Source organism: Lacerta agilis, chromosome 7, assembly GCF_009819535.1.
Source record: "Lacerta agilis isolate rLacAgi1 chromosome 7, rLacAgi1.pri, whole genome shotgun sequence".
NCBI classification, from domain to species: Eukaryota; Metazoa; Chordata; class Lepidosauria; order Squamata; family Lacertidae; genus Lacerta; species Lacerta agilis.
In genome coordinates this window covers 73,705,395-73,993,752 of record NC_046318.1, presented here as the reverse complement: position 1 = coordinate 73,993,752, position 288,358 = coordinate 73,705,395, and the positions used below count along the sequence as shown (strand labels likewise).

General features: G+C 44.7%; 5 protein-coding genes and 1 pseudogene across 6 annotated transcripts; 2 read left to right on the top strand and 4 right to left on the bottom strand.

The window, feature by feature from the left end:
* Positions 1-7,877: 7,877 nt before the first annotated feature.
* LOC117050288 (E3 SUMO-protein ligase NSE2-like) lies at positions 7,878-17,246 on the bottom strand. The gene is made up of 3 exons (XM_033155846.1): positions 17,136-17,246; positions 14,948-15,054; positions 7,878-8,223 (listed from the first exon to the last, which is right to left on the bottom strand). Exons 1-3 carry the CDS (start codon positions 17,160-17,162, stop codon positions 8,109-8,111), a joined length of 249 nt encoding a protein of 82 aa, XP_033011737.1. The 5' UTR covers positions 17,163-17,246; the 3' UTR covers positions 7,878-8,108.
* Positions 17,247-127,847: 110,601 nt separating this feature from the next.
* NSMCE2 (NSE2 (MMS21) homolog, SMC5-SMC6 complex SUMO ligase) lies at positions 127,848-204,144 on the bottom strand. 2 transcript variants are annotated; one of them, XM_033155843.1, is made up of 4 exons: positions 204,043-204,144; positions 201,591-201,737; positions 181,572-181,678; positions 127,848-128,218 (listed from the first exon to the last, which is right to left on the bottom strand). In XM_033155843.1, the coding sequence occupies exons 2-4, from the start codon at positions 201,721-201,723 to the stop codon at positions 127,970-127,972; spliced, it is 489 nt and encodes a 162-aa protein (XP_033011734.1). In that variant the 5' UTR covers positions 201,724-201,737; positions 204,043-204,144; the 3' UTR covers positions 127,848-127,969. The 2 variants fall into 2 exon arrangements, with proteins under 2 accessions (XP_033011734.1, XP_033011735.1); XM_033155844.1 differs by having other exon boundaries at positions 203,988-204,143.
* Positions 204,145-207,282: 3,138 nt separating this feature from the next.
* WASHC5 (WASH complex subunit 5) lies at positions 207,283-246,852 on the top strand. The gene is made up of 28 exons (XM_033155842.1): positions 207,283-207,579; positions 209,774-209,919; positions 212,405-212,489; positions 212,899-212,999; positions 214,858-215,047; positions 215,465-215,617; positions 216,702-216,815; positions 217,131-217,302; positions 218,078-218,205; positions 219,041-219,170; positions 220,846-220,958; positions 221,176-221,342; positions 222,929-223,004; positions 224,501-224,611; positions 224,751-224,891; positions 225,561-225,641; positions 226,601-226,702; positions 228,567-228,746; positions 230,164-230,288; positions 230,484-230,646; positions 234,542-234,644; positions 236,660-236,739; positions 238,220-238,323; positions 239,374-239,503; positions 239,847-239,943; positions 241,345-241,498; positions 243,885-243,972; positions 246,329-246,852. The coding sequence occupies exons 1-28, from the start codon at positions 207,394-207,396 to the stop codon at positions 246,383-246,385; spliced, it is 3,477 nt and encodes a 1,158-aa protein (XP_033011733.1). The 5' UTR covers positions 207,283-207,393; the 3' UTR covers positions 246,386-246,852.
* A 3,437-nt stretch (positions 246,853-250,289) lies between these two features.
* On the bottom strand, positions 250,290-250,449 carry LOC117050514 (annotated as a pseudogene).
* A 5,917-nt stretch (positions 250,450-256,366) lies between these two features.
* Positions 256,367-278,797, bottom strand: SQLE (squalene epoxidase). The gene is made up of 11 exons (XM_033155841.1): positions 278,184-278,797; positions 271,842-272,094; positions 271,031-271,211; positions 267,657-267,753; positions 266,193-266,306; positions 264,625-264,796; positions 262,406-262,501; positions 261,615-261,757; positions 259,826-259,922; positions 258,378-258,465; positions 256,367-256,653 (listed from the first exon to the last, which is right to left on the bottom strand). The coding sequence occupies exons 1-11, from the start codon at positions 278,463-278,465 to the stop codon at positions 256,461-256,463; spliced, it is 1,716 nt and encodes a 571-aa protein (XP_033011732.1). The 5' UTR covers positions 278,466-278,797; the 3' UTR covers positions 256,367-256,460.
* Positions 278,798-280,319: 1,522 nt separating this feature from the next.
* Positions 280,320-285,204, top strand: BBS10 (Bardet-Biedl syndrome 10). Its single transcript, XM_033155840.1, has 2 exons — positions 280,320-280,672; positions 282,979-285,204. Exons 1-2 carry the CDS (start codon positions 280,482-280,484, stop codon positions 284,963-284,965), a joined length of 2,178 nt encoding a protein of 725 aa, XP_033011731.1. The 5' UTR covers positions 280,320-280,481; the 3' UTR covers positions 284,966-285,204.
* The last annotated feature ends 3,154 nt before the right edge of the window (positions 285,205-288,358 follow it).

Sequence of the window (288,358 nt, the reverse complement as noted above, 5' to 3'; positions counted from 1 at the left end):
TAACTCTTCATTAGCAAGAACACAATCTGCAGAGAGTGTCAGGTCTAATGAGCACAGCAGCTCATCTCCGGTAGGTCTTACCCCACGGATCAGTTGCTGAGACTTATAAAGTCCCCACTTCCCTATAGCCGTCTAACTACCCTCCTCTCGAAGGTTTTCCCCATTGCATCTGTTTGAAGCTAACTTCTCCGCCCTTTTCATGCCTCTTCTGGTTCTGCAAGACCTGAGAAGAGGGGAGTTTGTCACAAAAGGAGGGGGAGACACCTGTGACTCTTCACCAGCCTGACGTATCTCTGCCTCTTGGGCTCCCTTCTCTCCTGCTTCAGCTTCTGGACTTCTCTCTGCCACAGACTCTCCCAGCTCACTAAGCCCTGTTACCTCTTCAGCTTCCAACACCTCCTCCTCCCAGTTTTCTCCCTCATTGCCAGACCACTCATTGTCATCCCACCGGGCTCTGAGCCTTCTTCCCTTGGGGGCTCCCCAGCTAGTTCCTGTTTGTTGGGGAGGAAGGGAAAAAGGAGATTGTTAGCCGCTTTGAGACTCCTTATGGTAGTGATAAAGCGGGATATCAAATCCAAACTGCTCCTCCTCCTCTTCTTCTTCCCACCATTCCTCTGCATCCACAACAGCCAGGTGGATCAAGGGTCTGACTCTGTACAAGGCAAGCTGTGTTCCTATGTTTCCTAAGTTGTTTAGGACCTCTCCTTCCCAGTTGATGCCCAACAACTTAAGGCACCCCAAACAGTTGAAAATCATCTTCTAGCACAGGGGCCAGCAAACTTTTTCAGCAGGGGGCCGGTCCACTGTCCCTCAGACCTTGTGGGGGGCGGGACTATATTTTGGAGAGAGAAAATGCACGAATTCCTATGCCCCACAAATAACCCAGAGATGTATTTTAAATAAAGGACACATTTTATTCATGTAAAAACATGCTGATTCCCGGACCGTCCGTGGGCCGGATTTAGAAGGCGATTGGGCTGGATCTGCCCCCCGGGCATTAGTTTGCCTACCCGTGTTCTTCTAGCACAATAAAAAGGAGGGGCAGTAGAAAACACAGCATCTGATGTGAGGAAGCAACCACAAATACGGGGACAGACTCACATGTAATGTCCTGATGACATGCACTGTGCATGAGTGGAGAGGAGAATAATGTGTGAGTTTTCTCCTATGAATGTGAGATTTCCCCCTGGGTTCCAGCCATATGCTCTACTGAAATAATCCAGTTCCTCCCCGCACCTTTTCTTCCTCTCCTATTTTTTCGGGGCTGTCACGGCCCTTTCATTTCACAAACTTCGCTGGAAGTGGGTGGAAGTTACTACGGAACGAAACAACTGCCGAGCAAGGAGTGTTTTTTCGTGTCAGCTGCTGGCAGGCTTGTTGAGGGTGACAACTTGTCTCACTGCTTGGGTGGTAGTGAAGAAGCCTGACAACAGAATACTACTGCAATGACTCAGCGTGGGAAGAATGCTAAGACGACCTGTGGCGGGGGAGATAACTGATTCAACAGCACCACTGGAGAGACAGGCCAACGCTTTGCAGAAAGGGCTGCTTAGTTGTTATTTTTCTACTCAACGTTGTTTTGGCATTTAGAAAAAAAGGGGGGGGGACACGAGGCTGAACTTGAGCCAGAATTCATCTGGGATCAGGCCTCAGAAGCTGCCCAGAGCGACTGGGGCAACTTAGCCAGATGGCCAGGGTATTATTATTATTATTATTATTATTATTAATCTGTTTTCCATGCTAGAGTTCAGCCCCTGAGAACAGGGGAAGTTCTCTATCATGCAGGTGTGCCCAGACTGCGGGATTAAAGCATGGGGATAAAATAAAACACAGTTGCACATTTCTCCTGATACAGGTGGGTAGCCGTGTTGGTCTGCCATAGTCGAAACAAAATAGAAAATTCTTTCCAGTAGCGCCTTAGAGACCAACTGAGTTTGTTCTTGGTATGAGCTTTCGTGTGCATGCTCATACCAAGAAAAAAATCGGTTGGTCTCGAAGGTGCTACTGGAAAGAATTTTCTATTTTGTTTCGACATTTCTCCCGAGTTCCTTAAATAATGTCTGGAAGCGAAACCCACACAGAAAAGCACACCCCTACTTGCTGTGTGTGTACAGAACTCGCACGACACTATGGCTAGTGGTGTAGTGAAGAGGGAACATGGGGGGAGCACAGAAGAAGATGAGTTTGGATTTGATATCCCGCTTTATCACTACCCGAAGGAGTCTCAAAGCGGCTAACATTCTCCTTTCCCTTCCTCCCCCACAACAAACACTCTGTGAAGTGAGTGGGGCTGAGAGACTTCAAAGAGGTGTGACTAGCCCAAGGTCACCCAGCAGCTGCATGTGGAGGAGCGGGGACGCGAACCCGGTTCACCAGATTACAAGTCTACTGCTCTTTACCACTATCACCACACAGCTCTTGGGACTTTTCCTTTCCAGAGCAGAGGTGATGGAGAGCAAGCATAACTGAGACATCTATCTTCCTTGTGATAACAAGGATTTCGCGTTTTACTATTGTTCGCATCAGATTACAATGGAGGAAGCCGTATTCCATGACCTGTTGTACTAGGATAACTCTTTTAGTAGCAGCTGCAAACTGCTTTTGCAGCTTCTAAAAGTTTGCGTCAAATTTTTACCTTCTCATTATCACACCTTGCTATTGTGAACCTTTTTTTTGGGGGGGGGTTAGTTATTCATTATTCTTTTCTTACTTTCCCTTGTGACAGATAGTTGGAACCATAAATACCAACTCTCTGTGTTGTTGTTTTGTTATTTACTTGTACCCGACCCATCTGACTGGGTTGCCTGGTACACAAACACACACACACACACACACACACACACACACACAGCTCCCTCATTTGAACTCTTACTTGGGAGAGTGGCTACGGATCTGAAGCTACTGCACATTCAATAATTGCAAGCCCAATGGCAAGGGATGATACTGGTTGAAGTTCAGCAGCATCTGGAGGGTTAAAGGTTCCCCTCACCTGTTTTCACGGCAGATGCCAGGAATTGAACCCAGGACTTTCCTGCATACGGCACAGGGCACATACCAATGATATACAGCCCCTCTCTTTCAGAGTCATCCTAGTGCATCCCTGGGTGGCATCACCCATGCCTTATTACTCGCTAGTAGGAATTAAGTGATGTCTATTTGCAACATGGGGTGATAGCTTCGTTACATAGACAACGTGTGTCAATTTCAGGGAACAGACAAATCTGGGGCTTGGGTCCACCTCTCTGCCACCGACAGCCATACAGATCCAAGGCAGATGGAACTAATCACAGGGTAAGATACCAAACAATATATACAGGGCTCCCCCCCCCCCAGCTGGAACACACCAGAACACAGTTCTGGCACCTCTCAGCTGGGCACCATTGCCTTTCCAAGAGAACGAGGGAGGCGTTCATGGCGAGTTCCGGCACCTCTTTTTCTAGAAAAATAGCACTGCATTTATATATCTCCTAAATAGCAAGAGGGTGTGGCCCTTAGCAGCTTTAATTTCCAAGCATTTTGGCGCTTGAGTGAACCTGGAAGGCCTTAAAACCACACGTGAAACCAAAAAGGGCTTTGTTAACAGAATCCATTCCACCAGCACAATTTCCATGCAAGTCAAGCACGTGCTTACTTAGGAAAATGAGGTGGAGCCACACCGCAAAGCCCCCTGTCCTCGAATTCTCTTTCTCCCTAAATGTTCAATGCAACAATAATGGATGAATCCAGTGACAGGAAGTAGCCTCGATCCCCTGTGGGCGTATGACTGCTCCCATGCTTAACAGAGGGAGACACCTCTGTTCTTAAAAGCTTCAGGGCATCATTAGCCCTAGCGAAAGAGACAGGGGTTTGTGCCAGCAGAGCAAAGGACCTCAGCCAACATCTTATGAACACTCATCTCCTGACTTCGCTCCTTTCCAATCTGCGCAGCATGAAAGCATCCTTTGTTGTTGTTATTATGGGATATTTGCAAATCAGAGACGTGCTTTGAAACCCCATTCAATATCCCTCCCCCCCTCCCCATGCCCCAGAAGTTGATTACACAAGTGAAAACACTCGAGTCAGTGTCTTTTCATTTCCCTTTTTTCCTTTTGGCCCGGAAAATAGTCTTCATATTTGTCTTTTGTTACCCAAAGGTCTCCAAGGGATTTACAACACATTTAAAATATAAATACATTATACCATAAAAACAGAAAGAAACCACCCCACGTAACAACTGCAGGAAAATTCAGCAGCACACTAGTTAACAAAAGAGCATTGCTTTAGCCCAGCCTTTCCAAAATCGGGTTGCCAAATGTTGGACTGCAACTTACATCATCCTTAGCTAGCAGGACAAGCGGTCAGGGATGATGGGAGTTGTAGTCCAACAGCATTTGGAGAGCCAAAGCTGAGAAGGGGGGGGGGAGAATGTACATCTTTACCTGGTGCCAGGCAGACCTCATTGGGGAGAGCATTCCGCAGACGGGGAGCCACAACTAAAAAGACCCTCTCCTTTTACTTGTTATTAGTATTGTTTTTTTGCAGGTTGAAATTGCCAAAACAGAAATGACTGCCCTCTAACGAGGCTTGTGGGCTGAAGGTAGAATATAAGGCAGCTTTGAAAACTTAAATGACTTGCCATTAGGAAAGATGCTTCTGCATCCAGTTGATAGAGAACAGGCAGAGTGCCTGCAGTTAAGGATATAAAATTCATTACCGATGGCATGGCTTTCATTTCCTCTTGAGAAGTCTGACCTTCTCAAAGCTGCCATTGCACAGTTCGAAGTTACGATCAGCCTTTCTTGCTTATGCACGTGGCTATCTTATCAGGAATAATTCGGCGGCACGTGTGCTTGATGCCAAGCAAAAAAAAACAACAACAGGAAAGGTTGTATTGTATTGTCAGGCATGCAAGTCTTCCAATGACCCTTTCAGATGCCTTGGAATGATGCCCGTTTCAGGACTGCTTCCGTACTGCTTTTATTCAGTATTTATACAACACCATGTAAGTGCATGTAGTGAGGAGCTTAGGATTGAAACCAGCATTAGCCATATTCGGAGGAGGCCCAGTGAAAACCATAAACATTAACTTAGGTCTTAGCTCCTCTAAGGTCAAATATTGTGGGATCATTGTGCATTCATGATCTGTGCTCATGATGTTGTTGGGGTGGTTATACACAATCCTGCTTTTCCAGTTTGTGCCTGCAAATGTTTTGGGGTGGACATAGTGCTTCCCCAACCCAACTGGTGTAATGTCTTGTATCTTAAGAATACTGGCCACATGACCCGGAAGCTGTCTGCGGACAAACGCCAGCTCCCTCAGCCTATAGAGCAAGATGAGCGCTGCAACCCCAGAGTCGTCTGCGACTGGACCTAACCTGCCAACCTAGCAGTTCGAAAGCACGTCAAAGTGCAAGTAGACAAATAGGTACAGTGGTAAGGTAAACCTTCACCTTTACCTTTTAATAAAACAGGTTGAAGTGTGGAGGGTCCACTATTAACATCCTAATGGCATGTTAACAACATGTTGCAAAATACATCCACATCTTTGGAATGGCAGTAGTGGGTGAGACAACAGAGGGAAGGAACTGAATGACAAGTGTCACAAGGAGAGGGGTTAACACTGTTAGGTCCACCGCAGCAGTAGCGGCCAAGAGACGTGTGGCACCTTATTCCAGCATAAGCTTTCTCAGAGGTAAAAGAAAGTGACACAGAAGGGATGAATGTAAGCAAACACTGACATAGATATGGGCCAAAAGGCTTAGTGTTCCTACCAACACCTGGACCACTAGGACCACCCCAGCCTATTCTACCAGCTTCTTATACAAAGGAAAGATGTTCAGTCAGTGCAGAATGGACCAGACACCCCCAAAGGAACACCTAGACACAGGAAATGGTTTCATGCTATTGGTTTGCCTAGCCCAGTGCTGCCTGCTGACTGGCATCTGTTTGCTAACGTTTCGCGCAGAATTATGGCTCTGTGGAGAGAGAAAAACAACAACAATGGAACGTCGAAAGCCAAAACGAGTGTGTGTAGACTGCAATGCAAGAAAACATTTGTTTCCTGGTTCCTTGGCTTGGAATCAGAGGGAAAGCATATGGACAAATGCCAATCAAAGCAGCTTCTTCCATTGAAAATAAAATTGGGGGGAAATGTCAGCTTGTCAAGCATATCTGCTCGGCTTCATAAACCAAGAGCCCACCTGTCTTGTACAGAGTTCCACCAGGTGCCTGGCAGCCCCTCTCTTACTGCAGTTTCAAGTCATAGCCCTGCCGCGATGCCAGCATGGTGGTGGGCAGCGTGGCTTGGTTTGGCGTGCCAGCAACTCCGCACACCTGCAGGAGAGCAGAGCATGACTTTAAGCCAGAGGCAGGTCTCTCCTGCCTGAACGCTCTTTGCCTCCTGTTTACAAGGGTCTTGCCCTCTGGGTTTCATGGCTCCATCAGGTGTTGCTTCATCCGAGCGAGGGATGAAGGAAAGGTAAAAACAACATCAAGTATGTGGCAACAGTTTCCACACGCCGTGCGGGGCGATTGATGCAATGGCCCATGTGCTCTTCCCCATGAAATGCTGCGCTTCAAATTATTGCCAGCATTCTTCCAGCAGCCCTCCCCACTCCTGGAATCGTCATGCTCCGGAGAAGCTGAAAGAGTGACGTGCTTGCAATGAGGATTTTTCTAAGAGGTGTTGCTTGGATGACCACTGTAAGAACTATTGCCTCCAGCAGCTGCCACACCAGTTGGCTGTATCAGATGAGATGGTGTGCCCCCCTCCTTTGGCTCACCCAGACCAAATAGTCACAAGACTCATTCCTGCCCAGAACTGCCCCAGTCAGTGGTCATTCTACCTTGCCTTGATGTACCTTTGTAACACAGCAACCTTATTTACAGGCGTCTCCCCATAATGTGGGCGTTACGTATCGAAAATTGTGTTTAAGTGGGGAGCACCCTCTATAAAGCCTCTGAACACCAGCATTTTTCCTGATCTCCAGCGCTCTCTCCAATCCAGACCAAAATATCTGGAGCTTTAGCTCTGGGGCCGGCTGGAAGATGAACTGGAAAGTGGCTACTGCTGTGCTACCCCGCACACCAGCTGTTAGGCGGGGAAGCTGAGCAACCTAAACAAAGCTGTGCCTCGAGTTTCTTCAGGGCTTCCTCTGCCCTCACTGACATCCTCTTTGGACTCCAGGGCACCACAAGGACTTTCCAGTTCTCTCCCACCATTTCCTGGTTTGAATCTATTTATTTCCTTGCACTGCACACAGTGGCGTAGCGTGGGTTGCCAGCCATGCGGTGGGGGTGGGGAGGGAGGGAGGGAAATGGATGGAGTACGCATGCGTATTCAACTGCCTAATAGTGTCCATGTCACCCAGGAGATCGCAGCCTCAGAGATAAGAAAACAAGAGTTGTTCCATTGTCTGAAGAGGTCACTTCCTAGGTCACGTGGAAAGCTGTTTTCAACGGAGCTGTATTGAGGCAGCACCGGGTGTTGAAATGTTGTGCCCTTAACAATTCTGCACCCGGGGCAATGCTACACCACTGGTTACACATATATACAGTTGCACATGAGTCAATTCTAAGTAGGGGGACGCCTGTACTAATTTCCCCATGTTTTCATCCTGCCTTTCTTCCCTCACAGAGCCCAAGTGTGGCTCCCAGGTGGTCGCCCATCCAGGCTCTGTTCAGACTCAGGCCTGCTTAGCTTCGGCAAGGAGTTGGCCTTGCACGCCTTCAGACCAGACCATATTACAGCAGCGTTAGCCAAGCATAGGCCTTTCCTTAAAAAGATTTACGAGGTGCTTTGCAACGTGAACTCTTTTACTTAGCAGACTCTGGCAATGAGAAATTACGTTTTTTATTTATAGAACACAAGACGTCAACTGCTGGGTGACATTTTTTAAAAAAAGGAGTTAAAAAACAGGTTGGGTGGCAGTGTTTTACGCTTGGCACTCTCCAAGGAGCAAGGAAAATGCTTTCGGCGACAGGTCAGACCTTCAACTTTGCCTGCAATTGGAATATCTGAAATAACAACCGGTTACACAACCACCTGGCAATCAGCAACTTATCTCAGGCGACCTCTTCCAACATCACATTTTCTTTGTCGTAACAGCCGCCGGAGTGCCAGCTGACTTCTACTGTGCCGGCCGGCTCTGTTTACTCTGACTGTCGATTGCTCTCTTAACGGCTTCATCCGGCACCAGGTCTGATCTCCTGACGGTGAGGTTGCTGCAGCCAACCTTGGGGCAGCTGTAAAAGGAGAGGGAGAGAAAGTGACCCCAGTAAAATCAGCAGAACGGAATTTCTCACTCTGGTTTACCTTCAGGTCCAGCGGTGGTTTCCACTGGCTACCTGCAAGGAATGGGAAATCGAATAGAGGGAAGAAGCCTTTTTCCTGTCCACATTCACAGAGCATTCACCCCAATAGCAAAACACCATTTTCAAAATCATAAATACTCTGAAACTGACATGCTACCTCTATGTAGCAGATCCAGTGTACAGTGGTACCTCTGGTTACCTACTTAATTCGTTCCAGAGGTCCGTTCTTAACCTGAAACTGTTCTTAACGTGAAGCACCACTTTAGCTAATGGGGCCTCCCGCTGCCGCTGCGCCGCCAGAGCACGATTTCTGTTCTTATCCTGAAGCAAAGTTCTTAACCTGAAGCGTTATTTCTGGGTTAGCGGAGTATGTAACCTGAAGCGTATGTAACCCAAAGCGTATGTAACCCGAGGTACCACTGTACTGAATTATGGGTCAGGATTACTGGAATATTCCAATGTCTACAATCAATACAGAAGAGAAGAACGATTTGATAATGGTGAATAAGAAGCTGTTTTTTTTTTATCATGGCAGCCTTCTGTTTTGCCTAGTTTCCCTGCTCTGCCGACTTTGTGTAGCGCGATTTGAAAACTTGTTAAAATGTGTTGTATTTTCTAGGTTCTGTTAGGACTCTTCTTTTTCTGAGATCAGCCAGATCAGCAAGGTGCAATGCGATGTTGGTCTCCTTCCTTGCCGGGTAGCAGTAATCTGTTTTGGGGAGACACATGATGAGGAATGCAATTATCCCGAGCAGGTGGGAACAGATGCCCCCAGGGAGGTTGAATGCGCTGAGATATATGAACATTTCTGCTTGTAGATCAGTCTTAAGTGGAACACAATTTGCCCGTGGTAGTAATAATAGGTAAAATACCATTGCAGACTGTAATCTCTGCATATTGTTTTATGCCTTCAAAGAACTTTACAAACGGCAACTTCTATATTCTCACCCTGCTGATGAGTCTGAAGAGACGGGGGGGGGGGGACGGGGGACGACGACAGATAAGAGAAGTAGTTTGCCCTGGGCCACACTGAGAAACTGCAGCAAAGCAAACATCATGGGAAATAGTCAATTCTCGCCAAAACCTCAAACTCCGGCACTCGACACCAACAGTATCTGTTTCTTCGGTCCATGCAAACACCACTCAAGCATGGAATCTGGTGCAATGCACAGAATTTCCTTCCCCTTAGTACCGTATTTTCCGGCGTATAAGACGACTGGGCGTATAAGACGACCCCCAACTTTTCCGGTTTATAAAATATAGAGTTTGAGATATGCTCGACCGCAGATTCTCCACCCGGCGTATAACACGACCCCCGACTTTTGAGAAGATTTTCCTGGATTAAAAAGTAGCCTTATACGCCAGAATATACAGTATTCTTCACCAGTTGCTTTTAAGAAAAAGAAATCCAAATTTTGAAGTAGAATTGTGCAAAGTTAACAGGGTGCTCTCTGCTTGTGGGCTCAGACGTGAGCAAGAGTATTCGTTTTATGAATATGCAAAAGGCTCAGAACAAATATATTGAAACTAGAGGGAAATCTGCTTTTGCAAAATAGAGATTGTGGAAGGGGGTAAGTGAGAGTTGTGGGGGCTTACTTCGACATAGGAGCAAGGCTTTCCTTTTGTGGAAAACACAAAGAAAACTACCAGACCCATCATGCCTGACCTGAAATGATGCTGAGAGTGTCATTTGGGATTTGGGTGCCTCGTGAAGACGTTCTTATCCCAACAGGCCTCCCCAGAAGGCAATTCCTGGACTAGTCGCTGCTGATTTTGTAACAGCATAAAGGTATTTTAAATAGGTATGTATAGGAATACCAATGTACTGCATCATGGTTTTTACTTTTGCATATAGCTTTGAGATTCTTCGTGAATATAAACTGATAAAGAGATTTTAATTAAATAATAATAATAATAATAATAATAATAATAATAATAATAATAATAATTTATTGCAAAGGAGAAGCTGTATGGGGGTCTTTCACACACAAGAACGTAAGAGAAGCCTGCAAGGTCAGGTCAATGGAACACCTAGTCCAATATCCTCTGCCCACAGTGACTGGTCAGATAATCATACAGAGAAGCACCTGAGCTCAATAGCACTCCTCCCGGCAGTGAAGACAGCACATAGTCATTGTGGCCAGCATTCTTCTGTCTGTCCTGAATCTTCCACCCACAGATCCTCCAGGTGTCCCTATTTTCCAGGGACACCCCTGATTTAGAGAAGCCATCCCTGTGTCTGATTTGACCCCCTGAATGTCCCGCTTTTCCTTAGGATGTCCCTATTTTCATTGGAGAAATGTTGGAGGGTATGGAGTTATGCGACCCCCCCCCCCGAACCAGGGAGATAAGTAACTATACAACCTTTAGAAGATGTCTGAAGGCAGCCCTGTATAGGGAAGGTTTTTTTTAAAAAATGTTTATTTCTGTTTTTATATATGTTGGAAGCTGCCCAGAGTGGCTGGGGAAACCCAGTCATGTGGGCAGGGTAATAATAATAATAATAATAATAATAATAATAATAATAATAATGAAATAATCATAATTTCCTTGGAGAAATGTTGGAAGCTATGCACCCATCAATCCCACTAACCAGGAAACTCAGGAAACTGAAGTTCTGTGAGGGGAAATAGGCCTTTCTTAACAACTCTCACTTACTCTCGCTTCCCAGGAATTTTTTGTGGGAAGCCACAAAGTGTTTGAAGTGGTTCAAGAGCGCTTTAATTGGATGGTGCGAATGTGGCCTTCAATGTTGTTTTTTTTGGGGGGGGTTGCAGGTTCACAGTTCACACATGAACCTCTCCCCAAAGTCAGGAGCTGGACATCCCCCCATACAAAAAGTTGTTCAATATGTACTGGAAACTGTTGTCAAAGACTCTACAACGCGCAACAATTTGATAACCGCTGTTACTGTGCGTGTCTCGCAACCCAAATTGTTTGAGGCTCCAAACTCTACCGACCGGGGAGCCCCAATCCAAAGCCTTTTTCATTTTTATTTTTGAGGTCCTACTCGATCACCCAATGGACGCATTCTGCCTGGGAAGAAGGCACCTTGCCTCAGACTCAGCATTTGGAGCGGGGAGTCAGCGCTCATTACTTCTGCACTGTGTCTCCTCACTAGTTGCCTTTGCCTTGGGCTAACCGCGGAGTCTCACCGTTTGGGGTTTGTTTCTCCCAGTCTACAAAGTGGTTGGGGTAATTATTATCTGTTTGGCACATGTTTTTGCCAGGATTAATTAATTCTGGTGAAGCGCCTAGGAAGCCTCAAGTCAAAAAGGCAAATCTGCGCGACACAGGAACGCCGATGTTACTCGAGCACAGAGATTATTCTCAGCCGTTCGGAGGAGGAGGAGGAAGCTAGGGTGGGGTGGGGTCATTTAAGGAAGGAGGGAGGGATTTGTGGAGGTGGGAGGCTGTTTTTATTTATTTATGGATGCTTATAAGGTCAATTGTACTTTTAAGGTGGCTTAAAATGTAAAAGTACAATACAGTTGCCATTTTTTTAAAAAAGACCCAGGGGTGTCAAACTCAAATTCATCAGGGGCCGCATCAGCAGTTTGGTCACCCTCAAAGGGCCGGTTGTATCTGTAGGACTATGTGTCCACTCTTTATTATCATAAATTATTGTCACTGCATTCAATTATTACTGTTTTTTTGTAATAATGTAAGTAATAACTAGCTCTGAAAGCAGAAACATAGTCAGAATAATGGCAAGTAGATATTCAAAAATAGCTAAAAAAAAAAAGCGAGAATAAAAGGTGAAGGCTGGCGGATGGTGGCGGCTACACGGGCCACATGATGAGGTCTGGCGGGCCGGATTAGGCCCGCGGGCCTTGTGTTTGACACCCGTGCTTAATAATAATAAAAAAACCCAGATAAAATTAAATAAACTCAGGCAGCCCCAAATCTAAACAACTCAAATACTGGTTCATACTAAAAGGCAAAACACCATCTCAAGCAAAGGCCAATGACAACAGGTTGTTTTGTTTTGTTTTTAACTTCCACAAATCCCTGCACCGGTGAGGTTAAATGAAACCCTTCTAGCAACGGCAGCCAATGTGGCACAGTGATTAGAGCATTGGACTAAGCCCTGGGAGACGAGGGTTCAAATCCCCATTCAGCCACGGAGCTCACTGGGTGACCCTGGGCCAGACACAGCCTTTCCCCCCTAACGTACCTTACAGGGTTCTTGTGGTGTTGAGCTGGGGAGATGGAAAAATAACCCTGTGGGGTTACTTTTAGGAGTGCCATGACATGATGATATCTAGCTCCACCACCCAGCAACTTGATGAAGAAGAAGAGTTTGGATTTGATATCCCGCTTTATCACTACCCGAAGGAGTCTCAAAGCGGCTAACGCTCTCCTTTCCCTTCCTCCCCCACAACAAACACTCTGTTAGGTGAGTGGGGCTGAGAGACTTCAGAGAAGTGTGACTAGCCCAAGGTCACCCAGCAGCTGCATGTGGAGGAGCGGGGAAGCGAACCTGGTTCACCAGATTACGAGTCTACTGCTCTTAACCACGACACCACACTGATGGTTGTGCTTTGTGTGAAATGCAGCCTCTGGACCATCTCCAAGGGCAGCCCCACATAGAGAACACTGCCATAGTCCCATCACAATGTCTCAAACCGAGCCATAGCACAGAACAGAATGAGGTGGTAGAGTGTTGGAGTGATAAAACAGAGAAGGTAAGAGATACTGACTTTGATCCTGAGATCCATAAGACGAAAAATGCACAAGGGTGAGGAAAACCCAGTCCCCCATCTCCAATCCTTAAAAAATCCTCTCTGGAGGATCAGGAGATTCTCTGGGTCTGTGGGGTTGGGATGGGGTGTGGCGCTACTGGGGGGAGGTAGGGACACCCAAAACTGAGCAGAGGTACCTTGCTTTGAGTGAAATGCAGGTAGCAGAAAATCCCTTTCTGTGAACATCCTTGGATCACAGGATCTAAGCCACCATTTTCCAACGCCCTGCATGATGAATTCTTGCTTAGCAAAGTACGTTGGGCTACAACATTTCTGCCTGATGTGCTAGCTTTCTGGTTGCAAGGGAGCTTTTGAGTTTAGTTTGTTCTACCCAAAGGAACACTCGAAATGTATGAAGAATACATGTAACAGATGTGCCCGGCCATAAATTGTGTTTAAAGAGGCTTGTGGTGGGACTACTTCAGAAGCTGCCAAAAGTAGAGCTTGGACAATTCTGCCCATTCCAGAAAACAAGTCAGAACACAGCGTCTCGTAACTGTGCAGTGCAGATGTTACATTTGCATCCTCACTTTAATATTGCACTAGGTGTTAATTACACCATGAGATATAAATTACACTTTGCATCACCTGCCACGGGTGGACAGGTGTAGGGCGGAATGGGACAATATTCTGCTCAACTACTCCCTTCCTCTAACCCATTTACACGGGTGCAAGGCTCATCCATGTGACTTACTTCTGAGAAGGCATCTGTAGGACTGCCCTGTTAGTTGCTTTCAAGGTGAGGGCCCCCAAAACGTGGGATTTAAAAACGCAGTCAGATCAAGAGCATGGTGGTGGCTGCACGCCCCTGTGGCTGATCCTCTTGCTTTGCTTTGTTTTGTTTTCCTCATGCTGATACTCCAAATGATCTCCCAACTACCTCCTGGCACTTCCTGAACATTGTCACGTGCTGCAGAAACGCTGGCTTTCTCTACGATACACAACGTTTGCCTGCTGTGGATCATCTAGAAAAATTATGGATGTGGCCTCGACTCTCCAGCCAACAAGCTACACCTCTCTAGGAATAGTTTAATGAAGAGTAGACTAGAAAGGAGCTCAGGAGTCTCTGGTTCCCAGGCACCACACCCTCTTTTAAGGTTTTTGCAAGCTGGAAAGCAGGGCTTTTTTTAGCTCCAGCATCTCTCAGGTGGGCAGCAGCACCTGACCAGCAAAGTCCCGCTGTGCCTTCGCCTGACAAGGAGACCGTCCCTGAAGCAAATATCCTCTACAGGCTCTGAAGAGGATCTCCTCGCGTGGGAAAGCTGCCCTCTCCCTCCTTCTTGTGTGCACCAGCCGGAGAGGCAGGGCGGCTAACACACAAATGGGACGGGACGGCATTATGAGTGGATACTTGAAACCGAAAAGGAAAAAGAAGCACTGGCCAACCCCGACACAAGCCCGAAATCTCTGGACACAGCGTACAGTGTGAACTGATGTGAATGAACGTAATTTGCAGCAGCTCTGAAGCCGCCCCCATTCTCCTGATTGCAATTTGTTTTTAAAATGTTTCAGTATTGCTTTTTTATATTGTTCTAACCCGCCCTGGAAGTGAGGAAGGGCTGGCAAAATCCAAGAGGCAACAATAGCGGCCCCAATCTTCACAGAAAGCACTGCCATGATTGTGTGCATTGCCTCCGAGTGTACAAAAAAGTAGACTGAGGTTTTTTGTGTATTCTGTTGGAAGCCACCAAGAGTGGCTGGGGTACAAAAAATAACTACTACTACTACTACTACTACTACTACTACTAATTCTAGTGATAACTTTGCTCTGACTTTTTCTCTTACTTATTTATTTAATAAATAAGTAAAGGAGGTTGTGAAGAAACAACCTCCTTTACTTATTTATTAAAAGAACCTACTTTTTTTGGAGCTTAGCAAAATACCTTTCCCCTTTGGTCATGGTTGCTTACCAGGCATTCTTGTCACGCTGTTCCTTGTGTCGGATCAGGTCCAGGATGGCTTCTTCTTCGTAGAAGTGCCCACAGACCTTATTCTTGACAGGTTTCTTCATTTCTACCTGCAATAATTAATCCACCTGTGCTTGACAATGATCTTGATGTGGTTAGCCATGTTCTTAACTGAGCTCCATAGCACTCCATTGCCATGGAAGACACATGCTGAGTACCATTTAATTGTCCTGCTTTTTGATTCATTTATTTCATTTGAAACACCTCAAAGCAACTTCACCACACACACACCATCTCAAGCCCTATAAAGATACCCACTAGGATTGAAAGCACCACATGGAAAGCTTGCTGAAAGAGGAAAAAACAAGAGTAAAAGTAAAAATAGCCAACATAACTTAAGTTAAACATAGCAAAAATAAGAGTAAAATCATTATCCAAGTAATAATCTTTATGTAAGGTAAAAAAAAAAGGTAAAGGACCCCAGGATGGTTAAGTCCAGTTGAATTTGACTATGGGGTGTGCTGCCCATCACTGCTTTCAGGCTGAGAGAGCTGACGTTTGTCTACAGACAGCTTTCCGGGTCATGTGTCCAGCATGACTAAATCGCTTCTGGCACAACGGAACACTGTGACGGAAACCAGAGCGAATGGAAACGCCGTTTACCTTCCCGCCGCAGCGGTACCTATTTATCTACTTGCACTGCCGTGCTTTCGAACTGCTAGGTTGGCAGGAGCTGGGACAGAGCAACGGGAGCTCACCCAGTCGTGCAGATTCGAGGCTCAGTGGTTTGGACCACAGCACCACCCGTGTCCCTTAATCTTTATGTAGACAGAATGGTACCATCCATGCACAGGAGGGAGGTGTTAATAGGCTTAAGGAAAGCCCACGAGTTGGAGAAGTACAAAAAAGAACCCTTTAGGAAGTGGGGGAGGGGGAGAACCAGAGGTGAATGTTTAAATTAAACAAAACGGCTCAATGAGCATGCTCAGTGGGTATAGGACTCTGAGGGTCTATTGCAGGCACAGGCAAACTCGGCCCTTCAGATGTTTTGGGACTACAAGTCCCATCATCCCTGACCACTGGGTCCTGTTAGCTAGGGATCATGGGAGTTGTAGTCCCAAAATATCTGGAGGGCCAAGTTTGCCTCTGCCTGGTCTATTGCTGAAACAAAATAGAAAAATCTTTCCAGTAGCACCTTAGAGACCAACTGAGTTTGTTCTTGGTATGAGCTTTCGTGTGCATGCAGTGTATCCGAAGAAGTGTGCATGCACACGAAAGCTCATACCAAGAACAAACTCAGTTGGTCTCTAAGGTGCTACTGGAAAGATTTTTCTATTTTGTTTCGACTATGGCAGACCAACACGGCTACCTGTAACTGGTCTATTGCTCTGTGTGTGTGTGTGTCTATTGCAGTGTGTGTTTGTGTGTTTCTACTGTACTGTATTTGTGTATGTTTAATGCAGTAGACCCCCCCCCCTGACCTTGGTGTTGCTGCAGCTCAGCCAGATGGCACGAGGCAGGGTGGTGACGTTCAGGCTGCATGAGTGCCCTAGCAAGAGTGCTGGATTGGCTCCACCAATGTGCCCACAAAGCCCCGGCCATGCCGCCACCTTGCCACAGCCCAGCCTGGTTCAGGTGAGCATCAGTGATGCTGGCTTAGGGAGGGGAGTCCCATGGTTCTGCCCTAATGCCTTGACTGCTATGGATAACACAAGCCGCTACCCTCAGAAGCTTAAGGCCAGGCAGATGAATAGAACAGGAGGAAGACAGAGACTGCAGAGTCAAAGTCAACAGCAGAAGACAAGGAGGGGCAGATGAGAAAAGGAAAAAGGAGAAAAGGGCGAATTAGCATTAACACATTTACATTCTAATCAGTACTTCCCTCTAGGGCAGGGCTTCCCAAACTAGGGTCTCCAGCTATTTTTGGACTACAACTCCCATCGTTCCAACTAGCAGGGGTCAGGGATGATGGGAATTGTAGTCCAAAAACAGCTGGAGACCTAAGTTTGGGAAACCCTGCTCTGGTGTGACAGTCCAGGCTTTGCCCAAAACGTTTAACTGGAACATAGGTAACTGACACATCCATCTACGACAAAAAAAAATGATGTCATGAGCAGAGGTGAAGTGGTTAGGGATAACTAATGAAGCCACCATGAATGTTCCTCACCAGGTACGGGTGCGTGTTGCCTACCTGCGTGATGGGGCACACAAAGTTCATCTGACTTTGCGTCACTGCAAGGTCCTCATCCACCTGTTCAAGTGGCGAGCTCTTCCCCCCATCTGGCTGGACACCGACTGCAACATAAATGAGAGGGTGGAAGACCACTCAGTTACAGACATGGCTGGCATTGTGACATTCAGATCAAACCACCCGGAAGCAGCCCTAGTTATCTGTGTCATCTCATTTCCACAATTTCCAGGATAATTGTGCCATGTGAATAAGGTAAAGGTAAAGGGGCCCCTGACCATCAGGTCCAGTCGTGTCCGACTCTGGGGTTGCGGCGCTCATCTCGCTCTATAGGCCGAGGGAGCCAGCGTTTGTCCGCAGACAGCTTCCGGGTCATGTGGCCAGCATGACAAACCCGCTTCTGGCGAACCAGAGCAGCACACGGAAACGTCGTTTACCTTCCCGCTGGAGCGGTACCTATTTATCTACTTGCACTTTGATGTGCTTTTGAACTGCTAGGTGGGCAGGAGCTGGGACCGAGCAACGGGAGCTCACCCCGTGGCAGGGATTCGAATTGCCAACCTTCTGATCAGCAAGCCCTAGACTCTGTGGTTTAACCCACAGCGCCACCTGGGTCCCGCCATGTGAGTAGCTTCCCATAATTTAGTACTAACAGAGCGCTGGAGACTTCTGGGATTGTCATGGCTGGCAGACACAATTATAGGATGCTTGTGCCTACCAGCACAACTGACGTGTCTCACCCTTTAAATCTTACGATGGAATATTAATGATAACTTATACTACCCGGGTTTCTAAATGGCTGCTCGCCTGTGGCATGCGAAGGGTCTCCTCAAGCGACCCAGCTGGAAACCTTCTGTAAACTGAAGAAGAGTTGAGCCCCCCTTTCCTTTTTAGCGTACCACAAATGAGAAGTGTAAGAAAGTGGGCTAGTTTTTTTTTTTTTAAGTTGTCTAGCTACTTCTGTGGACTTGTTTGCAAAGCTGTACCACGCTGAGGGGGTGGAGGCTTCTAGAAACCACACGCTGATGCATTACTTACTTCTTGCAGCACTAGGGTTGTGTTTACACACACACACACACAGCGCCTTTCAGGATTAATTTTGTAATAAAACGAACCAGGTCAACAGAATACAGCGGCTTTCCTTCCCCGCTGCAGTTTGGCCAGAGTTATAGAACAGAAGTGCACTGTGTGTGTGTGTTACACAACCGCTTTCATTTGGAGACACAGCCTTCCTTCTCCTCTGCCAAATCAAATCCATTTCTCTTATTTCCTTAACAGTCCTTTATAGTGGCCAAACATCTCCTGGGCAGAACTGAGGCTCAAGACAAATTCTGGCTAACTGACCGTATACAGAGACGGAGTTGAAAGGAAGTAAAAAAAAAGTTCAACCCTCAAGCATGCTGCAGGAAAGATTTGGGGCTGTGCATCTGCCAGGAAGAAAAAATGCAGAATGTGCAACTCAATGCAGATGCCAGGTTCTGGAGAAATTTGACTCCCATTAAGTAATTATTATTATTTTTTTAAAAAATCCCTTGCCGGTGGTGAAACCTGTTGGGTGGCTTAGGGCCAATCACTATCTCTCAGCCTTTCCTACCTCACAGGGTTATTGTGAGGATAAATGGAACCTGGGAGGGGGGGAACCCTGTGTGCCATCCTGAGCTCCTTGGTGAGATAAATTGTACTGAATCAGGGATGGGGAATCTGTGGCCTTCCAACTATTCTTGAGCTAGCCCCAGACACTGAGCACTTGCCAAAACACTGACCAATGGACTGTTAGCAGGAGCGTCCTACACTCGTGTAGGACCCTGGCAGAGACACATGTCCGGCTGGCATGTTCTCTCTCTCCTGGTCGTTCGTTCGGGAGCTTCAAAAGCTTTCTTCTGCCCGAACATCACAGCGACTGATACCAAGAAGCATCAGCACACTTAGGGATCCGCAAAGTCTTTGCAGCATGCGTAAACAGACCTCAGCAACTCAGCATTTTGGCTAATCTACTTTATTTACATATAAACACACACGGAGCACTGCAACATTGCACCCCATGGACAATAGTCCCACTTCCCACAAAGGACAATAGTCCCACTTCAGGAGACAGAGTAACACAAACCTCCTGTCGCCGTCACTTCCCACTATGTGGAATGAAAACATACACTGTCATGTGATAGACAACAATCCCATGACTGCAGACACGGGGAATGAATCTCCAACATGGACATGTTGGATAGGGCAGAATGGGATTTAATACCTAACAACATCTAAAAGGTGACAAGTTTAAATAAATACAGGTGGTGACTATTTTAGGCAAGTCCAATTGATGCATGGCCACCAACATGCGGCCCTACCAAAGGTTGGTAGACTGGCTGGGCTCCCTCGCCCGCTTGCTTGCTTACTTCAATGCCACCTCAGCTCCTGGCAACCAGCACCCCCTGGCCAGCCCCAGAGGCACCATTCGCCTGCGGAGTTTGTAGCTGGGGCTGCTGCAACAAACAGCAGTGCAAGCCTTTGGGAGGCAGAGACAGGAGAAGGGATCAGAGGAGGGAGGGAAGGAAAGAGGGACAGAGGCAAGTGTTGCCTGCAGCACCCCGACCATCATTCAAGGTAGCCTAGGGTACCACAGCACACTGGTTGAAAACCTCTGGTCTAAGGGATAACACAACATAGCCATAGAAAATGGTCACCACTTGCTTCCAGTATGCCAGTGATGTAGACTTTTGAGCAACAGCCTAAAAATGCCAATCTGGTTGGAATCTGGCCTTAACTATGCGAGTTCCTTACTTTAAATGTGGTCCCACTCTAGATTTGCAAAGCGGCATTATGATATCGGCAGTTTTATTTTCAATTCCTTTCCTGATGATCCCTAGCACAGGATTTGCCTTTTCCAGGGCCGCAGCACGCCGGGTTGAAGTGGACATCTGTTGTAAGCCACTTCGGACTCAGCTCAGTGTGGAAGGCAGTATATCATTAATCTGAATCCATCAATCAACAAGAAGAGGGAGGTTGTAAGGTTCCCCAGCCACGATCTAGCCAGTGTTGTATATTTGGGTAGGTAGTGATTCTCTTTCCCAAGTATGCAACCTGAATCCTTTCAACCAGAGATGTTGGGGATTTGACCTGGGACTGCCCACATAGAAAACACACATTGCACCACCAAGCTCATCCTTCTATCTAGTTTGCAAAGTGAGAAGAGGCAGCAGTTTCATCTTACTATGGTGCATGTTGCAACAATTGCTCAAGGAGAATATGCAGAGCTCTTGTGGATTTGAAAGAACCGTATGCAGAGAATATGCAGAGAGCTCCTAACTCAGTTACTGCCTCCAAAGCAGATGTTCTAAGGGACGGGAGTGCATTATCAGCAAAACACAGATAAGTGGATTATCGGTTACATAGGAGAAGAGATTATGCAGATGAGCAGGGATTTATAGGGTACTGTTTTCTTCCAGGGAGTGAGTGTGCATTTTCTGCGCAAAGTAAGGACGCCAGAGAAGTCCAGTTTCTGGGAATTACGAAGCAAACTCCTAAATCTGCGCCTCTTCAACTAACGCACATCCTCCTCCTCCGAATTTAGCACTTCTCTGAATTTTACGATACAGTTCATAGAATCATAGAATTGTAGGGTTGGAAGGGACCCCGAGGTTCATCTAGTCCAACCCCTTTCCAAGGCAGGAATCTCAATTTGAGCAACCACGACAAATGGCTATCCAACCTCTGCTTCATGTACTTCTGAGGGTGCTTGGGAGTGGCAGGGAAAGCATAAGACCCTAGTGTACCGTATACATAACCAGAACCTTCAACGCAATATATTTTAAAGTTGCAATAGTAAAGGTAAATGGACCCCTGACCATTAGGTCCAGTCATGTCCGACTCTGGGGTTGCGGTGCTCATCTCGCGTTAATGGCCAAGGGAGCCGGTGCACAGCTTCCGGGTTATGTGGCCAGCATGACTAAGCCGCTTCTGGCGAACCAGAGCAGCACACAGAAACGCCATTTACCTTCGCGCCGGAGCGGTACCTGTTTATCTACTTGCACTTTTGACGTGCTTTCAAACTGCTAGGTGGGCAGGAGCTGGGACCGAGCAACGGGAGCTCACCCCATCGCAGGGATTCGAACCGCCGACCTTCTGATCGGCAAGGCCTAGGCTCTGTGGTTTAACCCACAGCGCCACCCGCGTCCCTCATAATGTTGCAATAGTGCCATTCAAATTCAATCACAGCTGAAGGACCACAGGCGATAGTTTGATAGGCAGGATACACACAGACAAAAGTTACACGTTGGGTAAAGTGGTTTCCAAACGTGGAGAAGAGCGAGACTCCTTAGGAGCGGGAGAAACGATAATCAGTGGGGTGCAAGGCCTCAAGTGATGAGGGTTGCAAGGCCTCAGCCTGAGATACTGCCACCCAGCATAGTGTCAAAAATACCTCGACTGTAGTGAAAGACTACGTCTCTGTTAACAGCCGGGAGGGAGCAGAACAAGTGTCACCCGCTCCAGGAATATATACGAGACATAGACAAAAATGTCCCAGTGGTCAAGAACTGGTGCTCTATCCACATGGCATATAAAAAGGTGTCAGACATGGTCACTAGGATGGGCCGTGCTGTTCAGAATCTCAGTTACATCTAAGCCTTCTTCCACGTGCTCGACGTGTGCAGATGAGAACTGGAGTTGGCTGCAGAAAACAAACCGCTTGCTGTTCCTACCAACCACGTCTGAGGCATGTTGAACAGAGAACACTTTCTTCCTCATGGAGATATTCTGTGCTCGTGGTATGCGCTCAGTGCGTACTTCGAATGAGGACAGGAGCAAGAGAAAACACAATGTGCAATAAGTTGGCGTAAAGTATGTTGGTGTTAATTAAGCCAGCAAAAAGTTACACAAGATCCAAACTCAGGTTAATAATAATAATAATAATAATAATAATAATAATAATATATTATTATTTATACCCCGCCCATCTGGCTAGGTTTCCCCAGCCACTCTGGGCAGCTTCCAACAGAATGTTAAAATACAATAATCTATTAAACATTAAAAGCTTCCCTAAACAGGGCTGCTTTCAGATGTCTTCTAAAAGTCTGGTAGTTGATTTTCTCTTTGACATCTGGTGGGAGGGCGTTGCACAGGGCGGGTGCCACTACCGAGAAGGCCCTCTGCCTGGTTCCCTGTAACTTGACTTCTCGCAGCGAGGGGACCGCCAGAAGGCTCTTGGCACTGGACCTCAGTGTCCGGGCAGAACGATGGGGGTGGAGACGCTCCTTCAGGTATACAGGACCGAAGCCGTTTAGGGCTTTAAAAGTCAGCAACAACACTTTGAATTGTGCTCAGAAACGTACTGGGAGCCAATGTAGGTCTTTCAAGACCAGTGTTATGTGGTCTCGGCGGCTGCTCCCAGTCACCAGTCTAGCTGCCGCATTCTGGATTAGTTGTAGTTTCCGGGTCACCTTCAAAGGTAGCCCCACATAGAGCGCATTGCAGTAGTCCAAGCGAGAGATAAACAGAGCATGCACCACTCTGGTGAGACAGTCCGCGGGCAGGTAGTTTCTCAGCCTGCGTACCAGATGGAGCTGGTAGACAGCTGCCCTGGACACAGAATTAACCTGTGCCTCCATGGACAGCTGTGAGTGCAAAATGACTCCCAGGCTGCGCACCTGGTCCTTCAGGAGCACAGTTACCCCATTCAGGGCCAGCGAGTCCTCTACACCTGCCCGCCTCCTGTCCCCATGACAGTGTATGTTTGCATTCCACAGAGTGGGAAGTGACGGAGACAGGATGTTTGTGTTACTGTGTTTTGTGAAGTGGGACTATTGTCCTTTGTCCTTTCTCTTTGCTGTCTGATGCTAGAGAGAGAGGGAGCCATGTTGCAGTGCTCCATGTGTGTTTATATGTAAATAAAGTAGATTAGCCAAAATGCTGAGTTGCTGAGGTCTGTTTACGCATGCTGCAAAGACTCTGCAGATCCCTAAGTGTGCTGATGCTTCTTGGTATCAGTCGCTGTGATGTTTGGGCAGAAGAAAGCTTTTGAAGCTCCCGACCGACCAGGAGGCAGAGAACATGCCAGCTGGGCATGTGTCTCTGCCAGGGTCCTACATGAGTGTAGTATGCTCCTGCCAACAGGAACACCCTTTTTGAGACTTGCACTGGCATCAGCTCAGCCAGCATTGAATCAGGATGTGTAGCTTTGGCTGAGCTGTGGTTAGGGATAAGACGCTGGCTGACCCTGGCAGACATAAGAATGAGCCAGCTGAACTCTGAGATCTGCTTCATCCTACACTGCGTAACCTGGCAGATTGTGCCATAGGGAGCATTTTTAGATAAAATACATTTAGAAAGACAGGCAACTGAGATGAAAGAAAATGAATTTGATGTGAATGAAATATATCAATTTGTGTTAATAATGGCTTAGAGGGCAATCCTATGAATGCTTACTCAGAATGTAAGACCCACCACATTCAATGAGACTTACTCCCAGGTAAACGTGTGCAGGATTGCAACCTCAGCCCTATGAAGTTTTCCTGTATCTGCACTGGCGTGTTTCCGTTCATCTCAACGGGGCTTGTGTAGTAGAAATTCCTGGGGAACTGTGTTCAAACTCTTTTTTGAGTTTGGGTGCTTTTTTGAGTGCTAATATTCCAATATTAGCACTTTAGGTATGGTAAACATTTTCCAGGCATCAGAAAATTTGTTCTGGAGACAGTCACATGGTTTGGGGGCGGGGAAGAGATCAGTTTTCAAAACCATGGTTAGAACTCAATTCGAAAGCCACGCTGGACTTGTTTTGAAAACCATGCAAAAGGGAACCTGGGCAGTATAGAAACCTGAGGGCTTTTGCAACTACTGAAATCCAATTCCAGGTGTAAGCTTGTGTCCCATAAACGCTTTGAAGCTGTGCAAAAAAAAAAAAAAAAAAGTAAAAGTGCCTTGCTTTCTTTTGCAACTCCTTATATTCTCGCTCAAGAGATTTGGAAAGATGAAAAGAATGATTGGGTCATATCAGAAACGCTTAAGAAATAAGCCATGAGCTTTAACCACAGTCAAAACATACAGCGAAGAGCACAGCTGCTAATTCAGGCTTTGCTTATAGGCTTGCGTTACTCCAGAAGAATCTGGATGACTCTAAATGTTCTCCGCAACTTAACTGTGCGAAATTCTGGAACAGCTGGACGAATAGGGCTCTGCCACGGATGTCGACTGTGCATTGCTTTTTTTTAATTTACCTGCTGTAATTTTCTGTGGGGCTTGGGGGTTTTTTGTGTGGCTTTTTTAAAAAATGTACATCACCTTGAAATATGTATGTGGAAGAAATAATACTAATAATACTAGCTCTGGAGCCTTTGGATTGGAACAGCTAGCGGCCAGCTGCCAATGTCCATTTTGGGGGGAAGGGGGTGGTGGGCACCATGGTGGGGCAGCTGCATGAATTCTTGCAAGACACAGATGATTTAGATCTATTTGAAATATTATTATTATTATTATTATTATTATTATTATTATTATTATTATTATCCTCTGGGCAGCTTCCAGCATATATTAAAAACATAGTACAGTGGTGCCTCGCAAGACGAAATTAATTCGTTCCGCAAGACTTTTCGTCTTGCGGAAATTTCGTCTTGCGAGGCACCGTTTCCCATAGGAAAAATTTAATTAATGTGTTCCTATGGGGGGGAAAGTCTGGGGACCCCTTCCGACCGGCACCGGAGCCGCGTTTTAAGGCTGCAGCGAGCGAACAGCAGCGCTGCAGCTTTAAAACAGCCATAGACGAATTCGTCTTGCGAGTCAACTAAAAACTCGCAAAACCCTTTCATTTTGCGAGTTTTTCATTGTGTGAGGCATTCGTCTTGCAGGGTACCACTGTAAAACATTACACATTAAAAGCTTCGCTATACAGGGCTGGCTTCAGATGTCTTCTAAAAGTTGTGTAGTTCTTTACCTCCTTCACATCTGATGGGAGGGCGTTCTACAGGGTGGGAGCCACTACCAAGAAGGCCTTCTGCTTTGTTCCCTGTAACCTCACTTCTCACAGTGAGGGAACCGCCAGAAGGCCATCAGAGGAGGTCCTCAGGGTCCAGGCTGAACAATGTGGATGGAGACACTCCTTCAGGTATACATGACCGAGACCATTCAGGGCTTTAAAGATCACCACCAACACTTTGAATTGTGCTTAGAAAAGTACCAGGAGCCAATGTAGGTCTTTCAGGACCGGTCCAATCTGGGTTCAGGCTTGGCCACAGAACTGAGTCAGTATCGGTCGCCCTGATGGATGACTTCAGCAGTTAGCAAGACAGGGGGAGTGCAACGTTGCTCCTGCTTCTTGATCTCTCATTGACAGTATCCTCCTGGACCAGCTCCGGGAGAAGGGAATTGGGGTGCTGTGTTACAGTGGTTTCACAATCCTACCTTCACGACTGAGTCCTGAAAGCAGCATTGGCAGAGTGTCTTTTGGCCCTCGGATTGGGCCAGCGATATTTAATATCTATGCAAAGCCACTGGGAGAAGAGGTTAGGAGTTTCAGGGTGAGGTGCCGTCAATATGCTGATGACACTCCGCTCTGTTTCTCTGTATCTTGATTCAGAAAGAGCCGCACGGTCCTTGGGCCGTTGCCTGGACTCTGTGGTGAAGCGGGTGAGGAAAAACAAGGTGAGCTTGAATCCCGGCAAGTGAGCAGCTCCTGTGTCTGAGAAACTGGTCAGCTGCTTACCCTGGGTGGGGTTGCACTCCCTCCAAGAGCATTTTCGCAGTTTGGAGGTGCTTCCAGGTCCTGTTCCGTCACTCAGGTTGCCCCTGTGACTGGAAATACCTTTAGCAACTGTGACTGATTCGACAGCTATGGCCATTCCTGGACCAGGAAAGCTCTGCCGCAGTAGTTCATGCGCTGCTAACTTCCAGACTGGATTACCGCAATGCAATGCTGGATGTGTGGCTTTCCTTTCGAGCTTGATCTGGAAGCTGCAGCTAGTGCAGAATGCTGCAGCACAACTGCTAACAGGAGTGAGGCCTTGTCACCTGTGCTCAGAAATCCGCAGCGGTTGCCGATTTTGCTATGGGGCCAGCAGAATTGGCACTAGTACAGGTGCCCCATAATACTTGCACTGCATTGTTAAGAGTTTGGAACTCCTTCCCTATTGAGATCAAGCTCTGTTTTAGTATTGTAAGTTATATATTATTATTAATTTATGTAATTTATTATTAATTATTATTAATTATTAATTAATGTAAGTTATTATTAATTTAATTAATAATAAAGAGCCAGCATGGTGTAGTGGTTAAGAGCGGTGGACTCGTAATCTGGTGAACCAGGTTCACTTCCCCGCTCCTCCACATGCAGCTAGTGGGTGACCTTGGGCTAGTCACACTTCTTTGAAGTCTCTCAGCCCCACTCACCTCACAGAGTGTTTGTTGTGGGGGAGGAAGGGAAAGGAGATTGTTAGCCGCTTTGAGACTCCTTAAGGGGAGTGAAGGGCAGGATATCAAGTCCAAACTCTAATAATAATAATAATAATAATAATAATAATAATAATAATAATGTATTCTTTATTATTTGTTTAGCTGTACTTGTCACTGCTAATTATGTTCTACCGTGCTATTGTTATTTATTGGTTTGTGAGCCGCTTTGGGATTCATCTGAATGAAAAGCGGCATAGAAATGTAATCTATCAATCTATCTATTTATCTATCTATCTGGGTCTGACAACCTTAATAACTCAAGCAAATGGAACCTCCAGTTCTGACATCTGACCACATTTCGAGGGAAGCAGATGGTTTGCATGTTGCACTGTAAATAAATACAGTCATAATTAGCTTCTGAGAACATTTGTGGTTTCTCTGTATGGCTAAACTGTTACATCTCAAGTTGCGCTTCTGGTTCAGAAGCAAATGTTGCCAGCATCAACATGGGACACTGTCAGTGTGCCTTATAATAGTCACCAAGATTTGACAGATGTCTGACTTTCAAAATCCTACCACAATTTCGAGAGACAGTTGTACGTTTAGATAGCAAGCTTGCCTCCAGAGCTGTCTTTTACCAATATTACTAAGGTTGGGGAGGGCCAAAGCTCAGCATCTCTAGGCTTCCAGGGCTGGGAGAGAACCCCGTCTGAGATCCCGGTGATCCACTGCCAGCCAGTGTAGACAAGACTGGGGTAGATGTAAGGCAGTTTTCTGTGTTCCTGTATTCCTACTCTTAAATCTGCTTTGCTAGCACCCCACGTTTCCATGAGTGTTGGTGCTGACCTTTAAAGCCCTAAATGGCCTTGGTCCAGTATACCTGAAGGAGCATCTTCACCCCCATCGTTCCGTCCGGACACTGAGGTCCATCGCCGAGGGCCTTCTGGCGGTTCCCTCGCTGCGAGAAGTCAAGTTACAGGGAACCAGGCAGAGGGCCTTCTCGGTAGTGGCACCCGCCCTGTGGAACGCCCTCCCACCAGATGTCAAAGAGAAAATCAACTACCAGACTTTTAGAAGACATCTGAAAGCAGCCCTGTTTAGGGAAGCTTTTAATGTTTAATAGATTATTGTATTTTAACATTCTGTTGGAAGCTGCCCAGAGTGGCTGGGGAAACCCAGCCAGGTGGGCGGGGTATAAATAAATTATTATTATTATTGTTGTTGTTGTTGTTGCAGAGAAGGGGCAGCCCATTTTTCCCCAGGTGCCATGGAAACCTGATCTCTCTACCTGTTGAGCATCATATTTAGCTCAATTTCTGTTCTTTCTCCTCAAAAAGATACAAGAGATCCAAATACCACTAGAGACAGCAGCGTGTGTGTGTGTGTGTGTTTATATGTAACACGTACATATAACATCAATTTGATGTCCAAGACTGCTTTTTTTACTTCCTCCCCATACATTTTTCCTATCCATACATTTTATGTTTAAGATTGTAAGCTTGAGCGCAGGGACTGTGCCATTTTTTATGAGTTGGTAAGCTTTTCTGTCTGAAGAGGAAGATATTAATGTTTTGAATGAATGAATGAGTGCACACATAAACGGGCACACAGACAACTTTGCTCTGAGGATGTCTTTGTGAACTCGAAACTCTATCGGCATGTTCTATTTCTAACCTAATCGGTTTCCAGAGGGTTAGACGCATTAGTCGGTAGCAGCAAAAATAACAGGAAGTCTTGTGACAATTTCTTTTTCTTTTTTTAATGGTATAGGTTTTCATGGACTGGAGTCCAGTTCAAGATAAATCTGATGAAGTGTATTCCAGTACATGAAATCTTATGCCATAAAACATCTGATAGGTGCCACAAGACTCTGTTACTGAACCTAACTGAATGTCTGCTGCAACTTACAGCTTTCTTCCCAAATTTGAAAAATAAATATGCAGGCTTGGAACAGAATAGCTACAGATTTTTCTTTGCTTTTCAATATTCAGGCTGAGGAAGAGTGAAGAGTCCTGCGTTGAAAGCTTGCATTCAAGACACTACTTGCTCAAAGGCAAACATGGATAGAGGGACCTTTGTTCTCTCTAATCCACCGGAGGAGGAATGAAGCCCTTTTAAAAATAATAATAATATATAGAGCAATACACCAATATTTGGATTTGCAAAGGTGAATCACCTACTCGGACTACTCACAGATAAAAGGAGTGAAATTTAAAAATAAACTCTGCGCCAGGGGCCACACCTGTATGAAGAATCAGGGTTTCACAATTCAGATGCACAGGGAAGAATGACTGACTTATCAGCACTCCACCCAAAGCAGTAAGACAGTCATCAGAGTAGATTTTACAGAAGATTGCTTGGGTCAGTTCAGAAAGAGGTCAGCACCAAGAGACTGCACGGTGGGGCATTGGCCCCCAAAGGACAAGATCCCCCAGGACCTGCCGCTCCCCTCCACCATTGCAACTTGCTTGCTATTTTTCCCACCCCTTTCTTGCTCTGGCCCAGAGAGGCTACCTTCCCAAGGACCCCCCAGAACCTGGAGCCAAAACAGGTCCCAAGGATATGAAATAGGTACGGTTCTTTCAATTCCTCAACCCTTCCATTAAACCCACCACACTTTGATCTAAGTAACAGCAGAGAGCGGGGATGGCCTTTGTACAAGTTCGATTTCTGAAAGCTGCATTTGCTAAGGACGCTGGGAAATTGGTTTTCTGGGCCTTCCCATTTCACAAGAGCCCAGGTCCCATCTTGCCAAGATTCAAAGCAAGGGTTCTCCATTCCCACAGAGTCTTCTTGGCCAGCTGCTTATTTTATATTTTAACATATACAACTGAGGTTCATGGAAGCATAAATGATTTAATCCAGACCCAATACTTAAGTGTAGTTTAAGATTTTGCTTTAATCTTCAGTTAAATGAACCCCTGTGTTGCAACTCAACCGAGAACCAACAAGCAAGGCAACACGAGACCCAGAGCGAAAGCAACGTATCAGTTCTAGAAAAACTCCATTATACCAATGATATGCAATAGCAAATACAACCGAGCAGAATAGCAAAGATGTAGCATGGATGGAAAAGTAGGCCATGTAATGTTCCAATGAGGCTGAAGTAGACGGAGACTGCACAGTGATTCCGGATAAGGTGCACTGTTTCGATGTTACTTCTTCAGCAAAGTCATAGGTAACTGAAATTTTGGAGTGGAAAATAGATAACAAATATAACATATACTAACATGAACAAATATAAATATACTAACATGAACACAGATACAACAATACACTCCAAAAAAACAGAGGAAACACATACCCCTTCTCATATGGTGGAAGATATTTCGAGGAACAGAGCTCGTAGGTACAGGTGAAACTCGAAAAATTAGAATATCGTGGAAAAGTCCATTTATGTAAGCAACTGTTTTCATTAGCTACTGGAGTTTAATATATGAGATAGACTCATGAGATGCAAAGCGAGATATGTCAAGACTTTGCTTGTTATAATTGTGATGATTATGGCGTACAGCTGATGAAAACCCCAAAGTTGAAATTGTTAATTTGGGGTTCTCATCAGCTGTACGCCGTAATCATCACAATTATAACAAATAAAGGCTTGACATAACTCGCTTTGCATGTCATGAGTCTATCTCATATATTAGTTTCACCTTTTAAGTTGAATTACTGAAAGAAATGAACCTTTCCACGATATTCTAATTTTTCGAGTTTCACCTGTATATGTGGACACTGCTAATACATTGAAAACTACCAAAGAACTATATAGCCGTACCCAGGTGGAGTTAATAACACAATAAAGCAAGATTTAAAGGTACATTTTCAAACTCTGCTATTCTGCTCAGTTGTATTTGATGCTACAGAGATTTTTTTCAAACTTTGCTATTCTGCTCGGTTGTATTTGCTATTGTATATCAATGGTATAATAGAGTTTTTCTAGAACTGATATGTTGCTTTCGCTCTGGGTCTCGTATTGCCTTGTTTGTTGGTTAATCTTCAGTTAGGCAGGGTTCCTGCTTTTGTTTATGGTCAATCTTAACTATGGTCTAGCAAAGCAAGACTGAGTCGGAAGCTATGGTTTAAAGTTCGCTCGTTTCCTAAACCACTGTTAAGACTAACCACAGTTTGTCTGTTTCAGATGTAACGGCAAATGGTAGTTAGTTGAAAACGGAAGCAAAAACTCCCCATTTTCTTGCACCACGACAAAGAAAGGGAGGGGAGAGGGAGCTCATGAGCCCAAGGTCCATTCCCATTAAAACTAAACTATAGTTTAACATTACGCCTAAACCCAGCCAATGTAAAACACGAAGGCAGCAAACCTGTTAGGAAACATGTCTGAAACGGGCACACCAACCAGGGACTTCTCCTTGCTTATGGCCTCCTGTCAAGTGAGCACCTGGCATCAAACCTGGGTACAATGTGCATTACAGGAAATCTGAGCTCCCCGCTCCCCGCTCCCCACCGTGAAGCCACTGGCAAACATGGATGAAGCATGGGCTAGCATCTTGAGTAGTGTGCGAAGCAGCCTTTCTTTTGTCTGGAATTTACAGCAGCTAAAAAGAGTTGCCCTCTTAATGGTATGTGCAAGCATACAGTTACTCATAGTCGATCCCTGTTTTATCAGAAGCTAAAACTATGGTTGAAAGAAAAGAGTTGGTTCATATGTTACAAGGAGAAGCAGGGAATGCACAAGCAAAAGTAACTTCAATGCCTGCTTTTTCCATTTCTCGTGCACCCTAAGTTGTAGATCTCCCTTCCCCGCAAGGTGCATTTAGCATCTCCGCCATACAACTTTTGCCATATGCTGAAGGTGTCTTCTCCACTCCCTCCCGGCCTTGGGCAGTTAAGGTACTTTGCTATGTGGGTATAAGTCCTTTCTCGAACTTATACTGAGCCTCCTGGCATCAAGCCAACGGGCCCATCTTGTTCTCACTGTGGCCTGTTCCATTTGGAATGGTCTTAACTTGTTTTATAGCTTAACAGTTTTACCTGTTCCTATAATTGTATAGCATACAGTTGTAACCCGTCCTGGGAAATTATTGTGAAGGAAGGGCAATAAAACTTATAAATAAACAAACAAACCCATGAGCCCTGGCATCAGCAGGAGCTGGCTGTGGGTGAAATGTGCCCATCTTTACGCTGAACTTTACAGCAGATCCGGAGAAAACCGAGGTGTGAGTCAAACATTCTTTTCCTTCTGCTGCCTTTTTTTTGGGTGGGGGGTATACAAGCTTGCCTCTCAAGTGCACCATTCTATGTGCCAGATCGGCTCCACAAAGTCATGCAGAGAGGCAATATTCAAAATAACAAAACAGATAATAGAAACAACTCTGGAATTAGCTCTATTAAGAATCTTCAAACTACACACATGCACATGACAAGGAACTCGTAAGTCATTTACTCTCAGCAGCTAGAAATATCGTAACTAGACACTGGAAGGAACTATCAGGAATGAGCATCTACCACTGGGTACCCAAATGTACGGAAAACTGCCCTACTAGAAAAGTTATCCAATAAACTTAAAATAGGATGGGGACAAGCAGAGGAATACGCCTTCACCCCTGTGTGGATCCCCTTTATCACATATATAGCACAAGAAGACAATGACCTATTCCCCCCCCCCCCAAAAAAAACCCAGCATACCAAAAAATATGGCTAATCTAATCCAACAACCCGCCTCCCTCACACATACAAACAAACAAACCACACTGCAACCAACCAAATGCAACCAACCAAGCTCTGGACCCTCCAATCTCTTGCAACGGCAACAACAACAACAACAACAACTTAATAAAGGACCCACCCACGTAATGCTGACACAAAAACCTGTCACAAACACTATGCAATCCAATGAAAAATTATCACCCCCTCCATCTCTTGCCCTCGCTCTCCCCTCTTTTCCCCCAACCACACAATGCCTATGAAAATATTGTCTCATACTGAATGTGAATGAACTGTGAAAAAGATTCTATGAACTGAAAGTGGAGGTGCTATATGTACCACCCCTTGATTACTGGTATCTGTCTTGCAACACAATAAAATCTTTAGTAAAAACAAATAAAATAAAATAACGCACATTTAGAAAGGCATTCTCGGCTTCCTTTAACTCTGGAATTTCTCGTTCGTCGGAGATCCACCAAAGGCCAAGCCTTCCAGTTTTGCAGAAATGCAGAGAGATGTTTTTATTTTAACTGATTTTTCACACTGAGAAACAGGACAGAAGACTTGCCATCATTTATAAGACAAAGCAGCAGAGGTTCTCCTTTATTTAACAGGCACAACGGCAAAGGATCTCTTTCATTTAAGAAGAGTTTGGATTTGATATTCCGCTTTATCACTACCCAAAGGAGTCTCAAAGCAGCTAACATTCTCCTTTCCCTTCCTCCCCCACAACAAACACTCTGTGAGGTGAGTGGGGCTGAGAGACTTCAGAGAAGTGTGACTAGCCCAAGGTCACCCAGCAGCTACATGTGGAAGAGTGGGGAAGTGAACCCGGTTCCCCAGATTACGAGTCTACCACTCTTAACCACTACACCACACTGGCTACACCACAAGATCTGCCTTCATTTTAGGTGGAGGCTCATCGCTGCTCATATCCTCTCCTCCTGCAAGGCAGGGAACAGAAGCTTCTGCTTGCACTTTTGAGCAAACCAGAGTTCCCCGTTACTCCCAAACTCATGAAACAGTGATTTGTTCAAACTGTGGTTACAAAGAAGTTGCGAAAATATCTTACTGTCACTATGCAAGATACGTAAATAACAGTCCTCGATAATTTCTAATGCAATGACTAGGTACTTAGCAACAGCTCTGAAGAAAAACTTTTAAAAATGGCAATGTTATGTCAGCGGTGCTTAATCTCTCACCAACTGCATTATATCCTTGACACCTCACCTCATGCGTGAGGTGAAGCTGAACACGCTAATTGTTCTCAAATACCTTGACTGTGTTCTGTGTAACCAACGTTTTGGATAGAGTAATTAATCCAAGTGTATGATAAACTAAAAGGTATTGTTATCTCAACTGTCTTACGATACCAAAGGTACAGATCAAGATTTTGTAATAAATTTGTCAACAGCAGCAAAGATAGGTATTGCAGCACATTGGAAGAACTTTTCGGCACAAACCAGTGCAGAGCGGTTTCAAGATTTGGAAACCTGCCTTTATTACTATATTGACCTATTTCACAAGATGTTATCTTAAAGTGCAAACTGGCAGATTCGTTAAAAAAATGCTATTTTTTTATTGTGTTCTGGAACAACTAGTTTCACCTTTGACCCTGATCTGCCCCCACCCACCCCGGTGTTATAATCCAATGTATGTCATTATAGAAATAATAAAATATTGTGAAATGAAATAAGTGCAAAAAATCTTGTGGATTGTGCAAGCTTAAAAAAGAGATGAAAGTGGCAGAAGTAGGGATGTCTAGAGACAGGGTGGTGTAGTGGTTTGGGTGCTGGACTAGGGCAGGCTTCCTCAACCTCGGCCCTCCAGATGTTTTTGGCCTACAACTCCCATGATCCCTAGTTAGCAGGACCAGTGGTCAGGGATGATGGGAATTGTAGTCTCAAAACATATGGAGGGCCGAGGTTGAGGAAGCCTGGACTAGGGCCTGGGAGACCAGGGTTCAAATCGCCACTCAGCCATGAAGCTCACCGGGCGACATTGGGTCAGTTATAGTCTTTCAGCCTAATCTACCTCACAGGGTTGTTGTGAGGTAAAATGGGGTGGGGAGAACCATGTGTGCCCTCTTGATTTCTTTGGAGCAAAGGAAGAATATAAATGTAATAACAAATAAAGGCGTGTTTTGGAAAGTTGGTTGCGTTTGGGGTCCTCCCGGTGTAGGTGAGAACATAGCATAAATGAACCCTGTGATATTTGTGGGGTCTCCTCTGTGGTGGCTCCCAGGTTATGGAATAACCTCCCCTCTCCAAGGTGCATCTGGCTTTATTCTTTTCATACATACTGACATCAGGTCTAGATGCATCTTTTTGCAGAGGTTTGGGGGGCAGCTTGTGGTGACGGAGGAGATCAGAATATCCCTCCCATCGCAATGTCGGTGCTATTTCTGACTCCTGTTGATTCAGTATTATTTGTCATCCAGGAATGCTTGGGTATTACATGGTTTACATTTGTTGTATGAAACCCACCCTGGAACTGCATAGTGAAGGGTAGGCTACCAATTCATATCAGTAAATAGTTGCTAATAATGGAGAAGAGAGGTTGTTAGCTATTCTAGGAGGAATTTAAGACCAGACCAGCTGGATCCAACCAAGGATCTATCCAGTCTAGCACTGCTGAGAGTGCTAAAAACAGCCCATAAGCACGTTATAAAGACAATAGCTATCAGCTCAACAACCATTATTATTTAGAGGTACAATGTTTTCTGAACATGGGGAGTTTCTGCTTAGGTACTACAGCTAATTACAGAGCTGAGCAGAAATGGCTAAAAAGAAAATCCACTCTATTTGGGGAAGGGGGCACCTGTTCACCAAGTTCCTCCAAGGGGGGGGGGAATTATCCAAGAGTTTGTGAGGGGATGGAGCACACCATTAGCAATGAGAGTAACACAACCCCTCCCTCCCTCTGCTCTACCAAATAGTCATTGGCAGACTGGACCTCCATGATAATGCCAAGGTTGCAGGTTTGATCCCTGCATATTCCTACATTGCAAGGGGTTGAACTAGACCAGGCACGTCCAACAGGTAGATCGTGATCTACCGGTAGATCACTGGTCGTCTGCAGTAGATCACTGGTAGATCATTGGCTACCCCCAAAGAAGCTGAACAACTGTGGCGCCCTTAAAAAAAGCTCAATATTGTACCTCCTCCCTGAAAAAACTCAACAACTTTGACCCGACCCCCCCCCAATGGGTCTTCCTCCTTCCTAAAAAAAAAGCTCAACAACTTTGACCTGAACCCCAAGGGAGTTCGTCACTGCCAGTTTTTAACTCTGTGAGTAGATCGCAGTCTCTTGGGAGTTGGCCACCCCTGAACTAGACGGTCATCAGGGTCCCTTCCAACTCTACAACTCTATAATTCTATGACTCACTTAAAGGTGTAGGGTAAAGGAGGGATAACGAACCTGTAGCAACTCAATATGTTTGTTGGACTACAACTCCCATCAACCACTTACTACATGGGCTGCGACTGTTGGGAACTGGAGTCGAACACCATCTGAAGGGCCACAGGTATCCCAGCCCTGTAGTACAGTGACCAGAAAATGCAGAGGAATACAGGTCTATCAATCCATTCGATTGGGCGAGCCCAACTGATAATATTGTGACAGCAAGAGGACGACTTCACTCTATCCACTTTGTCTGCAGTATTCACCATCTCTCATAGCATCAGAATTTGGAGTCACCCATTGAAAACGATTTCGCAGTATTTTCTCCAGCCTTTCCTGAATTGTCTGCCCATCGGTTTCAATGGTTGACCCATATCTCTAATAAGAATGTAAGAAGAAGGCAAGATCTAGTTCTAAATCCATCTCTCTCTCTCTCCTCTCTCATTGATGTGGATTCATTGCAGCTGCTCTCTCTCCTTTCCCTAAAATACCTCTTAAGTAACAGAAGTGGAGAAACAGAGGCCAGTTCATCGCTTCCAGCTGCCATTAGGTATGGAAGAACAATGAAAAGGAGGGGAGGAAGATGAAGGCTAAGAAACAAAGGAAAGAAAAAAGAAAGAAAGCTAAGGGCATCAAGGATCATCATTTGCAAACAGGGGACAGTGCAAACGAGCAGAAGTGAATCAACAGACAGATCCATTCCAGAAAGAACGCATATGCCTCAATTCTAGTGCAGAACAGGAGAGGGAGGGGAGACTTGGACATCAGCAGCAATCTGGTCGCGAAGGCGATTGGTTCAAACAGGCCATAGTGATGCAAGAAGCAGCAATCCGTGACTTTAGCCAATTGCTGAAGCAATTCCAGGCCTGTGGGAACCTAATTCTGAAATCAGATAATCTGGAGTGCTTTGATTTAAATCAAACATCACCCCAACCCTTAACTTAATGGTGAAGCAAGCACAATGGGGTTTGCGCAGGGATGCAACTGCATTCATTTCAAGTTTACTTGAGCATCTGTCTGAACCAACTCATCACACGGTTACGGTGCCAAGCAGCTTGCTCAACCTCCAGTATTTGAAAAAACCGACTTGACGTGGGAATTGTTAGAAGAGCCTGCTGGATCAGGCCAGTGGCCCATCTAATCCAACATCCTGTTCTCTCTCAGTGGCTAACCAGGCACCTGAGGAAAACTCACAAGCAGGACCCGAGCGCAAAGGCACTCTCTCCTCTCAGTTTCTAGTAACTGCCTTTTGACTGCGTTGGGCATGTCTAGGAGCCACTGATTGCCTAATTCTCTCTGAAAGCCTAATTTGCCTAATTCTCTTTGAAAGCCATTCGTTTTTGGTGGCCATAATTGCTTCCTGCAGGAGTGCCTGCTTGGTCCTGGGACTATGGGTGCCCGGGGCCTTGAGTACCATGCAGCAAACATGGCCCTGGCATCAAAATTTGTGGGTGCCCAGCCCCTTCATGTCAGCCAGCGCCGACAAGGAGCAAGTTCTATAGTTTAATGGTGAGCTGCGTGGAGAAGTACTTAATTTTATTAGTCCTGAATTTTTCAACATTCAGCTTTGCTGGATTTTCACGGGTTCTAGTGTTACGGGACAGTAGCACAAAGGGGCATACAAACACAATGAGAATAACTGGAGTTAGAGGAGAAATGATGCAGAAAACTTTTGGTGAATGGAAAATATTTAAAGAATACATAAGAATATATTGCAATAATAAGGTCATATTAGCAGAACTATAGTGATACTTGTAATTAAACAAATATCGAATACTATTGAAGATAAAGGAATGAGAAATGAAGATCAAAACTGTGCAGATAAACAATGATGTAATGAAAGTACATTAAGAAAGATCGGAAGATTTGCATGTATGTGAGAAGTGTGGTTATGTAAACCAATTTTAACCCTTTTTGTGTTTTTCTTCTTTTTCTTCCTTGTTTTCTTTTTCTTTTTCTTCTTTTTTATCTGTATTGATGAGACTGTAAATATTTTTTAATGTGTGTAAATAAAACCAATAAAGATTACTTAAAAAAAAAGAGAGAATAACTGGGTCCTAGAGAAAAACTTCAAAAATAATCTACACTACAGGCTTATAATAGTTTTAACCACTCATGGCACCTGCGCAAGGAATTATTCTATAGGGGTGGATTTGGCGCCTCTAACAGAGAATAATAATAATAATAATAATAATAATAATAATAATAATAATAAAACTATACTGAGTCAGTATGGCGTAGTGGTTAGGGTGTCAAACTAAGACCTGGGAGACCAGGGTTCAAATCCCTACTCGGACACAAAGCTCCCTGGGTGACATTTGGCTAGTTATCACCTCTCAGCCTAACCTACCTCACAGGATTGTTCTGAGGATGAAACGAGGAAAAGGAGAATAATGTATGCCACCTTGAGGGTCTTGGAGGAAGAAAGGTGGAGAATAAGTGTAAAAATAAATAAAATTACAGCCCCCAGGATTCTTTGGGAGAGGCCTTGGCAGCTGAACTTGCATGAAACCTTTTGGAAAGCTAGAACGCAGGTATACCAAAAATCTCACAGGTGGTGAATTTCCCCACAATTGGGACACGGGTAGCGCTGTGGTCTAAACCACTGATCCTCTTGGGTCTGCCGATTGGAAGGTCAGCAGTTCAAATCTGCTCGATGGCAGTGAGCTCCTGTTGCTCTGTCCCAGCTTCTGCCAACCTAGCAGTATGAAATCATACCAGCACGAGTAGATAAATAGGTAGCACTGTGGCGGGAAAGTAAACAGCATTTCTGTGTGCTTTGGCCCTCGTCACGGTGTCCCGTTGCGCCAGAGGCGGTTTAGCCATGCTGGCCAGAAAAGCGAGATGAGCGCGGCACCCCATAGCCTCCTTTGACTTATGGACTTAATCATCCAGGGGTCCTTTACCTTCCCCACAATTAATTGGGTTTTTTTGCGGGGGGGGGGGGGACTCCTTTGCCTATGGCACAAAGAGATCTAGTTTCCAACCATGCACAATACAAGGCTGAGGATCCAATAAAAATAATCCAGCAGAAACTGGACACAGAAGAGGTGTGGTAGTGGAATCACTTCTTCGAAGGGTAGATCTGCATGCAATAAAACCCCTGAGTCATGGTGAGGCTACTTTGTAAACAAGGGAGAAATTTACAGGAGTAAAACCTCCTCCTGGCCTGGTGCTGTGCTTCTCAGATGTGTAGGCACTCTCTCCACTCCCCCACGAAAGAGGTGAGGAAATATAAAGAAGAGTCATCTGCAAGTCAGAGGTGTTCCTTGAGAAGCACAATTAACTGGGATGACACATTCCTGGATCACTAGAGATTTACGTAGCACGTGGAGTCTTTAAAACTGATAGAGTGGCTATCGCTGCCAATTGCTCAGGTGTTGAGAGCAGGGCCACACTGGCTTTGAAGAAACAATATTGTCTTCCGATGCTGAAGCAGTCCTCCAGAGATCCACCAGCAAACAGCGTGACATCACAACGAAGAGTTTCAGGAACTGCTTGAGAGCCACGCTTCAGAAATAGGCGCATCTCCCAATGCCAACCTGAGAAAACAATGGGAACCAGAGGGAGGGTCTCGATTCTATGAAATATCCTTCAAAAGACCTGCCAGGAAGGAAGGAAGGAAGGGATGCAAAACACATAGCTTGTGGACTCTCTGCTGAATAACCTGTACTTCGGTCCCAACCTGTTGCACAGCGTGCAAAAGTATCAAATTTTGCAGATCAGGTAAGAAAGCCCTGGGTACCCTTGGCTTCTGAGATTTCAGGAGGCATAGTACATGTGTGTCCAAGTTTCTCTCTTCAGCCACAAAGGCTAAAAGATCACTCCAGCAGATGACTTTAGCTCATTATACCTGTAGATGACTATGCAATAACTTTGACGACTGTGTATAGCAAAGAAACTCGGTCCTGATATTTGGGGAAGGGCTACAGCTCACTGGCAGAACATCCACTTTCCATGTAGAAGGTCCCAGGTTCAACATGGGCATCTGCAGGCAGGGCTGAGAGAGACCTCCCGATTCTGAAACCTCTGCCGGTCAATGTGGATGAACTAGATCAGGGGTGGCCAACTTCCAAGAGACTGCGATCTACTCACAGAGTTAAAAACTGGCAGTGATCTACCCCCTTTTTGGGGGTTCAGGTCAAAGCTGTTGAGCTTTTTTTTTAGAAAGGAGGAAGGCCCATTTTTGGATGGTTCGGGTCAAAGTTGTTTTTTCAGGGAGGTGGTAAAATGTTGAGCTTTTTTAAGGGGAGCCACAGCCACATGGGTTCCATGATCACTGCAGATGGTGACAGCAGTCATGAAATTAGAAGACGCCTGCTTCTTGGGAGAAAAGCAATGACAAACCTAGACAGCATCTTAAAAAGCAGAGACATCACCTTGCCGACAAAGGTCCGTATAGTTAAAGCTATGGTTTTCCCAGTAGTAATGTACGGAAGTGAGAGCTGGACCATCAAGAAGGCTGATCGCCAAAGAATTGATGCTTTTGAATTCTGGTGCTGGAGGAGACTCTTGAGAGTCCCATGGACTGCAAGAAGATCAAACCTATCCATTCTTAAGGAAATCAGCCCTGAGTGCTCACTGGAAGGACAGATCCTGAAGCTGAGGCTCCAGTACTTTGGCCACCTCATGAGAAGAGAAGACTCCCTGATGTTGGGAAAGATGGAGGGCACAAGGAGAAGGGGACGACAGAGGATGAGATGGTTGGACAGTGTTCTCGAAGCGACTGGCATGAGTTTGGCCAAACTGCGGGAGGCAGTGAAGGATAGGCGTGCCTGGCGTGCTCTGGTCCATGGGGTCACGAAGAGTCGGACACGACTGAACAACAACAACAACAACAGTTCTTCACGTTCTTTGAGGGGAGCCAGTGATCTACCGGTGATCTACCGCAGACGTCCAGTGATCTACTGGTAGATCACGATCTACCTGTTGGACATGCCTGAACTAGATGAACCAATGGCCTGACTATTGTCAGTTTAATCAAACATTACACAACATGTGGTTATAAGATTAGAAGTATGTAGGACTATTAGAAAAGAGAAAGGATTGATTGATGATTTAGTGATGATTAATGAATGACTAATCAATGCCGCATGGACCAACGACATGTAGAAATATTTTTTTCCTTTCTTTTCCTTATATCGTTTCTTCTAAGGGAGGTATGATTTTGAAATAAGCTAAGCAGGAAGTTAGGAAGCATGGTTTTTTGTTATTATATGTTAAATATCATGCTATTTGATGATTTGTTTATTTTTTAAAAGTTGCAATGAAGGTAGAGTTCCTGATAAATTAGTGCAGAAAAGTGCATTCACTGAACACAGGGAGCACTGGTGGGGGGCAGTCGTATTTTTGTTGTTGCTATCTTATGTATTTTGTGTTTTTATGTTGTAAATTGCCCTGCGATCATAGAATCATAGAATCATAGAGTTGGAAGAGACCACAAGGGCCATCCAGTCCAACCCCCTGCCAAGCAGGAAACACCATCAAAGCATTCCTGACAGATGGCTGTCAAGCCTCTGCTTAAAGACCTCCAAAGAAGGAGACTCCACCACACTCCTTGGTAGCAAATTCCACTGCCGAACAGCTCTTACTGTCAGGAAGTTCTTCCTAATGTTTAGGTGGAATCTTCTTTCTTGTAGTTTGAATCCATTGCCCCGTGTCCGCTTCTCTGGAGCAGCAGAAAACAACCTTTCACCCTCCTCTATATGACATCCTTTTATATATTTGAACATGGCTATCATATCACCCCTTAACCTTCTCTTCTCCAGGCTAAACATACCCAGCTCCCTAAGCCGTTCCTCATAAGGCATCGTTTCCAGGCCTTTGACCATTTTGGTTGCCCTCCTCTGGACACGTTCCAGCTTGTCAGTATCCTTCTTGAACTGTGGTGCCCAAAACTGGACACAGTATTCCAGGTGATCTTCAGATGAAAGGAGGCATATGAATTTAATAAATAATCATAACAATAGGCAGGGTATGGTACAATGTACGTGCAAACATGACACAAAGGCTGGCAACACCAACCCTGCCATGTGGGAATCCCTTGCAGATGACCGCAGTGCCTGGAGACAGGCAGTCAAGTCATGAGTCCACAGCAGTGACCAGAGCAGAAATGACCGCTGGGAGGAGCAGAGAGAAGAAACGCCTTGGTGAATCTGCAGCAGCACAACCAGACACCTCCATCTGCCCCAGCTGCAACAAAATATGTCTTTCCCTTACTCGTCTCCCCCCTCAAAAAAACACACACACAAAAAAACCAACCCTCAAAAGCTTTCCTCATAGAGGTGTTATTCCAGGCCTGTGCCTCACTACTGGCTACAGACCTGCATCTTCTCATCTAGCTATTTTGCTGGACAGAAACATGAATGTAGACCTCAGTTAAGTGCCTAAAAGCAAACAAGTCTGGAGAGAGACTTGGAAGCCATCGTAAATTATGAAAAGTGATTTACGGGCAAGAGGGCAGCGCCACCTCTGTGAGATTATAAATGTACTCCCATCCACTAGTTGCCTCCTTTGCTTTCTAGGAGATGATATAGTGATTGCACTTAAGATGTTTTTTTTTCTTTCTAGTTAGGCACTAATTGGCTAATTTTAAAGCTTCCCCGCCCAGAATGCAAGTTGAACTCAGATGAGTTCTTTTCAGCAGAAGCAACAGTGTCACACAAGATTTACAATGGAAAGGATAACGTTTTAGCACCCTTTGAAATATGATCTCCTTATTTTCCAAGGCTTCTAAAAGGACTCAGAATAAATGGATTCCTGCTGTTTTCCAATGCCCCCTCCCTTTGCTGTTAATATTGTATTTATCTTGAACTTCCAATTTCTTTTATACTGATGATTTCTTTTGTGACTTTTGAGTCACTGCTATGTCCCCCCCCCCCGGAAAATTTTGCTTAAAGAAGGTGGGTGGGTAGAAATTGCTTAGATAAACGAATAAAATGAGCAGGGTTCGCCTAACCAGCCCCATAAGCCGAAGTCCTTTGTGAGGGCACCCACCCATGTCGCCCCATATGCCTCAGGCAGGGGGTGTTCAGGAGAACCCCCAGAAAAGCATACGGGACAAGAAGAAGGGGGGATCATGCCATGGGCAAACTGTAGACGGGCCTGTACATGTGCTGTCTTGAGCAAGGGGACCTTGCGGGCTCTGCAAGATCTCAGTCCTTCACAGCGTAGTGTGTTACCACCTGTTTTCATGGTGACTATGGTCCCAGCTGCCCTGAGATCATTGACAAGTCCCCCCCCCCCCATGTAGTTCTGGGCTGCTTCATCAACTGCTCTCATGATCATTGCAACTCTACGAGATGAGATCTTGCATGGAGCCCCAGACTGAGGGAGGTTGACAGTTATTTTGTTTTTCTTCCATTTGTGAATTATTGCACCAACTGTTGTCACCTTCTCACCAAGCTGCTTGGCAATAGTCTTGTACCCCAGTCCAACCTTGTGCAGGTCTACAATCTTGTCCCTGACATCCTTGGACATCTCTTGGTCTTGGTCATGGTGGCTACTTTGGAAGCTGCTGGATTGATTGCTTCTGTTGACAGGTGTCTTTTGTACAGGTACTGTAATGAGCTGGGTTTACAGGTAAGACGTCTCCGTTAGAGCAGGTGCTTCTAATCTCAGCTCATTACATACAGTGAAGATACCAGATAACATCTGGCTGGTTGATAGCTGATCAAATACTTATTTCACTCATTATACTGTACATCAATCTCTGACTTTCGTCTTCTGGGTTTCTGGGGTTTTTCCTGTTGTTATTCTGTCTCTCCTAGCTACAATAAACCTACCATTAAAATTATGGACTGGTCATTTCTTCGTCAGAGGGCAAACGGGCAAATTTAGCAGGGGATCAAATACTCCCCCCCTCACTGTAAGAGGGAAAGGAGGACAAAGGAATTGCTTGCTCCCCAGATTCCTCTGGCCTTTGGTCACATCCTGCTGACACAGGGCGGAACAGAGTTAAGCTTCACAGAGCCTCTTTAAGAGATGCCAGCAATCAAGGCAAGCATCACATTAAGGGTGAAAGGGTGGCTGATAGAGCAGTAATGGATTTAGATTAAGGGCAGGGCTTGCATTGTGAAGGTCCTTGCAGGTTACCACGTTCAGTCATCTCTGGATCAATCTTGGAATCTCATCTGTGTCTTGTTTTGACTAGCCTCTCCTTTTCCCTCGATGCGTTGGCCCCATTACCTGGCTGTGCACTTGGCTATCTTGGGTTTCAAGCCCTTTAGGGCAAAAGGATGTTCCATACACTTCTCAAGAGGTGTTCAAAAACAAAAACAAAAAAGCCATGCAACTTTTATGACACAATATAAACTATTGCTCCTCAATTTGCATCCTGAATTAATGGAACATAAACCTCCCAACAGATCCAGCTCCAGCATGGAGCACCATCTAATGCTGGTAAGTTCTTTGACGAGAATAAATTACTGGAAACCAAGTTAATTTAAAAGCGATTGCTTAAGATGTGGAGCTGGAAACAGAAGTTCAGAAGCGGTAAGGAAAGGGTGGGGATGGAGATGAGGAGAGAAGTACAAAAGTTTTACGCAGACACAGAAACTTGTCAGTCAAAGGTAGCATCAATAATGAGACAGGAGGGGGAACCCTATGAAGTTAACTTTCTATCTGCAATTGCCAGAGAGAAGGAAACTTGCACCCAATAAAGCTATGTATGTTAGTGAGCTGATATTTACAACGTATTATATCTCTTGAAGTGCTAGGGTAGGAACGGGAGCAGGGACACACCTGTTTCAAACCTAACTGCAGCCATGAAACCTACTAGATAACCTTCCCCAAGAGACTCTTCCACAGCCTCAATCCCCAACCCGTGTGTGCAATACGGGAAATAAGTTTTGCTCAGCCTTGTAAGGCAGTTGCAAGGATTTCATTCATCAAAAGACTTCTCCGAATCCATAAACGCTTTCGTATTGGTCCAATCTCTGTTCTGATCTAGGAAATGTGGCTTGAAAGTGGAAGACATAATGTATGGATAATCACCAGTGGTAGCCGGATCACAAACCTTCCCCCTCCATCACCACACTGACGATTCTCCAATGGCGACGCATTTCCAATAAGATGCTGACAACTATCCGGGGAAGCTTGAACCCCTCCCTGTCCCCTTCTCCTTATGCGCAGGTGTCTTACACCAAGTCAGCAGAAAGGAGCAATATGCCCACACCCTGTCCCTCGCGTTAATTAACACTGATGGGGACACTCATGATCTGTATTATGCAAGCCTCTTGGTTTCCTGGGAATCTTCTCATGGGGACTTTATAGCATGCTTCAGCCTCCCTCAGTCCCAATAACATCTGCGGCTGGTTTTTCACCCACTTGGGCTGGGAACAAGAGAGAATGCTATCTTAGGCTTGTCCCATGGGCTGGTTCTGACAGCGCACTTTCTGTAACAGGAGCCTAAAACAGAACTGGATGAAGAAGAGACAAAGGCAGAAGCCACGTGGGAATGGCAGAACATGATGCAAAAGGAGCATGGGACACAGAGACCCTGAAATTCACATGTGCCGAACCCAAGTCAATCATTCCAATGTAAGAAATGCTTGCATTTTTTAGCTACCTTCCCACCATCATCATAGAACCCCCTATATCATGGGTAGGCAAACTAAGGCCTGGGGGTCGGATCCATCCCAATCACCTTCTAAATCCAGCTTGTGGATGATCCAGGAATCAGCGTGTTTTTACATGAGTAGAATGTGTCCTTTTATTTAAAATGCATCTCTGGATTATTTGTGGGGCATAGGAATTCATTCATATCCCACCCAAATACAGTCTGCCCCCCCAAGGTCTAAGGGACAGTGGACCATCCCCCTGCTGAAAAAGTTTGCTCACCCCTGCCCTATATGCCAGCATGCAGCATGGAGCATGGCCAGTGAGCATGGCTGGGGGAGAGTAAAGAGAGATGGATGGAGAGGTCTGCATTCGGCCCACAACCCTAAGTTTCCCCACCTCTGCATTGTAAGATCATAGAATCATATAGTTGGAAGAGACCACAAGGGCCATCCAGTCCAACCCCCTGCCAAGCAGGAAACACCATCAAAGCAATCCTGACAGATGGCTGTCAAGCCTCTGCTTAAAGACCTTCAAAGAAAGAGACTCCACCACACTCCTTGGTAGCAAATTCCACTGCCGAACAGCTCTCACTGTCAGGAAGTTCTTCCTAATGTTTAGGTGGAATCTTCTTTCTTGTAGTTTGAATCCATTGCTCCGTGTCCGCTTCTCTGGAGCAGCAGAAAACAACCTTTCTCCCTCCTCTATATGACATCCTTTTATATATTTGAACATGGCTATCATATCACCCCTTAACCTTCTCTTCTCCAGGCTAAACATACCCAGCTCCCTAAGCCGTTCCTCATAAGGCATTGTTTCCAGGCCTTTGACCATTTTGGTTGCCCTCTTCTAGACACCTTCCAGCTTGTCAGTATCCTTCTTGAACTGTGGTGCCCAGAACTGGACACAGTATTCCAGGTGAGGTCTGACCAGAGCAGAATATAGTGGTACTATTACTTCCCCTGATCTAAACGCTATACTCCTATTGATGCAGCCCAGAATTGCATTAAAAACACCAGACCAATAGGTGTACCCAGATCAATAGGTATACAGTTTTTTTGGGAGGGGGGAGCAGCTAGTCAAGGTCAATTGGCTAAGGCACTCCTCTTTCCAAGCTACTCCCCACTGCAGTTGCCTCAAGCCTCTTGCTTTTTTAATTATGGTCCACCAACAGGAAGCAACTGGGATGATCCCATCCATGGAAACATGACTCTGGAAGACATCAGGTGGAACTCAGCATGGTGCTAATATGTACAGTACGATTGTCCCAGCAATACAAACATTTCTAGTGAAACTATTTAGTTGTTGAATCCAGCCCAAATAGTCAAAAGATGAGATTTTGGTTAGTTACATCCCACCACATCAAGAGTCTATATTTTCCCCAGATCTAACATGCATATTATGTTGTACCTATGTATCTGTCATATTGCTGGGATGCTGATATTTCAGTGAGTCTTGCAACATCAACTATTTCAGACCCCCCCCCCTTTTAATTTTACTGGCAACCACCACGAACCAAAACAATCTAACTCTACCCCATTTTATTTTTACGGTTCCGAAGAAATTATTGCATTGAACAACAAGGGCTCATTAGGGCAGTGTTTTTCAACCATTGTTCCGCGGCACACTAGTGTGCCGCGAGATGTTGCCTGGTGTGCCGTGGGAAAAATTGTGTTTATTTGATTCCTATTCAAGAGAATTACTTTATATATAGTCAATATAGGCACAGAGTTAATTTTTTTAACATTTTCTAATGGTGGTGTGACTCGTGATTTTTTTCATAAAACAAGTGTGCCCTTGCCCAAAAAAGGTTGAAAAACACTGCATTAGGGTTCTTTCCCTCCCCGGAATTTTAATACAACAGCATCCCGGTTCTCATCACCAGCCCTTTGAAGGCATGGTGAAGCAATCAATCAGATGATCATTTCACCATATGCTCACTGTGATACGAGTAGGAGTTTAACGCATATAAAACGCACAGAAAAGCCTTTTAGTAGCATCTAATACTCCAGCTGACTTGCCTGACCACCCTGTTAATTACTGTTAACGGACAAGGAAATAAACCCATAAATTTCTGGTATTCACCCATCGTTCTATTCATTCACTCAAACTAGGTCTGTGGCATCTCCCCTATTATTCGTAGCTTTCATTCAGTGCAAGTTGTACTCAAGAGTAGACCCACTGAAGTTAATATGCGTGACCACCGTAGGTTCATTAGCTTTAACCGCGTCTGCTCTGTGTTAAGGCTAGCATTGGTTGCAACCCTGAGACTGTAGAATCTATTCTAGCAGTAAAGCAAGTTGAAGATACAACTGAAAGGTCATGGAGAACCTATTCCACAACTTTCTCAAAGGCAAGGCCTGGCCCAGTTGTGCAGTGAAGTGAGTTGGCAGAATCCTGAAATAGTTGACTCAATGCTTCCTACATCCTTGGCTAGAGTGAGCAGCTTACACTGCCCAATGTGTAGCTTTGCGATCAGGAGTTCTCGTTAATTCTGTTTCTCCTAACATTCCTCACTGTCATATATATATATATATATATATATATATATATATATATATATATATATATATATATATATATATATATATATTTCAGCTGTGACGGTTGTGGACATATATCTGAAAATGTGATGGTAACAGCTGGTACTTCTACCCTTCAGTTGCCATACTAGCAAAGCTCATAAGATTCTTGAAGGGCGAACCACATAAGTTTAGATCTTTTTAGATCTTGAACAGGAAGTACTGAGATCAAAAGGATATTCCCACTGGAAGAAGAGGTAGAGGAGAGGCCATTTTTGCTGATCCTCCTTCCCTAAGCTAGGGTTGGTGTAGGAAATTGAAAAGGTGGCTGGACCCAGCTGTCTAATGTTGCTTGAAGTGATGGGCATGGAAAAATTAAAATGGGGGGGCGACCCACAGGGCATGCATCCACAGGAGCCCCTCCAACAGGACAGGTTCCATGGCAATTGCCCAAGGAAACTGTATGCTGATGCCAACCTTGGTTGTAAACCATGTTGCAGAACTTTTGGGATGAAAAGGTAGGGTTTAAATGCTCCATGAATAAGTATGTAGGGTATTATGGTTCTAGGCTTGGCCAGGATGCTACTTTTCTGCTTGTAGGAAGATTTAAAAACAAACAAACAAACAGTTATAGCGCATTCCTGATCCATAGTGGTACAGTCATCTCCTTATGTTGCCTATGTAGAGTAAGTCTAACTGAGATTACTCAAGACCAGGGACAGCCAATAGGATCGTGTCCCTCCAATGGTGTCAGACCACATTGGCTACCCTGACATAGGCTGCATATACACCACACTTTTGAAGCAACCCCCCTAAAAGAATCACAGGAACTGTAGTTTACCCCACAGAGCTACAATTTCCAGCACAGTTAACAAACTACAGCTCCCAGGATTCACTGGCGGGAGGTGTATGCTTTAGCTGTATGGTGTGTACACAGTCCCAGAGGAACACACCCTTTCAAAGACACCAAAGCTGTGCCTCTGATGGAACAGAAAAACACAACCATGACTCCATAGCCAATTACTGAAGGAGTCCAAAAAAACAGTTTTTTATAGAAAGTAACTTTGACTTATCTTCAGCCAACATCAGAGAGGCAGAGTGGTGCAACCAAGGGGGATTTCGCAAGGACGGAGGGGGGGATCTGCTGAGAGACTTTGGAAACTGTACTTCAGGTAGGCAAAACCTTATAATCAAAACACTATTATAACTTGGATTGAAATTCTTTAAAAGGTCTCTGTTCAGACAGGCCTCAGGAGTTTCCCTTCCTTTGAGAAAAGGAAAAAAGAAACGCAGGAGAAATCTCTGCGTTTGAATGGGTGGGTGGGTCTCCTTGTGAGATGAATCAGACTGTTCATTCAGTTTTATAATAAGTCTTGCTCCAAGCTGGGCCTATAATTATCTTCTGTTGCAAATCGGATGTGGAGTAATTACAGAGTGGTTATAATCCAATACAATTTATGGAACTCAGCTAATGGTGCAGCGATTATGTTAAGTCTTCCCTTGTGCTCCCACAGGTCGAAAGACAGGCCAGTCTCTCCCACTCTGAAGAGACACACACTCCTAAGCACAGAAACCACTCCCAGCAATCATCTATATGCCCTGCTCATCTTCATTTATACTACAAACAGGTCCGAGCGCCATCAGTTTTCTGCAATTTGGGATCCTCAGGGAGGAAAAAGTCCAGAAATGGCAGCAAACCTACCCCATTTGGGGAAGGGCTGTAGATCAGTGGTAGAACATCACATGCAGAAGGTTTCAATCCCTGACACCACTAGGAAGGCTGGGGAGAGACTCCTGCCTGAAACCCTGGAGAGCTGCTGCTAGTCAGTGTAGACAATACTGAGCAATATAGGCAGCTTCCCGTATTCCTATTTAAAGGCCCGTGCACACTTCAACCTAGGAGTTATAGCATATAGAACACAGCTAGCATTAGCAGCAACCACTTCTACCTTCTGCTTACTAAATGGGATTGTATCCTACCAACATTCCCGCTTCCTGCATTTTCCTGAACTTTTGGGGGCTGGGGGCTTCATAATACAGGGAATGCACTTGCTTCCTCCCCAAATCTGGCTCCTGCTCCCCTTTCCGTTTTGTTTTCCTGCTGTTCAGGCTTCAAGCGTGAATGCCGAGAGCCAGTGTGGTGTAGAGGTTAAGAGTGGTAGACTTGTAATCTGGTGAACCGGGTTCGCGTCTCCGCTCCTCCACATGCAGCTGCTGGGTGACCTTGGGCTAGTCACACTTCTTTGAAGTCTCTCAGCCCCACTCACCTCACAGAGTGTTTGTTGTGGGGGAGGAAGGGAAAGGAGAATGTTAGCTGCTTTGAGACTCCTTCGGGTAGTGAAAAGCGGGATATCAAATACAAACTCTTCTTCTACTCTTCTTCATATACGTTCTGTTTTGGCAAACCTGAACCAGATATCTTGTGCATCACAAGGGAGAAGGCATGACTGGATATTTACTTTTCTTCACACCTACAGACTCACTCAAGCCCTGAACCAAATTCGTGTGCCTTCATTGAAGTCAAATTTGTGCACCTTCATTGGAGTAACGTATCCACACACCACGAGTGCCAGGTGTCCTGCCAACACCGGCGTAAATGCTGCTTCCCGGACAGGTGGCTGTGAGTTCAGGGCTGCCCTGCACACCTGTTTGTGGCCTGACCTCCCTGCTGTCCTGTCCTGCTAAGTGGCGGTGATGCCATTGTCAGGAGGGCAGCAATATGGCACCTTCTTACCACACAGGCTGGTTTTGCCCCACACATCACACCAAACACCCCCCAAAAACAAAACATAGCTCATAGCCCAACAATGAAACATAGCTGTGCAATTTCAACAAAAAGAACAATCTGGGAGGGGGGTATGATTTATTCTAGATGAACCTTTGGGTACTTTCTCATTCTGTGTAACATTTAAAAATAGTGCAGCTGCACAACAACTCAGGAAACTTTGAGGACTTAAAAATAAAATAAAAATAAAATAAAATAAAGCGCTCTCTTTTGGGGGTCAAGGGGTCCAAGCAGTTTGCTGAGCACAGACACACAAAGCATCTTCTGGTTTTATCTCATGGGGGGGGGGGGGAAATAAATTGGAGCCTGCCTTACAAAGAAATTCACCACTTTTTCTTTCTTTTTTTGTCTTCATGAATCAACGAAGCTTCAGACAGAGGAGGAGGAGGAGAAATGAGCAGCTTCTGAGAAAAGAGGGGGGGGCTTCTTAGACTGAGGATAAACACCAACAGCCTACAGAATAGTCATGCCCCCCTTGCAGACAAGACAAAGCCATGCTTGTCATTAAAACTTAGCCTACTGCTTCTTTGGGGGGGGGGGGGATGTGTTCAGAGTTAAAAGTCACTTCCACACCTGGTGTCTCTCCCCATCTCGGCTCTATATGCAAATCCATCCTCCAGATTCAGCCATTCCTATAGGTTTACTTAGGCATCTGGGATTTCCAATCCAGGTGGGGAGGAGGTAGGCTTAGAAAATTTCTAAGGACACTTTGGGAGATTGAATTCAACTCTAGGCTTCTCTGTGGGTCATTCATGGTTATGCACCCCCCCCCCCATGACAGCCAGTGTGGTGTAGTGGTTAAGAGCGGTAGACTCGTAATCTGGTGAACCGGGTTCGCGTCTCTGCTCCTCCACATGCAGCTGCTGGGTGACCTTGGGCTAGTCGCACTTCTCTGAAGTCTCTCAGCCTCACTCACCTCACAGAGTGTTAGTTGTGGGAGAGGAAGGGAAAGGAGAATGTTAGCCACTTTGAGACTCCTTCGGGTAGTGATAAAGCGGGATATCAAATCCAAACTCCTCCTCCTCCTCCTCTTCTTGTTAATCTCTGTGTCACAAGAAGAGTGCCCTTTGTAAAGTCTGAACAGTGGCACAATTGTCTTTTCGGAAGATGCCGAAGGTACTGGTAATAAGTGAGGAAAACACAACTCACCCACAATTAAAAATGTTTCCGAATTCATATGATGCCTCCAACACTGTGATTAACCTCCATATTGAAAGGGTGTGTGTGTGTGTGTGACCAAGAGAGGAATCTGCCCTTTAATAGATAGATGGAAGGCAAGGGGTCCACTTTTGGGTCAGGGGGGACGGGGATGGGACGGACAGGTCCTTATCAGGTCCCACCCCATGGGCTTTCAATCACATGGTGTCATTACGATATCATAAGTTGAGAGGTGGGTTCTCTCGCTCACCTGTCAAAATCCCGTGCGTAGGTTTCCCAAGGGCAAGGTGCACTGCCAGCCCTTAGAGCTGGCAAAATAGTTTATTTCTGCCCCCCAACCATCAGCTGAAGAGTGTAGAATCCTGCATTTTGCAAGCATGAACTGCGAGAGGGACTTCTCCCTCGCACAGCCGATGCTTGCAAAAAGCTGCTACCCCCCCTTTTTCCCCTTTCCCTACCACATATCAGCTGATGAGGAGGGAAGCAAAAAATCACTTTCCTTCCCCATTCAAAGCTTGAAATGCTGTACTGCCTCATCAAATAATTGGAGGTACGCTACCTACCCCTGCTAGAGGGGTAGAAAGAGAAATGAAGCCTTTGTAACCCTTTGCACTGGCTTTCCAGGAATCACCAACATAAAAAACCTTTCTTGCTTATAATAGAAGGTGCACACTGCTTCCGTGGGCTGCAGAGAGAGGAAGGCAGCTGCAAATCTTATATCCCTTCAGAGGTTTCGTAAGGCTGAGCCTCTGACATACCAGTGATTCATGACATGAGTAAGATGTTAAAAAAAATATATCCAAAAAAATATATATATCTGGGGCTGCTTATAGATTTGACGAAATAGAGATGAATACAAACTTCATGGATACTTTGCCCTAAAAGGAAATGATTTAGAACATATGCAAAGCCGTTTCCCAATTAGCAAATTTCATTTCTCATTTGTCTCCTCCTCTCGCTGGTTCTGTTATGCCTTCTATTCTGCAGATCCCCATGCCTGCAGCTCCCTGCCCTTATCCATCTATCTGGCCAGCTGCATCTCCCTCTTTTCAAATCCAGAAAGCTTAGGCAGAATGTAAGAATTCTGACCCTTTTTCTTTCAAAGGCCAAGAGAATATGCTTGATTATTCCCGCCCCGCCCCCCAAGTAAAGAAATCCTTGGCAGGAGGGGGAAATACAGGTGCACAAAATATATGCAATAAATTGGAACTTTTTCCATTAAGAAGCAGGGTAGAAGCACATGAAGGAGCAAATAAAACTAAATCTGCAAGCCACTTGAACTTCCTTGAGTGCAAAGGGCTGCTTTAAAGGTGGTTCACGACAACTGTGTCTTTGTTTTGATTTCATGCCTTCTTACTGTTTCCTTTTGGAAAAGCTTTCGTTTTCCTTCCTTCCTTCCTTCCTTCCTTCCTTCCTTCCTTTACAAACAACCCTCTAATGGAAGTATACCGCGAGGATCACTTAAGCATCTGGTTCTAGAGAACCATCTGCATCGCACCATCCTCTCTCTCCGGGTAAAACAGTGAAGCCATCTGCTGGCATCTGCCGTACAGCTCTTCCAGAACACATGGGGAAATCCAGACTATTCCTATTAAGCACTCAAGGGCTGTCCAACTGCAGCTTACGTGAAGCATCACAATTTACAGGAACGGAAGGGAAATCCCCAGTTAAACAGCATTGCATCATTCGCTTGATGCACAGAGCGGACCTGAACGAGCCAGTGCAATATGAGAACCCATAGATTTCACCTGGGATTGCTATGATCTAAACAAACCTCGGGAGGCTGATCTGTGCGCAAGAAATCTTCTTATATAAAGCAACGCCTCAGAGACACGGCTGGGGAGTCAAAAAAATGCCTTGTAAAAAATACCCTGGCTTTAAAACTCCCACAAAACCACACGGCGTGTAATTAATAAGCGGCTCATAACAATAACATAAAGTAAGGATAAGGCATTGCCTCTGCTTCTCAGCCATTATGATCCATGAATCATGAATCAATAAGCTTTATATAGATTATACTAGATATACTTCCCCTTCCTAGAGAGATCCGCAAAGCTCCGGTTTGATTTTACACATCCAGTGAACCTTTCAGCTACCTTTTCAACTCTGGATGGTTGTTTGCTGGCTCTCATTAATAATAATTAAAAAAACCATTTGAACTCCTCAATTGTTTGCATAAGTATGTGCAGTAATATGGTTCTCTGACACCAGTGAATAAACTCAGGTGGCAGTTTTACTTTTACTCCACAAGCGCTAAAAGGAAAAACAGAACATTAAGACCAGAACATTAAGACCTACTTAGAAAGGCACTGTCGAGCAGAGGTCACCTTTTCAGGGAACACTTTCAATGTTTATTTTATTTTATTTTATTTCATTTCATTATTATTTCAACTTATACACCACCCTATACCTGGAGGTCTCAGGGCCTCAGGGCGGTTCACAAGACCATAACATATAACATCAAACCAAAAGCAATAACCCAATAACCCTCCCCCCCAAAAAGCCACATTCTAAAAGGGTGTTGGATATCAACAAGATCAACCAAAGACCTGGTTAAAAAGGAACATTTTTGCCTGGTGCTTAAAGGTGGATAATGTAGGTGCCAGGCGAACTTCCCTGGGGAGAGCATTCCACATGATGGGGAGCCATTGCAGAGAAGGCCCCGTTCTCGTGTTGCCAGCTTCCGGACCTTCTGAGACCAAGAAGGGCCTCAGAAGATGACCTTCTTTTAGGTAAAGGTAAAGGGACCCCTGACCATTAGGTCCAGTCGCGGATGACTCTGGGGTTGCGGCGCTCATCTTGCTCTATTGGCCGAGGGAGCCAGCGTCCAGCTTCCAGGTCATGTGGCCAGCATGACTAAGCCGCTTCTGGCACAGAAACGCCGCTTACCTTTCCGCCGAAGCAATACCTCTTTATCTACTTGCACTTTGATATGCTTTCAAACTGCTAGGTTGGCAGGAGCAGGGACCAAGCAACGGGAGCTCACCCCGTTGCGGGGATTCGAACCGCCGACCTTCTGATCGGCAAGCCCTAGGCTATGTGGTTTAACCCACTGCGCCTTTTACATGATGCTGAATGCAGCCTGTTAGGGCCAGCCCACCTATGAAACAGGGTGAAGCAGCCACCTTGGGCGGCAGGAGCTCCTGCCTCTGATACTAGAGTTGCCTCTCTGCCAGTGGTGGCGGCAGCACAACGGGCCAATGGGTGATTGTTGTGGTGGTGCTGGTGGCAGGGCGAGTGGTGAAACGGGACGTGCCGCCCCTGCAGCCTACCATCCATTTGTTGCGACTTGCCAGAAGGCTGCCTTCACCTGACGCACAGACCTATTTTACAACCCATATTGGAAATGGGGGTGTGGGGAATTGGTATGCCCGGAGGACCCAAGGGCATGATGAAAGACCAGTCAAAAATACTTAGGAAGACCGTAGTTAATATGTCAGGTGCCTCAGCCGCAAAACCACTGCAGATTCTTGGAAGCAGATATTCAAATGCTTTTCTGTGTCCTCAGAGAGAAAGCCTGCTTCTTAGAATTTTGTTTTTTTTGGGGGGGGGGAGGGAAGCGACCTGTTCTCCTTAAGTGAAACTGGATGAGTCAGTGCCACATGATAAAGCACTTGACTGCACAGCTCACTCCAAATGTAAAGCAGGGAAAGTCAGAGCCATTGCTGCAAGTTCTTAAACCACAATATTGCTTCGTTTTCCCACTGATTTTCCCATTGTGCAGAAATTCTCAATGTATAAAATCCATAAAATAGACTTCCATTTCAGTGTATCTGAAGAAGTGTGCATGCACACGAAAGCTCATACCAAGAACAAACTTAGTTGGTCTCTAAGGTGCTACTGGAAAGAATTTTTTATTTTATTTTGTATAAAATAAAACGGTCCATTTAGCTATTTTTTCCAAACGTGGAACTAATAATTATCGTTGTTGTTGTTGTTGTTGTTGTTATGTCAGCCATGTGCACAGTGATTTACAAAATTCAAGGCCAGGTCTCTACCGTGAGAGGCTTGCAAACTAAAATTCAGCACACAAGGAGGTAACATGGAAAGGGAAAGGAATTGGTGGAAGAGTAAACGGAGGGAATCTTGCATTTATTTCAGTCACGTGGTACCCTCAGATGTTGCTGGACTACAAAGCCCAGCGTCCCCAGGCAGAGTGGCCAGTGACTCGGCTTGATGGGAGCTGTAGTTCAACAACCTCTAAAGGGCAGCATGTTGGGTACTCCTGCTTCCGGCTCCCATTCCTAAGTGCATGAAACAAATAAATCCCCAGCCCCTGTTTACTCTCCCCACCATTCCCTCCCCTTTCAACGTGCTGCATTTTATTTTTCATTCAATTTTATACTGAAGGTTTTCCACTTAAAATACAATAAAATCAACATGTTGAACTTTAGATTGTCGGCCCATTAGGGTGGAGACCTGACCTGGCTCACATCCACATGACACATTTAAAGCACTCTTTACACCAACTTTGGAGAATCCTGGGAACTGTAGTTTGCTAAGGAAGCTGGCCGTTCCAAGTTTTGTGAAGTGAGCACCCTTAACAGATTACAATTCCCAATATATATATATGAGGGGATGTCATGACTGTTTTAAAGTGGGGTAAGAATACTTGAACTCTATGGTGTAGAGGCTGAGATGGGGCAGAGGAGGATACCCAGGACTGCGCTAGGACCTCTTTGTGTCCAGTTCTGGGCACCACAGTTCAAGAAGGATACTGACAAGTTGGAATGTGTCCAGAGGAGGGCAACCAAAATGGTCAAAGGCCTGGAAACAATGCCTTATTAGGAACGGCTTAGGAAGCTGGGCATGTTTAGCCTGGAGAAGAGAAGGTTAAGGGGTGATATGATAGCCATGTTCAAATATATAAAAGGATGTCATATAGAGGAGGGTGAAAGGTTGTTTTCTGCTACTTCAGAGAAGCGGACACGGAGCAATGGATTCAAACTACAAGAAATAAGATTCCACCTAAACATTAAGAAGAACTTCCTGACAGTGAGAGCTGTTCGACAGTGGAATTTGCTGCTAAGGAGTGTGGTGGAGTCTCCTTCTTTGGAGGTCTTTAAGTGACAGCCATCTGTCACTTAAAGGTCTTTAAGTGACAGCCATCTGTCAGGAATGCTTTGATGGTGTTTCCTGCTTGGCAGGGGGTTGGACTGGGTGGCCCTTGTGGTCTCTTCCAATTCTATGATTCTATGATTCTATGTATAGCTGCTCCCTCCAACCCTGTCAGGAACGAAACCTTAAGATATTGTTTACAGGATAAGCATCATATCATTTCCTAGGCCACTAACTAGTGGTTAGAAGTGTCGGACCTGGTTGACCAGGGTTCTAGCCCCCGACTCGGCTGTGAAACTCACGGGGTAACCTTTGGCCAGCCACTTTATCTCAGTCTAACCTACCCCCACACCGTTGCTTTGAGGATAAAATTGGGAAAGGGAGAGAGAGAACCACGTACAGTGATACCTTGGTTCTCAAACTTAATCCGTTCCGGAAGTCCATTCCAAAACCAAAGCGCTCCAAAACCAAGGCACACTTTCCCATAGAAAGTAATGCAAAATGGATTAATCCGTCCCAGACTTTTAAAAACAACCCCTAAAACAGCAATTTAACATGAATTTCACTGTCCTACGAGACCATTGATCCATAAAATGAAAGCAATAAACAATGTACTGCAGTCACACAATCAATCAATCAATCAGTAGCTGAACTGGGTTCCACACAGTCACAAAAACAAAAACAAGAGATCCGCAAAAACAAAAACACAAAATAAATAGCAAAAACAGACAGACCTCAGTGTAACACTCAAAACGGAAGTGTGGCACTCAAATCGGAAGTGTAACACTCAAAACGGAGCACATTCGGCTTCCGAAAAAGTTCACAAACCGGAACGCTTACTTCTGGGTTTGCAGTGTTTGGGTTCCAAGTTGTTTGGAGAACCAAGGAGTTTGAGAACCAAGGTACCACTGTATACTACTATTAGCTCCTCGGAGGGAAAGTGGGATATAAATTAAATAAATAAAGCCCTGGCTCTTTTTCTATAGGGTTTAAGACGAGCCTCATAGATCAGGCCAAATATCCATCCAGTCCAGCGCCCTGCTTTTCATAGCAGCCAATCAGATGCATCTGGGAAGGCCGCAATCCTCCGTTATTTTTCTGTTGACAATCAGTACTCACGGGTACAAACCAGGAGGCTCTTTATACCTGTCACAGGTAACAGCCATTGATATTCTCCCTGAATGTGCCTAACCCCCTTTTAAAACAGCTTTATTGCTCTCTTACTCATATAGTTGTTGCACAAAAACAACCCTTTGCACTCCAGAAGCCTCCGCCCTTTCACACACACACACACACACACACACACACACACACACTTTCCCTGTACAGAGCATACATACTGAATGTGTGTTGAAATTCACATGTATTCTCATAGTGTCTCTGCTAAGCTGGACTCACGAGAACAAGATGTCTTTATATCGGCTAGAACCAAAAGGCTATGATACTGTCAATGAGGCAACCACCTTGAACTTTTCAGTCAAAGGTGTATTGATGGACTTCATTTCTGGGAGGTATTTTTTTGCGGGGGGGGGGTGTCTGTGGTGCTCAATAGCATGTGCAGTGTATTTTCTCTAGCGGAAGGGCGTACAACAAAAAGTGTTACGTTTGCCACCAAAAACGGTACCTTTCTAGAGCAGTGACTCCCAGCTCCCCCCACAGACCACTTGAAAATTGCTGAGGGCCTTGCCTGTATAGAAATTATAACGTTCCGGGCTCAATGCTGTTTTTCTATTGTGTTTTAATGTTTCCTTTATTTCTTATATATGGCAGGTTTCAGGAAGGAGTCTCTCCTAGCCTTACTTACCTGGAGATGGTGGGGATTGAACCTGTGACCTTCTGCCTGAAACGAGATGCTCTGCCACTGAACTATAGCATCCCTTACACTAAGGGCAAATCATGCACTCAGTTCTGGCTCTGGCAATTCCTGACAATCGGAACAACTTTATTTAGATTCCTTGCCTAACTAAATGACAACTGTAGCCTGCCATTAAAGGGGAGGGGGTGGGTTCAGTTCAGGTATTTCATGTGTTCCAGCTCAAGCACACCTGGTGCAGCTAATCCAGCCCTTGATCAGCTGCATCAGGTGTGCTTGAGACGACACTGGTTGTATTTGTGCTGTTGTGAGGTTTTCTGTTCAGGGGTTGAGTCACAGTAAGACTGCAGAAGCCAGTATAAATTGCATTTTCAGATGAATTTGGGGGAACCACTTGAAGCATCTGTTGTGTTGAGCTATTCCGATTGCTTTTCTTTGATTTGCTCATTGTAAACAGCCAAAAGTCTGCAGATTTTGATAATAAACCCGGTTTTCAATGGGGGTTGAGCAATTTCAACTGCAACTGTAAACGAAGACTTCTATTCGTTTATTTCACGGAGAATCAAAGCTGTTCGTTAACCTGCACCAGCACAACCAAACAACTTAGTCTACCCCAGCTGCAACAAAACATGTCTCTCCTGTATCGGTCTCTACAGCCACAGCAGGTGCTGCAAGCCTCCAATGATTTGACTGAAGGCACACCCTTCCATTGTCTCCCAAGGCAAATGGGTAACAGCAGTCAACCAATCCATAGCTATGAGGCTGTATCAAACAAAGTTCTACTTAGAATAGGCCTGGTGAAACTAATGGAGATAACTATTGTACATCCATTAATTTCAATGGTTCTTCTCTGAGCAATACTTGGTTGGATGCAAACCACACTCTCAGGTCCAAAATTTCACTTTCGATAGGACTGAAGGACTGAAACAGCTGCCGAAACTCACTGGAGGCAGTAGAATCCAATTGTGTTTCATTTCAAGAACTATTTTTAAATTTGACCACATTACTGATTTAACTTAATACCCACAGGGCATCCATCAGGGGTGTGTGTGTGTGTGTGTTACACCACATCTAATCACTCAATCACACATTTCCTGAGAAGGGAAAATGGTAATGAACTTTCTCTTAAAACGTCTTACAACTTTATTGCCCTCTTAAATCAGTTATTGCCTAATTTGGAGGAGTCGGTGTGATGGAACTCCTTAATTGAAGTTCGCTTCTGTTACCTTTGCCGACAAAATCCCAAACTAAGGGCTCACAGATTTCAATGGAGGTCGTTTGCAAGTAGAAACGGCACCCATTACGCAAAAGAACGCCACCAAAAAATAATAATGAATGGCTATCACTGTGTTTTCCCAAAACACTGTACTGTTTCTAGTCATCTGAATGAAGTGTCAGCAATCACACTTGTTATATCAATTTCTCACCCTCATATGAGCTATCTGCATGCGTATATAAGCCAGAATGCACTCCTGGTCTGCGCAGAACTTGGTGGAGATTCCCACTGAATGGCAGATTTGCAGTCCTACCTGAGACTATCAGTTGCATGGGAAGGGCTGTAGCTCATTGGGATATCACATGCAAAAGATCCCTGGGTTCAATCTCCAGAGAGGGCTGAGAAAGATTCCCTGTCTGAAAAGCTGGAGAGCTGCTACCAGCAAGTGTTGGCAAACACTCAGCTAAATGGACCAATGACCTGATAAGGCAGCTTCCTAGGTACCCAGCAAAGCACAACTGGTGCTGTGGATCAGAACATTTTCACATGATGGCCAACACTTTGATACGTCATTGCAAAGGGCTGAATTAGACAATCGGCTGCAGAACGAGGTCTAAGAAACCGATCACTAAACAACGAAAAAGCAGCAGAGGGCATAATCTGAACAGGGGAAGTGGGAGCTGGGAGAGAGGGGAGCTTCTCCTTTTTTAAGCTGGCACCTGCCCCCAAATTACTTGAATCATAGCTTGAATCATAGAATCACAGAGTTGGAAGGGACCACGAGGGTCATTGAGTCCAACCCCCTGCAATGCAGGAATCTTCTGCCCAATGTGAAGCTCAAACCCATGGCCCTGAGATTGAGAGTCTCATGCTCTGCCAACTGAGCTCTCCCACCCATTGAAAGGAGACAAGCACCACCTACTTTGGGGTGCGGGGACTGCTAGAGAGGAGCAGGGGGGACGTGGTAGGTGAGGAATGAACTTCTCACCACCCAATAGCACCCTCTCCCCAATTTTCAGCTGCTTTGGCTGCAAAAATTGTGTTTGTGTCCTACAAAGACTGGAGAGTTTCTTTCACTTTTTGTTTTCTCTCTGGATTGGGATCGCCAAGATGGTGGCCTCCCGATACTGCGGGACTCCATTAAAACATAAAAGGGCATTGGTCCACCCAGTCCAGCATCATGTTCTCACGATGCCAACCAGGTGACTAATCAATCTACCATCAGCTTCAGCTAACATGGATCGTGACAGCTCTAACCCAACAGCAGATGGAAGGGAAAACCTTGGCTACCTCTGCTTTAGACAATGCTGGTGAAATGTCCATGTCTTGTGAGATTAACAATGAGATCTCCTGCGTTTGTACTCCAATGGAGAGCTAGGCAGATAGGGAATCTTGTTGCTACTTCTAGTCTCAAAGGACGCACACAGTACATCACTATATAACATTCATGCTTCTATAGCATTTTAGACCATGGAAAGGAAAGTTGCATCCCTCGAGATGTTGTTGGACTATGACTCCTATGATCTCTGACCACGGGACATGATGGCTAGAGCTGATGGCAGCTGGAGTCTAGCAATTTATTGAAGATCACAGGTTTCCCATCCCTAGAGGCTGGGATATTTAAAATGGAGGCTTGTGACGGCCTGCCACTTCTGCCGGAGAGCTGAGAATTAAGGAGAGGCCCACCAGAGAGAACTTCGCTGAAGGCCCCCTGAAACCTAAAGCCAGCCCTCCTTTCTTTCTGAAGTAATAATTTAAAAGTTAATCATACCCATTCGTAGCAAACCCAAATCCTTCCAAAACTTCAACCCCCACACCCACCAGCTTTCAGTATAGGGTGATGTTGTACTAGAATTATTTGGAACTTCATGGCTTCAATCCAGCTCAGTGTTCTTCACCCTCAGGTTCACCAATGTTCTTGGGCTACAACTCCTATCATCCTTGACCATTGGCTAAGCTGGGCAGGGATCATGGGCACTGAAGTCCAACATTGGAGACCCAAAGTTGAAGGACACGGCTGGACCAGGTTTTCAGAGGAGTAGCACCAGTACCACAACAGACACTTTGGAGCTAACTTAGTTTCAGTACGACTGTGCGCACGTAATATGCAATCGAGAACTAATTCTATTTATATATTGAGTATCAGCTTTGCACCTCATTGCTGACACATGTTCAGCTCTACACACTTTAGGCTTCCAGGAATCTCACAGATGTGGCAGCTACTCTGAATTTTTTAAAAGGTGCTACACGGGCAGTGCCGTACTGAAATTACCGTAATTAGCATATCAGCAAACGGCAGCAAAAAGGGGATAAAAAGGAGAGCGATGCGTTCTTATTTAGAGGTGAAGATATTGCAGACTTATGTCTGTTGCAATGGCTACACTGAGCATCTAATTGGTGTTTAGGTAATAGAGCAACTGGCAAGCCAGAAGAGATGTGCAATGCATTAAGTCAGTGACAGCGTGAAGCATTGCCACGTCCAAAGGTCAACGTGACTTTTGAATCAGACGCCTTCTCCAAAGGTTCCATTGAGACACCTCACCGACTTTGTAGATGGGCAGTAATAAATTCACTTTGTGGTAATTCGCTGACATCACCCTAGGAAGGGATTAGACTGATGCAATACATGGTCCACATACAAATGAAATGCACCAGTGCATTCATATGATAGGTGCAGGGAGAGGAATGCGTCCCTTAGAAAAGCTTTGATGGATTCAGCCAAGCAGTCCATGAGCCCACAAGGACAGCACAAAGGAAGCAGCCTGCTCCAGTGTTTGTCTCCATGGCCTATTCTTCAAAGGATGCAGTACCTGAACGGGAGTGGAGCCTTCCTGGATCACCCAAAAGGCCCACTAAGTTCAGTATCCTGTTCTTATTGGATGCCTAATTTGGCCCATGGCCCAGAGATTCGTAATAGCTGTAATTCTTCTCCCTCAACTCCCTACCGCAATGAAGCCCCCCTCCCTCAATTCTCCACTCCAATGATGGGTATTTTTTTTATGTCTAACTATGTAACAAAACCACAAAGCCTAGGGCTTGCCGATCAGAAGGTCGGCGGTTCGAATCCCCGCAACGGGGTGAGCTCCCGTTGCTCGGTCCCTGCTCCTGCCCACCTAGCAGTCCGAAAGCACAAAGTGCAAGTAGATAAATAGGTACCGCTCCAGCGGGAAGGCAAACGGCGTTTCCGTGCGCTGCTCTGGTTTGCCAGAAGTGGCTTAGTCATGCTGGCCACATGACCTGGAAGCTGTACGCCGGCTCCCTCGGCCAATAAAGCAAGATGAGCGGCGCAACCCCAGAGTCGTCCGCGACTGGACCTAACAGTCAGGGGTCCCTTTACCTTTACCTATACAACAAATAGGGCATTAAAACAAGATGTTGCAACATATTCCCTCGCCAAGGAGTGCCTCTCTGCCCTACACCTGATGTTTGTCAAAAGTCAGGTGTGGTGCAGGTGAAGATTCAAAGGAACAAATGGGAGCCTTAAAGTGTGCTCCTGATTGTTCCTTGGCGAGAATGGCTTGCAGTCAGTGTCAATCAGCTGACTGGTGTTGGGATTGGCTGCCCTTGGGAGTTTCCAGGTGTATGTAATGTGTTAAGAGAAAATATTATGAAGATGATTTACAGATGGTATTTGACACCAGTGAAACTAGCTAAGATGTATCATGGATTGAGTAATCAATGTTGGAAGTGTAAACAAGTAGAAGGTACCTTCTATCATATGTGGTGGACGTGCCCAAAGGTTAAGGTCTTCTGGGAAAACATTTACAATGAGCTTAAAAAAGTGTTTAAATACACATTTATTAAGAAACCAGAAGCCTTTCTGCTGGGCATGACCAATCATATCCCCAACAAAGATAGAACATTTTTTATGTATGCCACAACAGCTGCTAGAATCTTAATAGCTAAAAACTGGAAAGCAGAAGAATTACCTACAGTGGAAGAATGGCAGATGAAACTGATCGACTATATGGAACTTGCTGAACTGACCACGAAACTCCGAGTTCAGAGGGAGGAGAAGGTGCAAGAAGAATGGAAGAAATTTAAACAATATTTGAAACAACGTGAAAAGTTAGATATTTGAAATTGAAATCAGAGGACATTATAGGCGATAGTATTACAATGTTAGTTTAAAAGAGTGTATAAGAAGTTAAGTTAGTGATATATTTGAATTCTTTTTGGAATTTTGGTAAGAATAAGGTATTATATATAAGTTGTTAGATAAGGTTTAAGATAAGTTGTAAAGAAGATTTAAAGTAGTTACAAAGTTACTAAAGTATATTTGAAATGAACGCAGAAGAGAGGGCGTGAGGAAGTCCCCCTAATTAAGATATAAAATAAGATCAAGATAGTTAAATAGGTGTTCTATGTATTTTTTAGGTTTTTTTGTAGTATGTATGTATACTTTTTTGTAATTTGTATGTTTGTATTGTTCTTACTCGTTTGCTAATTTTCTTGAAATACCAATAAATTCTTATAAAAAAGGGGGGGGGAGTTTCCAGGCGGGAGCTCCCAAGTGCAGCCAATCACTACTGAGAACTGATGGGCCCTGGCAGTCACCTTCCTTTGAAACCCAGTTTGAGTTTAAACTGGGCTGCAAAGGAATGGCTTTTGCTTTGCATCAACAGCTTTACCTCAAGCTGGGTTGTAAAGGAAGAAAGGAAATAACTTAGGAGTGTGCTCTCGATTTGTTCTTTTTGCAGTTGGGACACCTGTTGTCATGGTGACACCAGGCAATTGGCAGGTGAGATGCCCCACCTACCTGTCAAAATGGTCTGCAGTGGAGCTCTGGCTCCAACCGGCTGGCCAGAAAACTCCATGGCAATTTATATTAAAGACTATATATATTAACCTTTGGCTTCCAGGGTTTCTCACCTGATTCTGCCTTGGGTGAAAGTGCCCTTATTTAACAGTGTGCATATTTGGTCATTTTATTTGCACCCCATCTCAAAACCAGGGTGAAAGCAACGATAACAGCTGGATCGTTAACTTCCAGAATAAATACATCAAGGAAATTTATTGATTCTTGATAAGGGAAAATCAAAACAACTTAGCCTTGCAGTCATGAGAGAGGTGACATTACTCTGATGAGATCTTGAGAAGAAACAAGTGCATAGGATCAGGCAGAGAAAAATGTTTCATAACACAGCCAACACACAAAGGTTTCCTATGGGAAAGGCATGGTCTTAACTCTATTGCATTACCTCTGTACAAATGATTTGAAACAGGGAGCTGGCTGCCTCATATCAATGGCACTCTCAATACAAGCACCTCAGCTTTCTCATGGTAGAGAACAAGCCAACGGGGCACCTTAATTGGCAATGTCCTCCACTCATTTCTTCATAGCAGCTAATGAATTTACAGGTTCTGATTGGGAAAGAATTGTACTGATGTATATCATCAGCCTGTTAATGGGGCTTCTATTCTACATATAGGATTAATCTTAAATCTAGAGATTGCAAACATATTGAGCAATAGGTGAGATAGGATATGGCCTTGAGGGCTGCTGAATTTCAAAATCCTCGTGGGCTATGTGCAATTCTTCACCACCTAGAAGATCCTCCTTCTAGGTACGGATGGATATTGACATGCCTGCGTTTCTCAAAAGCTTTGCCTGAAAAGAAGCCCTGCTGAGATGTTTTGGGTTCATAAAAGTGGTCGGAAGACCTCAGGTGCTACTAGAACCAATACTGGACAATGATCTCTGGCCAAAGTTCCCCAAAACAGCCAAACCAGAACACCACTGGAATTTACCCAAGTCAAATGATTTGTCGGGATTTATAGGGGTAAAAGCGCATCATAGCTGCCTGTCAAACATGGGACTAAATTCAAGTGGAAGCCAAATGCTTTCCAAAGAAGGGAATGGGTCACCAGGTGTCATGGCATGAGCACTTATTCTCATGACTAAAGCAGCAACATGGAAAAGCCAGCTCCATAAAATTGCTGCAGCTTATGGCAAGGTGGCATGGCCTGTCCAACCACTGGCATGCTGGTAACGTGGGCAGGATTACCGTATTTTTCGCTCCATAAGATGCTCCTGAACATAAGATTCACCTAGTTTTTAGAGGAGGAAAGGGGGAAAGCCCTGGTTTTTTGAGGATCAGCTCAGATTTGTGCAGCTTTTTTGCAAAGGGGGGAAGCAAAGCTTTTTTGCAAAGGGGGGGGAAGCAAAGCTTTTTTTGCAAAGGGGGAAAAGCAAAGCTTTTTTGCAAAGGGGGAAAAGCAAAGCTTTTATTGCAAAGGGGGGAAAGGAAAGCTTTTGCAAAGGGGGAAAAGCAAGAGGAAAAGCCCCGTTTTTATGGGGTTCAACTCACATTTCTGCAGATTCTTAAGGAGCCCTTTCTACAGTTTGCAGAAAGATAATCTAATCAGCCAGTTACATGTGGCTGGGGAAACAAACAGCCTCCCTCTGCAGGCACATTCAACAATGGAGGCCTGGGCAAGGGGGCGGGGCCCAGAAGGAGCCGGGAGTCTTATCCCTCTCCTGATCTCTTGCTGATCAGCTGCTGAGCGGGGTCCTTTCAACACCCCCTTCTCTCTCTTTCTTTTTAAAAAAAGCAGGATCTGCTTTTGGCCCCTGGGCAATTCGGCTCCAGGGACCACCATTCGCTCCATAAGACGCACAGACATTTCCCCTTACTTTTTGGGAGGGAAAAAGTGCATCTTATGGAGCGAAAAATACGGTAATTTCTGGCAAGCCTTGTGTACAAAACCAGTCTTAACATAGGTTTGCGCTACCATGACTTCTTATAGCACAGAATTGGAAAGGACCTGAACACCTACACTTCACACGATTGAGACAGAACATACGGACGATTGCCCTATCAGAAAAAAAAACCTGACGAAAAGGATGCCCGCTTTGAGCAGTACAGATAAAGGCAGATGACTTTATCAAAACGCAGACCATTTTCCATCTGGCCTAGGAGGGCAGGGCCCTGACTGACTCCAGCTACAAAAGCTGATTCTGCTGAAGAGGCCAGAGACCTTCTTTGCCATGAGTCCTAGAAGACCTGCTGTCTGCCATGCAGACCTTTTCCCACCTGGCCTGGGAGAGCGGGACCCTGACTGACTCCAGCTACAAAAGGTGAGACTGCTGAACAGACTCTTGGGCTAAGACATTGTTTGGTGGGGGGCGGGGAGGTTGCTGTTATTGATATTAATCTTTTGTTCCTTTATTTTCGCTATTATTATTTCTATGGAAATTGTTCAATTTGGTTGTGATTTTTGTTGTTGTTCTATTTATTGTTTATGACTAAACAATGACTATGTTTGCGTTTACGTATGTGATTCTTTCATACTGTAAGCTGCCTTGATAATACGGAAGGGCAGCATACGAAATAAAATTATGTATGTATGCATCGCCCAGGATAGCTAAAGAGAACCTCCACATGTGTGTGAGAGAGAGCACCTCTCCATCACAGATGCTGGGAATAATAAACAAAGAGAAGCAATGACCTTCACAATCTCCTTATGGTCTTACACAACCACCTGAATGGTCTCTATCAGAAACAGAACTCTGTGTTTAATAGCTTTCCCAACCTTGGGGCCCTAGATGTTGGACTTCAACTTCCATCAACAACAGCAAGCATAACTGACAGCCAGGCAAGGTGGGAGTTGTAGTTCACCAACATCTGGCAAAGTCCAGGTTGGGAAAGGCTGCTGAGCTAAACTCTGCTCTGATCCAGCAAGGAAGTCGTGATGTCCTTGTCACAACCACCTTGTCATGTGCTGATGCAATAAACACTTGGAAGTATTTTGGGGAGAAAGAAGAAGAAATAATAAGTAGCCGGCACCCAATAATAACAAAGAACAATACGGCTCGTTTTGATGATTTACTTTAATTTGAAGATCCTGTGCCTCTCTTCTCTAATCGGTGCAAACGTTACCTGTGCAGCTGACCTTTTAAAAAACAAAACTGGGAATCTAGGGCAAGCATAGGCAAACTCCAGCCTTCCAGATGTTTGGGACTACAATTCTCGTCATCGCTGACCACTGGTCCTGTTAGCTAGGGATAATGGGAATTGTAGTCCCAAACATCTGAAGGGCCGGAGTTTGCCTATGCCTGATCTAGGGATTATGGTTCATTGGTGGAGAGGACTGCACTCCCTGTTGTCCCTGCAGAACATTTACAGGTGAAATTTGAAAAATTAGAATATCATGGAAAGGTTCATTTCTTTCAGCAAAATCAACTTAAAAGGTGAAACTAATATATGAGATAGACTCATGACATGCAAAGCGAGATATGTCAAACCTTTCTTTGTTATAATTGTGATGATTATGGCTTACAGCTGATGAGAACCCCAAATTAACAATTTCAACTTTGGGGTTTTCATCAGCTGTGCGCCATAATCATCACAATTATAACAAGCAAAGGCTTGACATATCTCGCTTTGCATGTCACGAGTCTATCTCATATATTAAACTCCAGTAGCTAATGAAAACAATTACTTACATAAATGGACTTTTCCACGATATTCTAATTTTTCGAGTTTCACCTGTATGTTGTCTCCATAGCATGACAACAGCGAACTCCCTGAAGATCTCTCCTTGAGGACAGCTGAATGAGAATCCCCTTACATATTGTTTGGAATTCCTACTGTGGAGAGTCCGTAACAAGTTACTACAGTGGTGCCTCGCTAGACGAAAAGAATTCGTTCTGTGAGTATTTTCGTCTAGCGATTTTTTCGTCTAACGAAGCACCAATGCAAACCGCGGCTTTCGCTAGACGAAAATTTTTTTTTTTTCGTCTAGCGAGGCAGCCCCATTGACAAATTCGTCTTGCGGGGCAGCCTTCCGCTAGACGAATGCCTTCGTCTAGCGAGTTTTTGTCTAGCGAGGCATTCGTCTAGCGGGGCACCACTGTGCAATAAGTCATTATCTGCTCAACTTTGCCTTCCCATTGGCTCTGCAATTAACGTGTGCTTAGTTGCAGTGCTGCGAATCTCGCAGTCCTGTTTTGATGTTGTTCCACTTCTTTCATGTTGGACACCTTTCTGGGAGGTGCAGCGCTACCCAATTCCTACTTTGGAAAGAGAGGCAGGTGAGAAACCCTGGATGCCAAATTTGTCCCTGGCTTCTCTTCACCCTGAGGACAAGCACTTTCTTGGCATGCCCTGTGTTTCTCAGGGATGACATGTAAAATATTCACAGTGCCTGAGGCTGTTTCTCATTGCTCACACCAGCTGGCAAATTAGAGCCCTGTGAAAAAGCTAAACGAGTAGATACAAAGAGCTCTCTGTCTCTCTTTCTCTCTCTCTCTCCACAGTAGGAATTCCAAACAATATATAAAGGGGATTCTCATTTAGCTGTCCTCAAGATGCAGTCCATAACTGAGAAACACAGCACTGCGAGATTCGCAGCACTGCAACTAAGCACACGTTACGGACTGCATCTAACCACTTGGTCTACCATCTTGCCAAGTGGTGAGGAGAATGTTGCCACATCTCTGCACCTGATCAAAAGCAGATTATTTTTTTAAGCTCCTCATCAAAACACAGGACACACACAGATGACAAGTTTGCCAGGTTGTCAAATGCTGTCAATCGCCGCTTGAGAAACACCCGTCTGAGGCTACAGTCCTAACTATGCTGTCTTATATGGGAGTAATTTCCATTTCGAAAGAGCAGGATTTGCTTTCAATTAAGGGACGTGGGTGGCGCTGTGGGTTAAACCACAGAGCCTAGAGCTTGCCGATCAGAAGGTCGGCAGTTTGAATCCCCGTGACGGGGTCAACTCCCGTTGCTTGGTCCCTGCTCCTGCCAATCTAGCAGTTTGAAAGCACGTCAAAGTACAAGTAGATAAATAGGTACCGCTCCGGCAGGAAGGTAAACAGCGTTTCCGTGTGCTGCTCTGGTTTGCCAGAAGCGGCTTAGTCATGCTGGCCACATGACCCGGAAGCTGTATGCCAGCTCCCTCGGCCAATAAAGCAAGATGAGCGCCGCAACTCCAGAGTCGTCCGCGACTGGACCTAATGGTCAGGGGTCCCTTTACTTTTACCTTAAGCATGCTTAATATTGGTGCTGTGGTTATCGGCAGATAATCAAGCAGATCTGGATTCAAATTCCGACTCCACCATTAAAGGGCAATTCAGTGACTTAGGACTATTTGGTCTCAGTTTAACCTACACCAAAGAGCTGTTATATCTTTATGTGAAGCCATTCCTCTTCAACCAAGCCTTTGGCATAATAGCCCGGCAACAACTAGAGGGTTACAGGTTCCCTATTCATAGTTTATATTATCACAAATGCACTTCAGTAAGCCACAAGATCCACAACTGGTACCATCCACGTGTTTGGTGAACATGAGAAGGAGCTCTGTGTATGTACCAACAACTAGCTGCACGTGGAGGAGAATCGTGACCCAACAAGAATCCCCCTCGCAATGAGGAGGTCTACATACTTACATGCTTAGAACCTCTTTCCATGTGTTCCAATTGTTGGAGGGTGGGAGGTATGCGTGGCCAATGGGCATATAAAGCGCAGGGCTAGTGTGTGTGGGCCCGTGACTTCCTTAAATGACTCAGACCTGTGGTCCATCAGATCTAGCGATGTCTATTCTCAAAGGTCTCAAGCAGAGAAAGCTCCTTCTGCGCTCTGCCACCCCGTGGGGAGAGAGATGTGGGGGAGATGGAGATCTACTGGAGATCAGGCAATGGCTTTTTCCACCTGCCTTGCCCTATCATACAGCCCTAGGGAGCTGTTTGCAGAGGAAGAACTGGGAAGGGGAAGAGATTATGTGCTGCCATGTGGGTGGAGGAGTGTGTGCATATGAATTCAACAGGGCTTAGTTTACTTTTTGGTTGCTATTTTGTTGATGTTGGTAATATTGTTTTGTAGATTATGAATGTCAAGGTTCTTAGTCAAAACAATTTTTTTTTAAAAAAAAAAAATCCTTCCAGTAGCACCTTAGAGACCAACTATGTTTGTTACTGGTATGAGCTTTCGTGTTACCTACCTGTAACAATTACAGGTGGGTAGCCGTGTTGGTCTGCCATAGTCCATTTATCCTTTGGCAAAGGATAAATGGACATAAATCTGATATCAGGAATCACAAGACAGAAAAACCAGTAGGAGAACACTTCAATCTCCCAGGACATTCTATAAAAGATCTCAAAGTAGCTGTCTTAATACAAAGAAATTTCAGAAATAGACTGGAAAGAGAAGTGGCTGAATTGCAACTAATCACCAAACTTAAAACCATGGAGAAACCTGGTCTGAACAAAGACATTGGATTCTTATCTCATTATACATAACAAAGCTATCTTTAGCCATCTCACCCCTTGCCTTTCCCTGTAAGACTCTGTAAAAATTGCAGTCGTCAACAGGTTTTCCACACCTATCAGCTGATCACCCATTCCCACCACCCTTCTGAGTAATACCCCTCCCCACTCCCTCTCTATATTTAAGGGTCTGGTGACTTCTGTTTCAGTGTATCTGAAGAAGTGTGCATGCACACGAAAGCTCATACCAAGAACAAACTCAGTTGATCTCTAAGGTGCTACTGGAAAGAATTTTCTATTTTGTTTCGACTACCTGTAACAAGGTTCTAAGTGAATCCTATAATATGACTTTTGTTGTGACTGTGCCTGTTTAGCTTACTTTTTAAGCTGTTTTCTTAAAAGTGTTTCATAGATTATTTTACAGATGCTTTACTGACTTGTTATTGTTTTACAGGCAATTTGTTTATTATTCTATATGACTTACGCTGTATTTGTGATGTTCCATCGTGTTATTGTTATTTATTGTTTGGAAGCCGCTTTGTGAATGCGAACATTCTCTACTACTGAGCTACAGCTGCTTCCCATGAACAATAGCAGCACCTAGAACCACTACAATCCAGCAGAACAGCCATTTCCAAACTTGTACCCTCCAGATGTTCTGGACTATAACTCCTATCAGCCTCAGCCAACGTGGGAAGTAGTGAAGGATGATGGGAGTTGTAGTCCAGAACATCCAGAGGCCAACAGCTTGGGGAAAGCTGCAGAAAAATATTTTAAGCATCTTATAAAACATCTTATGATGTAGTAGTGCAATATGAGCTGATCGCATGTATTATATATAAATATATATATATATTCCTTGCCTCGTATCACCTAAGAAGTTCCAGTTTTTACAATGCCATAAAAATACCTCCTCGATTACTCAACTGTAAGGACATTTACTTTGCTGCTTATCTGCTGATACTGTTCCATTTGTTTAGCTAAGAATATACAAGGCCCAGAGGATTCATAAACCAGGGTGGAGAGTGCTAACAACGATATATTGGACACTTCATTACTTTGGCAAGAGATGGACTTCAAACACTTATCCCTCTCCTTCTAAAAAAATAAATAAATCATGGAAAGATAATGTTTCACGCAGGAATGTTTAGGAGCTAGAACATTGTCCACGATATCTGAGAGACCCTTTAAATCATATCAAAACTACACAGGACTCACTTTTCCAGGCATTCTTTAAAGGGCCAGCCATGTGGACCGGGGGGGGGGGGGGGGGCGAATCGCATCAGTCCCGATAATTAAAGCAGAGAATAGTGTGAGAAGCATTCGTGCAGTCAAACCCCTGCCCACATGGTAGAGTCATTTAACTGTGACTCCAAAGACACGGAAGCCCATGGAAAATCAGCTCCCACGTGGTTAGGGAAATGCTCAAAGGACCTATGGTTAAAGTGAAAGCAGCTCTACCAGTTACTGCCAAAGCTCGTTGTCATTACGGTAGCATGTGTATTTGGGTGGGATCCGGGCGCCCTTTAAACTTCTCGAGTGCTGAGTCACATACGGTTACACAAGTGATGACTCCCACAGTAAATGTGTACACTGCGAGGTTCGTAAATATTTAGGAATGTTCCCAAATGTCTCCCGCAATGAAATTTGCAAGTGAATGGGGGTATGGTGCTCTCTTCCTCAGCTGCCCCGCAGAACAGAACTACATGCATGAGCTTCTTGGATGCAGCTGCCAAAGCACTTTGCATTTCGGCATGCTTACGCAATTGGTTTCCAGTTTGGCTGAGCTGTGCGCACTGCCAATGCGCTCTGCGCACCCGAGCTTAGCCTCCCGCTGCAGGCACAACCCGTCCCAGTAGTCAAAAACGTTGACGGCTGCAGCTGCCGCTTTGGATGGCAAAGGGGGTACTTTGCGGTGCCCAATAAAGTATGCAGAAGTAGAAAAGCAGTGGCATGGAGTCATTTCTTGCAGTCACTTTCTGCAAGGCAACAACAGCCAACCCTACAGGAGGGGAGGGGAACCTCACGCCCCTGAGCCAAATGAGGCTTCCATTAGAACTCTCTCCAGGCCACGCCCCCTGTGCTCAGGCCACACCCCTCACTCCCTTTGCTTTGTGCTCTGAGTGTTCTCGCCTGGCTAGAATGTGGACAATATAGTTCGGAATAGAGTAGTTGCTTTGGAAGACGATCATCAGGCATCCGCACAACGTGACCAGTCCAACAAAGTTGATGTTGATGAATCATTGCTTCAACACTGGTGATCTTTGCTTCTTCCAGTACACTGATATTAGTTCGCCTGTCTTCCCAAGTGATGTGTAAAATTTTTCGGAGACACCGTTGGTGGAATCTTTTGAGGACTTGGGGATGGCGTTTATAAGTGGTCCATGTTTCACAAGCATATAGCAAGGTTAGTAGTACAATAAAACAAGTTGCCTTGTATGCCTCTGTCAACTCCTGTAGCTAAGCTGTCAGCCAACATATTGCTCTGCTTTCCTTTGGTGAAGCCAAGAGAGAGATCTTGTTGTCTGGGTAGCCCAGGACCTCTAAACACACTGCCCTGGCTTGCACCCCAGGGAGGTCACTTCGGTGCTAACACAGTGGTTTGACTTCACCCCCAGAGGCGCACTCCATTGTGTCTTGAGACAGACGGATACCAACCGATAACAAGCCAGAATCTGGGCTATCTTACAGTACAACCCTACGTAGGTCCCACCAAGTTCAATGGTACTAAGCAAGACTGCTTAGGACTGTCACTGTAATTCAGCTCTTTTGCTAAAAGCCCCATTTCCCAGCAGTTCTCAGTGAAGGGTCAGATAAGGTTAAGCAAGCCACAGCCAATCCTGTTGGGCAAGATAACCATTACTTAGTTGGATGAACGTGCAATGAAATCTCCTCGCTCAAGTAACTGCAAGGGGAGAGGACAATGTCCCCCATTGTCTCTGCATGAGATATTCATACCATCTCCCTCCTCCACAGCTACATGAACTGTACAACACCTACTATGGCTATCAGATATGCATCCCAATTTAGGATTTCGAGCCACAGCTAAATGCTTCCATTGTTGCAAAAAGAAAGAAAAGAAAAGAAAAAAATGAACACACACAAAAACGTTTCAGAGGTCAAATTAAATGTATCCCTAGATGTCCTTCTGTGTAACAGTAAGGGAAGCAGAATTTTTCCCAGTACAGAAAACCCCAACTCCAAACCCGTAGCTTATCTAGAAAAAGGAAGTAGGGTTTTAGTTTCGGGTGGTGGTGGAATGAGAAGGAATAATTTTGGGTGCTGCTGCTGTCATCCTTCCTAATGGCCAACAGTGTGCTCTCTTTGCTTAAAACAAAAAAGGAAAAGGAAAGGAAAAATGATGCACATGAGGAATTCAATTTCTGAACCAACAAAAGCCAAATTCAGCGACCCAATGCACAATTTTGCTTTATATTTGCATAATATGCTCTGGAGGTTTTCATGATCCCTTCTCATCTTGGTTGTCAACAGGGGGAAGCCAAGAAGCACTAAATCAGGGGAAGCCAATATGGTCCCCTTCAGATTACACTAGATTGCAACTCTTAGGCCCAGACAGGTTGGCCAATGGTCAGGGATGATGGGAGTTGTAGTCCAGCAACATCTGGAGGGCAACACATAGGTTAACCTTGTTCTTGACCAGTGGTTCCAAAACCTGGATCTCCAGCTGTTTTTGGACTACAATTCCCATCATCCCTGACCACTGGTCTTGCCTGCTAAGGATGATGGGAGTTGTAGTTCAGAAACAGCTAGAGACCCAAGTTTGGGAAACAGTATTTTAGACACTGAACTCACCCCCAGTTCCTGGAACTCTTATTTATCCAAACACATGACTTGCATGATTTCGGCAAGTCTTGACACACACACTCCTAAAATACCTTCTTAATCATGCAAACTAGACATTTGCTTTCTAAAAATAAAAGCTACGTGGCATGTTCCGAGGCGTGTTCGAAAGCCGAAGCATTTACTTCTGGGTTTACGGCGTTCAAAAACCGAAATGTTTGTCAACGGAGACGTTCGGAAACCGAGTTACCACTGTATTCCCATATATGAGGACTCCATAGAATACCCACTCCAAGAGCAACAGCAGTGGGTAAGCATCTTCTTCAAGATTCTGGTGTGCCCCACACAAGAGGGGCTGAAGAGAGTGTGGAGAACTGATCTGTGAAAACGTCATGAGCTCCTGTTAGCTTCAGGCACCATGTCTGAGAAAGGGTTGAAAGAGCAGACAGGGTAGGCGCCCACTCTACAGGTCAGTGATGAGAATCCTTTTGATGGACAGGGTAGAATGTGTGGAAAGAGGACCAGAGAAGTGGAATGACACTGGGAAATTGCTTTCGCAAGCGACGTGCAACAATGCCGACTTATTGCAGCCTTAATTAGGGAAAAGCCTTAGCGATGAGCAGAGAAGCAGATTCAGAGGAGGATTTTGTTCTACCCATGTAAAAGGTGAAAGCATGATGATATGCTCTAGGATAAGGGTATGGAACTGGTGGCAGAATGTGGCTCTCTAGGCTTCACAATCTGGAGTCTCCCCAGGCCACACCCCTCATGAGTTCTGCTCCACACCATATTCTATAGGACTTTTGTCTGGCTATAGTAGGTCTGTCCTGGAGACAGTCAGGTCATGCATCCATAGAATCATAGAATCATAGAGTTGGAAGAGACCACAAGGGCCATCCAGTCCAACCCCCTGCCAAGCAGGAAACACCATCAAAGCATTCCTGACAGATGGCTGTCAAGCTTCTGCTTAAAGACCTCCAAAGAAGGAGACTCCACCACACTCCTTGGTAGCAAATTCCACTGCCGAACAGCTCTCACTGTCAGGAAGTTCTTCCTAATGTTTAGGTGGAGTCTTCTTTCTTGTAGTTTGAATCCATTGCCCCGTGTCCGCTTCTCTGGAGCAGCAGAAAACAACCTTTCACCCTCCTCTATATGACATCCTTTTATATATTTGAACATGGCTATCATATCACCCCTTAACCTTCTCTTCTCCAGGCTAAACATACCCAGCTCCCTAAGCCGTTCCTCATAAGGCATCGTTTCCAGGCCTTTGACCATTTTGGTTGCCCTCTTCTGGACACGTTCCATAGCAGAGACCAGAGGAGGAATGACTGCTGGGAGGAGTGCAGGGAGAAGACATGCCATGGCGCAGCTGCAGCAGCTGCAACAAAACATAACTCTCTCCCGCATTGGTCTCTGCAGCCACAGCAGGCGCTGCAGCCTTCCAGCAGTTTGACTTCATCCCCAAAGGCACACTCCTCCATTGTCTCCTGAGACAGAAGGATGCCAATAAGCATGTCTTTGAACAGTGACAATGCTTCCTGATTGCCTGGTAGGGCTGGGCAATATCTGGTTTTCAGCATCATGACATATCCCCAGCTAAAGATTGCGACGTACCGATCATGATGTATCATGATGTAGAGGCGAACAGTAGGGTGGGGCAATAGCTGGTTTTCAACTTTGTGATATATCACCAGCTAAACATCGTGATATGCTGATATAAAACAACGTCTAAAATAAGGATGGAGCAATGTAGAAGGCATTCGTTGGCTCCACATTGTGATTTTTGCATAGCACACACACACACAATTCACAATATATTGCCAGGAGAAAAATTATGAAACCACTATCATATGAACTTGAAACCGATTTTGGGTGATATATCGATATATCACCCAGCCCTATTTCCTGGACATGGAAACCAGGTTTTGGTGTGGCTGAGATGTACAAAAGGAAAGAGTCATACCCATCACTTGCCTCTAGACCAGTGGTTCCCAACCTTTTTTTGGCCATGCCCCACCTAAGCATCTCTAAAATCCTGATGACCACCCCCCCCCGTGACATATAATTCTTATTATTGAAAAAGTGAACTCCTATTCACATGGAGGAAGCCTAAAAGGCCATTAACTTGGTTTAAACAAACTTCCAAATTGCTCCCCCCCCCCCGTGGGGCGTGTGCCCCACGTTGGGAACCACGGCTCTAGACCCTACCACCACTTGCATATGGCCCCCCAGAATATTATGAAAGAGTGTGGTCCCCCAGGCTGGAAAAAACTCCTCCACCCCTGCTCTGGAAACTGAATGGCCCACTCGTTCTCTGAAACAGGCAGGCAGGGAGGAGAGATAGCAAAGTATCTGCAGAGGGAGGTGAAACTGAGAAGCCACCTTGGGCTTAAAGTGACTATCTGGCAATGTACTCACTTTATCTCTTAAAAACTGAAGATAAGAAGAATCTATATAAAGGGTTGCCAGTTTACTCACAAGGCAAGCTGAAATAACAGTATGTAACACACCTGACTGTTTCTTTACAGGCCGGGCAGACTTTCAGTGATGCAGACAGAAACTGAAGAACCAAGAACAGCAACTGTTAAGAGAACCTCCTTACATGGGTTATTTTAGTCCATGTCCTGTATTCTACGGACCGTCAACGTACAGTTCCACTGCCACATACCCATGACAACTTCACACAGCACATAGTTAAATGATGGAGCTTGCTCCCACAGGAGGCAATGATGGCTACAAACTTGGAAGGCTATAAAAGAGGTCTAGACAAATTCATGGATGATACGGCTATCAGGGGCTACTAGGCACAATGGCTGTGCTCTGACTCCAGTTTCCAGGAACCACAGCAGGCTCTTGTGGTTGGGTCCTGCTTGAGGTTTTCCCCAGGGGTAACTGGGAGACCAGGGATGCGGGTGGCGCTGTGGTCTAAACCACTGAGCCTCTTGGGCTTGCCGATCAGAAGGTCAGCGGTTCGAATCCCTGTGACGGGGTGAGCTCCCGTTGCTCGGTCCCAGCTCCTGCCAACCTAGCAGTTCGAAAGCATATCAAAGTGCAAGTAGATAAATAGGTACCGCTGCGGCAGGAAAGTAAACGGCGTTTCCGTGCGCTGCTCTGGTTCGCCAGAAGCGGCCTAGTCATGCTGGCCACATCACCCAGAAGCTAACTGCAGACAAATGTCGGCTCCCTCGGTCTATAGAGCGAGATGAGCGCCGCAACCCCACAGTCATCCGCAACTGGACCTAACGGCCAGGGGTGTCTTTACCTTTACCTGGGAGACCATTGTGAGAACAGGATGCTGAACTAGATGGGGCCACTGGCCTGATCCAGCGGGCTCACATATCTTTGAAGAACAACCAGCAGAGGTGGCACATAGCCAAAAAAAGGAAGAGAGACCAATCTCAATATGAAGTCCATAGGCAGAGGTCAAGAAAGCTTCAATCCACTAAAATAGGCCCATCTAGATGTTACTGGACCACATCTCTCATCGTCCCTGACCATTAGCCACGGTAGTAGTTGGAGATGGGAGGTGGAGTCCAATAACATTGGAGGACTTGCAGTTTCCCATATCTGCACTAATGCATCATAAATGAGACCTTTCACTGGGGACATGCCAACATGACCACCCTGTGAACCTTTACGGATGACTAGGACATACCCACATCTTTTTCCAAGAGACGTGTTTCAGAACAAAATCCACAGTACTTGTGAGACGTCCAGGGAATAACTACTATCCACAACTGATGACCCTACGCAACCTCAGGAAACCCAGCAAAAACATTTCCACTTTCGCATTCCTGACGGTAAGACAGAATCCAAAGAATATCTCAAGAAAGAGAAGAATATGATCAGCTTCATACTTTGAAAACACTGGGTTTTTCCTGCTTCCTTTTTCTGTCAGTTTAAGAGAATGGATATTGTCACCCACTTAAAAGAAAAAAGGGATGCAGTACATTTGAGACTAGTTTTGCTGGAAAGCCACATGTTCACGGTTGTTGCTGTTGCTGAAGGCAACTGCTTCTTTCCGAAAGTTGCTTCATTGTGCACCAGAGCTTTCTATTATGGCTCATTTGGACTCCCTCCAGTCGTCATTACGCACCAACCACCAAGACAGAAAGGCACCTAAGCATGATAAAACCCAAGCACGTCCTTGGGTTACTTTCTCATTACTTTCTCATGTTGCTAATAGCTTACAATAGTGGCGGCCCGAATGGAGCGGGGAGTGGGGGGGAGTGGAAAGACACATGGTTCCCGGAGACAGCTCTTTTGATGTACAGGTAAGCCCATTATTGCTTATCTTGCGAAATCCACTCCCGGCGTAAATTTGGAAAACTGGAGCCTGCAAACTGACTCAGCCTCCACAGATCAGACAATGCTCTCCTAGGGAAAGATGCGCTTCCTACCACCCCTGGGGAGCCAAGCATCTTTCGCTGGCTGCTTCCAGAGCAATCCCCCCCCCCCAATCCTTTCTCGATTCATCGCCTACCTTTTGACATGCCTGTGCTGGAAGTATGCTCACATTTATACGAGGGTGGCAGAACGCCAGTCACTGTAGATGATGGGACGGTGTGGAGGGAGGGGCTGTGTTCTGTCTGGGCTCTATGGGGAGACGGTGCAACAAATGCATCTGAACGTAGTATTTAATAAGCAATCACCGCATTTAAAAGTCTGCTTATTAGGAGAAATTAACATGAAAGGGCTGGTGAATATTCACGAGGATGTATTCCCCCCCCCAACTCGCAAAGTGGTGCCGCCCCTGCCTAGAATGGAGAACACCTCTAAGCAGGAGCCTGCCTTTTTTGATTTTTTTATATTGCAAGGTCATGCCCAACATGTGTTATGATCTATACCCTGCCAAAAGGAAGAGCATTACCCAAACATGCAGAGCTGCTGGGGTAAACGAGAGCAGTGCATGTGAAAAGGATCTAGGAGTCTTGGTAGACCACAAACTTGACATGAGTCAACAGTGTGATGCAGCAGCTAAAAAAGCCAATGCAATTCTGGGCTGCATCAATAGGAGTATAGCGTCTAGATCAAGGGAGGTAATAGTACCACTCAGGGGCGTCGTAGGGTGGGGGCGGTGGGGGCGGGCCGCCCCTGGTGCCGCCCCTAGGTGGGTGTGTGCAGCGCTGCTGCTCCCGGGGTGACGGAGGGAGCGGCGGCGCGTCCCACCACTCCCATGCGCCGCCGCTCCCTCCGTCACCCCGGGAGCAGCAGCGCTGCACGGACGAGGCTCCCGAAGTGGCGGCCCGGCATACCCCAGGGGCGGGGGCGTCGCTGCGCGTGCGTGCGTCATGACGCACACGCAGCGATGCCCCGCCCCCAGGGATGCCGGGGCGCCGCTTTCCGGAGCCTTGGTGGGCTGCAAAGAGCCCCGAAGCCGCAGCCTCGCAGCCCTTTGCGCTATGGCTGCGGCTTCGGGGCTCTTTGTAGCCCGCCGATGCTCCCAAGCCCCCGCCCGGCATACCCCAGGGGGCTGGGCGTCGCCGCGCGCGCATGCGTCATGACGCACACGCAGCGATGCCCCGCCCCCAGGGATGCCGGGGCGCCGCTTTCCGGAGCCTCGGTGGGCTGCAAAGAGCCCCGAAGCCGCAGCCTCGCAGCCCTTTGCGCTATGGCTGCGGCTTCGGGGCTCTTTGTAGCCCGCCGATGCTCCCAAGCCCCCGCCCGGCATACCCCAGGGGGCGGGGCGTCGCCGCGCGTGCGTGCGTCATGACGCACACGCAGCGATGCCCTGCCCCCGGGGATGCCGGGCCGTCGCCGCGCGTGCGTGCGTCATGACGTCATGACGCACGCACGCGCCACGATGCCCCGCCCCCCAGGGGTGCCCCTTGGCTTCCCGCCCCGGGCAGCCGAGGGGCTAGGAACGCCCCTGGTACCACTATATTCTGCTCTGGTCAGACCTCACCTGGAATATTGTGTCCAGTTCTGGGCACCACAGTTCAAGAAGGATACTGACAAGCTGGAACGTGTCCAGAAGAGGGCAACCAAAATGGTCAAAGGCCTGGAAACAATGCCTTATGAGGAACGGCTTAGGGAGCTGGGTATGTTTAGCCTGGAGAAGAGAAGGTTAAGGGGTGATATGATAGCCATGTTCAAATATATAAAAGGATGTCATATAGAGGAGGGTGAAAGGTTGTTTTCTGCTGCTCCAGAGAAGCGGACACGGGGCAATGGATTCAAACTACAAGAAAGAATATTCCACCTAAACATTAGGAAGAACTTCCTGACAGTGAGAGCTGTTCGGCAGTGGAATTTGCTGCCAAGGAGTGTGGTGGAGTCTCCTTCTTTGGAGGTCTTTAAGCAGAAGCTTGACAGCCATCTGTCAGGAATGCTTTGATGGTGTTTCCTGCTTGGCAGGGGGTTGGACTGGATGGCCCTTGTGGTCTCTTCCAACTCTATGATTCTATGATCCCTGTGCAGAGATGGGGCCCAAGCAATGATGGGTTGGTGCAACCCATCGGTATAATCCTGAAACCCCATTGGCGGTCCCAAAATCAAGGCTACACAAGCTGCCCTTTATTCCCATTGCTAAAGAATGGATGACTCGAGGTCTGGATTTAGTAGTGATGACAGTGAGACAGCACCACCCTTCGTCTGCCTTGTCCCAGCCAGCCACCTTGGACCACCATGGCCAACGGTTGTGTAGACTGAGCCGGAAGATGAGGGAATGTGAGTGGGCACCGGTGCTTAGAAGAAGGGGACCCATGGAGACCTTGTCAAAGCCTAGGGTCAGCACTGAACTAGAGACCCACAAAGGACCCCCATAAACCTCTTAGGTAGGGATTGGGGAGAAGTTTGATTCAGTTCAAATTTAAAGATCCAGTCCTGAAACCACACTTCGCCCATAAATCCATATATGAGTAAAGATCCCCGTGCAGATGGGACCCTATACCAATAGGTACAATCCTGAAGTCCCGCTGTATTTACTGGTGGTGCAAAAATCAAAGATCTGCACAGGGCTATATCCAGGGTGCCCCTTATTCCGGCTGCTAAAGGCTGGATGACTCGAGAGCTGAATTTAGCAGCTCTTCAAGCATGCCTGGACTGAATCGCAATTCCAGGCCCACACTCCTTTTCAGCTAGCGGTGGGCAGAGTCATGCGTAAGACGTGAAAGGAAAGAAGGAAACAAAGGCATTTCTTGTACATCCTCTCGCTGCACAAAAGACAAGCTGGCATTTTTCTGAGCGCTAACATTCTTACAGTTCTCATAAAGCACAGTTCAGTTTAGTATTCGTGTGTGGGTCGCCCGTTCCCCCCCCCTCTAGCAATCTGCAACAAAATGGAACATGTGTGAGCATTCTGCTGTCACATTCTAATTGAGATACGGCGGCAGCTACATTTATCTTTCGGATTAACTGATTGCTATCGCATCTCTTGTGCTAGACCTGTACAATGAGAGGAACATCTGTGTATCGCATTAGACACGCAGATGCACTATCACAAAGGGTTCCAAGAACACAAAAGGCCTAGAGACTTCTACACCAATAGACTCTGCTCCAATTGTAAGGCAAAAAAATGAATAATAATGCTTTTTGGGTAGAATACTAGATCCTGCATTTCCTGGTCCAGCACTGATTTTGAAAAGTAGGATGTTCTTTTTTTTTTCTTTTCCCCTATTTCTTCATAGGTCAAATCCATGTTTTCATACTATCTAGGCTTGACTGCTGCAATGCACTCTTGGCGGGGCTGCCCACAATCACGTCTAAGATGCTTCAGGTGGCGCAGGATGCTAGGATGCGCCTTCTGAAAGGGGATGGAAAGAGCAACCATATTCAACCTGCTCTGCCCCGGCTGCATCCGTAGCCAATTTGCTACGGAAGGTGGGTGGTGGAGGGTGGGACATTAGGGCAAATGGGGCAGAGCTCCACCAATGGGGCTGATCCTGCCCCTCAGATAGCCCGCACCTCTCTGCCTTCTTGCAGCCAGCCCAAGGTGTGGCGCAGCTTATCAGCTACCACCTCCTTAGCCTCTGTGCTCCTTGAGCACAACTCAGGAGAGAAAAGGATGGGTTCTGCTCACCAATGGCTCTGGCTTCGCTTACCGGACAGATGAAAGAAAGTATTTCTTCAAACAGCATATCACCGAACTTACGGAACTCCCTCCCACAGGAGGCAGTGTTGGGCAAAATTCATGGAGGAGGGGGCTGTCAATGGTGAGTAACTATGATGGCTATGCTCTGCCTTCACAGCTAGGGAAAGGAATGCTTCTGAATTGTTGGAAACCACAGGAAGGGAGCGTGCTGCTATGCTCAGGTCCTGACTGATGGGCCACACTAATCTGGGGGTGTTGTTTTTTGTTTTACGGACAGTTAAAAAGGCATGTCTAAAGTTGTTGTTGTTGTTGTTCAGTCGTTCCCGACTCTTTGTGACCCCATGGACTAGAGCACGCCAGGCACCCCTATCCTCCACTGCCTCCCGCAGTTTGGCCAAACTCATGCCAGTCGCTTCAAGAACACTGTCCAACCATCTCGTCCTCTGTCGTCCCCTTCTCCTTGTGCCCTCCATCTTTCCCAACATCAGGGTCTTTTCCAGGGAGTCTTCTCTTCTCATGAGGTGGCCAAAGTATTGGAGCCTCAACTTCAGGATCTGCCCTTCCAGTGAGCACTCAGGGCTGATTTCTTTAAGGATGGATAAGTTTGATCTTTTTGCAGTCCATGGGACTCTCAAGAGTCTCCTCCAGCACCATAATTCAAAAGCATCAATTCTTCGGCGATTAGATGTCTAACGTACACATTTTCAATTTCCAGGGTTTGTTTATTTTACATCTGTCCCGGCTCCCCACTGAGGAACTCTATGGATTGCAATACTTTTGCAAGGGCTAGGAAGAAGATTCTCAGTATTCTTAAAATACTAGCATTTCACACGTTCATTCACAAAGTTTATTATTTATTTATGTGTTTGTTTGTTTATTTCAGATACCATCTCTACCTTCCAAGGATCTCAAGTTTTTGTAATGGTTCTCCTCGTCCCCATTTCATCCTCACAACAACCCTGTGAGGCAGGTTAGGGCTGAGAGACGGTGACTGGCCCAAGGTCACCCAGTGAGCTTCATTTCTGAATGGGGATTCGAACCCTGGTCCCCAAGGTCCTAGTCCAACACGCTAACCACAATGGCGTACATCACCCTTCATTACATAGGAAATGCAGAGTCTAACATATAAGGGATGCACCTATTGCAGCACCAGCTTCGATCGACTCCGGGGGTTTTTGAGGGTGCCTGAAGAAGCGCTACAGCAGGGGTCAGCAACCTTTTTCAGTCCAGTGTCCCTCAGACCATGTGGTGGGCCGGACTATTTTTTTTGGGGGGGGGGTTGAACGAATTCCTATGCCCCACAAATAACCCAGAGATGCATTTTAAATAAAAGGACACATTCTACTCATGTAAAAACATGTTGATTCCCGGACCGTCCGTGGGCTAGATTGAGAAGGCAACTGGGCCACATCCAGCCCACGGGCCTTAGGTTGCCTACCCCTGCTCTACAACATGCACAGAAGTCTGTTGTACCAGTGGAGATGTAGCACTGGATAAAAATTAATACAAATGAATCAAACCATACAATGTTAATAAACTAAAACCCAATGTACAGCAGCTGATCAGACAAAGACCGAGACTTTAGACACAAGCCGAAGTCAAAATAACTAATATATCTCCCAAGGCCTAAGAGAATGTTTTAAGGAACAAATTCCTTGTTGGAGAAGGCCATGACAGTTAGGGCTGTGCAAGCAACTCTCCGTTTCAGGACTTTCAGTTCCTGTCGTCCAAATATCCTACTCATGCACCCAGTGGACTCCACCACTAGCATTACATTTTACTGCACAGATCTTACTTCTGCAACAGGTTGTGCCAGTAAACTGACCGTTAACAGTTTCCAAGATGTCCAACAGACTGCTCAATAGAGCTATCTATATTTTTAACAGGAGGGATAGGGATCCTGTGGCCATCCAGATGTTGCTGGACCACACCTCACATCATCCCTGACTGCGTTGGCTGATTTGGAGTTGCAGCTGAACCACATCTGGAGATGCCTCTGTAGTAATACAGCAAGTGAAGCTTTTCCTAACATGGAGATAAGGGCAAAGAAGTTTCACCTGCTCAATTTCAGCAACCGGACTTCGGTTAAAGTTACAGGAGCAAAGCCAGGTTTTTAAAAAAACAACAACCCCACAATACTGAGATGAATGAGATTTCTCTGAGTATCAAAGACTATGTACACACAAACACACTCTCTCTCTTAAAAGGTAGACTTAAAACTACCTTGTCTGTTTGCATTCTTGGCTGCTAAGATTTAAATACTTGCATTTGCAAGATCTGTTTCATTCAAACAGAGAGAAGTTTGAAAAGGAAAGGGCGTAAAAAAAAAAACTAAAAAAAAAACCAAGAGGGGGTTACAGAAAAAGCCCTGGTACTTTGGAAAGAAAGCCAATCTTAGGACAACATATGATGAAGAGTTCAAACAAAAGCTAATTTGGTTTAATGAACTAACCATGGAGGTATTGTGAAAGGGTTGTGCAACCGAATGCTTAGCTAATTATTGTGAGATCAAATAACCGTTGCCATCGTTACCACACTGTGTTTTCCATAACCACTTTTATCTCTTCCATAAATCGGGGTGACGCAACCAGTATAAAAAAAAGTTTACTGTAACATGACTATTATGTTGTGGAAGGTATTTGGCTATGGCTGACCCCTCTGATTTCGATTACGTTCCCATATTTGTTAAAGAGGATAATAAAGAGACCCGGATCTGCTTCGCTTGACGTTAGAAGCAGCTGCTCTGTCTCCAAATACAGATGCTTTTAGCTTGTGGGTGGTGTGCTACAAATAGGTGCTTGAAAGCCCTGGGGCCGCCGTCTATGGCCACTGGCATAACCCCAAGACACACACTCTTGCCTACTTTGCACCCCGACTCCATCCCCAGAATGTGTCTGTGCCCAGATGCCAGCAAAGGGCTCTTAAGTTCTGTCCGCCTCAGTGAAAATAGCAGCTGGGACCTTAGTGAAACTCTCTCTTTAGCCATCTCACCCCTTGCCTTTCCCTGCAAGACTAATTGCAGCCGTTAAGAGTCATCAACAGGTTTTCCACACCTATCAGCTGATCACCCATTCCCACCACCCTTCTGAGTAATACCCCTCCCCACTCCCTCACTATATTTAAGGATCTGGTGACTTCTGTTTCAGTGTATCTGAAGAAGTGTGCATGCACACGAAAGCTCATACCAAGAACAAACTCAGTTGGTCTCTAAGGTGCTACTGGAAAGAATTTCCTATTTTGTTTCGACTATGGCAGACCAACACGGCTACCCACCTGCAACTCTCTCTTTATTGGTAATGCCCTCTCTTTTAATTGCTCCAAGTCACAGGCGAAAGCGACTCTCTGGCTGCAAACACACCACAGTTTATGCTGCACCCAGCACGCTCCCACTGCTGATTATGTTACCCACAACCCCTATCTACCCTGGGTCCATCTTGTCACTTTCTTATGAAATATTGCATTTTCATGAGTTCACCTCTGCCAAACCAGGTTCAATCCAAACTTGAGAAAAGGAACAACCTAGCTGCATTTTAAGCTGGTCACGTGTACAACTAGGGGTGGAATTTTTGTTCTCTCCATTTCTCTTTTCTCCCCCTCCCCAAGCTTTTAATTCAGTTCTGCAGAGATTTGCCATGCCTTGTGAAAATCCAACAGCATTTTTCACACGAATTTCTCCTGATTAAACACATTTTTTGCATGCTGTTTTGACTCAGGTACGTTTTTCATGCAAGCAAATTTCCTCAATACAGAGCATTCTTGTACTTCCAGTTACAAACACCTCAGGTTACAAACGCTTCAGGTTAAAAACTCTGCTAATCTGGAAGAGTTACCTCGAGTTGAGAACTTTGCCCCAGGATGAGAACAGAAATTGTATGCCGGCGGTGCAGCGGCAGCAAGAGGCCCCATTAGTGAAAGCACCCCTCTAGTTAAGAACAGTTTCAGGTTAAGAACGGACCTCCAGAACGAATTAAGTTTGTAACTAGAGGTATGTTCTCATGAATGCATCCCTTTTTATGCACCCTTCCTCCTAATATGCGCATTTTTGTGAGCACTATTTGGTTGGAGAACTGCGCCACAAAATTCAGAGTGCACAAAAGTGCAAATTCTGAAGGATGGCTGTGTATTGGTTCTCATGTTGTTTTGGAAAATGTGAACTCAATAGAATTGGCTTCAAATGTGAACTGAATCAAATTCCTCCACCACCACCCCATCCCTAATATACACAGCCTTTTCTCCTTTCTCCATAAGAAGAAATAACAACAGAGGCTTTGCCAGTATTTCTACCAATATGTACCTGCTGGCTCTCATGAAAGAATCAAAACACAGGCAGTGAATTTACCTGCCAAAAGTCCTATTGAGAGGGGTTCAAAGCATTTGACTCTGCCGTAGATCATGGAGGAATAAGTCACAGGTGAAACAATATGGATAGGTTTTTAGACCTTGTTCAATTCATATCACTCCTGTTTTTATTTCTTTTTATTCATGAATCTCTCTCTCTCTCTTGCAAAGTTAATTTCTAAAAATGAACACAAATTAAATTCAGGCATTATTAACACAGACAAAGTAATCAAAACATAAAAAAGATAATTATGTAAACAGAGACGAAAGTAAAAGTTGATCGACATCTACAGATTCAGTACCAAAGAAATAAACTTCAGACCAAAAGTAAACGAGTAATTAATTAAGATGCAACAAGGCAAACAGATCAAGTTTCAAAGTTGGTCACGGGGCTGTCGTAACCACAAAGTATTAACGGGGATAATCTGGATTCCAAGTTACAAGGTATTCTTTGTAATATGCAGTCTGTGCTGTTGCACACCACTCCAATCTACGAGGGGTGCAAGATTCTAGGGATTCCAGTATTTGTGTTTGGAAATGAGGCACAGTGGAGACCCTGCTGTCTTTATGATATATGGCTTATTTACACATATATACAACCTGAGCTTGTGATGGAGGCACAAGCTCAACACCCCAAAAGAGTCTTGCTTCTCCCATAGCCACAGCCTTGGATTCAAACAGAAATCAAACATTGCTCTCTGACCCTCTGCTTGCTGCTTTGCTTCTAGTTCACAACACAGCAAACTCTAAAACTCGGGCTTTGTCCTTCTAACTATCTAAGGCTCCACTCATTTTTCATATGGCACAGAGCCTCCTTTCCTTTGCTCTCTTAATAGTCCATCACCCAGACAATCACAACAACAGGAAGCTAGACTGGCTTAGATTTTAACATTTGCTGGATCCAAGGGTTCAGGAAGCTAGCCTGGATCCAGAGATGAGATGGTTGGGACACCCACAAACTCATAACAGTATGTACTTCATGAGCAACCTATGCAAGACACCTGGTAAGAGCTTGTACACCCATGAGCTTTTTGCAGACAATATGATTGAGTCAGAGATCAAGGTGGTTCAAAGGTGCACAATCCTGCTCCCCTCCTAGCTACCGTGTCCAATACACAGGTCTTAGCTTCACTGAGCTGCTAAAGCTAAATGTGATGCAAGGGCAGAAGGTGACTTAGATATCACTGTGTTCACAAGCTAGATCCAAGGGGGAGGGAGCACTCAGCACCTATGATGTGGCCAATAAGTATATTAAGCCAAATGTTTTCTTACAGGCTTGCACTTCCATCACATGTGAGGAAAATTGCCCATCTGCTAACTGCCTCTCCAATACAGACAGGTTTAAATGTTAAAGAAATGAGAGTTGCCTACTGTCTGAAAAGGATTTTTATAGGTCAGACATGGAATAACCCCTTTTTGGTCCCCAAATGGGCCATTCTTGGATAACCCTCCGAGGGGCCGTATGCCAGCAGATCAGATGATCAATCTAATGAACAGGGAAGCAGCAATTTGCATCCTGTACATTTTCTCCTCCTTTTTCTGCTACTGCCAAAATCAGTAAGGTCCTTGATGGGGAACCAGAAACAATTTGCTTGGAGGGTCATTGTTGCTTTTAAGTTCAAATAGCTGGAAAATTTGCACTTACTTTTTTGCCAACTGTCCTTTACTAGTTCTATCTGCAGACCAAATATGCAGGTAAGATAACTTGATACTGTATTTCCTTTCCAGAAAAGTACAGCAAATACCTAGTGGCAGGCTCTTTCCACACTTGCAGAGATATCCAGGCCTCAAACACTGTAAATGATCTCCTGACACACAACAGGTAATGCTATCAGAAATGGACTCAGTTTGAAAAACTAAAAACCAGGTTAAATTGCAGATCCATGTGCTTGCCTCTAAAATATTAACACATCTGACAGTGCCTGGGAGCAAAAATGTTCCGCAGGCTGATCTTTTTCAAGGTAGCAGCAGGAGAAGAAAACACTGTCTAAGACTTCTGAAGCGCCAGTAAACTCCAGAAAGAGATGTTACCTAGAAAATGTCAAGGGGTCAATATCTTTTATCATAATTTTAAGGCATGTCTTGGTAAAACCGAGGTTTTAAGTGGTCTCAGCAAAACCAGGATGGGCAACCTGGGACCCTCAGCCTAATTTGAAAACCTTGGATCTAGTTAGACCTCTAGCAAGAGCAATCTGTCTCTCTCCCAGCAGCCTTCCTGGGAAAGAGAAAGAGGGGTAGCAAAAAAGGGAGGTGAATAGCCCTGCTCTGGCTCAACCCACTGCTTGCTTCAGCTCCATCCGCAGTCAGAATGCGGCCCCAAACAGAATACCTGCGAGAGAATGTGGCACTCAACAGAAAGCAAGCGGCCCACTCCTGCAGTAAACAGACAATATATGACATGTTACATAACGAAGCAGTGACTAATTCCGATTCTGCTAGTTTCCTTCCTTCTCTTCCTGCTAGCTCAATGCTTTTGTTCTTAACTGCAATTCATGACTGTTATAATGGCAAACTAGGGCATGTGCCAAGCTGGGCCCTTGTCAAAAACTGGCGGTCAATCAGGGTTATAAAGACACTAAAATGAGAAAAGCTTAGAACAACTTCAGAGCCTGGAACAAAAGAAAAGTCAAAAATCAGTGTGAAAGGAGACAGATATGGTTCAGCAGACTCTGCTTAATTAATTAACGGGGAAAGACAGGAGAGTTACAAAGCAATGGGAGAAGTACTGCTCTTAGTCTTGCAATGCCTTCCCTTTAATTCCCAGGGTATGTTTTTCTGGTTGCTCATTGCAGAGGGAAAGGTTCACTGAACATACTCAGAGACACTCCCTTTTGCAAAACTTCTTCAAGTTCCAAGGTTGCATTTCTCATTTATTTGTTATGTTTATCTTCTGCTTTTCCTCCACCATGGAATTCACAGCGACTTACATGGGATGCCTGGGGCAGATGGGGCTCATCCACCTGGGAAGGTAGCCCATATAGGAGAAGGAAAACACTGAGCCTAAATCTCTGCTGCCTTGCAGGATATCTTTGGGAGACAAAAAGGCTAAGGAGCAAATCCCACACAAATCTGGAGTCCCTAAAACATTAAATGTCCTTGCATTGCTGTGCACTATTCTGCCTTGGTCAGAAAGCACCTGGAATACTGAGCACAGTTTTGGGTTGGGTGCCACAGTATAAGGAGGTTATTGGCAAGCTGGAACGTGTGCAGAGGAGGGCAACCAAGATGATCAAGGGTATGGAAAACAAGCCTTAGGAGGAACGGTTTAAGGAGCTGGGTATGTTTAGGCTGGAAAATAAAAGGAGATATGCTAGCCATCTTCAAATATCTAAAGGGCTGTTGCATGGAAGAGGGAACAAGCTTGTTTTCTCCTGTTCTGGAGGGTAGGACCCAAATGAATTAAATCAAGTTACAGGAAAGTAAATTCTGACAAAATATCAGAACGAACTTTCTGATGGTAAGAGCTGTTTGACAGTGGAACAGATTCCCTTGGGAAGTAAAAGACCCCTGGACGGTAAAGTCTAGTCAAACTTGACTATGGGGTGCGGCGCTCATCTCGCTTCAGGCCAAGGGAGCCGGTGTTTGTCCACTGGCAGCTTTCCAGGTGGCCAACATGACTAAACCACTTCTGGCGCAACATGACACCGTGACGGAAACTAGAGCACCTGGAAATGCCATTTACCTTCCCGCTGCAGCGGCACCTATTTATCTACTTGCACTGGCATGCTTTCAAACTGCTAGGTTGGCAGGAGCTGGGACAGCAACGGAAGCCCACCCCGCTGTGCAGACTCGAACTGCCAACCTTCGGATCAGCAAGTCCAAGAGGCTCAGTAGTTAGACCACAGCGCCACCTGCTCCTGAAGACTCTCCCACATTGGAGGTTTTAAAGCAGAGGTTGGATGTCCATCTGTCATGGACACTTTAGTTGAGAAATCCTGCACTGTAGGAAGTTGGACTAGATGACCCCCAGAGTCCCTTCCAAGTCTACAGTTCTATGATTCCATTCCCACTTCTGCCTCCGACTCTGCCCACACCAACATGTGGGCCCTGGAAGGTTGCCCAGAAAGGAATGTGCCCTTCCAAACAGTTCCAGTCCTTTCCCTGAATGCAAAACGAGAAGCAGACACAACTAGACTCAAAAGAGCTGTAGTGAGGTTAAGTGGGGTATGGAAATGCTAACTGACAAAGGTGAGCAGTGTATGTAAATAAATACACTTGAAACAGGCCTCTGGGTGGCCCAGAAGCATATTGGCATGTGCATCAGCTTTCACGCTTTCATGTCCTACCTGCTGTTTCTTAACTTCATTGCCTATGTCAGGCTGAGGGCCATATTCTCTCTGAGCAACCTTTCAGTGGTGTGGCCGAGCCAGAGGGAAGCCATGGTGGGGAACAAGTGGGTTTACATAGAATAATTCGAGAGGGGCAAATTATTACAGTGCCCCTCTTTCATCTTCCTAGGGAATGAACCCTCTCTTCTTAAAAAGAAAAGGTGAGAGGGAGAGGAAGAAGGGTGCTTGCAGAATAAGGTACCAACAAAGGAAAACAACCTATAAATAGCTGCACTAGCAAATGTGTTTTGTGTACAATGAAACAAAGAAAGAGCTGTAAAGATTCATAAGATGAACCACACCCAAACCTCCAAAACTAAACCCACGCTGTATGCAATTTCAGAAGCTCTAGAATGTATGAAAATTTATCGGGCAGTTGACATGATCGCCCTCTTCCACTTTGTGGAGCCCATCTGGCTAGAGCTGAGGATGAGCAAGCAAGCTGAAAGGCAGCTTGAAAATGAGTGGAGGAAACTGGCCGAATGCAACTGAAGGGTGTATCAATGAGCCTACCTAGTGGCAGTGAAGGTAGCAAAGAAGGAATACTTTGCTGACTCCATTGCGCCGTCTGGCAGAGCTTTTCTGGGCATTGCGCAGTCTCTTACAGTCTGGCCGAAAGTACGGACAAATGTCAGCTCACTGTGACTTGTTTGCAAAGCATTTTGAGGACAGAATGACTTGCGTCCACCGGGATCTTGACCCAGCTGTTAGAGCAGATGAATCTCAAGGGCTGTCCAGAGCACTGTCTAGTCCTGTTGTCGAAACAAAATAGGAAATTCTTTCCAGTAGCACCTTAGAGACCAACTGGAAAGAATTTCCTATTTTGTTTCAACTATGGCAGACCAACACGGCTACCCACCTGTAACTAGTCCTGTTGTGTTGGACGAGTTTCCGTCAGTAAGGCTCGAGGGTGTGGACAAGGTGCTTGAACTGGTCAGGGTGACCACTTGAGCTCGGGACCCTTGCTCCTCCTGGCTCATAAAAACTAGCAGGGAGGGGAAAGCTGGCTGGGCCAAGGAGGTGATTAATGCCTTCTTGCATGAGAGGTTGGTCTCCGCCTGCTTGAAGGAGGCAGTGGCAAAACTACTCCTTAAGAATGGCAGCTTTCCTTTGCGGAATCGAAAGCAGAAGAGGAACTGCTAGATTCCAGCTCTTGAGAACAGGAATTAGAGACAGGGTGGATAAAAATCAATGATTTTTTTTAATAATAATAATAATAATAATAATAATCAATTTTTTTATTTGAATCAGATTTTTTTTTACATAAAATGCTTTTTGGGGAAAATATATTACCATCCAAAGGTTATTCAATCATGAAATAAAGATTAGTTTTTTAATTATGTAGAATAAGGTTGTATATGTTTATTTTTTTTGGTAAATAAATTCCATTAATCCATTCACAATGTCATTTATGCTCTTCCAGAGGTTTTTGCAAGATTATTGGGCAGTTTCTCTGCCTACAAGATATTATCACAGATGCTTGGTTTACTTTTGCAGTTCTCAAAACTGAATTTGACTCAGCAGAGATCACATGCCTCTTCTTCACAGCAAAAATGTTATAACATGAACAGAGTTGAGAAAAAGACCTTAATCCTATTGTTCTACAAACCTATGAATACAGAATCAACCCCTTCAGTGTTAAGTTTCAAGAAGTTCAGTGAACAGAACAGAAACAATATTTTTCTGATTGTTTGGAGTGGTATGGATCTAATAAATCTATTTAAATTGTTATTATTAAGGTAATGATTATTTTTCTCCTTCCTAAGTACAACAGAAAAGTTGTCCAAATAGGAATGATTAACCTATTAAACTGGGGATAAAAAAAACTAATATGAAAAGGTGTTATTCTAAAAATCTTCATCTACTTGCATATTAAAGTTATACCAGCAAGAATTAGTCTTTATGTAGAAAACTGTGATTTAAATCAAGCTTTACTGACTAGTGATTTAAATTGTGATTTAAATCAGTTTGATTTAAATCAAATCCACCCTGATTAGAGGTAAACAAAGTCTGGCTTGACTAAACAGATGGGGGTCTGATGGCTGAGAATGGAAGGGAATGGTTCGGGCTTTTTTCCAGATGTCCCCCTCCCCGCCCCCCCCAAAGGATACATAGGTGATATGCAAAACAATGGCTGGGATGCTTCTAAAGAGGTACCTTGGTTGTGCCCAGACTCACTCTTGCATCCAGGAGGATTTTGTGACCATGACTGTTCCCGTGTCATGACACCTCCCTTCCACGGAAAAGCTACATTGCACAAGGCATGGTGAGGGCTGATGTTTGAGAAACTCAAATCCAGATCTCTGTTGACTAGTGATGGGGCGAGTGACTCATTCCTTGTCCATTCCATAATTAATCCAGAGGAAAATAATTGTTTCAATGGGCATCCAAAACACTGATCAGGACTCAGGATTGGAACCAAAGAAGAATGCAATGTTACAAATTTATGTAGAAATGTCAGTGGCTGGCTGGGTCTTGGCCCTACTTAAGCATGTTTGCAGAACAGCAGACCTGGCTATTGCAAGAACACACAGACACCCCAAAGCTGCTCAGCAATGCTTGGGACGTTCCAGTTTAGTTTTATTTGTAACATTATTATCCTGCCTTTCCACCAAGGAGCTTGAATAAAAATTTGGTCCACCTCTCCCCTAAATTTTATCCATACCCAACCCCGTGAGCAGGCTTAGAGATCCCAATATTATCGAGGGACCATGGCTGATCAGGAATCTCAGCCTAGCTTTGATCAGTTCTAGTTTGGCTCTCTAACGGAGTCTAACCCAAGGATATCCAAAATTGTGCCCTGCAGAATTTGATGACCTATGACTCCCATCATCCGAAATCACAGCCCATGCTGGCTGGGGCAGATGGGAGCTTGAATCTAACATCACATGAGCTACCCTTTTTTCCGATTGCTACACTGCACTGGCTCAAATCTGAAATCAATTACACCCAACTGTACATGGGTAGCCAATAACGGAAACTATCTGGCCTAGTCATAAGCAGCTGCTCTTCATTCCGAGACAACACCATCCTAAGTACATGTGCTAAAAAACCCAGTTTGATATCCTATTGATGTTCATTGTCAAGACCAGGCATTATCTGAGCTAAGCAAGAAAGACAGGTAGAGAAGAAAGAATCAGGATAGCCCAAATTCTGCAACAAGAAAAAGCGGGATGCTGCTACTTGCATACATTATTTAAATTTGCATGACTTTTCTAATTCTGCAGAATTCATTTTGCAATCTTACTAAATTTGCATGATTTATACCACGCTTCCTCAACCTCAGCCCTCCAGATGTTTTGAGACTACAACTCCCATCATCCCTGACCACTGGTCCTGCTAGCGAGGGATCACGAGAGTTGCAAACCAAAAACACCTGGAGGGCCGAGATTGAGGAAGCCTGATTTATACTGTTTTCACTGTGCCCAGGAGCTGAAAGGCTGGAACAGGGGTCTACAGCCCCACCGCCGGAGATTATATTCATTAGAAAAACCCTGCTGGATCAAAGCAAAGGTCCAGTTATTTCATCATCCCGCTTTCCCCAGAAATCAAGTAAATGCTTCCAGGAAGCTCATAAACGGTGTATAAAGACAACAGCCCTGCCATAAGTGTTGCCTCCTTAGCAACTGGCATTCAGGAACTGATTAAGGTGCTGATATTGCATCAGGCATTGCACACACACTTTCAAGGGTTTTTTTCTTCTTCTTAACAACAGATGGAAACTTCCTTTTTAAATAAAATGCACTTCTCAGGATGTTTCAAGCAATTCCATACTCTGCTGCTTTCCTGTGCTCCTAGAAAGCCATGACATGCAAACAAAGCCCAGACTACTCTCTTCGTAAAAAAAAAAAGGCTTTCTATTAAAACCCACTTCGAAAGATTTTCTATTATTATTTTGCTTAGATTGAGATATATGTGGGGAGATTTATATGAAAATGTGAGCTATTTATTTAGTTATATATTTTACAATCAATGTATAAGATATAGCAAGTTTTGTTTCATTATTAAGGGAAGCGATATACAGACAATTGGAAGTCAATTTTTAATTGTTATTTATAATTCTTTGCTTTTTTCTGTGTGTTTTGTTTTTTCAAATATTTTTTTTGTGGATTATAATGTTTAGATTATATGTTTCTTAGGGGGTTTGTTTGTTTGTTTCTATTGGTTGATTTGATATGGTTGTATTTTAGAAGTCTGAAATTAAATAAAGCTATTTTAAAATGTTAAAAAAATAATAATAATAAATATTATTATTTTGCTTCCCCTTATCAGCTTTTAACCAAATCTAATGTTTTTTTGCTGACCTATTTGCAAAGCCGTCCAACCGACTAATCCACAAATCCCAAAGTTATGCAACCTTTGAGGGATTAGGCATTTTGTCATGAGAAAAGTCTGCGTTTCTTTAAGCTCGGTGAAGTTCTGCAGTTTAAACTGAGTCCGTTGATTAAATTACATTTATTAAAAAAACTAAAACAAAAAACCACCTCTGGCTCTTGCCAGTGCCAAGAGAACTCACTTAGATGTGTGTGGTATAAGCTTAGGCCCAAAGTTAAAAACCACAAAATATTTGCACTGTGGTCTCTTTCTGGAAGAGAACTGGCCACAAATGTATTATGGCAAGAGAGATTCCAAAATGGAACCAAACTTTGATTTGTTGTTGTTGTTGTTGTTGTTGTTGTTGTTGTTTTTAAAGAATGTTGTACCTCAGAAAATGAAGCATAATTGCCATTATGCGAATGGAAGGACAGGGGTGTGATTCCTGGCACACACACCAATTTCGTTTCCAAATGTGTTGCTCTGCTTTCTTCTGGACTACATCAGTGAGGCTGCGAAGGGGGTCTTGTCATCTAGGCAGCCCAGGACACACTGACCAGGCTTGCGCACTGGAGAGGTCACTAACACAGCAAACACAACGCGGGAGGCAGCAGTTAGGAGTTACCATTCTCTGCAGCCACATCAGGTGCTGTGATTCTCCGGCACCCCCGGAGGCGCACCCCATTGTCTCTCGAGACAGACGGACGCCAACAGCAGCAAAATTATCATGGGAACCTCTATACTCCAGGCACGAACCTGGAGGCTAGAGACCTCTTTTGCCTCAAAACTGAGACCTTCATAGGCCTCATTCACGCCATCCATCTAAAGCACTACGATACCACTTTAAACAGCCATGGCTTCCCGCAAAAAATCATGGAAACTGTAGTTTGTTCAGGGTGCTGATAGGTTTTAGTAGGCCCCTATCCCTGCCCCAGAGCTACAATTCTGGAATCGCTTAACAACCAATCCCTCTGCACAGACAACTCTGAGAACTATAGCTCTGCGAGGGGGATAGGAGACGCTCCTTCAGGTATACTGATGTCATGCTGTCCCTGATGATGTCAGCAGTCCATTCCTGCACGGAAACCGACTAGCTAATCAGCAAACACTGCCAATCCTGCCTCCCATCGCCGTTCCCTGTCAGTTTCTCACAGTAACTGAAGTTCTCTCTCCTCCCTCCAGCTGTTCCTGCTGCAGAATTGCCTTATCTGCTACCCACTGGGTGTTGCATTAAAAGCTTGGTTTCTTACAAAACTTGGGGGGGGCGATACGATACGATAATCTTTATTGTCATTGTCCCATACAGAACAACGAAATTGAAAAATCTACATCATACATGCAAAAACCGACAAGCCTACTATTCTGAAAATGCCTATCGACTCATTCCCCATCCTGCCTATGCATAATTAACCTCCTAAACTTTAATACCCTACCTGGTTAGCCCCCTAAAAACTCTGATGCCCCACAACTAAATACAGATACTCCCTTAGAGACTGCCTTACACTGCGTTTAAAACCAAAATCGCTTTTGGATAGAAACTGTTTCTCAGGCGGCTAGTCCTGGTCTTTATAACCCTGTACCTTCTTCCAGAAGGCAGAAGCTGAAAGAGATCATTTCCGGGGTGCGCACTATCCTGCACTATCTCTGCAGCTTTCTTTTGCCACCTGGAGGCATAGATTTGATCCAAGGTGGGAAGAGTGCACCCAATTATTCTCTCCGCAGTCTTTACAACCCTGGACAGCATTGTTCTTTCCGTGACCCAGCATTGTTCCTCTCCCTCTTGGCCTTACATGTGAAATGGTACGAAGATGTCAGGGACTGGCTGTATGCTGGGAGGTGGTCGCTAGGTTCTGATGAGTGGGCACTGCGGGAAGTGGTGCTGGAGACTGACTTAGAAGAAGGGATCAGTGATCTGGGGGAGACTGTAACCGCCAAGAGACGAGAGTCAGAGGCAGGAGAAGACTGCAGGATAGGAGAGTGGAGAACAGGTGTAAAAGGAGAAGAAAGAGGTCAGGCTGGAGTCCTGCTCCACTGTCTCCCAGGACCATAAGAGGACTGAAGTGGGAGGAACAGAAGGTGGCATGCAGGCATAGTCTTTGCCTGCTTTTTAAATTTTATTATTTTAATTTTATTTTTGTGTGTGCAGCTTGGGTGGGGAAGAAATACATGTTGAATTCAAAGACAGGGCATCTACCTCATCGGGTGCACACCTAGGAATACCTGAGAGACATAGGACTGATGGACATGCCTTCCCTTAACTTGTAAGTGTACTTTTGACAATAAAGTGTTAATTTCTCACTCTGGGCATTCCATGCCTGACAGCGCCACGACAAATGGTCTGTTATTGCATCCTCATTCAAATTCATTCAAATTGATTGAAGCGTCTAATTCAGCCACTGGTTGGCTATACCCGATTTAGACAAAAGAGGAAGAATGATGCAAATCAAAGTTGGCCGGGATGAAGGAGGAGAGTTGTCAGGTTAGGAAAATGTTAATAGCAGGTCACAGCTTTTAGCCCATCAGGGTCCCTGCACTTTCCTGTTCTAAGCAGTGAACAGGCCGGTTTGAGAGGAGGAGGAAAGATACAGCAAAGAGTTTTTTGCATTCTCATCTTGTTAGAAGCTTGACATGAAGAAAAGCTGGAGAGGGTGTGAGAAATAAGGAAAAAATGTTGAACTGGAATCGCTCCGTAAGGGAAGCTGAGTGCCAACTTCTGGCAAAAGATAGCAATTCCAACTGAAAAGTGCTTTGGAGGGAGAGAAAAAAATGAGTTCTGGGGTTTGAAAGAAAACAGCAATAACGGAAAGGATTGCAGACAACGGGGGGAAATTCAGCCTTGAATGAACCTGAACCTCAGCAAATCTTGAGCCTCAGCACAAAATCTGAAACGGAATCCCGGCATACCTGTGTGGCTGCATCAAAAAAAACACTGGTCTAAAATGTTTAGGATTCAGTTAGACATCTCACTCTGGCTAGCTAAATTCTGAAGAGGCAACAGAAGATGAGTAATGGGACTCCTGCAGTTTTGAACTTTTTATTTCACTAAAATGGTGAAGTTGCATGCAACGTCCACTGAAAATCTTCCCCCTACAAAGCCCCTCCAAATATTCCATTTCTGTGAGACCTGGGCAACATCTAACAATTATTTAGCAGCAGCATGTTTTAGGGCCATTTCACACAGCAGCCAATCCAAGTTTGCAACGCTGTGTTCTCAATATGCAGCTGGAGTCCATTCCGACTCCGCTGGCAATTGTATAAGCATGAGTTTGCACACACAGGTTTGATGCATTTGCACCTTCCATTTGTCAATGTTAACTTTAAACAAAAAAACAAACACACACAAAAAATATCTAATGCATCATGAAGCCCTTAAAGGTTCAAGGGGGGGGGGGAGAGAGAATGTAGAAAATTTATTGAGGAAATATTCCAACAGCCAACAGTGTAGTGCTGAAGGTTGCAGGGACTCATGCACCCTTCACTCACCTATAGGTGACTGCCACAGTTACGGAAGGAAATGTGATCATTCCCTTAAATGGAGAAACACTTTTAAAATAGGGACAAGTGACTAACAGCATAGCACAACTTCCTTCTTCAACAGGGTTACTAATTTGGGAGGGGGGAGGAAATGCCACATCCTTCAAACTTTCACTTTCGGTTATATTACGTTTTCAAGCAGTTTGACAGCCCGGGAATAAAAGAAGGAAGTTTCTCTCTCTCTCTCTCTCTCTCTCTCTCTCAGCATACACTTGCCATTTAAGAAAAGCACTTGCACATAGCGTGACACAATCTCTGTTATATGAACAATTACACGATAAAATGACCAAATCAATTATGGAAAAGACATGGATCTGAAAACGTTATGGGGGGGGGTGGAACTTAAGACTTTCAAAAAAGCAGCTGTAGATGTTCAAGGCAGAGAATTATGTGTCCCACACTGGAGAAATGCCATAGCTCAGTGGTGGAGCGTTGGCTTTTTGTGGCGAAGGTTCCAAGTTCAATCCCCACCATCTCCAATTAGGGCTGGGAGCGTCTACTGTCTGAAACCCTAGAGGACGGACCGCTGACCATCAGTGCAGAGAATACTGACCTAGATGCATCAATAGTCTGACTCAGCATAAGGCAGCTTCCTATGTTTGGTTTTTTTGTTTAGTCGTTTAGTCGTGTCCGACTCTTCGTGACCCCATGGAGCAGAGCACACCAGGCACTCCTGTCTTCCACTGCCTCCTGCAGTTTGGTCAAACTCATGTTAGTAGCTTTGAGAACACTTTCCAACCATCTCATCCTCTGTCGCCCCCTTCTCCTTGTGCCCTCAATCTTTCCCAACACCAGGGACTTTTCCCAGGGAGTCTTCTCTTCTCATGAGGTGGCCAAAGTATTGGAGCCTCAGCTTCAGAACCTGTCCTTCCAGTGAGCACTCAGGGCTGATTTCTTTGAGAATGGATAGGTTTGATCTTCTTGCAGTCCATGGGACTCTCAAGAGTCTCCTCCAGCACCATGGATCACTGCCTTGTCGTGGAAAACTCAGAGAAGCTATGAGCTATGCCATGCAGGGCTACCCAAGATGGACAGGTCATAGTGGAGTGTTTTGACTAAACGTGATCCATCTGGAGCAGGAACCGGCAAGCCACTCCAGTATCCCTGCCAAGAAAACTCCATGGACAAAAACAACAGGCAGCTTCCTATATTCTTATTTAATTTAGCTTGCTCAGGTTTTTTTGTGGTCTTGTGGACCGAGGCAAGGTTCCTTGGAACAGGCCCAGTGTTTGTGGAGCTTCTGTCCCAGCCAGCTTACCCTCCACACTGATCCTCCTCACCAAAGATTGGTACCCTACTGCTTTGCAGAGCATCACCTTCTGCTTTCCAAGACAACACCAGCCAGAGCTGCACAAGGCACCCATCTGTGAAACCGCTCGAGGCAAGTCCTGTCACAGGTGCCATTCCCTCCCTTTCCCGATAGCGAGGCAAGTGTGTTTTCCACTAGAGATACACGGCCTGACTCACTGCGGTGCACATCCACTTCCAAATCGATGCGGCAGAAAAGGCGGCTGAGGTGTCAAAATGACACTGTAGGGTAATCTCCGTGTCATAAGAACTAAGGTGTGAAATGGCAATTAGAGTTTGGCAAGTAAAAGGGGAGCAATACTCGTTGGTTGAGGATGCTAAGTTTTCAGCTGAAAGGTTCCAGTTTCTGGGCGAGACGGGTGGCAACTGGACTGGCAAGGATGCCACTAGCTAGAGACTGGCTCCGGGCAGACAACCAACAGGGAGAGACGAAAGCTCACAGCCAGGAGTTTAGAAAAATCAAGACTCCTTCCAAGGTACAGATGTCGATCCTCCCAAAGTTTCGCTGTCTCTTCCAGGTTCTGCCAACAACTACAGTGCCGAAACAACTTGAAATTTGGCAGAGATTATTGGGTAAATGCATTCATATAGGAATGAAAGCTTGGTTATGCTGCAGAATTTGCAAGGTGGGAAACCCCTTTTACTCAGTAGATTTGGTCTTTGGTGAGCAATATACAAGAAAACCACTCCTTCGATCTCCCTGCTGAGTCCACTTAGATACCACCCCATGTTCTGTGAAGCTGGAGTTATGATGGCCGGGAAGGCTGGGAACAAGCAGGTCTATATAGACTCAGGGTTTCTTAATGTACTGTGATGTACAGGACATTCTGAGATTCCGTACCTGGCTAGATATGGAGAATTTCGTTTCGCCTGCATTTTTTAAGCCATCTGACGTAATTCGCAACTCCCACGCTTATACACGGATCGAAACGTAGTAATTATCCTTCACACTTCTCTGAATTTTGCAATACAATGGTACCTTGGTACTCAAACGGCTTGGCTCCCGAACAAATCAGCTCCCAAATTCAGCAAAGTGAGTGTTCCGGTTTGCAATTTTTTTTGGGAAGCTGAACATCCGACGCTGCTTCCGCAGCTTCCGCTTGAGTGCAGGAAGCTCCTGCAGCCAATTGGAAGCCGTGCCTTGGTTTTCGAACCGTTTCGGGAGTCAAATGGACTCCCAGAACATATTAAGTTCGAGAACCAAGGTACCACTGTATAGTTCTTGGCTCAAGAAACACAACAAACTACATAAAGTTGTGTATTTTAGGGACTGGACAAGCTTAAGAATAAACAAATGTGAAATGGACATGGGTCAGAAAAAACAGATTGATCTGTCCACCTGTACATGTGGACACATGAATGTCAGTGTCCCCTGCCTCTATGCTGATAGTAGCACATTTGGTTCCTTATTCCAGGTTTTCAACCTTTCCTTACCTTTGCATTATGCAGAGGTGGAAAGCCTTGGAGCAAAAGAGTGAAGCCGAATCTGGTTTAACATCTCAATATAAGCCTAGCAACACAGGCGAAAGGGCCTCAGGATTCAAAACTTGAGAAACTCCAAGTCTGCCCCAAGTTGCCTACTCCCTAAACCTTTCCCAGTATCACTGAAGCTTCATGTTTCACTACTTTACCCACAAGATAAGGCGTTCCAAAAGTGATATGCTTTATTATACACATAGCCAAAAGCTTCTGTGTTTCATGCCGATTCCTAGAATAAAACTTACAGACTCTTGCAAAAACTAGAGGGTTCCCCCCCCCCATGCAGCGTTCTTCACCTGTGCTGCTACATGGTCTTGGAAATAAACCGAATAGGCATTACGCCAATATGATGCAAGAGTGCAGAAGTTAGACCAGAATTCTGGATTCATTTCCTATTCTAATTATGAGGTTCACTAGATGGCCTAGATCAACTCTCTAGTTGATCACTGTGATGAGAATCATCGTTGTGAGGATTAAATGAAGTATTTAGTCAAGAGACTCAATTAACAACTTAATAATTTTTTGGTCATTTAAAGCAGTGCCTCTGGTTAAATGAGGAATATTTTGTAAAACAAGATATTTTTTCCCCACATAAGGGCTGCAGATGGCAAGTGTCATCTTAGAAGAGGGACTCTTCTATTAGATGGTACCTCCTGCGATGAAAGTTTAAAATTTAGGCTCACTTTAGCCTCACCCAGGGGGAGGCCTGTTCTTCTCCAAGGTGAAGAAGGTCAGTTCTTCGTTTTGCAGAATTGTCTGGTTTAAAGATAAAAGAACCACAGGGACCTTGAAGGTGCCCTCAACTGGCAGTACCCGGGCAACACACCGAGGCCACCTGGTCAAAGTCTTCCCCACTTAAGAGTGAGATGTGTTTAATTTAAATCTATAGCCATTATTTCTAAACGTGTGCCTGTAAATATGAAGTAGTATCTGTCAGTGTTATGCAAATCTATGTCTTCTTTGGTTGGTGATGCAATCCTTTTTCGGTGGCATCATTCCTCCAGCCCTGGCAATGTCTAAATGGCCACCCTGTTCTCCGGAACAACGCAGAACTCCTCCTTCCTTGGCCTGCCACTTCCGCCTGCCTTTTAGGTGTAGCTTTCCTGTCCTACCTGCTTCTTGACTCCCTTGCTTTGCTTGCGAGTAGGCCAAAGGTAGGCTATTGCTCAAGAGGACGGGTTTCCTCTGGCTCTAGCCACCTGAGGTCGTGGACTGCTGCTTTACCTGTGGCTCCCTTCCCCACACAGTTTTTCTTCAGCCACCACTGTCACAGACCATATGAGGGCATTACAATGTGGCAGCGCCCACTCAACATTAACTTTGTTAGACTGGTCATGTTGTGCGGATGCCTGATTATCGTCTTCCAAAGCAACTACTCTATACCCCGAACTTAAAAATGGAAAGTGTAATGCTGGTGGTCAACAAAAGAGGTTTAAAGACTGTCTCAAGGCAAATTTTTTAAAAAATGTACAGTGGTCCCTCGACTTACGAATTTAATCCGTTCCGAAAGCACATTTGTAGGTCGAAAAGTTCATAAATCGAACTCGTAAATTCCCCATAGGAATGCATTGAAGCAGTTTTAAAAAGAAAAATTCGTAAGTCGAGGAAACCGCATCTAAAATGCCAACGGATTTCCATTCAGATGTTGAAAAATTTGTTGGCGTGCAGCCACTTTTTTTGTTCGTAAGTCAAAAAAATCGGGTGTCGAGTATTAAGTCGAAGGACCACTGTTGGGAATTGGGAAACAACAATTGGGAAACACTGACCTGCGAGTGCTCCAGTTGGAGAACAGCCTTTATCAAAGGTGTAATGGGCTTTGAAGACACTCGGACTCAGAACGCAAGGGAGAAACAGCTAAGAGGAAGGCACGTTTGGCAAACCCTCACCATGATCAACTCCCGCCCGGAAACCCATGTTCCCACTGTGGAATGACGTGGATCCAGAATTGGCATCCACAGTCACTTACGGACTCACTGTTAACTGTTTATGGAAGACAATCTTACTTAGCTACGAGTGATTGCCAAAGAAGAAGAGAAGAAGAAGGACCATTTGGGGGCTTTGCAATGTGGCAGTGCCCACTCAGATCCCATAGTAGGCATTATCAGGTTTTTTTTTTTTTACTACTATTCAGAACGGATTGAAATGCAACACATTTCAATCAAATGCAATTATTTTCAGCCAGGAGAGAGAATATGCGCTTGAGCTGAACTGCAAAACATTAAGAGTGCCTGGGTTCCATTATCGTGCCACTGGCTCCTGTTTTCCATGTGTTGAATGGCAGAGTGGATAAAAATCAATGGTTATTTTTTAAAGGGTTTTTTATAATCAGATTTTTTTAATTTAAATTGGATTTTTAAAATAAAATGTTTTTGGAGGAAAAATCTTTCTAAAGATAGTTTTCTATTTAAGTTACATTATAGTCCAAAGGATATAATGTATATCCAGAAAATAAGGATTTGTTTTAAGATTTTCATGTGTACTAAAATTCAGTCTTAAGGTGTTTGTTGTTTTTTAAAAATTTAACCACATCAGTTAATAAACATGGATGCATACACTATAATGTTATTGTTTTAGTTATATAAATTGTTTAAATTGTTATTAAGGGAATGATTATTTTTCTTCCAATAAAGTACACCAGAAAAGCTGTTCAAATATAAACAGTTAACTTATTCAACCTCACAATAATTTCATGATTATCTGTCAATGTATTTCTAATAGTATAACCAAATCAGTAATTTCTGATATAACTGTAAAAAGTACTCTGAAAATTTATTATTCCAAAAATGAAACCTTCATCTGGTTGTAAATATTAAGATGATACCAGCAAGACCTCATCCTAGACCACACTAGCTGATTCTTTGTGAATGGTGTGTCAGAAGGCAGATGGAACGAAACGAAACAAATTTATTGACTGGGGTAGAGAGACTTTTGCAATTCCTGTTCCACACCTCTGACAGAAACTCAGAAACTGTACTTAGCATCTGTGAGATTTTCCACTAGAAAGCAGTGGAAAAAGTAAATTATTCCACAACTTGTGTCCTTAAGAACTTCCCTGCTGGATGAGAACCAAAGTCTGTTAAATCTACCTTTCTGTTTCCAACAGTAAACAAACAAATGCTTTGGGGAAACTCACAAGCAGTGCTTGAAGACAAACATCCTTCCCCTTTTCCCTTCCTGTACTAGTTACTCAGAGGTACATCGTCCCTAATTCCATTCCACTGCTTTGCTTAGTACCCAACAACACAGCTCGTCCTTGTGAAATATCTAACCCTTTTTATCATGCACAATCCCCACTTGGCTGAAAAATGTGGAAGGTACCCAATAGGACCTATAGCTTGCACAGTTCTCATTCATTTCAATGTGGCTTGTGGAAGAGACTGTCCCAGTGGATAGAAACTTATGATTAAAAGGGGGGGGGCACTTGGAAGACACTAAAATGTATTCATTTGGGAATGTGAGACCTCATCACACAGATATAAGCTAGTGCAGTAGCTATCACCACATCTCAAGGAAGTGGGTTCTATAAAGTTAATTATACACTGTATTTTACCTTGGGCTGTCTGAGATAATGCGGAAGTGATAAATTATGAGTTTGAATTGACTATTTTACATTATGGAAATCCAGATTGGTAAACAATAAGCAGCCTTCGTTCCTGGAATATTAGTTGGAATATTATTCTGGCTGGGCCACTGTGGGTCTTGGACATGAAGTTCTGTGTTCTACTTGTTAGGTTTTCGCTTAAAACCTGATGTTGTATATGAAGGAAGCTGCTTTGAACCTCAGCATAAAATGTTTGTTTTGGCTCCTGTAAGGTTGAGGTGCTACTGGCATGGTCAGATGAACATGGAGTTGCAAAAGAGTTTACAAAACAATGCTACGTTGAATTGCATCACATAGCTAGTTGGGCAGCTTCCACTCACAGTTTTTCCTTCATGCTAACGCTGCCCCCAAAATAAAATACTGTTGTCAGATTTCCCTCCATATGAGGGAATGGCAGCCATTCACTTCTATCGGGTAAAGTGAAAGCCAATGGGTGAAACTGAGAACTGTACAAGTCTCTATTAAGGCTTCGAGTCCAATTTTAGGGGTGGGGAGAGGTGAATTTCGGCTCAGTCCCGGTCTCTATCTGAATAGACCCGCACTGGGATCTGTTCCTTTCATAAACACTGAACTCTATGCCTAATCAAGCAATCTCTTCCCTCAAGTCTGGGAGCAGCAGAAACGAAATTTCATCATTTCACCCTCCATAATGAGCTCACCCTGGAAATTTGGCATGCTAGCAACACACACAAGGCTCCACTTTCGGATGAGATTAAAAATCATGGTATATAAGGTGGTGGTATCTAATTTCCAAACTTACAAGGGAGATCCACAACTGAAGGTCCTTTTTTAAAATAGCCAAATCCCAAATTGATGTTTGTTCCAGAGGGGGGAAATGCAAGTTACTATGTTGTGCCTGTACTGTTCTGCCCAGGGGGGAAAAGCAACTTGGGGTGGGTCAATTTAGAGGAGGGATATGGGTACCGACCGGTGAGTGGTTAATCTGCCCTTCCCCAGTGGTGCTGCTCTGATGAAGCTCGGAGTTTCTTGCTGTATCTTTTAAGTGAAGATTAAAATGTCAGGGCATCCAATCACGCAGCAATTCCCCATAACAGCATCTGGCTGTAAGGGACGGAGGGCCAAGCCACCGATCTCGCAGACTTTGTTTCCTTAAACTTATAACCCGTATTTTCCCACCAGATGAACTGAAGTTGAATTACTCAAGACACAGCTTCACTGTAATATGAAAGAAATAAAATGACCAAGGTACCATATAATAAAGCACATCCAGAAATGGAAGACTATTAAAATAACAAGCCAGGAGAAGAGACAAATGAGCAGCTAAGTGTAATTAACAGCACAGTGTCAGGGCCTGACAGATCTCACCTACAAGGTGAGTCTTGCCACAGAAAAGGTCAGTAGTCCAACCTGAAAAGGCTCCCGACTCCAGGCTGAGGTTTTGAGAAAGTGGAATCTTGCCTTCAGTATACATATTGCAGATTGTGAAGGATCCTTAAAGTTCTTTTGTGGAAAGAGTGACTAATAATTGTAACAAAAAAAAATCATGTCAGCCAATTAATAGGTTCATGATGATTGAACATAGCAGGACGTGAGTATTTAGCCTGCAGAGCTGAAAACTAACACTGCGTTAGGGAAAAGAAAACAATTTTCCTTCCCCACTGTAAGGTCACTGTCCTGCAATGTGACACAGTAAGCAATTGTGCAACTAAGCCCTCCAGAACCTGATTGCAACTTTGGAATGTGACCATTCTTGTGCAATCAAGTTTGTCACGATCATATGAACGAGGGAGAAAAAAAAAGCCATTGGGAAATAAATCTCTTGTTTACCTGCTAGTTGCTGATAGGAACCCACGGATTCCCATACTCTAGTAGGCATCTAAATTGAAGGGGAAAGGTTCAAACTGCTGACATGCCATAATATTTTTTTAAAATATACTGTATATATATTCTAATTAAGCAGTTTTGGACCATTTTACACAATTCCTAAACTCTGTGCTGGGGTGCCCACAGTGGCTGAAATGATGATGATGATGATGATGTGCTTTGACACATAGCCACCATGTTTGATACAGCTACCACCCTATGCTATTAGGACATTGTCAGGCTCCTGTCCCAAAACATGATAGTGGCACTTAACTTCACAGTCAGGAAAAGCTGCATTATTCAGGCTAGTAGCAGAACAGGCTCAGCAATGAGAACAAGGTCCAAGAGTCAAGATTTCAAGCTATATTAGAAAGCAAGAGTTTCACAACTGAGCAGAAATTATGACGTCCTGACAGTTTTAAGTCTGCTGCATGCACACTCTCTCGGGACAGGCGCAACTGGTGTCTCCTACGAAGGCAGCACCTGGTTCTGGGTGACAAGACTGTCTCCAGCCTTTCTCCAGCTCTGACATTCTCTCTTACTGTTCAGCCTCTCCTCCTGGCTGTTCAAAGTTCATCCCACTCCCCAATGGTGATGATGTGCACTTTGCAGGAGGGATGGAGGAGAGGGGGCCAATCTGCTTCCTCTTCCCTGACACATAGGGCCACGCTTTTTTGTATGTGATCTGGAAGGCTTAATCAATTGTATATGGGCTCCTGTGCCCATAAATTTCATCCGCTTTGGTCAAGAGGGAGGAAAATTCTAGGCATTTTTATATTATCCATTATAGTGAATGGGGAAGCACAGAACTTCCCTTTACACAGAGCGGTTCAGAACCCAAAACACAAATGAAAGTAGAGAGAGGACAGAGTGATTTACAAAGAGACTGGATTTTTTATTTTAAAAAACCACAGATACCAATACAAGGCAAATCTTGAAGTTTCTTCATACCCCAAAGAATAGTGATTTTCCCCCTCCTGGAAAATGGATTATATTCCTTTTTTTTGGTGATGATTATTAAGATAGTGAACCCCCATTATCTTTGTTTTCTCTGTTTAAATTTGGATCTGAAATATTATTTTATATGGCGGCATGAGTAAGATTGTAAAGCATTTCCCAATATCTTTCCTTTTACAGTCACTTCACCCTTTTGAGAAGAATCATATTTATTCTGTGCATGTATATTTATGTGAGAGTGTATATTCTATTTCTTCCATAAGGAAAATAAGAAAGTAAGGGGATAAAAGATTATACTGTGTTAAGCAACACTTAACCAGCATATTGCACTAGGAGACAAAGGCATGGACACCATTTGTGATTCACAAGAGTTCGCAGTAATCAAATGGCTCTGATCTTACTTTTAGATTAACAAAGTTTGGTTTTGCTTTTGAACCATGTGACAGGAACTCTTTGAGTGTCACAGCAGAAACTGGCTACTGCCAACCATATAATTACTAGGAGATTTAGAATCGCACATTAAATCTTCCATCCATTGTATATGAATTGATGAGTTCCTGAGATAATGAGGCACTTGATAGCATCAGTTTGAATTGAAAGATAAATTGTTTGTAATTGGTGCTGGTATTGCCAGCACCAAAATCCTCTGCACAACCACAAAACAGGTTTTAGAAATGCATGCTCCCCAACTACCGTGCAACAACCTCCAATCTTTATCGGTGCCTATATTGCACTGATAAAAAAAATGAAACGAAAATTAACGAACCATGTTCAAAGCTAAGGTTATAGAGTTGTAAGAGCCTCGGTGGATCCTCAAACATGTTGTTATTTTCCTGGCCTTTTTATCATCTAGAGTACGGGAGCTATGGGTGGCAAGGAGGAAACAGGTGGAAAGGAGAGGAAGTTGCAAAGAGTGTGTGTGTGTGTGTCCCGCCCACTTCAGGCTTCAGCCTTATAGGAATGTGTCCCCGAAATACAACTATCTAGAGCAGCAGCAGTCAAAGTGTTGCCCTTCAGATGCTGTTGGACTTCAACTCCCATCAGGCCCTGTCAGCATGACCAACAATGGAGGGTGATGGAATCATAGAATCATAGAGTTGGAAGGGATCCCAAGGGTCATCTTGTCCGATCCACTGCAATGCAGGAATCCATCCATGACAGATGGCCATCCAACCTCTGCTTAAAAACCTCCAAGGAAGGAGAGTCCACAACCTCCCGAGGGAGACAGCTCCACTGTGTAACAGCTCTTACCATCAGAAAGTTCTTCCTGATGTTTAGTTGGTATCTCCTTTCTTGTAACTTGAAGCCATTGGTTCAAGTCCTACCCTCCAGAGCAGGAGAAAACAAGCTTGCTCCCTCTTCCATGAGGCAGTCCTTGAAATATTTGAAAATGGCTATCATGTGACATTTGGAGGGTGGGCACCATGTTGGCTACTCCTGCTCTAGTGGGGGAAAGGTTTTGCATCCATGATCTGCTGAAAGCTAGCTGAAGTTTGTTCTAAAAACCCAGCTAAATAGTGCGGCTGGCTGTTTCCAGCCATTACTCTCTACTATTTTATCTATTCAATTATTGTTGGTTCCATATTTATTGTTATAATGTTCCCCGGGGTTTGCTTGTTCGTTTGTTTTAATACTCCTGGTTTTTAATTACCTTAAAAAGCTGCTCCGCGGGTTCTACTGGCGGATGGCATAGAATAGATTTAGCAAAAACAACAACAGCATCTGAGAACCAGTGTGGTTCAAGTGGCTAGTGTCAGACTAGATCCTGGGAGGCCAGGATTCAAACCCCACCCCCCTCGGCTATAACACCCACTGGGTGACCTTGGGCAAGTCACTGCATTTCAACCTAACCAGCCTTAATCGGTTGTTCTGGGGATTAAATGAGATGGGGGAGAATTATGCATGCCACCTCAAGCTCCCTGCAGGGACAGAAGGTGTCTGTTAAGCATAGCTGTCAAGTTTCGGATTTGAAAATAAGGGATCAGCAGCCTCACCTATCCCGGGGACAGTCACATGGCAGTGGTGGGCGGAGCCAGAAGCAAAAGTGGGCGGCACTGGTGTGAACACGTGCAGTAGGCTTGCTGTATTTTGGAAACGCTGCCCGTGGGCTACGACGCCTCAGCTGCTCAGCGAGCTCCGGATAAAAAGTTACAAAGCACGCGCCGCTCCGTCGTATTGTAACGTTTCAAAGCACCAGCCGCCCATTTTCAAAGGCAGCCAGGCTCCCCCCCCCCCGGCTAACCCTATTGTCTAGCTGAGGGGCTCAGCAGCAGCTGATAGGGGCTGATGCAGGGGGCCAAATACGCCCCCCTGTAAGCGCGGGAAATGGCTCCCGCTTGCTTTGAGGCTGCAAGGAGGCGAGGTCTTCCCAGTCCCTGGCCAGCAAGGGGAGGGAGAGGTGCTGCTTCCTTTGAAAAAATGGGAAATTAAAGGGATATAAAAAATAAGGGATGGCAGCGGGAAACTGCTTGAAATAAGGGAGATTCCCGGGGAAAACAGGATACTTGACAGCACTGCTGTTAAGCCTTCTTTTGAAAACCTCTTGCCCCTGGCCAAAAATGAGAAGATGATGGAGGATAAGACTATCAGTGGCTACTAGTCATTATGGGTTTTGGCCATCAGAAGTATTATAAATACCAGTTGCTGGGGATTCTGATTGCAAGGCATCCCAGAGGCAAATGGTCTGCCACCCTGAGAAGAAGAAGAAGAAGAAGAGTTTGGATTTGATATCCCGCTTTTCACTACCCAAAGGAGTCTCAAAGCGGCTAACATTCTCCTTTCCCTTCCTCCCCCACAACAAACACTCTGTGAGGTGAGTGGGGCTGAGAGACTTCAGAGAAGTGTGACTAGCCCAAGGTCACCCAGCAGCTGCATGTGGAGGAGTGGAGACGCGAACCCGGTTCCCCAGATAACGAGTCTACCGCTCTTAACCACTACACCACACTGGCTCTGAACAAAACACTGGCTGAGAACAAAATATTGGACTAGATCATACCATTCCCCTAATCCAGCAGAGCTCTTTTCACATGATTATGAACTTGCCTGGCACCTGCAAGGCTCTTCCTGATATGCTACACAAATCTACCTCCTTGTGGTTTAAAAGCCATGGGTTCTTGTCCCTCCCCTCGGCAGAGGAGGACCCTTTAACAGCCTTGAAATCTGTCAGCGACGCCCTCCTCTTGCTATTAATTCTTTGGAAAAGAATTCTGCGGCACCCCTACAAAAGTCAGAACGTTTATTGAGCGCCCTCCGTGTTTAGAATAGCTTTTCCCAACCTGCTCCGCGCTCACGTCAAGTTGATGAAGGGGGCAAGAAGGAAGAACTCGCAACAACTTGCAGGAGGAGGAGTTGCCTGGTGAGGCATAGACTGTTAGCTCCGAGAAGCCTGCTTTGGGCAGCATTTCCATGGTGACCACCATGTGCGCTCTAGCCCTCGCACAATGGAGATCGGAAGAAAGCAAACCAACCATCGCTCCTCCCACGTATGGAGTAAATCAACAACCATCTGCTTCATATTGGTGGGCGCCTTGTCTACCTCCTCCCTTTCTCCCTCCATGAATGAATAAGGCTGATAAAGAAAGCAGCATCTGTGTAACCAGCGGGATGAGGTGGTGGAGTTCTGAGGTGATAGGGTGGGGGTACATTTATTTGCAGTATTTATACACTGGTTTTCACATGGATCTCACCAAGTGAATAATCACAACAATAAGCATCGTGGCTTTTATCCAAGTTACAAGGTAATGGCTAAGACAACTTGTTTGTTTAGAAAAAGCTGCCATTGCTTCTTCTCCCCACTCCTCGGGGCAATATGGCCCTCATACGCCCTTGAGGTGGCAGTTGGAGGAAAGATGGGGCTACTAGGGAAGCTTCCCCAAGTCTCTTTCTCATTCACTCATTCCTCTTCAGCGCAAGACGACAACCATTTCACACAGTTCTTGAGCGCGTATAACCAGGTGGACCCTGCCCTGTTCCATTCTGTCCCCATCCCGCCTTCTTCCAGGTCCACGAGGACCTGCGTGTCAGCAATTGCACGTCAACAGGAAGCGCCCAAAATGGTCGCTACCAATAACATTTGGGTTGCAGGTGTGGGGATGCCATTTTTCAATGTGCCCGTACATGTGCTGAAAGAGTAGGCAACTATCCCAACAGTGAAGAAGACCCTAAACTGGAATCTGTATCCCTCGCCCCACCCCTTTCACACATGAAGAAGATGGCCAACATGGAGGTGTCTGGGAAGCCCTTGAGCATGAAGCGGATGGGATTTGTCTAGCACTAAGTGTGTTTCATGTAGGCCAGGAGTGGAGAAGACTCTTCTATCTGGGTAACCTGCCAGGGACTACGTGCCAGAGGCAAAAGTAGGTGAATCAATGAACGTGTCTTTGTACAGCACTACCCTCCATCCAGGCAAACAAGGAGCAACAGTCATACTTCAAGAACACATGTCAAACAGGCAAAAAAGAACTCAAGGAGGGTATGGAGAAGGTCTGGGGAGTGGTGTGGCCCAAAGAATGTCCTGAAAGCCAAGGAGAGAGGCCTGGGTCTGAGGATCCCCACTCTTGATGTAGGCAGAAACTGTACCTGTTCTTTCATATTAGGGTGACAGCAACCTGACTCCACCTCCTACGCAGGGCAGTATCTCACAACATATGAATAAAGCACATTTTAGCATTCAGAATATCTAATTTGGAGGGGCGGATGACGTACAGTAAATCAGGAGATATTGCCGAAGAGCATGCATTATGGAATAACTCTGCCCGACAAGCCTTTTTTAAAAAGCAATGATGCTTGGTCCATCATCAGCAGGAACTACTGTAATGGGATCAATTTTTAGCCAGGTGAAATTTCACAATGCAGATTTGGCTTTTGGATCCTCCTAAAATGAAACACCCAAGGGATTTAAAAAGAGGTACGTGGTAGAGCTTTAATCTGGCTCTCGATAACGGGTCAAGAAGTTCTTTTACAAGCAAAAAAAGGGTTTCAGGTTGCAGAGGTCTCCAGATTGCAGTGATGTCTACTGTGAACGACGGAGTGCCGTGTGGTACGTAAGGAAACCCAATTTGGTAGTTAGAAAGTGGGGGAGATAACAGTACCCCTTTGGATAAAGTAACGTACTCCTCCTCGGAGTGACTTCCAGGGAAGTCGAGGGAGTAACATCTCTCTCCGACTGCCGCACCTTCCCGGTTTGTTTTACTTTGATTTTTACTGTTTTTATATTGACTTATCTTTTAACCTTTTAGTTTAGTTTTTAGCCTAAAGCACCCTGCTTTAACCTAAATATTTTAAAGGAATCAAGATTTAAGGAAATTGATTTTCATTTAGATACGAGTCAGGGGAGCGTCGGGGCCTTCAGCGTTAAATGAAGAAGAAAGCCTCATATCTTGTGGCCGCTTTCATCCTTATCTCTGCCTCTTTGTACTCCCTGCCATTATTATCTTGGCTACTGGTTAAGATGGCTACACTCTGCAGCCACAGCCAGGTGAAGCAATGTTTCCGAATGCTAAGAGTGTTCTTGCAGTTGGGTCCTGCTTTGGAGATTTCCACAGGCATCTGGGTGACCACTATAAGAACAGGATGTTGGGCTAGATGGGACATTGGCCTGATCCAGCAGACTCTTCTTCATGTCATGGAGAGTCTCTGTAGATACCAACCCAGCTATACAGGTAACATCTGCACTAACCTTTTGGGACCCATGGGAACATTTGCAAAGCGGGGGAAAACCCATTCTGTGCTCCACCACATACACACATTTCAACCAAAGCACAAACTAGAAACCATTCTATTGGCTATAATAAAATGTTTCTTTAAAGCTTAATTTGAGCAAGGGGGGGAGGAACTACATGGACACCAAAGGTGGCCTCTGAAAGGAAATGGATGCTCACAGGTGGAACCTCTGACATATACCAATTTTTAATACACGCAATCATCACTAGTTGAATGAATTTGGAGTTGTAGGAACGTTCCATTTCCTTTCCTATAAGATGACTACACCCTGCCCCCCCTTACCCTTTCCTTTCCCCCCCCCTGATTTAATTTGTACTGGGCTGTATTTCTCTTGTAAAATTCCCAGGGAAACTGCAATGAAACTGTACACTTAAAAAAGAAAGGAAGAAAGGAAGGCATGGAGTGGCTCAGCTTTTCCCCCACCATTAAACAAGAAAAGAAAGTGTTCCTTGAACGGCCCCCTCCAAGCTATGCTAAAACTATTTGAACGCAACAGGTTGCATAACCGGTATAAAGTGTCATGAAGTTTCAGCTTTGTAATGCAATCAGCCTGTTCCTGGAGCCAAAAGCTGAATTCAGAGAACGTGCGTGCATTTTCCAGAATCATGTCTTTCTCTCTCTCTTTCTCTGTGTGTGTGTCTTTCACCACTCTCTGATTCAATTGACTTTGAAAGCAAAACAAACACATTGCTGCTTTTCGTATTATTGCACAAGACGGCAATTCGCAAGAATGAAATGTGTTCAGAGTTCCTAGAAGAAGAAGAAGGAAAAAAAAAACCCTGCAGCGATGCAGGCTGCCAACTCGTTCAATGTCAACCTTCAGGCATTATAGCAGGCCGAGCAGTAAAATGAGTCACGGTGAGTCACTCCAAAGCTATTTTTTGCTTTGAAAGTATTGCCAGGCACAGTGTTAATGTTCAACCCAGAGTAAATTTAGCAATGGCAGGAAAAACAAGAGTTTCCATGATTGCTCCTCAGCAATGTTTATGGTGCATATGTGCAACCAATACGCAAAAAGAGTTAAGCCAAATAAATTACGGGGACACATTCCTTTTTCATTAAAAAAAAAACAAAACAAAAAACAAACAAACCCTCCAAATTTTGACACATTTGGGTTTCATGACTCACTTGGCTACTTTCTCTACTTTTCTCCAATTCCATAAAATGAAATCAACAACATGCCTCTCTTGATCCAGAGTACCATAAAACTACTGTTAGTAATATGCTTCGCACAGCACAACACAACACAGCCTTCTTCTTTTTTTTGCTGGACCAAAGCATATGACTTGTGCACCAATCACCCAGCTGTGGGTGGAACTAGGACCAATTAACACAACGACGCTTATCAAGTTTATCGGATGCTAACTTGGATGCTGCAAGAAATAGGCGTCACAGATAAGCTGGTAGCAGGCAGACCTTTCCTACCCTGTAAATGTGTGTGCACATGGAAAGGAAAATAGGAAGGAAGGATTACAGCTTCATCATGTAAATTGCCTCTTAGGGTTTGTGTGTCTTCTAAGTGTCAGGCAGAAGAGGAACCTGGAAGCCAGGGCTCGGTTTCATGAGCAGCGGTTGCATGGTGCAACACCCTGGGGATAAGGGGAGATGGGAGAAGGGCCATTCCATGAAAAATGAGCCTGATAAGAATGCTAGATGAGCACTGGACTTTGGTGAGGAAGATTCCAAACGTGCAGTCTAACCATTTTTTTAAAAGCTAAAGACAAAAGAAGTTTATTTTATGGACCTTCTTTTCAAAAGTCCACCCACGTAGTCTTCACAGAAGTGTTCAAATTAAAAGTTTTCCGATGATTGTCCCACCCGTGACAGCATTTTTTCCTTAATTTTGTATCATTAAATTTCTTAAACTTAATTCCTGATTGCATAATTGTAACCAATAATCATTGATTTAAACAGATATGCTGAGTTTATCATTGAGTCACCTCCCAACTCACAGAGTTTTTCCATAAATCAAACTTATCTCAAGCTCCATGTCCTTTTTTTGTCCCACCCGTGACAACACTTTTAACATTTAATAAAATTGTCAAAAATATCCATAAAAATAATAAAACATTAGTAAAATGTTCAGTATCTTATTAAGAACATAGTTTAAATTTTGGTTGTTAATTTTTCTGTATATTTACATTGTTACACATGTGTGAATACCAAAAAACATGGTCAAAGTGTCCCACCCATGACAATGGAATGGCCCAGAAGGCAAACATGTAGAAAAGAGAATTACGAAGGAACTCTGCTGGCTTGGGAGAAAAGTCTAGCCAATTCAGCATCCTGCTTTCCTAATGGGCAATCAGATGCCTCCAGGAGGACCACAAGCATGGCTTGAAGGCAACAGCTGTTGCTTCCTAGCTACTGGTAGGCATTGGCATTCTGCTCTGAGAGCATGATGGTTCCATATTCCCATCAATCCCTCAATTTCTGGCGCTCAGGCATAATGGCTGTTGCTTTTGTAGCCTAAATGGGACCACTCACATGGAAGAGGGGGCTATCAAAAGGCTTGGGGAAACCTCTACATTTGCAATATTCAGCCATGGGATCTGAAATGCGAAGTTGGGGAGGGGAGACACGCTGAACAGTGCAATGAAGAACGAGCGAGTTCAGTGACCACAAAATGAAGTACGTATCATGGACTGATCGCTGAAGAATTGATGCTTTTGAATTATGGTGCTGGAGGAGACTCTTGAGAGTCCAATGGACTATCCATGCTTAAGGAAATCAGCCCTAAGTGCTCACTGGAAGGGCATATCCTGGAGTTGAGGCTCCAGTACTTTGGCCACCTCATGAGAAGAGAAGACTCCCTGGAAAAGACCCTGATGTTGGGAAAGATGGAGGGCCCAAGGAGAAGGGGACGACAGAGGATGAGATGGTTGGACAGTGTTCTCGAAGCGACTGGCATGAGTTTGGCCAAACTGCGTGAGGCAGTGGAGGATAGGGGTGCCAGGCGTGCTCTGGTCCATGGGGTCACGAAGAGTCAGACACGACTGAACGACTGAACAACAACAACAACAACAACAAATCATGGAGGAAGGCACAGTGAACACACTGGTTCACTGAAAAGGAGCACTTCACATTGTAACGTTTTGCTGCAGCCGTGTTGTTAGGATGCAGATCCATCAACAGCCGCATCCTCTCTGAGTCTGTCTAAAGGTAAAGGGACCCCTGACCATCAGGTCCAGTCGTGTCCGACTCTGGGGTTGCGGCGCTCATCTCGCTCTATAGGCCGGGGGAGCCGGCGTTTGTCCGCAGACAGCTTCCGGGTCATGTGGCCAGCATGACTAAGCCGCTTCTGGTGAACCAGAGCAGCGCACGGAAACACCATTTACCTTCCCGCTGGAGCGGTACCTATTTATCTACTTGCACTCTGACGTGCTTTCGAACTGCTAGGTGGGCAGGAGCTGGGACCGAGCAACGGGAGCTCACCCCGTGGCAGGGATTCGAACTGCCGACCTTCTGATCAGCAAGCCCTAGGCTCTGTGGTTTAACCCACAGCGCCACCTAAAAGCCATCTGAGCTAGCAGTGGCTATCAGCACCTTTTGGGGCGGTGAATGCCCATAAAGTCATTATGTATTTCATCAGAGCGCGGACATTCTGTCTGTCCTGAATCTACTGCCAATCAATTTCATTGGAAACCGAAATCGAATTAACTGGGAGGGAAAGCAGCACTTTGGAGAGAGGCCCTGGGCTCAGTGACAGAACACATGCTTTGCTCACAGAAAATCCCAGGTCACCCCCAGTTAAAAGGATTTCTGCTGGCAGGGCTAGGAAATACCCAAGACCCAAAACCCACTGGTTTAAAGGTTTTCTGTGTGCCATGTACCCTCTTTGGAAGAGTACTGAGATACGCTGCAAATTGAATTTTACGGGTTAATGAATTCATAGCCACTACGCGGCAATTATCCGTTTTTGAGTTACACGTCATTTTATTTCTATAAAGAGCACTATGTCTGAACATCTGATTTCACGTCCTGAAGCAACATCGTGATTAGTCAAGGCTGCCAAAGGTATCTTCAGGCTATAAGGGGAAGTATGGTGCGACAGACTTGCAGCAACCCCAACTCTTCCAGAAAGGAGGGCTGGGTCAAAGAATGACACCATAATGCAGGCGGGCAACACATGCATGTTGCTTCTCTTTCTAAAAGCTAGAAATGCAACTGGCTTGCAGATACTAATAGTGATATGCAAAAAATGCATCAGTTAAAATTGCCTCGTTGTGTGGAGGGGGATCCTGTCTAATGCAGCAGAGATTAGTGTGGTCTCCAGATTTTTAAAGCTATGGGTTTTTTATTTAATTTTAATTTTTATTGTTGTTGTTTGTTTGTTTTGTTATTTATATATTACAATGCACATTCCTCCATGCAGGGAATTTGCCCCTGCAAAGCACCAAGCATATTCAATGGAACTATAGAAATAAAACAACATTCTAAATGCGTATCTTACTTATTAACACATTTATAACCTACCTTCCCATCAGAGTAAAGACAAAAATAAAAAAAAATCCCACATTTGATAAGAACTGCTGCTAAAAATGCACTGCCTTTGCCCCTGGGAGGGATTTGTTCCAAAAAAACGTGTCAGGGTTGGAATAAATTTCATTTCAAGTACCTGTAGGTGCTTTTCCTCTTTTTTTTTATCCTGCTAGAGGATGTGTTTTCCTTGTTTTGTGGTTTGCCTTCTTCCCATCAGAGCCCTTAAAGGTGCTTAAATGTACTTTAATAGTATACTCCATGTACTTTACTACATGCACTAAATAAACGGCTAAATGAACGTCAGTAATGAGCAAGAAAGGGGGGGGGCGGGGGCGGTAATTACCTTTCCGAGCAGCATTTTAAAGTTACCGTACTTTTCTGTGTATCGGACGAGGGTTTTCTTTCCTGATAAATTAATCTGAAAAATTGGGGGGTTGCCTTATATAAATGGACAATGCAGAGTGGGGACGGGTGACCGGTTGATGCCGCAAGCATGATATTGTAAGTGGCGATTGTTTGAGTGATTGGTGGCTTCTGCAAGGGGTGCTGTGGACTGGCTGTTGTTGCTGCAATTGGGTGGGCTGCTGGCAGCGAGAGGGTATAGTATTTTTGCCTCCCATGGTGCGTGCGGTAGCGTTTGGCAGGCAGGTTAGCGGTTTTCGTCACCCCCCCCCCCAAGAAAGTTGGGCAATCCCACCCAAGAAAAGCTGTAGAATCCTGGGCAACAATCCTCCCCCCAAAAAGCTCAACAACTCTGGGTAATCTCTCTCCCCATTTTCTTAATTTTGAGTCCCCCCAAAATAGGGGGCATGTTATACATGCGGCCAGTTAAGTGGCTGAAAGGTGCGTGCATGGGGAGCATCTGAGGATGTCGACACACTCAAGAGCAGGGGTCAGCAACCTTTTTCAGCCGTGGGCCGGTCCACCGTCCCTCAGACCATGTGGTGGGCCAGACTATATTTTTTTGGGGGGGGGGGAAATGAATGAATTCCTATGCCCCACAAATACCCCAGAGATGCATTTTAAATAAAAGGACACACTCTACTCATGTAAAAACACGCGGATTCCTGGGCCGGATTGAGAAGGCGATTGGGCCGCATCTGGCCCATGGGCCTTAGGTTGCCTACCCCTGCTCAAGAGAGAGCATGATACACATCGCAGGGGTGAAATCTCGCCAAATTTTGCTTGTTCCCATCTCTTTACTGCAGCAATATCCCACCAGCTCAGGGGTGGATATTAGACAAAAAACCCAAAAGGTAATTATGTAGATAGATTTACCAGAGCTAAACTAGATTGCCAAACAATTACACATTATTACGAATGCCAGCTGAAGAAGTGCTTTCTTGCTTGGCATGCTAATGCGCCGCCTTTATTCATTAGACTTAAGCTCCAGTAATTATTATTTGCAGCCTAGAGTGAGATAAAGTAATCAAGCAGCTATTGCTTATTGCTCTTCTGACTGTGGGAAGAAGCTTCCTACACAACTTCTGGTTATGAGTCTAGACGTAAATTAAAGGCTCTAATCCTATGCACACGTACCAGAGAGCGGGTCCCCGTTGAAATTAGGGAGATTTACTTCTGAGTAAACATGCACTGCAAGAAAGGGGGCAGTGAATCCTGCCCCTCTCCAAATTCTATTTATGGTACTCAGATTTAGGGCAACTGAAAGTCACTATTTTCCAGAAGCGCCAAGAGATTGTTTATTTAAGCACCGACCTGTACTGTATTGGCCTGAGTGTAAGCCTCACTTTCCCCCCAAATTCCGACCGTGAAAAGTTAAAAGTGTGGCTTACAGGTGAAACTCAAAAAAATTAGAATATCGTGGAAAGGTTCATTTCTTTCAGCAATTCAACTTAAAAGGTGAAACTAATATATGAGATAGACTCATGACATGCAAAGCGAGATATGTCAAGCTTTTATTTGTTATAATTGTGATGATTATGGCGTACAGCTGATGAGAGCCCCAAATTAACAATTTCAACTTTGGGGTTTTCATCAGCTGTACGCCATAATCATCACAATTACAACAAAGAAAGGCTTGACATATCTCGCTTTGCATGTCATGAGTCTATCTCATATATTAAACTCCAGTAGCTAATGAAAACAATTGCTTACATAAATGGACTTTTCCACAATATTCTAAATTTTCGAGTTTCACCTGCATATTTGCGGCCTTAAGGTATGCAGCCAGGAGTGTGGGGCAAACAGCTCCAGGAGTGCAGCAAAGCGGTGCCCGCCCCGCACATAGGCCGGAAGGGAGTGATCGAGGAAGGGGAAAAGCCGCTGGCAACCCAGCGCAGCTCCCCCCCCCCCAGCCCAGCATGCAGCCAGGAGCAGCGAGGAATGGAGTGGCTTATATTTGGGTATTTTTTCTTTCCCACCCTCCCCTCCAATTTTAAAGGTACGGCTTATATTCGGGTGCGGGTTATATTTGGACCAATACAGTACACATTACTCTGCCTTCCTGCTGTGCCATATGACAGGAAGAGCTTTTAAGAGAGGTCCCATCTCTACATCAGATGAAGGCCGTTTTATTTGCCTGAATTGTTTGGTGAACAGCCCTCCCAGGAACAGTAACTCTGATTTTATTCTTGCAACTGCTAGATGATTTGATGTTTGGTTTACTGTTTTATACTGCATTCCTAAATTACCGTATTTTTCGCTCCATAAGACGCACTTTTTTCCTCTTAAAAAGTAAGGGGAAATATCTGTGTGTCTTATGGAGCGAATGGTGGTCCCTGGAGCTGAATTGCCCAGGGGCCAAAAGAGGACCATGCTTTTTATTTTACAAAGAGAAAAGGGGGTGTTGAAAGGACCCCGCTCAGCAGCTGATCAGCAAGAGATCGGGAGAGAGATAAGAGCCCCGGCTCCCTTTCAGCCCCGCCCTCCATTGTTGAATGTGCTGCAGAGGGAGGTTGTTTGTTTCCCCAGCTACATGTGACTGGCGGATTAGATCATCTGTCTGGAAACTGTAGAAAAGGCTCCCTTTCCTTTAGAAGCTGCAGAAATGTGAGTTGAACCCCATAAATACAGAGCTTTTCCTCTCTGCTTTTCCCCCTTTGCAAAAGTTTTGCTTTTCCCCCTCTGCAAAAAAACTGCAAAACCTTTAGCTGATCCTCAAAAAACAGGGTTTTTCCCTTTGCAAAAAAAAGCTGCAAAACTTTTAGCAGATCCTCCAAAAAACAGGGCTTTTCCCTTTGCAAAAAAAGCTGCAAAACTTTTAGCTGATCCTCAAAAAACAGGGCTTTTAGAGGAGGAAAACCAGAAAAATATTTTTTTTTCTTGTTTCCTCCTCTAAAAACGAGGTGCGCCCTATGGTCCGGTGCACCCTATGGAGCAAAAAATACACTAGCTGTTTTAGTCTACAGCTCCATTTTTATAGTGATTTCTTTTATTTCTACTTCCAGGTTATCCCAGGAGTCATTGGGTTTTACAGATGTCCTCTAGATGGTAGAGGCCCACTCTCTGATGCCCCCCTCCCAGCGACTTTCTGAATGGACGGTCATCATTACTCCTCAAAGCAGAAGGAAGGCAAAAAGCTGAGCATGTCAGGGAAGGGTTTTTGACCCGCTAAATGCAAAGCCCACCCGGTATTATGATGTGAGCACTCTGACTTCATCTAAGGCAAGACCTTGTGCAGTGCTCAGGATGAGCTATAAGAGAGCAGAGGATGGATGTTGCTTCAGCAGCAGCCTGCCTTCAAGTGAGCCATGTCTAGGAGCAGCAATTACGTCTCTTGCAAGCCCTGCCTTTACTGAAAGATGCCTCTTCAGTTTAGGGCATGGGTCAGCAAACATTTTCAGCAGAGGGCCGGTCCACTGTCCCTCAGACCTTGTGGGGGGCCGGACTATATTTTGTGGGGGGGGGGGAATAAATTCATATGCCCCACAAATAACCCAGAGATGCATTTTAAATAAAAGCACATGTTCTATTCATGTAAAAACACACTGATTCCCAGAGCACCCGTGGGCTGGATTTAGAAGGTGATTGGGCCAGATCCAGCCCCTAGGCCTTAGTTTGCCTAGCCATGGTTTAGGGAGCCCAGCCTGCCCCAGCATTCTTTTACTCCAATAGAGTATATGGGAAACTTTCTGCAAAAAAGGGCTTTAAAAACACACACCACTCTCTCCTTCCATTTGCTTGCATCCCCCAAAATGGAGAATGTCTCTGTGAGCACCCATTCCTGCAAAGCAATGCAAAAATATGGCCAAATATTCTGCACTAATTTTTAATCTCCCTGGCCCCATAACCTCAAGCAATCTGAGCTCCCTTGAACAAAGCATATATAATGAGCCAACCATATATTTCCCAAGGCAGCCACCCTATGCACAATTATACACATTTTTAAAATATCTTTAACAGAAATGGAACTCGCCTTTGTATAACCAACCAGATGGAGGAAATGCAGCCTGATAAATGACTTAGAAACTGACTGCAGACTGAGACTCTTAAAATAACTGAAAGCTAAGAACCATTCAATACTCAAGTGTTGGGGTTTTTGTACAAATTTGTATGTTCCTTAAAACTGGACATCACATGCCACCTTGAGAGACATGACACTTAAAAAAAAAAGTTTCAGAGTGCAGATCTTCTAAGCTTATCAGAAATTCAGATGCAATCTCCAGTATCTGAAATATGTATGATGTTTCTGGTGAGTGCAAGCCAGCCCGGTCACAAGAGGTAATGATTTTGTAACCCAACCAAGTTGCACAAATGAATTACTTATACAGTCAAGAACTTTGGGAACAGGATGATCTGATGAAGTGGTGCTGGTGGGGAAATGCAATTGCTCCACCACTAAGACTCAGCAAGCATAATGCTCGGCTGAGAAGTTCCCAAAGGCTTCTTCTGTGCAAGGATAATAAAAGTCACTCAGTCACAGCGCTGCCGGTGAAGGGGTTGGCGGCCCCTTGCATTCCAGCTAGATGGGTTTTCTCCGAGTTGCTGCCTGAGAATGCAACTGTTTCGGAGAAACTTGCCCAATCAGTTCCAACTTACAAGATACAGCATTGCTGCTTTTAGGGAGCAGAAAGACAGCTTTGGCTAGCCCAGGGACTTGGTGGCACGTGAGTGACCGCAGAGAGGATGCTGGGAGTCGCCCTTCCAGCTGGAGTTGGGACGCCGACCAGTCCACTGACCGCCAGTTATCTATTGTGAAACATTCCACGAAGTGTTAAGAAAGTCCTTGTGTAAGTAAGCAGTCTTCCTTTTGCATTGATTACAGCATGGGGTCATCTGATAGCAGTGGCAAGGGGTGAGGGCCCTTTGCTCCTGGGCCATGAAGGAGGCACACAAACACAGGGCTGTGCACACATACACTGTCAACCACATTTAGGAGCAAAGGAAGGGCAGTATCTGCCCTCTTGATCCTTTCCCCTTCCTCACTTAAGCCACATTCCCAAGCTTTTCCTTGTGGCCATTTTCTTAACTGCTAGCATCACTCACATGAAACCCAATGAAGCAAGCACACAAAAACATCATCGCAGTGGCACAGGTCTGGAGATGCAACAAGACCCCCCCCCTCGGCCTCGCTGATGTGGTCCAAAAGAGAACAGAGCAATACGTTTGGCACCAGCTTGGCGGCAGGAGCTGCTGGAAGGAAGCGTACAAGGTGCCATCCAACCGCCTTAGGGACTCTATCCCATTTTTGTGTAGGGTTTACTCCTTAACCTTTTCTTCTCCCAAAGATATCCTGCAAGGCAGTGGAGGTTTAGGGTCAGATATTTCCTGTGGGGATAGCCAGCAGATGGGACGACCAGTAATCCCGGAGTTCCTGCTCCCACTGCGTCGTGAAAGGGTCCGCTGGCTATGATCTGAAGGTAGTTGTCGTGAGTTCTGAAGGTTACTGAAGGTTTCCGAAGGTTTTCTGCAGGTATCTGAAGGTTCCGGAGATTCCGGAGGTCTCCAGATAGAAAGATAGGCTAAGCTAGGTAGCGGCCAAAACTTAGAAGGCCAAATAAACGCTTTTGAAATAAAAGAAATAAAAACTAAGAGACTGCAGTCAATGGTGAAGAAGCTCTCAACTGCTCTGTGCGGCTGGTTTTGCTTTCGGTTTCTCTCTGGCTTGTCTCGCACTGATGTTCTCTCTGGCTTGTCTTGCGCGTTCTCCACCCACGCTACAGAGAGCGGAGGCTATTTATTAGGAAATCAAACGTCGTCACAACATTTACAAGAACCAATCACAACCTTGTCTCTAAGCTAGTTTCTGGGCGGGAAACTATCAACTGACCGTTACATTGGCTAAATTGGCGCGCTTTGCCCCAAACGCGGAGGGATCCATGCAGCAAACTCCCTGCTGGATCCTTTGCCCTTTCTTCCTAGCGCGGAAGGTTACCTTAAAATAAACATAAACAAACAGGTGCAGGAGCACCTTAAAAACGTATTCCCACAATTTCCTTCTCCTGGATGGGTTTCCATCTACCTTCACAGAGTGATAGTCCCCATCTGCCCCTCACTTCCCTCTACAGCATGTGCAGAAACCACGTTCTTGACCGTTGGACCCACTACTGGCCTTTTCCACTCAACCCACCAGAGCCTATCTTCTCATGTAGGGGAAGTCCCTAATTCACCAAGGTTTTGAGACCCATCAGCTGCGCTCATGAGGTTTAGTCAGCTAGATTGTGGACACTGTCACATGCTGACATCTTCTAGGAGCCACAGGTGAGATCTTAATGCAGGATGACGACCAAAGGTGAACGAACTACCGCAGTACGAGCACAATGTGTCTCCCACCAAAGCTACTACCCGTCCCCTAAGACCCTGCATATTATTACTTTATTATTAAAAATAGTTTATTATAAAATTTAACCCAGTGTTTTTCAACCACTGTTCCGCGGCACACTAGTGTGCCACGAGATGTTGCCTGGTGTGCCGTGGGAAAAATTGAAAAATTACTTTATATATAGTCAATATAGGCACAGAGTTAAATTTTTTAACATTTTCTAATGGTGGTGTGCCTCGTGATTTTTTTCATGAAACAAGTGTGCCTTTGCCCAAAAAAGGTTGAAAAACACTGATTTAACCTATATATTATTAGCAATAATTTTACTAGTTGCCATATTTATTAGTCGCATGTGTGCAAAAATAATAAAGCAAAAACATGTAAAAGCAGCAATACACAGAAACGAGAATGCTCACCTGACAACATATTTAAAGGGGACAAGTCCTACCCACCCACCCCACTTAAAAGATGAGCACAACAAAGGCACAGACAGACAGCAATGGCAGCAGGGGGGCTTCCCTTATATTGTAACACTCATGTGTGGGCTCTGGGATGTGCAAAGGGCCGTGGAATCTTCATCTTATAGTTAAGGGCATCTGGTGCCCTGGGAACTCCAGAATCCCAGGTCTCCTTACACCCGCGTTACTGCCATTGCACCACTGAAGGAACTGAGCAGGAGGTGATGCCATGACAAGAGGCCACCAGTGAAGCCTCCTTGCTGATGCTGCCAAGAACGTATGTAAAGAAAGGGGTGGAAGTTGCAAGGAGGAATTGAGATCCAGCTGCACTAGGGCAGATCCCATGGAGCTCCCATGCTGCCTAGTAAGTAAAGTGGAGGCTGAAATGACTCCTAAATAATCCTGGCACCACATTCCTCTTCGTGACACCAGATCTGAATGCGATTACAAGGCTCTTTCGCAAGCCGCCATGAGAACCTCTCACAGCATAAAGAAGCGTATAAGTATTCGGAATCTGCAATTGCCCCTTCACGCTCTGAGCTAGAAATTGTAATTCAGTGACAATTTCCCTTCTAGGAACGCCTTCCACACAAGGAAGAATCCACCCATCAGATATCCCAATCATGTTGTGGAGGTTTCTGAGACATTTTTGATGATGATGAAGAAGAAGAAGAAGAGGAGGAATCCAGCCAGAAGAAGAAGAAGAAGAAGAAGAAGAAGAAGAAGAAGAAGAGGAGGAGGAGGAGGAGGAGGAGGAGGAATCCAGCCCTCACATGACATGCCAGCCAAGTCAACTGGGCCTCCAAACTGCACCTTGTGAACTGGGAGTTCATCCTGGGACTTCCCCTGCAGCTCTGCATGATACAAGAAGGTTCAGTCCTGATGGTCAGGCTGCCTTCTGCAGGTCTATATCAGGGCTTCCTAGAGCTGTCGGTATCAACCCCCCTGGAGTGGATGGGACTTCTGCAGGAGATGAATAAAGCCCTAGGGGTGGGAAAGGACTAGGGCGGGGGGGAATACGTCTGTGAGGTACAGTGGGATGAATTCAATTAGCCTCAGAAATAAAGGGCATGGGGGCAAGGTATACAGAGAGCGTGCCTTACCACGAGAAGGAGGAACCTCTCCATTTAATAAGATATATTTTACGATTGCTAGCAATAGGGATGGATGGTTAACAAATGCTGGTCGTATATTGGTATTTCCTGACTTTATTTCATTTGCATTCCGAAGAATTTGGGCTGGGGTCCATGGCAACTATGTAAGCTCATGAAGGGCTCAATAAACTCCGGAGTTTGGAGAAACCCTGGCCTGTCTTCTCTCAGGGGATCCCCCTGAGAAGCTTACAAAGGAACCTGGAGTTCCCTGGAGCACAATTTGAGAGCAAGCTGAATTAGGCCATAAGGGATTTTAATAGGCTGCAGCCTTACATGCTCCATGTGCCCAATCCGAAAACCTGGGAACAGACACTGTAAGCATTTTCCAACAATATAGTTCCATGATTAAAGCAAAGGTCTCCTTAGGATTGCAACATATCCTGGGTTGTGAAACTGGAGCAATTTGTTAAGAGTGACAAAATGAAAACAGCTTACCTAATCCTTCTTTAAAAGATCCTATCAAAACGAGAATATAGCATAAGTGTAAAATAAAAAAGCTCAACTTCAAACATAAAAAAGGGATGTGAAGCAAGATTTGCATTACATATGCATGCAAATAAGGCGAGCACCGTGAGAGAGACTCAAGAGGGGGTGTGTGGAATCACTGCTTGTTACCTACTGCGTTACCGTTTTGCTGCATGGAGTGAAAACTTTCATTCAGAAATGCAAATCACAGACTGCTCCCCAATTGCTGCCTTTTGTACTTTAAACAATTCACTAGCAGATTAAAAAGGAAAAAGAAAACTGGGCTTCTGCAGAATGCGTTTTAAGTTTACCTATTAATTCAAACTAAGCATATCACTTAAATCTCTGGCACACTTTATAAATGGGTGAGATGAACGAACAAACAAACAGGGAAAAAGAAGCTCCAGCATGGCTACCAATCACAAAATGCGGCTCGGGAATTTTTGGCAATATCCTGTTTCACCTTAGCTCATCCTGAAGGGCAGCCTGGTGGGAACGACGCAGGGAGATTAAATTCCTTTTTTGCTGGGAACCTCACCTAAGAGTCGCTTCCCTGCTCAAGGTTCATAGTGAGAGGCAGAGCTAAGAGAGGGGATCAGCTGTTTGTACCTTCTCAGAACTTTCCAAGCATGGTGATAAATAAAAGACTTACACTGAGCCTTCATCTGCCTGAGCTGCTCCTTAAAGTGGGCAAATTTCTCATTCCCTTGCAAGTCAAGGTCACTGTTTCTGCTTTCCAAGGCTTTAAACTTCTCTTCAACTACGTTTTTCAAATCTGGCAATGTTTCCGGCTTGTCTCGCTTTAGCTGTAGAAAAACAAGAGATAAAATAAACAATTAGATTAATTAATAAATAGCCGTAATCTTGTGACTCGCCAGAGCACACCATGCTTCTCGTCCCATTTTAAAGAGGAGAGGGAGCAGCTGTACTTCAAGTATTGGTAAATTTATGAGACTTTTTCCCTGTATTCAGCTCCACCAAATTGCTATTAAACTCTGGGATTGAAAGCGGGCAGAAGTGGTTATTTATATATTCTGCAGTTGTCATTAAAATCTGATTACTGCATTACAGTTACAGACCGGCTCCTGATCAGAATGAAAATTCTTATAAGACAGTAAAATTTAGCTGCACACAGAACGGTGGCACATAAAGGTGTTAAGAGACCCGCTTAGCATTACAGGTGCATGCACACCTTAAGGCTGTTAAAGGTGAAACAGAGAACAGAACGTATCAGAAAATGTTACCAGAAATGAAATATTTTCAATAGTAATTTATAAACTGGGTGCACCACAGCACATTAGAATGCCAAAAAAAAAGCACTGGAAGTGTTGCTTGGGGGGAAAGGGAAAGCCAATGTATTGGATGAATCCACCATGTTCAGCCTTCATCAATCTGGCTCCCCTCATAGGTTGTTGCACTACTAATTCCCATCATTCCCAGTCAGCATGGTCAATAGGAAAGGCTGGACCACCCTCCTTCCCCTGGAGAGGTCCAGTGTGGTCCTGACTCTCATCTCTTTCTCTCTGTGCCAGCATTTAGACAGGGACTTGTCAGACATGAGTGAGTAAAAAGGATGGCCTGATTCAGCAGGTATAGGTACACATTTGCAGGTACAGGAGCATCCCAAAAGCACCATCTCTGGCTGGAAAGCACAATCACATCCCTGAGTCCTTAACTGATGGGATGGAAGAAGGAAGTCTTAGCAAAGATATCCTGAGTTTCAAGGGTGCCTGCACACAGCTCCAGGGAGAATCAAAGGGGCTGTCTTTCTAGCTACAGAGTGGGCTTAAAAATATTTAAGAAAAAACAAACAGAAATCCAGCTCTGGCAGTATAAGACCGACTCAAGCATTTTCAGAGGCATATTCTAGGGTGCACCTTGAATGAATGTGGAGCACTGCCAGGGCTTTTGGGACCTCCTAGAAACATTTGTCTGTGGCTACACAGCGCAGGGGAAGATTAGTAGGGATGGACACACTTTTGGGGGAAGCATGTTGAAAAGTTTTGTTGGTCGTTTAGTCGTGTCCGACTCTTTGTGACCCCATGGACCAGAGCACGCTAGGCACTCCTGTCTTCCACTGCCTCCCCGCAGTTTGGTCAAACTCATGTTAGTAGCTTCAAGAACACTGTCCAACCATCTCGTCCTCTGTCGTCCCTTTCTCCTTGTGCCCTCAATCTTTGCCAACACCAGGGTCGTTTCCAGGGAGTCTTCTCTTCTCATGAGGTGGCCAAAGTATTGGAGCCTCAGCTTCAGGCCCGTTTTTCTGTTGCTGCCCTCTGGGCCTCTTCTTGAGGAGGAACACGAAGAAGGGCCTCAGATGAGAATTGCAGGGTCCAGGTTGGTTCATATGGGGGAAAGTGGTCCATGAAATATTGCGTTCTTGAGTGGTTTAAGGCTTTATGGGTGAAAACCAGCACTTTTGAGTTAGGCCTAGACACTAATTGGAAGCCAGTGAAGTCGGACCAGGATTGGCGTTGTATTAGTCAACTAAAATTCCTTTCTCTGGTTGGGAACCCTAGCTAGTGTTAACAGGATGTCATTTCTCAAAACATAATCAGAGAGAAACTAATCCTGTGTGCACACTTTCCGTGGGCTTCTGGTTGGCACCTGTGAGAACAGGACTTTGATGGGCCTTCGCTCTGATCCAGCAGAGCTCTCCTTAGGTTCGTATGCAGGTAAAGTTCATCTGTCAAAACAAATTTCCAAGGCCCTCCTCTGCTCCAGTTTCAGATACACATTGCTTTACACGTGACACACATGCACACACTCCCTAAATCTCCAGAGAGCAACCAATCATTTCTAAAACAATGTCACCACTTTGACCAAATTACCTCTGCAACCATGGGTGCTCCCGGTCCGTCACCTAGGCAGTTATAATCATGATCACGCTACAAGGTCATGTCAAAGGGAGGCGTTGGAATTCTCACCTGCCAAGGCTGGGCACCACACCTGGAATACTGCATGGGTACAAAGGAACTCTCCGAGTTATACTATCAGGAACTCAGACAAACAACCTCCTGTTGGCAAGCAGTAGTCTGGACCTCTTTCACAAGCCTAGCCGCAAGTATTTTAATGGCTATGTAGTAATGAAAGACTAGGAATCTGACGGTGCATCTCGGTGGAAGTAGGAGTTTTATGCAAACATTCGATGGGGCTGAGTATTACACAACTGTTGAGATCCAAAACGGTGCAGGAGCTAAGTGTCTATGTTCACATATGGATGAAATTTCACCTCTGCTAAGAAGTCACTAGGCAAGCCAAGATGAACTCTCTCAGACTGCAACCTGCAATACAGAGCGAATAACGCTGAGCTAGTTTACAGGGTTCCATGATCACTGCAGATGGTGACAGCAGTCACGAAATTAAAAGACGCCTGCTTCTTGGGAGAAAAGCAATGACAAACTTAGACAGCACCTTAAAAAGCAGAGACATCACCTTGCCGAAAAAGGTCCGTATAGTTAAAGCTATGGTTTTCCCAGTGGTGATGTATGGAAGTGAGAGCTGGACCATAAAGATGGCTAATCGCCGAAGAATTGATGCTTTTGAAGTATGGTGCTGGAGGGGACTCTTGAGAGCCCCATGGACTATCCATTCTTAAGGAACAGTTACAGGTGGGTAGCCGTGCTGGTCTGCCATAGTCGAAACAAAATAGAAAATTCTTTTCAGTAGCACCTTAGAGACCAACTGTGTTTGTTCTTGGTATGAGCTTTCCTGTGCATTCTTCTGAAGAAGTGTGCATGCACACGAAAGCTCATACCAAGAACAAACACAGTTGGTCTCTAAGGTGCTACTGAAAAGAATTTTCTATTTTATTTCATTCTTAAGGAAATCAGCCCTAAGTGCTCACTGGAAGTACAGATCCTGAAGCTAAGGCTCCAATGCTTTGGCCACCTCATGAGAAGAGAAGACTCCCTGGAAAAGACCCTGATGTTGGGCACAAGGAGAAGGGGACAACATAGGACAAGATGGTTGGACAGTGTTCTCGAAGCTACTAACATGAGTCTGACCAAACTGCGGGAGGCAGTGGAAGACAGGAGTGCCTGGCATGCTCTGGTCCATGGGGACATGAAGAGTCGGACACGACTAAACGACTAAACAACAACAACACTTTACAGGGCTAGCATTAGGATAATCAAGAAAAGTGTATATGAAACACTTTGGGCGTGGTGAGAATATATAAGCTTGGGTTCTATCCAGTGGTTGCTTTGCACAAGGGGAAAGCACTTCTACCACAAAGCTGGGTACCTATTAACTGCCAATTCCCCCATCCACTGCAGCTCTGTGAGTCACCCCCCCATATCGTTCAGGAATGTCCTCCATCAGGATCAGCTTTCAAGAGAGCACAGGATCTGCAGCGCACAGGGGGAATTGATGAAATCCAGAGGCTCTGCTTTAGGTAAATAAGAACTATTTCTATTGGTGCAAGGCTGCCAATAAAGCCAACCCCTTATTTATTATTCCTGAATACAGTGGTGCTTTGAAGGCATTTGGGGCCAACAAGGAAGTAAGGTAGGAGTCCTTACACTGCATCTCCAGAGACTACAAACAGCGTTACTCAAACATGATCGTAAACCACCTTTCTATGGCTGGATCTACACCGATTGTAAAAATGCTTTTAAAAAGTTATTTGGCTCTCAATGCAATTTTACATCGAAGAGTTGCTACAGCGCTCTCCGGTGTCACATGTTTATAATGCATTTTTAACGCTTTAACTCACCAGTGTACGTGAGTCCTGTGTAAAGCACTCTGAGAACCTATTTGTGGAAAAGTAGTAGGTAAGCATTGTAAAAAGACGAGCGAGGTCTGCAACAAAATGTTGCAGTGCACTCACACCTCAAGGTTCCTTCCAGCTGGTTATGCCCCATAATATTATAAGCAACTCAAGCCAGAAATTGTACACACACACAAACACACACATTTTACATTTCCACCTGAAAGCCAACATTTCTTGGCTATTGAGCGTGTTCAGCCGAGGAAGTTGCCTCTTAAAAGTGTTGTTTAAACATATACTACTGCAAGTGTCAAGAGTTCCCCTAAGCATGCCAACAGATCCTTGTTTCTCAGCTGTCCCGTTGCAGCTACAATCCTGTCTACCCTCGCTACACCAGAGTTTACTGTTAGAGGGAGTGATAAATAAATGTTCAACTGCTTTGATTGGCATAACTGGCACCGTTAGAGCTGCCGCATAATGCCCATTTCACAGTTGTAAGAAATCAACCTTTTAGTGTGGCAGCAATGAACCTTGGGAACTCCCTGACTGTTGACAACAGGCAGGTGGCAACTTTGCTGTGCCCTTCCTGGAACCTGCTCAGCACATTTTGGTTTAGGCACGGTATCCAGACATGGACAAGTTACATGAGTTCTAACCCCTTTTTAAACTTGCTGGTGAATTGAATTAGTTTTTGGATGTTCTTTGAATACCTGTTTTAAGCTACCTTTTATCGATAACTGCAGCATTTTGGAGTTTTGTTTTTTTATCCTAAAAACCCTTTAAGGTTTTAGAACAACTGAACGGCACAGACATTTTGCGAAATCAATTAATTTACCAGGCCACCCAAGGAACTTGTCCTTCAAGTATTTGGAAAGATTCGCACATGCCAATACAAACTCAACTCATAAAAGCAGATAATAAACGCTATAAAGGGACAATTTTTGTATTCCTGTTTTGTACTTGTGAACCGCCCTGTGGCATAAAAATTAAATAAATAAATAGATGAATTTAGATGCCATCTTGCGGCACGTTTCTTCCAGACGTGGGTGAGAAGCAACACTGGTGAGACACATAAATTACTGCTTCATGCGTTTATATTTTTCTCATGATCTGGGAGCAACTCCCCCAACTTCAAAAACCTGAAAAACATATGAAGTATTATATACACTGCCATTCATGAAAGCTCTCGGTGTCAAGTTCCTCTCCAAGAGAATTATGATTAAAGTAATTGCGTCGAAGAGCACCGACAGGGGAAGGAGGCAGTGAGGAAACGAAAAGCAGACATGGAGGGTGATGAATCTGCGATTACATCATAAGAACAAAGATTTTCTGGGAGGCAAAATCTATAGAATGAAATAATCTGAAATCTTTGCTTTTTTCAAAAAAAAGATTAAAATGTGAGGGAGGAATCTGGCAAGTTAGAAGAATGCCAGAAAGACAAGAAGGAACAGATGTTCTTGAGTTCTATTCACGGCAGAAAAAAAAACCTGCTTTTATAATTATAGGAAGGTGACTTAAAAACCACGCTATATGTTCTGAAATACCATGTGGCGCTGCTCTTCAAAAGAGAACATCACTGAAAGCTTTCCACACATCAAAAACAAACCAACCCCGCTTGCGGAAAGCTAGCTAGGCCCAGGTTCGGGCCTAGGTTTCTCGCTGAATTTTCTATAGGAAGGGGGTTTTGTTTCATCAGGGAACATTTGCCCATGTAACGCCAGCTCCTGTGAGGGCGGCACCCAGCAGTATTTCCGAATGGGTACCTCGGTTCTTAAAATTTTTAAACAGCGGAGAAATTACAATAAACTGTAGAGAGAGTCGGCAGGTTGCTTCAGAAAATTAAAGCCTTCTAGAAAAGACAATAGAGTGTCTTGTGTCACCTTAAAACCCTACATATATTAAGGAAAATAGAAACATCGTCACCCCACCCCACCCACCTCTTTCCCCCTTCTCTCCCTAATGTCTCAAAAACCAAAACTGATTTGTAAATATGTTACATGGAAAAAATACGAGAGAGACATTGCACACACATTTGTAAATCAAGAAAATCTTTAATTAAAAAAAAAAGCCTTTATGAATGTACTGCTGCATAATCTTTTGTGGATCAACACACACAAACGTCATTTTCCCCACTCTCAAAAAAGGCATGCACGGTCCTCTGGTCTACAAAAGCCAGTGTGGTGTAGTGGTTAAGAGTGGTAGACTCGTAATCTGGGGAACAGGGTTTGTGTCTCCACTCCTCCACATGCAGCTGCTGGGTGACCTTGGGCTAGTCACACTTCTCTGAAGTCTCTCAGCCCCACTCACCTCACAGAGTGTTTGTTGTGGGGGAGGAAGGGAAAGGAGAATGTGAGCCGCTTTGAGACTCCTTTGGGTAGTGATAAAGCAGAATACACTGTATCAAATCCAAACTCTTCTTCTTCTTCTTCTTCTTCTTCTTCTTCTTCTTCTTCTTCTTCTTGCCATAATAAAACTTGTTAGTCCTCTAGGTGTCACAGGTCTTCTTTGTGTTTTTCTGCAATGGGCTAATGTAGTTACTGCCATAAAGGTAAAGGGTAAAGGGAAGCCTGACTGTTAGGTCCAGTTGAGGACGACTCTGGGGTTGCGGCGCTCATCTCGCTTTACTGGCCGAGGGAGCCGGCGTACAGCTTCCGGGTCATGTGGCCAGCATGACTAAGCCACTTCTGGCGAACCAGAGCAGCGCACGGACACGCCGTTTACCTTCCCGCCGAAGCGGTACCTATTTATCTACTTGCACTTTGACGTGCTTTCAAACTGCTAGGTTGGCAGGAGCTGGAACTGAGCAACGGGAGCTCACTCCGTCGCAGGGATTCGACCCACCGACCTTCTGATCAGCAAGCCCTAGGCTCTGTGGTTTAACCCACAGCACCACTTGTGTCCCTACTGCCATAGAAATGCTTAAAAGGGGGGGGGTAGTTTGCTTGATTCAGCCCCTTTCCCACTCCTTTCATTTTAATATCTGGCTGGCTCCCAGGTTCTCTGTAGCTTGGGTTCTGTATAGTCTTCATGGCTGCAAGGAATGTACATTGTTTTTGTTGATTCTGTGAAGTACATTGCGGGTTGCAAACGAACGAACAAATATTGCATAAAGTCAAGTCTGAACCCCTATCCTAAGAGCGTATGGAGACTCCAACTCCAGCCAGTGCCCAGCCAACATGGTCCGTTGTTGTCAGAGTTGTCCAACACCATCTAGAGGACTACAGCTTCCACAGCCCACTATGAATTAATATGGGCAGTGTCTCCAAGAGAAAAGGTGTATTCTTGGAACATGTTCTGGAAGCAGATTGGGCAATTCATTATGTTAGGACATTTATGAAAATCAAATTTGTGGTACCTTTCCAGATGCACCCACCCCCTGCCCAATTATGGGGTAATTTGAGCGCTACAATTCAGCCTAGGCTATCATGGAGCACCATAAAAGGTAAAGGTAAAGGGACCCCTGACCATCAGGTCCAGTCGTGTCCGACTCTGGGGTTGCGGCGCTCATCTCGCTCTATAGGCCAAGGGAGCCGGCGTTTGTCTGCAGACAGCTTCCGGGTCATGTGGCCAGCATGACAAAGCCGCTTCTGGCGAACCAGAGCAGCGCACGGAAACACCGTTTACCTTCCCGCTGGAGCGGTTCCTATTTATCTACTTGCACTTTGATGTGCTTTCGAACTGCTAGGTGGGCAGGAGCTGGGACCGAGCAACAGGAGCTCACCCCGTGGCAGGGATTCAAACTGCCGACCTTCTGATCAGCAAGCCCCAGGCTCTGTGGTTTAACCCACAGCGCCATCTGGGTCCCTTATGGAGCACCACAGCGGTGTTTATATGTTTGTTATCTCAACAAAAACATGAGGTTAAATCAAGCAACACCTTCTTGGCTCATGGTGCTTCAAAGGCAGGAACACAGCAACCCAGGTAAAGGAACATGTTGTGCAGCAATTACCTCAGCTAAGAAATAGCAATACAGCACCTTAAAAGTATTGGGCAATCCACCTGAAAGGCGTGCATGGTTTTGAACCAGGGATGATGGCACAGCATGTATCCAAAACACCTGCCAATGACACAGTCATGGAAGCAGGGAGCGGCCAAAACATACACGGGCAGATGGGTCAATCCCCAAAACTTATTGACAATAACATTGGCAACGGCAGTCCTCATGGAGACAGCACTTGTTCTCCACCAATATTGGGCAAACATACTTTTGAGATATTGTGTCAGCTATATATCAGCTATTGTTGGTCATTGTTTACCTAGAGCTTTTAAATGTGCAACATGCTTTCTGACACTTCGCTTCATTGTCCTCTTAGCAATCCTGCAAGGCACACCCCAAAATGTCTCCTCTGCTACAGGCGTCCCTCACCTGCAAAACAAAGCAGTCTTCTCTCCCCTTGTTGCATAAGTTTCGGAAGTCCACTAACTTTCTGCCGACTCAGTGGGGAATACATGGAACTGGCAGGCAGGGAGTTCATGACGACTTTACTACTGAAGGTAATGGAGAACGGAGGTAGGGAAGTATCCTTCCAGCAGGGGCACAGAAGCTGAGAGCCAATAACTTATCCAAGAGACACTTGCTTTTCCGACAATGTTTTTCCTGAATGAAAAGCCCTTCTGCGTATGAAGAAGTGTGAAGCCACATGCATATTGCCACATCCATATGCTATACCGTATGTGCACATGCAATACACACTGGGAAGCTGTGGCTGATCATAGCTTCCTTGTGCATGTCTTCTTCTTATTTGGCGATCACTCGTAGCCGAATAAGACTGTCTTCCATGCACATGGTCTTGACATTGAGTCCGTAAGTGACTGTGGAGGCCAATTCTGGATCCACGTGTCCTTCCACAGTGGGGACATAGGTTTCTGGATGGGAGGTGATCACAGGGAGGGTTTGCCAAATGTGCCTTCCTCTTAGCACGTTTCTCCCTTTCATCCTGAGTTCGAGTGTCTAAAAGACCATGACACCTTTGGTAAAGGCTGTTCTCCAATTGGAGAGCTTGCAGCCAGTGTTTCCCAGTTGTCAGTGTTTATACATTTTTTTAGATTTGCCTTCAGAGAATCTTTAAACCTCTTTTGTTGACCAGCATTACTTTCCATTTTTAAATCCGGAATAGAGTAGTTGCTCTGGAAGACAATAATCAGGCATCTGCACAACATGACCAGTCCAACGAAGTTGGTGTTGAAGAATCATTGCTTTGACACTGGTGGTCTTTGCTTCTTCCAGTACAGTGGCATTGGTTCGCCTGTCTTCCCAAGTGATGTGTAAATTTTTTTGGAGACAGTGTTGATGGGAGTATTTTGAGAACTTGGAGATGGCTTTTATAACTGGTTCACGTTTCACATGCATACAGTAAGATTGGTAGTACAATAGCTTTGTAAACAAGCATTTTGGTTTCCCTGCGAATGTCGTGGTCCTCAATCGGGAGAAAGCCGCACTCGCAGACCTCAGGCGATGCTGGATTCCGGCATCAGTGTCGGCCCTTGTGGAAAGATAACTGCCAAGGTAGGAGAAGTGATCGACACTTTCCAACATCACACCATTGAGCTGGATTTTGGTGCTGCAGAGGGGGTTGTTTTGTGCTTGTCGGTGCAGCACTTTGGTTTTTTGGATGTTGAGCGACAGGCCAAGTTTTTCGTACGCTTCTGAGAAGATATTTAGGAAGGTCTGGAGGGCATCCTCTGAGTGTACACACACTACATCGTCATCAGCATGTATGTGCACATACATAGTTGTGACTGCCACATGTGACAATCCACAGGTAAGCCTTGTGCCGTTTCATCCGTTAAAGTAGCATATAAAATGCAAAAGCTTGATGTGGCCTCTAGTGAATCCAGCTATGTGCACTAGGAATACACACATAAACACTTTAGAGTTAACTAACTGGTTAATAGAATCTTAGAATTATAGAGTCAGAAGGGACCCCCAAGGGTCATCTGCTCCAATCCCCTACAATGCAAGTTGCTGCTGCTGCTGGCCTCCGTCTGTCTTGAGTGACAATAGAGTGCGCCTCCGGGGATGAAGTCAAACCGCTGCATTAGCAGCTCCCAAGTGACCTCCCTGGGGCACAAGCCCAGGCAGTGGGCACAGAGGTCCTGGGCTGCTCAGACAAGACCCTCACCCCTCTTGGTTTCGCTGATGTGGTCCAAAGAAAAGCAGAGCACCAGCTTGGCTACAGGGGGTATACAGGGGGCCATCCAACCATCTTAGGGACTCCAGATTTGTGATGGGTTTACTCCTTACCCTTTTTTTCATCACAAAAATATCCCACATGGCAGCGGAGATCAGAGTTTCCCTTCTTCTAGGTGGGCTACCTTCCTAGGTTGACAAGCCCCACCTGCCCCTTACAAACCCTGCCAATAAATATATTGAGGGGAACACTTCCAAACCATGAGAACCATTTGTCCGGGTATGCAGTGAAATGTCATTTTCCTCCAGGTTTTTCGTTTGCTTGCTACATACAGACAACTAAAGGTGTGGTTTAAATTGTGTTTGGTGTGATTTAAATTGAAGGAAGTCTTCTGGCGTCCACCATCAGACCAGGCGGCTCACAAAGCCCCTTCTGGGTATGCTTCTGTAACTACTCAGAAATGCAGGTGACCCGTGAATCGTACTCTGAGCCCTGCAATATAATCATTTCAGCTAAATTATATAAAAGCCATGTGACTCAAGACTACGCATGAAGACAGCAGCATTGCCGAGGCTGAAATACTGCAAGCACAGTTAAAATAGCGGCCTGGTAGCTTTGATGGTTATTATTTTCCCTATTGTTGTTTCGTCTAAAAACACTCTGTGTGTGTGTGTGTGTGTGTGTGTGAGAGAGAGAGAGAGAGAGAGAGAGAGAGAGAGAGTGTTTAATATATGTGGCTGACTCGTTTTGTACAAACATGTACAGTAGCTTGTGGCTGCTTATCATTTTTTGTGATAAAATAGTTGTTATTGTACCTACCACAAAACTCCTTCTAATGCTTTATATTAATGCTGTGATTCATAATTGGATTAGTCAGAACAATTTACAGTTTCAGGTTGGGGTGGAAAATTATGCCGTCCTATGTATTAGTTTCTGACCGAAGCACAGCCACTAAAAAAAAACCCAACAACAGGATTTCTTGCTCGCAGGATCACTGTTTAGGGAGGTCATGAGGGAAGCTACACACTTCACAAGAGATGACTCAGCCAGAACATATATATATATATTTCACACAAAGAAAAGGGTTCGTGCACTAGAAAAGCGAACACTTAATTTCTTTACTTCAAAAATCGTGACGTTACGACGCATGTTGCATTGAACATTTGAATTAATGGGAAAGCTATGTGTAAGTTTTATGAGTGAACTGTTATTAACTTATTCTATGCTCCTTTCATAGAAGAGACACGCAGAGCAGACGGATGTCAACAGCAAGTATAATTAAAGAAAATTAAAAGTGCTACCCAATGAATTTCTTTTATTAAAAAAAAATATTAAGACCATTTATAGGAATGACGGGTACTCGGTGCGTCAAGCATGGTAATAACTTTTATTACAGTTCAACGGTTCCTGTTAGTTGAAAAGTAAGATCTTGTTTTATTTTCCTTTGCTAATACGCAGCAACATAACTGAGGAAGTTGTGCATTCTTCATTCAGTTCCACTATTTAGGGGTTAATTTACAAAGTTAAAAAACAACAACAACAATCTAGCTGTTTCTTTAAACACATACCCATGACCAGGGTGGATTTGATTTAAATCAAACTGATTTAAATCACTAGTCAGTAAGGCTTGATTTAAATCACAATTTTCTACATAAACACTAATTCTTGCTGGTATAACTTTAATATGCAAGTAGATGAAGATTTTTAGAATAACAACTTTTCATATTAGTTTTTTTATCCCCAGTTTAATAGGTTAATCATTCCTATTTGGACAACTTTTCTGTTGTACTTAGGAAGGAGAAAAATAATCATTACCTTAATAATAACAATTTAAATAGATTTATTAGATCCATTCCACTCCAAACAATCAGAAAAATATTGTTTCTGTTCTGTTCACTGAACTTCTTGAAACTTAACACTGAAGGGGTTGATTCCGTATTCATAGGTTTGTAGAACAATAGGATTAAGGTCTTTTTCTCAACTCTCTTCATGTTATAACATTTTTGCTGTGAAGAAGAGGCATGTGATCTCTGCTGAGACAAAGTCAGTTTTGAGAACTGCAAAAGTAAACCAAGCATCTGTGATAATATCTTGTAGGCAGAGAAACTGCCCAATAATTTTACAAAAACCTCTGGAAGAGCATAAATGACATTGTGAATGGATTAATGGAATTTATTTACCAAAAAAATCAAACATATACAGCCTTATTCTACATAATAAAAAAACTAATCTTTATTTCATGATTGAATAACCTTTGGATGGTAATATATTTTCCTAAAAAGCATTTTATTTTTTAAAAAAATCCGATTTAAATTTAAAAAATCCGATTTTTAAAAAAAATCATTTATTTTTATCCACCCTGCCCATGACCATGGCTGGCAATGGCCAACTCTTAATATATCACATTATGATAATTACTGTAAGGAGGTAACACTGGCTAAAAACAAACCCTGTTCTATTTTCCGCCATCACCTCATTTTCAAGAATGAATGGGATTACTCAAACTGCCACACAGTTCCAAAGCATGTAAACACCTACATGCCAATATAAATCTTGAGGAACTTGTCCTAAAGACATCACAACATCCTACCTGGTACTACTGCGACCTCAGAACTACGAGGAATTATTTGCAACAGGTAGAAAAACTGTGATAACCTGAATGCATACATAATATAATCAAAAGAAGCCATTGGCACATCAATGCTCACAACACCTCACAATCCAATTCCTTTCCCATTATTCCCACGGGCTCTTGCTCCCTATCAACACCAGAGCCACGAGGTAACTAACATAAGACATTTCAAGGTTTCCGGCAAGAAAGACTAGCTTTGTTCTGCAAAGAAGGAAGTCAGATAGAAACTCAGCACCCATTTCCTGGGAGACAACCCAAGGAGGGGGAGTCTATTCCCAGAACTGGGGGCACTTAAAGCCACCCACTAACTATATGGAACTTCTATAGAAAAGAAAACTGCACAGAGGAACTGTATATTAAGATGTAACTCAGAAGAGATTAGCAATATCAATAAAATGCGAAGGAAAAGAGAAACGAACTAAGATCTTTTTAAGCAGTACCTCTGTGCTGAATTCTGGGACAATATCTTTTCACTTCTCTAGAAACCGACTTTTCATTTTCACTTCCTGACAGCTTAGCCTAATTGTCTGTATGTTTAAGTATATAGATACGTAAAAGTGTGAGGGTTTTCCCTCTCTCTTAGTTTTCTCTCTTTGCCTTTTGTATGTGTGTGTGTGTGTGTGTGTGTGCTTTGCCATACGATTTTGTAAAATGTTGATAAAATCATTTTGTTTTATAAAAGAAAACGCTGAATAATTGGGGAAATCCACAAATGTGCATCTTCCCTTCCCCAACCCCTTAGTACTGGGGTTATTTTGAGAACCAGAAAGGAGTCTCTGAGACAGCTATCAAGAGCAAGACTGTCAGAAGAAAAGGCTGCCTGTCCCATTAACTTCAGGTAGGTAGCAGTGTTGGTCTGACGCAGTCAAAATATGTATAAAAATTGTCCAGTAGCACCTTAGAGACCAACTAAGTTTGCTCTTGGTATAAGCTTTCGTGTGCACGCACATTTCTTCAGATACACTGAAACACAACTCACTGGACCCTTAACAGTCGTCAACAGGTTTACCATACCCATCCACCTCCTACTACCCTCCGGGGGGGGGGATCCACCCCACCCTCCCACTATATACAAGGGTCTGGTGACTTCTGATTCAGTATACAGTGGTACCTCGAATTACGAATTTAATCCGTTCCGAATGCACATTCGTAGGTCGAAAAATTCGTAAGTCGAAAAAAGCGATTTCCCCATAGGAATGCATTGGAAACTAAAAATTCGGAAAAATTCGTAAGTCGAGTAAACCCCATCTAAAACCGCCAATGGATGTCCTTCGGATGTCGAAAAATTTGTAGGCGTGTCGAAAAATTCATATGTCGAGTAATTCGTAAGTTGAGGTACCACTGTATCTGAAAAAAGTGTGCATGCACATATAAGCTTATACCCAGAACAAACTTACGGTAGTTGGTCTCTAAGGTGCTACTGGACAATTCTTTTATTTTTATATATATTTGTCCCTTTAACATTATGCCACATTTCCACTCAAAACACAACACACCTCGGAGTGGCTTTCGCACCCATGGGTTTGGGACATACGCAATCCCCAGGTTTTACCAATTTTTAGTAGACAAATAGCAGGAACGAAAAGGGCAAAGCAAGCCCATTGACCCCAGATGGATGTTTCCCCCCTCTTCCAGGAAAATATACTTTTCACCACGGGGGGGGGGGGGAGTTACATAGGGTGCAATTTTGAGCAGCCAAATTGAGCCACGCTCTTCTGCAATCAGCCGCAGCCCACTGGGTTGCATTTCAGTTTTTTGGGTGGGAGGCGAACTGTCGGGAGACAGAAAGCGCAACTGTGTGTAACATGTCCCATGAAACACACTGTCACTGCCTACTAGGGCTTTTCAGCTTAACCACGGAGGAAGTGACAACCATTAAGTCACTTACATCTTTAAACTTCCGTCTCAGTGTATCTGAAGAAGTGTGCATGCACACGAACGCTCATACCAAGAACAAACTTAGTTGGTCTCTAAGGTGCTACTGGAAGGAATTTTCTATTTTGTTTAGTTTTGACTATGGCAGACCAACACGGCTACCTACCTGTTACTGCTTTTTAGTCATTTGGGGTGTGATGCTTCAAGAACTACTTTTTAAAATAACAAGCAAGCAAGCAAGCAAACAAAAGAAGAAGAAGAAGAAGAAGAAGAAGAAGAAGAAGAAGAAGAAGAAGAAGAAGAAGAAGAAGAAGAAGTTGAGAAAAAATCTTGCCAGGTATCTCAACAGAGGACAACATTACATCATGACCAAAAAAAGGAAGAGGTTTCCTTAGCCCTAAGCTTTTGCATAGCTTCATAGCTGTCAACCTTTCCCTTTTTTGCGGGAAATTCCCTTATTATAGCATTGGGAAACAGCAGGGAGGGTTGACAGCTATGCGTAGCTTCCAAAAACTTGTTTATTTTAAAAAGTCTTAGCTAATGGTCACTGGTTGTCGTGTGTGTAAAGAAAAGCACACCAGCAGAAGAAGGGAGTTGGAAAAAACCGCTTTGCTGTCTGGAAAGAAGCCAGTACAGTGGTACCTTGGTTCTCAGAGAGCCAGTGTGGTGTAGTGGTTAAGAGCGGCAGACTCGTAATCTGGGGAACCGGGTTCGCGTCTCCTTTCCTCCACATGCAGCTGCTGGGTGACCTTGGGCTAGTCACACTTCTCTGAAGTCTCTCAGCCCCACTCACCTCACAGAGTGTTTGTTGTGGGGGAGGAAGGGAAAGGAGAATGTTAGCCGCTTTGAGACTCCTCCGGGTAGTGAAAAGCGGGATATCAAATCCAAACTCTTCTTCTTCTTCTTCTTCTTCTCAAACTTAATACATTCCGGGAGTCCATTTGACTCCTGAAATGGTTCGGAAACCAAGGCGCAGCTTCCAATTGGTTGCAGGAGCTTCCTGCACTCAGTCGGAAGCTGAGGAAGCCGCGTCGGACGTTCGGTTTCCGAAAAATGTTTGCAAACCGGAACACTCACTTCCGGGTTTGTGGCATTTGGGAGCCGATTTGTTCGACAACTAAGCCTTTCAGGAACCAGGGTACCACTGTATTTGGGGAATGGAGGAGAGAAGACGTTCTTGCAACTGGCTGGCAGGAGCCAAGCTTGGGTGCTGGAATGGTAAGCTCTTGCTTTGGGGGCAACTGGTGGTGCTTTTAAGAAAATAGGAATCTTGCACAGAGTCGGATCATGAGGTCCATCGGGTTCACAGTATTGTCTACACTGGTGGGCAACATGAGCGCCAGATTTAGGGCAGTGTGGGCGGTTCCCCCGCACAGTTTAGGAACTCCTGGCTTTATTCCCCCCCCCTTAAAGCCATTCATATGATAATTTAAGATGGTGAACTGACTGTGGGATCCACACAGCCTTTTTATTTGCAGGACTGTAGCTTCAGATGCTGCTAGAATGCCCAGCGAGTCCCAGTTAATTAAATAAATCCTTCTCTAGAATAAAGAGCATGATGCTAAATGGCTCTAAAAAGAGAGCAATGCATGCATTTGTGAGCCTCTGAGACAGTCCTGAACAGACACCTAAAAGAAGCAGTATCACAGCTTGCAATCCCATTGGGTAGATGCATCATTGCATCACAGCATGCAATCCAGTAGCCACCCGTGTATCGCCAAAACAGAGGCGAAAAAAATCTGCATTAAATTTTTACGTGCCCATTTGTATGTGTAGAGGCAATTTTAGCAATAATAGTTATAATTTAAATAGAATAATATTACTAATATTACTAATTAAAATAGAAATTCAAGGCATCTCACTATGGCAGGCTAGACTAGGACCATGTGCTCAGTCTTGCTGTCCAGGTGCTAAACACTGATAGGCAACTTCTCATGGCTCTTTATCTTTAAAGCAGACAGCGCTTTAAAAAGGACTGCTTCCAACAGAGGACAGTCCTCTGCAAAGTAGGACACATGGCCACTTAATCTTGGTGCCTCACTAAGCCTATGTGCCTAGAAATTGCTACTGCAGAAAAACGGAAAACTGCAAGCCGACACATTCCTTACATATAAAGAAAGTATAAAGGAAATAAGTTTGCATTAATAGGGTGCTACAAAATCTTGTTTTTTAAAAATAATAATAATAGTACTATTATTTCACCATTCTTTCTCAAGAATCCTCCTGGAAAATTAGTCAACTGACATATTGCATTTGCTTTGGGCCCAGGGCATAGTCAAAAAGTCTCCTCATGCAATCATTAATTTATTTATATTTGGATAACCATTATTTCACAGGGAGGAGGGGGGGGAGAGAATCATGAGAGCAAAGCAAATTTGCAAGTTGAGTCACACGTGGCCTTTCTGAATCATCTGAGAACCAAATCTTTGGCGTGACTCATCTCTGCTAACTGAAATCAGGCTGCAAAGTTTCTTCTCGAAAGAGAATTAAAAAAAGAAAAAAGAACCTCCACCAACTAAAAACACTCATTTGTTCGCCGCCTTTCTTCTTTTGCCGAAGCGCCACCTAAAAATTCCAACAACGGAGCAGCGTAAAACCGGTTTGCGGTGTGCAAGAAAAGAAAAAGGAAAGGGGTGGGGAGATTTGCAACTGGGAAGCTAAAGGGCCGATTAATCAGCAAAATAGCTAGCTGCATTTTCCACTGATTTGAAACCAACTCATCCACCAAAGCCAGAATCACCGCAGGGCTAACATCTGATCCAGGAGATGGAACAGACTGCTGGACACAGTGCCTCAGGCATTGGAACCTAGGAAAGCTGGAACCTAGGGTTGAGCAACAACCTCCCAGACGATTGGGAAACGCCCCATGAGGCATGCCTGTGGGTGTAGACTCACACATATGACACATTACTTGGGCAAACTCAGCCTGTACCATGAGGCGGGCGGGCGGGCGGGGGGTGTTTGCAGAATTTGAACCCGAATGTTGTTATGTTGACAGTGGCATGGCAGCAAGGGATAGCAGCATGGGAAAGCAATCAAGGTTTTGCATTGTGCCCAAGATCTGGTCCGCGGTTAAATGCACGTGCCAATTTCCTTCACCTATGCAGAGTTTGTTTCACTGAAGGAGTTATCTGAACAAGGTGAGACCGAGCTGGGTCTGACAATGTACTCTTGGGTGAAGACAGGGGGATCCCGGGGAGGGGGAGGGGGACTTCTTTTGCTGAAACTCCCTAGCCGATTTTTACCCCACAAAAGAAAATATACAATGCCCCCCCAAAAATGCCAAGGAGAATGGCGGCGGCGAGTAACAAAATTTATTAGTCAAAACAAAATAAAATAAAAAAATTCCTTCCAGTAGCACCTTAGAGACCAACTAAGTTTGTTCTTGGTATGAGCTTTGGTGTGCATGCACACTTCTTCGGCTCTCTATATTGGACAAACAGGCCAAACTCTACGCCAAAGGTTAAATGGACATAAATCTGATATCAGGAATCACAAGACAGAGAAACCAGTAGGAGAACACTTCAATCTCCCAGGACATTCTATAAAAGATCTCAAAGTAGCTGTCTTAATACAAAGAAATTTCAGAAATAGACTGGAAAGAGAAGTGGCTGAATTGCAACTAATCACCAAACTTAAAACCATGGAGAAACCTGGTCTGAACAAAGACATTGGATTCTTATCTCATTATACATGACAAAGCTATCTTTAGCCATCTCACCCCTTGCCTTTCCCTGTAAGGGAACAGGTTTTCCACACCTATCAGCTGATCACCCATTCCCACCACCCTTCTGAGTAATACCCCTCCCCACTCCCTCACTATATTTAAGGGTCTGGTGTCTTCCGTTTCAGTGTATCTGAAGAAGTGTGCATGCACACGAAAGCTCATACGAAGAACAAACTTAGTTGGTCTCTAAGGTGCTACTGGAAGGAATTTTTTATTTTATTTTGTTTTGACTATGTCAGACCAACACGGCTACCTACCTGTAACTAAAATTTATTAGGGCATACATTTTTGCACACCAGGGCACAATGCAAATGTTAGAAACTCAGATACTGTATGTAGGTTAGGCGCCAAATGGCTCCTTAAACCAGGGTTACGGTCGCCCGAACAGAACGTCTCGTTGCCATTTTGGGGCCGGATGGCTCAAAAGTTGTATTTTCCAATGCACCTCCCCCCCCCCACACACCCATGCAACTTTTTAGTTCCTGAAATTAGTTCTGATTGTGCAGGTAAAATATCACAGTTCGGATTCGACAGGGTGTGTTGCTAGTGTGCAAAAACAGGCAAGATCCAGTGATCCCCAGGCACGCGTATCCTGATGGTGGAGAAGTCAGGCACCATCCTGGTGCCCAGGACATCTTCACTTGGTTGCAAGTGGCCGACAGCCGGGTGCAAAATACACCTGGTACCTGGCAAATTTCAATCGTTGCCACCATGCACCGGGAGCCAAGAGTGATTAAGGTGGTGGCCCTGGTGAAGTCAGGCACTCTGTGGCAGGGCCGATTTGATTTAAATCACAATTTAAATCACTAGTCAGTAAGGCTTGATTTAAATCACTAGTCAGTAAGACTTGATTTAAAACCTTTTTTTTTACAGAAAGACTCATTCTTGCTGGTATAATCTTAATATTTACAACCAGATGAAGGTTTCATTTTTGGAATAATAAATTTTCAGAGTGGCTTTTACAATTACATCAAAAATTACTGGTTTGGTTATACTCTATTAGAAATACATAGATAGATAATTATGAAATGATTGTTTATATTTGGACAGCTTTTCTGCTGTACTTTATTGGAAGGAGAAAAATAATCATTTCCTTAATAACAATTTAAACAATTTATTTAACTAAAACAATAACATTTTAGCATATGTATCCATGTTTGTTAACTGAAGTGGTTTAAACGATAAAAAAAAAAAGTTTTAGCACACATGAAAAACTTAGATCTTTATTTCCTGATGAATAGCCTTTGGACTATAATGTAACTTAAATAGAAAACTATCTCTAGAAAGATTTTTCCTCCAAAAACATTTTCCTCCAAAAAATCCGATTTAATTTTTTTTAAAAAAATCCAATTTCAATTTTTAAAAATCCCATTTAAATTTAAAAAAATCCGATTTTTTTTTTTGAAAAATCATTGTTTTCCCATCCCCCACCCCCTGCACACATTTGCACTAAGAACAAACTTAGTTGGTCTCTAAGGTGCTACTGGAAGGATTTTATTATTATTATTATTTTATATTTTGTTTTGACATTTGCACTCGATGCTGTTGCTAAACCCAGTCCAAGCCACCTGGCTGAGCCACAGCAGCGACAGCAGCAACAACAGTGACTGTAAAAGCCGTGGGGCCTCGGCATCTGCCAAGGGATGCCATGTGCTGTCAACCCGGTCTGTCGTCTGAGAACCCGGTCTGTCATCTGAGAACACCAGGTTTCATGAACACAGGTCCTGTGAGCACAATGGTACGCATGAGGTGTTTGCCTGGTGCCCACAAAAGCCTCTGAGTCCCCACTCGCATTGCCCACCTGGTCATGAGATGGCGAGAGTGGTACTCCACCCCCCCCCCCCGAAAACCACATAAAGATAAATAAGGAAGTGGAAAGAGTGACGCCTTTTTCAAGGTCTCTTTCAGCATCCGTATCAGAAACTCAGATATATGAGCTAATCACCAAATGACACCTGAAAACCTAGGCTGCAGTCGCCATGGCGGAGCGTCTAGGTGGGATTGATTATTGCTGTCATTTATGTTGCTTTCATTTCTATACCGCTTTATATTTTAAAGAGGGGGGAGGAATCTCAATGCGGTTTTGTTGTTGTTCAGTCGTTCAGTCGTGTCCGACTCTTCGTGACCCCATGGACCAGAGCACGCCAGGCACGCCTATCTTTCACTGCCTCCCGCAGTTTGGCCAAACTCATGCCAGTCGCTCGAGAACACTGTCCAACCATCTCATCCTCTGTCGCCCCCTTCTCCTTGTGCCCTCCATCTTTCCCAACATCAGGGAGTCTTTTCTAGGGAGTCTTCTCTTCTCATGAGGTGGCCAAAGTACTGGAGTCTCAGCTTCAGGATCTGTCCTTCCAGTGAGCACTCAGGGCTGATTTCTTTAAGGATGGATAAGTTTGATCTTCTTGCAGTCCATGGGACTCTTAAGAGTCTCCTCCAGCACCATATGCGGTTTTACAACACATCAAAGCATCAAATAAAACAATCCAGTATAAAACAAATTCAAGCGTCAAGGAAAACTTTCCAGATCCTTCTCTCGGTGACATTTTGCTTTCCCCATATTTGTTCACCTGCTCAATTTATAGAGCTGCGCCATAGCAGGAGGACTCTAGAGAGGCAAGGTGGCATAGTGGTTAGAGCAGGCTTCCTCAACCTCGGCCCTCCAGATGTTTTGAGACTACAGTTCCCATCATCCCTGACCACTGGTCCTGCTAGCTAGGGATGGTGGGAGTTGTAGGCCAAAAACATCTGGAGGGCCGAGGTTGAGAAAGCCTGGGTTAGAGTGTCGGACGAGGACCTGGGAGATCAGGGTTCGATTATGAAGGCTCACTGGGTGACCTTGGAGTCAGTCCCAGCCGCTTAACCTACCTCATAGGGTGGTTGTAGGGATTAACTGAGGAGGAGGGTGAACCATGTACTCCTTGGAGAAATGGGTGAGATATGAATGCAATAAATAAAACTCTTCGGCTTAGAGGCCAGCCTAATAGAGATGTCAGTCACCAACCTGACAACCGGAGATTTCTGTGTGGTTACAAATTGAACCCGCGCCAGTCGCAAAACGTGCCCGGCGCCTGGGGAGTGTCTAACACTTTTTCAGCTCCATGTGCTTTTCAATCCAGTTGCTCTGACTTTGCCCAGGTTCCATGGGGGAATGGCGCCTGTTGTGCATGTACACTTTCTTTCTGTCTCTCAGGGCAGGGGGGCACTGACCCATGGGAGAGAAGAGGGCTGGATGGTGCTGCCCATGGGACGGAAAAGGTTGGCAACCCCCGTGCCACCGTACTCCGCTGCACCTGGTGCGGCCTCCCCTGCCCTCTGCCTGGGTATGCTGCTGTGCATATGAGTGAGTCTCACATAAAGTTCTGCACTTTATTTAGACCAGGGGTAGGCAACCTAAGGCCCGGGGGCTGGATGCAGCCCAATCGCCTTCTCAATCCTGCCCATGGGTGGTCCTGGAATCAGCGTGTTTTTACATGAGTAGAATGTGTCCTTTAATTTAAATGCATCTCCGAAGAAGAAGAGGAGTTTGGATTTGATACCCCGCTTTATCACTACCCGAAGGAGTCTCAAAGCGGCTAACATTCTCCTTTCCCTTCCTCCCCCACAACAAACACTCTGTGAGGTGAGTGGGGCTGAGAGACTTCAGAGAAGCGTGACTAGCCCAAGGTCACCCAGCAGCTGCATGTGGAGGAGCGGAGGCGCGAACCCGGTTCACCAGATTACGAGTCTACCGCTCTTAACCACTACACCACACTGGGTTATTTGTGCGGCCTGCCTGGTGTTTTTACATGAGTAGAATGTGTGCTTTTATTTAAAACGCATCTCTGGGTTATTTGTGGGGCATAGGAATTGGTTCATTATTATTTATTTTTCAAAATACAGTCCGGTCCACCACATGGTCTGAGGGGCGGTGGGCCGGCCCATGGCTGAAAAAGGTTGCTGACCCCTGATTTAGACTGTAGGCTACTCAGGGGGAGAGCAGAGAATCCAAGGCACAAGGTTCAATGATGTACTTAATGTCACATCTCGTTGGACCCAAAAGAAGCAGAAAAACACAAGATTAGTCTTACTAGGAAGACCTCTTCCCTTAAAAGGAGCTTGAAAGCTAAATTTCGATAGTGGAAAGGCGAAGAAGACCTGGTGGGAAAGACTATCAAATGCAAATGCGTAACTTTAGGCTTTGCTGCTGCTGAAGATGAGAATTAAGAGGGGAAGCCAAAGGCCTCACGGGAAATATGGGCTTCAAGAACGGACAGAAGCTGTCAGTGAGAGATGCCCATAGAAAACAAGAGAGTCGTGGTGAAGTTGTTTTAAGATAGCAAGAGACTCCTGGGTGGCAAGCAGTGCCGGATTTACGTATAAGCTAAACAAGCTATAGCTTAGGGCCCCACTCTCTTGGGGGCCCCCAAAAAAATTAAAGGGGAAAAAAAACCCTGGATGTACATTTCCAAAATATAAGATAAAAATAAATAAAAATAAAACCTATGTACAGCAACAGTGTTTTATGTTGTATAAGTGCCTGTGATGTAAGTAATGAGCCCTGCCTGCTAGCCTGCTCCCTAAAATATCACTGTTTTGCTCATTTCTACATCAATTACTTTGATAAAATACACATTTTGTTATGTGCAAATGGCTTTAGATACCTATTAGGTCCATAAATTACCATATAGCATATATTCAACACAAAAAACAGCGGCAATTTGTTGTTGACAAAGGACAGCTGGACACATACAAACCTTCAGTAGCTCAGGGCCTCGTCAAACCTAAATCTGGCACTGATGGCAAGGGAACTGAACTGGCTTACCAGCAATTTGCCACCCTCAAGAGAAAACTGTAAGGTGGATAGTTTCTCTGTGATATGTAAAAGAAAGAGAACGAAGGAGCCTGTAAATTCATTTCATCCATTATATTCTCCAGTAATCACCATACAGTACTTCTGTGCTCCAAAGATGCATTCATAGTTTAATTTCTGCAGAAGAGCTGTAGCCATTATCACGCCCTGGGCATTTTATTTTACATTTAAAACAAGTGCTGTCAACACCAGTACCGTATTAATACTAATAATCGTCACTTATCAGCTCTGCTTTGTTTCAACAGCACATGACAAGAATCAGAATTCTGTCTCTACCAAGCTGCCAGACCAGTTTATCTAGCAGCGGTTATACTCATGAAAAGTCTGGAAATTTATTAAGGAACTGACTGGATCATCTTTAAATGCCCACGGTGTGAATTGCTGCAATTATGCAGAGGTGAAAGAGAAGCGGGGATTGTGTGTGTATATAGAATCTGGCACCAGAGACAGAATTCAGCTACCTGAAAAGTCTCAGATCTCTTTCTCTCCAAAGCAAATTTCTAGCCCTCATGTAAAATATATGTGCACAAAATCCCAGAGAAGTTGATAAAGATTTCCAGTAATTAGGGAAAGGGGATTTGGTAGTACCTGCAATTATGCAAAATAGTTAAAAAAAAAATCAAATTGTGCGTATTTACCCAATTTGCGTAATGTAAACAAGTTGCAGCTTTTCTTGATGATGAAAGCACTTACTGTTTCAAACATTTTCTAAGCACTGTGTGCAAGTTTAAAAAGCAAATGCGAAAACAAGAGTAAGAACACAACCTAAAAAGAATAAAACAGGAATTTAAAAGCAAATAAAACCGGGGGTGGGGTGGGTGGGAATCAGAGAATTCAAACATTTGAAACAGGCGCCAATCTTACAGGCCAAGCAAAACAACAACAACAAAGCTTATAGCTTGAATTGCACAGTCCAAACCTTTTGGTGATTTCTGAATCACTGTTCACCTTTTTTCAGGTTCACTGATGGCTCGAACACTCAAGTGCACACCCACAATGACTAGACTGGCCATCACTTAATGCACTTAATGACTAGCAGCTGAACATGAAACCTGATTCACCTAAACTGATATTTGGAAACAGAAGGACTCCCCTGCTCTTAGCTCACAAGCAGCGTTAGAAACTCGGATATATAAGCTATAATAATAACAACAACAACAACAACAACAACAACAACAACAACAACAACAACAATAATAATAATTTATTTGTACCCAGCCACCCTGGGCGGCTTCCAACAAATGTTAAAATAGCTAGGCACCAAATGGATCCCTAAAAAAACAAGGTCTTGGTAGCCAAAATGGAACGTTGGCTTCCCTACCCCAGGGTCCATCCCTGATCTGTTGCCCTCCCAATGCTTTGGACTACAACTCCCATCTGCCCTAGAGACAGCCTGACAGCCAGCGCTGGAAGCGGAATGCTGGAGTAGGTGTCCTGCCCAGCAAGGCGATGTGTAATGCACCTACACCCTTGTGTAAATTAATTGAAACAAACAATGAAATTAGTACAGTAGTTTATTCCTGTATACCTGAAGGAGCGTCTCCACCCCCATCATTCAGCCCGGACACTGAGATCCAGCGCCGAGGGCCTTCTGTCGGTTCCCTCACTGCGAGAAGCAAAACTACAGGGAACCAGGCAGAGGGCCTTCTCGGTAGTGGCGCCCGCCCTGTGGAACGCCCTCCCATCACAGGTCAAGGAAATAAACAACTACCTGACATTCAGAAAAAACCTGAAGGCAGCCCTGTTTGGGGAAGTTTTTAAACTGTGATATTTTGTATTTGATTTCTGTTGGAAGCCGCCCAGAGTGGCTGGGGAAATCCAGCCAGATGGGCGGGGTACGAATAATAAATATTATTATTATTATTATTATTATTATTATTATACAAAACTCACATATACGTACATTAGTAACGGATACGACCTCCGCTATTTTTAAGCGGCATTTGAACACGGTTTGGCATGGAGTCTGCTAATTTCAAACAGCCACTGTTGATTTTCGGATCACTGCACCACACTTGAATCAGCACCTGAATGAGCTTCTCCATAGTCGTACAGCCTACAGCACGGAGGCGACTTTTGCATATAGCCCACAAATTCTCAATGGGATTTACGTCCGGTGAATTCCCTGGCCAATCAAGTACCTGTATTTCCTGCTCTATTGTGAATTTCTTCACCACTTTCGATGTGTGACAAGGGGCTAGCTCCTGCTGCAATATCCCAGTACTGTCAGGATACCTCTTTTCCAGCTCTGGAATAACTCTCTATCGTAGTTACAGGTGGGTATATTGGACAAACAGGCCAAACCCTACGCCAAAGGATAAATGGACATAAATCTGATATCAGGAATCACAAGACAGAGAAACCAGTAGGAGAACACTTCAATCTCCCAGGACATTCTATAAAAGATCTCAAAGTAGCTGTCTTAATACAAAGAAATTTCAGAAATAGACTGGAAAGAGAAGTGGCTGAATTGCAACTAATCACCAAACTTAAAACCATGGAGAAACCTGGTCTGAACAAAGACATTGGATTCTTATCTCATTATACATAACAAAGCTATCTTTAGCCATCTCACCCCTTGCCTTTCCCTGCAAGACTAATTGCAGCCGTTAAGAGTCATCGACAGGTTTTCCACACCTCTCAGCTGATCACCCATTCCCACCACCCTTCTGAGTAATACCCCTCCTCACTCCCTCACTATATTTAAGGATCTGGTGACTTCTGTTTCAGTGTATCAGAAGAAGTGTGCATGCACACGAAAGCTCATACCAAGAACAAACTTAGTTGGTCTCTAAGGTGCTACTGGAAAGAATTTTCTATTTTGTTTCTCTATCGTAGAACCTCAATATATTGTGGAGAGCGCATCGTTCCTTCTATTGGCTGCAGGCTTCCGACACCATAATAACTGAAGCACCCCCAAAATATCTTCTTTTGTGGGTGCTTGAAAAGACTGATCGATGCGGCATAGAAAACATGCTTTGTTTCAATCAATTTGCACAGGGCTGTATGGGAACAACGCAAAGCCCAGCTGCATCAGGCTGAAGACACATCGAACCAAGCATTTATTCTCACAGCAGTCAATCAGACACGTATGGGAAACCTGCAAACAGGACCTGAGCTCAAGAGCACTCTCTGCAGAATTTCGCTTTTACACGGCAACATCAGCTCCTTGAAATGCAATTCAAGAAGAAGATAAAAGTCCCTACCAGAGAAGAAAGACAGGCTAAAATGACCAGAAGAATCGGAAATCAGGAAGACCAAAATTTTAATAAGGAATGGGGGGGGGGGATTTATAACTTATCTTAAGGACCATTGTAAACAGTTAAAATCGTTAGCAGGATTGGAAAAAAAATCACTTGTAGTTTAATGGTTAATTTTTGGATACAATGGAGAGATAAAAGATTTGGATTACTATAAAAGATGCAGGAGGAAATGATTAACAATAGGACCCTAAAAAGGGGAGGAGGGAAGTCCAAGAGAATCTTGTTGTATGTTAGACATGTGACTGTAAAATTATAATCTGAAAAACCAAATAAATATTTATTTATTTATTTATTTAAAAAGAGCTCAACAGGAAAAAAAGAAATGCAATTCTCTTTTGCCTTCTTTTTTTACCCAGCAAAAGCCACCAAAAGTCAACTGCCACTCTTCTTCCTCCTCCTCCCTCTCCCGTAGGTTAAATTAACTATTATTTCATTCACTCGCTGAGATTTTGGTTCTCCCGACGGTTTTTCTACACCAGCTGCAGCCTCATCGCCATATGTTTAAGCGCAAACTGGCAGGGTGATTCACATTGTCCTTTCTCGTTAAGGCCAAGTGTAACCATCGAAATTTATGGGAAACTACAATGGAGGCAGTGAGAGATTTTACTTTCTTGGGTTCCACGATCACTGCAGATGGTGACAGCAGTCACGAAATTAAAAGATGCCTGCTTCTTGGGAGAAAAGCAATGACAAACCTAGACAGCATCTTAAAAAGCAGAGACATCACCTTGCCCACAAAGGTCCGTATAGTTAAAGCTATGGTTTTCCCAGTAGTGATGTATGGAAGTGAGAGCTGGACCATAAAGAAGGCTGATTGCCAAAGAATTGATGCTTTTGAATTATGGTGCTGGAGGAGACTCTTGAGAGTCCCATGGACTGCAAGAAGATCAAACCTATCCATTCTGAAGGAAATCTGCCCTGAGTGCTCACTGGAAGGACAGATCCTGAAGCTGAGGCTCCAGAACTTTGGCCACCTCATGAGAAGAGAAGACTCCCTGGAAAAGACCCTGATGTTGGGAAAGATTGAGGGCACAAGGAGTAGGGGGCGACAGAGGACGAGGTGGTTGGACAGCGTTCTCGAAGCTACCAACATGAGTCTGACCAAACTGCGGGAGGCAGTGGAAGTGCCTGGCGGGAGTGGTCCATGGGGTCACAAAGAGTTGGACACGACTAAACAACAACAACACAATGGGATCTGCACACACATTCCCTCTGAAATTACGTTCATTGAAACGCACGCCCACAGCTGAAATCCGCTTCGAAAAGCAAACTCAAGGTGATATACGTGGGCAATACAGTGAAGTTTGGCGATGCTTCCCGAAACCTAGCAGTAGGCTCATCATTTTGACAGTCAGGATGTGTGAAGACAGAAAGTTTTGATATCGTAAAACTGAGCCTTGGAGGGTACAGTCAACAAACAGAAACACATTGCACACCTACAGATGAGCCACCGTGTGCCCAGCTTCTATAAAAGACAGCTGGGTTGTGGAGGTAGATTTGTATAAAGGCATTGCGATACTGACAGCTTTGTTTTCCATGCCTTGGCCATTAATCTCTAGCATGGAATGCAGTTCCTTCCCAGCTGCCGCAAGCTGGACCAACGTTGTCACAATCTACACAACTTTTAGAAGACATCTGAAGGCAGCCCTGTATTTTAACCTTTGGTGCTATATTATGTTTTTATATGTGTTTTTATATTTTATGGTTTTTATATGTGTTTCGAAGCAGCCCAGAGTGGCTAGGGGCAACCCAGTCAGATGGGAGGGGGTTAAAATAAAATAAAATAAAATAAAATAAAATAAAATATAAAATAGTTGTTGTTGCTGTCCACCAAATCATTTTCTGTTTTGTATATATGCAAAGCTTAAAGAATCTGCATTATTTTACATTGAACTACACTGAACCATAATATGCCACTTTATTGCTATTTGTCTAGTTTGGAGAAAGAGTCTTTGCTATTCCTTACTTATTCTATTTATTTTTACCACCTTGAATAATTAGCTAAAAAGCAGATCTAGCTACTGGCCTCAGGCACCTGATCACACCAGTGCATATATAAATAATTTTGGTGCCCTTTCATCGATAAAACTCTCTAAGGCGCTTACAAAACAAAAGCAAACATCTTACTGTATTTAAAAATGCAATAATCCAAACAACAATAATCAATAACTTTCATTAGAACACATAACAGTAACATAAAACTTCCCCCAGTGGAGACAGAATAAAACCAATAGCGGCTCAGGTGAAAGTCACTCTAAAAGAGAAGATAAAGTTTACTTAAGACCTGGTTAAAACAGCAAAAGCCCAGGGTTTATACCGAACCGCATTTTAAAAGCCTGGATGAATTAAAGGTTCATTGCTTCCATAGCAAAGGTGCCACCACGGAGAAGGCTCTTCCCTTAATAGCCACCCACCTGCCAGTAAGCACATGATTGTCTCAAAGATTAAGTCATGTGTGCAGTGGCACATGTCCTTCTTAGAGGATCTTAAGGTTCAGGTACATAAATGTGGAAAGAGGCAATCTTTCAAGTAAGCTGGACGAATGAATGCAAATGAAGAGAGCAGACTTAAAAGGAGTGTATTTTATGTTCTAACCCGGTGTTATAATTATGATAGAAACTGAGGAACTGGAGCAGCAAAGCTAATAACTCTTTATTTACGTAAGATCGCAGCAACCTGATGTGAAAGCTATTGCTGGATTCTTGTGCGGGGCGGGGGGAGGGGTGTGAATTGTGTAAGTCTGAAGGAGGGGAATAGGAGGGGAACTGCTTTCCAATTAAATATAATTGAATAATTGCTTTAAATTTACTAGAGGAAGAAAGAAAAGAAGTTCAGAAACTTCCTTGCATCTCTCAAGGGGAATATTTGGCTTATTTGAGTCTCGGAGCTGGAAGAGGCCCAGAAGGAAATTAAGGTCCAACTCTGTGCTGCAAAGGGGTTGAGTCAAGAAAGCTGGAGCATACTGCAGAACCAGAGAAGGAGCTAACCTGTTGTTCTGCAGTATCTCTACAAAGTTCCTAGAAGCAAAGACACACTGGAGAGCCAGTGTGGTGTAGTGGTTAAGAGAGCCAGTCTGGTGTAGTGGTTAAGAGCGGTAGACTCGTAATCTGGTGAACCGGGTTCGCGACTCCACTCCTCCACATGCAGCTGCTGGGTGACCTTGGGCTAGTCACACTTCTCTGAAGTCTCTCAGTCCCACTCACCTCACAGAGTATTTGTTGTGGGGGAGGAAGGGAAAGGAGAATGTTAGCCGCTTTGAGACTCCTTCGGGTAGTGAAAAGCGGGATATCAAATCCAAACTCTTCTTCTTCTTCTTCTTTGACGTTTGCCTAGGAAATCCACCTAGAATCCCTGAGTCAGAGGAACGATCCAATGGTCCTCAACAAACCAAATACCTCACGGCAGGGCAGAAGTTATCCACAGATCAACTCCCATCGTACAGAACTTATGTTTGGATAGAGCAGGGATAGGGATAGGGAACCTGTGACATTCTAGATGCTGTTGAGACTTCAACTCCCATCAACCACAACCAGCATGGCCAATGGCCAGGGATGTTGGGACTTGTAGTCCAACCTCATCAAGAGGACCACAGGTTCCCTGTTTCTGGGACAGAACATGCGGATGGCTGGCGATGTAATTATATCTGCATTTTTATGGGATGTCTCGACTGAGACACATTTTCTCCAGTTATCTTAATTACATTGCAACCATTTTCAACAATTATCTGATGAGATCCAGCAAGGGTTGCAACAAGAGGAACAGCCATCAGGAAGATGTGTATGTTATTATGCCAAGACACTCATAAAGGAAAGATCTTCCGATAAGAGCCTTCTCACAAGGTCGTCCTTTTAAGAGTGTCTTGGCAAACTAACCTACACATGTTCCTCCTTGTTGTTCAATCTTGCTGCTACAAACTCCAAGCAGGCCTACCGTACAGAAGCAGCTCAGCTCACAATTTAAACGTATGCCTGTCGCTAATAACCCAAAGACGGTAACAAGCATATTAAAATTGTACAGGCTAATGACTATTTATTTAAGACATTTATAGACCACTTAATTGCTCACATTTCTAAGCGGTGCGTATAAAAAAAACAACCCACAGAAAACAGGACAATAAAATAATAGCAATTCATCATAAAACGCAACCTTAAAATGCCTGCCGGAACAAGAAAACTTAACGTCATAGTCCTGAAGTTCGGAAAAGAGGATGCCTGCCTAATCTCAATTGTAGGGGAGAATTTGACAGGAATGGGCCCACTGTACTGAATGTATGGCTTCTAATCAGTCATGAGCCATGGCTTCTAATAAGTCATGAGCCATAGGACGCCACCAAGAGAGACTGCCCCAAAGATCCCAGTGATTGAGTCAAGATGTAAGGGATCAAGCAGACCTTAAGATATCATGGACTACAGCCAAGATTCCTGCATTGCAGGAGGTTGCACTAGATCAGGCATGGCCAAACTTGGCCCTCCAGCTGTTGTTGGACTACAACTCTCATCATCCCTAGCTAACAGGACCAGTGGTCAGGAATGATGGGAATTGTAGTCCCAAAACATCTGGAGGGCCGAGTTTGGCCATGCCTGCACTAGATGATCCTTGGGATCCCTTCCAACTCTACATTTCTATGATTCTATAAGGACTTATAACCAGACTGGTAGGGCAAGGAGGATTATGGAAGAATGAAAAGGCTGCTTGTGGTTAGGGAACTATTAAATAAATATATTCAGAGTCTGCATATATTTCTAAGAACACAACAATTATAATCACAACTGAGGCTCAAACTGAATTGAATTTTAAGGTCAAATGCGACACAGATAGGGAGTGCTGAACTTTCCCCACAAATTATTTCTCCATGGGAAAGGAAGGGATTATATGGGCTCACCCCACAGAACAACAATTTGTATCACGTGACTCTTTGTTATGGCTGGTAACCCAGAAGGTCTAAGCCAGGGATAGGCAAACTCGGCCCTCCAGATGTTTTGGGACTACAACTCCCATCATCCCTGACCACTGGTCCTGTTAGCTAGGGATGATGGGAGTTGTAGTCCCAAAACATCTGGAGGGCTGAGTTTGCCTATGCCTGGTCTAAGCTAAGTCTTGCCAATGTGGCACCCATGGGGCCCATAAAGCACCTGAGACCCACCCCCCAGTCAATGCTCCCTTGGTCACGAGATGGCGAGTGTGGCTACCCTTTTCTCCCCCGAAAAGTACACAGAAGGGAAGGAGGAAGTGATGTTCGAAGTGATGCTCTTTCCCACTTCCCCTTTCAGCTCTATGTGCTTTTCAAGACTCAGATTAATTCTACTGGATCTGGCCTTTATTATAGATCCCGTAGTAAATATAAGTGTCTAAATCTGAGAGGGGGAAGAGCCAAGGAGCAGGGTGCCACCCGAGTTCCCTCGCTTTCCCATCTCCCATGCCGGGTGTCTGCCTCTCACAAGCGTGTTGACATGCAGTGGGGCCCTCAGTTAGGTTTCTCAAAAGCATCCCGTTCCATGGGTGTTTTGTTTTGTTCTGCTTTGAAGAGAGAAGCAGCAGGTTGGTTAACAAAGGGCCCGGCCCCAGCCTGCTCCTTCTCAGAAATCCCAACTGTCCCTGACCCTCTCGGGTAACTGCAGGTGGGTCTGGCCCCATGTTAATAGCACTGAACTTCTGTGGCTTCAGCTGTAGAGTACACCAAATGTTTGTAACACACTTTATGGGGAACTGTTGAGGGGGTGGAACCACCATTTCGAGCACCCCACTGAAAAGTACTATATTTTAGATTTGGTTGGGTTCAAATCTAAAGTCAGGCAAGGTTTTCAATATGCAGTCAAACGTTGGTTGTCGAACGTAATCCCTTCCGGAAGACCATTCGACTTCCAAAACGTTCAACAACTGAAAACTGAAAGCGAAAGCCTCAATACAATTTGTTGCTGTTTAGTCGTTTAGTCGTGTCCAACTCTTCGTGACCCCATGGACCAGAGCACGCCAGGCACTCCTGTCTTCCACTGCCTCCCACAGTTTGGTTAGACTCGTGTTGCTAGCTTCGAGAACACTGTCCAATCATCTCATCCTCTGTCGTCCCCTTCTCCTTGTGCCCTCCATCTTTCCCAACATCAGGGTCTTTTCCAGGGAGTCTTCTCTTCTCATGAGGTGGCCTCAGCTACAGGATCTGTCCTTCCAGTGAACACTCAGAGCTGATTTCTTTAAGGATGGATAAGTTTAATCTTGCAGTCCATGAGACTCTCAAGAGTCTCGTCCAGCACCATAATTCAAAAGCATCAATTCTTCGGCGATCAGTCTTCATTATGGTCCAGCTCTCACTTCCATACATCACTACTGGGAAAACCATAGCTTTAACTATACGAACCTTTGTCGGCAAGGTGATGTCTTTGCAATAGGGAAACTGGAAACGGAAGCCATGTAGCACGTTCGGCTTCCGGAAATCATTCAAAAACCACAGCAGTTACTTCTGAGTTTTTGGCATTCAGGAGCTGAAACATACGACAATGGAGGTGTTCGGGATCCGAGGTTTGACTGTACAGGGGTATGCGGTATGCAGTTCCCCCCAAAAATAATACCAAGTAAAAGCACACACAAAAACATATATATATATTTATTAAACACACATCTCCTGAATTCTTCCCTTCTCTCTCCAAACATTCCCCTCTATACAGTTACACCTCCCTGACAACTCATACAGTGGTTGCCACAAGTTGCAATTAAGTAAGGTTACTCAGCTTTATTCTATCTAATTATGAAGGCAAGAATATCTGTGCAAGCAGCTAGGCCCATACTAGCTGGCTGAAGGGTAAGAGAACATGAAGGTAGAACTGTTTGAATTTTTTTAGGTGAGAGATTTTTTTTCTTTTAGGAAAATTAAAAAGATAAATGAAGACACATCTCATCATCTACAAGTCTGTCTCCTTTTTCATCCCACGAAAAAAATAATGACTCATCCGATTGTGATCTTGGCTCCTCAGGTTTCTGCAATAAAAACCTACCTGGTATTCCAAGATCATTTCCTTACTTCGTTCTTTCCCATCTCCTCAACAGCCTTTATCTGAATTAGCCTTTCCCCATCTTTTCTTATTGCAAATTTAGCCTACACATGGCACAAAGAGACACGGGGAAAGCTTTGCAGTTTTTCAACTTGCTGGGTAAGCAAAACTCTTGCATGGGTGCTATGGGTTTCCAGAATTCCAATCTGTTGCCCTCATCCAGCATGAGAAATCCAATGCTCTGTTCTGAATCTCTTCCAACTCTACAATATCCCTTTTGAGATGAAGTGACCAGAACTTTTGCATTTGAAGGTCCAACTTTTGTTGGCTGGTTATACATGGCTGCTCTCACACTTGGGGAAGGCCTGTGTCTTCAAAGGCTAATACCAGGTTAGATCATCTCCAGTAGGCATGTCCTTTAGAAAACATCTCTACAGCATGCAGAAAATGTTACATGCTTTGCATTTTGTATCTGCATCCTCCATAAAAACAAACCATGCTTCTTTCCATTCAGAAGCATTGTTTCATTCAAATGTGAATGAATGCACTAACTAATTAATCAATTAACTGTCACTATGAACTGGGGGGGGGGATATTGAATTGGGTGACCTAGGCCTCTCACATGTGAGGCCTAGAAAGCTCATGTGAGAGAGTTTTGAACACTTAAGACTCTAGAACAATGGTTACCATCTTTTTTTGGCCATGCCCCACATAAGCATCTCTAAAATCCTGATCCCCCCCCCCCCCGGTGCCATATAATTCTTATTATTCAAAAAGTGAACTCCTATTCAGGTAGAGGAAGCCTAAAAGGCCATTCGCTGTTAATAACTCATTCTCAAATTGCCCCACTTAAAAATCAAATTGCCCTCCTGTGGGGCATGTGCCCCACGTTAGGAGCCACGGTCTAGAATCATAGAATTGTCGAGTTGGAAGGAACCCTAGGGAATCATCTGGTCCAACACCCCTGCAATGCAAGAATATGAAGCTATCCCGTAGAGCAGCCTTTCTCAACCTTGGGTCCCCAGATGTTTTTGGACTACAACTCCCGTCATCCCTGACCACTGGTCCTGCTACCTAGGGATGATGGGAGTTGTAGGCCAAAAACATCTGGGGACCCAGGGTTGAGAAAGGCTGCCATAGAGAGATCAAACCTGCAACCTTGGCGTTATCAACACCACACCCAAACCCATGGGTAGGCAAACTAAGGCCTGGCTCACGTGTGTGTGTGTGTGTGTGTGTGTGTGTGTGTGTGTGTGACAGCATTCCAGTAGTTTCTAATCAAAGCCAGATCCCATGTTGTTAAGATTGTTCTCGAAAACTTTAACAGCTAGGAAGCCACTTTAAAAACAAAGAGGCTTGCTTTTGAAGAATTTAATGGGAACAACTGAAATATAGGTTAAGGTCTTAAGAGAGCTGTCCATCAGCTCAGCATCGTCCAGACTCCAGCTCATCCAGACTACCTTTTGTGATACATTTCTAAGCACAGGTGCCAGTGTGGTGTAGTGGTTAAGAGCGGTAGACTCGTTATCTGGTGAACCGGGTTCGCGTCCCCGCTCCTCCACATGCAGCTGCTGGGTGACCTTGGGCTAGTCACACTTCTTTGAGGTCTCTCAGCCCCACTTACCTCACAGAGTGTTTGTTGTGGGGGAGGAAGGGAAAGGAGAATGTTAGCCGCTTTGAGACTCCTTCGGGTAGTGATAAAGCGGGATATCAAATCCAAACTCTTCTTCTTCTTCTTCTCTTCTCTAAAACTCTATATCTGAGCATTTTTTTCTTTTTGTCCCGGTGCTTTCCCCCCAAAAAACCGCTCTTTACCTCTGAAAACAATTCTGCAGCAAACCCAAATTGCAGTTTGTTCTGATTCAAGGTTGAAGAGCTGGTTTTCCTGGGGAAAGCAGCAGGGTCAAAAAAATAAAAATAAATGCTCGGACACCAACCGGGAAAGTGCCATCGGAAATACCACCCCTCCCTCCCCACAACCTAATCAACATTTCCGGCGTCTAGCCTTTTCCTTCATCTCAAACACACAGCGAAGTCCTCACTCTTAATCACCACATTTCCCAATGTTTGGTTTATCCTGCTGGATATTTATTGTAAAAAAAAAAAAAAACACCAGGCAGGCCCCATCAAGCATTTCAACGCAACTCTTCCCCTCCACCACCACCTAGGAATCCTGATCTCATTTCACCTCCCAGATGCCAAGGCCACTGCAGCAAGACAGAAGCTTATTAAGCTTATTACGCATAACCTGCTCAGCAGGATGTTCTGAAAGTCGTGTTCCACCACCTACTGGGCTCCACTGAAAACTGCAAGGAGACCCAAGCATTTTTGCAATCCCATTGCTTCTGTGTGAAAGAATAAGGAAGTGCTGCAAATTTGCATATTTAGTGTAGAATCATAGAATCATAGAGTTGGAAGAGACCACAAGGGCCATCCAGTCCAACCCCCTGCCAAGCAGGAAACACCATCAAAGCATTCCTGACAGATGGCTGTCAAGCCTCTGCTTAAAGACCTCCAAAGAAGGAGACTCCACCACACTCCTTGGCAGCAAATTCCACTGTCCAACAGCTCTTACTGTCAGGAAGTTCTTCCTAATGTTTAGGTGGAATCTTCTTTCTTGTAGTTTGAATCCATTGCCCCGTGTCCGCTTCTCTGGAGCAGCAGAAAACAACCTTTCTCCCTCCTCTATATGACATCCTTTTATATATTTGAACATGGCTATCATATCACCCCTTAACCTTCTCTTCTCCAGGCTAAACATACCCAGCTCCCTAAGCCGTTCCTCATAAGGCATCGTTTCCAGGCCTTGGACCATTTTGGTTGCCCTCCTCTGGACACGTTCCAGCTTTTCAGTATCCTTCTTGAACTGTGGTGCCCAGAACTGGACACAGTATTCCAAGTGAGGTCTGACCAGAGCAGAATATAGTGGTACTATTACTTCCCTTGATCTAGACGCTATACTCCTATTGATGCAGCCCAGAATTGCATTAAAAACACCAGACCAATAGGTGTAACCAGACCAATAGGTATACAGTTTTTTGGGGAGGGGGGAGCAGCTAGTCAAGGTCAATTTGCTAAGGCACTCCTCTTTCCAAGCTACTCCCCACTGCAGTTGCCTTGCCCCAATGCATTATTTCTAAGTGTCGCCTGGCCTGAAAGAGAACTGCAGCATTACGAAGCTGGCTCTGCCAGGACCGAAGCGGCTCCACCTTTTGACCCAGTTGAGAAATGGGTGAGTGGCATCTTGGGCACCCCTTTCCGGCAATTCCTGCAGCAAACCTGGTGCCAAATGTGTTGCTCTGTTTTCCTTCGGACCACATCAGCGAGACGAGAAAGGGGGGGGGGTCTTGTCATCTGGGCATCCAGACACACTGCCCAGGCTTGCACCCCAAGGAGGTCACTTCAGTGCTGCTAACACAGCAGTTCTGATTTCACCCCCAGAAGCGCACTCCATTGCCTCTCGAGACAGACGGACGGACGGCAACAACAACTCCCCTCACCTCAGGCTGCAGGGCAATGGTCAGGGATGAAGGGCCATAAGTGGGTGTGGGGAGGCAGATTCTTCTTCCCCGAGTTACAGCAATCTCTTTGTCCCCGTTGTGTATTTACAGGAGTTCCCAACATGGTGCCTTTCAGATGCTGTTGGACTACAACTCCTATTAGTGTGCCAGCATGTGGGCAATGGACAGGGATGGTGCAAGTTGTAGTCCAGCAGCATCAGGATATTATTATTATTATTATTATTATTATTATTATTCCCCACCCATCTGGTTGGGTTTGCCCCAGCCATTCTTGGTGGCTTCCAACACATATGAAACATAGTAAAACATCAAACATTGACAACTTCTCAAAGCACCACTACCCCTGCATTCATATTCCAGCGAAGACACACCCTTTTAGACCTGTTTCATAATGGGAGGATAAAAGATATTGGGAGCATCTCAGAGAAGCAAAGTCCGCCTTACTCAAACAGCAACCAGATGCTTGAGACCACAAGCCAAGGAGCTGTCGAGGTGGCTGACTTTCCTCTTGCTGTTTTCCACTACAGTGGTACCTCTACTTATGCGCAACTCTGGGTTTCGCCATGCGCAGAAGCGCTCTACCATGCCGCGCACATGCGCAGAACAGGCACCTCCGTTTGCGAAAACCTCGGGATCCGACTGGAGCTCCGGAACTGATCCTGTCCACAACCAAAGGTACCACTGTGCTGTATTTCAGAGCTGATCTCTCGATCTCTCTCGTGCCTTTTCCACCTGCTTTGTTGTTGTTGTTCAGTCGTTCAGTCGTGCCCGACTCTTCGTGACCCCATGGACCAGAGCATGCCAGGCACGCCTATCCTTCACTGCCTCCCACAGTTTGGTCAGACTCATGTTGGTAGCTTCGAGAACACTGTCTAACCATCTCATCCTCTGTCGTCCCCTTCTCCTTGTGCCCTCCATCTTTCCCAACATCAGGGTCTTACCCAGGGAGTCTTCTCTTCTCATGAGGTGGCCAAAGTACTGGAGCCTCAACACCAATACTCTCTTCTTCGGTCCTCTCAAAACTCTGAAATTGTAGTATTGGAAGGGACCCCGAGGATCATCTGCGTCCATCCCCCCTGCGACGCAGGAATATGCAGCTGCCCCATACAGGAATCAAGCCTGCAACCTTGGCATTATCAGCACCATGCTCTAATAACCAAATGAGCTATGGCAAAACAAACGTTGGAAGGAAATCATTGGGCTCATACAGGGCACGCATCCAATTTGTGTGGGATGTTGTTGTCCGGGTTTGATGGACTTCGCCATCACGTTATGTGTGCCCATAAACCCACCCAACTCTTGACGGTGGGTGGGCACTTAACTGGCAGAGCTGAGCAAGCGGTCCTTCAAAGAAGCTTGTCCGCTGTCAGTGATCCTCTCACTACAAAAGCCCTTACCAGCTTCCAAGGAAACCAAGGGTTCCCCAGAACGGTTCAGCATTGGGCATGTCCTATTGCAGCAGAATTTATTGCATGCTCCTTCCGGAGAAACTGAGGTTTCAAAGACTTTAGCAAGACAATGAAAGCATGACACAGAGAGGGACAATGAAAAGCAAAGCGAAGAATTGGACTCTCTCTCAAGTGTGTAAAAGTTGTCTTCGACTTTTTGTCGACACTCACGATCAGCTCCGGTTAAGGGAGTAACTGCTAAATTATCTCACTCCTAGGCATGCCAATGCAATAGCAGATTTCACAGGGTTCAATAGGGTTTGCTTCCTGGTAAGCATGCAATAATAATAATTTTATTATTCTCGCTAGGTTGCCCCAGACACTCTGGGTGGCTTCCAACACATATAAAAACGTAATAAAACATCGCACATTAAAAACTTCCCGATACAGGGCTGCTTTCATATGTCTTCTAACACTGAAACCTGTTATCATGTCTCGCATCAAATGTCAGGGTCCCGTCAGCGTGCAAATTTTCACTTGTGCAAAGGGATTTTCCCTGTGTAAACACCACGCCCTCCCCAAGTCTCTTCCGGAGGGTTGAATAAACCCCCAGTAAAGATTCATGGGGTGCACTGGGGGGGGGAGAGGGGAGAAGTCCCATTCCACAAGCGTAAGTCCTTGTGCTGACAAAAAGCTTACATAGTGCCATGTTGGGTATAAGCTCCCGTTTCTCTCTTTTGGACAGTGTTATTTTTTTAAAATAATTGAGTTGGGGGGGCACAGAGTTCTCAACAATTTCTGGACCATCTCGGGTGGTCGCAGAGCCTAGGGCTTGCCGATCAGAAGGTCGGCGGTTCAAATCCCCGCGACAGGGTGAGCTCCCGTTGCTTGGTCCCTGCTCCTGCCAACCTAGCAGTTCGAAAGCACGTCAAAGTGCAAGTAGATAAATAGGTACCGCTCAGGTGGGAAGGTAAACGGCGTTTCCGTGCGCTGCTCTGGTTCGCCAGAAGCAGCTTTATCATGCTGGCCACATGACCCGGAAGCTGTATGCCGGCTCCCTCGGCCAGTAACACGAGATGAGCGCCACAACCCCAGGGTCGGACACGACTGGACCTAATGGTCAGGGGTCCCCTTTACCCTTTTTAAGACCTTGTAAAGGCAATGAGTTAGGTGCACCAGGGGACTTGCTCACAACTCCTATTATTGAAGATGATGATGATGATGATGATGATGACATTTGACATGGTATATTACAGACTGCTTTTGAAACGCTTGCTGAGTTATGAAAGCAGTTTGTTCCCTGGGAGAGGAGGGCTGATATTCTAGAAATACAAATACAAAGCTTCAGAGAACATATGGAATTAACCATGCGGTTCTTTGGATACTGCCCTACAAATTTAAATGGTGTCAGAAGCAGGCTGGATTCCAGGGCGAGTACTAATGCAGAAACAACTACACATTCCAGGGTGGGTATTCCATATGGCTTGTCTCAGCTTTATTTTCTAAACTAAAAGCAGTCGGGAATAATATGCCCTTTTATTTAAAAAGGAGAAGAAGAAAAGAAAAGGCTTTCACCAGCCAAAATGTTTGTCCCATAACAAGAGGCTGTGTTGACACAGAACGGCTATGTCAAAACACATCCCTGGAACAAAAGGTTAAAGTCCTCTGCCATATTTCATTTCCATAGGGATGTAAGTCATAATACAACAAAGCAGTGACTCAGAACCTAACACAAATCCGCTAACACGCATTAGTCATGCGACCAAACAATGCACCAAGAGTTTACAGAAAACATGTTTGAGAAGGAGAATAAAAATAAAATTCAGCAGGCCCAGCCAATGGGTTGCCGAAATCACATGGAAATGCAGGTTTCCACTCTCCACAAGTATCAATACTGGCACTTCATCGCTTTCCAAAGGTAGGCAGTGTCACCCTAGCCCAGGCTTCCTCCGAAACAGTTGCTTTCAAAATGTTCCAACGAGCCCCGCCATTCCTTGTGGGAGAAATCAATAATGGCATCCATTATTCTCCCTGAAGGAGAACTTCCCCAGGCCTGCACAAAGTACACTCAGGCAACTTCTGCAGCCTAACAGGGTACCTGAGCTCATTTTAACAATTTATTTTCCTGATACCTCACAATCTGTGCTGGGCAGCTGCATTTGGGAAACTAGCCGCCATCTTAATTTCCCACAGTGCCCTTGAACGTTGTTCTGGGGAGGTGTAGGAAACTAAAATAGCAGCACCCGCTGGGAAACCCAGAGCTGCCATTTTTAATTTCCCACAATGCCCCCAAGCGTAGAGTCGTGGGAAACTACGGCAGCTCCTAGACTCAGCTGCCCGGGGATTGTGGGAGTGCCACTGCTGTTGCCCACCTCCGCTGCCACCAAAATGGGCACAGCAACTTAAAAGGGGGTCCACCAGCAAGAATTCTGGAAAGGAGAGCCATCAGAGGTGGGAATGGCCTTGAGCTCTCCTGAAACTACCAATCTTCCCCAGTAATGTAAGAGAAGATGACTGTGTGTATTCTGAGGTGTACCCGTGGTTCATATGGGGCAATGATAATGGCCAACAGGCCTGTCCATCATCCCACTTGAACTGATGGAGCCACTGGAATATTTTACAATGTGGGGAGGATTGCTTCAGGAAGAAAAGGTAGACTCCACTCTCAGGAGAGGTTTTCTACTAGCTTAACATTAGTGCATGTGGAAAGCCACAGCAGAAGGTCTCAACACAGGATGCAACTGACCACACACGGGGCAAAGGAAGGAGTATCTCCTTTGAGTTTATCAGGCTTATTTAAGAAACCTGAAGTGAGATGGTCTGCGGCATACATGTTCTCATGCATGCTCATGCGTCAACTTCTGTCCATGTGCTTGCTTGGGTCAGCCTGTGCAAAAGCAGCAGGTGGGCACTCTTGCCACTTGTGGAGAGAAGATTTAGAGGTCAGTTCTGTCAGGAAACGGCCTACTCGCGAGTAGGACCCTGGCAGAGACACATGTCCAACTGGCATGTTCCCTTCCTCCTGGGCGATCGTTCGGGAGCTTCTTAAGCTTCTTCAGCCCGAACATCACAGCGGCTGATGCCAGAAGACATCAGCACACTCTTAGCATCCGCAGAGTTTGCGCAGCTTACGTGACATACCACTGAAAAAATAAGCCTATGCTGCCAATACTCCTGGTAAATCAGTATACAATCAGCAGCACAGAAACGGCGCACACAAATCTACTAAACCCTTCCACGTATAGAATCTACTAAACCCTTCCACGTATAGAATCTACTAAACCCTTCCACGTATAGAATCTACTAAACCCTTCCACGTATAGAATCTACTAAACCCTTCCACGTATAGAATTCTACTAAACCCTTCCACGTATAGAATACCAACTTGTACCAACTTGAATGAGTTTTCTGTTTGTGGCTTCTTTGTTTGTCTTTTTGCATTGCTTTCTTGTTGATTGGAATACCAATATAGAATTCTATACGTGGAAGGGTTTAGTAGATTTGTGTGCGCCGTTTCTGTGCTGCTGATTGTATACTGATTTACGTGACATACCACAGCAACTCAGCATGTTGGCTAACCTACTTTATTAACAAATAATACACACACGGAACACTCCATCATGGCTCCCTCTCTCTCTAGCACCAGACAGCAAAGAGAAAGAGCAAAGGACAACAGTCCCACTTCAGGGAACACAGTAAGACAAACATCCTGTCTACGTCACATCCCACTTCAGGAAACAAAACACATACCCAGTCATGTGATAGACAATAAAACCATGACTGCACACGGGGAATGAATCTTCAACAAGTTCTACTGTTTACAGCTTTTGTTACTACCAATCTACAATCCTTTAGCTGCAAGCAGTCTATACAACTCACTACCCTACCTGGCTTTGCCGTATATCTCCTCGCTAATCCACACATTTGCCTTCCTTCGTGCCTTCCCTTTATGGTCCCATTCCTGCTTTCCAGCCTGCAGACATCAGTTCCCACTCAGCTTTCAAGGAGTCCTAGAGCCAGCAGCTCAGGTAACTGAAATATCAGCATTGTCATGCACCTAGGGTCAGATTCCTGTCTTTGAGGGATGAGATTGAGGACTTTCTGAGTTGGACGTATGATGGCATGTAGGGTTAGCCCCAAGAACATGTCCACAAGATGGGCCCACTGCAGCAGTGCCCCTCCAGTCCAAGGAGGTTGCACTGCCACCCTCTAAGTCTGAGGACTCGATTACGGAAGTCCCAGTCGAACCAGAGCCTCCCACACTCTGCCAGAGTTAAAGACTCCTGGAGCAAAAGCTGGGGCCCTTTCAACTGAAGGTGCAGAACTGCTGCTTTTATATGAGTCTCAGTCTAAGCTTGACTGTGTTGCTTTCTGGTAGCATTCAGACTTGCCATGTTTGATGAGCTCGATGCTTGCATCTCAGTATTTGCAAAGATCCACACCCCGGCAAATGGAATACAGTTGTACCTTGGTTTTCGAACAGCTTAGTTCTTTAACGTTTTGACTCCCAAACGCTGCAACCCCAGAAGTGACTGTTCTGGTTTGTGAACTATTTTTGGAAGCCGAATGTCCAACGGGGCTTCCAATAAAATAATAATAATAATAATAATAATAATAATAATAATAATAATAATAATAATAATAATAATATATTTATATCCCGCCCATCTGGCTGGGTTTCCCCAGCCACTCTGGGCAGCTTCCAACAAAATATTAAGATACAGTAATTTGTTAAACATTAAAAGCTTCCCTAAACAGGGCTGCTTTCAGATGTCTTCTAAGTCTGGTAGTTGTTTTTCTCTTTGACATCTGGTGGGAGGGTGTTCCACAGGGCGGGTGCCACTACCAAGAAGGCCCTCTGCCTGGTTCCCTGTAACTTGGCTTGTCGCAGTGAGGGAACCGCTAGAAGGCCCTCGGCACTGGACCTCAGTGTCCGGGCTGAACGATAGGGGTGGAGACGCTCCTTCAGGTATACTGGACCAAGGCTGCTTAGGGCTTTAAGGGTCAGCACCAACACTCTAAATTGTGCTCAGAAACGTACTGGGAGCCAATGTAGGTCTTTCAAGACCGGTGTTATGTGGTCTCGGCGGCCGCTCCTAGTCACCAATCTAGCTGCCGCATTCTGGATTAGTTGTAGTTTCCGGGTCACCTTCAAAGGTAGCCCTACATAGAGCGCATTGCAGTAGTCTAAGCGAGAGAGCTTCCTGCAGCCAATCAAAAGCCGTGCTTTGGTTTCAGAATGTTTTCGAAGTCGAACGGGCTTCTGGAACGGATTCCGTTCGACTTCCAAGGTACAACTGTATATGGTCAAACGCCTGTTCCTGAAACCTTGCAGAACTCCTCTTCACAGGACTTTTATATGTTATTATTATTTAATACTATTCTAATGATTGTTGAATGTTACTTTTTTAATGTAGGTTGCCTATTTTAAAGTTATGTTTTATTATCACATTTTTGTATTGCATTAGATTTGTTATAAGATGTACATTTTTTGTTTCTTCAGCTTGTAAACCGCCTTGAGTATTGTAAGATAGAAAGACAGTATACAAATTAAAAATGATGATGATGAGCAAGTGAACCATGAGAAGATCAAAGAGGAGGTGCAATGACTTCCATGTTCCTTGTCTTCCCCTGCTGATAGGTAACTGAGGATTGGCCCCACAGCAAGAAGAAAGCAAATGGATGGTAGCAACAATGGTCGAAGGAGAGTGGTTGCACACAAGGAGGAGAGACACTCGAAATGTCTTCTTGAAGGCCCCCACCAAAATCTGGAACCAGTCTTGCATGTTCTCCACAGCTTCATCCTCCTCTCCCTCCCCAGTTAGCTATCTTGGGAAGAGAGTTTCAAAGCAACCCAAATGGCTATGTGCTTGCCAAGCAGCTACAGAGGGCATTGTTTTGCAACCTTCTGGCACCTTCCTACTCTTGGGCAGCTGCTAGAGAAGGTTCTGTGTGTCCTTGTGTATGCAGCCACTGTTGTCCTCTTAGTCATTTTCGTACTCTTTCAGAGTGGCCAAAGCTCTTAACCCTGAAAGCCACAAGCTAAAATAACTCTACATGACAAGCAGTGCAAGAGACCACAGCTGAGCTTCCCCCTTCGCACAGCAGCTCAGAGGCACATCACAGAGCACCTCACACTTACTGTACGAAAGAAGAAGAAGAGTTTGGATTTGATATTCCGCTTTTCACTACCCGAGGGAGTCTCAAAGCGGCTAACATTCTCCTTTCCCTTCCTCCCCCACAACAAACACTCTGTGAGGTGAGTGGGGCTGAGAGACTTCAAAGAAGTGTGACTAGCCCAAGGTCACCCAGCAGCTGCATGTGGAGGAGCGGAGACACGAACCCGGTTCCCCAGATTACAAGTCCACCGCTCTTATTAGGAAGGCTGCCAAGCTGGGGAAAAAACACCAGCAATTCTGCACTCTGACAATCCAAATTCTGCATCAAGAAAGCTGGATTATGCAACCTGTATACATTAGGGGTAGGTAGAAAAAAGGTTAGAAAGATCACTAGCAGAGCACCACAGTAGATCTGCAAGGATTTCCAACTCCCACTTTTTGCTGAACAACAACAGCTCCCCCCACTCCACTAAATTAGACAGCTAGGATCCCTGGTCCGTAGAAACTCAGCTACAAATTGCACATTACCTTTGGAACATCACAGTGTGTGCATCACAGAGCATAGCAGGAAATTGGCCCTGCACATTGGGCCACCATATTGCAATTGGCTAGAATTCATGGGCCCTGGGGAGCTAATAAAAGGGGGGGACCCCAAATATTGCTGGATTCCAGCTGTCATCAGACCCAGCCAGCATAGGCAATGACAGAGATGGTGGAAACTGTAGTCCAACGACATCTGGAAGGCCACAGCATCCCCACATCTGTAATTTTAGAAGCCACAGATTCTGTAAGGCTGAAGTCTGCCACATGTGACGTAAATTATGCAAAATGGGGGGGGATAATAAATTCTTGGTTTTGCATAATTAATTCTGCACATTATTGTTTTCCCTATTAATTTTTCTTTTGCAGTTTGGGATGTGTAAGAAACGTTTGAGGGTCCTCAATTCTCTCCCCGCCACCGCTAGATGTCTTATTCAGCCTGACTTCTGTGATTTCGGTTAGGATTGCCCATTCATTCTGAAGGCATATTGGCTCGATGAACTAAATTGCCATCTGTCATTCGCTTCAAAGGGGGTGTGTTCAGGAAAGCTCCCCAGCAAATTGTGCCATTTCCAGTTACATTTTAGAAATGTTTAACCGGCATTGGGAAAAATCAAAATACAGGTTATCAGCTTGCATGGTACTTTTTTCCCTATCTGCTTAAAGAAGAAAAGAAGGAATACTTGGGATGTTAATAGATTACCATATAAAAATGCAGGAAAGGATTTTTACCCATTTCAGAGTTTTAGCACTTCAAAAATGCAGACTTATCATGGAAAATGAAACTTATCAGAGCTTTAGCTCACAACAGGACTCGATTTATTCAGAGAGAAGCTTATTGCCCCAGACTTGGAAGGATTAGCAAAATGCCACAAATACTATAACTGGAAGATTAAAAAACATTGTGTTTCCTATGCTTCCCGTGGAGGGGGGGGGGGAGTTGCAACAAAAAGGAGTTCAACTGTGCCCCTCTCTCACTTTCCACAATTACGATTAGGATGCAAAGTGAATTTAGCTACGTTTTTCAGCCTTCGAAACATCAACAAGAAATGGGGGTTGGGGGGTGGAGAGAAATAACTGTCACATTAAAAGAGTAATCCCATGCCATACAGAAAGTGGGTCCAGAAAAGGTTTTCTCCCTCTCCCATAACACTAGAACTTGGGGGTGCCCAATGAAGCTGAACGCCAGAGGATTCAGCACAGGGGGACGCAGCACCGAGCCTTTTGGGCTTGCCGATCGGAAGGTCGGCGGTTCGAATCCCTGCAACGGAGTGAGCTCCCATTGCTCTGTCCCAGCTTCTGCCAGCCCCGCAGTTCGAAAGCATACCAGTGCAAGTAGATAAATACTGCATTTACTCGAGTCTAGAGAAGGGAACGACAGAGGATGAGATGGTTGGACAGTGTTCTCGAAGCAGCTAGCATGAGTTTGGCCAAACTGCGGGAGGCAGTGAAAGATAGGCGTGCCTGGCGTGCTCTGGTCCATGGGGTCACGAAGAGTTGGACATGACTGAACGACTGAACAACAACAACAACAATGCACCATTGAATCTAATGTGCACCTCAAGTTTCAGAACCTTGAAACCCCACCCCAAAAAAGGGTATTTGCTGGCGAATGTAAATGTGCAATCGAATCTAATGAGCACCTTAATTTTCGCGACATAATTTGGCTAAAAAAGGTGAGCATTAGATTTGAGTAAATACAGGAGGTATGACTGCGGTGGGAAGGTAAATGGCGTTTCTGTGTGCTCTGGCATTCGTCACGGTTCTCTGTGCGCCAACAGCGATGTACTCTTGACCTGGAAAAGCTGTCTGTGGACAAACGCCATCTCCCTCGGCTGAAAAGCGAGATGAGCGCCGCAACCCCATAGTCGCCTTGGACTGGACTTAACCGTCCAGGGGTCCTTTAACCGTGCAGTAAATAGCTAAACTATGGCATTTGCTTCCACCGGAAGCAGTGATGGCCGCCAACTTGGAAAGCTTTAAAAGCGGGTTAGAAAAAAATCACAGAAAAGAAGGCTACTAGCCAAGATGGCTGTGCTCTGCCGAGGGGCGTAGCAAGGTAAATTGGTACCCAGGGGCAAAAAAAAAAAAATTGTCCCCCCCACCCCCACCCCGAGGCGTAGGAAGGTCAGGTGGTACCTGGTGCGGAAAATTTCTTGTTGCCCCCCCCATTGATCCCCCCCCTGCAAAAATGGTTTTACGTTATTTCATATTTTCTTACAAAGGAATAATAAAAAGTAATAATAATAATAAACTTTTATTTATATCCCACCCTCCCCAGCTGAAGTGGGGCTCAGGGTGGCTAACATCAGATACATAACATTGGTATAAAATCAAACAATAATTAAATTACCTCCTAAAAACATCTCAAAATCAAATTAAAGTCTAATTAGATGGCTTTCCACAGGGTTAGGGTTGGGAACAGTAAGTGCTCCACTGAACTGAAATTTCAGCCTTCACGACATAGGAAAACAGCCAAGTAAACAGCTATTTTGGTGGAGGAGGGTCAAGATATTAACCAATATGCATGAAATTTCATATATAGCTATATAATCCCTAGTATAGTAAAATGAGACCTTTGGAGCAGGCATTTTAAAAAAAGTGTTTTTTTTTATGAACCGCCCTAGTAGGGCAGTAATTGTTCCTTGATAATTTGTCATCCCCTCCATTATGGAACCTGGGGCGGCCCGCCCCATACACACACCCCTCGCTATGCCCCTGGCTCTGCCTCCACGGCTGGAGGAAATGCAACCTCACTGTGACCGTTGACAGGTGAGCACCCCCGAACGGCTACAGCCTGACTAAAAAGAGGGCCTCTCAGCTCAGTCTACAACATCCTTATTTCCAGCCATGTTAACTGCATGGTTGCTTTTCCACTCCTGTAAGAAAAACAGGAGCGAACGGCACCCCAAAACGGATTAAGACCGCAACTAGAGGTACCACTGTACACCATTTAATTTCCTCTCCCCACTGCTTTTCCAGGGGAAGAAGACATCCTTAGCAATCCAGTTAGCATTTTGTGGCTACTGAATATCTTCCGTCCTCATTGGAATGTACTGTATTTCATCCCCCCCCCCCCAAATATTTTTTTTTGTACTAATGTAATGGCTTGATTCCCCAGACCATGACTAAGCACCTTCTGTGCACAAAGTATGTGGTCCTTCATAGAGTCACAGTCAGTCTTCATCTCTAGTTTGGAGAAATCACCAGACAGGCCAGTTTAGCAAACCAAGAATGGCTCCTAAAACAATGGTTTGAATGACGGATGGGGTGATGCCGAGAAGCTTAGGAAAGGAAGTAATGGGAAGAACTGGAACCCCACTTTCCCCACCCTCCATCTAATTGATGGACCTCTAAGTCAAGGGTGGGGACCACTGCCCTTTCAGATGTAGATGAACTACAACTCCCATCATCCCTGGCCTTAATGTGGTTGATGGGAATTGTAGTTCAGCTACATCTGGAGGGTCAAAAGTCCCTCACCCCTGTTCCAAGAAGTCATTACGTAATCTGATTTGGGGCAAGAACTACTATAAATAAGCTGGGGGGGGGTTGGTTATTTTCTCTCCCTTTCAGGCTACTGACGTGGCACAGGTGATTGACTCAGGTATATGCAGACAAGCAGGTTATTAAACATTGTTGTGGGCGATAATACCTTTTATGGGCTAATCTGCAAAGCTATGGCAACACAAAGATCATTGGGAGGGGAAGTCAAATCAAGGGGGCTATGGGTTGGGATTACTGGTGAATTTCAGGTTCCCCTCTAACATATTCCCTACCTGTGGCTGTGTGAAAATGCCAAATTACCATCCTGGTGTAGCCATTCCTACAAACAACCGATCAGGAAGTGTGTGTTGAGCTATTTTTCAAGGCTCAGGGTAATGATGTTTTCACCGACGCTGTGTGAAAGTGCCACTTAGCAACTGCATTACTGGAAGTTTTATGGGCTATATTCTTCCAGGACATCACGACCTGTTCTCGTACCCATAAAATTAAGTTTCCTCATATTATGCAACTAATCGATCTTCAACCTGAATATTCTTCTTGGGCAACTCTTTGTCTTGATCCTGAATATTCAGAGAGATTCCCATCAGGATGCATTTCGCAAATCTTCCTGCTTCAAACTGTTATATAATAAATGCTGCAGAGAAGGAAGGCGTTCCACCTCTAGCACTTCCCACAAGAAGTTAATCATTGCAGGGAACTCCCTCCCTCCCTCCCTCCTCCAATCAGCAATCAGTTAGCCTCTTGCATCAGTCCAATTCATTCTACAACCCCAAAAACTGCAAGTAGATGGGGTATTTTCGGGGGTGGGGGCACACACTGGTTACTGTTACTGATATTATTATTATTTTGCATCTCTGTTTTAGATCTTATTATGATTCATGTTGAAATGGTTCAGTTTGGCTGTGTACTTTTTGATGCTTTATCTATTGTTTATGACTACTTTTGCTATGTTTGAAATTACGTGATTTGTTTCATATTATAAGGTAAAGGTAAAAAGGTAAAGGACCCCTGGACAGTTAAGTCCAGTCAAAGGCGCCTACGGGGTTGCAGCGCTCATCTCACTTTTCAGGCCAAGGGAGCTGGAGTTTCTCCACAGACAGCTTTCCGGGTCATGTGCCCAGCATGACTGAACCACTTCTGGTGCAATGGAACACCGTGATGGAAGCCATAGCGCATGGAAATGCTGTTTACCTTCCTGCCGCAGTGGTACCTACCATATTTTTCGCTCCATAAGATGGTTTTTAGAGGAGGAAAGGGGGAAAGCCCTGTTTTTTTGAGGATCAGCTCAAAGTGGTATAGCTTTTTTTTTGCAAAGGGAAAAGCCCTTTTTGGAGGATCAGCTCAAAGTGGTGCAGCTTTTTTGCAAAGGAAAAGCCCTGCTTTTTTGAGAATCAGCTGAAAGTGGTGCAGCTTTTTTGAGGATCAGCTGAAAGTGGTGCAGCTTTTTTTTGCAAAGGGAAAAGCCCTGCTTTTTTGAGAATCAGCTGAAAGTGGTGCAGCTTTTTTGAGGATCAGCTGAAAGTGGTGCAGCTTTTTTTTGCAAAGGGAAAAGCCCTGCTTTTTTGAGGATCAGCTGAAAGTGGTGCAGCTTTTTTGCAAAGGGAAAAGCCCTGGTTTTTTTTTTTTTGAGGATCAACTGAAACTGGTGCAGCTTCTTTTTGCAAAGAGGAAAAGTCCCGTTTTTACGGGGTTCAACTCACAGTTCTGCAGCTTCTAGTCCTACAGCCATTTCTACAGTTTCCAGACAGATAATCTAATCAGCCAGTCACATGTCGCTGGGGAAACAAACAGCCTCCCTCTGCATTCAACAATGGAGGCCTGGGCAAGGGGGCGGGGCTGGAAAGAGAGCCTTATCTCTCTCCCTGATCACTTGCTGAACAGCTGTTCAGCGGCTTCCTTTCAACACCCCCTTCTGTCTTCGTAAAAAACTTGCACGTTCCAGAAGCCGTGTTTCGGTCCACGTGCCAGGTTGCAAAGTGCAAATCTTGTAGGTTGGCATTAAAATGCAGACCCAACTAATCTCTCCACCACCCCTATTAACTCCACACGAGCAAATGCATGCAATTTCCTCCAGGTGCTTTTCCCATAACCAACATGCAAACAGAAAGGGAGAATCGGAGCACTTTTGTTCCTCCTTCACCAGCCCACCACATTTCTAGCCAGCAAAATTTCCTTACCAGCCAAGCAGACAAGTTACAGCCTTGGGGAAGTCAGATGGCAAAATCCAGGAGACAAATTCTTACGCAACAGAAATCTGGTGTCAGACCTAAGTTCTCTGTGTTTGTGCGTGTGTGTGCTACGGAAGCTTGCAAATTCTGAACTGTACACCCTCAGAAGAGAGTTGGCTTCTTGAGCAGTAAAACTGTGGCTTTCGGAAAGAGATTTGGCTTTCAAAGGGGATTAGACAAATTCATGGATGGGAGCTGCTAGCCATGATGTGTATCTGTTGTGGGCTCTGCTGTCAGAGGCAGCATGCTTCTGAAACTACAGGAGGCAGCTGGTTGGTCGCTGGACTCAATGAGCCATTACCCTGATCCAGCAAGGCTCTACTTATGTTCTTAAGATAACTGAGATCTGTCCAATTTGTTGTTAGCTAATCCTAGTTAAAGGGACGCGGGTGGCGCTGTGATCTCACACACCCTAGGGCTTGCCGATCAGAAGGTCGGCAGTTCGAATCCCCACGACAGGGTGAGTTCCCGTGGTTTGGTCCCAGCTCCTGCCTACCTAGCAGTTTGAAAGCATGTCAAGTGCAAGTAGGTAAATACAGGTGAAACTCGAAAAATTAGAATATCGTGGAAAGGTTCATTTCTTTCAGTAATTCAACTTAAAAGGTGAAACTAATATATGAGATAGACTCATGACATGCAGAGCGAGATATGTCAAGCCTTTATTTCTTATAATTGTGATGATTATGGCGTACAGCTGATAAAAACCCCAAATTAACAATTTCAACTTTGGGGTTCTCATCAGCTGTACGCCATAAACATCACAATTATAACAAACAAAGGCTTGACATATCTCGCTTTGCATGTCATGAGTCTATCTCATATATTAAACTCCAGTAGCTAATGAAAACAATTGCTTACATAAATGGACTTTTCCATGATATTCTAATTTTTCGAGTTTCACCTGTAGGTACCACTCAGGCAGGAAGGTAAATGGTGTTTCTGTGCACTGCTCTGGTTCGCCAGAAGCGGCTTAGTCATGCTGGCCACATGACCCGGAAGCTGTCTGTGGACAAACACCAGCTCCTTTGGCCTATAGAGCAAGATGTGTGTGCAACCCCAGAGTCATCCACGACTGGATCTAACAGTCAGGGCTACCTTTACCTTTAATCCTAATTAAAGCTATGGTTTTCCCAGTAGTCACAAGATTAAAAGACGCCTGCTTCTTGGGAGAAAAGCAATGACAAACCTAGACAGCATCTTAAAAAGCAGAGGCATCACCTTGCCCACAAAGGTCCGTATAGTTAAAGCTATGGTTTTCCCAGTAGTAATGTATGGAAGTGAGAGCTGGACCATAAAGAAGACTGATCGCCGAAGAATTGATGCTTTTGAATTATGGTGCTGGAGGACTGCAAGAAGATGAAACCTAAGGAAATCAGCCCTGAGTGCTCACTGGAAGGACAGATCCTGAAGCTGAGGCTCCAATACTTTGGCCACCTCATGAGAAGAGAAGACTCCCTGGAAAAGACCCTGATGTTGGGAAAGATGAAGGGCACAAGGAGAAGGACGAGATGGTTGGACAGTGTTCTCGAAGCTACCAACATGAGTTTGGCCAAACTGCGGGAGGCAGTGGAAGTGCCTGGCATGCTCTGGTCCATGGGGTCACGAAGAGTCGGACACGACTAAACGACTAAACAACAACAATCCTGGCATGTAAAGAGCTACATAGCAGATATATTTGTGCATTCTGTTCACACCTTTATCGTGCCCTTAGTGCAACCCTATGATCGAGCAAATAGGAAAGTGGATATAAGGAAATAAGTTTTGTTTGTTCTTTGCCATTGGACAGACCAATTACACACACAACAACAACCCCTCTCTACTTGCCTGTTACGGCTTGCTTCGCTTTGGTAACGCTTTATATAAAAGAGGATCTGGTCTTTTGCTTTCTTCCTAAAAGCTAAGCCAAATAATGGCATCATTGTTTATGTTCTTGGTCTTTAAAAGGGTGTTGGTTAACTTGGAAGTGGGAGAGAGAGAGAGAGAAATACAGTAGTTCAAACGTACTGGAAAGGAGAAGTAGCGCAAGGTAAGTCATTTTACAGGTGAGATAAATGTCTCACAGAAGGGAGTTTCCACTCCTGATCCAACAAAGGGTTTCCCACAGTCCGTTGCTGGAAACATCACAGTAATCCAATGGCTCACTTCTTACTCAGCGGGTTGCTGAATCAATCAAAAGAGGATGTTGGTACAGTTCACCTGCTGTTTCGCTCCAACAGCAGCTTAAGTCAACAACAGCTCGGCTTTCAAAGCCACGCAACTGTATGAATTACTGACAATCCTTCATTTTCATTGGACATGTTTATTGTTTTATAAGTAGCACGGGGGTAAAGGGTTATTTGAGGCAGGAGAGAGGGAAAAAAATACTTGAACTCCAGGAACTGGCAGATTATCTCACAGTGACTTGCATATCTTTCACAAGTCAGCTGAACGTGTCTACTAAAATCCACCCAAAAATTGCTTCACCTCACAACCTTCAACCCCCAGCATTTCCGGGGAATGTCCCCTGTCTGAAGCCCCAGAGTCGCTGGTGGTCAGTGAAGGAAATACTGAGCTAGATGAGCCAATAAAGCAGCTTCTGTACTGCCAAGCTTCAGTTTTATCCAGTATGTCGGAATACCTTCCAAATCAGTGTGCCCATGTCGGGGTCATACAACTTGTTCCACATGTAACACGACGGTTATCGCTTACCTGATTCACCGTGTCTTCAACTGCTTCCATATAGTGGTTCATTTCTCTGCTCATTGCAGCGTATTCCAACATCACTCTTTCCATTTCGTCAACCTCTTTCATGTCGTCTGCAAAATAAACGATTTATTTTGTGTATTTTAAAATAGATAGATAGATAGATAGATAGATAGAGGCATTTGTTCTTCCAGACAAGTGAGCTCATGGCTCTAAAGGAGTCAGACTAACAACAGAGACAGGATGAGAGGAAGAAGAAGAATCACTTGAGAGGTGGAAGAAAAAAGCTGAAAAGAATAAATTGATTTCAACAGGTAGATCCATTAAGGCGGCAGTTCTCCAAGTGCTGTGCTGCAGTCTAAAACTCTAACCCAGGGTTCAGCAATCTTTTTCAGCAGGGGGCCATTCCGCTGTCCCTCAGACCTTGTGGGGGGACGGACTATATTTTGAAGGAAAAAATGAACGAATTCCTAGGCCCCACAAATAACCCAGAGATGCATTTTAAATAAAAGCACACATTCTACTCGATGTAAAAACGCGCTGATTCCCAGACCGTCCGCGGGCCAGAGTGAGAAGGCGATTGGGCCGGATCGAGCCCCCGGGCCTTAGTTTGCCTACCTATGCTCTAACCATACATTTAAAACGAAGGATGTACAGGCCTCATGAGTGGGAAGAAAAGAAGAAGAAAAAGAAGAAGAAGAAGAAAAACAAGAAGAAGAAGAAGAAGAAGAAGACGACTTTCCAAAGCTAGCAGATATTTTGCACTTCAGGGTGGTAACACCAGAGTATTATCGCCGTCAACTCTGCATGGATACAGATAACCATTTACCGGCAGCTCACTTGACACTCTGCATGTCAATCACTTGCTAGACTAGTTGTATGACTTTGCTGGGCGGTGGGGATATTTTTACATTTCTCCTCGCTTAGTGGGGAGGCACCAAATAAATTTACCAAGTGGTTAAAGTGGGATGAGGGGTTCTCCACATATGGCCCTCTCTCTTTTAAAACCCTCCTCCCCATTTCATCCTCCCAACAACCGTGCCAGGTAGGCTGGGCTGAGAGGGACTAGCCCGGTAAACTTCATTGCCAACTGGGTTTGAACTCACGTCTCCTCAGTTCTCTAACCGCCACAGCACATTGGTTTCCCACAACCGTTTTATTCTAAATAACCGTTTTTTATTTATTTTCATGGAACAGAAGATAAATTTTGACGAAACAATTGCTACAGCAGTCAACGAACGATAAAATGACGGACATTTGTCATAGCATGTGTTTCGTTTGATTACTCTGAAGAGATCACACCACGCTTTCCCATGAGTGCTGGGTGGATTCCTGCCACAGTCTGAACCATTTAGATATTCCATAAACATTTGCCATCTGTTATGAAAGGAACATGGATTTGTGTTTGACATAATGGTTTTGTTCCAAAATATTTGTTGTTTTCCTGCCCACCACCACCGAGAGTATCTTATTTATACCCTTCAAACACTTTCCCACTTCAGCTTTGTCAACGTACATACCGAAGAAACATTTTGTCATACAACGTGACAGATGTTTTCCAGGTTCTTCAAACGTTGAGTTATGTTTTTACAGCTTTTGCAATCAAAAGTCACTCTGCAGTTCTTGGGCAACCTCAACTAATGCATTACTCAGAGAGACACTTCCCAGATTTTTTTTTTATGCAAGAAAGACGGTGAGAGAGGGGGAAAGAGTGTGTGTCTGTGTGTAATTTCAGTTACCAACACCTAGTCATTAGGCAATCAGGGTATTTTGTGCAGAAGCTATATTTAGTGACTCATCACATTGCCTGAGAAATATTTAATAGAAACACAAATGCCCTCTCTTGTCGAACTACGCTTTAGACTATAATTAGTCCCCATTCTTATAAATGCCAGCGTTCCAACATCAAAACCTGAGTCAGCTTTTTCTAACCCACAGGGAAAAAAAAATGGGAGATGTGCTTGGAGCTGGAAGTACCCCAACAAGAAGCTATGCCTTGCCCACAGAAATTAGCAACCCAAAAGATTTGTGTTTTTATCCCCTTTGCAGTCGAGGACGTACAGGCAGAATCCTGTGAGGCAAACGGGAAACCTATGGTGGTATCACAGCAGTCTGCACGGTCCACTGAAGGGATTCTACCTGAAAGGTTCACGGCCACTAGCATGAGTGCTTGTTTGGTTCAGTGTGAACCAAAGAGCCCTGAGAAGGTTCAACAGTTGCCTCAAGAGGAAGCCCAGAGATGGCATGATGCCATGGGAGAGCGGTTGAGCTCAATGAGGTCTTTGGGTATGTACGGAGAAGACTGGGAAATGCAGCAGTACTAAAACATATACAGACAACAGAACGTCACATCCTGTGGGCTGGACGCAGCTTGGAGCTGAGTGTAACCCTTTCAGCTCACTCCTCACATCCCCCCCCAAAGGCAGTATATTCTATCTTTTAAGAATCCATCTAATGATGATAATGATAATAACAATAATTTATTATTTATACCCCGCCCATCTGGCTGGGTTTCCCCAGCCCAACTTCCCATCTTGACTTTTTACCTTTCTCCCCAATTGCCCTTTTCTTCATCGCAACATGAAATCTGCTGCATCGCTTTTCGCGGAAAGGATGTGCACATGGTGCAAAAGTCCAGAGTTAACCTCTCTGCCAGTTGTGCAACCTCCTTCCTCAGCAAAACACACAAGTTGTGTGACAGCAGCGGCAAGCCCTCTTCTGGCCATGATGTTAGATCCCTGCCAATTCCTTCCTGACAAGTCTATGGGGCAAATGATGATGATGGCTTATGTGAACAGCCCATGCCAAATGCAGAAATACACTACCTCATGCGCTTGAGCAACCCGCGTTTAGTTTTTGCTGCAATCCCCACTTGCATAATGTTGACCTTGGAAGGCCATGCTCTTCAGCTGCTATCGTACCTCTCAGAGAGAAAAAGGAACTGCAGAAAAACAGACCTGGCCTCAGCTGCCAGATTTGACTACCGCAAATGCGTTCTAGGTGGGGTTGCATTATGGAAACGGCAGTGGGCCCAAAGTGTAGGTCCAGGTGGCTGGTTCATGCCAGAAAATTAGAGGACACTATGAGGAAGAGTTTCAGCTCGGTGGTGGAGCAACAGCTCTGATTGCAGAAGGCCTAGGAATCAAGCCTCAGCATTTCCACATTCACACAAAGTGCAGGCAACAACCAACTTAGGTGCGTTTGAATGATGTACGATTGCACAGGCAAGCACAGTGCTCAACCCGGAAGTAGCTGCCAGGGGCGGAACGGGCTTACGCATGTGGGGGGTCCGAACCATAACCTCCACTCAAAACGAGGACTGCCTGCATTAAACCATGGTGTGTTTCACAAATGTATGGTTTGTTTGAATGTCTGAATCCGGCAAACCAGACTAACTTATAACTTCATGCCACTCACAGAACCACAAGCGAAATGCAGAAAGAGATCCCCTTTCAAATAATAATACAGTGGTACCTCAAGTTAAGAACTTAATTCGTTGTGGGGGTCCGTTCTTAACCTGAAACTGTTCTTAACCTGACGTACCACTTTAGCTAATGGGGCCTCCCGCTGCCAGCGCCGCACGATTTCTGTTCTCATCCTGAAGCAAAGTTCTTAACCCGAGGTACTATTTCTGGGTTAGCAGAGTCTGTAACCTGAAGCGTCTGTAACCTGAGGTACCACTGTAGTAATAATAATGTTGATACTTATTCAAAGATATACAGAAATACATACCCATTTATAATATACTGAGCAAAGTTGGAAGGAAGGAAGGAAGGAAGGAAGGAAGGAAGGAAGGAAGGAAGGAAGGAAGGAAGGAGAAATCTAAAGAAGGAGAAAGCAAGAGAGAAAGAAAAGAAGAAAAACTAAAGAAAGGCAAGATAGAATAAAATGACTTCTCTCTGCAGCTACGTATGGTATTCATTCTTTAGAATCCAACTATTCTATCTTTTATAAGCCAGTATTTGTTCAATCTTCAAATCCAGAGTTCGTGTGTGTGTGTGTGTGTGTGTGTGTGTGTGAGAGAGAGAGAGAGAGAGAGAGAGAGAGAGATCCCTTTTCGACCCTCATTCTTATAATACTGGAATTTGCAGTTACCCCCAAACTGGCTAGCAGCAGTGTCAGGACAGGTAAAAGATAGCACCTTCTCCCCAGCAGCCCTTGTGCGTCTCGCCTAACCCCACCCTGCCGCTAACCAATGCACTTTTGGCATTTAGCTCATTTCTCCTTTAGGAAGCAACTCTCCACCCTCGTCAGGTGAATGCACCTCCTACAAGGCTGACATGCATTGCTCTTCATGAATCACAAGGAAGATTTGTGTAGCAAGCAACCGGCACCCTCCTCCCCGTGGCCCAAATGAATCACAGCTGCAGCGTACACAAAACTTCGCCTGTCCTACATCTCTGAAATCATACAAAAGGAGAAATAGATGAAGCAGTCGCCACTCAACAGTGACCTACGATTCTCATATGAGAGAGAGAGAGAGAGAGAGAGAGAGAGAGAGAGAGAGAGAAGTCTTGCCTGAAACCCCTTCAGCATATCAAACAACAGCTTAATTGCTGCAGATCCTCAAGATATAGGAGCAAACAAACAGGCAGAACCCAACTGAGACAAGAAGAATATTAAATAATTGCCTCTTACGCTGCATTCTTCCGGTGTCAACATTCCAGCCACAAAATTTCAAAATGATGCTCACCAGAGCATTTCTGGTTTTCTAATTTCTAGGTGTCTGTGGTGTGGCCTATCAAAAGATCAATCTGTATTTGCACTTACTGTACAGAACCTAATGTACTAGCAGTACTTTTTAGAAAGAACAAACTTTACGCAATATGGATCCTAAATTTACCAGGGTTCTCATGCGCAGAATGCAAGAGGAGGTGGGAGGAAGGGAATCGATCCGTGTCGCTTGTTTTGCTTTAGAAACACTGACAATTATTATTTGTAATAGGCACTGGCAGTTTTGCATAAACAAAGCTGCACGGCTGTAGTAGCTATTCCATTGCAGCAGTGTGCAATCGAACATGGAATTTGGTTTGGCAGTTAAGCAGACTGAGAAGCTAAGCTCTTTTTAAAAAAAATTATTAATGCACAAATTTGCACAATATACTGTATTTTTCGCTCCATAAGACACACTTTTTTCCTCCTAAAAAATAAGGGAAAATATCTCTGCGTCTTATGGAGCGAGTAGTGGTGCCTGGAGCCGAATTGCTCAGGGGCCAAAAGAGGATCATGCTTTTTATTTTACAAAGAGAAAAGGGGGTGTTGAAAGGACCCCGCTCAGCAGCTGATCATCAAGAGATCGGGAGAGAAAGAAGAGTTCCGGATCCCTTTCAGCCCCGCCCTCTTGCCCAGGCCTCCATTGTTGAATGTGCTGCAGAGGGAGGTTGTTTGTTTCCCCAGCGAAATGTGACTGGCTGATTAGATTATCTGTCTGGAAACTGTAGAAAAGGCTCCCTTTCCTTTAGAAGCTGCAGAAATGTGAGTTGAACCCCATAAAAACGGGGCTTTTCCTCTTTGCAAAAAGAAGCTGCACCAGTTTCAGCTGATCCTCAAAAAAACAGGGCTTTTTCCTTTGCAAAAAAAGCTGCAAAACTTTTAGCTGATCCTAAAAGGGGAGGGGGGCTTTTCCCTTTGCAAAAAAAGCTGCAAAACTTTTAGCTGATCCTAAAAAAAACAGGGCTTTTAGAGGAGGAAAACCAGAAAAAAAATTCCCTTGTTTCCTCCTCTAAAAACGAGGTGTGCCCTATGGTCCGGTGCGCCCTATGGAGCGAAAAATACGGTACTAAGTTTTTCCTGGGCGTGTGTGGGCAACACCTGCTGAACTCTAAGAAGGGAAAGAGAATTCCACAAGAACTTTCTACACTCCTAGAAAAAGGAGCACACTAGACGGTTAAAAGGCAGCAGAGAGCTGGCCAAGTTTTGCCAACTTCACTACAGTTTTAAAAAGAGGATTTAAAGCATCAGCTAAACCTGGCTCTTATGCCCACTGATTTGTGCCATAAACTAATCCGGATTATATTGGTAAATCTGTAGCAGGAACTGGAGTGGGAAGGATCGTATCTTTGGGGCAGGATTAAAGCAGCTTTATGGGCACTGCTACACATTATGGGGAAACTTTATAGCTGCTGTTTCCTACTTCCATTTTAGCTGCCAAAAAAAAATAAATGGGAATTTTGGTTCAGCAAGGGTGCTCAGTCCCTTGTAAATGATTTCTAGAGAGCCGCTGTCAGTCAGAGTATGCGATGCTAGGCAAGATGAACAAATGGCCTGATATAGTACAAAGCAGCTTATTGCTTCCCCAAGTTCCTATCCCAAAACTAAAGTTTCTAGGTTTCTCGGGGGGGGGGGGGGGAGGCCGGCTGGTATAAACAAGCATCTGAGTATTGCAGCAGCCGCGGCTACCACCCGCTTTCGAACTCCCCCATATTTGTAGATTCATAGTCGGTTTTTTCCAATGTTACCCAGATGTTTGCACATAATCTGGCAGGCACTCTTGATTGTGGCTACCGATTTCAGCTGGCTATTATCACGCCGAGAACAGCTGCCAGGGCATGATTAAAAACTGATAGCAAGTTCTACATACGGTAAACGGACGTATGCTTACAATGGATCACAGCGTTCAATCCACTACTGTGCATTCTGACTGGCAGTAGCTCCCTGAGACAGGGGTCCTCCCCAGGCCCTCTTGCAGACCTATTTTAACTGACAACGTTGCGAATTGAAGATGTGCCCCTGCGCCACGCAAAGCCATTGCTATTCCACTGAGCTGAAATAATCCTGCCTTTTGTATCACCAACACTCTGGTCGCACAGAGTAGGCTCTGTGGGTCGAAGGTGCCCTCTAGGTCAGAGGACTGGCCTGACAACCATCAGCTGAACTTACAAGTCAATGAAGACACCCCAGGCCTTAAGACAACTTTTCCGTCCAAGCCAATTCCTCCAGAAGACTCTCTGGCCCAGGGGTAGGCAACCTAAGGCCCATGGGCCACAAGCGGCCCACGGGGGTCGTTTAACCGGCCCCGAGCCGCCCCCGAACCAAGCTGCCTGCTTAGCGAGTCCCTGCACTAAACCGGAGCAGCGTGGCGCGGGGGGCTCACTTCCGCGGCACCGGAAATCATGTCTGTATATGCGCAGACGCTGGAAATCGTGGCTGCGCAGATGCCGGAAATCGCAGGATGCACACGCGCAATCCGGCCCACAGAGGGATCTCCGCTGGAGTGAACCGGCCCAGGCGAGGTAAACCTTGCCGGCCCCTGCTCTGGCCTCACCTGACTCTCTGGTCTATCTGACCCTCACTTACTTTGCACCAGGGTCAAAGTCCCCCACTTAAACCTGTTGCAAAGCAAGGCTTTCCTTCAAAACAGTTTGGTTTAAGGAGAGCTTAACCAGTAAGTGAGAACATTATGCAAATCTGCCTGCCGCATCCGATCCTTGGCTGAGGCCCGGTTTTGCTTGCTCCCTTCGGACACCTGAAGCGAGCTCCCATCCTCTGCGAACATCATTTTCCTTAAGAGTTATGGCCCACTCATCGAACCATTTGTTTTATTTATCTCGCTGGGCTGCGTAATAACCGATTAAAAACCTGCTTTAGGTCTCTCGCAACACAATTAAATAAGACTTATAGAGGTTAATTATAAACCATTTCATAACAACAGCACCCTTTGGTCGTTAGGAGATGTTTAGTATTGCTTTCATCTGAGTTTTAACAGTGTTAAGTTCGCTTTACGCCCCATCAGAAGATATAGTGTATTTTCTGCTTTATTCTGTTTTCTAAACAGGGGCCTAAGCTCGCAAACCCATGGGGCACAGATGCACAATTAAAACAAAGGCCCTTCATGTTTTATTTTTAAAGCCCCTAGAGTTTCTTGGCCACTCTTCTGTGCAAGCAGGAGAGAAGAGGGAACATTGCGAAGAAGCATTTTCCAAGCCAACATCCATTCTCATCTCTTTCTAAAGACCAGCCGCTGTTCCTTCAACCAGCAGTGCTACTGCAAGAAAAATCTGGGGCATAGCCATGGGATAGGATAACCCAGCATCGCTTGGTTTTCTCGGCATGGAACAGCTTCTATTATCCAAGACCAAGGCCAGCCATGGTGGTGCCCTCCAGGTATTGCTGAACTACAAATCCCATCATCTCTGACTAGTGGCAGTGCTGGCTGTGGCCAATGGGAGTTGTAGTCCAACAACATCTGAAGGTCAGCCTGTTGGCCATCCCAACAGGATTCCACTTGGTTGTATAATGGTCCAACAATCATCTGGCTTCTCGGTCTGAGGAACTGGTCATGAACTGGTTGGATGCAGATGAATGGTGGGAGAAACCAGCTGGGGAACCACCAAGGGAAGAAGATTCAGAGCCCCGAAGATAGTGGTGGGACAATGATCACAGGTAAAAGACTTGAAAGAGGAGGTGTTGGAAGCTGAAGGGGGGTGACAGGGCTCCATGAGTTCAGAGAGTCTGTGACAGAAAGAAGAATCAGAGGCAGAAGAATGAAGGAGGAGAAATGGATGAGGGAGGCCAAGAGTCATGAGTCTGGCTGGTGAAGAGTCGCAGCTGTCTCTGCCTCCTACCGTAAGCTCCCCTCACCACTTGTCTCCCAGAACCAGAAGGGGCATGAAAAGCGCAAAGGAGAAGTTAGCTTCAAACAGGCACAGTCTCCTATTACTTGAAAGAAGCCCTGGAAAAGAGAAGACAGGTGGCTGTGGGGAGTCGGGGACTTATAGTCTCAGCAACCTTTTTCATTTTGTAGGACCTACAGGGCATGAGCTGTTATGCTCATTAGTCCTGAAACCCAGCCAAGTCTGTGAAGATTGTGTTCTTTCTAATAAAGATTTAGCTCCAGCTCTGAACTGTGTGATTTACTGACCATCAGGCAGGGACAAAGCTTCTCTCAGACTCCCCATTGATTGCCTTGATGTTCCACCAGCTTCCCAGGAACCTGCCCTTATACCAGGTCAAACCCTGGCTGTACTCCCAGCCCAGAACTGTCTACTGTGACTGGCAGTCTTCAGTGTCTCAGACACACCATCTTTCCAATCATCTGCTACTTGGACTTTTTAAAACTGGGGATGCCAGAGATTGAACCTGAGACTTTCTGCATACATGCCATGTGTTCTACCGCTAAGATATGATCTAGGGATGGGCAATATCAGGTTTTCAACATCGTGATCCATCACCAACTAAACATTGTGATTATACAGATATATCACAGGAGACATCGGCCGACTTTGCAGTTTTCCCCGCATTGTGATTTTTGCATAGCACACAGACACACGCACCAGGATCCACGATATATTGCCAGGTCTAAAATTATGAAACCAATATTACAATATAACACTTCAAACCAGTTTTGGGCAACACCGTATTTTTCCATGTATAAGACACCCCCATGTACAAGACGGCCCCCATTTCGGGGGACTAAATTTAAAGAAAATGAAGGGAGATGGCCCAAAGTTGTTGAGCTTTTTAAAGGGGAAATTGCACACGCGCTATGACCCCAGCAGGGCCATTGCAGAGGGTTGGCAAAGTGGGCAGCCACTCCCCCCACGCCACTGCGGGCGGGAAGCTCCCTAGAGCGTGGGCCGCCAATCAGCTGGCTGGCGGCATGCAGCTTCCCCTCCATGCAGCTGCAGGAAATGCTCCCTAGAGCACGCGCCTCCCACAGCAACATGGGGGGGGGGGAAATTGCGCACCCGCCAACCAGCTGGCTGGCAGCGCACAGCTTCCCCCCCCCATGCCACTATCCATGTATAGGACGACCCCAGTTTTTTGACATGATTCTTGAGTCAAAAAACCTCGTCTAATACATGAAAAAATACGGTATACAGTGGTACCTTGGGTTGCGCACTCAATTCGTTCCGGGGTGCCATTTGCACCCCGAACAGTGCGCAACCTGGGCGGTGCTTCCACGCATGCGCAAACTGTGCAGAACGCTTCTGCGCATGTGCGGACTGCGCAGAAGCGTCCGCGCTCCGTGTTGCACTTCCGCGTTAGCGGAGTACGCAACCCAAACGTACGCAACACGGAGCGTGCTGTGATGTATGTGTCTTTGAGATACGGGAATAACTACCCTTTCATCAACATATAGCACACCATCCTGACAGCGCAGCAAGTCCTTCACGGCCCAAAATGCTTTTGCTGCTGATGGTACATCTCTTAAATGCGGTGGCCATCCACGTGATATTAAAGATGCCACCTCCTGTAACTGTATGTCTTGTTTTGTTGCTTCCTGTATAGCTATTACCCCTGTAGGGTGCATTACTATTTCACCTATTTCATATATTACTTTCTCATCATCTATTGTAATTTTGACTTTTCCTTAACTTCAGTGTAAAAGGGAGGTGTGATGTAAGTGCCTTTAAGTGTGGAATCTTATTGTGTACACCTGAATCCTATTAGCTGGGATACAGGTATTTAAGTTGTAATCTGTTCCCCTCCCATGCATTCATTTTAGTGTTTTACTCCCTCCTTGTGGGGGATCCCGTCGCTGTGTATGATCGTCTAATAAACAATGGCTGCAGCTTAGTAAAGACTGCTTTGGCAGCGTTGTTTCCTCATTGCCGAAGTCCAGGGTTTCCTCAGAGACATTACAGTGTGCAACCCAGGGTATGACTGTTTTGATATATCACCCAGCCCTACAATGCTCCTTTTCCAGACTGATTACAGTCAGGTCAACACCGCCTAGGGTCCTAACCATACCCTCACAGGCATCCAGTCCATGCACAAATGAGATCGAGAAAAAGAAGTTATCCATTGACCATAGAATCATAGAATCATAGAATTGGAAGAGACCACAAGGGCCATCCAGTCCAACCCCCTGCCAAGCAGGAAACACCATCAAAGCATTCCTGACAGATGGCTGTCAAGCCTCCGCTTAAAGACCTCCAAAGAAGGAAACTCCACCACACTCCTTGGCAGCAAATTCCACTGTCGAACAGCTCTCACTGTCAGGAAGTTCTTCCTAATGTTTAGGTGGAATCTTCTTTCTTGTATTTTGAATCCATTGCCCCGTGTCCGCTTCTCTGGCGTCTTCCTAGCAGAGGCCAACCAACACCCTCCAGGCCAAGGAGGCTGGGGAAATCTCCCTATCAGGCACCTATCTCCCCCATTATGCATTACTGCTCCCAAGTAGCCTTGAAACTAATAAGACTGGATGAAGTATTACTCCCACATACTGTCACAGAAAGCCTGATTCAGATTTAACAAGGTCAAGTTTTTACCCGTGAGATGCCTCGAAAAACTAATGAGTTTGGTGAAGTAGGTCCTTTGTATTATCTCACGGCACACCCGCGCCTCGTTGCAGAAGGGAATGGAGTTATAATTAAAACAAGGGCAGGTTTTTTTTTAGCAACAGGGGAACGTACTCCTGAATGCAAAGCTAAGCACCTCGGCGCATTAGGCTTTATCCATTTCCTTATTCATCTCCTTTAATCCGGCATAAACCCGCATGCAGCACAATGGTATCTGGCAAAGCATCGCTGGAGTCCGAAGAACGGGAAAGCCGTGGTAATATCACTGCCGCCTCCCCCATCCCCCAGGGTAAAAGGCAGGGCCAGGGAAGTAAATTATGGGTTGGCAGGAGGACAGCTGATACAGTACTCGTTCTCGGAAAGTTTGCATGCACTTTCATTTTGCACTTTCTGCTGCGGCATTGGTGTAATAAAGGGACAGCCAAGGAAATGCCTGGCAGATGCTGCTGGACTCCAAATCCCATCAGACCCAACCTGCATGGCTAATAGGGATGATGGGAGTTGTAGTCCAGCGAATACCAGTGGGGGGCACTACACTGGCTACCCCCCCCACCAACTAAATACACTCATTTCGTAAGTTCAGGGTGCGGGGCAGTACCGCAGCAGCACACTTCATCCAACTGTGGGAGCATTTGTTGACATGCGTGCATGAACGGATAGAAGAAGAGTTTGGATTTGATATCCCGCTTTATCACTACCCGAATGAGTCTCAAAGCGGCTCACATTCTCCTTTCCCTTCCTCCCCCCACAACAAACACTCTGTGAGGTGAGTGGGGCTGAAAGACTTCACAAAAGTGTGACTAGCCCAAGGTCACCCAGCAGCTGCATGTGGAGGAGAGGGGACGCGAACCCGGTTCCCCAGATTACGAGTCCACCGCTCTTAACCACTACACCACACTGGCTCTCAGTGTGGATAGGCAAAAGTTACAGCCATACCAGCAAATGCACACAGTGGGCTGCTGAAACGCCACCCTCAAATGCACTGTGGGAATATGTACTACTGCCCAAGGTGAAACACAAGCCTTAAGAGATAGAAATGCGGGGGGGCGGGGGGGGAGGACATGTTATTGTGCAGTAAACAGGCAGGTGCAGAAATGTGTCCCAAGAGGAGCATCACAAGAAATAACTTTTAATACCCTTTTTCATGCTACAAGCAGTTATTGTTTACTGTTCTCCCATGCTATGCATATATGTTTACATACTCAAATTTTAATTTTAATTTTTTTTTTACCAGTGCGGAGCAACACAGATGGGTAGCATTCTAAATGTTTAAAATCTTTGCATTTACGGGACTCTCAGAACTTCCACTTCTGACCGTTCATCCCATCCGACGTAAGAATCTGGAAGCAGCATCTATGTTGACCACTACGTTTAATTGACCAGCTGGCCTTTTCTTAGTACAGGGCAGGAAAAGCAGGGGAATGCTTCAAGAATATGATTAATTTATCTTTTACAGCAGCAACAGGTAACTAATTATGGCTGTTTTGGACACAGGAGGATGGAAAGTGCACCATCGTGTGGCAGAAAAGTGAGAAGACAACCCAAAAGCAACCTAATACTGAACACTTACTGAACACAGAAGCCAAGCTGGGACAGAGGAAAAACTGTCCTTCGCCAGAGCCTGACCTGTCCCTTTCTGTCAGATACAAAGAGGGAAGAAAGCGGAGCTAAACCAACAGGCAGAAGTTTCATGCACACCTATCTAGCCCTTCCTGGCAACTCTATAAACGAAAACCTTTTCCATTGCTTTATTTTCTGCAGGAAGTTTTGCATTTGTAAGTTCATTACTAGCAGCAATTGAGGATTTCAGGCAAGGGGGTTTCACAGCCCCTGCCTGGAAATTCTGAGAATTGCTACTGGGACTTTCTGCATGCAAGGCAGATGTACTGGCACTGCTAAGCTAAAGGTAAATGAACCCTTGGCGGTTAAGTCCAGTCTAAGGCAACTATGGGGTTGTGGCGCTCATCTTGCTTTTCAGGCCGAGGGAGCCGGTGTTTGTCCACAGACAGCTTTCTGGGTCATGTGGCCAGCATGACTAAACCACTTCTGGCGCAATAGGACGCAAGCCAGAGCGCACGGAAATGCCATTTACCTTCCCGCTGCAGCTGTACCTATTTATTTACTTGCACTGGTGTGCTTTCGAACTGCTAGGTTGGCAGGAGCTGGGACAGAGCAATGGGAGCTCACCCCGTCGTGCGGATTCGAACCACCGACTTTCTGACCGGCAAACCCAAGAGGCTCAGTGGTTTAGACCACAGCGCCACCACGTCCCTTGTGCCACCGAGTTACGGCTACGGCTGTTTCCCGTAACAACACAAAATGGGAAGCGCCTTGTTTTAAGTCGGTGTGGTGTAGTGGTTAAGAGCGGTAGACTCGTAATCTGGGGGACCGGGTTCGCGTCCCCTCTCCTCCTCATGCAGCTGCTGGGTGACCTTGGGCTAGTCACACTTCTTTGAAGTCTCTCAGCCCCACTCACCTCACAGAGTGTTTGTTGGGGGGGGGAGGAAGGGAAAGGAGAATGTTAGCCACTTTGAGACTCCTTCGGGTAGTGATAAAGCGGGATATCAAATCCAAACTCTTCTTCTTCTTCTTAATGCATGAGGCAGGTTGTCTGAACTCCTCCAATAAGCTTCTGCGCGGATTTCACATATATATTATTGGACCAACTGCCTCCAGGGACAGCAAGAATCAGGAGAATAATTGCTCTTGTTTTTTTAAGAGGCATTTTATAACTAATAAATATTATTATTCATAATAAGGGGCGAATGAAAATTTAGAAGTTGGTTCTCTCTGTGTTAACTGAATAGTGCTTACTAACAGGAGCACTTCAAGCATACAGTGTTTAATCAGGTGCTAGAATCTGGCAGGAAGAACCCTCGAATTAAATTGAATGCACATACAGGAACCCACAGAATTCTAGCAAGCGTTAAGGAAACCACAGGTAAAAAGGGAGGGTTCTGATCTTTTCAGATAGGAAACAGAGGCATGGAGAATATTAAGCGACTTCCCTTGAGGGCACGAAAATGAGTCACTGGCAGAACCAGAATGAGGACAAAGTCAAAAGGGACCTCTACCTGATCTGCGAGACGAGCAACAATTCAACTGTCACATTTATTCATGCAAAGATAGGTGAGAATAAGAATGCTTCTAAACAAGAGTAAGACAAAGTGTATGAGTAAGCCTGTTATAACTTAGCCACACAGGGCGGTACAATCGTACCTTGGAAGTCGAATGGAATCCGTTCCAGAAGTCCGTTCGACTTCCAAAACGTTCGGAAACCAAAGCACGGCTTCCGATTGGCTGCAGGAAGCTCCTGCAGCCAATCGGAAGCCATGGAAGCCCGTCAGATGTTTGGGTTCCAAAGAACATTCACAAACCGGAATAGTCACTTCCAGGTTTGCGGCGTTCGGGAGCCAAAACGTCTGAGTACCAAGGCGTTCAGGATCCAACGTACGACTGTATTCACAGATTTCAGGTGTTTATTTTTTTAAAAAATGGATTTTGCTATATAATAGAACCATTATTTACCAGAAACCTAGCCTCCCCCATTCCCGTTGTCTAGCACTGCCACGAGGAACAGTTCAGAAGCTCTCTTCAGGGGGGTTTATTAGCCACAACTTGCTGTACTGTGCAAACTCAACTAACCCTGGTTAAGTCTTAACTATGGTTTGGTTAAAACAAGTTAATCTCAGACCATGGTTTACTAACCACATTTTAAGGTTTGGATACAACACTGAACTGGGGTTAAATTGAATGCGGAAGCAAAAGCTCCCTATCTCCTCCCTGCGACCGCACTGCCAGAGGAGAGGGGAACACATGACCCCTAAGGGAAGACTAGGGTCTTCCTTCCTGTCATAATAAACCTTGATTATGATATTTGGACACAGCCAATATCTCCACTCAAAGAAACAGAAATCTCCATAAGGAGAAGACCTTAAAGCAAATTAGGGCCCAAATCACCGGGCCCACTCCCTTCTAATTAATTTTACCTTCGTACAGCAGGCTTGTTGCTACACACAGTGACACAAATCCTTGTCTAGCCTACCCCCAAGCAAGCAAGAAGCAGTAATAAGAGATCAAGGACACATTCGAGCCAAGCAAAAACACTCACAGTGCAGCTGGTGAGAAATATGGCCTGGGAAGAGTCCCAAGAACTCAAATTCCTCATCCCTAGGCATAGATCAATGAGACATGGGAGATTCACAATGGAATCGCGGAATTAGAGTTGGAAGGGACCACGTGGGTCATCTAGTCCAACCCCCTGCAACGCAGGAATCTTTTGCCCAATGTGGGGCTCGAACCCACGACCCTGAGCTCGAGAGTCTCGTACTCTGCCAACTGAGCTAAGTCTCTTGGTGTTTTGATTCTAAATGAAAAGAAGCAAGAGTCCCTGATTTAGACTGGGAATGAGTTTCGCGCACGCATGCAAACTGTTCTAAACAGCTCTCTAAAGCTGTAATAATAAGCTTGCCAGATGGCCACTATTTAGCGAGAAAGAGGTCCAGGGTTCGACTTAAGTTGCCCCTCCAGTAGAAGCCAGTGCAAGGAGTTCTGATAGTTGCGGACCACCCCAGGAGCATAGAACGGAAGGCAACAAACAAATTTAATAAATAATAATTGTGCAACAGGGATTCCACAACTCCTCTCCCCCCTATGCACCACCCACAAATCTGCTCTGGAGGGTCGAGACAACCCCAAAAACAGCACACACACCAGGGACGGGCACCAATCTTTCCAACAAGAAGAAACAGTTCTGCAGACGGAACAATTTTAATAGCACAACATGGTTTTCCTCCCTTTGGGTCAGTTCAGTAGGCATCAACATTTGCACAGACTGCTACACGGTTGAAAATACCAGATCGTGGCTGGCGGGGGGGGGGGTAGACCCTAGTATGCCCCCCCCCTTTCTGGAAGGATTTACACAAAGGGCAGTGACTAACACAGGGAGGGCTACAGAGGCGTAATGTTTACATAAAGGAATCTCTCTGACTCCAGACCGAACACACACGTCAGCTGTGTTTTCTTGCTTTCACCAGTTAATTTGTTCCAGCTGGTTCGGCTTCTTCAATCTTGCTGACTGTCCTCCTCTTGGAAACCGGGGCGGTGGCAGGGTGGGTTAGTGCTATTAATTAGTCATTTTCACACAAAGCTAAATATATTATTTGTGTGTGTGTGTGTGTGTGTGTGTGTGTAACATACACACACACACACACAGATATATATATATATACACACACACACACACCCAAACACAGAGATACAGAGAGACACATACACAAACAGCATAGTTGACTTAAAGCAAGGAGTGCAACAAGACAGTTTTTGATATTCCCCCTCATGCTATTATTAACAGAAGCATTTTCTTTTATTTCAATAGGTTTTTCACATGTTATTCTGTGGCTTGTTGTTTTTGTTATATATATATACACACACACACACACACACACACACACATTGCTAATGGCTGCCGTTTCGGATTGTATTGTTTTTGGATAGCTGCGGTTTACTCGACTTACAAATATTTTCTGAAACAGAAAATATGAAAAAGGAAGCCTCTGTTTCTAACAGCAAACAGTGGATTTGCTTGCTTGAAAATAAAATTTGCTCGCACTTCGTATACCTAAATGAAAAATTAAGGCTTTGATAATATGGAAATGCATTTGAATTTAAACTGGTTCATTAATCAATTAAGAAGCAGGCGACACGTCAGTTCAACTGAAAACTACTAACATGGGCACACAGTTCTAAAATAAAATGCTTAAACCCAGTGCTTTGCCCCCCCCCCAAAAAAAAAAAATTGGTAGCACCATGACGTTGTTACAGTAAATGCCACACTTTTTAACAACAAAAAAGAGGTGCCCATAACTGCCTGGAAAAAAGCACTGCTTAAATCTTTAAATTTCAAAGTGACTTGGACTCTTCCATGTCCACGGAGATTAACTTAGGTAAGGACTCCCTCTAGTGCTGTACCATAATACTGTACATCGCTTCCAGTTTCTTTACCTTCTCTCAAAACGCACAGAAACACCGTAATTTTAAAGGAAAAATAATATAGAGTTTCTACCCAGCAGCTTCTTGACGTTGCCTCGAAATGCACAGAAACTTTTATTGTCCATTTATTTTTACTGATTTGCAGCATCTTTCCTGCCCTTTACTCAAAAGTGGCTTCTGTTCTGAGACGGTCCCTCTTCTCAGGCTCACGTTACGAGCGGAAAATAATGCCAATATATGTCATATTGGGTAATCAATGCGCCCCTTTGGTTTCAGATAGTACATGGGAAGGAGAGTTTAAAAAGCTCAGGAGACCAGGATGGATAAAAATCTGATTTTTAAAAATAATAATAATAATAATAAATCAGATTTTTTTAAACTTAAATTGGATTTTTAAAATAAAATGCTTTTGGAGGAAAAATCTTTCTAAAGGTTGTTTTCTATTTAAGTTACATTATAGCTATTCCAACAGAAAACAAGGATTTGTTTTAAGTTTTTCGTGTGTGCTAAAACTAAGTCTAAGTTGTTCTTTTAACAAAAAAAGTTTACCCACATCAGTTAACAAACATGGATACATATGCTAGAATGTTTTTGTTTTAGTTAAATGAATTGTTTAAATTGTTATTAAGGAAATGATTGTTTTTCCTCCTTCCAATAAGGTACAGCAGAAAAGCTGTCCAAATATAAACAGTTATTAAACCTCACAATAATTTCATAATTATCTGTCTGTGTATTTCTAATAGCATAACCAAATCAGTAATTTTTGACATAACTGTAAAAAGTACTCTGAAAATTTATTATTCCAAAAATGAAAGCTACATCTGGTTGTAAATATTTAAGAATATACCAGCAAGAATGAGTTTTTCTGTAAAAAAAGATTTAAATCAAGTCTTACCGACAAGTGATATTAATTGTGATTTAAAACGTGATTTAAATTGATTTGATTTAAATCAAATGAACCCTGCGGGAGACTAATTTTCACTGCCCTATAGCGGCTATGATGGCTCATTTACCAGAAGGAACTCTAGAAGTGTATATAGTCGTACCTAGGAAGTTGAACAGAATCCGTTCCGGAAGCCCATTAGACTTCCAAAGCGCAGCTTTTGATTGGCTGCAGGAAGCTCCTGCAGCCAATCAGAAGCCGCAGAAGCCCCGTCGGATGTCCGGCTTCCAAAAGAACGTTCAAAAACCAACCCGAGTGCAACCGGAGCGTAACCTGAAAAGACGTAACCCGCAGCATTCGCAACATGAGGTACGACTGTATTGTGGTGTTTAGCTAGCGGTATAGTGTTGAGAACCAGATATCACCAAGCCCTAATCAGAACTGAATTTGCATTTTCCAGCACAAAAGAAGACACAGTCCTGATCATATTTATGTCTGGTTCTGATTTGTCATTCAAAATGCAATTCACAATTGTCAGGGAATTGCACCTGGCCCGGGGAACGGAGGGTCCGTTAGCATACGGAGAACCCCGGCGCCAAATGAGTAGCAGCACCTCTTCCAGCGGGGAAAGCCGCCACACCTCCAGTGGGGAGGAGAGGGGAGGAACCAGCCTGGCAGGGAGAGGGCTTAGGGATGCCACTGAGAGCCAGGAGCTACAATCAGGGAGTCTGGTGGGGAGAGGGCTTGGGGATGTTGCTGAGACCCTGCGCTCACCTCGCCCGGCTGGTCATAGAATCATAGAGTTGGAAGAGACCACAAGGGCCATCCAGTCCAACCCCCTGCCAAGCAGGAAACTGGTCAGGAGGGAGGCACGCCATTTCCGGCACCCCAGTTGCACAGAGGGGTGAAACGCAAGGAGGGTAGGAGGAGACTTGGGGTGCCGAAGTTATTGTGCAGGGGGAGAAGCCGGAAGGGGCCACTCCCGGATTCTGCCAGCGACTGAGACAGACATGCTTTCCGTAGCTCTGCACTGTAAATAGTTTGCACAATAAAACTGCAAAAGACTGTTTGGGCTCCTGCTCCGTTACTCATGAAGCACCTTCACACGATGGAGGGGGGGAGAATTTACGTGTCAGGAGGGAACACTACTTGGACTTCTTTGCACTGCACTCAACACAGCTAAGCAGCTACTGCTGTTTGGAGGCACTGAAAATTTAACCAGTGCCCCATTTGCATTCTAACACTCAACTAAAGCTTTGTAATCATAGAATCTTAAGAGTTGGAAGGGACCCAAGGGTCATCTAGTCCAACCCACCGCAATGCAGGAATCTCAGCTAACGCATCCATGACAAATGGCCATCCAATCTCTGCTTAAAATACTCCAAGGAAGGAGAATCCACATCCTTCTGAGGGAGCCTGTTCCACTGCTGAACTGTCAGAAAGTTTTTTCGAATGTTTAGTCTGACTCTCCTTTCCTGCAACATGAAGTCATTGGTTCGAGTCCTACCTTCCAGTGCAGAAGAAAACAAGCTTGCTCGTCTTCCATATGACAGCCCTTCACATATTTGAAGGTGGCTATCCTATCTCCTCCGAGTCTCCTCTTTTCCAGGCTAAACAGACCCAGCTCCTTCAACCGCTCATCATAAGGCTTAGTTTCCAGACCCTTGATCATCTTGGTCGCCCTCCTCCGCCCACATTCCAGATTGTCAACATCCTTCTTAAATTGTGGTGCCCAGAATTGGACACAGTATTCCAGATGTGGTCTGACCAAGGTGGAATATAAGAATAACACTAATAATTTTATTATTTATACCCCACCCACCCGGCTGGGTTTCTTCTTTAAAGAAAATAAAGCAACAGCACAAATAATGGCCATTTCCAAAAACACAAAACAAACCCACAACTCACTTTTACTTTGCACAAGGTCCAGAGCAACGGTTGTAGCAATGTCCATTCCGGTACTTATGCTGGACTGGCAGGTTTTCAGAGACGAAAGGCAGGCATCCACAGCGCTGAAGGAGACCACAGAGCGCCCAGACATCGTGGACGTGTTTCCTGAAAAAATATAACAGGTGTTTTTACAGCTGTGCCACTGTGCCACTCTGCCATCTCTCGGAAGGCAGGGACAAACAAACTCTCATCTCTTCCGCAACACAAAGAAACCTCTCCCTTTCCCCATCTTTCCTATTTGTCACGAGTTGGAAATCCATGTTCACAAAAATACGTCGTGCAGAACTGTAGAAGAATAGTCCTTGACCTTGAATACCTATCCGTATTCTGCAAATTAAAAAATAATTTTATACTATACTATCCTCAACATTTGAAGTTTAGGGGCCAAATGGCTTCTTAAACCAAGGCCGCAGTCGCCAAAACGCAATGTCTAGTTGCCATTTTGGGGCAAGAGGTCTCTCAAGTTGTATTTCCCACGGACTGAAAAATAATAATGCAGTTAATCTGGCTAGTTCAGGTGACAACCTTGAGCTAGGTTAAAATCTGAGAACCTAAAGAAGCAAATTTGATCCAGGGACAGTCCACATAAATATTGGCCTATTCTGACCTCTTTTTCCTAATGAGGCCGATTTCAACCTCTCTTTTCTTAACTGTGCTCAGGCTGCACAGTTCTAAGAAGCATTTTGGTTACGGAAATTCATTCCGATTGCGCAGATAAAATATATCTGACAGAATTCTACAAGATACTTTAATCTTTGTTCCTCACTCGGTCGTATACTGAGATAAGGAGAGGATCCAAGCAGGTCCTACACTGATGTGCAGAATGTACATTGAAAACCCGTCTCCCAAAACACTGAAGGTCTGAAACGTTTTCTCCAATGGCACATTATATATATATATATACGCATATAATATTGTATACATAAATTTCTACGGTGCTGATTACACGCAGTTAGAAGTACTGTAAAAAGAAGGCCAGCTTCCCCAATAAATACATAAAAGGAGAATCTCTGTGAAGCAAAAACAGCAACAAACCAAAACCACCCTAGATTTATTTATTTATTTTTCAACATAATTTTTATTAAGTTTTCTCATAATTATAATTTAAACAAGAATGTACAACATTTATGAATTATGTATGTATACAAAGGTTTGTATCAATGAAAAAAATACTCTTATGCTTATATCATATACATAGCTTATACAGTTTGTAAAAGAAAAAGAAAAAAAGCCCAAAAAACACCACTTCCCCCCTTCTGCTTCCCCCCGTTCTTCTTGTTTTCTTTTGTCACCTATTTCCACAGATATATACTTCTTTATTACATTTGTCATCTGTCTCATGTTATCAACTTAGTCCCATATTGTAGAACCTCTCCTTCCAATTTTTTTCTACCTACATTATCTTATATTGTTAAATAATTTACTTGTATATATAACAATGCTAAATAATGTGCTCATATTCCATTTGTATCTTTTCCCTCTTAATATTGTTTTGTATCTTCATTAATTTTCCAATAAATAATTTTTTGATTAACTATGAGATCTGCGTTTTCCTTTCATTTTCTATATTCCATACAACTTATTCAGATAAACCTTAAATTTGTCCCACCCTTTTCCAAAAGTTTCACATCCTTGTCGCCTGATCTTTGATGTTAATTTTGCTATTTCCATATATTCAACCATCTTTTGCCGCCATTCCTCTATAGTAGGAGTCTGTTGCTGTCTCCAAACTTGGGCCAACAAAATTCTTGCTCCTGTCGGTGCATAAAGAAATGTTCTCACATCATTTTTCTCAATATCTTCCCCTACAAACCACCCTAGATTTAATCCTGTCTTCAGGGCCTAAACTCAGAACGGTGATTCCAAGGGTCTAGAATCCAAGCAGCAAAGCAGCAACAAACATGAGCACATGGAAACTTGTGGGAAAGTTTACTAAACAGGCCGACAAAACAACAAATAAATAAAATTCCTCCCCGCCCTCCCGCCCCTTCAAACTGCTACCCACAACTTGTTGCCACGCATTTAGGATCTATAGGGGGAAGAGAGGCAAGAAGACTCCTGAAGGCCAGCCTGCGCTCCCACGGCTTCTCCGCCTCCTGGGGACTGCAAGCTCCTCGGGGCAGGGAACTTAATAAATAATCATAACGTTTATTATTATTTATACCCCGCCCACCTGGCTGGGTTTCCCCAGCCACTTACAGCACATCTAAGAACATTAAAATATCGTAGAATAGCATCATCACAATAAAAAATCATAAAATAAAAACTGCCCTGCGCAAAAGCATCTCTGCCCTCTTGGAAGCCAAGTTCCCACCCCTTTCTCTCTTTATACTTTTAAAAAAAATATCTTTATACCTTATTTAATAAGTTTTTTAAGACAGCGATAACAAATGACTGGAGATACACACACCCCCTCCGCTCACTTGAATCTCTCCTCCCCCTTAGTTCCTGAGAAAGAGGAGGCGGGCAGGATGCATCCTCCTCCCACTTTTTCCTCCCACTCTGGTTTTTTTTTTTGCAGTTGCCTTGCGAAGATCACTAATTTTTAATTCTTATTTTATTCTTATTTTTGAATCCCTCGGCCGAGCCCCGCTTGCCTCGCGCAGGGATCCTCGGGGGCGTGCGGAGAGGTGGGGAGAGGTGGGGCAGCGGCGGGAAACGCGCGTCTCATCATCAGCCGGCGCCTGTTCACATGATCCGGGAAACCCTCATGTGATGCGAGGCGGGGGGGAGGAAGGCTGAGCCCAGCGCTTTGCAGCCACCGGCGGCGTTTGGCAGCTCCCTTCCTCCCGCAAAGCAGCTGCAAAGCTCCCTTCTTCCTTGCACACTTGCGCTTCCGGGATCCTGTCCCTCTCTCCCTTTTTCGCCCCAAGGGCTGGTCGACCCGGGTCGTTGCTGCTGCAAAAGACCTGCTTTGCTCTGCAAAATAACGGGGCTACAGAAGAAGAAGAAGAAGAGCCGCCGCCTCACTGTGCAAAGACCCCCCAGCTGCAAGCCGAGTAAGTGCAGGAGGCGGGCAGGGGCCCTGGGGGTAAACAATGGTTGTTGCGTGGGCGCTAACGGGGCTCTAATTATAGGGGCGCTGCTCCCACCCCCCCCCCCGCGACGACTCTCACTTTCGCTGCTGCTGCAAAGACTCCTGTGTTTCGAACAGAAAACCCAGGGGCAGTTTCTACCAAAAGCATTGCCGCCTCGTGCAAACGCAGGCTTTGCAAGTTCTCCCCTTCCAAAAATCAAACAAACACAAAATAAGGGTATAGAACAGGCTTCCTTCCTCAACCTCAGCCCTCCAGGTGTTTTTTTGAGACTACAATTCCCATCATCCCTGACCACTGGTCCTGCTAGCTAGGGATCATGGGAGTTGTAGGCCAAAAAAAAAACATCTGGAGGGCCGAGTTTGAGGAAGCCTGGCATAGAATCATGGAATAGGGTGGTATGGCTGTTCTGCCTTTTTTATAAAATGCATGCAGTGTTAGGAGGAGAGGCCTGGTTGAAGAGGAACGTTTTTGCCCGGCGCCTAAAGATTATTATTATTATTAATCAGTGTGTGTGGTTTCGGGGGGGGGGGGGATGCAGGGGACACATACCCCTAACCATTTTGTGAATCTAAGTTTGGCCTTGGCCTCATTGAGGGGCAGTATTTCAATATGAGTAGGAAAATGAGAGTACCCCTAAATGTATTATTTTTTTTTTAGAAATAAGCACCATTATTTATTGAATATATACCACCCTATAACCCGGTGGTCTCAGGGCAGCTCACAGAATAAAATAAAAATAAAAAACCACAAAATAGAGGATCAAAATAAAAACAACACCTCAATAACCCTTCCCCACCCCCCACAAAACCCACATTCTAAAAAGGCATAGAGTGTCAATCAAATCAACCAAAGCCCTAGTTAAAAAGGAATGTTTTTGCCTGGTGCCTAAAAGTGCATACAGTGGTACCTCTGTAGGGTTGCCAGGTGTCCACTATTTTGAGTGGACAGTCCACTTTTTCACTTTATGTTCACTATTTTTTTTCCACAAAATAGTGGACATTTTTTTATTCAAAATCTTTATGATGAAATGGTGTTTTAATACGTGTTGAAATGTTTGTAAGAAAATATATAATTTTATTTAATTTTATTTAACACACACACACACACACACTTGTCCGCTATTTTTTGGAAGCAGACCTGGCAACCCTATATCTCTGGTTGCGAACACGGTCCGTTCCAGGGTGCCACTCGCACCCTGAAAAGTCCACAACCAGAGCAGCACTTTTGCGCATAGCACGCAGCGAAACCCAGAAGTAAACACTTCCAGGTTTGCTGCATTCTTAACCTGAAACAATGCAACCTGAAGCGGCTGTAACCCCAGGTAATGAAGACTTCCCTGGGGAGAGCATTCCACTGATGGGGAACCACTGCAGAGAAGGCCTGTTCTCGTGTTGCCACCCTCTGGACCTCTCTTATTAAAATTATGAAAAATAATTTTATTGTTTGTATGCCGGCCATCTGACTGGGTTGAGTCAGCTGCTCTGGGTGGCTCCCAGCGGAATAGTAAAAACACGGCAAAACGTCAGATCTTAAACAGGGCTGCCTTCAGATGAAGGCACCAAGCGAACCTCCCTAGGGAGAGCATCCCACAAATGGGGAGCCACCGTAGAAAAGGCCCGTTCTCACGTTGCCGCTCTCTGGACCTCTCATGGAGGAGGCACGCGAAGAAAGGCCTCAAGAGGATGGTCGCAGGGTCCAGGTCAGTTTATATGAGGAGAGGCAGACCTTGAGGTATTGCAGTCCTGAGGCGTTTAAGGCTTTATAGGTCAAACACAGCACTTTCCATTTTCAGTTATTTTTTACTGTCAAATACAAGTCCTTCCTGGTATTTAGTCACAATCTCCTTTCTTGTAACTTGAAGCCATGGGTTCGAGTCCTCCCCTCCAAAGCAGGAGAAATTATGTGCATGCAATATATACCGTATATTACCGTTGTTGTTTCAAGTGTTTCTTGCAACTTGAAAACACACACCCCCCCCCGCCTTATGAGTGAAACTGTGGGTCCATGTTTTATCCTCCTGAGATAAAGATTGGAAGTGCTGTTGTGAAAAGCAAAGGAAGAGGAGGAGCCTCAAAATGGCGCTAAGAAATCAATCTTTTATCAAATATAGTTCTTGTAAAAGGCTAAGAACGCCAACGTATTTTTCGTTTGGGGCATTTCCTCTCCCTCTTTTCCTTCCTTAGCCCTGCTGGATAAGATTAACTACAGTATAGAACATATTTATAGCCCACTTCTGAAGAGACATTCTTAACGCAGCAATTTTTTAAAGAACAAAAAAACGTTGCAGCGGGGGGGGGTGGCTGATAACAATTCGTGGGCTGCCAGTTCCTTACCTGTTTTATCCATTGGGCTGTATTTCATTTTAAGCAGGTGTCCTAAACTTAACAGTATTTTTCAGAGAAGAGTGTGCTGCTGTTGCTTGTCTGACTTAAGAAATAGGTGTTTTGTTTATGCTGTGAAACGCTATTACAGGGTGTTGAGAAAAGCATATTTTAAAGAACAGGCTTGTAATTAAAAAAAAATGTGTTGGGTAGTGGAATCGGAGCACATCATAAACTGAGATATGCAAGGATATGCAATGTCAAATATGCTCAGTGGTTTCTGTTTTTCAGATCCGTTAATGGAGCTCTCAGCAATGCATCTTCCTTCAGATAACTTAAAAGAGTGAAGGTACAGACTTGGGTTGAAAAGATACTTTTGGAAGAATCATACTATTCTTCGCTATGGTGGACTTCCTAGCGGAAAATAATCACTGCGGGCAGGCGATTCTCAGAATTGTCTCTTGTGGAAATGCTATCATCGCCGAACTGTTGAGACTCTCCGAGTTCGTTCCGGGTGTTTTCCGACTCAGAAACAAGGCTGATCAGCAGAAATACGGCGATATTATATTTGATTTCAGCTATTTCAAGGTAAGGAATTTTGCTTCGCTGGAGCTTTTCTGCCAAGGGCAGGGTTCTTTCTGGATCTGGAGCCGATAAGCACGCCGTTGGGTGAAGGAAAAGCAATGCTTTATTTGTGTAAGGTCAACAATAACCAGCAGGCATACAAAAAACAAATCAAAATATACCAGACAGGAGTTACCGTATTTTTCGCTCCATAAGACACACTTTTTTCCTCCTAAAAAGTAAGGGAAAATATCTGTGCATCTTATGGAGTGAATGGTGGTCCCTGGAGCTGAATTGCCATGGGGCCAAAAGCAGATCGTGCTTTTTATTTTACAAAGAGAAAAGGGGGGTGTTGAAAGGAGCCTGCTCAGCAGCTGATCAGCAAGAGATCGGGAGAGAGATAAGAGTCCCCGGCTCCCTTTCAGCCCCGCCCTCCTTTGTTGAATGTGCTGCAGAGGGAGGTTGTTTGTTTCCCCAGCTACATGTGACTGGCTGATTAGATTATCTGTCTGGAAACTGTAGAAAAGGCTCCCTTTCCCTTAGAAGCTGCAGAAATGTGAGTTGAACCCCATAAAAACAGAGCTTTTCCTCTTTGCTTTTCCCCCTTTGCAAAAAAACAGCAAAATCTTTAGCTGATCCTCAAAAAACCAGGGCTTTTCCCTTTGCAAAAAAAACCCAGAAATATTTTTTTTCTTGTTTCCTCCTCTAAAAACGAGGTGCGCCCTATGGTCTGGTGCGCCCTATGGAGCGAAAAATATGGTACACACTATCTCCCCTTCAGCTGCCTGGAGCCCCAGGTACATAGCTGTCAACTTTTCCCTTTCCTTGCGAGGAATCCTATTCAGAGTAAGGGAATTTACCCTTTTAAAAAAGGGAAAAGTTGACAGCTATGCCCAGGTAGAGCAGCGAGAGAGACCCCGGCCGACAGTCTCACAGCATCGGGTACTTCAATCTGTGAAGAAGCTCACCGAGCTCCTTCAGCCTACAGCTTTTATAGCCAACTTTGATGTAATTCAGTGCACCTGGTTAACAGGCATTACTCATGGTCAGCCCAGGACACCGGGTGCGACTAATGTGGAGCAACTGAAAGTCTCCCACTCACTGCAACTGGGTATCCTCCTCACTAGCCAATCGGCACTTAGAACACGGGAGACCCAGGAAACTCCTGACACAGGTGTGTGAAAAACAAATTTGTTGTTGTTGTTGTTCAGTCGTGTCCGACTCTTCGTGACCCTATGGACCAGAGCACGCCAGGCACGCCTATCCTTCACTGCCTCTTGCAGTTTGGCCAAACTCATGCCAGTCGCTTCGAGAACACTGTCCAACCATCTCATCCTCTGTCGTCCCCTTCTCCTTGTGCCCTCCATCTTTCCCAACATCAGGGTCTTTTCCAGGGAGTCTTCCCTTCTCATGAGGTGGCCAAAGTACTGGAGCCTCAACTTCAGGATCTGTCCTTCTAGTGAGCACTCAGGGCTGATTTCTTTGAGAATGGATAGGTTTGATCTTCTTGCAGTCCATGGGACTCTCAAGAGTCTCCTCCAGCACCACAATTCAAAAGCATCAATTCTTCGGCGATCAGCCTTCTTGATGGTCCAGCTCTCACTTCCGTACATTACTACTGGGAAAACCATAGCTTTAACTATACGGAATTATACGAAAAACAAATTATACTATCATAAATCAGTAGACCTTAAACCGGGGGTGTAAAAGGGAAAGAGACGTGTCGCCTAACTCCTCGAAAATACAATTGCCTTCCGCATTTCCTCTACAGGAGTCTTATTTAAACTCTCCTTTCTGTTCTTTAAAGCGATTAAAACTGATTAAATTATGTAGCCCCCAAAGATCTGAAAGACTACCCCTTTCCTACAGACTCTCCCAGGAGAGGGCATTCTCTGTTGACAACCCTAACTTGTTGGAAACTGTATCTGGTACCTTCAGTTATGCAACTTTCCTCATATGCCGTTGATGCATCTTTTTAACCTGGCTTTCAAAACCGGAGTATTTTTAGCACCCACCCTAGTTGTGATTCTAATTTTTTTTGTTTGAATGTTGTGTTTTTATTGCTGCAACCTCCCCTGGGACTTTCTGGTGAAGCGTGCATAATAAAACTAATCGTTACAGTGATTCATAATCAAGTGCACATTGATATTTGGCAAATAATAGGATGGTCCTTTCTTTATGCCGTATTTCGTCAAAATGAATTATTTTTTCTTTGCAGGGACCTGAGCTATGGGAAGGGAAGTTGGAAGCCAAACCTGACCTCCAGGATCTAGACGACGAATTTCGCGAGAACAACATAGAAATCTTGACGAGATTCTATCTGGCTTTCCAAAGCGTTCATAAATATATTGTTGACTTAAACAGGTACGTAATTGCTGGCTCCAAAACCTGTGATCTCTTCCCCCCTTTCCCCCTGAAACTTTGATTCTGTTTTTTTCTTACTTTTTAAGCTTGTGTGGCATCAGCAACTGGCAATATAAAATCGCAAGAAAATTAGATTATAGAATCATAGAATTATAGCGTTGGAAGCGGCCCTGAGAATCATTTGTAGCAGTTAATTCAAAACAGACAATGCACAATGGCACAGGTTTTTTTTTTTAAAGGGAAGAAGAGGCATCAGCATTACATTAACAGCTGAGGAGAACATGATATTCTCAAATGCTTTTGAAAAGGCTAAGAGGGATGTAGATGGGGGAGTTGGGGGCCCACAACTGAAAAGACCCTGCTGCTTGGTGCTGCCAACCTTATTTCAGAAGTTGATGGTATTCTGGACAGAGTCTAAAGACAATGTCAGTGGACCGTAAGCCCTGTGCAAGCTACTGAAAAGTACAGATAAATGGTACTTTGGCCACCTCATGAGAAGAGAAGACTCCCTAGAAAAGACCCTGATGTTGGGAAAGATGGAGGGCACAAGGAGAAGGGGACGACAGAGGATGAGATGGTTGGACAGTGTTCTCAAAGCTACTAGCATGAGTTTGGCCAAACTGCGGGGGGCAGTGAAAGATAGGCGTGCCTGGCGTGCTCTGGTCCATGGGATCACGAAGAGTCGGACACGACTGAACAACAAATGTTAATAAGAGACAATGGCTGTGAACCTTAGCTTATTTGCATACACTGGTGGCATCAGCAAGGCTTCGCTAAAAAATGTGATTGCAATCTGTGGTGGGCTTTGCTCAGAATGGTGCCATTGATTTCTACAAGGCAAGGCAAATGGGCTGGTGTCTGGAATGCTGTGTTTGTGAATGCAGACATGCAAAACATGCCCTGAACTCGGGATCATTGCCTGACTTGACACAGCGATAGCCCTGGTTGCATTCCTTTTATGATGTCTCCTGGGATTTTATGTTTAAAGTTTTAGAATACAGTGGTACCTCTAGTTACGAACTTAATTCGTTCCGGGGGTCCGTTCTTAACCTGAGACTGTTCTTAACTAGAGGCGTGCTTTCGCTAATGGGGGCCTCTTGCTGCCTCTGTGCCGCCGGCACGCGATTTCCGTTCTCATCCTGGGGCAAAGTTCTCAACCTGAGGTAACTCTTCCAGGTTAGCGGAGTTTGTAATCTGAAGCGTTTGTAACCTGAGGTGTTTGTGACTCGAGGTACCACTGTATATGAATTGTGGAGACACTTTTATTCAAGGCGTCAAAGCAATATATACTGACCAGTCACCTAAGTTGATACTAAATAATGTCCTGACTGAGAACTGTAGGAACAAGACAAGGCTGCCCTTTGTCACCTTTGTTGTTTATAATAGTTTTAGGAGTATTGGCACAAAGAATAAGATGTATTCAAGATATTAAAGGCATAAGAGTGGGATAGGGACAATATAAAAAGCATTTGCAGACAGTGTGGTGATATCTGCGGAAGAGCCAATCCTGAAAGTATTACAAGAGATAAAAGCTATTGGTGAGGTAGGAGGTCTTAAAACCCTGCTCCCTACTCTTGACACTGAGTAGTCCCATCTCCAGTAAGAAAGCCGACTGGTCCTTAAAGGGGCTGCTTGTACAAATATCTCACGAAAGCTGAAGGAAAGGCTTTTCCTGGTTGAGTTCACCTCACCATGGCAGGTCGTTCATGTATTCCCCGACATCAAGCTTGCTGTCCATCTTTTGATACGCTGCTCAACCCAGCTATAAAAACCATTCTGTACTGGCTGTCATGAAACATCTCCCATCGAGACTCCTTATTCTTATGGCTAGACAACCTTACCTAAGAATGGCCCTGGTGGGTCAGGCCAAAGGCTACTCTGTTCTCACAGTGGCCAACCAGATGCCTGTAAACACAGCCTGAGCTCAACAGCACACTCCCTTTTTGTGATTCCCAACGTGTTCAGAAGGAGATCCGTTGCAAATCACCAAATCCGTTCTTGGTGATTTGCTTAGATTGAGATATATGTGTGGAGATTTATATTTGTATATTTTTCAATCCTTGTATAAGGTATAGCAAGTTTTGTTTCATTATTAAGGGAAGCGATATACAGACAATTGGAAGTCAATTTTTAATTGTTATTTATAATTCTTTGCTTTTTTCTGTGTGTTTTGTTTTTTCAAATATTATTTTTTGTGGATTATAATGTCTAGATTATATGTTTTTTGGGGGGGTTGTTTGTTTATTTGTTTATTTGATATGTTTGTATTTTTATTTGTTTATTTGATATGTTTATTTGATATGTTTGTATTTTTATTTGTTTATTTGATATGTTTGTATTTTAGAAGTCTGAAATTAAATAAAGCTATTTTAATTTTTTTTTAAGAAGTATTACAAAGGGCAAAAAAAAAAACAGAAGGAGATCCGTTGCAGCTGGTAAGCCATTAACGACTGAACCTTATTCTTGATTTTTATGCTGTTCCTAGATATCTAGATGACCTCAATGAAGGAATTTACATCCAGCAGACCATAGAAACGGTGCTGCTGAATGAGGATGGCAAACAGCTGCTGGTAAGCACTCCGGCTTCTGTGCAATAATAGACTCTCCTGGACTGCAGTTCTGTGCAGACTTGCATGGGCAAAAAACAAAGAGAGAAAGAGATTGGATTATCATGTTAATTCAGGTTACAGGTAGGTAGCCGTGTTTGTCTGCCATAGTCAAAACAAAATTAAAAATTAAAAAATCCTTCCAGTAGCACCTTAGAGACCAACTAAGTTTGTTCTTAGTTGGTCTCTAAGGTGCTACTGGAAGCATGTTAATTCAAGTGAAGTGGTTTACTGGATCGGCCTGGCTGTGGAATCACCTAAGCAATTTACTAATAATGAATGAATTGGATCTACTAGGCAGCACTGTTTTTGGCCTTTGAAACTATTGATGTCAATGAGCACAATATTGCTATTTTTTTCCTCTGCACTGTAGTGTGAAGCCCTTTATCTGTATGGCGTCATGTTGCTCGTCATCGATCAGAAAATTGAAGGAGAGGTGCGAGAGAGAATGCTGGTTTCCTACTATAGATACAGGTATTCTGACCACTGTTGACCATTCTTGATTCTGGCTAGCATTTCCCAGAAAGATAGCAAGGTGAACTTCTGGTGGGAATCACATGACTCGGTGGAATAGTGCCTGCTTTGTGTTTAGAAGGTCCCAGTTTCAATGGGCACGTCGGCAGCTGCCTTATAAGGAGTTAGGGTTGTCAGGCACACAAACTGCAGAGTGTGATGACATCCTAACATTTCTTTCTATATAAGAAGATATTGTGCCAACGCCTTAATGAGATTATGCATAAATCAGCTGCCATAATTAAGAGGTTATCAAAACGAACAAGTTTAAAATTAAGGATTTTAGGAAGCTAGGAAAAATAAGAAACAGTCGGGGAACAGAAAACTCAATCATTATTTTTTAAAAGCCTGGTAGAGAAGGATGTCCTGAATTATCCACCCTGAAACAGAATGGGAGGAGTCCAGGCACACCTACCTGAAAAGGAAATTCCAGAGAATGGGTGCCACTGCTGAAAAGACCACGTCCCAGATGCCCGCCGGCCCTTATTTATTTAAACATTTTTTATCCCGAGGTAACAAATCAGCCCTGTGAGGTAGGTGAGGCTGAGAGATAGTGACTGGTCCAAAAATCCCCCAGTGAGCTTCATGGCTAAGTGACGATTTGAACCTGGTTCTTGCAGAACCTAGTCCAGCACTTATACCCATCACACACACACACACACACACACACACGGGTTCTGGTTGGGCATGGAGCAGACCCCCTCAGAAGATCTCTACAAGTATCCTAGGAAACCCAAAGTGAAGCGAGATTTGAACTTGAGATTCGTTAGCTCACATTTTAAGCTATATCATTGTGATTATTTTGCAATATTTATCTGTCACCCCTCATCCAAGAGAACTCAAGGCGATTGAAAACAAACACAAAACAAGATGTATCGGCCACCAATGAAAATGTATACAATATAAAAAAAAGATTTAAAAGAGAGCCAGTATAGTGGTGTAGTTAGAGAGGGGGTCAGCAACCTTTTTCAGCCATGGGCCGGTCCACTGTCCCTCAGACCATGTGAGGGGGGCCAGACTATATTGGGGGGGGGGGATGAACGAATTCCTATGCCCCACAGATAACCCAAAGATGCATTTTAAATAAAAGCACACATTCTACTCATGTAAACACATGCTGATTCCCAGACCATCCATGAGCCAGATTGAGAAGGCGATTGGGCCGCATCTGGCCCACGGGCCTTAGGTTGCCTACCCCTGAGTTAGAGTGTTAGACTAGGACGCAGGGGCAGCTCATCCCTTTTCGCCACCTGAGGCAATCCACCACCACTTCTGCCGCCAGACTTGGCAGGAGCCAGGGCACTTTGGTGCTGGGCTCCACCCAGGGGAAGGCGAGCAGCAATGCCGTGTGCCGGAATGCCTCCCTCTCGCCGGAAGCGGGGGGAGGACGACGACAGAGCACCGCCTCTTGCACTTCCGCTGCCTGAGGCAGGGCCCTTCCCCTTGCCTCCACTGGGACCTAGGAGACGAGTTCGAAACCCCACCCAGCCATGACCTTGGGCCATTAGCGCTCTCTCTCTCTCTCTCTCAGCCTAACTTACTCCACAGGGTTGTTGTGAAGATGAAACAAGGATGGCATCATCAGCCACGGATGCTGCTTTGGAAGCGTATGAAATGTAAATAATAAGACCAGCTAGAGCACACCTGACGTACTGCTTCTAAGGATCCGGCCTCTCAAAGCTGAATTCATTTGAGATCGCGTCAGTGTGCCTCGCTCTCAAGAGTCGTCCTCTGTCCCTTTTTTCATGTTTGGGTCTCTTCCTCTGTCCTTCGCGGAGTTCTTGCTCCCGAAGCTCCTTTTTCTCTCTTTGCCACCCAGCGCTGCCCGTTCAGCTGATTCCAACATGGACGACATCTGTAAGCTGCTCCGGAGCACGGGGTATTCGAGTCAGCCTGGAGCAAAGAGGCCTGCAAACTACCCAGAGAGCTACTTCAGCAGGGTACCCATAAACGAAACATTCATCAGCATGGTCATTGGCCGGCTGAGGTCGGATGATATATACAACCAGGTGAGTCGCAGCGTGCCAGGAAAGACCTGTTTATTTACTTGTTGCATTTGCATCCCGCCTTTTCCTCCGAGGTGTTCATTTAACCCCTACAACAATCCTGTGAGGTTGGCTAGGCTGAGAGGCAGCGACTGACTGATGGAAGGTTGCCCTGTGAGCGTCATGTGACTGAGTGGGGATTCGAACCCAGACCTCCCAGGTCCTAGTCCGACACTCTAGGCACTGCATCTCACTGATTCTCAGTGCGCCTCTAGGCCTAACTTAACACTCGTAATAACAGTTTTGTTATTTATACCCCAGCCACTCTGCACGGCTTCCATCGCATATAAAAATATGATTAAAAAGCTGTACTGTTCTGTGTCTTCATGGTGTCCGTTGACTCTTTGTCTCCCTCTTCCTGCTGCTCTCCTCCCATTTCAGGTTTCCGCGTACCCGTTGCCAGAGCACCGCAGCGTCGCCCTCGCTCCTCAGGCGGCCATGTTGTACGTGGCGCTTTATTTTGATGCCTCTATTCTGCACACGCAGCAAGCGAAGATGAGGGAGATCGTGGATAAATATTTTCCAGACAACTGGGTAAATACGGTTCGGAGCTGAAGCAACAAAACAGCCAAATAGATTTGGAAGCGCATCTCTTCCTTGTTCATTTCTTATTTACTTCATTTTATGTGCTTCCTTTCTGCCAAGGCAGCCAAGTGCAAAGGCTTACAACTTTTAAAAACGCTAAAACAAAGGGATATTAAGCGTAGAGTGCAGGGGTGAGGAACCCGAGGCTCGGGGAACAATGTGGCCCTCAGGCCACTCTTGTCAGGCCCTCAGAACTTCCTACAGACCACACCGTCTCCCTAGCCACGCTCCTAACCAATTCTCATGTGCAAAAGTAACATTTGCTCCTCCCACATTTGCCTCTGGCCCCGCCCACCACCGGTATGTGGCCCCTGGAAGGTAGATATCTGGCCCCTCGGGCCGAAAAGGTTTCACCAACCCTGATTTAGAGTGAAGGAGGTTTTCCTCAGGCCAGCGAGGAGTCCTGAGGTGTTCCCCCCACCCCATTCGTAGCTCCCCTCTGGGTAGATGGAAAGGGAGGCTCCCTCAACAGTTCCCTCAGGACATTGATGGATCTGTCGTGAGCCAATGGCAACGTGCTTTCTGCCTGGGCTACCTCCCCTGTCAGCCCCGCCCCCTGTCAAACCATTTAGACCAGTGTTTCCCAAACTTAGGCCTTCAGCTTTTTGGGGACTACAACTCCCATCATCCCTAGCTAGCAGGACCGGTGGTCAAGGATGATGGGGGTTGTAGTCCGAAAACAGCTGGAGGCCCAAGTTTGGGAAACCTTCGTTTAGACTTCCTTGGGATCCAGCTTCCCAAACATAGCTAGAAGACAGGCCAGCGTCGCTTCTCACGTTGGCCACCGCTCGTAGGTTTTGTCGGCAGTAGAACTGCAGAAGCACAAATGTGAGTATCCTGGATGACTTGGCTTGATAGGAGCTTGGCAGGGGAAGGGCCGTAGCTCAGCGGTACGGCATTTGCCTGGCATGCAGGAGGCGCCGGTTCGAATCCCGGGCGCTGCCAGGGAGGGCCAGGAGATAATCCTGTCTGAAACCCTGGAGAGCCAGGTGGCCCTGCAGGGCTGCCTCTTACGTTCTGTTTCTCTCCGCAGGTAATTAGCATTTATATGGGGATGTGCGTGAACCTGGCGGAAGCCTGGGAGCCTTACAAAGCTGCGAAAACGGCTCTGAACCAAACGCTGGACCTTTCCAACGTCAAGGAACAGGTTGGCGAAACGCGGCTTTCTCCGCGATTCATGCGGAAGCTTTGCGCCGAGTGGAATTTCCTCTCCTTAAACGTCCCGCTCTGTGATGCTTCTAAGCTCAGCTTTTTCCATCCTGGTGCCTTCCAGGTGGACTACAGTTCCCATGGAGGGTGGGCCCGGCTGGGGCTGGTGGGAGTTGTAGTCCAAAGCAGCTGGAGGTGGGCGAAGGCGGAGGAACGGGTTTCCGAGAGCCTCGTACGAAATCCCTCTGACCTAGAGACCTACCGATTTCCGCCTGTTTTGCAGTAACGCTCCTTTGATTTCTGTCTTTCGAAGGCCAGCAGATGCGCCGCAGTCAGGGAGCGAGTCCACACCCAGGTGCAGCAGTTTCTTAAGGAAGGCTGCTTGAGGGAGGAACTGGTACTGGACAATATCCCCAAACTACTGAACTGCTTAAGAGACTGCAACGTGGCGATCCGGTGGATGATCCTGCATACTGCAGACTCGGGTATTGTTTTACACCAGGGTGGATTTGATTTAAATCACAAGTCAGTGAGACTTGATTTATTTATTATTATTATTTTTACAGAAAGACTCATTCTTGCTGGTATAATCTTAATATTTACAACCAGGTGGAGGTTTCGTTTTTGGAATAACAAATTTTCATAGCACTTTTTACAGTTACATCAAAAATTACTGATTTGGTTATGCTATTAGAAATACACAGACAGATGATTATGAAATTATTATGAGGTTCAGTAAGTTAACTGTTTATATTTGGACAACATTTCTGCTGTACTTTATTGGAAGGAGAAAAACGACCATTTCCTTAATAAAAATGTAAACAGTTTATTTAGCAGAAACAATAATATTATAGCATATGTTTCCACGTTTGTTGACTGATGTGGTTAAACAATTAAAAAAAAAACCTGGACTGAGTTTTATCACACGTGAAAAACTTAAAACAAATCCTTATTTCCTGATGGAATGGCCTTTGGACTATAATGTAACTCAAATAGAAACTATCTTTAGAAAGATTTCCCCCTCCAAAAGCATTTTATTTTAAAAATCCAATTTAAATCAAAAGAATCCAATTTAAATTTAAAAAAAAATCATTTTTAATTTTTCAAAAAAAACACATATTGATTTTTATCCATCCTGTTTTACGCTCATGCGACCAAGAGCCATTAAATCTTCTCTGTTGAGATCGTTGATGGGGAAGGTGGTTGTTCCATCACAGCAGCAATCTAGGAAGCCTTCACTTTCTGCTTTTTTCCCCTTAGCTTACGATCCAAACAACAAGCGCCTCCGACAAATAAAGGACCAGGCTCAAACAGATTCCAAGTACAACCCCAAGATCCTTTTCCAGCTTCTCCTGGATATAGCACAGTTCGAATTCATATTGAAAGAGGTAACGAAAACATCCTTCGTACACACACACCCCATGCCTAGAATGCGCTTGTGAGAGAACCATACACAAGTCAGAGGCTTGCTTTGACATTTCCACTACATTCATCTGTGCTGCCGAAGAAGCAAGCAGCGCTTTTTTTTTTTTTTTGCGTAAATAGTTTTTATTGATTTTTAATCAAATGCAAACATAAAACTTTACATACAATGTCTTTACAAATAAAGATAAAATATAAAACATAAAATTTGTATCATCCCAAACATTCATAGACTTCCCTTCTTTCATGTTATGTCTTCCTTATATCTTACATCTATATTTCGCATGTCAATTTCCAGTTTCATTCATTAAATTCACTCGATATTTCCTATTCCTTTCTTTTTCCAGATTCACTTTTAAAACTTATAAATCTTCTCAAATTTATAATAATTCCACTTATTGACAAAGATTTACAATACATTTTCCATTATCTTTGTACCCCATGAGTTATATGTCAATATTTCACAATTTGCATATCTTATCTAAATATTCAATATACTTTTCCCATTCTTTTTTAAATGTTTCCTCCCCTTGTTGCCTGACTCTCGTTGTCATCCTGAAGCAAGCAGCTTTTTATTTGTTAAAGTGGCTTGCCTCTTCAGCTCGTAGGGGGGAAACTGCACAGAAACCTCCAGCTTTCCAGCATTATTTTTCTATTTTCAGCATAAATGTGGGGATCGCCCAGAAGCCTACATCCCTAGTATAGATCAGTCCAATACCAAATGGTATTGTTGCTATCGCTGTAATTTTCCAGCCGCGGCAGGCTGTTCTGTTTTAGACTGAGGTCTTGCTTTTTCGTCAGATGTTCAAGCAGATGCTGTCCGAAAAGCAAACAAAATGGGAAAGCTACAAAACGGAAGGATCAGAAAGGATGACGGAGCTGGCTGATGTCTTTTCAGGCGTTAAGCCTCTAACAAGAGTGGAGAAAAATGGTAAGGGCTGTTTAAAAAATAAATTTTATTTTTTCTATTTTGGAAATTAAATTCCCAGTGAACATAAATGTTTTGACTTTCCTCTACCCCTTTTGCAGTTTCTTACAATTTTAATTTTTAATACTGCATTTCCTACATGATTCTATTTATCAGTTAACTCCCTCGTTTTTCTTTAACATTACCTTTAACTGCTTGTTTTATGTTAATCCTGCTAATGAACGTAAATGTACACAGAAACTTTTCAAATACTCCTCAGATTTTCCCCATTCCTTGATGAATTTTCTTTCTTCTTGGTTTCTTATTGTTTCTTATTGTTCCAAGAGAAAAAAGGTAAATTGGGGAGGGGGGAGCAACAAGCAATATTTTTCTATTTCCTTTGAGGTAAGGCTTTCACGAGTTCATTTATATTATGTCTGGTTATGGGGTTCCAGCTAGACTATAATTCCAACTGGCAACTGGTGCCGATCAGAAGACTTTCCAAGGGTTGCAACGAAGATTAAGCTGTGCTCCTTTAGTGAGAGATACGTGGGGCCTTCTTCATGTCGCCAAGTTTTGTAGGCTCTGCAAAGATTTGCATTGGTCAATTTGAATCAGTAGCTGCCCAACTCACACCATTGCAAGGATGAGCATCTGTGTGCCTTGGCCTTGTGTGCTTGATGCTCCAGTGCCGCCTGTTAGCAAACATCCCGCCTGGGTCAAGTTGTGAGACTGACCTCCCCCCAGGCAGGGACGAAGCCCGAGTGCATTCCTGGCTACTCGAGTCCAGTGGCACATTGATATGCGATTGTTCCCCAGCGTGAAGAACAACACACACAAGCCATTAAGGCTAAACTATTTTATTGTAGATAAGATGCAGAGTACGTCTCTGCTTGCCAGCTCAGTAAGTCAGAGCTGTGCATAACGCATCTAGCATCTCTTGAGCCAGAACTGAAAGTGAAAGTAAAGATATACAGTTAACATCACATGGTTGAGAAATCAGACAAAACAGCTGTCTTTCTCATGGGGAAAACACAAGTCATACCAGCCACGCTGCTGCTTTTGCAGCTCGGTCTGTACCAATATCCCTTCTGGGGAGAAGAGTGGAAGCGCCAACTTCCATTTTCAACTAACCACGGTTTAGTGTTGCGTCTGAACCCTGGATGAAAACAAGCCACTTTCGTAAACCGTGGTTTGAAGTGGGACTTGTTTCTATTAACCCTAAAGGCGAACCACAGTTTGTCTGGGTTCAGACACTACAAGAGCCTTGGTCTTAAAGGGGAAATGAGAGTTTCCTCCTCATGGCCACATGGGAGGGGGAAACACACGAGCCCAAACTTTGTTGTGGCTCTCCTCATAATGCTAAATTGGGGTGGGGAACTGATTAGTCTTCCAGATGCTACTGTTCTCCAGCTCCCAGCTCCCCCTCCCATGTGGCGGGATCTTCAGAGATTAGCCACTTCTGTGCAAAATTATGGTTTCATGTGCAAACACAGCATTTGTGTTGATGTGTATAGCGCAAACTTTAGGTAAACCACCACCGTCCCGACCATGATATATTTTTGTTTCTTTCAGAATAATTCCTTGATATTCGGGTGTTTACAGTTTGTGAACTGTGGGCTGGTATCACGCTCTCTTTTGGTTTCAGTCGCACTAATTTGATAATTTGTCCCTTCTCCCGTTTTCCCACTAAAAACAGAAAACCTGCAAGCCTGGTTCAGGGAAATCGCCAAACAAATAATGTCTCTGAATTACGACGACTCCACTGCAGCGGGCAGGAAAACTGTGCAATTAATACAAGCTTTGGAAGAGGTAAGGCAGAGGAGGTGGTGGTCATGCCATTTTTTATTTTTTGGTATGATTTCTTATGTGGACTCAAGCAACATTGTCACGAAACCAGTTGCTATATAACTCCATACCAATTGGGATTTATTTAAGAAGTAGCCAAATTAAAAAATCTCCTGTCGTGTTTTTAGGCGTTTTAATAAAAATCCCCCAAAAAACTACGTTTCCAATTCTTAATATGCAGGTTCAAGAATTTCACCAACTGGAGTCCAACCTGCAAATATGTCAGTTCCTTGCTGACACTCGCAAGTTTCTCCATCAGATGATCAGAACCATCAACATTAAGGAAGAGGTTTTGATCACCATGCAGATAGTTGGTGATCTTTCATATGCCTGGCAGCTGATTGACAGGTAGGATCCCAGAAGCGTTTACATGTGCTTGCTGCCTCTTCTGTGGAGCATGGACTCCTAGTTGGTACCACCGCTTGCCGGCTCCATCCTCAACTTTGTTTCGGTGTTGCCTTTGTAGAGCTCGGCAGAAAGCAGGATGAGGACAAAACTAGGATTAGTTGGTTCCTCCTCTCCTTGGCTTTGGCGCCATCTACGCGGGTGGCGCTGTGTGTTAAACCACAGAGCCTAGGTCGGCGGTTCGAATCCCTGTGACAGAGTGAGCTCCCATTGCTCAGTCCCAGCTCCTGCCAACCTAGCAGTTCGAAAGCATGTCAAAGTGCAAGTAGATAAATAGGTGGGAAGGTAAACAGTGGGAAGGTAAACAGTGTTTCCGTGCATTGCTCTGGTTCGCCAAAAGCAGCTTTGTCATGCTGGCCACATGACCTGGAAGCTGTACACCAGCTCCCTCGGCCAGTAACGCGAGATGAGTTCCGCAACCCCAGAGTCGTCCGCGACTGGACCTAATGGTCAGGGGTCCCTTTACCTTACTGTTGGGCTCCTTGCCTTCTGACCTACCAGACCCAAAGGGTGCCTGTTTGTACATTGTTTCTCACTTGGATTCACTGCACTCCTGACTCAATGTCTGAGTCAGACTGAAGCAAAGCTGAAACAGATTCTACCGGAGAAAGTAATGTTGGAGGAATATGAACAAGGCGTGCATGTCAAAGGGAAACGCAACATTGCAGGAGGTAAATATTTAGGGAGGCCTGGAAACCCCAAAAAGAAAGATGGCGGGTCTTTCTGTTGCATTCCTGTCCTGCTTATAGACTTCGCCTAGGCACCTGGTCGGCCGAGGGCCTTCTGGCGGTTCCCTCGCTGCAAGAAGCAAAGCTACAGGGAACCAGACACAGGGCCTTCTTGGTAGTGGCACCCACCCTGTGGAATGCCCTCCCACCAGATGTCAAAGAGAACAACAACTACCAGACTTTTAGAAGACATCTTAAGGCAGCCCTGTTTAGGGAAGCTTTTAATATCTGATGAATTATTGTATTTTAATATTGTGTTGGAAGCCGCCCAGAGTGGCTGGGGAGGCCCAGCCAGATGGGCGGGGTATGAATAATAAATTATTATTATTATTATTATTACTCTGTCTGGTTTTCTCCACGATCTAAGATGCAGGCCTTTCCCATCACATGCCACCTGAACCGCGAAGAGGCGGACCTTGAAACCTGTTGTGGAGCTGCTATTGCTCCCTAAGCTCTTATGGTCTGTGGACCTAATTGTCAGGGAAAGGGGAAACATTTTGCAATGGGGCACGTGCCGGGAAGGCTCCGCTTGCAATGTGAACATAGGAAGCTGCCTTTTGCAGAGGCCCTAGGTCAGCGTTGTTCTACAGTGGCAAGCAGGGGTCTCTACTTGGAGCCTGAATGTTTAGCTTTCTGCACACAACATGCAAGCTGTACCACTGAGCTATAGCCCTGAACTACAGCGTCAAGGTGGTGTGACCGAGTGTAGCACTGCCCTGAGAACAGGATCGTAGAGGAATGACTTCAGGTGCTAGTTCTGATCTTAATTTCCCCTCCTCCCTTCTCCTCCCCCCCCCCCAGTTTCACATTTATCATGCAGGAGAGCATCAGGGCAAGCCCGTCTATGGTGACGAAACTCAGGGCCACGTTTTTAAAGGTAAGTAGGGAAGGGGGCTTTAAGAAAAACTGGCACGAGCCGGGCGTTTTATTAATTTACTTTTGCGGAAACCAAAGGGTGTCTCCTGCATATAACGCCTCTCCGCCAGCTCGGAGCCAAACAGATCTTGGTAATCTTTCAACTCGCAGAGTGGCGCTTCCTTGGTGATTCTGCAAACTTCAGAAATTGCAGAGGGGTTTCGAGCACGGGATTCTTGAAGCTGCCTCCCCCCCCCCTTTCCGCTCTCTCCGCTTCCAGTTTGGGCTTGAAGTCCAGCCCTGTTGGACCAAACACAATGTTCACATTAATTTCTGGATGCCCCGCAAGCCAATCTATTTTACTTTGAATATTGTTGTCACCCATCCGTCTCGAGAGACAATGGCGTGCGCCTCCGGGGGCGAAGTCAAACTGCTGAAGACTCGCAGCGCCTGCTGTGGCTGCAGAAGAGACCGGTAACTCATAACTGCTGCCTCCCACGTGGTTCTTGCTGCGTTGCCAGCATCAAATGGACCTCTGCGGGGCGCAGGCAAGGGTATGGTGGTCCTGGGCTGCCCAGTCAACAAGACCCGCCCCCCTTCTCAGCCTCGCTGATGTGGTCCAAAGGAAAGCAGAGCAATATGTTCGGCACCAGCTGGGCTGGAAGGAGGTGTACAAGGCACCATCCTTAGGGACTCCATTCTGGATTAATGCAGACTTTGATTCTTAACCTTTTCTTCTCCTGAAGATGTTCCGCAAGGCAGCAGGTTAACTTTGAATATAACTCAGGGTTATCTCACCTGCATTAGCAACAGGGTGGATTTGATTTAAATCACATCAATTTAAATCACAATATAAATCACTAGTCAGCAAGACTTGATTTAAATCATTTATTTATTTTTACGGAAAGACTCGTTCTTGCTGGTATAATCTTAATATTTACAACTAGATGAAGGTTTCATTTTTGGAATAATAAATTTTCAGATTAGTTTTTGAAGTTATATAAAAAATTACTGATTTGGTTATACTATTAGAAATACATAGACAGTTAACTTATTAAACCTCACAATAATTTCATAATTAACTGTTTATATTTGGACAACTTTTCTGCTGTACTTTGTTGGAAGGAGAAAAGCAATCATTTCCTTAATAACAGTTTAAACTATTTATTTAACTAAAACAGTAACGTTATAGCATGTGTATCCATGTTTGGTAACTGATGTGGTTAAACATTTTTAAAAAAAAAAACTTAGACTGAGTTTTAGCAAACGTGAAAAACTTAAAACAAATCCTTATTTCCTGATGAATAGCCTTTGGACTATAATGTAACTTAAATAGAGAACTATCCTTAGAAAGATTTTTCCTCCCAAAGCATTTTATTTTTAAAAAAATCCAATTTAAATCAAAGAAATCCGATTTAAATTTTAAAAATCTGATTTTTTAATTTGTTTGTTTTTTTAAATCGTTTATTTTTTTCCACCCTGAATAGCAATCTAAACCCTTATTCCTTCTGCTTCTAGCTGGCTTCAGCTCTCGATATGCCTCTGCTTCGCATCAATCAAGCCAACAGCCCCGACCTTCTGAGCGTATCTCAGTATTATTCTGGTGAATTGGTTTCCTACGTGAGAAAGGTAGCAACTTCCTCCTAATCCTGGTTTTTTGGTTTTTTTATTTAAAAAAGGGGGGATATTCGTTTTTGTTTTACACCTAAAGAGAGTCGTTATTAAACCTGTGTCCGTTCTTTCTGGGATTTGCCTGGGGTGGGGAAAGGTTTTGCAGATCATTCCCGAGAGCATGTTCACATCTCTCCTGAAGATTATAAAGCTGCAGACTCACGACATCATCGAAGTGCCTACCCGCCTGGACAAAGACAAGTTGCGGGATTATGCCCAGCTTGTACCGCGATACGAGGTGCGTCGTAGCTTTAAGAGGTCAGAGTCGCTGGGGGAACCGGGTTGATAAGAGCGAGAGGCACAACAGATTGTTGCAGCGTGGAGTTACCCTCTTCAGGGCTCCACTCTGTCCGTTCTGTTCCGCTCCTGCTCAGTTTTCCTTTCTCCTCCCGCTGGTGCCGTGACTGTTGAAATTAAGATGAAATAAAGGAGGTTTTTCAGCAGAGCTGATACGAGCTCCCCAGGCAGGAATCCCTCAAACCCAGCCCACCGATACTTTTTGATGATGTCTCGTGAAACCACCCTGGGACCTTTGAACTAAGAAAAGCATTCTGTAAATGGAATAAATTAATTTCATCATCATCATCATATAATTTATTATACCCTGCCCATCTGCCTGGGTTTCCCCAGCCACTCTGGGGGGCTCCCAACCGAATATTAAAAACACGATAAAGCATTAAACATTAACAACTTACCTAAACAGGGCTGCCTTCAGATGTCTTCTGAAAGTCAGAGAGTTGTTTATTTCCTTGACATCTGATGGGAGGGCGCCACTACCGAGAAGGCCCTCTGCTGTGTTTCGTTTTGCTTTTATTTAACGTGTTGTGAAGGAGGGGATGTGACCATTATTTGCCCTACTATAATTGTTGCTTTTTTTAACTGCTAGCTTCTCCTCCTGTCCCCAAAGGTTGCTAAGCTTACGCACGCCATCTCGATCTTCACAGAAGGCATTCTGATGATGAAAACGACACTGGTCGGAATCATCAAGGTAATGGTTTTGCATTGCAACAGGCTGGAGGAAACTAGAAAGCTCTGGGTCCCCTAAGGCAGGTGCACAGTGCGGCAAGGCAAGAATAGGCCTTTTCGGTGGTGGCTTCCATGGGATGCTCTCCCCCAAGGAAGCATGCCTGGTGCCATCACTGTCAGCTTTTAGGTGCCAGGCTAAAACTTTTCTGCTTGCTGCAATGCTAGGGCTCACGTTTTCCATAGTTCCTGTAAGGCAAGCACTTTTAGGAATGATATTTCTGTGCATTTGGTTATAAACCACTGCCAAGTTGTATATTACGGATTTGCAAGTCGCCTTGAGACATTTTCTCGTGGAAAGCAACAAGCGCTTATAACAAACAATGGAAGCGTTCATTTCTGAAAAGCAGCTGTGCCCAGACTGGGTGGAGGAAGGGTCTGGAGGCTGATGGGTTAACAGGGCTTAGTGAGTGGGGGGGGGGGGGTCTCTGGCAGAGAGGAGTCCAGAATCAGAGGCAAGCTGAAGTAGGAGAGGAAGGAGGCCGAAAGACAGAGATGAGTCTGGCTGGTGAAGAGGCACAGGTGTCTCCCTCTCCTGCTGCAGCTAGCTCCCCATCCCTCTGGTCTCCCAGAACCAAGAGAGGCATGAAAAGGGCAGGGGAGAAGTTAGCTTCACGCAGGCACAGTCTCATATCGCTTGGGGAGAAACCCTGGAGAGGAGGAGACTTAGGTGGCTGTGGCAAGGCAGGGTGTCAGCAACTGCTTCGTGGGGGCAAGACCTGCCGGAGGTGAGTTGCTGTGCTCATTCGGCCTGACACTCCTGTGCAGATCCTGTTTTCGCTAATAAAGAATTAACTCCGAATTGCTCTGTGTGATTACTGCTGGCTCGCTCCTGTCACACAGCTACAAGGTTTTGCATTGACATTTGTAGGAAGTATGTGGGTTTTTGTACATAATGGCTTCTGTCTTGTTTGCTCACCTTAGGTGGATCCCAAGCAGCTGCTAGAAGACGGTATAAGGAAAGAGTTGGTGAAACGAGTCGCCCTAGCACTGCACAGAGGGCTTATCTTCAACCCCAGAGCCAAGGTGCCAAACACTTCCCTCAATTTCCCCCATTTTCCCTTCCTTCCCTACATCCACTTGCTGTGACCAGTTATATGCAGGCTTCCTTCCTTCCCCTTTTTTCAGATTTGGGCTCTGCGCTCAAGTTTGGTTTGCATGCCATGGCAAAGTGTGGTCAAGAGAAACCACGGTTTACTGTGAACAAGCCGATTGCTGGTGCATGCAGCTCAAATTGCCCTCGTTTGACTCCTTCCCTCCAAGCAGGAACCAGAGCTCTTCACTTAGTGCTGTGTGCAAACCAGCAGAAGGGGATTGTTTCTCTCCAAATTACCTAAGAGACAAATCCAAGAAGAAACCTGGTTTCCTCCTGTGGTTTGTTTGGAGAGAAGAAAGCCAAGGGGGTCAAGAGTTTGTGTAAGCTATAGTTCACTGTGACACGCACTACAGAAATGCTCACTTAAATTGCATTTGTTACTTGGGGGTCTAAATCTTCTCTCTCCCCCGCCCCCACCTTGCTGATTACAAAAAAATTGATGAACTGTAAGGAGAGAAATAAATAAATGCTGGGTGTCATTTTAATAATAATAATAATATTTTTTTTATTTATACCCTGCCCTCCCCAACCAAGACCAGGCTCAGGGCAGCTAACACCGGGTATAAAAACAATTGATTATGATCGAAATGTAAAGAAAAGGTTGGAACTTTCTACCACATGTGGTGGGAATGTAAAAAAGTTAAAAATTATTGGAATGAAATATATAATGAAATGAAAAAGATATTAGTATATAACTTTGTCAAAAAACCCAGAAGCTTTATTATTAGGCATTACAGGTACAGGAATTAAAAAGGATGACATAAAACTTTTTCAATACATGGTGACAGCAGCCAGAATCCTAATGGCACAAAAATGGAAACAGGAAATACTGCCGACGAAAGAAGAATGGATTTTGAAAATGTTGGAATATGCGGAGTTAGATAAAATGACAGGGAGAATTAGAGAACAGCGAGATCAGAAATTTATTGAGGATTGGAAAAAAAATTGTAAATTATTTGAAGAAATATATGCAATTGAATACGTTAGTAGGATTACAGGAAGCTTTGTAGTAAAAAATAAATATTATTGTATGATGAAATAAGCAATGATTATGTTAGTTATGAATATCAAAGCAATAATATATGGAATAAATATAAAAACAAAGAAAGAATATTGTGGAAACCATATGGAAGGCTTGAGGGAAGTCCGGGCCCAGAGAGGCCAAATACAGAATGATCAACATGCAATGAATTGTAAATATATTGTATGTATGTAAAACTGAATAAAAAAGATTATGAAAAAATAAAATAAAAACAATTGATTAAAATACAACTTTAAAAACATGATTAAAATACAACATTAAAATGCAGCCTCATTTCAGTAGAAACTCAAATCAAAAACTGTTTGGAGAAGAAAACTTCAAATCTTCACCAAGGCCAACTATCCAGACTGGCCCTACGTGGGCCAGAAAAAAGCCAAGGAAGTCCCCAAATAGGAGTTGCATCACAGAAGGAAAGAGGGGGAGGGGATCAAGTTGATTCCAAGCCAATGGCCAGGCGGAACAACTCTGTCTTACAGGCCCTGCGGAAAGAAATCAGATCCCTCAGGTCCCTGGTCTCATGAGACAGAGCTTTCTACCAGGTCGGAGCCAGTGTTGAAAAGGCCCTGGCTCTGGTTAAGGCTAATCTGACTTCCTTAGGGCCTGGGACCTCTAGGGTGTTGCTATTTATGGACCTTAAGGTCCTCCACGGGGCATACCAGGAGAGGCGGTCCCGTAGGTATGAGGGTCCTAGGCCGCGAAGGACTTTAAAGGTCAAAACCAGCACATTTTCATATTCTTCCCTCTTTCCGCAGCCCAGTGAACTCATGCCCAAGCTGAAAGACATGGCAGCCACAATGGATGGGTTCCACCGCTCTTTTGAGTATATCCAGGATTACGTCAACATCTATGGCTTGAAGATTTGGCAGGAAGAAGTGTCCCGGATTATCAATTACAATGTGGAACAGGAGTGCAATAGCTTCTTGAGGACCAAGGTACAAGTCGTTCTTGGTGAAGAGCTTCAGAACATCATAAAAATATTGACACCACCACCACCCCTTTTATTTAATGTGTTTGATCCTACAGTCAGCTCCACTTGCAGATTTAGCAATAAGGGGTGGAGTGCCCTGAAAGGTATAGAGTTGGAATTCAAGTATTGGTTGCACTGTGACCGCAATGCAAGCTAGCCCAGGACAGTTTGCTTGTGCATCAGTGAACAATTTAGAATCGGGCTCTAGGAAGCTTCCTTTACTCTGCTAGCCCATCTACTTAAGTGTTGTCCACACCAGGGATGGGGAAACAGTGGCCCTGCAGATGTTGCTGGACTCCAGCTCCCATCAGCTCCAGCCAGTGTTGCCAGTAATCGGGGACGATGGGATTTGTAGTCCCAACAGCATCCAGAGTCGCAGGCTCCCGATCCCTGGTCTCCACTGTCTAGGAAGCAAGCACCTTCCCGGAGGCTTCGGCAGGGATATTTCCCAGCCCTGTTTGGGACATTTTGCATACCAAAGCAGATGCTCTACAGCCCTTCCCCAGTTAGTCAGCCTGCGTTGTTCCACTTGCTGTTTCCAAGCAGCAACCCATTGTGCAAGACTTACCAGGCAGAAGAGGGAAGAGTGGTAGGCGAAGGTGAAGCTGACTTGCTGTTTAGTTGTTGATGATGAATCCTGAATGGATTTCAAGCACCAGTAGAGGGCAGCAATCTGATTTAAGACTGGGTGCTCCACCTCATCCAGAACGAGGAAGGCCCACTAAGCGTATCTTACTGAGGGGCCCCCAAAATACGGAGCAATCGCTGCTCAAGGACAGATGTAATAGCAACATGGGGTGGTATCCAGCTAAGAAGAAGAAGAGTTTGGATTTGATATCCCGCTTTATCACTACCCAAAGGGGTCTCAAAGCGGTTAACATTCTTCTTTCCCTTCCTCCCCCCCCCCCCACAACAAACACTCTGTGAGGTGAGTGGGGCTGAGAGACTTCAAAGAAGTGTGACTAGCCCAAGGTCACCCAGCAGCTGCATGTGGAGGAGCGGAGACGCGAACCCAGTTCACCAGATTACAAGTCTACCGCTCTTAACCACTACACCACACTGGCTCTCTAATGTGTTCCTTCGGTGCAATGGATTTCCAAAATGGAACCTACCCCCGTTCTCCTCTCCTCTCTCCCCCAAACCTGCTCTGTGTGGTTCAGGGAAGCCCCAGAACAAATCTAAGCGTGCGGGGTAGGGTGGGGGAAGTCTTTTGCACAAGCAAAAATCCTTCTACTGATGATACGCATTGGATACAAGCCATGGTGTTTTGAACCTCAAAGCAAAACCATTTTGCGAAATGCCACTAATAATGCCGTAGTAATTGTCGCCGTTGTCATCAAAGGCAGGCCTTAAGAGTTACTTCCGACCTGCGTATCTTTCAGATCCAGGACTGGCAAAGCATGTATCAGTCCACACATATCCCGATACCAGCATTCGCACCTGTGGATGAATCCGCTACTTTCATTGGCCGGCTCTGCCGAGAGATCCTGAGGATCACAGACCCAAAGTGAGTGTCGTGTGCTGTTTGCATATTGTTGTCCAGATTTCTGAAAGTCTGGCATTTGCATAAACGTATTAGGAAAAGTTTGGGCTGAACATTTACCCACCAGAATTCTGGGGGAGGGGGAGGACACATGCGAAAGATAAGAACTTAGGTATAGGAGTTTCATGGATGCCTCTCCATCCCCCTTGACTCTTGCAGAAGTGCCTGCTACATTGACCAGCTGAACACCTGGTACGATCTGCGAACGCACCAGGAAGTGTCCAACAGCCGCCTGTTTTCCGAGATCCAGGACACCCTGGGCACCTTTGGCCTGAATGGTCTCGACAGGCTTCTCTGCTTCATGATTGTGAAAGAGCTGCAGGTAACCCAAGCGTAGGGTGTTCCAGGTAGTTGAGCAAAAACAGGCAGCTGCCTGGGGAGATGCAATTCCAGCGTCTTGGGGAGAGAGCTGCCCTCTGTCCTTTTGGATTTGCCCACTTTTCCCATGCATGCTAGTTACGCTACTGTCGGTGAAAACAAGAAAATGGACTTTCAGCCACCCTTTGATCGTTTACTACGATGTTGTTAGGTGGTTCCTCACCTAGCATGGCAAAAACGCCTTGACAATTCTTACTTAATACTGCTGTTTCGCAATCCATCGCTTTATAAGGCATTGGTCCATGTTGGCTAATATTATCTACCATATCTTGGGACAGGGCTATTTCCCAGCACTTGTTCAACCTGATCCTTCCAATTATAACACATGACGCTGTGCCTAGTATATAAGCAACTTTATGATATCATCAGGGAACATCCAGGAATGCAAAACAATGTGGCTTAACATGAGAAAGTAAGATGCCGTATTGATTGTCCTTGACTCTTCCTCCCACATTTGCCATCCTCTCCTGCCACACCGCACTCTTTGAGAACCACTGCTCTAATTGGGCGTGTTTGGGATTAAATTGTGGGCTTTTTCCGGGCATGGCTTGTGCTCTGCCTCTGAGCTATGGCTGCTCACAATAATCTCTGTGCCAGCGCAAAGCTGCACATTCAAGGGGGCAGGAGTGAGATCAGCATAGGGCAGGGAGAGGGGACCTGTAACCATCTATATGTTTTTGGACTCTCAGCTCCCTTCAGCCCCAGCCAGCATTTCCAGTGGTATGGGGTGATAAGAATTGCAGACAAGGTAAAGGACCCCCTGGACAGTTAAGTCCAGTCAAAGGTGACTATGGGGTTGTAGCGCTCAACTCGCTTCAGGCCGAGGGAGCCGGCGTTTGTCCGCAGACAGCTTTCCAGGTCATGTGGCCAGCATGGCGAAACCGCTTTTGGCGCACAGAGGACCGTGACACAAGTCAGAGCTCATGGAAACACCGTTTACCTTCCTGCAGCAGCGGTACCTGTTTATCTACTTGCACTGTTGTGCCTTCGAAATGTTAGGTTGGCAGGAGGTGGGACAGCAGCAGGAGCTCATGCTGTCGCGGCGATTCGAACCGTTGACCTTCCAATCACCAAGCTCAAGAGGCTCAGTGGTTTAGACCACAGCACCACCCACATCCTATGTGAGTTGCAGTCCACATCTGAAGGGCCTCGGGTTCCAATCCTGCCATAAAACAGCCTCTTGAGCATGGGTAGGCAAACTAAGGCCCGTGGGCTGGATGCGGCCCAATCGCCTTTTAAATCTGGCCCATGGATGGTCCAGGATTTGGCGTGTTTTTACATGAGTAGAATGTGTACTTTTATTTAAAATGCATCTCTGGGTTATTTGTGGGGGATAGGAATTCGTTAATATTTTTTTTCTCCAAAATGTAGTCCAGCCCCCTACAAGGTCTGAGGGACAGTGGGCCAGTCCCCTGCTGAAAAAGTTTGCTTGGGCATACATTGCTCCAGATGTGCAACAGCAGCAGGCGTGTGCATTACCTGGGATCGGAGCTCCTTCCATGCATCTCATAGGAGGACTGAGTGATTCTGTTTTCATGGGCTTCCCTCCTCTCTCTTTCCAAAGCCTGAGTAGCCAGAGTTGTTGGATCTGTGCGTTTGAGGGAGGAGGTGTGGAAATTGAATCCCCTTCCAGCTAAGGACCAGGTGCCCAGAGTTGCAGTGGCAGGAGAGGACAGGTTATGCTCTCAAGCTGTAGGCGCTTACTGGAACATTTGTGTCATTTGCCCATGAAGCAGACCTAGGAGCAGGGACACGGCCTTTGGTAATCTTTCGTAAAATGGCGCCCAAAATTTGGCACCCTCAAAGGGATCTTTTCAGTTATGGGTCTTCTCAATTTTGCACCCCCTCGGCTCAGCGCCCTGTGTGAGAGAACCGCCTGCAGCGCCCTAAATCCAGCGCTGCTAGGAGAATAGATCACTATTATCCCCATTTTGCAGAGTGGAAGACCGAGGCTTCCGTTTTCTAGGGCCTCTGCTCTGAGAAACGGAAGACAGAACTTGTTTGCATCTTTGCAGCTTACTATTATTTAAATTTGTAACTGGTGAGGTCGCCATCACGGCGGTCGTGGGTTGCCTCGGCAGTGAGGCGACCCATCCAGCCCGGGGGTTGGAGCCCTGCCACCGCTACGCGGGGCTCCGGTGAGGCACGGGAAGAGCGTCCCGTGCCTCGGGCTCCCCGGCGGGCCCGCTAAGCTACGCGCCCTTCCCTCGCTCCCCCTGTAAAGGGGGAGTGGGGGTGAAGGGAATGCGGAGCTGGGCCATTAGGGGAAATGCCCCAACCGGGCGGAAAAGCGGCGAGAACCGGCCGTGGTGAGCGAGACGTTCTACCTGAGAGAGATGAAAGGAAAAGAAGCTGAGGGTCGTAAGTACTTAATTGGATTAACTGCTGAGTTCAAAGACTTAACGACTTAACGACCCTGGAGGCTGCAGACAAAGGCAGACCGCCTGTCTCCCTTCGGAACTGAGAAAAATAACAGATAGTGATGCTGTTGCTATTGAATGGATACATTGTTAAGACTTTTTGAGGAGTGAGACTTTATAGATCTCCCTTGGGGGAGGAAGAGGATGGAAAATATTCCTTTTGAAAGTTTTAGTCTTTGCGTCCCGGTTTCAGAGAAAATGGCCGCGAAAACTCTGAACCGAAGTGGAAAAGTACTGAGTACTGTTACATTGAAATAGAAACTGAAATTTGATACCTATGCCCATCCTCACCATGCTGGGCTATGTTTTTGAAATTGTTTTGGACTCTGAACTAACTGATGAAGAAAGGATTATTTTACTGGAACTGGAATTGATTAATCGGAAATTGAAGGTTTTGAGTGGGGGTTTGAAGGAAAATATATTTCCCACAGAGGAGACCTTCCAGATACTCGACACTATGGAAGAATGTCTGGGCAAAGAGTTGAAGGAGTTGTTTGAAAAATTGAGTGAGTTGGCATGGCGATCCCTGGAAAAAGGAGCGTTTCTCGGTGGTGGCAGCTCGAGAACGGCAAGGAATGTTATATCCAGCCCCCGAGGTGTGAGCTCGGGAGCGATGGTCAAGAAATTAAGATATTTACAAATAGAAGAATGCAGCATTGAATGGGAGAAGCCGAGAGATGAACAGTGTATCCTGATACTCGATGCAAAGATGGTTGGGGACGGTGTCTGGCTGGTCTGGCCCTGTGGACGTATAAGAAAAAAGGACAATCCGAGGAGCGGTTCCGGTGAAAGACGGAGAAGGACACTAGACAGAGGGGGGATAGGGTGAACTTTACTACCAAGTATAAAATATAAATGCTTTGTTATGGTAATCTGAAATTGGAAGGTTAAGACTGTAAGCTTTATTTTAATTTTTAATAAGAAAAGGGATATGCTGAAACTTTTTGATATTAGCAACAGTTTAAGGGAAGAAGAATAATTTAGATTTAATATAAGAGCAATTTGTTAAGACCCAAAGAATTGTTATTAAGATTGTGGTTTAAGGTTCGAATTGTATTAAGTGAATAAAATTTTTCGAGAAAGGATGTTATTAAAGTAGAATAATGGATATAAAACTGAAGGAGAGAGGGTGGGGGAAGTCAATTGTTAAGATTTGGAACTAGAAGATTTTCTTAAGTGAGGAAATAAGAAGAATTGTATTTGTGTTTGTATTTGATTTATATATGTGGGTGTGGGTGTGGGTTATGTTTTGTTATGAAAATGACAATAAATTCTTATTAAAAAAAAAATAATAAATTTGTAACTGGTGCTAATATGAATTTCTTTCTCTCACGCACACACGCTTGTGTCGCAGTGGCGGTCTTGCTCCGGAGGCGATCGCCAGCCGTGGCTTTAAATGTCCCTTTCGTTTTGCTTTAGAATTTCCTCAGCATGTTTCAGAAGACGGTGCTACGTGACAAAGGAGTACACGACGCCTTGAAGTCTCTCACAAACGCTGTCAACCCTTTGAAGGGAATTGTGGGTAAGAATCCTTTCCACCAGAGTTCGAGGCTAGAAAACAGATTCTCAAACGGTGAGAATCAACTTGAGAAGTTCTCAGAAGCTTTGTGGGTGGGCTGCCATTCTTCCGCAGGGGGGTGACGAAAATGATCGGGCTCTGACCTTCAGGCTTCCTTCCCCTACAAACCACTGGGAAACTGCGGAGGCTCCTGCTGGTCTGCTTAATATTTTTTCTTCCTGTTGCTGCCATTGCAATGAGCTGCACTAGATGCCACATGATTTTCAACCGTATCTTTATTTCTTCTTTCATTTCTTATGTATTGCATTTTATTGTATACAGTTTGAATGCTGCAGAGCTCAAACTGCAATAGAATAAAATGCAATAATGCAAAAGGAAAGGGGGGGAAAGCAACAAAAATACTGCTAAAAGCCAGTGTGGATATTTAATGCAAACTCCACAGACCACCTGAATGAAGCTTGTGGGCCACAGTTTAGGAACTACTGCATTAAGGAGTTAGGATACCACCCCCTGCAATCTTATCTTCTATCTATATACAGTGGTACCTTGGTTTACGAGCTTCAGTCTGTTCTTAAACCAAAGCGTTCTTAAACCGAGGCGTGCTTTCCCATAGAAAGTAATGGAAAATGGATTAATCTGTTCCAGACGATGAAAAACAACCCCTAAAACGGCAATTTAACATGAATTTTACTATCTAACAAGACCATTGATCCATAAAAGGAAAGCAATAATCAGTGTTCTGTACTAGAAGATAAATAAGACAGTATTGTAGATGATCAAAATTAAAAATAATTATTTCTCTTACCTGCACTGATGACAGCCATAAAACGAAAAACAAGCCACACAAACAAAAATGCAAAAAAAAAAATAATAGCAAAAACGAAAGCACCAAATATCACCTCAGAACACTGCAATCGGAAACGGAAGGCTTTAATTACGATTGGGGGGGGGGGCACTTCCTGTTTCTCCGCCGACCGGGAAGGAGCACGGGGCAAGCTCACTGAGAAGCCCTGAGCTTTTTGTAAGGGTAAAAAGAGGTTTTGCCAGAGCTACGCAAACCTCGAAACCCAAGAATTAAAATTCTTGGGGACTGAGTATCCGGCGGCATTCCAAAGCGACTCTCTGGCTCGGATACCAGACTCGCTGGTTGTTTTTGAAGAGTCTAGAGGGAGCGGGATTGCAGTCGCAAACGCAAGGATTCACTCTGCCCTACAAAAGCACTGCCACTAGCTCCACGGGAGAAGCGAGAAGCACCCCGAAATTTAAGGTATCCCTGGTATCTCGGAGGAGGAGAACAAAGAAGGAGGAGGAAAAAGATGGCAATAAAAGGAGAACCAGGAGTGTTGAAAGATACGACCTTAAGGGGAGCCCCCCCCCCCCGAGTGCTGTGAGGAATAATGGCGCCGGACGCTGAGTTGTGAGAGAGATAGACGGGAAGGAACTGCTGAGGAATGTGAAAAGGTGAAAAAGGTGAATATCGGATGGGGGGGGAAGTATCAGATAAGCTGAACTGTTGTACTTGTTCTTGAGACTTAAAAACATTTCGTTTAACTGAGGAACATTAGTATACAATGCTTCAACATCCCAGGTAGCTAAGATGGCACCCTGGGGAACAGCAAGGCCCTCTATGACAGAAATAAAATGTTGAGTATCTTTAATGTAAGATGGAGTTCTCTTAGCTAAAGGGATTAAGAATGGAATCCAAAAATTGGGCATAGTTTGGAAAGCAGAATAGCCCGGTGTGGGTACAAAACCCAATCCTTCCTCAAGAATACTTAACTCTGCTCTAGTTAAATTCTGAGAAGACAAATTAACCACTAATGATTCTGTTGGAATCCTTTCCTCCTGTAGGGACATTTCATCTGGCCTTTGCGAAAACCCGGATAACGCCTTCCAGATCTAAGCTGCAATTCCCTATCTTCTCTCTCCATGTCGCTATCACTGTGACTGGAGGCACTAATGGAATCATAATCACTAGGGATTTTGTGTTTCTTTCCTCCCTGTTTTCTTTATTGCAGCCAATTGTGTCAAGGTGTATTCCACAGCAGTCACCAAAACTCAGAGGATATGGCCTGCGTATCTTGATGCAATCATGAAGGTACTTTTTGTAATAATGTTCATTACGGGTGGGGTACGGCCACAGTGTTCTCCCTCTCTGACCGCTCTGCTTATTTTTCCAGCCGTCTCCCAAACTCTTCAAAGTCTTCCCCCCCCCCCGCCTTCTCCTAATCTAAAGGATTATTTCTAATTGCATGGGGTTTGTTTGTTTTTTGCAAAAACGTAAGCAGTCGTGAACGTCTCTAGCTACAGGGCTCTTGGTTGTTGTGCTCGGTTCCTGGCTGCAGGCTTTCCACGGGCACCTGGTTGGCCTCTGTGCAACCAGGATGCTATGTTAGATGAGCCTTTGGCCTGAACCAGCAGCTCTGCTCTTGTCTAGCTGCAGTGCTGCTGCAGAAGACCAAAATGAGACTTGCTGGAAAGGCTGCGGAGAGAGAGAAGCTCATATAACACCATCCCTGAGAGATCTGAATTGGCTCCCAGTACGTTTCCGAGCACAATTCAAAGTGTTGGTGCTGACCTTTAAAGCCCTAAACGGCCTCAGCCCTGGACACCTGAAGGAGCGTCTCCACCCCCATCATTCAGCCCAGACACTGAGGTCCAGCTCCAAGGGCTTTCTGGCAGTTCCCTCGCTGCGAGAAGTGAGGTTACAGGGAACCAGGCAGAGGACCTTCTCAGTAATGATGCCTGCCCTGTGGAAGGCCCTCCCATCAGATGTCAAGGCAATAAGCAACTATCTTACTTTTAAAAGACATCTGAAGGCAGCCCTGTTTAGGGAAGTTTTTAATGTTTAAAGCTGTACTGTGTTTTTAATATTCGGTTAGGAGCCACCCAGAGTAGCTGGGGTATAAATTATTATTATTATTATTATTATTATTATTATTATTATTATTATTATTATTTACATGCATGGTGGAGTTGCACGTAGGTATTCTTCTTTTAGGAAAAGGTGTTCCACATTATTTCCAAAGTTATGCAGCAGTCTCTTCCACCCAATTCAGCTCTTGTTATCATTAGACTCAAATCTAAACAATAACCTTAAATCCAGATAATATTTGGAATGTGGCTCTGTCGGAATGCCTTACTCTCCTTAGAAGGGTAATTAAAGGCATGACTTCTCCCGGTGAATCCTGGGAACAGTAGTTTCCCCCCCTCACAGAGTTAGAATCCCCGGCACCCTTAACAAACCACAGTTCCCAATATTATTTGGAAGTAGATCATGTGCTTCAAATGTGTATTGAACGTGCGGCGATTGTATGCTGTGGATCTGCCTAAATTATTACTGAGTGCCTAAGGCTTCCATTCTAAGTAGAGTTTCATGAGAGCAAGTCCCACTGAACTCAGAGTAAGCAGGGTGCAGGATAAGGCCCACAACCTCACCCATTTTAACTGGTGCTTGGTAAACCCTACTTTGGAAAGACAAGATGATTGCTGCAGTGAAGTTTGTTTTTCACTTCTTCCTTGTGATGAGCTCCTTTAGTTCTTCCTTCCTTTCTTTCTTTCTTTCCCTCCTTCCCCAGGTTGGCCAGATGCAGATTCTGAGACGGCAGATTGCCAACGAGCTTAACTATTCCTGCAGATTCGACTCCAAGCATTTAGCAGCTGCATTGGAGAACCTTAATGAGTAAGAATCAAAGCTCCTTGAGGATCACTGGCTTGTGTCGCCAGAATGATAATGGCCAGTTACATTTTAAAGGCGAAAATGGTTGAATTCAGAATGCACTGCATTTTGGGATGGAACAAGGGCTGGAGGGAAAAACCAGGTCACAGTTTCATAGGAGACCCAAAACCCATTGGAGATTTCTTTGCAGCCCACCTCCTGTGAATCGGGGAAAGGGTGTCAGCCCAAGGTATTCTGGGTGAGATGCAATCCCCAACCAATTTTTGTAGCCGGAACCTTTTGCAAGATCTATATTCAGTATCATTGAAACGCCTGACCTAGCCCCACCCACGATGTTCAGCATGGTGACTCTTACTTGTTTTGAAGATTTATGCTCCACCTTTGAATCCAACACTTACAGTGAGTGGAGGATGGAATAAGGCTAATATTAAAAACGAGAGTTTTTAAAATGCTGGTCTTAGCTGGGTGGGGTTGGGGGAAAGGCTAATTTGAGGCAGCAAAATATCTTGGACTGCTCACTCTCTCCCCATATTAAGTTTGGTTAAAACCCATTGAGGAACAAAAAATACTCTAAACCAGAAGGCCGGGGATTGCAGGAAAGGCGTCCCTATTGAAAGAGAACATTCTGATTCAGAGGTTCCCATTTTTAATTGCAAACCGGGGGGAAAAGTCTCACAAACATGGTTAAAAATAAAACCTTAAATGACCAAAAAAGAAAACCTCGCCCGTTTATAGAAAGTAATTTGATGTTTCACGTATTTGGCATAACTGCTTCTCTGCCTGTTCTTGGGTGGGTGTGCAAAATAGCATTTGTTTTGTCAGTGAAATCCTCTCCTTGGCTGGCTCTTCTTTCTCTGCTGCCTTGCTGCCCCCACCCAAGCTGGTGAGACTTTAGGAGGCTTCGTTTGCACATTTTCAAGCAGTGAGGACTAGAAACTTGAGTTTTTAAGATGATGGGTACTATGCTTGTGGGTGCTGCGATCTCGCCTCCACAGCTCGCCTTTCTGAGTGACGGTTATTGAGACCGGGTCTCTCTTCCTCTTGCCCTTCTAGAGCAATCTTGGCTGACATAGAGGCCCATTACCAGGATCCCTCATTGCCTTACCCTAAAGAAGACAACACTCTTCTGTATGAGATCACAGCCTACCTGGAGGCAGCCGGAATTCACACCCCACTAAATAAGGTGATGCGGTTTTCCTTTCATGAGAAAATCATTCCTTCTCACTTCCAGCGTCCAGAGTGTGAGTGCTATTGTTTATGTAGTCTAAATGGCACTTAACATGCCTGGCGTTTATAATGTGAGTGTTGTTAACTGTTAGTTGTAGTGCATTAAAAATAATAATCATATTTTTGAACTTCGTGAGTTTATGGCCGCATACGAACCATGCGCTTAGAGCACTATGATACCGCTTCAAAGAGTCGTGGCTGCTTTAAACTGTAGGGTCGGTAATACAAAAATCCTAATTAAATAGATCATATTAATGTCTTCCCCTTCCTCCCATCTTTTTTTAAAATTTCCTTTCTAGATCTACATAACTACAAAACGATTGCCGTATTTTCCCATCGTGAACTTTCTGTTTCTGATTTCCCAGTTGCCGAAACTTCAGTACAGTAAAAACTTAGGTATAGTATAACTCTTTTTTTCCCCCTCTGCTCACCCCCTTGTTTTTTCATGAGCTAGGACTGTAAGCGTGGACAATTCACAAAGAGCTTTCATTTTAACTTTGGCAAGCTTGCAAGTATAACGGAATTCCCTTTGTTGTTCATTATATATCTAGCTGTAAATAAACCTGCTTGCCTTGAGCTGCGTAATTTTCTGCTTAGGGCACCATTGGAAAGGTTACGAGGGCCTCCGAACAATTGCTTCACAGCTTTAATTGATCCACATTTTAAAAAGATACACTTACTGAATTACTCTAGGGCACCCTAATTAAAAGAAGGAAGCGGGGGAACCCAGGAAGCTGCCTCTTATTGAATCAGTTCCAGAAGAATAAGATAAACCCATGTGTTGCAAACTTCAAGCCTAGTGTAAAAGAGGCAACACGTAGACCGATGAATGATGGGCACAATTATGTCTTTATAATTTGCAGCGAAGTAATAATAGCTGTACAATCTGAGTAACTAAATACATCCGGTGAGATAGCTTTCTGGATAAATACACCTCTGTGCTTCCATGTTGGATGTGGGGAAACGGGCTTTCCTTCCTCAAGTGATCAAAAAGGAAACAGACCAGAGGCAGAGTGTTGGAGCAATCCATTGTTCCTCCGCCAGCCCACTCGCCTGCATGGATTTCTTCATCGCCTACGGTGACCCAAATGTGCTCTTAAATACAGAGCTGCTTATAAGGCCAGCATTGCGCTTTAGTAGCAGAACCAGAAAAGCGTCAAAGGAGAACATTCTTAACCCTGCACCCACATCCTTCTCGTTTTATTTTCTTGTAGCTCAAAACCTTGGGAGGGCACCCGATTTTTTTGGGGGGGGAGCCTGGTGTGTTCTGCAAGAAGTGATCCTCTTTGGGATCTCTTCTTAAAAATTCTCTTGCCTGCCGTCGAATCTGGGCTGTTTTGGTCTATAGCTGCCATCAGACCCAGCCGCCGGGGCAGTTGTGGTCTGTACTGGGCAGTTCACTGATGGTGGGGAAAGCCAACAGAAGGACTTTGCTGTGGCTGGTTGCACCCACCAGTGGCTTATCATTATCTGCCCTGCTAGTTTTCCAAGGCTAGATAGTTTTCCTTTTGCAAGATGACCAGAGGATGCAAATGATTCCACGTAGGTGCCATCTTTAAATTGCTTCACACGACGGCCGCCTTCAAGTAGCAAGCCATCCGTTTTGGCCCAGCCGATAGTGGGGTTTCCTCCGTGTTGGTTTTGACAGCAAGGAAACAGATACCTCCTTCCACCTGACCCACAAGGGGTGAGCCCCCACGGAGAGAAGAATTCAGAGCGGCCTCCACGAGGCGGCTGGGGTTTTTTTGGTGTGTACCATCCCTAAGAAATGTCTCCTCTTTCTTTGTTTTCCTTCAGGGATGGTGTGCAGGAAGCCGGCAGATCCCGTTGACTGGCCGCCTCTGGTTCTGGGTTTGCTCACTCTGCTGAAGCAGTTTCACTCACGATACACCGAGCAGTTTCTGGCCCTGATTGGCCAGTTCGTTCGGTCAATGATGGAGCAATGCACAAGGTAGTCCTGCTGCTTAGCTAGGGCCAACCAATGTGGTTCCCTCCCAGCATTTGGACTACATCTCCCATCGTCCTTGACCCTTAGCCATGCTGGCTGGGGTAGATAGCAATTGTAGACAAAGACCAAACATGATGGCTGTCCTGTAGCATTTCTGTAAGTTGCCTTATTTCATGAGCCCTGACTGTTGTGTAGGATAAAGGCTGAGGGTAAAGGTAAAGGGATCCCTGGCCGTTAGGTCCAGTCACGGACGACTCTGGGGTTGCAGCGCTCATCTCGCTTTACTGGCCGAGGGAGCCGGCGTACCGCTTCCATGTCATGTGGCCAGCATGACTAAGCCGCTTCTGGCGAAACCAGAGCAGCGCACAGAAACGCCATTTACCTTCCCGCCAGAGCAATACCTATTTATCTACTTGCACTTTGACGTGCTTTCGAACTGCTAGGTTGGCAGGAGCTGGGACCGAGCAACGGAAGCTCACCCCGTCGCGGGGATTTGAACCACCGACCTTCTGATCAGCAAGCCCTAGGTTCTGTGGTTTAGACCACAGTGCCACCCACGTCCCTTCAAAGGCTGAAGGGGGTAGGCTTTAAAGTGTTTTAAGTAGAACAGCGCAGAAGAGGGCAACCAAGATGTTCAAGGGTCTGGAAACCAAGTCTGATGAGGAACAGCTGAAGGAACTGGGAAAGAGGAGACTCAGAGTAGATATGATGTTGTTGTTGTTTAGTTGTGTCCGATTCTTCGTGACCCCATGGACCGGAGCACGCCAGGCACTCCTCTCTTCCACTGCCCCCCGCAGTTTGGTCAAACTCATGTTGGTAGCTTCAAGAACACTGTCCAACCATCTTGTCCTCTGTCGTCCCCTTGTGCCCTCAGTCTTTCCCAACATCAGGGTCTTTCCAGGGAGTCTTCTCTGCTCATGAGGTGGCCAAAGTATGATATGAGATATGACAGCCATCTTCAAATATGTCAGGGGCTGTCACATGGAAGACGGAGCAAGCTTATTTTCTCCTGTTCTATAGGGTAGGACTCGAACCAATGGCTTCAAGAAAGGAGCTTCCTACTAAATGTTGGGAAGAACTTTCTGATGGTAAAAGCTGTTCAGCGGCGGAACAGACTCCCTCGGGAGGTTGTGGACTCTCCTTCCTTGGAGGTTTTTAAGCGGAGGTTGGATGGCCATCTGTCATCTTTACCTGAGATTCCAGCATTGCAGGGGGTTGGACTGGATGACCCTTGGGTCCCTTCCAGCTCTTTGATTCTATGAGTAGTCCAATTCAAAGGCATTTCAATACAGGCTTTTTAGTCAATTTAAATATGTAACTAAACAATAGATGGGCATTCTTTGCCTCTAGGACTAAAATCAGGGATTGGACTCAAGAGGGCGAGATGAGGAGGAATGGTGAAGATCACCCCCCTCCTGATGCTGCAGGAGAAGAGGAATGCAGCTTAGAGGAAGGTCACAGCTCCAGGGAGAGACGAACAAAAGAGTTGGGAAATGTTAGAAAGGGGTGGATTGCGACAGGGCAGCCAGCTGACATGCTGTCACTGGAGAGTATTTCTGATCCCCCTTCTCCCAGAACTCGGCGTTCATTAAAGGGTGCAGGAACAACGGAATCGGAGACATATGGCCACAAGCAGCCACCATAAGGGGAAATGCTTTTGCTAGGAAGGAGGGAGAAGGAGCCCAGTTTGGAGCAACGCCATTGTTAAGGCTTGTTGTGTTCTTTTGTCTCTAGCTTATTAGGATTGCATAAAACTCATTAAAAAGGACTCTACCTTGTTTTCTCGGCTCTTGCTGCAACCGGGGGAGGAATAGCTTTTCCCGAAGCCTTGACAGCATGCCTCTGAATGCTGGTTGCTGGGAATTTCTGGTGGGGACAGCCCTGTTGCTCTCAGGACTGCTTACGGGTTTCCCTTTAGACAATCTGGCTGGCCAATGCGAGAACAGGATGCTGGACTAGGTGGGCCACAGACTTGATTCAGCAGGGCTGTTCTTACGCTTGTGGGCTTCCCGTTGACCACCGTAGGGAAACAGCATGTTGGACCAGATAGGCATTTGGGCTACGCAGCAAGCCTATGCTTCAGTTTGATTTAGGTTTTGTAAAACAACAAGACTTTTCCCGCGTGGCCTGGGAGGGAGGGAGGGACCCTGATTGACTCCAGCTACAAAAGCTGAGGCTGCTGAACAGACTCTTAGACTAGGGTACTTTTGGGGGGATTTTTTTTGAGGGGGTGGAGGTTATTGCTGTTACAGCTATTCATTTTTTGCATCTTTATTTTTAGATCCGTCTTAGGATTTATGGGGAAACGGCTCGATACGTTTGCGTACCTTTGTATGTTTTTCCGTTTTATTTTTCACGACTACTTTTGGGTTTTGTGTCTTGTCCACAGCCAGAAGGTCCCAGAAATGCCGGCCGATGTTGTAGGTGCCTTGCTCTTCTTGGAAGATTATGTTCGTTATACAAAGTTGCCGCGGAGGGTGAGTAAATAAAAGGTTTCAGTTTTCAGCTTGGATACTGAAAGCTCACAGAAAGCCCTGGAATAATTCTTTGCTGCACATCCGGAGTTTTGGGTTGCATTTGTGCTTTGGATCAGACCTTGGTGCAAGTTGGACGTTAAGACGTGGGTCACAGAGAACGTGTTTTGCATGAGTACATTGTACTTTATTGCTATGGCTAGTGGCTGATGCAGATAAAGATCCTTCTGATCTGATCTGTTTTGCGTGTAGACATTCCCAGAAGCTTGATGGCATCTCCAGCTTGGGGGGGGGGGAATTCGGGTAGAAGGGCAGGAGATCAGGGATTGAGAATCTTTGGCCCTCCAGATGTTGCTGGACTACAACTCCCGTCATCCCTGACGGTTGGTCATGGTGACTAGGGCAGATTGGAGTTCAGAGTCCCAACAGCACACATCCAGTAACCTGAATTCTGTGTGGAATTGTCCACTGAGAATTGAGTAGGCCTTAACCAGTTGAGAAGTAACCTCTTGACAATGGGGTAGCCCTTTATCAGCCAGGTAGAACGTATGAACTGGTTGTTCTGCCAAATGCAGCTAAGGATACCGGGACAAAAGAAACGAGGAGGTGGAAGGGGAACAAAAACAGCTTTATTAAATAAATACCAAACAAAACATACATACCCCCAATGCCCTCAGTTCGCTTCCAGGAGCCCCTCAAGTGGTCAGCCAAGACACATACTCACAGCACTCTAGTCTTGGGTCTGTGGTGAGGCTCTCCCTCCCGTCCCAAAAGCCTGCCTTTTATCGAGAGCTTGATCTTAATGAGCAACAGCTATGGTCAGACAGCCCAGCTCTCTTTCTTTAAAGAGACACCCACGCAAAGGCTGACTTTGGGGCGCGGCTCGGACATGGGGATAACTCAAATACATGCCACTATCTCCTCGTCACAATGTCTTCTGGGTTGTTCCCATACACTGGTTGACCCCAAGACATTTTGCCGCCTGAAGTAAAGGGCAAGATGGCATTCCTGTGCAACAACTGACAAGAAGAAGAAGAAGAAGAAGAAGAAGAAGAAGAAGAAGAAGAAGAAGAAGAAGAAGAGTTTGGATTTGACATCCCGCTTTTCACTACCCGAAGGAGTCTCAAAGCGGCTAACATTCTCCTTTCCCTTCCTGCCCCACAACAAACACTCCGTGGGGTGAGTGGGGCTGAGGGACTTCAAAGAAGTGTGACTAGCCCAAGGTCACCCAGCAGCTGCATGTGGAGGAGCGGAGACGCGAACCCGGTTCACCAGATTACGAGTCTACCGCTCTTAACCACTACACCACACTGGCTCTCTGAATCAAAAGGGCAGCTGAATCAAAGTTCACAGAACACCTAAAGGCCGCAGACCAGTCTAGAGGATGCAGAGGCTCCAGGAAGGTCTTCTTTCACATTCTGTAAAAGGAAAAGCAGATTGGACTTCCGTGTCTCCAAGCTTTTCTTGATGAACTTGGAGGGACGGGGGGACTTGCTGTAGTTGTTGTCAATTTCCTGTCAAGCGATCCAAAGGGTGGAGAGACTCCACTGTGGAGAAAAGTTGCAGCATTCGGGAGTTTTTGGTTTGGAGAAAAGGCGAATAAAAAGTGACGTGATGGAAGTTTATTAAATTATGTATGGATAGGGAAAGGTTTATCTCCCTCGCAGGACTAGAATCTGTGGGCATCCAATGAAGGTTATAAAAGAGAGTAAGACATGTTAATGGAGGAGAGGGCTTTCAATGGCTCCTGGCCATGATGGCTGTGGTCTGCCTCCATGGTCTGAGGTAGCAATGCTTCTGAATAGCAGTTGCTAGAAAAACCACAGGAGGGGATAGGGCTCATGTGCTCGAATCCTGCTTGCTGCTTTCCCACAGGCATCTGGTTGGCCACTGTGAGAACAGGATGCTGGACTCGATGGGCCATTGGTTCTTATGTTCTTAATTAGGGTGGCCATACATCCAGGATTTAACCGGCGAATATAGCGTCTTGAGGGAGTTTTGGGAAATTGGCAAAATGTCTGAAGTTTTGAGGTTGATTTGAGTTTCATTCCCCCCCCCAAAAAAAAAAGTTACTTCTAGAAATATCGCAACCCCCTGTTGTCCTTCTCTTGACACCTGGATGCTGTGCAGGTAATGTTTGTATGTTACGAGAGAGATTAATCTTCTTGCATTCAAATGGCGTTGTTACCTGCATTCTCGAACAGTGATTTGGAACAGATATATGCCTTGCCTTGCTGTCTTTGAAATTATTCTGATTTTCTAATGCACCCCTAACCCTCATCCTATTTGATTTGGAGAAGTTGTTTCCTGCAGAATTTTTTTTTTTAAACCAGTGTCTTGGGTCCTTCTCTTCCTCCAGGTGGTTGAAGCCCATGTGCCTAGTTTCATTTTTGACGAGTTCCGAACAGTTATGTGAACCCCAGAGGAAAACCCAACAGCCCTGCTCTGGGATTTGCTAAATGAGAACGCAAGAGGAGATGGGAGGGAAGAGTGCATCACTTCAGAACCGTCTTTAATTTTTGACTTTAGCAGAAGCATACTTATGGCTATATTGATCTAACATAATAAAGTGATACTAAACCAACTTTCCCCAGTCTGGTGCCCTCCTGCTGTTTTGGACTGCCGACTCCCAATGGATGATGGGAGTTGTAGTCTGAAGCAGCTGGTGGACGGCAGGCCACATTAAACCTTTTAAGCAACCCCGTTTAAAAATCATGACGTCCCGCTCAGCTGATGATTGCATATGTGTATTTTGTACTTTTAACCTGCAATGTTGTACACTACTCCTTTATGTACAAAAATCATTCGGTTTATGTTCTTAGCAATTTGTGGACATCGAATGACTTTTTTGTATAGCGATTAAAAGAATGATATTGAAATAAGGAGCTCTGGAATATTTGCATAATCGAAAATGGTTTCCTTAACTTGGGATTGTCGTTTGGGCAGATTAAACACACGCCTTAAAACAAATTATGGGCCACACAACTGCTTTGATCGTCCTTGAACCTTCCTGCCACGCCAGTGTGACGCAGCACACCCTTTGAGAACCACAGGGTTCTTGTGACCGGCACTAGAAACTCTTGGCAGCTGAGGCCCCTGCTAAACCAAGGTTAGACACATTTCAGTTTAGTTAAGTGGTGAGTACTTACACAACTTCAGTGCTTTTGTGTGCAAAGGTTTGCAAGTGGGGAGGATAGGAAGAAAACCAGAACTTGGCACCGCACATGTGACCTTATTGGTCCATCTTACATGGCCTCTGACCGCCCACCAGGTCCAGGGTCTACCAGCCACCACTGGTGTTTGGATCCGGCTGGCCTTGAAAACTGCAGTGATCTTCTGGGTTCCTTCCTAGGCACAAAACTTGGAAGTCCTTTCTGGTGAGAGCTGCTTTTGAGAACTGATGTTTCCTTTTTCAAAAAGGATATAAAGCTTGTGTGTGGTTTCTGACTTCTTTTGACTGGTCTTCTCTTTATGGCTTTCCTTGTTTAGAAAGATTGTCCTGGCTTTTATTTTAGGTCTTATTTTACTGGTTGGTTATATTAGGCAATCTAAATCAAAAGCAGCTTTTCAAAAGAGTTAAAGGAGTAATTCCCACTTCGTCCAGCAAGACTTGCATCCAGGTGAACATATATAAGATTGGATTGTAGCATAAACTACACAGAAGCACACCTAATGTCTTATCTGAATAGTATCTTGGTTCTCTGTTTTAATAAGATGAAACACGGGAAATTAAGTGATGCAAGATAAGTTTTCATATGTTATATAAAGTAATCTGCCCATAAGCTCCTCTTCTGCTGGTGTTATTGCATGCCATCAGGAAATCTATTGTTCACCCACAACTTATTATGGTTATTAATTAAATTTGTATACTGCTCTTCATCCGTAGAGCTCAGGGCAGTTCACAACATAAAAATACAATATAAAAACACAAATTGCATAACAAACACAAGAACACAAAACAGCAGCTCCCTCCCCTTTAGCAATGCCACCCCAATTATAGTTCAAGGGATGAAATGGACTTGGAAGGATACAAACTCCTTATTTGGGCATTTCGAAACATGTTAAATGGAATCACAGGCAGGATTAAATTTTGAGCAGTGGATAGAAAATAAAATATAGTCGCAATGAAAGAACTCTAGAATAGAACAGTGTGCCCCAGCCACTCTGAGCGGCTTTCAACATATATAAAACCATAATAAAACATTAACAAACTTCCCAATACAGGGCTGCCTTCATATGATGGGAGGGCATTCCACAGGGCAGGCGCCACTACAAAGAAGGCCCTCTGCCTGGTTCCCTGTAGTTTCACTTCTCACAGTGGGGGAACCACCAGAAGGCCCTCGGAGCTGGACCTCAGTGTCCGAGCAAAACAGTGGGGGTGGAGACACTCATTCAGGTATACTGGGCTGAGGCCGTTTAGGGCTTTTAAAAAAGTAATCATTTTTATTAATTTTCCAACAAAAACAGCCAATTAACATATCCATCATATCATAGCAATCCAGTTAAAAAAAAACCTTTAAAAAACCAAATTACAATCAAATTATTAATTATTTTTTCTGAGCGTCCCATAGTCTACCTTGAAGTATATCTCCAATATCTTTGTCCTGCTTTGTTCTTCTGTTCTCATATTTTCCACATTCCGATCTTAACACTTTAGAGTTCTCCGTCCCTGGCTATGTGATTCTCAATCATGTCAGAAATCGTAAATCCTTTCATCCATCAAGTACAGCTTTATTTGTGTGTGTGTGTATTCCACTGTCTATTTGCCAGTGCAGCTTTTCCTGACTTCATTCCAATCCGGGCTGTTATCCAAATCTATCCTTTGAAGTTTAATGACACAGCAACTGCCAAGTTATTTAAATCCAGGCTGTTGTCCAAACCTATCGATTAAAATTTATTGACGCAGTAGTTTCCACATTGTTGAGCATACTGTTTGCAATATTGCAATGTAAATCCCACAGATATAAGTCATTAGGCGATCGAAGAAGGGAGGAATTCTTATTTTTCTGTGCTGCGTCATATTTACAAGCACCACCTTGTTTCTTCTTTTATCCTTATCAAGTCTTTCAAGTCTAAGCAAAGCTGGGCAATTAAATACTTAATTATAAATAGAAGTCCATCTATACTTTTTAAAAAATGGTTTCCTTAATGAGGCTTGGCGTAGAAAAACAATTGTAGATATTGAGAAGAAAACAAAGTATGTACCAATCACCTCCGTAAATCCAAACACCATGATGAGAATCTCTTTGAAGTCCGAGCTTAAACACCAGGGACTGTGCAGTGCTGCAGGTTTTTTTCTCAGTCTTCTTCGGTCCAGACTATGTCTGTTTATTGTCCAAATCTAATTATTTTATCAAACAGATACAGGTGAAACTCGAAAATTTAGAATATCATGGAAAGGTTCATTTCTTTCAGTAATTCAACTTAAAAGGTGAAACTAATATATAAGATAGACTCGTGACATGCAAAGCGAGATATGTCAAGCCTTTCTTTGTTATAATTGTGATGATTATGGTGTACAGCTGATGAGAACCCCAAATTAACATTTTCAACTTTGGGGTTTTCATCAGCTGTACACCATAATCATCATAATTATAACAAACAAAGGCTTGACATACCTCACTTTGCATGTCATGAGTCTATCTTATATATTAGTTTCACCTTTTAAGTTTCACCTGTATTTCCGTCTATGGGAGTGACTTCGGAGAGTGCCAGCAGTGTCATGCTCTGGGACACAGCGTCCTGCCACTTGCATTGCATTGCATTGGGGAGTCTGCCAGGGCCAATTACCCCCATATAGGCCCTGAATTATTGGCACGCCTAAGGTCCGATCGTATTGGAGTCAGCCATTTCCCACTGCCGGAAACAAGAAGCCCGAGGCCGTTTAGGGCTTTAAAGGTCAGCATCAACGCTTTGAATTGTGCTTGGAGTGGCCCCCATGACTGTAGGACACCCTCACAAATCAGTTAAGTTCCAATGATACCATTTTATTTACGGTGCCAGGCAGCCACTGGGTTGGGCACAGCTTTCCCAATTAGAGCAGGTCCCAACTGCAACCATTAATTATCTGTTGTAGGACTCTGCATACAAAGGTTATTTTTGTCTATTTTGTAATGTCTCGATGGAGAGGACTAGGTAGCTGCCCTACAGGTTTCGGATATTGAGGCATTAGATCAGTGTTTTTCAACCTTTTTTGGGCAAGGGCACACTTGTTTTATGAAAAAAATCACGAGGCACACCACCATTAGAAAATGTTAAAAAAATTAACTCTGTGCCTATATTGACTATATATAAAGTAATTCTCTTGAATAGGAATCAAATAAACACAATTTTTCCCAGGGCACACCAGGCAACATCTCGCGGCACACTAGTGTGCCGCGGAACAGTGGTTGAAAAACACTGCATTAGATAAAGGAGCAGAAGTGAAACTGCTAAGAACATATAATACACTTGATCTTAGCCAAAAGGCCGAGAAGTTTTAATTGCTGCAAATTGGAAATCTGACAAACTTCCATCTATGCAAGATTGGATCCAAAAATTGACTGAATATGCAGAATTAGATAACTTGTCTGAAAATAATAATAATAATAATAATAATAATAATAATAACAACAACAACAACAACAACAACAATAATAATAAACCAAAACAGGTATTTGTTTCAAAATGGGAAGTCTTTAAAATACATTTGAAAAACAATTATGGAAGTTTAAACTGATAGTAGTATCAAGAATGATGCGAGATCAAAGAAAAACTAAGAATCGGTTAAACCATGATAATAGTTTTTACCGGCATTAAGTTATATGTAATTTAATTAAGGAGTAGACGGGAGATCAGGTCTGTAGTCAAAAGACCTCTTATTTTATTTTATAATGCTTTTTTATACTTCGGTTATTATTTCTACTTGTTTTTTGTTTAGTTTTGATGTATGTTTTTCCCCTTTTGTGCATTAATAATAAATAAATAAATAAATAAATAAAGGAGCAGACGTTGCTGCCAACCTAGTGGAGTGTGTTGTCAGACTAGACTGCGCAACTTACCGGTAAATGTCATAAGCTTAAATGTCATTTGCAAGCCCTATTCCACCCACAAAAGAGTCACAGAGGCAATCTTCTTCCCCAATGGAAGTGGGTGAAAGGATAAAAATATAAAGGGATCCTAGAACCAGTGCTGTCAAGTATCCCGTTTTCCCTGGGATTCTCCCTTATTTCAAGCATTTCCCCACTGCTCTCCCTTATTTTTTATTTCCCTTAAATTTCCCGTTTTTAATGGAAGCAGCTCCTCCCCTGCTGGCCAGGGACTGGGTGGGAAGACCTCGCCTACTTGGAGAGAAAAGCCTCAGCCCTCAAAGCAAGTGGGAGCCGTTTCCCGTGCTTACAGGGGGGTGTATTCCTCCCTCTGCATCAACCCCTATCCGTTGCCGCTGAGCCCCTCAGCCGGCCAATAGGGTTAGCTGGTGGGTGGAGCCTGGCTGCCTTTGAGCAGTTGCTGCTTCCTGTCCTGTTTTGATGGGATCAGACAAGAAGACAATGGGGCTCCATCGCGCGGAGCACATGGCTGCCCTCCTCTTTGCTCCGCTCCGAGCCCGCTTGGAGTTTACATTGCTGCTCCGCCCAGTTTTGCTTCTGGCTCCGCCCACCACTGACATTTGACTGTCCCCGGGATAGGTGAGACTGCTGATCCCTTATTTTCAAATCCGAAACTTGACAGTTATGCCTAGAACCCAAAACACCTTGGTGGACTTCACCCTTAGAAATCATGACCGTAAAGAGAAAGAATATGAATAACAATTGGGCAACATATAAGGTATCATTGGAAGAGGAAAATAACTTAAATCGAAAGAATATAAGGAAGTTAAAAAATATTTGACCGATTGGCTGCAATATTTTCAGATTAATCAGAGATTGGCAAAAGATAAACAAAAAGGATTTGAGAAAGAAATTTAAAGACTGGATGAGTACTTAATCCAATCTAAAAGTACACATATTTCCAAATTATATGATTTGCTCCTAGAATGGAAGGAAAAGGAGGAGCAAATGAAGACAGTGATAGTAAAATGTGCCCAGGATTTAGGGGAAAATATTATCATGAGCCAATGGGAACAGCTGAGGAAAAGAGATATCAAATTTACGGCATGCTATAATTTAAGAGAGAATGTAATAAAAATGCAATGCAGATGGTACCTGACCCCGGTCAGGCTGGCAAAAATGTATAAAAACTGTAGTGATGTCTGTTGGAGATGCAACAACAGGACAGGAACCTTTCTACATATGTGGTGGGAGTGCAAAGAGATAGTGGGATTCTGGGAAAATATATATAACGAATTGGGGGGGAAAGTTTAGATTTTCATGGGGGGGGGGGAACAGAATCCTTTCTCCTAGGTATCATGTCAGAGGAAATAAAAAGAACTGTCAGACCAATATTTATGTATGCAACTACGGCGAGGTTATGGAATGCCAAAAATTGGAAAAGCAGCAGCGTCCCAACTAAAACTGACTGGCTATCTAAAATGATGGAATACTTCCATATTGCTGAACTAACAGGGAGGCTAAGAGGAGATATGGTACAAAAAGTGAATAAGGAGCGGGCTATCTTTAAGGAATACATCAAAATTTATGTGGAAAAAGAATTTCTGACAGATATTGAGTGAATCCAGAAAATGATTAGAGTGAAAGGAGAGTAAAGTCAAGATAGAAGAAGAGACTAAAGAAATAATGAAATGCGTTTAAGCTAGTTGGAAAAATAAAGTAGCGTAACAAGAACGGCTGGAAGTCAAGTCACTTGGTGGGTGTCCGTGTGGGGTAGCTGTGCAGGTATGTTGATATGTATAGTATCATACCTAGGTGTTATATAGAGTAATGTACCTGTAGGTATATTTTATGTTATGAAAATAAAGTAGTGTGTTGTGTATGTGTATTGTGTAAATGTAAATGTATGTGTTTTATGTTAATAAAATGGGGGGGGAAGCTTTTTTAAAAAAAGTTTAATTAGAACAGGGGTAGGCAACCTAAGGCCTGGGGGCCAGATGCGGTCCAATCCGGCCCGCGGACGGTCCGGGAATCAGCGTGTTTTTATATGAGTAGAATTTAAAATGCATCTCTGGATTATTTGTGGGGCATAGGAATTCGTTTTTGTTTTTTTTCCAAAATACAGTCCAGCCCCCCACAAGGTCTGAGGGATAGTGGACCGGCCCCCTGCTGAAAAACGTTGCTGACCCCTGAATTAGAACAAAGGTAAGATCAGGAGGTAAGAGGAAAGGCTGAAGTAATGTGGAACAAACTGCTCTTGACAAAGCTGGAGAAAAAACTGGAGATGGGAAGGCCCACAGAAATCTGTGCTCCTGCCTCATCGTGTGGCAAGGGGTGTTACCCAACCCAGTGCCTCCATGATACCAGAAATAAATAAGAGTTTATCCAACATTGCAGCCGTTGAGTCTGCGTCAAACATACAAAACACAAGCATTGTAGCAGGCACATATGCTCAATTTCTTGCGTCACTATTGGCTAGGAATGCGCATGAACGAAGCATGCCAGGCAGGTTTGTTCTACTCGGCTACAGAACGGTTATTCACACACCCTTCTTTCGCTCAAGCTCAAGCCGTGGCATCACCTTGCAGTTGCAGCTGTGAGAACATCTTTATGGAAGACCCAGCACTGTGGTTAGCTGTGTACATGAGGTGCAAACTTCAGAGTTGTGGCAACTCAGGAATATGTGTTGTGTAAGCAGAGCATGCGAGGATGTGAGCAAAGATGCATGCTGTGCTGTTCACACCCTAAACATGGGAATAACTGATCTGGGTTTCTGGGAACGGTAGCTAATGCTGCAGAACACAGAAGCAGAATTCAAAATGACCTTAACAGATTGGAGAACAGGGTGCAAGCTAACCAGATCACAAGTTACTGGCCTTTACATGTCATGTTGTTAATTTTGCTATTATTATCCAAATGCACACTTGCCATTTGCTTCTTACTGCTGAGTAAGCATAATGTTACTTTTGCTAGATTGCAATATGCTCTGAAATGTGTTTTGTAATGACTCTGGTTGTTACGAACTGTATTCTTTTTATTGCATGACACATTTCTCAATAAAATCTGTTTATAAAAATTGTACTATAATTACTGCGAATCACACATATGGGTTTTAAAAACATTGCAAAACAAATACTTTAGTCACTGGAAAGCAAGACACAAAAGTCTGTAACTGAACAAGAGTTAAGCACACTCACCTTAGATTTCCCAAGCATTTCCATCATAGCATCATCTTTTTGTATGAGCATTTTATCATAATATTACCATAATAAAACTACTTCTCAGGCTATCACCTTGGGCAGGGAGAGAGTCACATGATTGAATGATCTTCCAAATAAAAACTCTCTGCATCTACGAAACTAAATGTCAGCAAGGAGGGTTATTACAAACCCCGCCATGCTAGATTTTTCCATGTATGGGACGTTTGTCCTATTGGGAAACCAGCAAATATGCATACTGGTACAGTATGGCAAGTTTCCCAATGCAACTTCTTTTGAGTCGGAATGGCTAGTCCACACAGGTGCTCATGTTTACACAGGGAAACATTTGTGTGAACTGCACAAACTACAAATAAAGCTATGGTGGTTGCTAAGCACACAGAAGTCAGAAAATGTTTTGGTGTGATTTTGGGGGGGTCACATCTGCTTTTATGTGGAGAACTTGGTATGAGCTGTCCCTTGTCATTCTACAGTGCCAAACTAATACAGGAAAACAAAATCACTTAAAATTTACTTCACTGTATACTTTTCAAGAGTAGAACCAGACAGGCTCTCATTATGCTTCACAGGCACAGAATTTTTGAGGATCAAAAAACAAACCCTTCTGGGATCCCCTACTGTAGCAATGAGGAGTAAACCAAAGTTGCCAGGATTCTCTGAGGGAAGCCGCATGCTTTGAACGTATGGTGCGGATGTGACCAAAGTTGTATCCCGTAGCAACTGAGGAAGCAGGTTTACAGCTACATGAAGTGTTGGCAAGGATTTACAGCTCTGTGCTGTGATGCTGCTTTAAATCTCCTATACTGCCACAGGCTTGCTCAACAATGAATAGACCCCAGTGCCATACCCCCCCCCTTCCCCACTAGAAAGTTATTTAAATAAATTTTAAGAAAGGGGTCCCGGTACCTATACCACGTGACCAAAAAAAAAGTAGACACAGGGACATTTAGCTGAATAAAACACATTAGGATTTTATCTCATCAGAGGGACATTTCACATAAAAGAGACAAAATGTCAAAGGTACAGATAACATTAGCAGCAAGAAGAAAATGTTAACTGTTTGAACTACCCCTCACTTCATTAGCTTTTAATTAACATTAATAGGGCATGCTCAACAATCCATCAACTATATTCTGCTGGAAACAGCATTTTAGCTTCTGTCCTGAACATTTTTATAGTGGTCTCTGGAAACATCCCTTTTAGAATCTTCATCCGTATAAGGAAATCAAACTTACATATTTTTTTGTATGTGAGTTTGTTATTTTTACATACATACACACACATATTCATGTCTGTGTGACTAATAACTAAATTACATAGCTGTCAACTTTTCCCTTTTATTGCAAGGAATCCTATTCAGAATAAGGGAATTTCCCTTTAAAAAAGGAAAAAGTTGACAGCTATGCTAAATTATTCAGATTTGTATAATTCTGGCACAAGAAACCCTTAGGAACTAGCAGTAGTACCAGCGAGGCTGCCTGAGCTAGCACTACACAGTATTCATTGTAGGAATCAAATGCCAAGAATGAACCAGCTCCCAAGGAAGCAAACCTGGGCCTGGGCTGCAGGTGAGAGTTCAACGCGATTGATTCATTGTTCCTTCATATTATTTTAAAAAGAAATGCATCCATGAATCTGTGCTAGTTTTCTATGTGCAGGGCAATTTATTTGCTTATTTTCAAGGAAGGGTTGTGTGGAAGAGCATTCGGTCATTCCATTTTTGATCTCCAATCTAAAGTGATGCAGCCAAGGCACAGGTTTACCTCCTCAGTGAGAACAATGATTCCAGGCTATCTTGTCTCCTGTATTGGCAGGATTGCATGTGCTACAGAGTTTTGTGTAGCATTTAGCCATGGCCCCAGCAGCCAGAGGGATGGGAAGCTCAACAGGCAGATCAGAGATGGTTATTTGCACTCCCTTGGCTGTGAAGAGCTATGCCCAGAAACAGCAGTAGGAATTACCTCTCCCTCCCCATAGATTGGGCTGATCTTTACTGGAATGTTACCTTCTTGGTTCATGGAATTATACACACTTGGGATCCTCCTTATAGGAAGATCTCATATCCAGAGGCTGGCTCTCTCTATACAAAAAAAACACAAAACAAAGCTTGATCCTTTTCATGAAAAAGAGAGAGTAAAAGTCTAGTTTTCAGGGACAGAACAATCCCATATTCACAAGAATGGAGGGTGAGAGGAGAGAAGGGAGTCTACTGTGTTCCTTTTCCTGCGGATTTGTCTTTTCGAATTTAATAGGTGAGGTACTTTATTTCAGAGTATATGAGTGGAAATATGACGGAGCAAGCCCGGTACAGCACAGCAACGCTGCTGAAAATCGCTCGTGGCTTGGTGATCCAGGACTCAGACTTGAAGCAGAAATACACGGCGTAGAGGGCAACAGCAAAGAAGTGGCCAATCAGGACAACAGGCTTGGGTGATAAGCTACAGGGAAGGATTGAGGAAATGATGAGAAAAGCGATTCACCTTATGAGCAACGTACTAGATTTTACAAAATACTAATCCGTTGAAATTGTTGGGTAACAAAGCCTCTCGAAAGGCCACTTTATGCATTGCAGGTTGGATTAGATAATCCTCAGGGTCCCTTCCAACTCTATGATTTTATGATTTCTCCCCCTCCCACAACCTTACCTATGAAAAGGTTAGTGTTAACACAGATCTGAATGTTTTGCTACTGGGTTAGTTCATCCGCTTTTCTGTTCCAGCTGCACACACACACACTCTCTCCCCCTCTGACCCTGATGCAGGGCACAGGTGTCAAGCCAACCTGCCCTGTGCCTACTCAGGGACCACCCACTCCACCCCAGTCCCAGCCCTGGATCCATTTGGGGATGGGGCTAATGTTCAGAGTTCTTAAGACCCCGAATAAACATACTGTGGGGAGAGGAGAAGAAGAAGAAGAAGAGTTTGGATTTGATATCCCGCTTTTCACTACCCGAAGGAGTCTCAAAGCGGCTAACATTCTCCTTTCCCTTCCTCCCCCACAACAAACACTCTGTGAGGTGAGTGGGGCTGAGAGACTTCAGAGAAGTGTGACTAGCCCAAGGTCACCCAGCAGCTGCATGAGGAGGAGTGTAGACACAAACCCGGTTCCCCAGATTACGAGTCTACCACCCTTAACCACTACACCACACTGGCTCTCTCCCACTACACTGACGCTGCCTCTCCTCCCTGCCAACAGAACGCAAGAGGATTCAATCCTGCACACTGCTGCTGGGGTCTTTTTGGCTGACGAGCAGGGCAAAAGTAATTTAATTGAATAAGCAAGTTAAGAAAAAATCAGGTAACAGGTGATGCAAAAGACCCCTCTCTGCCTAAGGGCGCTGGAGAACTGCTGAGAATACGACTAAGCTGGATGGACAAATACCCTGGCCTGGGATAAGGCAGCTTCCCATGTTCCTGAATAAAAATAAATATTTGGAGTGGGGAGAGAGAACTTGACAAATGGCTTAGCTTGTTTGTATTAAGTTATCTGATCAGAAAACTTTGTGCACCTGGAAACTACAACTAATCCAGAATGCGGAAGCTAGACTGGAGACTGGGAGTAGTTGCGAAGACCATATAACACCAGTCCTGAAAGACCTACATTGGCTCCCAGTACGTTTCCAAGCACAATTCAAAGTATTGGTGCTGACCTTGAAAGCCCTAAACGACTTTGGCCCAGTATACCTGAAGGAGCGTCTCCACCCCCCATCGTTCTGCCCAGACACTGAGGTCCAGCTCCAAGGGCCTTCTGGCAGTTTCCTCATTACAGGGAACCAGGCAGAGGGCCTTCTCAGTGGTGGCGCCCACCCTGTGGAATGCCTTCCCATCAGATGTCAAGGAAATAAACAATTCTCTGACTTTTAGAAAACATCTGAAGGCAGCTCTGTTTAGGGAAGTTTTTAATGTTTGATGGTTTATCGTGCTTTTAATATTCTGTTGGGAGCCGCCCAGAGTGGATGGGGAAGCCCAGTAGGATGGGTGGGGTATGTATGTATGTATGTATTTTAGTAGTAGTAGTAGTAGTAGTAGTAGTTGATCCCCAGCCCTTCTACGCCTCACTGGTTAAGTGGACTCATGAAAGGCCTCTTTCACATGGTTTCCAAAGAGAGTCCTGCTCTGAACAACAACCTGAGAAGGATGTTATAAACATTTCTCCAACTTACACAGACAGCAATCCAATTGGGCCAGATACGCACTCGCCACCAAGCTTGAAATAAAGGAAACAGGCTTTCCTTAACTGACGCAGAGAAACTGCAAAAAAAATTAAAGGGAACACTGCTTTACAAGAAAGCACAGAAAATAAGAGTGGAATGAACTACTTAAATGAAAAATAATCTTATAACATACATGGCAACACACACGAGTTTCTAACATCTTCCTGCCCCTCATTTCTTTAGTCTGATATTATGCATTTTTAAATAATAATCACCACCACAACAATCAGTGCCTTATTGTTATTATTTATGCATTTACATACAGCTTAATGTCAAAATACTAATCAGTTTACAAATCCAAAGACCAATTACACAAACATTAACATATAAACACCCATTCTTAAATCACACAATAAAGCAATCCCATTAAAACATTCATTAAATTATGCAAAGAAACAATCCCATTCCAACAAAACATCAATTAAAAGATGAGACACAGGTGGTGAGATCAACGTAATGCCTGTGTGAACAGGAGTGCTTTCAAAAGCTGCCAGGAAACCCATACAGGTGGGGCCTCTCGTATTTCACCAGGGGTCACTCCAGGAACACTGGCGCTACCAGTGAAAAAACCCACCCCTGTGTCACCACAAGCTAATGATCATTAGCATGGCAAGACTGTCATACTTTATGCAAACTATACCCATGCTAAAAATCTATGTTTGTGCTCTGATGAATGGGTCTAGGCTGCACCTGCAATCTATAAAGCACTCAATGAGACTTAACAACTCTGTTAATTAATTTTTAATTTTCTTTGCTTTCCAGCCTAGCATAACCTTCCAACGAAATGCTGACAGTAGACTTTTCTTTTTTACATCCCATAGTCCACTTAGGTACTGGTAGAGAAAGTCAGATGGACAGAACACATTAAGATTGCCATAAGGCTGCTGCTGACATCCCTGTTGTAAATACACCTTTAGGCACCAGGTGAAAATGTTCCTCTTTAACTAGACCTTTGGCTAACAGACACCTGATGCCTTTTTAATCGGTTTATGGGAGGGGGGGTTATTGGTTTGTTTCTGTTCTTATTTTTATTATGTATTTTGTGTGTTTTATATTGCAATTTTATGTTGTGAACTGCCCAGAGATCTATGGGTATAGGGCGGTACACAAATTTAATAAATAATAATAATAAATGTCACATGTTCAGAGCAGAAATGGCAGTGCAGGAAAGCTTGCTTTCAGTGGCAATCCCATGGCTATCAAACAGTGTGCTTCTGTCTTAGGGGTGGGTGGGTGGGTGGGTGGATAGATGATCAAGGTTTAAGTTTGCCACAGTGCAGCTAAAGAAATATGGAGGTGCTCCATCATGTCAACAGGTCTTGCATCACTTAAACTGGAGCAAAATAGATTTATGAAGTGTAATTAACTTTGTGTGTACCTTTTGGAAATGCACTTACCATCTGTCCCAGCAAATAATTCATAAAGCGCCTGAGCAAGGACGTTCACGACAAAGGAATGGGACTTTCTTCTTTTCCAGTAAAATGACTTCTTTGCCTGCAAAAGGTAAGATAAGGTTACTTGCTGGCATCAGGGTGCAACATAACATTGCATACGCAATGGGGTTTACCAGTTTCAAGATGGTTTAAGATGGGGGCACTGGCAACTTACTCCTCCAAATGACAGAGGAATGGTCTCACTATGAGAAGGGATCTCAAGAGCTTGTCAGCAAATTGTTATCAGTACACCTATGGCCATATGGATCTTTGGGCTTATTTCTAGTCTGCTCTTACTGAAGGTAGCTCTCCAGGGCAGAATTCTGTCCCATCACTTGCTACCTAACAATTTGAGATGCCAGAAATAGAACATGAGACCTTTTCTGTGCAAAGGCTAGTTAGTGCTCTACCATGGAAGCATGGCCTGCTCCCATTTTGCATTTCCCCACCGTGAATGCATAATGCATTTCACATGGTGCACATGATTTATGGGTACCTCAGTTGGTTAGAGGGTGGTGCTGATAACACCAAGGTTGCAGGTTCAATCCCTGTGTGGGACGGCTGCATATTCCTGCATTGCAGGGGGTTGGACTAGATCAGAGTGGGCGGGATAGATCAGATGGGCGGGGTATAAATAATAATAATAATTATTATTATTATTACTATCAGTGTTTCCCAAACTTGGGTCCCCAGCTGTTTTTGGACTACAACTCCCATCATCCCTAGCTAGCAAGGACAGTGGTCAGGGATGATGGGACCTGTAGTCTGAAAATAACTGGAGACCTAACACTGGACTAGATGGTCCTCAGGGTCCCTTCCAACTCTACAATTCTATGACACCTATTTCATCACCCGTCACAAACAAGCCCACCATGGCGTCAAAATGTTCAGAAATGTCACATCTCTTAACAGAAATTATAGGAACAGCAGGACCAGGCTTGTCCCAGCAGAATACTTTGTCAGAAACGAAATAGTTTTCTGGCATCTTAAGTATTTATTGCAGCATAAGTTTCCATGTACTGTAGTCCAGCATGGATCACATGTTACATGTGACAAGCAGCAGAGAGTTGAACAAGAATCTTATCAGACTTGTTGGCCAATGTCCTCTAATCAATTCTCTTAAGTCCATCATTATACTGTCATGAGTTTGGGGAAGGAGGATGTAGGCTATATGGAAGATCCTTCTAATTCCTGGATCCAACAAGTGTTAAAATATAAGCCAGGCTAGCTTTCCCTAAAGAATCCTGGGGATCTGCAGTTTACCCTTCCAAGAGCTACAGTTCCAAGAAGCCTTGACAAACTACAGTTCCCAGGATTCTTTGAGGAAAGCTATGTGAGTTAAATTCATGGTGGGGTTGTGACCACAGTCCTCCCTTGAACCTGAAAGTTTGGTGTGTAGGGGATCGGAACTCAAGATTCTCTCTAACCTAGAATAGGCAGCAGCTTAAAGTTGCAAAAAAATAACCCTTACCTGAACTAAAGCCCCCATCCCAAAAGGAAAAGCCAGAATCATACCCATGCTTTTAAGCTGCTTTGGGTTGCCCTGGGTAACATAACAACAACAACAACAACAACAACAACAACAACAACAACAACAACAACTTATTATTTTTACCCCACCCATCTGGCTGGATTTCCTCAGCCACTCTGGGCAGCTTCCAACAAAGATTAAAAATACATTAAAATGTCACACATTAAAAACTTCCCTAAAATAAAGTGACTAACAAATTTAACAAAGAATAGAATAGAATACCTCCAGAATAGCTGAATCCTCATACAGGTCTGGAATGGCCTGCAACAGGTGTCTCCATATCTTGATGTCATTCAGAACAACACTCATTCCTCCACCTGTTAGAGGGTGCCTCATGTTGTAAGCATCACCCAGAAGAAGGACTCCTATATAAAAAAGAAGGAAACAACCTCTAAAATCAACCACTGTTTTATAGATGCAGGATTCTGGAGTTCATTCTAAACTTTTGCACACTTTGGGGTTGGCAGATGCCGCTATCTTTCCTAGCAATTTCTAGATTGCTTCATGTCTCTACTGAGTGAAGTGGCATCATCGTAAAGCTAAACAGAGTGACAGCAATGCCTCCTACCCGCCCTCTAAGCCCTGGGGCTTAGGGACCATGGAAGGTGCCAGCGAATGGTGCCTGCTGGGTTTCTGGACATAGGAGGTATAGAAAATAGAAGCATGGTTGCACTCAGCACATAGAGGGGCAGGTGCAGGGGCATTCAGCCCCTGAGCTTGAGGTTTACCACCTCTGTCTTAAAAGATTAAGGAAAAACATTTTTGTTTTCATAGGCTGAAATCCAAAGAACTATGCAAGAAGTTCTCCACACCTGAGAGGTTTAGGCTTGTGTTTTGCACCCTATTTGAAATGGAAAAGTCTTTCCAAAGAAGTTTTGTGGTATGGCAATGGTGGTTGGGATTCGGTGCTGTTCAAAGCGAGGGGGAACAAAACCCCACTGGGCACACCCCCATCCTTGGATGGACAGACCCTTAAGCCTTTCAGCTTTCAATTCACTCTTCGGCTCACAGACCTGATTTGTTTACAGGGGATGGAGCCAAAAAGCTCGCTGGCATGGTTCTCAAGCGATCATTCTGCACAGCTATTAGGAAAGGCTCCTGTATGTGCACTGCAAAAACAAAAAATGCAGAAGTTCAGTCATTTACAGAACATTCAATCTTTTTATCAAGATTCAGAAGAGAGACATCATTAATACCTAGCTCCAACCTGTCCCCCCAATAGTCATTAGAAAATTGAGACAAGTTGTTAGCTCTCCTACAGAACTCTGGTGACCTAAAGATAAATCCACTTGGGGGGGGGGGTATCACTTAGAAGTCAATCAGTTGGGATTTCTTTCAAAATAATTGGCACAAACATGAGAAAACATTATGGAAAGTGTAAGGTGTCCTAATGCCAAATACAAGTGAAGAATTGTACATCTCAAAATGCTTGTTAAAACCAGGTTGTTTTGGATAAATAAGTACAGTGGTGCCCCGCTAGACGAATGCCTCGCTAGACGAAAAACTCGCTAGACGAAGGTATTCGTCTAGCGGAAGGCTGCCCCGCTAGACGAAAAAGTCTATGGGGCTGCCTCGCAAGACGAATTTTTTTTTTTCGTTTTGCGGAGCGCGGCTGTCATTGCCGCTCCGCAAGACGAAAAACCCGCTAGACGAAAATTTTCGCAGAACGAATTATTTTCGTCTAGCGGGGCACCACTGTATGTGGATGGAGCAGGAATCAGAGTACCAAGTGGTACATGTGAAAAGGATCTAGGGGTCTTAGTAGACCATAAACTTAACATGAGTCAACAGTGTGATGCAGCAGCAAAAAAAACTAATGTTATTCTAGGCTGCAACGATAGAAGTACAGATGTACCTTGGATCCCAAACACCTTGCGACTCGAACGTTTTGGCTCCTGAACACCACAAAACCGGAAGTGAGTGTTCCGGTTGCGAACATTCTTTGGAACCCAAACGTCCGATGCGGCTTCCACGACTTCCGATTCAGTGCAGGAAGCTCCTGCAGCCAATCAGAAGACACGCCTTGGTTGTTGAACATTTTCGGAAGTCAAACAGACTTCCGGAATTGATTCCGTTCGACAACCAAGGTACGACTGTATAGTGTCCAGATCAATTATGGGATGACGGGAGTTGCAGTTCACTAACATCTGAATAGCTAAATATTCCCCACATCTGATTTTTTATCATCATCATCATTATTATATCAGGAATATCTTCTGTGTACGTCTGATTGAAATGCTGGGGTGTTGTTCAAAAGCACATCTGTGAAACCCAGATATTCACTGGCAACTTGAACAGCCGCAATACTGAAGTACAGGAATATATTCCCAGTATAAAACAGTCAGGTCAGGTAAAGAGACCCACAGCTAAAAAGTTGCATTTTGCCATTGACAGAGCAAAGACATTTTTAACAGGTGAAGGTGAAAATCCATCAGACTCTTGCCCAAGGAAAAATGCCTTCCTGGTTCTGAAGAGACCCTTGCTGTAAAAAGCAAAACCAGCCTTTCAAGTTTTCTTCACAAACATACACCTTTTCAAATTACCATTTCTGGCTAGTCCCACAGCCTGCTCAATTCCCATCTCATTCCCTCAGGGGCTCACTGCTCCAGGTGCCCACAGGTGCTCTAAGGAACTCCCAAACTGAGAAAGCATAACTTGAGGCCACCCACCAGTAACAACTACGCTAGGGAAATGCCACATTTCCAGTATATCAGCTGGGGAAAACTGTTGTGCAAGATTTCCCCAAAGTCAACATTGCATTATAAGAGGAAGACAGCAATGCTCTCATGACCGTAACAATGAACCAGTCAAATGTGGCTTTACAACAGTTATTTATCCTTGTGAATGTGTGACCACTGAGGGTAAGTGACGAAGAAACTTGAGATTATGCCCCTGTGCCTCTATGAAATCATGCATACTTCAGGCATGCCCATCACTGACCATGGACAGGATGTAAAAGGCTACCAACATAGGCACTTACACTGCAAAGGGCTATTTTCCACCATCCTCTCCCATTCACAGCTACCTTTCAACCAAGTCTAGAAACATGAATATTTGCAAAAAGATAGTACTCCTTGAAGCTTCAACTCTGAGTGCATGTTAATCACAGTTTAGACATTTAAAGTTTATTTCTTCAATGATGAGGCAATTCTGCGTCAAATGAGAGTTAATGCAAACACTTAAGCAGATGGTTTCTTTCACAGTATTGACAACCTGTGCACATAATGCTTACCAGGTAGTTGTGGATAAATCTGTTCAACCATGTATTCTTTAAGGTTCTTTGGCATTTCCCCTCGAATGTCAACAAGGACTCGGGTTTCATTGGAAGAAATCTGGTAGATAAGTACTGGACTAGGATTCCCCAGAACAAGTTCAGCATGGTTGGCTTTAAACTGAGGCGAATTCTTTACAGTGAAAGAAAGAGAAAAAGTTATTAAAAGTGCCTTCCGACTTACATTTATCAATACATCCCTGGTTGGCCATGAATTCACTGGCCAGTTTTCAATAAACTACTAGTACAGACGCTCATTTCCCAATCTGTAAAATGTTAGCAACAGTGACCACATTTGGAAAACCATTCCTCAGCTTGTATGATCCTGCTGCCCTCATACAGTTGACTAATTTCTCCCTTTGCGCAAGTCAGAAAACAAACAAGGAAGTCTTCAGTTAGCTACTATTTCTTGTTTCATACAAAGTGGGAAACCATAGTTAGAAGAATCTTCTTCTTGGCGATCACTCGTGGCCGAGTGAACACAGTTTTAGCGGTATATCCGTAGATGGCTGGGAAGGCCATACAAATCCATGGTTTGATTTTGGCTGTATATCCTGACTTGCTCCAAAAGCATTAATCTAGAGTTTCTTGTTTCTGACAGTTACAGGTGGGTAGCCGTGTTGGTCTGCCATAGTCAAAACAAAATCGAAAATTCTTTCTAGTAGCACCTTAGAGACCAACTGAGTTTGTTCCTGGTATGAGCTTTCGTGTGCATGCACACGAAAGCTCATACCAGGAACAAACTCAGTTGGTCTCTAAGGTGCTACTAGAAAGAATTTTTGATTTTGTTTCTGACAGAGAAGGAAACAAGAGTTAAGTGAATCCTTCCCAGCTTGTTCATTTCCTTGTGTGAAGGGTCAAGTGGCTGAGTGCAAGGAAACAGGACCTATTTATACATTGGCTTACTAAGCTACGATTTTCCGGGCATGGTCAATGACTAACATCAGAAGCGGTTGTGAAGACGGATGAAATATGGATTAATAATGACAGGACTTAATAATGACAGAGTAATGACAACATTAGCAATTTAAATGGGACAACTTTGAAACATGCACCTTGATCACTGTAACATTTCCTCTTTAAGCATCCATACCTAGCCCCAAATACAGCAGCCAATGAGGTCCACAGCAAGGTCAAGTGCCGCAAGAGCAGTCAATATGCAAAAGAATTGGGTGGAAGATCCAGTGAAGAACTGGGTGCTGGAGTCGAGACAGGCTGCTTTACATTTCCCAGGAGCGGACCCAAGGGAAGCCTACATGCTCCGTTGGGCCTGCCCTCTGGGAAAGGCCTACCTCCCAGCCCACCTACTATTGGTCGATTTTGCAGGCAGACTTGAATCTGCAGCCCTGGCCAGCAAGGCAAACAGCTATGCCTTCCCACCGGCTGTGATATCTGAAGCCCCACACTCAGGATTAAACCCCAGTTTACAATGATGGCCCACAATGCCATCACACCGTAGATGCTAAGCAGACTAACTGTAAGCTCAGTTGTGGGTTGTTGTTGTTTTGGTTTTTTTAAGTAACACTTACTTTCAAAATTAACCCCACAAAATGAGATGGAACTCTAACTTGGTTGGAGATAAGTTTTTTTCTAAACTTGGAAAAGAGACCATCAGCAATAACAGTAAGGGGTGCACGGAGCTCCTGCAATGGGGAAGGATGACAAGAAAAAGCAATAAACATGATAAATAGTGTCATATAGTACAGTAACCCCTTAAGCCAGTCTATATTCACAGAAGTTTCATTCTCATTTTAAAGTTTGTCAGAGTTCTCAAAAGTAAATTGCACAATATTTCTGAGCAGCAGTTTGTGATGCTCTTCCTTAACATCATCATCATCATCAACAACAACAACACACACACACACACACACACACACACACACACATATATATACAGTTAGGACAATTGCATATATAAAAACAATTTTAAAAACAGTTATAAATATAAAAAATAGAACAGCAGCACATATATAAAATCAATTTCAATTCAGGTCAGATGCCAACTGGGATAAAGATTTTAGAAGGCTTTTTGAAAGAGAAACACATTTAGCAGGCACCGAAAAAGACACCTGTCTGATCTGCAATGGGAGGGAGTTCCAAAGGGTAGTGTTGCCTTACCAAAGGCCTGATTCTGAAATAATATGCAACAGTCCACCTGACTGGGTGGTATTTGCAGAAGACCCTCTCCTGCAGAATGCAATGATTGATTTGATGATATGAACTTTTAGGTATCCTTAGCATATATCTAAAGGTAAAAAGGTAAAGGACCCCTGGACGGTTAAGTCCAGTCAAAGGCGACTATGCGGTTGCAGCGATCATCTTGCTTTCAGGTCGAGGGAGCTGGCATTTGTCCACAGGCAGTTTTCCAGATCATGTGGCCAGCATGACTAAACCACTTCTGGTGCAACAAAACACTGTGATGGAAACCAGAGCGCACGGAAACACCGTTTACCTTCCCGCCACAGCGGGACCTAATTATCTACTTGCACTGGCGTGCTTTAAAACTGCTAGGTTGGCAGGAGCTGGGACAGAGCAACAGGAGCTCACTCCATCGCGGGGATCTGAACCGCCAACCTTCTGATCAGCAAGCCCAAGAGGCTCAGTAGTTTAGACCACAGCACCACCCGCGTAACATATATCTATTGAGGCAGCAGTCAGACTATGTTTTTTTCTTACTGCTTTGGCCCTTAAGAAATAAACCTATGACTTTGAAGGGCAAAGCTACAAACCATAACTTTCCTGTATATACACTTTGTAGTCTGTACACTAGATATGTATTTATGGCATGGGAGGAGAGGACTGAAAACAGAATACAGATAAATAGTAATAATACAGTCATATAATTTGGCCCTGTGTTTTTAACCACATTCATTGTGCTAATTTACCTGTTGGGTTACCTTGTTTCCTGCTTCAATTTGACAACCTGGAATATTTTCCTGTCACACACACACACACACACACACAGAGAGAGAGAGAGAGAGAGAGAGCCTCACCTTTGTAACACCAGTTTCTTTATCTTTGTATAAAATTCCAACAACACATTCATCTTCTTCAAGCAGCTGTGTCACTGTTCCTTCAATGAATTTTGTACTGGAAGAAAGCAGTTTGTTTGTTTTAATGCACACAATATCCATGGTTCATATTTCATAATACCATTAAGTCAACACATTTCCATCTAAAATAAACAGAACTAACTTTCATAGATGGAACCGTTCCCCTGAACAGAACCAACTGCACAGGTTGTCTCCTTACTCCTGGGGAGAAAATAGACCCGTATTTAAACAATGGCCTTAAACCATGGTACAATTGTGAATGAGCCTCTCCCATACCTCATGGATCTCTTGCAGCTTCTTCTCAACTACATGGGGCCTGCATGACTCAAACAAGCCATACCATGATTTGCCATGTTGTCTGAACCAGGACTGTGGCTTGCATGAGCAGTTGGCAAGAAATTAACCAAGCTTTTCTTATAAACCAATTGGATATCACCCCGTGAGTGGGCTGTGGGGCGCAGTTAATGATAAGCCCTAGTTTGCCTTAAAGCATGCTTTAATTTTCGTGAAAAACAAAGCAGGAACTGACTAAGATACAAAATAAAATCACATTATAACACTAAAAACTAAAAACAATTTTAATAGCAGAATAAGCAACCATATCATTAAAACTAAAGCAACAGCAGATCAAACTAAGGGGTATTCAAGTCTCAATATATGAGCAGCAGAGAAGAAAAAACATAGCAGCCCACATCAGGTCATAATTTGTTCAGTGCTGGAGGTAGGCAGGCCTCCCTAGGAAAGGCATTCCACAGAACAGGTATCACAACTGAGAAAGCCCTGCTGTATTCAGCTGGTATCTGGAGAGAGCTTCAGATGTGGGACAAACATAATGGGAAAAAAATAGGAAATTCTTTCCAGTAGCTCCTTAGAGACCAACTGAGTTTGTTCTTGGTATGAGCTTTCGTGTGCATGCACACTTCTTCAGATACACTGAAACAGAAGTCCTACCCACCAACACGGCTACCCACCTATAATGGAAAAAGTCAGTCCTCTCTAGGCAACCAGATCTTGAGCCATTTAGAACTTTAAAAGGCAAGAATCAGCAACCAATTGATCATGGAAACCAATACATAGCCAGTGCAGACTGAATATAACTGGCATGGTTACGTTCTAGCTACCTTCCTCTAGACAAGTATCCAGCAGCAGCAGTTTAGACTAAATGAAGTCTCCAAACACTACTCAACACTAGTCCCACACAGAATGCATTTGCAATAATACAGCATGGAAGTCACTGGTATTAAAACACGAATGGCTGTGGCTGTCTACCTTAATGTCCATTAGAAATGCATTATTTCATACTATGGATTTGTCATGCAGCACACGTGCCAATAAGGTTGGCCACCACTAAGCCACAGGATCTGATACATTCTCTCCTGATCCTTTCTGCAAGACTGACTCAGGAAATCTTGCCAATAGCCAACCCAGAGGATTGGACAATTCATGATTCAATCTATGTGCTGTAGGTATGAAGGTAGGTGGGGTATATAAAACTGAATACTCATCACAATGATTATCCCTTCTCATAAATATATTTTTAAGGGTGAAAGATTACTTTAAAATGAGTTTTTAATCTGATATTTTTAGGGTTGCATGTGCTGCATTTCTAATTTCTCTCTCTCTTCGCTAAAAAGCAGATGCAGAGAGGATTGAGACTGGGGTTGAAATATGGAAATAAGAGGATTAACTCTTTAACTCTGCACCATGGTCCTGATCAAAATTCCATCCCATCCACCCAAAGCTATGAGCCATGAAGGGGAAAACATAAGCATAACATGAGAAAGCCTGTATATTTTCTCATACACAGCTAATGGCAGCCCCATGAAAGTGATTTGCATCAGGGCGTCAATGCAGAGGAAAGAGTTGAACCCTTTCCCTCTTGCCATAGCCCTGATCTAAATCACTTGCTGCAGCTCCTATTAGCAATTAGAACAAAGAATACATCATGTATAGTTTGACCCTGGTACAATCAAACCAGGACATTTTGCAAATTAGTAGAAATGCAACTTTCAAGCAGCAGTTCCATTCAAGTAGGAGGGAGCTACGTGACCTAACCATACTTCTATTTGGATATATATATATACAGGTGAAACTCGAAAAATTAGAATATCGTGGAAAAGTCCATTTATGTAAGCAATTGTTTTCATTAGCTACTGGAGTTTAAAATATGAGATAGACTCATGAGATGCAAAGCGAGATATGTCAAGCCTTTATTTGTTATAATTGTGATGCTTATGGCATACAGCTGATGAAAACCCCAAAGTTGAGATTGTTAATTTGGGGTTCTCATCAGCTGTACGCCATAATCATCACAATTATAACAAATAAAGGCTTGACATATCTCGCTTTGCATGTCATGAGCCTATCTCATATATTAGTTTCACCTTTTAAGTTGAATTACTGAAAGAAATGAACCTTTCCACGCTATTCTAATTTTTCGAGTTTCACCTGTATATTACATTTTGCTTCAAGGAGGGAAAACACCTGTTTCCAGTTTCCAGTTTCCTGGTGTTGCTATTGCACAACCAGAGATGGTATCTAGTTGCACCTCTACTTGCATAAATTTACTGATGCCCAGTTACTCAACAGACTCTGGACTGGTTACAATCAATTTTAAAAACTAGAAACATTATTAAATAGACTTAGTAGTTTTCTAAGCAATTCAGACTTCAAAGGAAGTTTAGAACAGGAGCAGGCAACTCTGGCCCTGCCTGTTGTTCTCTTATAATCTCTAAATACCAGTCATGCTGACTGGGGCTGATAGGAATTGTAGTCCAGCGATACCTGGAAGACCATAGGTTCCCCATTCCTGATTTAGAATACTGTCTGAATTGATAAACCATAGTTTGCAATTGGCTGGAAAGTGAGAATTGGAAAATATGGCTTTAAATTTCAATCAAAGTGCTTGCTGTGTTTTTTTGTTTATTTTTTTTAATTATTTGGTAGGTGCTGGAAGTTCAGTAGAGAGGGTGCCTACTGACGTCAACTGGAAGTTCCAGTTTGTTTTCTTTCAAGTTCTCAATGTGTACAAAATGACTAAAGCCTGTTTGGGTGGTGCAGTAAAACATGTCTGTGGCCGAGTTGATTTAAGGAATTACTCGCACAACTGTATAAGCACCAATGCACTGCTGATGGCTGGGACGCTACCTCCAGTTGATATTAGACCACAACGGTGTTGTTCAAGTGATATAAAAGGGGGGAAACTAAAGATAAAAAATAAATCCAACAAGATGGAAGGATACACGTAGTACATCAGTCAGGCCTAGAACTGCTCATTCAATAGATGCCTTATTATTTTAGGTTGCCATTCTTACTTGGGTTCTGCCATGGCTGTCCTTCGGAGACCCATGATGAAACGCCCATGATGGAACGCTCTTCCACTCTGTATCTGGCCATCTGTTATGGTTGGGTAAGGAATTTCAACTTCTGATTTGCTTTCTAGGTCATGAACTACATAGCCGTTTATTGTGTGAGCATCAATCCCTTCCACAGCCTCTGCAAAATAAATGTCAACACATTAGGGAAAGTGCAGAGATGAGGACAGTATATGAGAAGGATACATATTAAGTTGCCTCAAGAACATACATTATACGCACTAGGAATATGCAATGGAAATTCTCCCCAAGCATGAAAAAATATATTGAACTATCTTCAGAATCTTAGAATCTAAGAATTTAAGCTGAATTTAGCCAATAAACCATGTATTATGTCCTTCTAGATGTTCAACAACTACCCTGTTTTCTACAGTCCCCGATAAGCAGCAAAAACATGGGGTTTACCGAGTCCCTGGTAGGTCATATATGAATCATACATGGCTTCACTCAGTTTCACAGGTCTCATGTACATCACTGACAGATTTAAACAATAGTGACAGAGGGATTTTGTAATGTGGAAAGAAATGGAAACTCATGCACCCCCACCCCTGTCAGAAGTCACCCCAAATCAAGGAAAGGCTAGATTCTAATTTAGAATCTAGACTCAAGAGGGTTTTTTGGTATTATAGTATTATAAAAGGCATAGGTGGAAAGCAAGTATCAGGCTACCCAGCAAATTAAATAAACAAAGTGGAGCAACAAGTACATCAGAATATATCTATGAGATAGGACTTGGGTTTTGCTAACATACCTTCCAGGCCCAGGTCTTTCAGAGCATTATATCCTCCTGGTTGCAGCAATTCTCCAACTATCCTGTCAGGTTCCTTCAGATCCCTCTCAATTACTGTCACTTTTCTTCCATCCCTTGCCAGTACTGCTGCCAAAGCAGAGCCAAGCACACCAGATCCCACAATTATAACTTCTGGATCACACGGAGGGGTGAGAGTTGAACCAGTAGTTGTCTCAATTGTGCTCACAGGTGAGGTACCAACTTCCCTTTTATCCTGCATAAAGATGAAGCCATAAGCAAAGCAAAACATATGCATTTTAGGCTATTTACTTCAAGGACTTGGGTTCACAAATGTCACAAAAGCACAGCATATTGAGGGAGAGAATTCTGTACATGTTATATACATAGAGGAACTACAATGCTCTTGGATGAAACTGATTATCTTCACTCATTCCAGTATAAGTTCAGGTTCTGTGACAGAATCAACCTTGGGTGCCCCGGTGAATTATCTTCTTTAGGAAAGAAATGGAGGAATGAGAAGACTGCTGACTCCCCTGGATCTCTCAGCAACTTTTGATACGGATGCCCACAGTATCTTCCTGGACCACTCGTGGAGGACCTCAATAAGTTGGCAGCATTTTACAGTGCTTTTGCCCCTACTTGTGGGACCAATAGTATTGGGTGACTGGACCTTGGCCTTCTAGCAACTAATGTGCAGGGTGCCCTTATACCCAGAGCTTTATGCTCCATCGGGAATTCTGAAACTCCCCAAATCATTTCCACATTTACACTGTTAGTAAGGAGTCAGAGAATGAAATTTATGCAACCTTTAAGCTGGTGGAGGGTAACTGCATCAGAATCCGCTAATGTGTCAAGACAACTACCTTGTTTGCTTTGTCCCCATATACCTACACTAGGTTTATAAATACGTAAAAATTTCCATAACCCCTTCCTGGATCTAGCTGCACTCCACAAATTACTTGAACCAATGAATAAATTCAATGGACTTGGAATACAGCAGGTTTGGGGAGCTGTTAGCTCTCCAGATGATGCTGAACTAGAACTCCCATTAGCCCTAGGAGGCATGACCAGGGATGATGGGAGCTGTAGTTCAGCAACACACAGAGGTTCCCCACACCTGTATAGAATGCTTTAAATTGCTGCATATTGGCTTTTCCCACATGGCATACAACAGGTTAACACACAGAGAGTCTACTTTTAATCCTATAGATGTCCATCAGAAGTTCAGTCCCACTGACTTTCTGAGGCTTGCTCCAAGAAGTGCTGGATCCTGAACACACTTATCAGGATTAACCCCTATTGAATACAGGGGGGCAGGGTCCTACTACCAAGTAAACTTGCCTAGAATTGTGTTGCATGTCACTATTTCAGACAAATATCCTGAAACTGCAATATATGAATTGACTCAGATATAAACAGACCCTTTGAGGGAACCAGGCAGAATTTGTTGAAGCCACTGCTTCCTGCCATGGTTCAACCCCGCCCTTATCTTCAATTTGAGGTTTCCTGAGATGAAGTATAAGGGGAACAGAACCCTTCAGCACATCTTTACACTGCCAGTGATAAGTAACCATCACACCTAGATATCCTCAAACACATGCAGGGCAACAGGAGACAGCAAGCCAGGCAGGAACTGAAGCTACTCAGGTGGAGAAGGAGCAGGGAGAGCATAAAAACAGCAGCATGGATCAGGGCCTGGCTAATTACCATGAAGCTTTGTTTTTCTTTAAATTTTTTAATACCCTTATTGTTCAGTTAAAATATATTTACATATAAGCATATGCATATACAGATACAAATATAAAACATCACATATATCTGCATAGAAGGAAAAATAAACATTGTTGATAAAGAATAAAAAGAAAAGAAAAGAAAAAGAAAAAGAAAAAAAAGAGGAGAGAAAAAAGAAAGAAAAAGAAAAAAGAGCAAAGAAAAGAAAATCCTCAGGGAGAAAGGTTAAGGCAAAATAGAATCATCAGTAAACCTTCACAATTAGTCTTCTAGATGTACTTCAAGATGTAAAAGCAGTGGAAGTACATCTAGAAAGTACATCAAGTACATCTACCATGAAGCTTTGGAGCCTCAGGCTCCAATATAACTTCCCAGTCTGTGCTACTGTGTTTCTAAAACAACTTTAATCTCCAGCTTTCCTGCCCTAGGGAAATAAACACATTGGTAATCTACCAGTGTGCCTTAATTTAACCTAAGCTATTATTACAGATACCTGCTATATTATCATCACTTTCTATTTATTTATTTATTTATTTATTTATTTATTTATTTATTTATGGGATCATAAGACTGTGTACAATATAAAAATACAAAAATACATACCACAGTATCAAACAATAACACACACACAGGTTAAAAGACCGTATATGGTTTTAATTAATCAAAGCCTGGGAGAAGAGGAATGCTTTTGCCTGGCAACTAAAGATATGTAACAAAGGGGCCAGGTGAGCCCCCGGAGAGAGCATTCTACAAATGGGGAACCACCACAGAAAAGGCCATTCTCATGTTACCACCCTCCAACCTCTTGTGGAGGAGGCACCAGAAGAAGGGCCTCAGATGTTTTTATTACCGTATATCGCGGCGTATAAGGCGACTCGGAGTATAAGACGACCCCCCAACTTTTTATGTGAAAAAACAGAGTTTGGGGTATACTCACCCAGCCCGGGATCCATGGCTGCTGAGGCGGCGGCAGCGGCGGGGAGAGCGTCCCCCGCGCCACACATGAGATCTCTGCGCTTGCCGCCCAAGCGCACAGCGGTCTCCACGGCTGCTGAGGCGGCGGCAGCGGCGCCTGGGGCAGCGGGGAGAACCTCCCCGTCGCCCCAAAGGAGGCCTCCGCACTTGCCGCCCAAGCGCACAGCGGCCTCCATGGCTGCTGAGGCGGCGGCAGCGACGCCTGGGGCAGCGGGGAGAACCTCCCCGTCGCCGCAAAGGAGGCCTCCGCGCTTGCCGCTGAAGCGCAGGACGGCCTCCACGGCTGCTGAGGCGGCAGCAGCGACGCCTGGGGCAGCGGGGAGAACCTCCCCGTCGCCCCAAAGGAGGCCTCCGCGCTTGCCGCCCAAGCGCACAGCGGCCTCCATGGCTGCTGAGGCGGCGGCAGCGACGCCTGGGGCAGTGGGGAGAACCTCCCCGTCGCCGCAAAGGAGGCGTCCGCGCTTGCCGCTGAAGCGCAGGACGGCCTCCACGGCTGCTGAGGCGGCGGCAGCGACGCCTGGGGCAGCGGGGAGAACCTCCCCGTCGCCCCAAAGGAGGCCTCCGCGCTTGCCGCCCAAGCGCAGGACGGGCTCCATGGCGGCTGAGGCAGCGGTTGCGGCTGGAGCGCCGGGGAGAGGCTCCATGTAGCCAGTGGCGGGGCGGAACTCTGAGTCACGTCGCATGATGTTGCCGGCGTACAAGACGACCCCCGACTTTAGAGAAGATTTTTCGGGCTTAAAAAGTCGTCTTATACGCCGCGATATACGGTATGTATTTTGTATGTTTGTCTTGTATTTTTATGCTGTGACCCACGCTGAGATCTACAGATGAAGGGCAGTATACAAATTTAATCAATCATCATCATCACAGGGTCCAGGTCGGTTCATATATGGCGAGGTGGTACCATATAACACTTTCTTCCCACATGCACCCCCCTTAAAAACTCTTCATGATTGACTTCAATTATTTCTGGATTTAATACAGTTTAATTATAAGATCTTGATCTTGAGAGTCCCATGGACTGCAAGAAGATCAAACCTATCCATTCTCAAAGAAATCAGCCCTGAGTGCTCACTAGAAGGACAGATCCTGAAGTTGAGGCTCCAGTACTTTGGCCACCTCATGAGAAGAGAAGACTCCCTAGAAAAGACCCTGATGTTGGGAAAGATGGAGGGCACAAGGAGAAGGGGACGACAGAGGATGAGATGGTTGGACAGTGTTCTCGAAGCTACTAACATGAGCCTGGCCAAACTGCGAGAGGCAGTGAAGGATAGGCGTGCCTGGTGTGCTCTGGTCCATGGGGTCACGAAGAGTCGGACACGACTGAACAACTGAACAACAATTATAAGATGCCTTGTGGATGAGTGGGGTAAACATGGAGGGGAAAAAACAGAAATGAGATAAAAGTATTGTATTCAGGGACGCTTCTCAAAATGAAGGCCACCCTTGCCCTCCCATTCCTGCTCTACTGATGAATATATGAGAAACTGAAAATGCAATCTTACACACACTTACCTGGGAAGGTCCATAGCGCAATGGCAAAGTACATGCTTTGCCTGCAGAAAGTCCCAGGTCCAATCCCATGCATCTCCAAGGGCTGGGGAAAACTCCTGTCTGAAACCGTGAAGAGTCACTGCCAGTCAGTGTAGACAGCACTGAGGTAGATGGACTCAAGGTCTAGTTCAGTATGTTCCTACTTCTGAGTAGACATATATAAGGTTGCACTGTGATTCAGGCCAATAGTCCATCTAGCCTGGTGCTGTTCACTCTGCTGATTGTGGTTCACAATTGTTTCAGATGGAGGTCTTTTCCACCTCTGCCGCTTGAAATATTTTCACCTGGAGGTATCAAGGACTGAACCTGCAACCCTCTGCATGTTCTCTAGCACTGAACTACACCCCATCCCCAAGGTGCAATGAGAAGGCACAGGACTGGTGCACAGAAACACAAGACTGCCACACCTAAACATCCCTGCCCACCCCCAGGTCGTCACCATCTCTGTTTTAATTGCAAGCAAAGAGTAAAGCACTAGCATACAGTCATACCTCGGGTTGCGCTCGCTGCAGGTTGCGTGTTTTTGGGTTACAGACGCGCCAAACCAGGAAGTACCGGAATGGGTTATTTCTGGGTTTCAGCACTTGTGCACGCGCAGAAGTGCTAAATTGCGCTTTGCGCATGCGCAGAAGTGCCGAATCATGACCTGCACGTGCGCAGACGCAGCGCTGCGGGTTGCAAACACTGCGGGTTGCAAACGTGCCTCCTGCATGGATCATGTTTGCAACCCAAGCATCCGCTGTACTAGCAAACCTGTAAATCATATTGCCATTTTTTTAAAAAATGGGGCAACCTCATCATTGCTTAAATTCAATAGGATTTATTCCTAGGTAAGTGAGCAGAGATACTCTTTCAATGGGATCTGTTCCTTAATAGTGGCGTCTTCCAAAATCCCAACCCCAAACCCCCAAAGTCCCATGGCAATCAGTAAATGGTAACGGGGGTAGGATTGTGAAATCTGGAAGCCCCTAGTCATGAACCGGCACATGGACGGTGGATACAGATTCAGTCATTCTGACTTAAGGAATGAGGCAGTTGAGCAGCTTGGCAGCTGTATCCATGACTGAGCAGCCCTTTTTAGGATTCACTCTGCTCACCCCGAAAAGGTGCCCTAAACATAGTCTGCCTCCCTTTTTCCCTGACTGGATTACCGTGCCCAGTGGGGTCACAACCAAGCGGTCGTAAAAGATAAACGGACTTTGTATAAACACTGACAACTGGGAGACACTGGCCTGCAAATGCTCCAGTTGGAGAACAGCCTTTACCAAAGGTGTCATGGGCTTTGAAGACACTCAAACTCAGGATGCAAGGGAGAAACATGCTAAGAGGAAGGCACGCTTGGCAAATTCACACTGTGATCAACTCCCGCCCGGAAACCAATGTCCCCACTGTGGAAGGACGTGTGGGTCCAGAACTGGCCTCCACAGTCACTTACAGACTCATTGTTAAAACCGTGTCTATGGAAGACAATCTTACTCAGCTACGAGTGATCACCAAAGAAGAAGACAATCATTAACATACCAAGTCCCATTGAACACAGTAGGAATTACCATAGTGCCAAGAATCCATGCACATAATTGCACTTGCAGTTCATTTATATTATGCGCTCCTCAAAATGGCAAGGAAGGGATATGTTGCTTCTTACCTACATATGCTAGATATAGGACAGAGATATGCTCTCCCTAGCAAGCTAAGAGGGGAAGGGGAATCTGAAATTCTAGGAACATATTATGAAGGAGCTAATGTTTGAGAATTTCAAATAACTGTTATTAAAATCTCTTATTAAGCTACAGAGTTCTGAATTTTGAGCTGGACTGAATACAAAACCAAGGGAAGATGTCGCAATTTCCCAAAAACTGAATGTTCCAGATTCCCTCTCCCCCAATTTGGGAAGTGCTGATTTAAGTAGATTTTCTATCACCGTTCAGGAACACAAACCTGCAATCTGATTTTCAAAAAGAAATTCCCCCTTCAGAAATCCCCAGTATTAAAAACAATTTTTTCTTAAAGGTGCAAGATGATTATTTTAAAACATAGGAAAGAGATCTCAGCCCTGGGTTGTCATGCTAAGAGCCAACATACCTCTTTGGATTTCGGTTTCAACACCTTTGGAGAGCCTGTGTGGAATTTAGTCCAGAAAAAACCAAGGAGAGGCACAGTGGCAAGAAAATTAGACAGCATTCCACAATGGGGTTGCCTGTGCTTCTGTTGCTTTAGTCCCCATGTCCGGTACCGATAGGACAGCAGCAAACCAAGAGAGAACACCAGCATGGAAATAAGGACCTCCTTGTTGGCATAATTCAGCAAATCTCCACATTTCTTATAGACATAGATGAAAGAGGCAATGCCCAGAAAAGTCCACATTGTGGATGAAGGGTGTGCTCTCTCACAATCACAGCTGGATTCTCCCCTTTCCAAGCTTGATTCTGAATAAAGTTCCTTGAACAGGGCTACACACACCCACACCTGGTACAAATTGTGTTACAAAATTACAAAGATCCTCATTTCAAACCAAAGGAGGAGAATTAAAAAAACTGTACTACAAATCCAAAATGGTAAAAAAGAAAAATGTCAAGAAATTTAATACAAAACCTCTGTGGTCACAAAAAAGCAGTTCCTCAGCTTAGGCACCAGGCAGGAAAACCTAGTGGATTTGCAGCTCCACGTATCGACACCTGATATTTCTAGGATCAACATGTCCCTAGAAAGGCATGTTCGTTTACCAAATTTGTTCAGCCATCTGCTGGTTTCTGTCAGGACACTATTTTAAGGCTCTTGACCCTTCAGTCAGCAGGAATAACTAAACTAACTAGCTAACTAACTCACGGGAAGGTACTGCGTGTGTTTTAAAAATGCAAAATGTCACAATCCAACAAGGGAATCCGGGTCCTGCGCTCCTTTCCCTCTTGCTCCTTCGTAAGCGATTCTCACTTCACCTGTGAACAAAAACCAAAAAGTTACTAAACCGAGAGCGAGAGCGTGCCAGCCACCACCATCCCTGCCAAAGTGGCTGGTGGGCGTTGCAGGTGGCACACCTGATTGGCAGGAGAGCATGCTATCCTTGATAAAGGACGGTGTGGAAATTTAATTCACAAGAATGAAGAACTGAAATGCATACATACATGAAACCCGGAGGGGTTTTCTTAAATATATATATATATATGTGAGGGCCGCTCCTTTTTCCCTCAGCGACGACCCTGACAGGATTTTTCTGACGGGAAAGGGGCTTGTTCGTTTAGCCGCCTCCTAATCCCTTGGATGGCGGAGCTGTGCCGCCCTCAGCCCCACGTTCCTCTGGGAATGAGACCTGGGCTGCTTGTCCTGTTTGATGGCCTCTCCTCCTCCTCCTCCACCTCAGGGCAATGGCTCGCCTATCTTCCCTGCCATCCTCTCCGCAGGGCCAAAGGCGCGCTTGGCTCACCGAGGATGCTCTGAGCAGGTGAGGAGAGCGGGAGGGGGGCGGGAGGGAGGCCACAGGAGAAGAGGGCGGGGTTATGCTAATAGCCGGCGGCCGGCTCAACTCCTGCCTTCGCCTCGCGCTTTTCACGGCCCAGCCTCTCTTGGCCAATCCGCCGCGCTAAGACGAGATGGTGCTATGGCGCTCGGGCCAATGGGAAGCGGCGGCGGGCGGGGTTCCGCGTCCCGCCGGAGCCTAGTGCGATGTGACGTAGCGCGCGAGAGGTTCGGCGTTCGCGGATAGGCGGAGAGAGAGAAGAGGGGTGGGGGTGGGATGGGGGTGATGAGGTGTTTGCCGTTGCCATGGAGGCGTTAGGGGGAGAGCGAAGCTAGGCAGCTCCCCTAGCTGAGAGGGAAAGTGTGGGTAAGAGATTCAAAGGGCGTCTGGGAAAGGCTTCAGGGTGCTTACTGCGCAAGTGATAGGAGCATGCGCAGTGTGGAAGAGTGGCCTCCTGCCCTCGCGCTGGCACTGCGATGGGAACGCTGAGGGGGAAGTGCCTTAGGAATAGGAATAATTTATTATTGGCCAAGTACATCTTCCAACATACTTGGAATTTGAAGTGGGGAGGGCGTGCGTAAAGAGGGTTTTGTTTTTTTACATTTAAGCCACGGCCTGTGCTCCTGTGCCTCACCGCCACAAAATAACTCGCAGGCCATTTGGGATTAAGGAGAAGGAAGAAACTGTCACGGCCCGGCATATTTCTGTACTGTAGTCCAGGACCTTTGGTTCCTCGCTTTTAAAATACGTAAAAAATGGGGGCAGAATAAAAACGAACGGACGGCGAAGCTTTTAAATAACAATGAAGAGGCGGGGCCGTGCTGCTCAACCAATCGCAAGGCTGGGAGAGGAGCGCCTGACGTCACGGCGTCGCCGAGAGGACGCCGAACGACCGCGCTCCCCGCCTGGGCCGTGGTTCCGTTGCCATGGCGACCGCGCAGCGCTTGGGACCGGGGCGGCTGGCGCAGGAGGCCGCCGCGCTCGCTGCCGTCGTCCGGGGCTCCGTGGGGCCTCGAGGAGGGCATGTGCTGCTCACCCGCCCCACGGGGGAAGTGCTGCTTTCCAGGGACGGGCGGCGCGTGCTGGAAGCCTTGAACGTAGAGTCGCCCACGGCCCGGTAATCGACGGTCCCCGCTCCGCCCTTCCTCCTTACGAGCAGTTCCGTGAAGGACTCGGGCGGGCCCCCTCTCAGGGGTTTCGGGGAGGGCCATGGGTTTAGCCAGGGCGGCGGCTGCCCCGCCTAAATCAAGGAAATAAAGGAAAAATACTTAACTGAAAGTTTTTGACAGGTTTGCTGAGCGCTTGGGGCAGGCATAGGCAACCTTCGGCTCTCCAGATGTTTTGGCCTACAACTCCCATGATCCCTAGCTAACAGGACCAGTGGTCAGGGATGATGGGAATTGTAGTCCAAAACATCTGGAGAGCCGAAGGTTGCCTATGCCTGGCTTGGGGGGTGTCAAAATAAAGTAATTCGAAGCAACTGTGGTTGAGACGTTGCATTCCGAATCAGGTAGACAGATCCAGACACGGGATGGTGACAGCTGGGTGTCCTGCCCCCCCCCCCCCTTAAATCCTGGCTACACCCAGGAGGAGGAGGAAACAGTACGGACTGCAAATTTCTCACATCGACCACCACACCTGCTTTTAAGGCTTTCGTTTTAATTTGTAGCACTTCAGAAGATGCTGCTCACGGATCTCCTGTGCCCTGTCTGGCATTGCTCTTCAGCATACCGCTGTGAATTTTAGCTTTGTCTCACCAAGACTTGCAACATTTATTATTAGTTGCTGGCCCACTCCTGAAAACAATGAACAGGATGGTGATACAATGACTATAATAATAATAATAATTTATTATTTATACCCCGCCCATCTGACTGGGTCTACCAGGCCACTCTACTGCAATCAACACAAGATTTTATATATATTCATTTTTCCACATTCTTTTTATTTTATTTTTATTTGGTTTGGTTTTTCAAATGACAGTTTTACCCATAATACAACATAAATAGAAGATTCCAAGAATCTCCTAAACTTCCCTCCTCCACTTTGTGGGTCCTATTGTTAGTCATTTCCTCCTGCATATTTTCTGATAATCCAAATCTTTTACATCTCCATTATATCCAAAAATTCACCATTAAACTACAAGTGTTCTTCCAATCCCACTGACAATTTTAACTGTTTACAATGGTTTATAAGATAAATTATAAATTTTCCTTGACACAAGCCAATATCACCAAGGCAACTATCTGTAAACAAACAATAAACATCTATAAAATGGCAAAAGTAGTTCCTTTCCCAATTAGGTTTTATCTTAAGCAGTAGCAAACATGTTAAATAAAGAGTTCACTTGTAATACAGTGCTCATTTCTTATGTTTCCAAAATAGATTTTATCTTGAACAATTGTGTAATAAAGAGTCCATTTGTGATATACCAGTTCAGTGCTCCAACCTCGTACCATAATCTGACGTTTCGTCGCTAAAGCACTTATTGAGTTTTGTAATAAATAATATGCAAAAGAAGACAGTATGTAAACAACTTAAAGTAGGGTTATACCTGTCCCCACCTGCATGTTTCCATTGGGAGGACCACAGAGGAAAATATCCTTCAGTTTGTTAAACCTCTTTCTTTCTAGTGCCCCTGTGACTGCCGTTCACCCTAAGATCCCAGGGCAGGTTAAACCAATTGAAATGTAATGCTAAAAACAGCTTACAATGACAGAAACAAGGTGGGCCCTAAAAATATACATCTCAGGTGTCAAAGGGGTACCCGTGATGGCTGCTCCCATCCAGTTAGCTTAGAGGGCTATGACTTCCCCCACGAAGGCATTTATATCAGTTGATATCGTCCCATGTTTGTCATGGTGAAAAACACAAGAAGTCACAAGGCCATCCACCTTATCTCCTAAATTGAAAGGCAGCCTTTCCTCATAGGGGAGTTTCTCGAGACCCTTGATCGCTTTTGCTGGTGTTTTTCCACCAACGTCATTTTTAAGGCACAGTGAACATAGTAACCATAACCTCCACACTGAGGCACTTTCACAGAAATATTGCCCCCCCCCCCTCGCAGCCTCATAGGTGCCAGAGGCCCATGTATGGAATCTGCCCACAACCATTGTGTTTAATGTCTTAGTACAGATAACTCGCATCTCAGGAAGGTTGTAATGTATGATGTTTCATTGTGTTTTTATCTTACGTTGGAAGGTGCTCAATCACAGTCTTATGTGGGTGGGTGGAATAAATTAAAAAAATGGAAAGCAGGGGAAACCCACTGTTCCCCACTTTCCATTTATTTATTTCCTGCACACCCAGCTGGTTTCCTTGTTTCAGGCTCTGGGAAGGTCCATGGGAGGGCCCTGCGAATCTCTTATGCACATAAGTTGTGGGCTTACTTTAAACCATTTGTTTCTCTTTGGTTTTTAACAGAATGATGATTTCATGCATTTCCACACACTGCAATTTGACTGGGGATGGTGCTAAAACGTTCATCATAATCCTCTCCATTTTACTTCAAGAACTTGAAAAACTTGTTAAAGGAGGTAGTCCTTCCTATTATGAGAACATCCAAGGAAGAGAGAATTGTAAAGAATTTTTTTACAGACTGAAACAAGTTTCCCAGCTTCTTATAATGATCCAGATGGACATTCTAGATTACATAGTGACAAGAGACCTTGAAAAACATTTTCATTCAGTATGTTCTGTTCCTGATGAAGAAATAAGTATGAGCACAATGGGGTTGGTACTGGAAGCTTATTTTTCTGGGAAAGTAGGAATCAATAGACAAAAGTTTCTTTCCCAGTTAAGCTGTGATTTCTACTTCAAAGTTACTGCTGGTAAAAATAGGAGTGAAGTCCTATGCTTTGTGGACGACTGTTTTGCTGAGTTGCATACTACTGTGACAGGCCTTCCTGTTTCAAGTTCAAGAATCCTAGATGGGCTTATTCTTCACAGAGACTTTGCTGTGTACTGTCCTGCAGATGGTGACAAAAGAGTTCTAGTTATAACAGAACCTATACAGCCTGCTTATTCTGACTTGGGTGCTGAAGTTGTCATAACTGCTGAAAATCAACATGGGGCATCTGAAACCTGGATTACAAAAAGAACAGAAGCTGTTCTAAAGCACATGCGAGACAATGACATCAAGGTTTTATTGTCAAGTGTAAAACAACAGGAAGCTGTTCATAACTATGCAAAAAGCAGTGGCATATCTATTGTAGAGTGCCTGTCCCCAGAGGAGATATCTCTTATCTACAGGATCACAGATATTTCACCTTTTAAGCCATCTTTGGACAATATTCACACTGAAATCACAGAAGCCGCTGTAGCAAAATTTTGCCAGCCATTGCACCTTGGAGCCAAAAGATTTGTCCATATAGGCTTTGAAAGGACGTGTGCCCTTCAGCTCCACTGTGTGATTCTCTGTGGGCCAGTGCATGGGGTTACTGAGCAACATGTTTGTGCTTTTCATGATGCGTTCAAAATGTTACGACAGATGTTTACGGTTGTTGGTCTGACTGAGCAAAACCTCTCCGAAACTCTGCATAATAGTCAGCAGTGTTCTGGCGCACAGCAACATTTTGTAGAGAAGCACACTGGCTGTGGTGAGGTTCACCCTTGTGCCAAGCAGCCAAGACCTTGTGGGTTTGAAATGGAAGAGGACTCTGTTGTTTCTGCTTCATCGGTAGACAGAGAGTTGGCATGTTCATCCATGCATCTGCCTAACTTGAGCGTAGATTTGGCGCATGATGCCATGTACTCAGAACTACATGAACGTGAACATGATTTAGTTGACGTGCAAAAGGTGTATCAGAAACACAGTCATCCAAAAGGAATGTTGAGAATGGATTGGAATGAATCACTTGCGGAAAATCTGCTTGCTCCTACCAGAGTAGAAAGAAGCATCAGTTCCAGAAATGTACTTGTGCACCTGCAACCCACTGAGGACAGTTGTACTAGGCAAGGCTGTGGAGTTAAAGAAGCGGATAGTATCAGAAGCCATATTCAGAGTAATTCCAGCTCTTACATAAAGGAGGGATCAGTTTTGCCAGTCGGTGGGATATTCGAGATACTGTTACATTACTACCTGTCCTGCTATGCAAAGCAGTGCCAGTCACCAAACGTATCCATTCTTTGTGCTGTAATTGCTGATGCATTGCTCAGTGTTCCAAAAACCCTCTGTAGGGGACAGAAAAGGGATGCTTTTCCTCAGCTCTATCTTGAAGTTACCAGCGCTGCCAGAAATAATCAACCGCTTCTGCCAAATCAAGAAAGGTTAGAATCAGTGTCCTGTAAGCACCAATTAGTGGCTTCCATTCTTCAATGTGCAGCTAGGCTTTTAAGTATTGATCTTATTGTTGGCATTAAGAGGTTACCTCAGAAGACCGAAGAAAGCGATTCAGAAGCTGATCTGTGAATATAGGGTTTTTGTATGCAAGTGATGAAGTTGCTAGAACCAGCAACATCCGTTAGTCTTCCTTAGTCCAGTGTACTTCTATGCAGCCCCAGGACTGTTCAAATCCTAACAGAAAGGTGGGGGGAGGGGACATTAGCTGCAAATTTTCTTAAATCCCATAATGTATTTCTGGCCGATAGATTGGATATAGATTTAGACAAGGAATTGTGACAGATTGAGGCTGCAGTGTTAAAGTCACCTTGTTGTTGTTCAGTCGTTCAGTCGTATCCGACTCTTCATGACCCCATGGACCAGAGCACACCAGGCACGCCTATCCTCCACTGCCTCCCGCAGTTTGGCCAAACTCATGCCAGTCCTAGGAGTAATTGAATTCGTTGGGACTTACAGTACTTGAGGGAGGTGCTTGGATAGGTGCCCCTATCCAAATTTTAGAGAGCTCATTTGGAAGGAAACACTGGCGATGATGAATGCTTTCTGGAAATGTTGGGGAAACTTGCTTTCGCACTACATAGGTTGAGACTGATTTAGCATGTTTATCTGTCTTAATAAACAAAACTTTAAAAGCATGCTATGTTAATTTTATGCCTTGTATACTCCCCAAAATTCCAATAGTCAAAAAATGGTTGAACTGAAATATTTGATCAGGGTGTATGTGTGTAAAAGTCCACTTAGTATGGTTTAAATGTTATATTCAGGTTCAAAATTTTACCTGGGAACTATTTTCATTGGAATGGTTGTAGATATTTTTAAGATACGACAATAGGAAACACTTTGTGTACACTATTTAAGGTTGTGTCCAGTGTTGTCTTCTATTAGCAAGGAACAGCTCCTCCCTAGAAACAGCTCCCCACATCCTGATCAAACTCAGGAGCAGAACAGATAGCCAAATGACTCAGCTATACAGCTGCAAATAAAATGTTTTAAGTGTGTTGTAAAGTGCATATACAAATGTGACACTAGATGGCGATTGTGAGCTACGGCAAATTCAATATATTTTTCAAAACGTTTATTTAAAAAGCATTTTCACAGCATTTTTATATATGTCTAGATCCCACCAAAGTCTGTGCCAAGGCTGCATCTCCAACCCCACCCGCCAACCATTCTTTCCTCTGACAGCTCTATACAACTGCCTTCTCTTCTGATGCTGTTCTCCAAAGCTGCAAGCAAACCTTTAACTAGTCCTTAAATACTATCAAGTATTTATCATGTTAATCTCTTGATTCTAGAGAGGCAATGTGGTTATATAAAGAAATGGATCCGCTGTGGAGGTTTCCAGAATGACAAAGGTATGAAGCAAAACCTTCCCTCCAGTCTGTTTGGATCATCTGCAAAGTGGTGGCCTGTTTGCTGTGCCTGCTTTTGGGAACTGGCACTGAGAAACAAAGGCATTTGTTTGAACTGGTATATTTGCATTTAACTTAAGCCCCATTGGCTGTCATCCACACATCACTTACTATACACTGGTCTCACTGAAGACAACAGCATTCATCCAGGGCAACCAGTCCTTGGTTTGCTGCCCTCAGCTACAAATGATCTTGCACCAGCTCATCCAGTAGGAAAGGAAATGGGCTGTGTTCCTCCTACATTTTTTTAGCACTACAGTATTTGAATGCCCCAAACACTTCAGATGTGTTATCTCAAAAACCCCAAAGTCATTTTGAGAAGTAGGACATATCTATTTCCTTATTACAAAATTTGTGGAGGTTAGAGAACAGGGGCACAGCACAGAGAAAGTGCCCTGCCTAAGGCCGTCTAGCAAATTCATGGGTATTAACCATGGACTTCCTGGTTTCTTGGTCAATATAATACTTTCCTCTAAGACCTAACGAGAATCTAGATGGAAAAGAAACACCCTGCACTGAGTACAGCAACTATGTAAGGTAAAGAACCCCTGGACCATTAAGTCCAGTCAAAGGCGATAATGGGGTTGCGGCGCTCATCTCGCTTTTCAGGCTGAGAGAGCCGGCATTTGTCCACAGACAGTTTTCCGGGTCATGTGGCCAGCATGACTAAACCGCTTCTGGCACAACGAAACACTATGACGGAAACCAGAGCGCATGGAAACACTGTTTAGCTACCTGCTGCAGCGGTACCTATTTATCTATGTGCACTGGCGTACTTTTGAACTGCTAGTTTGGCAGGAGCTGGGACAGAGCAACAGGAGCTAACCCCCGTCGTGGGGATTCAAACTGCCAACCTTCCATTTGGCAAGCCCAAGACGCTCAGTGATTTAGACCACAGTGTCACCTGCATACCTTAGCAACTGTGTAGCAGTAAATGATATGCCAAAGTGCTGATTAGCATGCTATTATGCCAAATGTCTAATTGGCATGCTATGACTCTTGTGCCACTTTCAGTTCTGCAATAGTTGCTGTTACCACATGGCAAGCCCTTGGTTTGAAGTGCTCAAATTTTCTCCACCTAAATTTTTGTTTGGGAGCATTTAATGCAGTTGGGAGAAGGTTGGGCCACATTGTGGGCTTATCTACACAGTTCAGCAATGGATTTAGAATGTTCTCTGGGCACCTCCACAGTGAGGGTGGGGGTGGAGTTCAGGTGTATTCTACAACACTTCATTGATGCAATAATACTTCATTAGTAGTCATCCATCCATCCTTATGCTTTATTAGTTTTGTGATCCTTCCCCAGTGTTACCACACATTATTATCATCTGGACAGGCATTGTAGCAAAACAAATGCAGTACAAAAGCCAACAACCCCAGAACGTTTGTGGAATGAAAAGTTACAGGATCTCAGCAGGAGGTTAGTGGATTGCACCAGTTGGAAATGAAGCAGTATGTCCACGCTGAAACGTTGGAAGGCAGTATTGAAAGCAGAATCGTATATAACAGGGGTGGCTAACTCCCAAGAGACTGCGATCTACTCACAAAGTTAAAAACTGGCAGTGATCCACCCCCTTTTGGGGGGTTCAGGTCAAAATTGTTGAGCTTTTTTTAGGGAGGAAGAAAGCCCTGTTGAGCTTTGTGGGGGGGAGCCAGTGGTCTACCACAGATGTCCAGTGATCTACCGGTAGATCACAATCTACCTGTTGGACGTGGCTGATATATAATAACTTCTCCAATGCCACTGTGAGTACTAATTATGAATGCACAATAAAAAGGGCATCTGGAGGGTGGCTGCTCTGAGGAATAGTTGGGTTTTTAATGGGAGGAAGAGATGGTACAAATTGCAAATAACGAGACTGAAATCAATGTCTACATTACAAAACTGAATGCAGTAATAAAAAGTATCGCACACTCTTACCGTGCTGGAGCTGAAAGACAGTTCCTTTCCATCACTTTGTGCCTAAAAGAAGTTTTGGGGGGGTGGAGATTGGGGAACTCCTTGGGGGTGCTTGGACTGGCTCCCTTACCTTGTGCCTACAGCCTTGGT

Coding starts and splice junctions, on each gene's coding strand:
- LOC117050288 (XM_033155846.1), bottom strand. CDS start 17,162: ATGAACTTTGTGTGCCCCATCACGCAG. Junction 15,055..17,135: donor TTGTGTGCCCCATCACGCAG/GTAGGCAACACG, acceptor TAATTATTGCAG/GTAGAAATGAAGAAACCTGT. Junction 8,224..14,947: donor CAGCGTGACAAGAATGCCTG/GTAAGCAACCAT, acceptor CTCCTTTTACAG/CTGCCCCAAGGTTGGCTGCA.
- NSMCE2 (XM_033155843.1), bottom strand. CDS start 201,723: ATGTCTGGGCGCTCTGTGGTCTCCTTCAGCGCTGTGGATGCCTGCCTT. Junction 181,679..201,590: donor GGACCTTGTGCAAAGTAAAA/GTGAGTTGTGGG, acceptor TTTATTTTGCAG/ACGACATGAAAGAGGTTGAC. Junction 128,219..181,571: donor TTGAAGACACGGTGAATCAG/GTAAGCGATAAC, acceptor GTTTTTCTACAG/CTAAAGCGAGACAAGCCGGA.
- WASHC5 (XM_033155842.1), top strand. CDS start 207,394: ATGGTGGACTTCCTAGCGGAAAATAATCACTGCGGGCAGGCGATTCTC. Junction 215,048..215,464: donor CGGATGATATATACAACCAG/GTGAGTCGCAGC, acceptor CTCCCATTTCAG/GTTTCCGCGTACCCGTTGCC. Junction 236,740..238,219: donor ATCTTGATGCAATCATGAAG/GTACTTTTTGTA, acceptor CTCCTTCCCCAG/GTTGGCCAGATGCAGATTCT.
- SQLE (XM_033155841.1), bottom strand. CDS start 278,465: ATGTGGACTTTTCTGGGCATTGCCTCTTTCATCTATGTCTATAAGAAA. Junction 267,754..271,030: donor ACAGCCATGGCAGAACCCAA/GTAAGAATGGCA, acceptor GCTTTCTTCCAG/TACAAAATTCATTGAAGGAA. Junction 256,654..258,377: donor CCAATTGGATTGCTGTCTGT/GTAAGTTGGAGA, acceptor CCTTCCCTGTAG/CTTATCACCCAAGCCTGTTG.
- BBS10 (XM_033155840.1), top strand. CDS start 280,482: ATGGCGACCGCGCAGCGCTTGGGACCGGGGCGGCTGGCGCAGGAGGCC. Junction 280,673..282,978: donor GTAGAGTCGCCCACGGCCCG/GTAATCGACGGT, acceptor GGTTTTTAACAG/AATGATGATTTCATGCATTT.